This window comes from Hyla sarda, chromosome 1 (genome assembly GCF_029499605.1).
Source record: "Hyla sarda isolate aHylSar1 chromosome 1, aHylSar1.hap1, whole genome shotgun sequence".
NCBI lineage: Eukaryota > Metazoa > Chordata > Amphibia > Anura > Hylidae > Hyla > Hyla sarda.
The window spans coordinates 462,040,466-462,262,607 of record NC_079189.1 but is presented as its reverse complement, the minus strand read 5'-3'; the positions used below and the strand labels follow the sequence as shown (position 1 = coordinate 462,262,607).

The window sequence follows — 222,142 nt, the reverse complement described above, 5'->3', positions numbered from 1 at the left end:
TGTCCCCCAATGGAGCCGATAGAGAAAATCAAATTTTCCATTTTCACGTCCAACTTCAACGCAAAGTCGTCAAACACCTGTGAGGTGTTAAGGCTCAATATACCCCTTGTTATGTTCCTTGAGGGGTGTAGTTTCCAAAATAGTATGCCATGTGGGGGGGGGGGGGGGGAGGTTATGCTGTTCTGACACCCTGGGGACTTTCTAAATACAACATACCCCCCAAAAACCATTTCTGCAAAATTCTCTCTCAAAAAGACTAATGGCGCTCCTTCTGTTCTGAGACCTGTAGTGTGCCGGTAGAACACTTAACATCCACATATGGGGCATTTTCTTAATCGAGAGAAATTGGGCTTCAAATTTTGGGGTCCATTTTCTCCAATTACCCCTTGTGAAAAAGAAAAATTTGGGGTAACACCATCATTTTAGTGTTAAAAATCTAATTTTCCATTTTCATGTCCAACTTCAACGCAAAGTCGTCAAACACCTGTGAGGTGTCAAGGTACACTGCACCCCTTGCTACGTTCCTCGAAGGGTGTAGTTTCCAAAATAGTATGCCATGTGGGTTTTTTTTTTTTTTGCTGTTCTGGCACCATGGGGGCTTCCTTAATGCAACATGGCCCCCAAAAACCATGACAGCAAAATTTGTTTTAAAAAATTCCACAGTTGCTCTTTTCCTCTTGAGTCATGTGAGCCCACAGAGCACTTTATGTCATATGAGGTATTTCCATACTCGAGAGAAATTGGGCTCCAAATTTTGGGGGCTTTTTCACCTAATACCACTTTTAAAAATGAAAAAAATGGGGCTACAAGAACATGTTAGTGTAAAAAATGCAGATTTTGATTTTTCTCCTCCACTTTGCTGCTATTCTTGTGAAACACCTAAAGGGTTAACAAACTTTCTGAATGTGTTTTTGAATCCTTTGAGGGGTGTAGTTTCTATAATGGGGTATTTCTCACAGAAAGGCACCTCAAATCCACTTCAAACTTAACTGGTCCCTAAAAAATTCAGATTTAGAAATTTTTGTGAAAATTTTGAAAATTGCTGCTCTTCTTTGAAGCCCTCTAACGTCTTCACAAAGTAAAAACATGTCAACTTTATGATGTCAACACAAAGTAGACATATTGTATTTGTGAATTAATATAAAATTTATTTGGAATATCCATTTTCCTTACAAGCAGAGCGTTTCAAACTTAGAAAAATGAGAAATTTTCAAGTATCGACAAAAATTTACCACTAACATAAAGTAGAATATGTCACGAAAAAAACTCATCTCATCTCAGAATCAGAATAATCGGTAAAAGCATCTCAGAGTTATTAATGCATAAAGTGACAATGGTCAGAATTGCAAAAAAAGGGCTGAGTCCTTATGGGGTTAAGGGTGCGTTGACACGGACGGAGCCGCAGTGGATCTGCCGACGGTGGACCCCTACATTGTGCCTCCATCTGTTCCTGCTCATAGCGGCAATCCGCCACTACGAGCAGACACACTGCGATGTGCGAGTCACCACATGCATGCTGTCCAATGCAGGAGAAGTTCTCTATTGGGATTTGATCCTGCTCTGGAAAGTTCCTGATGGGAAAGAGGTGTCAGCAGAGAGCATGGTGGTCAGATCGGAAAAAACTACACAAATTCCTCTGTAGTATACAGCAGCTGATAAGTACTGGAAGGATTAAGATTTTTATATACAGTAAAATCTCCCTTAGCAGATACCTCCCAATAGTGGACAGTTTTTTTATTCCCCGGCAGAGTCCCATTATAATGTATATGCACCATCCTAATAGAGGACATTCCCAATACCAGAACGCTGACACACCCAATAGAGGACAAAATGCTCCCAATAGGGGACAACCAAACTTATGTGCTGGCCCTACCTTGTACATAGAGCTGGCGTCAGGGGGTACAGCCAATACCCCAGTTAGGGGCCCAGGCTCCCCAGCAGAGAAGCAGAAGACTGCTGTTTAAACAGTGGTATCCTGCTTCTGTACATCTGCTGGCCAAATCATTCAAACCCCCCCCCCCTCCCAATCCAAATCATGCCATGCCAAACCATTTCCCCCTTTATAACCCCCTGTGCCACATCATTTCCCCTTAATCCTCCCTGTGCTATTTCATTACCCCCTTTATTACCCTCTGTGCAAATTCATCACCCCCTCTGTCATTTCATTCCCCTTTATCCCCCTGTGCCACATCACTTCTCCCATTCCCTTCTCCCCATTGTTGTTCTTACCTGGCCAGCAGGCTCAGGTGCAGGGGTTCTCAGCAGGTTTCACACTCTCCTGGTGTCCTCTGCGCCGCACTCGCTGAAAGGCTGTGAGCAGCGTCGGATGCGAGCACTAACGAGTGACACGCTCCTGACGTCACTCGTCAGTGCCCGCAGCCGCCTCTGCTGCTCTCAGTAAGTTCAGCGCAGAGGATGTCAGTACAACATCAAACCCGCTGAAAGCCCTGCAACTGAGCCTGCTAGGAAAAACAACTGGGGGGGGGGGGGGGGGACGATGTGGCACAGGGCACAAGAGGAATAAAGTGGCACAGGTTTTAAATAGCACCGAAGGCTTCAAAGGGGGAAGAATGAAGTGGCATTGGAGGCATAAAGTGGGAGAATAAAATGGCATGTAGGAGATGAAATGGTACAGGGAGGGTAATAGGGGGTCATTAACCTGTTAAGGACCAAAGGCATACAGGTACGCCTATGCTCCCTGGTACTTAAGGACCAAGGGCGTACCTGGGTGACTGCTGATATCGATCAGCAGGCACCCCGCGCAAATGCCCAGGGGGGTCATCAGTCCCCTCCATGTCGGGGATCGGCGCAAATCGCAAGTGAATTCACACTTGCGATTTGCGCGATTACGGGTCTATGGTGACCCAGAAAATAAGGGGGATCGCGGTTGTCCTCCTATCCCTGCTATTGGTGGTCTAGACGCGACCACAAATAGCAGATCGGGGGAGGGAGGGGGTTAACTTTTGTTTTCCCCGGTCTGCCCACCCACAATAGGCGGGGCAGGACGGGGAAACCGAAGAGGACCGGCGCCGAAGATCCAATTACCCTGCGGGCGACGATCGGTGTCGGAGATCGGCGCGGGCGGCATGTCGTGCGGCAGAAGAGGATGGCTCCCTGGATCCGACGGAAGCCGGTAACTTGCTTAGCAACATCTAAGGGACTACAGTTTGAGACAACTATACAGTGGTCTCTACACTGTTGCGCTCCAGATGTTGCAAGACTACAACTCCCACCATGCCCAGACAGCTGTTTGGGCATGCTGGGATTTATAGTTTTGCAACAGCTGGAGGGTCACAGTCTGGAGATCACTGTGCTGTGCACTGTGGCCCTCTAGATCTTGCAAAACTACAACTCCCAGCATGCCCACATAGCAGTTTGCTGTCTGGGCATGCTGGGAGTTGTAGTTTTGCAAGATCTTGCAGTTTGGAAATCACTGTGCAGTGGTCTCTAAACTGTAGACCTCCAGATGTTGCAAAACTGCAAATCCCAGCATGCCCAACAGCAAACAGCTATCTCAGCATGCTGGGAGTTGTAGTTGCGTACCTCTAGCTATTGCATAACTACATCTCCCAGCATGCACTTCAACGATCAGTACATGCTGGGAGTTGAGGTTTTGCAACAGCTGGAGGCACACTGGTTGGAAAATACTGAGTTAGGTAACAGAACCTAACTGAAGGTTTTCCAACCAGTGTGCCTCCAGGTGTTGCAAAAGTACAACTCCCAGCATGCACGGTCTGTCAGTACATGCTGGGAGTTGTAGTTATGAAACAGCTGGCGGTTTTCCCCCCATGTGAATGTACAGGGTACATTCACACGGACTGGTTTACAGTGAGTTTCCTGCTTCAAGTATGAGCTGCGGCAAATTTTTTGCCGCAGCACAAACTCCTAGCGGTAAGCTCACTGTAACCCGCCAGTGCGAATGTACCCTAAAAACACTACACTACCACATAATAAAGGGTTATACACTACATATACACCCCCTTACACTGTCCCCCCCCCCCCCCCCACATAAAAATGAAGAACGTATTGTTCAGCAGTGGTTCCAAAACGGAGCCTCCAGCTGTTGCAAAACAACAACTCCCAGCATTTCCGGACAGCCACTGACTGTCCTGGCATGCTGGGAGTTTAGCAACAGCTGGAGGCACCTTGTTTGGGAATCACTGGCGTAGAATACCCCCTAGGTCCACCCCTATGCAATCCCTAATTTTGTCCTCAAATGCGCATGGCGCTCTCTCACTTTGGAGCCCTGTCGTATTTCAAGGAAACAGCTTAGGGCCACATATGGGGTATTTCCGTACTCGGAAGAAATTGCACTACAAATTTTGGGGGGGCTTTTTCTCCTTTTACCCCTTATGAAAAGGAAAAGTTGGGGTCTACACCAGCATGTTAGTGTAAAAAAAATTTTAAAAAAATTACACTAACAGGCTGGTGTTGCCCTTTACTTTTTATTTTCACAAGAGGTAAAAGGAAAAAAAGACCCCCAAAATTTGTAACGCAATTTCTCCTGAGTACGGAAATACCCCATATGTGGGCATAAAATGCTCTGCGGACGCATAACAAGGCTCAGGAGTGAGAGCACACTATGTACATTTGAGGCCTAAATTGGTGATTTGCACAGGGGTGGCTGATTTTAAAACGGTTCTGCCATAAACAAAAAAAAAAAAATACCCACTTGTGACCCCATTTTCGAAACTACACCCCTTACGGAATGTAACAAGGGGTATAGTGAGCCTTAACACCCCACAGGTGTTTGACGAATTTTCATTAAAGTTGGATGGGAAAATGAAAAAAAAAATAAAAAATTCACTAAAATGCTGGGGTTACCCAAAATTTTTCATTTTCACAAGGGAAAATAGGAAAAAAAGCCCCCCACAATTTGTAACCCCATTTCTTCTGAGTATATAAATACCCCATATGTGGATGTAAAGTGCTCTGAGGGCGAACTACAATGCTCAGAAGAGAAGGAGCGCCATTGGGATTTTGAAGAGAAAATTTGTCCGGAATTGAAGGCCACGTGTGTTTACAAAGCGCCCATAGTGCCAGAACAATGGACCCCTCCCACATGTGACCCCATTTTGGAAACTACACCCCTCACGTAATGCAATAAGGGGTACAATGAGCATTTACGCCCCACAGGTGTCTGACAGATTTTTGGAACAGTGGTCCGTGAAAATGAAAAATGTAATTTTGCATTTGCTCAGCCCACTGTTCAAAAGATCTGTCAAACGCCAGTGGGGTGTAAATACTCACTGCACCCCTTATTAAATTCTGTGAGGGGTGTAGCTTCCAAAATGGGGTCACATGTGGGGGGGTCCACTTTCCAAAAGCTCAATGGCGCTCCTCCTCTTCTGAGCATTGTAGTGCGCCAGCAGAGCACTTGACGTCCACACATGGGGTATTTCCATACTCAGAAGAAATGGGGTTACAAATTTTGGGGGTCATTTTCTCCTATTACCCCTTGAAAAAATTTAAAATTTTGGGAAAAAACAGCACTTTAGTGAAAAAACTTTTTTTTCATTTACACATCCAACTTTAACAAAAAGTCATGAAATACCAGTGAAGTGTTAAGGCTCACTGTACCCCTTGTTACGTTCCTTGAGGGGTGTAGTTTCCAAAATAGTATGCCATGTGTTTTTTTTTTTTTGCTGTTCTGGCACCATAGGGGCTTCCTAAATGCAACATGCCCCCCAAAAACCATTTCAGCAAAATTTGCTTTCAAAAAGCCAAAATGTGGCTCCTTCTCTTATGAGCATTGTAGTTTGTCCGCAGAGCATTTTACGTCCTAACATGGGATGTTTCCATACTCAGAAGAGATGGGGTTACAAATTTTGGGGGGCATTTTCTCCCATTACCCTTTATAAAAATGGTAAATTTGGGGAAAAAACTGCACTTTAGTTAAAAGATTTTTTCATTTACACATCCGACTTTAACGAAAAGTCATCAAACACCTGTGGGGTGTTGAGGCTCACTGGACCCCTTGCTACGTGTCTTGAGGGGTGTAGTTTCCAAAATGGTATGCCATGTGGGTGGTTTTCTGCTGTTCTGGCACCATAGGGGCTTCCTAAATGTGACATACCCCCAAAAACTATTTCAGAAAAACTCACTCTCCAAAATCCCAGTCGCTCCTTCCCTTCCGAGCCCTCTACTGCGCCCGCCGAACACTTGACCTACACATATGAGGTATTTCCTTACTCAAGAGAAATTGGGTTACACATTTTGAGAGGATTTTTCTCCTTTTACCTCTTGTAAAAATTCAAAAACTGGGTCTACAAGAACACGCGAGTGTAAAAAATGAAGATTTTGCATTTTCTCCTTCACTTTGCTGCTATTCCTGTGAAACACCTAAAGGGTTAACACACTTACTCAATGTCATTTTGAATAATTTGAGGGGTGCGGTTTTTATAATGGGGTTATTTGTGGGGTATTTCTAATAGGAAGACCCTTCAAATCCACTTCAAACCTGAACTGGTCCATGAAAAATTCAGATTTTGAACATTTTGTGAAAAATTGGAAAATTGCTGCTATACTTTGAAGCCCTCTGATGTCTTCCAAAAGTAAAAACATGGCAACTTTATGATGCAAACAAAGTACGGTAGACATTGTATTAGTGAATCAAAATATAAATGTATTTGGAATGTCTATTTTCCTTACATGCAGAGAGCTTCAAAGTTAGAAAAATGCTAAATTTTCAATTTTTTCATCAAATTTTTGAATTTTTCACCAAGAAATGATGCAAGTATCGACAACATTTTACCACTAACATAAAGTAGAATATGTCATGAAAAAACAATCTCGGAATTAGTATGAAAAGTAAAAGCATCCCAGAGTTATTAATGCTTAGAGTGACAGTGGTCAAATGTGCAGAAAACACTGGTCCTATAGTGAAAATTGGCCTGACCCTTAACGGGTTAAACGTCACTAGGAGATTCTACTGTAATATTTAGTTTTATAGCTCTGGAGCGAGTACAGTACAGTATTTGGTAATTTAGAAAGATTTGAGCTTTTTTTTTTTCCAATAGTGGACATCTTTCAATAGTGGACACCTTTTTTTCCCCCGTGAGTGCCACTATTGGGAGATTATACTGTAGAAGTAATTTACACATCTGTATAATTTTCTGGCACCAGTTCATTTTAAAACATTTTTTTTCCCCTCCGGAGTACCCCTTTAATGCAAACGACTTTCAACCAAAAAGATTGTTTGGTGAAATGTAACCCCTTAGCGACGCAGGACGTAAATGTACATCCTGGTGCGGTGGTACTTAACTCACCAAGACGTACATTTACATCCTGTACATGACCGCGAGCACCGGAGTGGTGCTTGCGTCATGCACGGCAGGTCCCGGCTGCTATCAGCGGCCGGGGAACCAGTAATGGCGGACACGAGCGGTCGTGCTGATGTCCGTCTAACCCCTGAGATGCCGTGATCACGGCATCTGGGCAGTGCGGTCGGTAAAATGGATGATCAGATCGCCCATGGCACTACTGCGGGGATCCGATCATCCATAATGGTGGCCGGAGGTCTCCTCACCTGCATCTGTCCGTCTCCAGGGGTCTTCTGCTCTGGTCTGAGATTGAGCAGACCAGAACAGAAGATGACCGATAATACTGATTATTAGCAATGAAATGATTGCTATAATTAGTGGAAAAAAAAAAAAAAAGAGTTAAAAAAAAAAAAAAAATCATTTTGAAAAATCCCCTCTAAAAATGTTAAATTGTCCCTTTTCCCCCCATTTTACCCCCAAAAAGTGTAAAAAAATTCATAAACATAATTTGGTATTGCTGAGTGCGGAAGTGTCAGAACTATCAAATATAATGTTAATGATCCCGTACGGTGAACGGCGCAAATGTAAAAAATTAATTTTAAAAAGCCAAAATTGCTGCTTCTTTGTCACAAACAAATTAATTAAAAAAATGTATTTAAAGTTTTATATACGCAAATATGGTATTAATAAAAAGTACAGATCACAATTCAAAAAAAAAATTATATGGAAATATGGAAAAATGAAAGTTATAGGCCATCAAAATAGAGGGATTTTAAACGTACGTATTTGTTTGAAAAATGTGCGATTTTTTTTAAAGCGGTACAATAATAGAAAAGTATGTAATCATAGGTATCATTTTAATCGTATTGACCCACAGAATAAAAATCACGTCATTTTTTATATAAATTGTACAGCCAGAAGACTAAACCTTCCAAAATTTGCTAAACTGCGGTTTTCTTTTCAATTTCACCACACAAATAGTATTTTTTTGGTTACGTCATACATTTTATGGTAAAATGAGTGATGTCATTACAAAGGACAACTGGTCGCGCAAAAAACAAGCCCTCATACTAGTCTGTGGATGAAAATATAAAAGAGTTACGATTTTTTGAAGGCGAGGAGGAAAAAACCCAAATGCAAAAATAAAATTGGAGTCCTTAAAGGGGTGTTCCGGGCAAAAATATTTTATCCCCTATCCAAAGGATAGGGGATAAGGTGTCTGATCGCGGGGGGCCCGCTGCTGATACCCCCCGCAATCTCCCTGTAGCACCTGTATTCTATGTGCATGCTGAATCTCCAGTTTCGGAAACCTCCAGGTTTCGGGGACTGGGAACGTGACGTCACGCCACGCCCCCTCCATTTATGTCTATGGGAGGGGGCGTGATGGTAGGGAAACCCGGAGGTTTCCGAAACTAGAGACGCAGTCCCCGCATGGAATGCGGGTGTTGCAGGGAGATCGCGGGGGTCTCAGCAGCGGGCCCCCCTCGATCAGACACCTTATCCCCTATCCTTTGGATAGGGGATAAAATATTTTTTCACAAAATACCCCTTTAAGGCCAAAATGGGCTGTGTCATTAAAGGGTTAACAATAATATTGCTTTAGCTGTTATGGTCTGTAAAGAAATCCGTAGAGTTTAAAAGTTTAAGGTGATAGACAAAAGATACTTTACAAATTATTGTTTTTGAACACAGAGCACCCATGGACTACAAGTCCAACACTGTGCCCTATTCTACTCCCTCTATTTTGCATCAAAATTTACATTTCTACCCAAGCCCCCTTCCCGCTATGTCGCACCCCCTTTCCTTTTGAGCAGCACTCCTTTTATATTGGCACAAAAACAGTCAAAGCTTAGAAACACCGAATTTATGGTTTCCTTCACAGATAAGCAAATCAATGTGGCACTCCCTTCGGATAGGGGCACAAGTAGGAATCCCACTTCGTATCAAATCTTCATGAATAAACTTGACACTCAAATTTATGATGCGTAATTAGATTTTATTGTGCAGTCCTTAAAGAGTACCTCTCAAAATGTTTTTTATATTTTATAGTTTATTATTTATAAAACAATTTACTAATATGGTTCTATTAAAAAAAAATTATTCTTCTATGTTTTTTTGTGCTTAAACTTTTGGCCACTAGGGGTCTCCCTAGGAATACCTTTTTTTGTGATTTCGGACTCACGCCGTCCTGGCGGCTGAGTCGGAAATCTGATACTCAGCGCAGCTTCCGCCTGTCAAGCAGACAGGCGGAAGCGAGCGCTGTGCGTGCATCCCTGCCAGGCGCACTCCTGACTCTGCTGGCCAGCGGGTGTCTCAGGCTCCTCCCGCTGACAAGGAGAGCCGGTGTGAAGTGGATTTTTCAAACCCATGCAAAAAGTCGGACCGCGGTCTGACTTTTGCATGGATTTGAAAAATCCACCTCACACCGTCCCTGCCCTGCAGTTCACCTGTATGCGCGCTCCCGAGAGGGAGCGCAGCATACAGGAAGAAGGGCGGAAGCGGCCCAGCAAGGCTTCAGATGACGTCGCGCCTGCCGGGACCCGCCCACTTCCTCCCTTCTCAGACGCTCCTCTCTGAGCTACCGAAGATGAACATAAAAAGGTATTTTTATGTGGTTTTAAGTAAAATAAACGTTAGGATAGAGTTAGAGACAGGGACAGATGGGGAGGGGGGAGTAGCGAAAAGTTTAGTTGATAATAGGTACTCTTTAAGGCGAGGATCCTTGGGGCACCAATGAGGGGGCAGTATGGTGGAGGATCCTTGGGGCACCAATGAGGGGGCAGCATGGTGGAGGATCTTTGGGGCACCAATGAGGGGGCAGCATGGTGGAGGATCCTTGGGGCACCAATGAGGGGGCAGCATGGTGGAGGATCCTAGGGCACCTATGAGGGGGCAGCATGGTGAGGGATCCTAGGGCACCTTTGAGGGGGCAGCATGGGGGGGGGGGGGGATCCTAGGCAGGGATGTGGAATTCCTATCGCTTGACGCCCGGGACAAGCAGTTCCGGACGCCGGGCAGGTGATTTCTTCAGGCATTTAGCCCTGCTTCGGGCAAGCAGCCTTAAATGCCGGAAGAATTCACACAGGTCCACTCACACGGTTACTGTACTTACATCTCCCGCGCAATTGGTGACGTCATCACATATGCAGCTCAGGACGTCGGGACGCTGACGTCCCGTGCGGCGCCTGTGATGACGTCACCTATCGCCGCATCCCCACAAGGAAGTCTCGTTATAGACTGCTGCAGGGAGATGTAAGTACAGTAACCGTGTGAGCGGACCTGTGTGAATTCCTAATATGAGGGCCTGCCTGATCACGAGGGGCAAAACTATATTCTTAACAGTCCAGTAACAAAAGTGACCGCCGAGCCCCTGAGCCTGCCGGAGCACACATTGGGCCGGAGTACAGGTAGCAGGGGATCAGAGAGGAGGGAAGGTTTGGTAAATAATGTGGGAGAGGAGAGGGAGGTTGGGCTGAAATATAATGACACGAGGGGCATCAGAAGGGAGGGGGGGTATAATGACACGAGGGGCATCAGAAGGGAGGGGGGGTAATGAAATGACACAGGGGGCATCAGAGGGGGGATAACATAATGGCGCAGAGGGTCCTACTTGATCCCTACCTGATAAAGGGACATACCTACCTGAAGGGGGACTACCTACTTAAAGGAATACTGTAGTGCAAAATAACATCCCCATAAGTGATAGATTGCGGGGGCCTGACCGCTGGGACAACCCACCCCCCCTCCCCAATCTCTTGTATGAGACGGCATGAAGGAAATGTTCCTTCCCTGCATGACACGGCTGCTGAAATGTCCCCTCTATGTATCTATGGGATACAAAAGATTTGGGGGGGGGAGGGGTTTCCCAGCGGTCAGGATCAGTTATTTTGCACTTCAGTATTCCATTAATGGGACGGACTTACTTATCAGGGATGTAATGGGTCTGTCTATCAAGTTTTTATTAATAAAAGACCTTATTTACATACTATTTGGGTTAAAATTATTTTGTACCAGGACAAGTGAATTGTTATGAGGGACAAGTAGATTCTGCTCCGTTTTAATCCCTTGGACAAGTAGTTTTAAAAAAAAATTCCACACCCCTGCTAGGGCACCAATGAGGGGAAGCATGGTGGAGGATCCCAGGGCACCAATGAGGGGGAAGCATGGTGGAGGATCCCAGGGCACCAATGAGGGGGAAGCATGGTGGGGGATCCCAGGGCACCAATGAGGGGGAAGCATGGTGGGGGATCCCAGGGCACCAATGAGGGGGAAGCATGGTGGGGGATCCCAGGGCACCAATGAGGGGGAAGCATGGTGGGGGATCCCAGGGCACCAATGAGGGGGAAGCATGGTGGGGGATCCCAGGGCACCAATGAGGGGGAAGCATGGTGGGGGATCCCAGGGCACCAATGAGGGGGAAGCATGGTGGGGGATCCCAGGGCACCAATGAGGGGGAAGCATGGTGGGGGATCCCAGGGCACCAATGAGGGGGAAGCATGGTGGGGGATCCCAGGGCACCAATGAGGGGGAAGCATGGTGGGGGATCCCAGGGCACCAATGAGGGGGAAGCATGGTGGGGGATCCCAGGGCACCAATGAGGGGGAAGCATGGTGGGGGATCCCAGGGCACCAATGAGGGGGAAGCATGGTGGGGGATCCCAGGGCACCAATGAGGGGGAAGCATGGTGGGGGATCCCTGGGCACCAATGAGGGGGAAGCATGGTGGGGGATCCCTGGGCACCAATGAGGGGGAAGCATGGTGGGGGATCCCTGGGCACCAATGAGGGGGAAGCATGGTGGGGGATCCCAGGGCACCAATGAGGGGGAAGCATGGTGGGGGATCCCAGGGCACCAATGAGGGGGAAGCATGGTGGGGGATCCCAGGGCACCAATGAGGGGGAAGCATGGTGGGGGATCCCTGGGCACCAATGAGGGGGAAGCATGGTGGGGGATCCCTGGGCACCAATGAGGGGGAAGCATGGTGGGGGATCCCTGGGCACCAATGAGGGGGAAGTATGGTGGGGGATCCTTGGGCACCAATGAGGGGGAAGCATGGTGGGGGATCCTTGGGCACCAATGAGGGGGAAGCATGGTGGGGGATCCTTGGGCACCAATGAGGGGGAAGCATGGTGGGGGATCCTTGGGCACCAATGAGGGGGAAGCATGGTGGGGGATCCTTGGGCACCAATGAGGGTGAGCATGGTGGGGGATCCTAGGGTACAATGAGGGGGAAGCATGGTGGGGGATCCTTGGGCACCAATGAGGGGGAAGCATGGTGGGGGATCCTTGGGTACAATGAGGGGGTGCTATAGGATAAACTGTGATCTGCCAGCTACCATAAACCTTCCAGATCTGCACACTGTGGTACACATTAGCTCTATATTTAATAAAACTGGATGACAACAATACTGTACTGCAGGGACACAGGTTGTCACCCCTTGACAGAGCAGATCTGTAATGGGGGAGTCCGGAGACATTTGTTGACAACCCATGGGGGCTCAGTAAAATAGGCCATATTGGTGGTCCCCTATTGAGATATATATATATATATATATATATATATATATATATATATATATATATATATAATTGATATTATACACACACATACATAGAGCAGCAGCCTTTGGTCCAGGGCACCGCCGCACATCTCTCCCGACCACATGTAGTGTACGGCTCGTTACCTACCTAGCAGTCAGCCCCGGCATCAGAGCGCCCAGTCCCGGGCAGGATGCTTCCGCCTCTCCGTGTTCTGCGGCTGGATGAGCCTGACCCGTCGTCCCGGTATCGGGCTATGAGAAGAGACGGCTCCTCCGCAGCCTGCAGTGAGGTGAACTTCCCCGGAGGCGGCTCGGTTCTTAGAGAGCAGTCACCGTGGAGACAGCTGACAGAGGACGCCGTGTAATCCCGGGTGTGTTAACTCCTCAGTCCCCAGCCGCTGTAGGAGGCGCCCGCCCGTGGAGAGCCGTGTGCGGTTTACAGTTCACAGCTCTGGCGCCTCTTTGTGAGGATAAATAGCGGCTCCTAGCAACCCCCCGACCGCCCGGGAGTCAGAGAGGGGCAGCACAATGGAGCCGGGCTATCCCTGTGAGGAGAGACTGCCTGCCTTGCATGTTAAGAGGGATAGAGGGCAAGTGGCTAGCGGAGGGGGCAACCAGCTGCCACACCGCGGCATTGTAGCACAAAGGAACACAGCCCTCACAGCAGCCGTGTCCGCCACCATCTGCCTCACCTTCTCAGTCCAGCCCATTCTCTATCATATAGAGATATAAGGAGCCGCTCACTGGTCAGGGTTCACACTGCCTATAGAGATATAAGGAGTGTTCACTCACTGGTCAGGGTTCACTCTGTATAGAGATATAAGGAGTGTTCACTCACTGGTCAGGGTTCACACTGCCTATAGAGATATAAGGAGTGTTCACTCACTGGTCAGGGTTCACACTGCCTATAGATATATAAGGAGTGTTCACTCACTGGTCAGGGTTCACACTGCCTATAGAGATATAAGGAGTGTTCACTCACTGGTCAGGGTTCACACTGCCTATAGAGATATAAGGAGTGTTTACTCACTGGTCAGGGTTCACACTGCCTATAGAGATATAAGGAGTGTTCACTCACTGGTCAGGGTTCACACTGCCTATAGAGATATAAGGAGTGTTTACTCACTGGTCAGGGTTCACACTGCCTATAGAGATATAAGGAGTGTTCACTCACTGGTCAGGGTTCACACTGCCTATAGAGATATAAGGAGTGTTCACTCACTGGTCAGGGTTCACACTGCCTATAGAGATATAAGGAGTGTTCACTCACTGGTCAGGGTTCACACTGCCTATAGAGATATAAGGAGTGTTCACTCACTGGTCAGGGTTCACACTGCCTATAGAGATATAAGGAGTGTTCACTCACTGGTCAGGGTTCACACTGCCTATAGAGATATAAGGAGTGTTCACTCACTGGTCAGGGTTCACACTGCCTATAGAGATATAAGGAGTGTTCACTCACTGGTCAGGGTTCACACTGCCTATAGAGATATAAGGAGACACTCACTGGTCAGGGTTCACTCTGTATAGAGATATAAGGAGTGTTCACTCACTGGTCAGGGTTCACACTGCCTATAGAGATATAAGGAGTGTTCACTCACTGGTCAGGGTTCACACTGCCTATAGAGATATAAGGAGTGTTCACTCACTGGTCAGGGTTCACACTTCATATAGAGATATAAGGAGTGTTCACTCACTGGTCAGGGTTCACTCTATAGAGATATAAGGAGTGTTCACTCACTGGTCAGGGTTCACACTGCCTATAGAGATATAAGGAGTGTTCACTCACTGGTCAGGGTTCACTCTGTATAGAGATATAAGGAGTGTTCACTCACTGGTCAGGGTTCACACTGCCTATAGAGATATAAGGAGTGTTCACTCACTGGTCAGGGTTCACACTGCCTATAGAGATATAAGGAGTGTTCACTCACTGGTCAGGGTTCACACTGCCTATAGAGATATAAGGAGTGTTCACTCACTGGTCAGGGTTCACACTGCCTATAGAGATATAAGGAGTGTTCACTCACTGGTCAGGGTTCACACTGCCTATAGAGATATAAGGAGTGTTCACTCACTGGTCAGGGTTCACACTGCCTATAGAGATATAAGGAGTGTTCACTCACTGGTCAGGGTTCACACTGCCTATAGAGATATAAGGAGTGTTCACTCACTGGTCAGGGTTCACACTGCCTATAGAGATATAAGGAGTGTTCACTCACTGGTCAGGGTTCACACTGCCTATAGAGATATAAGGAGCCACTCACTGGTCAGGGTTCACTCTGTATAGAGATATAAGGAGTGTTCACTCACTGGTCAGGGTTCACACTGCCTATAGAGATATAAGGAGTGTTCACTCACTGGTCAGGGTTCACACTGCCTATAGAGATATAAGGAGCCACTCACTGGTCAGGGTTCACTCTGTATAGAGATATAAGGAGTGTTCACTCACTGGTCAGGGTTCACACTGCCTATAGAGATATAAGGAGTGTTCACTCACTGGTCAGGGTTCACTCTGTATAGAGATATAAGGAGTGTTCACTCACTGGTCAGGGTTCACACTGCCTATAGAGATATAAGGAGTGTTCACTCACTGGTCAGGGTTCACACTGCCTATAGAGATATAAGGAGTGTTCACTCACTGGTCAGGGTTCACACTGCCTATAGAGATATAAGGAGTGTTCACTCACTGGTCAGGGTTCACACTTCATATAGAGATATAAGGAGTGTTCACTCACTGGTCAGGGTTCACACTGCATATAGGGATATAAGGAGTGTTCACTCACTGGTCAGGGTTCACACTGCCTATAGAGATATAAGGAGTGTTCACTCACTGGTCAGGGTTCACACTGCCTATAGAGATATAAGGAGTGTTCACTCACTGGTCAGGGTTCACACTTCATATAGAGATATAAGGAGTGTTCACTCACTGGTCAGGGTTCACACTGCCTATAGCGTTATAAGGAGTGTTCACTCACTGGTCAGGGTTCACACTGCCTATAGAGATATAAGGAGTGTTTACTCACTGGTCAGGGTTCACACTGCCTATAGAGATATAAGGAGTGTTCACTCACTGGTCAGGGTTCACACTGCCTATAGAGATATAAGGAGTGTTCACTCACTGGTCAGGGTTCACACTGCCTATAGAGATATAAGGAGTGTTCACTCACTGGTCAGGGTTCACACTGCCTATAGAGATATAAGGAGCCACTCACTGGTCAGGGTTCACTGTGTATAGAGATATAAGGAGTGTTCACTCACTGGTCAGGGTTCACACTGCCTATAGAGATATAAGGAGCCACTCACTGGTCAGGGTTCACACTGTATAGAGATATAAGGAGTGTCCACTCACTGGTCAGGGTTCACACTGCCTATAGAGATATAAGGAGCCACTCACTGGTCAGGGTTCACACTGCCTATAGAGATATAAGGAGTGTTCACTCACTGGTCAGGGTTCACACTGTATTTAGAGATATAAGGAGTGTTCACTCACTGGTCAGGGTTCACACTGCCTATAGAGATATAAGGAGTGTTCACTCACTGGTCAGGGTTCACACTGCCTATAGAGATATAAGGAGTGTTCACTCACTGGTCAGGGTTCACACTGCCTATAGAGATATAAGGAGTGTTCACTCACTGGTCAGGGTTCACACTGCCTATAGAGATATAAGGAGTGTTCACTCACTGGTCAGGGTTTACACTGCCTATAGAGATATAAGGAGTGTTCACTCACTGGTCAGGGTTCACACTGCCTATAGAGATATAAGGAGTGTTCACTCACTGGTCAGGGTTCACACTGCCTATAGAGATATAAGGAGTGTTCACTCACTGGTCAGGGTTCACACTGCCTATAGAGATATAAGGAGTGTTCACTCACTGGTCAGGGTTCACACTGCCTATAGAGCTATAAGGAGTGTTCACTCACTGGTCAGGGTTCACACTGCCTATAGAGATATAAGGAGTGTTCACTCACTGGTCAGGGTTCACACTGCCTATAGAGATATAAGGAGTGTTCACTCACTGGTCAGGGTTCACACTGCCTATAGAGATATAAGGAGTGTTCACTCACTGGTCAGGGTTCACACTGCCTATAGAGATATAAGGAGTGTTCACTCACTGGTCAGGGTTCACACTGCCTATAGAGATATAAGGAGTGTTCACTCACTGGTCAGGGTTCACACTGCCTATAGAGATATAAGGAGTGTTCACTCACTGGTCTGGGTTCACACTGCCTATAGAGATATAAGGAGTGTTCACTCACTGGTCAGGGTTCACACTGCCTATAGAGATATAAGGAGTGTTCACTCACTGGTCAGGGTTCACACTGCCTATAGAGATATAAGGAGTGTTCACTCACTGGTCAGGGTTCACACTGCCTATAGAGATATAAGGAGTGTTCACTCACTGGTCAGGGTTCACACTGCCTATAGAGATATAAGGAGTGTTCACTCACTGGTCAGGGTTCACACTGCCTATAGAGATATAAGGAGTGTTCACTCACTGGTCTGGGTTCACACTGCCTATAGAGATATAAGGAGTGTTCACTCACTGGTCAGGGTTCACACTGCCTATAGAGATATAAGGAGTGTTCACTCACTGGTCAGGGTTCACACTGCCTATAGAGATATAAGGAGTGTTCACTCACTGGTCAGGGTTCACACTGCCTATAGAGATATAAGGAGTGTTCACTCACTGGTCAGGGTTCACACTGCCTATAGAGATATAAGGAGTGTTCACTCACTGGTCAGGGTTCACACTGCCTATAGAGATATAAGGAGTGTTCACTCACTGGTCAGGGTTCACACTGCCTATAGAGATATAAGGAGTGTTCACACTCTCAGGGCTTCCATCAGAAATGTTGGGGCCCTTTACACAGCGTACAGTCAGTCAGTGTGTAATGTGTGGGCCCCAGCAGTCAGTGAGTGACAATCACTCACTGACACTGAAAAGAAAAAGAAAAAATTGCCAAAACTGTCCGGGCCCTCTGGGGGGTCCGGGCTCCTTACAGGGGTATCGGTTGTACCCCCCCTGATGGTGGCCCTGCACACACTGGTCAGGGTTCACACTGCATATAGAGATGTAAGGAGTGTTCACACACGGTTCAGGGTTCACACTTCATTTAAAGATGTAAGGAGTATTAAAGGAGTAGTCCAGTGGTGATTCAGTGGTTTACAACTTATCCCCTATCTTAAGGATAGGGGATAAGTTGCAGATCGCGGGGGGTCCGACCCCTAGGGCCCCCCGCGATCTCCTGTACGGAGCCCCGACAGCCCGCGGGAAGGGGGCTTGTCGACCTCCGCACGAGGCGGCGGCCGACACGCCCCCTCAATACAACTCTATGGCAGAGCCGAAGCGCCGCCTTCGGCAATCTCCGGCTCTGCCATTGAGATGTATTGAGGGGGCGTGTCGGCCGACGCTTCGTGCGGGGGTCGACACCCGCTATCTCGGCGGAGAGCCGGGGCTCCGTATAGAGAGATCTCAGGGGGCCCCAGAGGTCGGATCCCCCGCAATCTCAAACTTATCCCCTATCCTTAGGATAGGGGATAAGTTTTTCACCACTGGACTACCCCTTTAACAGATGTATACCCAAGAGGTGTATTGCATTGTATAGCCATTCTGTAGCATGTAGACCATTGACCGCAATGCAAAAGTAGTGGTATATGTGTATGGACCACTCTTCTGGCCCCATAGGCAGCTATGTAGAAGCTAAAGGCCCCTGACTGCGCTCCTGCTCTTCCGTGACCGGTGTGCACCCGCAGAGCTGTTTACGCCCAGATATGAGGTATGTCCTTACTCCAAAGAAATGTATTTACAAATTTACAATGACATTTTCTCCTAATATCACTTGTGAAAATGAAAATTTGGGATAACCCCAGCATTTGTGTAAAAAAATCAAATTTTTCCTTCCCACATCCCACTTAATGAACATTTATCAAACACCTGTGGGGTGTTAAGGCTCACTGTACCCCTTGTTACATTCCTTGAGGGGTGTAGTTTCCAAAATAGTATGCCGTGTGTGTTTTATTTATTTATTTATTTTTTTGCTGTTCTGGCACCATAGGGGCTTCCTAAATGCGATATGCCCCTCCCCCATTTCAGCAAAATTTGCAAATGTGACTCCTTCTCTTCTGAGCATTGTAGTGCGCCAGCAGAGCACTTGAAGTCCAAACATGGGGTATTTCCATACTCAGAAAAGATGGGGTTACACATTTTGGGGGGCATTTCTCCTATTTCCCCTTTTAAAAATGTAACATTTGGGGAAAAACCAGCATTTTAGTGAAAAAAATATAAAATAATTTACACATCCAAAGTCGTCAAACACCTGTGGTTTGTTAAGGCTCACTGTACCCCTTGTTACGTTCCTTGAGGGGTGTAGTTTCCAAAATAGTATGTCATGTTTTTATTTATTACCCTGTACATTCACATGGGGGGGAGGGGGGGCAAACCTCCAGCTGTATCAAAATTACAACTCCCAGCATGTACTGACAGACCATGCATGCTGGGAGTTGTACTTTTGCAACAGCTGGAGGCACACTGGTTGGAAAACCTTCAGTTAGGTTCCGTTACCTAACTCAGTATTTTCCAACCAGTTTGTCTCCAGCTGTTGCAAAACTACAACTCCCAGCCTGTACTGATCGCCTAAGGGCATGCTGGAAGATGTAGTTATGCAACAGCTGGAGGTACGCAGCTACAACTCCCAGCATACCTAGATAGCTGTTTGCTGTTTGAAACATCTGGAGGTCTACAATTTAGAGACCAGTTCACAGTGATCTCCAAACTGTGGCCCTCCAGATGTTGCAAAACTACAAATCCCAACATGCACAGACAGCAAACTGCTGTGTGGGCATGCTGGGAGTTGTAGTTTTGCAGTGGTCTCTAAATTGTAGTGGTCTCTAAATTGTAGACCTCCAGGTGTTGCAAAACTACAACTCCCAGAATGCCCAAACAGCTGTCTGGGCATGCTGGTAGTTGTAGTTTTGCAACATCTGGAGGGCTACAGTATAGAGACCACGACATCACCGTCGCCCGCAGCCTCCGCAGATTGGTAAGTGACCTTCGGCGCCGATCCCTGTTGGTTTCCCCTTCCTGTTCCGCCTATTGTGGGTGGGCAGAACCGGGAAACCGAAAGTACCCCCCTCCCCGCCCCCGATCTGCTATTGGTCGTCGCGTCTATACGACCAATAGCAGAGATAGGAGGGGTGGCACCCCTGCCACCTCACTCCTATCCCTTCAGGGGGATCGTGGGTGTCTTGGACAACCGCGATCCCCCTTATTTTCTGGGTCACCATTGACCCGTAATGACCCGGAATTGCGCAAATCGCAAGTGTGAATTCACTTGCGATTTGTGCCGATCGCCGATATGGGGGGGTCTGATGACCCCCCTGGGCATTTGCGCGGGGTGCCTGCTGATCGATATCAGCAGTCACCCCCGTCCGATCCCTGCCCACTGCGCGGCAGGGACCGAAATTCCCATGCCCGTACATGTACGTCATGGGTCCTTAAGTACCAGGGTCCCACTACGTACCGGTACGACATGTGTCCTGAAGAGGTTAACTGGCACGACGACAACCCACTTAGAGTAGTGATCCACCAATGTGAGAGCAGAAGTGTACCCGGACTGGGTAGGAGACAATTTGACATGGTCTAACATGACCAACTGGTTAGGCCTTTCACTCTGGATGGAATGGAGGGGGGCTCTGGTGTCCTTGCGCCTGTTCTTGGTGACGTTGCAGACGGCACACTCACTGCACCATTTCTTAATGTCGCTCCACATCCCAATCCAGTAGAATCTTCGCCTGACAGTAGCTTTGGTCTTGTGGACTCCAAAGTGTCCCGACTGATCATGGTATGCGTTGAAGACCATCGCCGCGTCTCTTTAGGGAACCAGGATCTGATTAAGTCGATCACCTGAAACCAGATCCAAAGAGTTTCAGTACAACTGTCCCTTGTGCACGAACAGTAGCTTCCTCTGTCACCACAAATACTTCAACTCGCTCTGGGCTCGGCGTAGAATGGTTGGTACCTTTTTCATCAGAAGGTAGTCCAAGAGATCCCCCATGACTCGACTTTCTTCTTGCAGAGTCTTCCAGATGTATAGGTCTTCCTGGATCTTCTCAGACCTGGGTTCACCCTCTTCAAGGGTGGTTGCAGTATTATGACTCACAAACCTCTGGTAGAATGGGGCATCTCCATGTCTTCCCAATCGTCTTCGACAGGTGGCTCTTCACTGGGGGCCATTCGCGATAGTATATCGGCATTGGCATTCGACTTGCCGCTTCTGTACTTGATGGTGAAATCGTAATTTGCCAATCTTGAAGCCCAACGCTGCTCAATGGCACCCAGTTTGGCGGTGTTCAGGTGGGCCAACGGGTTATTATCCATGTAGACAGTGAATGCCGTGGCAGCAAAGTAGTCCTTAAAGGGGTACTTCCCTGGAGACATTTTTTTTTTAATCAACTGGTGCCAGAAAGTTAAACAGATTTGTAAATGACTTCTATTTAAATATCTTAATCCTTCCAGTACTTACCAGCTGTTGTATGCTCCACAGGAAGTTCTTTTCTTTTTGAATTTCCTTTCTGTCTGACCACAGTGCTCTCTGCTGACACCTCTGTCCATTTTAGGAACTGTCCAGAGTAGGTGGAAATCCACATAGCAAACCTATCCTACTCCAGACAGTTCCTAAAATGGACAGAGGTGTCAGCGGAGAGCACTGTGGTAAGACAGAAAGGAAGTTTAAAAAGAAAAAACTTTCTGTGGAGCATACAGCAGATGATAAGTACTGGAAGGATTAAAATGGATATAAACTGGAAAACCAAAATAGCTAGTTCTGTCAGGAGTACATATTTTCTAAATTCCCTACTGGGATTATCTCTACAACAAGTGGTTGAGGAGCCAACCCGGAGGGAGGCCATTTTGGATTTGGTATTCACAAATGGGGATTTGGTGTATGATGTTATTATAGGCGAAAGCTTGGGATCTAGTGATCACCAGTCAGTGTGGTTTAATATAAGAGCAGTGAAGGAGTCACACCACACAAAAACAAAAGTTTTAGCTTTTAGAAAAAAAATGAGATTAGTCATAAATGAGTCCCTATCAGACAAACGGATTTCATGGAGTCCAGGAGAAAGGAGACTACTTAAAGGGGTAGTCCAGTGGTGAAAAACGTATCCCCTATCCCAAGGATAAGGGATAAGTTTGAGATCGCGGGGGTCCGACCGCTGGGGCCCCCTGTGATCTCTCTGTACGGGGGCCAGGCTCTCCGGCCAGATAGCGGGTGTCGACCCCCGCACGAAGCTGACACGCCCCCTCAATACATCTCTATGGCAGAGCCGGAGATTGCCGAAGGCAGCGCTTCGGCTCTGCCATAGAGTTGTATTGAGGGGGCGTGTCGGCCGCCGCTTCGTGCGGAGGTCGACACGCCCCCTTCCCGCGGGCTGTCGGGGCTCCGTAGAGGAGATCGCAGGGGGCCCCAGCGGTCGGACCCACCGCGATCTCAAACTTATCCCCTATCCTTAGGATAGGGGATAAGTTGTTCACCACTGGGTCACCACTGGACTACTCCTTTAAAAGACGCATTATTGAAGGCAACAGAAAATTGCATTAGACGTGTCAGTAAAAGCAGAAAAAGGAAGAGACCACTGTGGTACGCAGCAGAAGTAGCAAAAATCATAAAAAACAAAAAGCTAGCATTTAGTAATTCTAAAACAACCCAGAGCAATGAAGATAGGGAAATCTACATGATTAGGCAGAAAGAGGCCAAGCAAGTCATACGAACTTCTAAAGCGCAGGCAGAAGAAAAACCAGCTCAGTCTGTGAAAAAAGGGGATAAGACATTCTTCAGATATATAAATGAAAAAAGGAAATTAGAACAAGAATAACTAAATTTAAAAAAAAGGAAGGAAGGTATGTAGAAGAGAATAAAGGGCTAGCCGACTGCCTTAATGAATACTTCTGTTCAGTTTTTACAGAAGAAAAAGAAGGAAAAGGACCTCCATTAGGGAGGAAGACTAATGAATCGTTTGATGCATGTGTCTTTACAGAGGAAGACAAATAAGTCACAGGGGCCTGATAAGTTACACCCAAAATTATTAAAAGAGCTTAGTGGTGACCTAGCAAAACCGTTAACAGATTTATTTAACCAATCACTGGTAACAGGAGTTGTCCCGGAAGATTGGAAATTAGCAAATGTTGTGCCCATTCACAAGAAAGGTAGTAGGGGGAAATCAAGCAACTATAGGCCAGGAAGTCTGACATCAATAGTGGGGAAATTAATGGACACCCTACTAAAGGATAGGATTGTAGAACATCTAAAATACCATGGATTGCAAGATGAAAAACAGCATGGGTTTACTACAGGGAGATCATGTCAAACAAATCTTATTGATTTTTTTGACTGGGTGACTAAAATAATAGATGGCGGAGGAGCAGTAGACATCGCATATCTAGATTTTAGTAAGGCTTTTGACACTGTCCCAAGACTTATCAATAAACTACAGTCATTGAGCTTGGACTCCCATATTGTTGAGTGGATTAGGCAGTGGCTGAGTGACAGACAACAGAGGGATGTAGTCAATGGAGTATATTCAGAGCAAGGTCTTGTTACCAGTGGGGTACCTCAGGGATCTGTACTGGGACCAATTTTGTTTAATATATTCATTAGTGATATCGCAAAAGGTCTTGATGGTAAGGTATGTCTTTTTGCTGATGACACAAAGATATGTAACAGGGTTGATGTTCCTGGAGGGAAACGCCAAATGGAAAAGGATTTAGGCAAACTAGAAGAATGGTCAGAACTCTGGCAACTGAAATTTAATGCACCCGGGGCGTAAAAACCTTCAGGCAGAATATAGAATATTTGACACAGTCCTGACCTCAGTATCTGAGGAAAGGGATTAAGGAGCAATTATTTCAGAAGACTTAAAGGTAGGAAGACAAGGTAATAGAGAAGTAGGAAACGCTAGCAGAATGCTTGGATGTATAGGGAGAGGTATAAGCAGTAGAAAGAGAGAAGTGCTCATGCCACTGTACAGAACACTGGTGAGGCCTCACTTGGAATATTGTGCACAGTACTGGAGGCCGGATGTCCAGAAGGATATAGATACTCTAGAGAGAGTTCAGAGAAGAGCTACTAAACTAGTACATGGATTGCAGGATAAAACTTACCAGGAAAGGTTAAAGGACCTTAACATGTATAGTTTGGAAGAAAGAAGAGACAGAGGGGATATGATACAGACTTTTAAATAAATAAAGGGAATCAACACGGTAAAGTAGGAGAGCATATTTAAAAGAAGAAAAACTACCACAAGAGGACATAGTTTTAAATTAGAGGGGCAAAGGTTTAAAAGTAATATCAGGAAGTATTACTTTACTGAGAGAGTAGTAGATGCATGGAATAGCCTTACTGCAGAGATGGTCTCTTCAAATACAGTTTAAACATGCATGGGATAAGCATAAGGCTATCCTTCATATAAGATAGGGCCAGGGACTATTGATAGGATTCAGATTATTGGGCAGACTAGATGGGCCAAATGGTTCTTATCTGCCGACACATTCTATGTTTCTATGTTAATATTTTTAAATAGAAGTCATTTACAAATCTGTTTAACTTTCTGGCACCAGTTGATTTACATTTTTTATTTCCAGGGGAGTACCCCTTTTAACTTCCCAGTCACAGCCCATACGAGGGCAAGGAGTTCCAGCTGTAATTGGCATCAGATTACAACTGGCATAGGCTATCACTCACTCTTGCCCTTCCTGGACTTGCCCTTCCAGGACAGCCCCAAGACCCTTGAAGCTGGCATCAGTATACAGCCGGAATGGATAGTTTGGATACGCAAAGATGGGAGGTTCTGTCAACAGGTGCTTTGGAGCTTGGAATGCTGTCTCTTGCTCCTTGACCCACTCCACAGGTAGTTTTCCACTGAAGTTCTCTTTCGCCGTGCCCCGCAAGAGAGCTGTGAGGGGTTCTGCAATCTGGGCAAAGTGAGGAATGAAGCGGCGGTACTAGCCGGCAAATCCCAGGAAGCTCCGGACATCTTTCACTGTGCGTGGGGTAGGCCAGTCTGACAATCTCCACCTTCTCAGGATTAGGCTGGACTCCCCCAACGCTGACAACATGACCTAGGTAGGGAACCTGAGGTTTAAGCACATGGCACTTGGACAGCTTAATCTTCAATCCATGTTTGATCAAAACTTGGAAGACGTCTGACAGATGACCAAGGTTCTCCTGGTACTTGGCGTACAGGATGACATCATCGCGGTACAACAGGACACTCTGGAAGTTTAGATGGCCCAGGCACCGCTCCATCAACCGCTGTAAAGTAGCAAGGGTATTGCACAGCTCTAACGGCATACCCTTGAACTCAAACAACCCCATGGGTGTCACGAAGGCTATCTTCTCTCGATCTTGCACAGCCATAGGAACTTGCCAATACTCACTGGTTAAGTCCAATGTGGAGAAGTAGGCGGGTGACTCTTCGATTCTTGGAAGGGAATAAGCATCCTTATGTGTGACATTGTTTAGTTTCTTGTAGTCGACACAGAAACAGATGGTCCCATCCTTCTTTTTGGACAAGGGCCGCTGCCCAGGGACTCTGACTTTCTTGAATGACGTCCGCACCCTTCATGTTGACCAGCATCTTCTTGACAGTTTGGTACATGCCTGGCGCGACCAGGCGGTGTCTTTCTTTGAAAGGTGGGCTGCCGCTTGTCAGAATCCGATGCTGCATCATGGATGTACGTCCAAAGTCTGTAGGATGCATACTGAAAGCTTCTTGGTACCTCTTGGCGACATTGATGACTCCATTAACTTGATCCCTCGGAGTGGTATTTTCTCCCACTTGAAGTTGTGCCCACCAGGGCTCAGTGGAACTTTCAGCAGAACCCGTAGTTGCTTGAACTGTCCGTTGCCGGGCCACCTTGTGTTCTGATAAGATGTCACTTGACTTTAAAAGATACAACTGGGCGGCCGGAGTGTATTTCCGTAAGACTGTAGCCACACAGGACAGATTGACTAGTCGGACTGGAACTCATATGACCTCCTGACGAAGTGGGTTAGCCCACGAAACGATGTCCGTCGAGGGTACACGGGGTCCCCAAATGGCCGCTGGTAATATGCTTGGAGCAGGTAATGCAGTCTGATTATTATATTGTGAAGATGTACCTCATATGTTTTTAGCATTACCGCTAATTGTGTTCATACGGAGGTGATAACGGTATCACGCATATTGCTCTTTAATTATAGATGGTATTGCGGTTTGGGACCCTGATGTCATTTTTTTGGAGTGTGTGTTTTTATGGGTTAGGGGTGTCTGTCCTTTTTTGAGTCCTCTTTGGATATTTGTGCAATATGGTTGCTAATAAAGTTTTTTGATATTTGATGATACTGTGTTTATATATGTTTTTTTTTTATAGCAAGTGTAGGTTATATCATAACATCAGTAACTGTGACAAGACTTCTTGCCGCTCGAACAAGGGGATGATCCTCTAGTGACATAGGCTGTAGCAGGGCTTGATAGTCCTTGTTTCTCACTGCAGGACGTGCACGGCACCAAAGGATTGTCTCTGAGTTGGGTTGCAAGGTCACCGACCTGATGCCCTGAACTCGCACTTTGCAAAGTACCGTACCTTGTGTGCTAAGACCCCAAAGTCAGAGTTCCTGCGTATTGGTAGGATCCTCCTAGTGGGATAACTCCTTGTCACCTCTTCCTTCTTTAATTTTATGTGTTTGATGTATATAATTTGTAATATTTATATATATGTATTGTACTTCCAGGACCTTAGGTCACATGACTACTAAGCCTACTGTTAGGTTAAGCTTAAGGACCTTCCAGGTCACGTGAGTGGGTCACATGATGTACCACAATGCTTTGTGAAAGGACTGATGTTTGGTGGGAACCAATAAGCTATGAGCCTGCCCCCTTGCCATATAAGGACGCTGTATCCAATCCGCGCTCTCTTGGGTTCCGGATTAGCAGAGAGAGAGAAGCTCCGTGCATACCTTCAAGACAAATTTAGGCCTGAAGCCTGCTAACTTCAGCCAAATACAAAACCGTGAGTTCAACTAAACTCAATCCTAAATCTACATGACTACTGAACCTAAAACCAAACCCTAAATTCAGTGGAACAGCGTAAAGCAAGCCTCAGAGCATATTTACCTATAAAGGTCCCAACCAACTGTGAGGAACCTAAAGTCCGGTCCTCTGTAAAGACTGTTACTACTGTTAACCTGCATAAAAGTTGCAGTAAAGTTATTTCCAGTTTACTAAACCTCCGGTTGTGGACAATCCTTTATTCTTACCTATCGTTCCTGGGACGGGTGGCGATAGGAGATATATATAGAGAGAGAAGAGGAAGAACCCGCACCCTGGTGTCACGACAGTTAAGGGTTAATCCAACACCATTTCATCACTGCACCGCTACACCCTACCTACCCTACATCCCCACAAGCTCACCACATAGCTTTTTGGCATCTCACGAACAGGATACGGGTGAGTGCCTACAGCTGTTGCCACCATTAACAGAGTACTCCCCCCATGTAAAGAACTGTATTAATGTACTGTGAATCACATTCAAGTGTACGGGACTGTGCTTATGGTAGGGTGTGCAAGAAGTGCGCACGAAAAGTAAGGGGCAGGTGAAAAAGTCAGCAGAGTTGCAAGACTCATCGGAAGGGGATAAAGTCTGCGCAGGGCCTTCCCGCGCGCGCGAGCTAGAAGCTCCGCCCACCATGGTCTCCGGGACCGTGGCAGCCATTTTGGTGGAGCCTAAATCAGAAGGCCTGCAGGAAGGCGCAGCTAGAGTGGCGAAAAAACGCAGAATGCGGCAGGCTAAAGTTCTTAAAGAGCCAGCGCACTGTAAAGCTTTAAGGTACCAGACGGCTATACTGAGGTCCTGCATCAACTCACTTCAGCTTCCGATCGTCGCACTCAAGTTCCAGATTACCGCTCTCAAGTTCCAGATTAAAGAACAGCTGCGTTGCTTAAAGAGTGCTGCATTTTCAAGTGTCATTTAAAGGGACAGCACCGTAAACCAAGATGTGTGACCCTACAGCGCCAATGCCACCTCCAGGTCCTGCTCCGCCTCCATCAGGAGGGTGGTGCTCGTGGGGTCTTATCAGCAGGCCCACCACAACAAGCAAGACAAGATCAAGCTGATTCATTTCCAGCTTCTCCATTCGTCTCAGGAGCTCGAGTTGCCACACCTGCTTTCTTGGGGAATCCAGTTCTTGTCAAAAGAACAGAAAAAATATAGGTGTTCAGCATAGTGCATAAAAATTAACTTTTATTTGGATCATTAAAAAATCACCCAAAAACGTGTTTGATTCCAACACCATTAAAAATTTAATAGATGTAGACCATCAGGAGCAATAACCTTCCAGAATCGGAGGAGACACTCAAACTGTGCCACAGCTGATTAGTAACTATGAGTTACCAAAATTAGCAGCATATCATACCACTATTATATTGTACCACCGACGCGTTTCTGCCATAAATTTATATGGTGTCCTCAGGGAGGCATATAATATGTTCAGAGAAGATATGTCAGATTGACAGGTTTTATGTATATACAATCGGTATATCAAATCAAATCAAAAGTATTAAAGAGGTCCTTGGCGTAGGGAACAGGTCATCCATCTGCAATAAAAATATTCTCCTATCCCTATAAATCCTGTAGGGAAAAGCAGCAGGTATATATAAATAACAAGACTCTGTCCCTGTATTATAGGCCAGGACTCTATCCGTTGGTCCACCTGTAAGAAAAGCAAAAATACACTATTCAAGGTTGCGCCCTGCAGGAGAAAGTCTGGATCACGTATCATCATTGATCCAAAGTTTACTCACGGATCCCTGGTTCGCGGGGCGGGCGCGACAACCTGCTGTGGCGCAGGGAGCTGGCTCCGTCCAGCTGTGTTCACTCCGGTGTGTGAACTGTCGGCGTCTGTCGTCACTTCCGGCAAGGGCCGGAGGTTATATGCGCGCCACTGCGCCCGTTCTCTGTGACGCGCTGAACAGAGGGGGCGTGTCCAATAAGGATATACAGTGGCGTTCATTCTGAAGCCTCCGTTCCGGAATATAACGATTTTAAAGTTAGGGCTTATAGGCCGTTTAGCCGTGCATCAATTTCTACATTCATGGGCACTGAGATTATTATTACATTACTGCATTGTCGCAACCAACCCCAGATTTTTGAAAGGGAATAAGTTGCGACAATTCATCTGAGATAAGGTTACTTTTATGTGAATGTAGCTGTCAACATTGTGCATATAGTGCAGCATTAATACAGTAGAGAGAGGCGCCTAAATCTGTCATGAGTAAGGGGTGTATTAAAACCAAGGGCAGGGTATGTATACAAATAAAGTCCTGAGTAAGAGTGGAAGGTATTGTAGAGCTGGGGGGGGGGGGGGATAATTATAATTCACCCCCATCTCCACAACAGCCCAAACTGAGCAGGGTGAATGGTAGTAGGTGGGACAGTCCCTAAAAAGGGGGGTCCCTATAGATAGGGGGGGGGCGGAAACAAGGCGTGGGCCTAAAGGATCTGCACTGTCCCTAAATTGCCCTATTCTTTAACCCTAAAACCTAGGCGGGGTGGCCGCCCTAAAAAGGGCGGTCCCGCTCAGGAACCTCCTATTAGGTGACTATATACCCTATAGTAGATAAGGGGTGACTACTAACTCCTGTCGACCCTCTAAGGTCGTCCCTATCTACCTAGGAGCCACCCAATGTCCCACCACATACCATTTATAAGAAACACCCAAAATTGAAATGTTCATTTAGACCTTTGGGGGCCACTGAGTCAAGTTGATAGATCCAGCGGCATTCCCTTTGGAGTAGAAGTGTATCTGTGTCTCCACCCCTCTGAGAGGGAATAATCCGGTCAATCCCCATGAATTTGATTGATCTTAAATCACCCAAATGCTGTTGGTTGATATGGGTTGCCACAGATGTTTCTCGATGGTTTCTTATGTCCCCAATATGCTCCAGAATTCTTTTTCTGAATTCCCTCATAGTCTTCCCCACATATATGTGGGGACAAGTGCATATTCCAATATATATGATGCATTTGGATGAACAGTTAATGAATTCTCTAATGGGTATCACTTCTCCCTGTATGTTGGGTACCTTGTCACTCTTCTCAACATATTGGCATGCTCTACAATGGCCACATCTAAAGCAACCTTAGATATCTGATAGTCTATTGAGCCAGTTTTGTGATGTCTGTTCTGGTTCAAGATGGCTCCGGACCACAAGATCTCCTATGCTCTTGCCCCGTCGATATGTAATTTGTGGGCTCGGGCCAACACTATCCCGGAGGTCCGGGTCCATCCCTAGGATATTCCAGTGATGATTGATAATTTCTCTCACCTGAGGTGCCCTTCTGTCGAAGGTGCCAATGATTCTAGCACTTGTGGATTTGTCAGTCCTAGTTCTTGGTACAAGAAGCTCATTTCTAAGTGTTCTAGAAGTGCTGACTGGTACGCCCTGGACAGTATGTGGTCCGGATACCCTCTATTGGTGAACCTCTGCCTCATGACAGCCGCCTCTCTCTTGAAATTTGTATGTGACGAACAGTTCCTCCTGAGGCGGAGGTATTGTATCTGGAATAGGTGGCATGTCACGAAATGTGGGGATATATATTGACAGAGTGTTGAGACAATTTGTATTTACCTTCCCGTCATACTTGCGTGACACTATGGACCTACTAAAAAGAATTGAAGGAATCACCATTGGCAATGACATCATTTTTGCCAGCTTAGATGTGGAAGCATTGTACTCCTCCATTCACCACACAGTAGGTCTTCAAGCAGTAGCATATTATCTAAGTACACATGGCATCTGCTACCAAGAACATAATGCATTTGTCCTCCAACTACTGGAATTTGTTTTGACTAAGAACTATTTTCTATTCAATGGGCGCATTTATCATCAGATGAGGGGGACCGCCATGGGGTCCCCCTGTGCGCCCAGTTACGCCAATCTGACATTAGGATGGTGGGAGGCAACCTGCCTATTCAATGATGAGAGGGAGCATTTCTGTGAGCGAGCCCTGACGTGGCTCCGTTTTATAGATGATGTGTTCATAATCTGGAGTGGCAGTAGGGAGGAATTCGGAAGTCTAGTAGACTCTATAAACAAAAATCAATTGGATCTCTTTTTCACATATGAAACTCAGGACAAAGAAATTAACTTCTTGGACGTAGAAATTTATAGAGATAGGAATAACACAGTCCAGAGTACAATATATCGGAAGAAAACAGCGACGAACAGCCTCCTGAGGTGGGAGAGTTGCCATCCGGGGATCCCCAAAGGGCAATACCTCCGCCTCAGGAGGAACTGTTCGTCACATACAAATTTCAAGAGAGAGGCGGCTGTCATGAGGCAGAGGTTCACCAATAGAGGGTATCCGGACCACATACTGTCCAGGGCGTACCAGTCAGCACTTAGAACACCTAGAAATGAGCTTCTTGTACCAAGAACTAGGACTGACACATCCACAAGTGCTAGAATCATTGGCACCTTCGACAGAAGGGCACCTCAGGTGAGAGAAATTATCAATCATCACTGGAATATCCTAGGGATGGACCCGGACCTCCGGGATATTGTTGGCCCGAGCCCACAAATTACATATCGACGGGGCAAGAGCATAGGAGATCTGGCGGTCCGGAGCCATCTTGAACCAGAACAGACATCACAAAACTGGCTCAATAGACTATCAGATATCTCAGGTTGCTTTAGATGTGGCCATTGTAGAGCATGCCAATATGTTGAGAAGAGTGACAAGGTACCCAACATACAGGGAGAAGTGATACCCATTAGAGAATTCATTAACTGTTCATCCAGATGCATCATATATATTGGAATATGCACTTGTCCCCACATATATGTGGGGAAGACTATGAGGGAATTCAGAAAAAGAATTCTGGAGCATATTGGGGACATAAGAAACCAACCCATATCAACCAACAGCATTTGGGTGATCTAAGATCAATCAAATTCATGGGGATTGACCAGATTATTCCCTCTCAGAGGGGTGGAGACACAGATACACTTCTACTCCAAAGGGAATGCCGCTGGATCAATTAACTTGACTCAGTGGCCCCCAAAGGTCTAAATGAACATTTCAATTTTGGGTGTTTCTTATAAATGGTATGTGGTGGGACATTGGGTGGCTCCTAGGTAGATAGGGACGACCTTAGAGGGTCGACAGGAGTTAGTAGTCACCCCTTATCTACTATAGGGTATATAGTCACCTAATAGGAGGTTCCTGAGCGGGACCGCCCTTTTTAGGGCGGCCACCCCGCCTAGGTTTTAGGGTTAAAGAATAGGGCAATTTAGGGACAGTGCAGATCCTTTAGGCCCACGCCTTGTTTCCGCCCCCCCCCCCTCCCTATAGGGACCCCCCTTTTTAGGGACTGTCCCACCTACTACCATTCACCCTGCTCAGTTTGGGCTGTTGTGGAGATGGGGGTGAATTATAATTATCCCCCCCCCCCAGCTCTACAATACCTTCCACTCTTACTCAGGACTTTATTTGTATACATGCCCTGCCCTTGGTTTTAATACACCCCTTACTCATGACAGATTTAGGCGCCTCTCTCTACTGTATTAATGCTGCACTATATGCACAATGTTGACAGCTACATTCACATAAAAGTAACCTTATCTCAGATGAATTGTCGCAACTTATTCCCTTTCAAAAATCTGGGGTTGGTTGCGACAATGCAATAATGTAATAATAATCTCAGTGCCCATGAATGTAGAAATTGATGCACGGCTAAACGGCCTATAAGCCCTAACTTTAAAATCGTTATATTCCGGAACGGAGGCTTCAGAATGAACGCCACTGTATATCCTTATTGGACACGCCCCCTCTGTTCAGCGCGTCACAGAGAACGGGCGCAGTGGCGCGCATATAACCTCCGGCCCTTGCCGGAAGTGACGACAGACGCCGACAGTTCACACACCGGAGTGAACACAGCTGGACGGAGCCAGCTCCCTGCGCCACAGCAGGTTGTCGCGCCCGCCCCGCGAACCAGGGATCTGTGAGTAAACTTTGGATCAATGATGATACGTGATCCAGACTTTCTCCTGCAGGGCGCAACCTTGAATAGTGTATTTTTGCTTTTCTTACAGGTGGACCAACGGATAGAGTCCTGGCCTATAATACAGGGACAGAGTCTTGTTATTTATATATACCTGCTGCTTTTCCCTACAGGATTTATAGGGATAGGAGAATATTTTTATTGCAGATGGATGACCTGTTCCCTACGCCAAGGACCTCTGTCACGATGCCGGCTGGCAGGTAGTGGATCCTCTGTGCCAGAGAGGGATGGCGAGGACCGCGCTAGTGGACCGGTTCTAAGTCACTACAGGTTTTCACCAGAGCCCGCCGCAAAGCGGGATGGTCTTGCTGCGGCGGTAGTGACCAGGTCGTATCCACTAGCAACGGCTCACCTCTCTGGCTGCTGAAGATGCTGAAGATAGGCGCGGTACAATGGAGTAGGCAGAAGCAAGGTCGGACGTAGCAGAAGGTCGGGGGCAGGCGGCAAGGATCGTAGTCAGGGGCAACGGCAGGAGGTCAGGAACACGGACTAGGAACAGACAAGGAATGCTTTCACTAGGCACAAGTGCAACAAGATCCGGCAAGGGAGTGCAGGGGAAGTGAGGTAATATAGGGAAGTGCACAGGTGATTACCAATAGCTAATTGGGAAGATTGGGCCAGGCACCATCATTGGTGCACTGGCCCTTTAAATCGCAGAGACCCGGCGCGCGCGCGCCCTAGGGAGCGGGGCCGCGCGCGTCGGGACAGGACCGAGGGAGAGCGAGTCAGGTACGGGGACCGGGGTGCGCATCGCGAGCGGGCGCTACCCGCATCGCGAATCGCACCCCGGCTGAAGGCGGGACCGCAGCGCACCCGGTCAGTGGATCTGACCGGGGCGCTGCAACAACGAAGATGAGGCGAGCGCTCCGGGGAGGAACGGGGACCCGGAGCGCTCGGCGTAACAGTACCCCCCCCCTTGGGTCTCCCCCTCTTCTTGGGGCCAAAGAACCTGAAAAAAAACTCAATTTTTCCGTGAAGAGGTCCGATGCAAATTAGGAGGGGTTCAGTGTGGAAACGTACAAGACAGTCCAATCTTTTATTGTAAAAACAATAGATGTAGAGGGGTCTGGCGAGACTGGTCACAGGAACGTAGAACCTGTTGATGAGAGAGGCCAAAAAAAATTTTCCTGCAGATCCGGAATCCAAGAAGAGCATAGTAGAGAAGGAGAAGGTAGAGGCAGATATCCGCACAGGCACAGTAAGGCGTGGAGAAGCAGAGTTGACATCAAGAACTGTGTCACCTTCGTGCGGAGTCAGCGTGCGTCTTTCCAGGCGGGGAGGACGGATAGGACAATCCTTCAGGAAGTGTTCGGTACCGGCATAGTACAGGCAAAGATTCTCCATGCGGCGTCGTGTCCTCTCTTGAGGTGTCAAGCAAGACCGGTCAACATGCATAGCCTCCGCGGCGGGAAGCACAGGAACAGATTGCAGAGGACCAGAGGAGAGAGGAGCCGGAGAGAAAAAACGCTTCGTGCGAACAAAGTCCATATCCAGGCGGAGCTCCAGACGCCATCCGGAAGAACGCATGTCAATGCGAGTGGCTAGATGAATGAGTTCATGTAGGTCAGCAGGAGTCTCTCGTGCGGCCAGAACATCTTTAATGTTGCTGGATAGGCCTTTTTTAAAGGTCGCGCAGAGAGTCTCACTATTCCAGGACAACTCGTAAGCAAGAGCACGGAACTGAATGGCGTACTCGCCAACGGAAGAAACACCCTGGGCCAGGTTCAGCAGGGCAATCTCGGCTGAAGAAGCTCGGGCAGGTTCCTCAAAGACACTTCGAATTTCCGAGAAGAAGGAGTGTACAGAGGCAGTGACGGGGTCATTGCGGTCCCAGAGCGGTGCGGCCCATGACAGGGCTTTTCCAGACAGAAGGCAGAACACGAAAGCCACCTTAGACCTTTCAGTAGGAAACTGGTCCGACATCATCTCCAAGTGCTGGGAACATTGCGAAAGAAAGCCATGGCAATACTTAGAGTCCCCATTAAATTTGTCCGGCAAGGACAGGCGGAGGCTAGGAGTGGCCACTCGCTGCGGAAGGGGTGCAGGAGCTGGCGGAGGAGATGATTGCTGAAGAAGTTGCGAATGTTGGCGCACTTCCGACAGCTGGTGGGTTAGAAGGGCGACCTGTCGGGCGATATCAGAGGCAACTGGCAGGGGATGTTGGTGCAAAATGGTGGACACTTCCGACAGCTGGTGGGTTAGATGGGCGATCTGTCGGGCGATATCAGAGACAACTGGCAGGGGAACCTCAGCGGGATCCATGGCCGGATCTACTGTCACGATGCCGGCTGGCAGGTAGTGGATCCTCTGTGCCAGAGAGGGATGGCGAGGACCGCGCTAGTGGACCGGTTCTAAGTCACTACAGGTTTTCACCAGAGCCCGCCGCAAAGCGGGATGGTCTTGCTGCGGCGGTAGTGACCAGGTCGTATCCACTAGCAACGGCTCACCTCTCTGGCTGCTGAAGATGCTGAAGATAGGCGCGGTACAATGGAGTAGGCAGAAGCAAGGTCGGACGTAGCAGAAGGTCGGGGGCAGGCGGCAAGGATCGTAGTCAGGGGCAACGGCAGGAGGTCAGGAACACGGACTAGGAACAGACAAGGAATGCTTTCACTAGGCACAAGTGCAACAAGATCCGGCAAGGGAGTGCAGGGGAAGTGAGGTAATATAGGGAAGTGCACAGGTGATTACCAATAGCTAATTGGGAAGATTGGGCCAGGCACCATCATTGGTGCACTGGCCCTTTAAATCGCAGAGACCCGGCGCGCGCGCGCCCTAGGGAGCGGGGCCGCGCGCGTCGGGACAGGACCGAGGGAGAGCGAGTCAGGTACGGGGACCGGGGTGCGCATCGCGAGCGGGCGCTACCCGCATCGCGAATCGCACCCCGGCTGAAGGCGGGACCGCAGCGCACCCGGTCAGTGGATCTGACCGGGGCGCTGCAACAACGAAGATGAGGCGAGCGCTCCGGGGAGGAACGGGGACCCGGAGCGCTCGGCGTAACAACCTCTTTAATACTTTTGACTTGATTTGATATACCGATTGTATATACATAAAACTTGTCAATCTGATATATCTTCTCTGTACATATTATATGCCTCCCTGAGGACGCCATATAAATTTATGGCAGAAACGCGTCGGTGGTACAATATAATAGTGGTATGATATGCTGCTAATTTTGGTAACTCATAGTTACTAATTAACTGTGGCACAGTTTGAGCGTCTCCTCCGATTCTGGAAGGTTATTGCTCCTGATGGTCTACATCTATTCAATTTTTAATGGTGTTGGAATCAAACACGTTTTTGGGTGATTTTTTAATGATCCAAATAAAAGTTAATTTTTATGCACTATGCTGAACACCTATATTTTTTCTGTTCTTTTGACATACTTGAATGCTGGGTGGAATTACGCTTAAGCGTGGTCTGACGTGGGACCTAACATATTTACGTCTAGTTGAGGAATCCAGTTCTTCCCAACTACAATGGCCTCCAGACTGGCTTACTATGATTTCAATATCAAGTACAGGAGCGGTAAAACCAACGTCAATGCTGATGTGCTCTCTCGTATGGCTCCTGGTGAAGAGCCTCCTGTAGAAGACATGTGGGAGGATGTGGAAATGCCGCCTTTCAATCAGAGGTTTGTGAGACAGTATACTCTGGATACCCAGGAGGGCGAAGAGCCTGAGCTTCCTAAAGTTCCTGAGGACCTGTACACTTGGAAGACGCCACAGGATGAGAGCTGAACCATGGGGGATCTCCTGGACTACCTACTCCACAAGAAGGTGACAACCCGTGTGCGCAGGTCACAGGGAGACTTTGAATTGAAACGATTGTGGCAACCACGAAATCGCCTGTTCATCCAAAAGGGATTGCTGTACAGAAACTCCTTGGATCCAGTTTCCGGAGAGAGGGCCTACATCAGATTCTAATTCCCCGAATGGACGCAGCCATGGTCATTAATGCGTACCATGACCAGTCAGGACACTTTGGAATTCACAAGACTGAAGCCACCATCAGACGAAGGTTCTATTGGGTGGGAATGCGTGGAGATATCGAAAAGTGGTGTGCCGAATGCACTGTCTGCAATGTTACCAAGAACTCTCGCAAGGATGTGAGAGCGCCTCTACATCCCATCCACACTGAAAGACCTAACCAGATGGTTGCCTTGGGCCATGTGAAGCTGTCATCCACTCGATCTGGCTATACATATGCCCTGACCATGGTGGACCATTCCTCTAAGTGGGTGGTCGTCGTCCCTGTCAAGGACCTCACTGCAAGGACTGCTGCTCAAATGTTTTACAACCATTGGGTCCAGCCTTTGGGGTGTCCGGAGTCAGTCCTCACAGATCGAGGAACTGCGTTTGAAGCCCAGCTGTTTCAAGAACTCTGCCAGTTCCATGATTGCAAGAAACTTCGGACCACAGCCTATCATCCTCAGGGGAATGGATTGTGTGAAAGGATCAACCAGGTGTTTATTCATATGCTGAGAGCAACGTCTGTCTCTAGACATGAAGAGTGGCCCCGACTCCTGCCTGAGCTGCTGGAAATCTACAATAACACTATCCACTGCTCCACAGGGTACACTCCTTTCTTCCTTATGATGGGACGACATGGTCAGCTGGTGAAGGATAGGACTTTTGAATTACGAGCCCCTTTTAACAACTCCCCTCAGACCTCACAAGATTGGGTATCTGAACATCGTAGGAGGATTGGAGAGGCTAATGAAATCGTTGAGAAGAAAATGGGCGAGGCTCAAGACCGGCAGCAAAGAGATTACAATCGGCATGCTTCAGCCAAACCTTTGCAGCTTGGAGATCAGGTGTGGTTTAGGAAATTTCCCAGGACGCATAAGCTAGATGCCTTTTGGGAGACAGAGTCCTATACCATCACTGCAGTGCCGTATCCTAACACGTATATTTATGAGGTGCAGAAGGAGGGATTTGAACCACAGGTGGTCCACAGGAATAGAATTAAATTGTGCCTCAAGGAAGAATTACCGGTGCCACCTCCTCCTACTCTCCCAGTTGCCAAACCCATGAGAGAATGTCCCAGGAGAAGGGATTCATCCATCAATGGACATTCCCATGTTCTCCCCTCATCAGCCTGCAATGTTCTGTGGTGTACCGTGTCCAGCTCCAGTCCAACCATCTTTGATCTCCTCGCCCAGCCCTAATCTATCTCCAGGGACAACTCCAGGCAATTCCGAACCTTGTGCCCCCATTCCCGTGGGTTCTCTTTGTTTGCACTGGGATTTAACTCCTGCTTTCAGTCCTCAAGCTGGTCCCTCAGGGACTGAAGTTTTCAGAGAATTGTCAATCAACAAAGTTCCTGACAGCCAAGAGGTGGTGTTGCGTCAGTCTCAAAGGTCTACTCATGGTAATCTGCCCCTCAGATATCAAGACTGACTTACAAATAATTTTATGTACACATAGAACATATTTCACTTCTTTAGTGTATCTACCTCATGCTCCTCACAGTACACAAAACTCATATCTCACACGCTAAACAAAAAAAAAAAACTTTAGGGACTGTCACATCTCATTACCCAGTCCATACCACTGTTTGTACACTAATTTGTTCTCTGTTCTTTCTACATGTTCAGGATGCTCTTCCTGGCCAGAAGGCGCCCCTGTAAGCCTAAGTGTACACACATATTCAATAAAGGTAACCTAGGTAAGGTTTATCTAAAAAGAGTTCTAGGGATAAGTGCGTGTAGCCAATGGACCCTAGTAGCTAAGTATTGGTCAGACAGCCTCAGGCAAGCCAGTACATTATCAGTGTATGTAACAGGTAACTAATGTGGTATAAATAAAAATGTAATGTGAGATTTCTAATGTCTTAGTATGTAGTAACTCTCTGTCAGGATCCGGGTACTGTGAGGATACTGGTGGTGGATCCTCTGTGTCAGTGGGGTGATGACGTGGGCCATACCAGGGGAACGGAGTCTAAGGGGTTACTGGTATTCACCAGAGCCCGCCGCAAAGCGGCATGGACTTGCTGCGGCAGGTAACCCCCAGGTCGTTCCACCAGATAGCGACTCAACCCCGACTGACGGCTGAGATAGGCGCGGTACAAGGGATTAGGCAAGAGCAAGGTCGGACGTAGCAGAAGGTCAGGGCAGGCAGCAAGGATCGTTGTCAGGGGCAACGGCAGAAGGTCTGGAACACTGGCTTGGGACATACAAGGAACGCTTTCACTGGCACAATGGCAACAAGATCCGGCAATACTGGGAAGGGGAAGTGAGGTAATAAAGGCACAGGTGAAGTTACTAATTGGGCCAGGGGCCAATCAGCGGCGCACTGGCCCTTTAAATCGCAGAGAGCCGGCGCGCGCGCGCCCTAGGGAGCGGGGCCGTGCGTGCCGGGACTGGACAAACTGGGAACAGGTCGGGTAAGCAGGCTGGGATGCGAACCAGCCAGAGACACTAGCGCAGCGCTCCCGGTCAGCGGGTCTGACCGGGGCTCTGCGAGCAGGTAAACGCTGCGAGCGCTCCGGGGAGGAGCGGGGACCCGGAGCGCTCGGCGTAACACTCTGTCTGTCATACATACTTATAACAGTTCTAGTCAGTCAGAAAAACAAAACAAAGAAAGAAAAAATAAAGTAAATAGATACTAGGATGTATTTATTGCTTAATAATGTCATCCTGTTCCTAAATTCACGGACAATACATTTTTGTTCGTGAGTTTATCAGTACCTATGTTTGTATCTTAAAGGGGTATTCCAGGCAAAAACTTTTTTTATATATATCAACTGGCTCCGGAAAGTTAAACAGATTTGTAAATTACTTCTATTAAAAAATCTTAATCCTTCCAATAGTTATTAGCTTCTGAAGTTGAGTTGCTGTTTTCTGTCTACTTTCTGATGACTAACGTCCCAGGAGTTGTGCAGCTCCTATGGGGATATTTTCCCATCATGCACAGCTCCCGTGACATCATCATTGAGCAGTTAGACAGAAAACTTCAGAAGCTAATAACTATTGGAAAGATTAAGATTTTTTAATAGAAGTAATTTACAAATCTGTTTAACTTTCCGGAGCCAGTTGATGTTTAAAAAAAAGTTTTTGCCTGGAATACCCCTTTAACCTCTTAAGGACCCATGACGTACGCGTATGTCATGAGTCTGCTCCAATCTACAACGCGGGGCCACGGCGTGTCGGGCCCGGCCTCTAACAACGTCCGGGTCCCGTGGCTAATAGCGCGCGGCATTGATCGCGGTGCCACGCACTATTAACCCTTTAGACGCGGCGTTCAAAGTTGAACGCCGCATCTAAAGTGAAAGTGAAAGCATGCCGTTAGCTCAAGGAGCTGTTCAGTATAGCTGTGGCTAAATCGCGGCATCCCGAAAAGCTTACAAGACAGCCGGAGGATCCCTACCTGCCTCCTCGCTGTCCGATCGCCGAATGACTGCTCAGTGCCTGAGATCCAGGCATGAGCAGTCAAGCGGCAGAATCATCGATCAGTGGTTTCTTATGAGAAACCACTGATCAATGTAAAAGATCAGTGTGTGCAGTGTTATAGGTCCCTATGGGAGCTATAACACTGCAAAAAAAAGTGAATAAAGATCATTTAACCCCTACAGGACCCATGATGTAACGGTACGTCCCGACACCCTGGGTCTTAAGGACCAGGGACGTACATTTACGCCATGGGCAGATTTAGTCCCCACCGGGCGGGGATCGGAGCGGGATGCCTGCTGAAATCATTCAGCAGGCATCCCATGCAAATGCCCAGGGGGGTCATCAGACCCCCCCATGTCGGCGATCGCGGCAAATCGCAAGTGAATTCACACTTGCGATTTGCGCGATTCCGGGTCATTCCGGGTCTATAGTGACCCGGAATGTAAGGGGGATCACGGGTGTCTAAGACACCCGCGATCCCCCTGAAGCGATAGGAGTGAGGTGGCAGGGTTGCCACCCCTCCTATCCCTGTTATTGGTGGTCTAGACGCGACCACCAATAGCAGATCGGGGGCGGGGGGGTTTACTTTCGTTTTCCCCGTCCTGCCCTCCCACAATAGGCGGGGCAGGACGGGGGAAACGACGGGGACCGGCGCCGAAGATCCACTTACCGATCCGGGCGGGCGTCGGAGGCTGCGGGCGACGGAGATCGGCGGGCGGCGATGACATGCGGCTGGATCCGACGGAAGCCGGTGAGTTGCCTAGCAACATCTGGAGGGTACAGTTTGAGACCATTATACAGTGGTCTCTAACTGTAGCCCTCCAGATGTTGCAAAACTACAACTCCCAGCATGCCCAGACAGCTGTTTGCTGTCAGGGCATGCTGGGAATTGTAGTTTTGCAACAGCTGGAGGACCACAGTTTGGAGATCACTTTGCAGTGTTCTCTAAAACTGTAGCCCTCCAGATGCAAAACTGCAAATCCTAGCATGTCCAAACAGCAATCAGCTGTCTCGGCATGCTGGGAGTTGTAGTTGCGTACCTCCAGCTATTGCATAACTACATCTCCCAGCATGCCCTTCGGCGATCAGTACATACTGGGAGTTGTAGTTTTGCAACAGCTGGAGGCACACTGGTTAGAAAATACTGAGTTAGGTAACAGAACCTAACTGAAGGTTTTCCAACCAGTGTGCCTCCAGCTGTTGCAAAAGTACAACTCCCAGCATGCACGGTCTGTCAGTACATGCTGGGAGTTGTAGTTTTGAAACAGCTGGAGGTTTGCCCCCCCCCCCCCATGTGAACGTACAGGGTACATTCACACGGGCAGGCTTACAGTAAGTTTCCTGCTTCAAGTTTGGGCTGCGGCAAATTTTTCGCCGCAGCTCAAACTTCTAGCGAGAAACTCACCGTAACCCACCAGTGTGAATGTACCCTAAAAACACTACACTACACTAACACATAATAAAGAGTATAACACTACATATACACCCCCTTACACTGTCCCCCCAATAAAAATGAAAAACGTATTGTATGGCAGTGTTTCCAAAACGGAGCCTACAGCTGTTGCAAAACAACAACTCCCAGCATTTCCGGACAGCCACTGACTGTCCAGGCATGCTGGGAATTTAGCAACAGCTGGAGGCACCCTGTTTGAGAATCACTGGCGTACAATACCCCTATGTCCACCCCTATGCAATCCCTAATTTAGTCCTCAAATGCGCATGGCGCTCTCTCACTTCGGAGCCCTGTCGTATTTCAAGGAAACAGTTTAGGGACACATATGGGGTATCGCCGTACTCGGGAGAAATTGTACTAACAAATTTCTCCTTTTACCCCTTATGAAAAGGAAAAGTTGGGGCTACACCAGCTTGTTAGTGTAAAAAAAAAAAATTACACTAACATGCCGGTGTTGCCCTTTACTTTTTATTTTCACAAATTTTAAAAGGAAAAAAAGACCACCAAAATTTATAACGCAATTTCTCCTGAATACAGAAATACCCCATATGTGGGCGTAAAACGCTCTGCGGGCACACAACAAGGCTCGGGAGTGAGAGCGCACCATGTACATTTGAGGTCTAAATTGGTGATTTGCACAGGGGTGGCTGATTTTACAGCGGTTCTGACATAAACCCCCCCCCCCCCCCCAAAAAAAAATACCCACATGTGACCCCATTTTGGAAACTACACCCCTCACGGAATGTAATAAGGGGTACAGTGAGCATTTACGCCCCACAGGTGTCTGACAGATTTTTGGAACAGTGGTCCGTGAAAATGAAAAATTTTATTTTTCATTTGCACAGCCCACTGTTCCAAAGATCTGTCAAACGCCAGTGGGGTGTAAATACTCACTGCACCCCTTATTAAATTCTGTGAGGGGTGTAGTTTCCAAAATAGGGTCACATGTGGGGGGTTCCACTGTTTTGGCACCAAGGGGGGCTTTGTAAACGCACATGGCCCCTGACTTCCATTCCAAACAATTTTTTCCCCAAAAGCTCAATGGCGCTCCTTCTCTTCTGAGCATTGTAGTGCGCCAGCAGAGCACTTGACGTCCACACATGGGGTATTTCCATACTCAGAAGAGATGGGGTTACAAATTTTGGGGGGTCTTTTCTGCTATTAACCCTGAACTTTGAAGCCCTCTGATGTCTTCCAAAAGTAAAAACACGTCAATTTTATGATGCAAACATAAAGTAGACATATTGTATATGTGAATCAAATTTTTTTTTATTTGGAATATCCATTTTCCTTACAAGCAGAGAGCTTCAAAGTTAGAAAAATGCAAATTTTTTAAATTTTTCATCAAATTTTGGGATTTTTCACCAAGAAATGATGCAAGTTACCATAAAATTTTACCACTATGTTAAAGTAGAATATGTCACGAAAAAACTATCTCGGAATCAGAATGATAATTAAAAGCATTCCAGAGTTATTAATGTTTAAAGTGACAGTGGTCAGATGTGCAAAAAACGCTCTGGTCCTGAGGTGTAAAATGGCCTGGTCCTTAAGGGGTTAAAGGAGAACTCCAGACCATAAAAATTGTCCCCCATAATGCCGGCAGTAAAAAAATAAAGATGTACATACCTTCCTCCGCTCCCCCGGGGCCTCCAGTAACCGGCTCCTGTCTCCGCCGCAATCCACTTCCTGGTTGCCGGTGGTCGGATGAATCAGCCAATCACCAGCCGCAGCCGCGGCTCGCGATAGGCTGAGCGGCAGTGTGAAAACGCTTCAGGACACAAAATTCTTCACTACACCGGCACCGAAAACGTCACACTGCCGCTCAGCCTATCGCTGGCCGAGTCGGACTGCGCTGTGGCTGGTGATTGGCTGATTCATCCGACCACTGGCAACCAGGAAGTGGATTGCGGCGGAGACCAGCACCGGTTACCGGAGGCCCCGGGGGAGCGGAGGAAGGTATGTACATCTTTATTTTTTTTACTGCCAACACTATGGGGGACAATTTTTATAAAGAAAAGAAAGCAGGAGCCAGCGCACAGTCTTCAGATTTATTCAAGAGGTATACAAAGGTAACAGGATAGTACACATACCGGCACTCCGGATAGGATGTGACGCGTTTCGGGTCACGTGACCCTTTGTCAAACAGATAATTGGGTAGAGACTAACTACCTTTTTATATGGTGTTTCACAGGTGCAGCTTGACTGGCTAATGGAAAAAAGTCCATTAACCCTCAATAGCTCAAACATTGTGAAAACATCGAACAAGCTTTACAAGAAAATGTTACAAAACATACACAAAAGCACAGATATAAATAAGTTATGTTGCATATTACAGAGTTCTATATGCTAACATAATAACATGTTACATGATTGAAGGTAAAGTATGGAATTGGTATAATATTGCAGAAAAGAGGTGTAGGACTAATCGTAGTACAGAATAATATCAGATCTAAAATTGAGACCATACGGCTGGTAACTGCGTAAATTATATATCCAAAAGATTTCTCTATTGCGAAGGGTTTTAACCCTGTCACCACCTCGTTTCTGCTTGTGAACCAATTCTATACCATGAAAAGAAAAATGGGATGTGTCACGATTATGTTTGTCACAAAAGTGTTTTGAAACACTGGATATATTGACATGATGGGGATTTAAAATACCTCTAATATGCTCCTGAATCCTGATTTTAAGCGGACGTTTGGTGCTTCCTATATAGGAGAGGTTGCAAAATTTGCAACAAATCCTATATACCACAAAGGTAGTTTGGCAGTTTATAAAGGATTTTATGGGCAAGCTGTGTTGAGCAGAAAGTCCAGGTGTGAATTTACACTTATCGGCGTATCTGCAAACAACACATCTTGAGTTGCCACAAGGAAAAAAACCTTTAACTTTGAGCCAATTGTCGGCTCGTGGACGCACACTGGGTAACATGCTAGGAGATAGCATGCCACCCAGTGTGGGTGCTTTCCTGGAAGAAAAATTACATCCATTTTTAAGAATTTTAGCTAAAGTTGGATCCTGGTCCAGAATGGGAAGATATTTTTTTATGATTTTTAGAATTTGGTGATATTCGTTGCTATAAGTGGTAACAAAGCAAACTTTGGATGCACTCACAGGTGCATTCACACGTTGCGTTTTGGATACCAGCAAAGAATTCCTTTCTTTTCCACTGACTATAGATCGGGCCCGATCTATGGTCCACCATGGATAGCCTCTATCCCTTAACCTTGAAGTAACCAAGGTGGATTCCACATTGAATGAATGGGGAGAGGAACAGTTACGTTTTGCTCTAGTAAATTCACCTACGGGAACAGATTTTATGGTATGTTGAGGATGGCATGATTCTGCCCGCAATAAAGTATTGCCGGCACTGGGTTTTCTGTATGTGCATGTATGCACTATGTTATTTTCCGCAGAAAGAAAGATGTCCAAAAATGGAACCTTTGTTTCATGCCAGGAAAAAGTAAAAAACAAATTGTGAAAATTGTTATTGACATAATCAATGAACTTGTGTGCACGGTCTTGTGTGGACGACCATATGATGATCACGTCATCCACAAAGCGACCGTACCACACAATGTCTGAAAAAAAGGGATTATCCTCACAAAAAATATATTGGAGTTCCCACCAAAAAACATAAAGGTTAGCTGCAGATGGGGAGGACTTAGCCCCCATTGAAGCTCCTGTTTTCTGTAGGAAAAATTGGTCTTCAAACATAAAAAAATTATGTGATAAAATGTAATGCAATGCCTCCAATGTGAATGACTTTAATTCGGAACTGTAAATGGAAAACAAATCCATGACATCCGAAACTGCTTGTACTGACAAGGCATGTGGTAATGATGAATATAAAGATTCAATATCCATTGTGAGCCAAGAATAGGAATTATTCCATTTTATTTGGTCCACAATGAATAGTAAATTTTGGCTGTCCTTAATGTAACTGGGGCATAACGGTACAAGGGGCTGAAGAATAGAATCCACCCACTCACACAAGTGTTCATTTAAAGAGCCGATGCCCGCCACGATGGGTCTCATGGGTGGCGGGAATCGGCCCTTGTGAACCTTTGGGAGTGAGTGGAAAATCGGGGTAATAGGATTAGATACTAGCATGTAATCATATTGCTTTTGAGTGATGACCCCCATTTGTAATCCTGTATTGAGAAGTTGAGTCAGATTCTCAGTGAACATCCCTGTAGGATCAGACTTCAACCGACAATATGTACTGGTGTCATCTAAGAGGGTTTGATTCAACTGGCAATAAAGTGATCTATTCATGCATATCACAGAACCCCCTTTGTCAGCTGACCGAACTACCAATTCCCGATTGTCACGTAACTGACAGATAGCCATTTTTTCCCCCCTGGACAGGTTACCAGCGGCCCGGTTCCCAGAGTCATGTGCCAAGCACATGAGATCCTGAATGACCAAGTCCTGGAAACTGTCCATGGGGGAAGATCTGGACTGTAAGGGATAGAAAGTGGGATTGCCAACAAAGAAATTTTTATAGTCTGGAGTTCACCTTTAACACCTCCCCTATTAAAAGTTTGAATCACCCCCTTCCCTTTTCCCATAAAAAAAACATAACAGTGTAAATAAAAATAAACATATATGGTATCGCCGCGTGCGGAAATGTCCGAATTATAAAAATATATCATTAATTAAACCGCACGGTTAATGGCGTACGCGCAATAAAATTCCAGAGTCTAAAATAGTGCATTTTTGGTCACTTTTTATATCATGAAAAAATGAATAAAAAGCGAACAATAAGTCCTATCAATGCAAAAATGGTACCGCTAAAAACTTCAGATCACGGCGCAAAAAATGAGCCCTCATACCGCCCCATACGCGGAAAAAGAAAAAAAGTTATAGGGGTCAGAAGATGACAATTTTAGACGTATTAATTTTCCTGCATGTAGTTATTTTTTCCAGAAGTACGACAAAATCAAACCTATATAAGTAGGGTATCATTTTAATCGTATAGAGCTACAGAATAAAGATAAGGTGTCATTTTTACCGAAAAATTTACTACGTAGAAACAGAAGCCCCCAAAAGTTATAAAACGGCGGGTTTTTATTTCAATTTTGTCTAACAATGATTTTTTTCCCCGTTTCGCCGTAGATTTTTGGGTAAAATGACTGAGGTCATTACAAAGTAGAATTGGTGGCACAAAAAATAAGCAATCATATGGATTTTTATGTGCAAAATTGAAAGAGTTATGATTTTTTAAAGGCAAGGAGGAAAAAACGAAAATGCAAAAACGGAAAAACCCCGGGTCCTTAAGTGGTTAAAGTTTAAGTAATCCTGTTGGTATAAAATGAAGAAAAAATAATAATAATAAGTTTATTCAGAGCTTGCAAGGACATTTTCATGCACAAAGACTCTCTTAATGTCTTAATACAGCCTGACAAAAGGACATTTTGAAATTATGCCCAGGACTGTTTCAGAATTTTAAGTACTTAGTCCCTCTGCCTTAGGGGACGGTCATCGAGGTCGACTTATCTCATAGTTACATAGTTAATATGGTTGAAAAAAGACATACGTCCATCAAGTTCAACCAGGGAATTGAAGTGTAGGGGTGTGGCGCGATATTGGGGAAGGGATGGGATTTTATATTTCTTCATAAGCATTAATGTTATTTTGTTCCAGGAATGTATCTAATCCTGTTTTAAAGCTCTTTAATTTTTCCTGCTGTGACCAGTTCCTGAGGTAGACTGTTCCATAAGTTCACAGTTCTCATGGTAAAGAAGGCATGTCGCCCCTTGAGACTAAACTTTTTCTTCTCCAGATGGAGGGAGTGCCCCCTCGTCCTTTGGGGGGGGGGGTTTAACCTGGAACCGTTTTTCTCCATATTTTTTGTATGGGCCATTAATATACTTATATACATTTATCATATCCCCCCTTAAACGTCTCTTCTCAAGACTAAACAATTGTAACTCCTTTAATCGCTCTTCATAACTAAGATGTTCCATGCCCCATATTAGTTTAGTCGCGCATCTCTGCACCCTTTCCAGCTCCACAGTGTCCCTTTTATGGGCTGGTGCCCAAAACTGAACAGCATATTCCAGGTGAGGCCGTACCAATGCTTTATAAAGGGGGAGTATTATGTCCCTGTCCCTCGAGTCCATGCCTCTTTTTATACATGACAATATCCTGCTGGCCTTTGAAGCAGCAGCCTGACATTGCATGCTATTCTGTAGTCTGTGATCTACAAGTACACCCAGATCCTTCTCTACTAGTGACTCTGCCAGTTTTATCCCCCCTAAGACATACGACGCATGCATGTTATTAGTACCCAGATGCATAACTTTACATTTATCCACATTGAACCTCATTTGCCAAGTGGATGCCCAGACACTTAGTCTATCCAAGTCATCTTGTAACCTATACACATCCTCTATAGACTGTACCGTGCTACAAAGCTTGGTGTCATCTGCAAAGATAAAAACAGCTGTTAATGCCATCCTCTATATCATTGATAAATAAATTAAACAACAGCGGTCCCAGTACTGAACCTTGGGGCACACCACTAATAACCGGGGACCAATCAGAGTACGAATCATTGACCACCATTCTCTGGGTACGATCCATGAGCCAGTGTTCAATCCAGTTACAAACTAAAGTTTACAAACCCAAAAACCTTAACTTACCTGTCAGACGTCTATGAGGGACAGTATCAAACGCTTTAGCAAAATCCAGAAACACTATATCTACAGCCATTCCTCTGTCAAGGCTTCTACTCACTTCTTCATAAAAGCAAATTAGATTGGTTTGACAACTTCTATCCTTAGTAAACCCATGCTGGCTATCACTTATAATACTATTATCCCCTATGTATTCCTGTATGTAATCCTTTATAAATCCTTCAAACAATTTACCCACAATGCACGTTAGACTTACCGGTCTATAGTTTCCTGGGGAAGACCTAGAGCCCTTCTTGAAGATTGGCACCACATTCGCCTTGCGCCAGTCGCATGAATCTCTAAATATCATGAACAGGGGTACAGATATTACTGAACTTAGTTCTCTAATAGTGTTGTTCGCGAATATTCCCAATGTGAATTTTATTCGCCAATATCGCATCTGGCCCTGGAGATTTGCAATCCATCTGGCCCTGGAGATTTGCTTACATTTATATATTTTATTTTATTTTTTATTTTTTTTTACTTCAAATTACAAAATTACAATAATGCATTTCAAAATTCGCTTTACACAATATAAATAATCCCACCCACACCCGTATCCCCCCACCCACTACCAGCTAGGATGCCTCATCCCATTTCTTCCACTCGTTTTCAACTTTTTGACCTATCTTTTTTCCTTGATAATAAATAGCTTCAAATCTTCTCATTTGTTGAACTTCCCTCTGCCACTCAACCCAACATGGGCCCTGGGGAGCAAACCATCTCCTAAGAATAATTATTCTAGGTAATCCGAAAGCCTTTATCAGAACACTGTTCTTACACTGCACCCTAAGTCCTATCCCTAGAATGGCAGTTTTAATATCAAAGCTTATCTTAGTACCCAATTTTGTTTCTACCATCTTGTATGCCCCTGTCCAAAAAGAAAGCAGTTTTGGGCAGCTCCACACCATGTGTGACAAATCCGCACCTTCCATATTACATTTCGGACATTTAGAGTCAAGTCTTTTTCCTATCTTATACAAAAACCCCGGCGTATATGGGATGTATCAGCTTTATCATAGAGTTTTATGGTTCATGTTGAGAGATGATTGGGAAATATTTGTAAACACTTCCCTCCATTCTTCCCCATCGATCTGACCTACTACTTGCTTCCATTTATCCCTACTCTTTGGAGGAAATTTTTCAACTGAAAATCTAACTAGGCCCTCATATAAGTTACCTAATACCTTTGTCGAGGAGGACCGAAGCCCAAACATATAGTCAATTAACTCATGTCTATTTATTGCCCATCTAGGGTTGTTCTTCTCCTTCTCAAAAGCGCTTTTGATTTGTAAGTATGAAAAGTAATCGCTCTGACTAATACTAAATTCCCTATTAAATGTTTTCCACTCTTTTAACGTGCTTTCTATCACAAAATCTTTAACTCTAATAACCCCATTTCTTTCCCAGTTAACATATTCCTTTAGTTTCAACATTACTGGAAAATTTCCATTACCCCACATTAGTGTGTAGTGCATACTAACCTTAATCCCTAATAAACGTCTCGTGAATCTCCATACTTTATTAAACATATTACATGTGGGGATTTTTCCCCTGTGCATACATCTTCCCCCTTCAATTAACTCCAAAGTGCTATCCCCCCTAATACCTAATTTAGAAAAAAAAACTTTTAAAACATCATCTTCCTTTATCATGTATTCAATTTGTGCCGCTATATAATACAGTTGCATATTTAGTATACCCAAGCCACCACTACTCAAAGGAGGACTCAAAAATGTGTGTTTCATCCGTGTTTGTTTCCCATCCCATAAAAAATCATTAATCTCACTCTGTATTTTATTAAAATGGTGTTCCCCTAACCAAACTGGTGCTGCTCTAATCACATGCAAAACCATAGGGAAAATAATTGTCTTTATCAGAGTAATTCTTTCAGCCATATTCATACGCAACTTTTTCCATATTTGAACCTTATTTCTTACTTTCTGTCTCAATGGAGTAATATTCAACTGGGCAAACTCTTCTATATTTCTCGAAATCTTAATTCCTATGTATTCCAGGGCCTCGTTTTCCTGCAAAACATGTATCACTCCCTGGCAGCCCTGACTATCTCCTGACAACATTAATAATCCTGATTTATTCCAGTTTATCTGAAAGCCAGAATATTTACCAAAATCCTTTATCAAATCGATAATACTAACAAGCTTTCTTCCTGGATCTGTGACAAACAATACAACATCGTCTGCATAAAGCAGTATTTTCTCCTCCTCTCCCTCGACACCAAACCCATCAAACAAGCTGGAAGATCTAATCAACTGCGCGAGTGGTTCAATGAAGAGGGAGAAGAGGAGCGGTGATAGAGGGCATCCCTGCCTAGTTCCTCTCTGCAGCGTCACTACCTCCCGGGAAATAATATTATTAATATTAACTTTGGCTTTGGGGGATCTATATAGGGCCCTAAACCCCTGTAAGAAGCCTTCTCCAAGATTCATATGTTCTTTTATGTTAAAGAGGAAGCCCCACTCCACCCTGTCAAACGCTTTTTGAGCGTCAAGAGACAGGATGGAGTGAGAGCCCCTCACCCCTTGCCTGCATATTAAGAAAAACTCTTCTAATATTATTATAGATATTTCTTCCCTGCATAACATTTATATTACTTAACTTACCTTGTACCATTTCTACATTAAGCCAGTTCACCCATACAAAAAGAAAAAAGTGACTGAAATGCCGCTTGAAAAAATATATATAACTTTATTGAATCACATTAAAATACAATAGAATGGGACCATAATATCACTGGAATAAAAGAAGACCTCAAAGTACAGGTCGAGCAACAATGCAGAGAGCATGCACTATATACTAGATGTGGGAACAACTCTGTAGGAGTTAAATTCTATGCACCTATACCTGAAGTAATTTTGTCCCCTGTAGAGACACTGGGAACCTCAGCCAGATAATGTTCCTACTTGGGGAAAATCCTTCCCAGCAAATAAATAACCAGCAAGTTAAAGTGCCATGGCTACCAACTATGACAAAGAGTCAGTGCATAAGGTGCTTTTGTTGGGCTTACCCATGTTTGAAGTGCTGCTCTCCGCTCCCCAACGCCGTTTCGCTTCCTTTCTTAAGCCAGTTCAGTGCATTACATGATGTGTTACCAGCACTGACCTGTCCAATGTCAGCTACTTCTTCCTTAGTATATACAGAACTAAAGAACCCATTCAGTAGCTCTGCTTTCTCTATATTGCCTGTGACAACCTCCCCATTATCATTATTAAGGGGTCCTACATGCTCTGTCCTTGTTTTTTTTTGCATCTATATATCTAAAAAAAATATTTAGGGTTAGCATTGCTTTCTTTGGCCACCTGTCTCTCATTTTGAATTTTTGCTGTTTTTATTACATTTTTACAGATTTTATTAAGCTCTTTGTGCTGTTTAAATGTTATAGCTGACCCATCAGATTTGTATTTTTTTAAAGCAATTTTTTTGTTTATTGCTCTTTTAACATCATTTGTCAGCCATGTAGGATTTAGTTTTAATCGTTTATATTTGTTCCCCTTTGGTATATATTTAGCTGTATAGTTATTTAGAGTTGATTTAAAGATGTCCCATTTACCTTCTGTATCAGTGTTTGACAACACCTCCCCCCAGTCTATGTCCTGTAGTGCAGCTCTCAGCCCAGGGAAGTTTGCCTTTTTAAAGTTTTTGCCTTCCCCGCCTGTCTTTGTTTTCTACATTTTAAGTCAAAAGTAACTATATTGTGGTCGCTATTACCAAGGTTTTCCCGCACAGTTACATTACCAACCAGCTCTGCGTTGTTGGAAATGATCAGATCCAACAAGGTATCACTTCTTGTTGGGTCCTCCACAAACTGGCCCATAAAATTATCCTGCAATAAATTTAGGAATTGTCGCCCCTTTGTAGTTTTAGCCAACCCCGGACCCCAATCTATATCTGGATAGTTAAAATCTCCCATTATTTCCACTGTACCTGCCCGGGCGGCCCTCTCTATTTGTTTATGCAGCCGACCTTCTATCTCTTCAGTGATATTAGGGGGTCTGTAGATTACACCAAATATTCTTTTTTCAGTATTTCCCTCCTTTTGTAATTCTACCCACAGTGATTCCACATCCTCAGAATCATCACACACTATGGCATCGTTCACACTGACTTTCATACCACTTGTTACATACAGACAGACTCCACCACCTTTTCTGTTCATTCTATCTTTGCAAAACAATGTAAACCCCTGCAGATTGACAGCCCAGTCATGCGAGGAGTCCAGCCATATCTCAGTGACCCCAACTATATCAATATGTTCCTCCAGTATCAAGGCCTCAAGCTCCCCAATTTTATTTGCTAGGCTTCTGGCATTTGTGAACATACACTTTACATTTCCATCCTTTATGTTATTGGGGTTAATGGGATTCAAGGGTGTAAGTTTTATTTTCCTATGAAGCCTATTCCTATTAACTATTCTAACCCCTTCCTCCGCTCCACCCCCAGGTACATTATTAAGTCCCCCCTCTCTATCTACACTATCTTCCCCCTCTTTGCTGTAGGTTCCCTCCCCCCCAAGTCCCTAGTTTAAACACTCCTCCACCCTTCTAGCCATCTTCGCTCCAAGCACAGCTGCACCCTCCCCATTGAGATGCAGCCCGTCCCTACGGTAGAGCCGGTAGCCGACAGTGAAGTCGGCCCAGTTCTCAATGAACCCAAACCCCTCCTTCCTACACCAGCTTCTGAGCCACTTGTTTACCTCCTTAATCTCCCGATGCCTCTCTGGTGTGGCTCGTGGTACTGGCTGTATTTCAGAAAATACTACCATGGAGGTCCTTGCCTTAAGCTTGCGGCCTAAGTCCCTGAAATCATTTTTAAGGACACTCCACCTACCTCTTACTTTGTCATTGGTGCCAATCTCAAGTAAGGGGGTTTGTGGTGTCCCGGTACCGTACATCGTACCGTACCTTGTGTGCTAAGTCCCCAAAGTCAGAGTTCCTGCGTACCAGTAGGATCCTCCTAGTGGTATAACCCCTTGTCAACTCTTCCTTCTTTAATTTTATGTGTTTGATGTATATAATTTGTATGATTTATATATATGTATAGTACTTCCAGGACTTTAGGTCACATGACTACTAAGCCTACTGTTAGGTTAAGCTTAAGGACCTTCCAGGTCCCGTGAGTGAGTCACATGATGTATCACAATGCTTTGTGAAAGGACTGACAGTTGGTGGGAACCAATAAGCTATGAGCCTGCCCCCTTGCCATATAAGGACACTGTATCCAATCCTCACTCTCATGGGTTCTGGACTAGCAGAGAGAGAGAAGCTCCATGCATACGTTCAATACAAATTTAGGCCTGAAGCCTGCTAACTTCAGCCAAATAAAAAACCGTGAGTTCAACTAAAATTAAACCTAAATCTATGTGACTACTGAACCTAAAACCAAACCCTAAATTCAGTGGAACAGCGTAAAGCAAGCCCCAGAGCTTATTTCCCTATAAGGTCCCAACCAACTGTGAGGAACCTAAAGTCCGGTCCTCTGTAAAAACTGTTACTGCCGTTAACCTGCATAAAAGTTGCAGTAAAGTTATTTCCAGTTTACTAAACCTCAGGTTGTGGACAATCCTTTATTCCTCCCTATCGTTCCTGGGACGGTGGCGGTAGGATATATATATATATATATATATATAGAGAGAGAGAGAGAGAGAGGAAGAACCCGCACCCTGGTGTCACAACAGTTAAGGGTTAATCCAACACCCTTTCATCACTGCACAGCTACACCCTACCTACCCTATATCCCCACAAGCTCACCACACAAACTTCACCTTGCCAGTTAGCAAACTTCTGCTCTGCTTGTAAAACATTTAAGTGGTGCTGCGCAGCCCGCTGGCCTGAGGGGGACATGTAGGGAAGAGAAGCATGCAGAGAAACTACAATGTCAGCAAAACAATGTTTCATGATATTCATCCCCAATATTAACTCTGCAGACACCTTATCAGACACATCAGTTAAAATCACTTCCTGTCCCTGAGTACGTGTTTCCCAAACTGGATGGTGGACTCCCAATATCCATGTCTGGGTATTGGTTTCACGTTACCTGCTACTACCTTGCAATCAACATTGTCAGGCTCACACAACAAATTAGCAATCCAGTATTTGTAAAAAAACATCTTTGGATATAGATCCTATATCTATTAACGTCGCCAACTGTATACCTTCTACAAATACTTTTACATGTCGTCAGGGAGCGAAATAAAGTGAGAGTCCTGACTTAGGTTGTTCTGGGTTCGGACCTGATGTCTATTTTCCTGAGGGCCGGTCCGTGACCTCAGGGGAAATCCGTTTTAATACCAACATTGTACTTTCCAATGTCCAGATTTGCTGCAGTAGGTACAAAAGGGCCTTTGGGTCCCTGGGAGCCTACTGGGCAGATTATTGCAGGGGCTAACATGACGGGGAGCAGAAGCAGATACAGGTTTCCTATGTAGGGGCGGTTCACGGTCGGGTGGAGCGGCCCGACTGGCAAGCTTCTTCACAGCCTAAGTCACTTGTTCAATGTTCTGTTTAACACTCTGAAATTCTGAGGCTGTGGAGGCTGGTAGGGCATTGAACACTGGGGCGGGAGCCGATGGTGGCATGGGGCCGGCTGCCGCTCCCAGGGGCTCTGGGAAAGGGGCACAATTTTCTTCGGACTCAGTCCCGGGCTCTATGACCTCAATAGCCAGTCTCTTAAAAGCAGGGAAGGACTGTACTGCTAACACCCTCAACTGAGCTTTGTCCCACTTATTGTGAGCCCCATCAATAAACATGTCCATCAATACTTTGTTATCCTGACCGGGAATGATGCCATCTAGCTTTTGAACAGTCTCTAGGGCATTCTGTAAGGCTACGGCATAAGCTCTTAGAGTCTCATCTGGTTTCTGATGTCTCTCATACAACCGGAGACATACCTTTGACTGAGAATGTGACTCAAATACCTGGTACAACCCCTCGAAGATCTGTTTTACAGTTGTCTTCTTTGCGGCGGGCCAGGTGCAGACTTCCTCAAGTGCTGGTCCTTGTAGTTGTCCTGTGAGCATCTGCACCTGTTGATTAGGAGGGAGAGAGTAAATGACAAACAAACTCAATCTTCTCCTTGAAATCCCTCAAGGTGAAGGGGTCTCCATTGTAGGACAGGATTCCCCAAGAACACTCGTGCTGATGCTGGTACACCCACATTGTTGACGTGAACTGCAAGTGCAATCGGCAGCATCCCGACCACTGGAGCAGCAGATGTTACCACTGCTAATGATGAAGGGGCACTGTCACTGGGTCGATCTGGAGAGCTGGGTGCTGACATCTTGTAGATCTCCTTGAGTGCGCTGTCTCTTTAAGATGATTTGAGTGCGTTGTCTCTTTAAGATGATTTGGGTGAGCTGGCCCTTTAAGATGCTTGGCAATATGCTGCAGCAATTTAATCTTGATTAACAGTAACCCCCCAAGTGGCACTCCCCCCATTATACAGCGAGTACCCGTGGACGGTGTATCACGTGAACACTAAGGTCCTATACATTAAATTAATATGTACATTAAATATGTACATTAATATGTACATTAAATAACACCCTTATATGAGGTGACTAGGGGTGAGCCCTACAGGAGAGCCCGTTAGACATGAAGGGACTCTAGCAGCGGGGACCCTAGACAAGGGACAGGACCATGTCCTGTTCCCGGACACCACACAGTCTTTACAGCTAGGCCAGTATCCCAGAGAGGTGACAGTAACACAGGGGACCTCGCAGCTTGCTGGGACTTTCAGTGACTTTGACAGACTTTAGGACAGCCACACTGACTATAATAGACTTGACTTGACTGAAGATAGTGACAGCAGACAGAGATGATTTGACTTACTGACTTATGGCTGAAATTTAGGCTTGAGGCCTCCAGATGTGCTTGCTCTGAGATGTCTGGACTGGACTTGATCTCAGCAGAACGTGTGGTTGAAGAGAGTGATTGTAGTACCTCCCCATCTTATAAAGGGGGGCTGTGCAAGGAGCCCATTGGCTAACTGCGGGTCACCTGGTCACCTGGTGCTCTCTGGGTAACAAGACATGTGAGTTTAACATGTGACTAATAACCATGTGACCATATCAAAGGTCCTTTACACATAATATACAATTATATAGATTTTAGGGGTACAATGCAGGTGAGCCATGGGGACGTGCAGGGACTCAAGCTGATAGGACTGTGACATGCATATCCTGTACTGGGACATCACAGCTGTATACCGAACTACTGTGCTGTGCCCACTGCCCAGGCCGGCCCATACTACATATTTTATAAATATAGTATGAGCCAGCCAGGGCAGTGGGCATAACACAGTTGTTGGTATACAGTGACATAATAATGCAGGGTATTATGTTACTGTATACCAATGTCTGTGCTATGCCCACTGCCCTTGCTGTGTGTGTGTGTGTGTGTGTAATATGTATACCTAAATGAGTTGCTATGGGGATGTTTAAAACTTAACTTTTATTGGTGAGTAAAATAGATGAGATAAACTAAACACCTTATTATAAACGCCCACCGCTAAATAGCTTTTTTCTAAAACAGCACCTTGGATTTTACTTGTCCACAATTAAATTGGACTACTGTTCCACTTGCAGGTAATATATCCAGTCCTTAAAATGTCCACATACACCAATTCAGGTTAGTATCACCACTAGACAGTATAACCCCTTCAGGACCAAGCCCATTTTGGCCTTAAGGACCAGAGCGTTTTTTGAACATCTGACCACTATCACTTTAAACATTAATAACTCTGGAATGCTTTAAGTTATCATTCTGATTCCGAGATAGTTTTTTTGTGACATATTCTACTTTAACATAGTGGTAAAATTTTGTGGTAACTTGCATCCTTTCTTGGTGAAAAATCCCAAAATTTCATGAACAAATTGAAAATTTTGCATTTATCAAACTTTGAAGCTATCTGCTTGTAAGGAAAATGGATATTCCAAGTTTTTTTTATTATTCACATATACAATATGTCCACTTTATGTTTGCATCATAAAATTGATGAGTTTTTACTTTTGGAAGACATCAGAGGGCTTCAAAGTTCAGCAGCAATTTTCCAATTTTTCACAAAATTTTCAAACTCGCTATTTTTCAGGGACCAGTTCAGTTTTGAAGTGGATTTGAAGGGTCTTCATATTAGAAATACCCCACAAATTACCCCATTATAAAACCCCCCCAAAGTATTCAAAATGACATTCAGTCAGTGTTTTAACCCTTTAGGTGTTTCACAGGAATAGCAGCAAAGTGAAGGAGAAAATTCAAATTCTTGTAGACCCAATTTTAGAATTTTTGCAAGGGGTAAAAGGAGAAAATTGTTACTTGTATTTGTAGCCCAATTTCTCTTGAGTAAGTACATACCTCATATGTCTATGTAAAGTGTTCGGCGGGCGCAGTAGAGGGCTCAAAAGGGAAGGAGCGACAAGGAGATTTTGTAGAGAAAATTTTTCTGAAATGGTTTTTGGGGGGCATGTCACCTTTAGGAAGCCCCTAGGGTGTCAAGACAGCAAAAAAAAAACATGGCATACCATTTTGGAAACTAGACCCCTTGGGGAACGTAACAAGGGGTAAAGTGAACCTTAATACCCCACAGGGGTTTCACGACTTTTGCATATGTAAAAAAAAATATATATTTTTTCCTAAAATGCTTGGTTTCCCAAACATTTTACATTTTTACAAAGGGTTAAAGCAGAAAATACCCCCTAAAATTTGAAGCCCAATTTCTCCCGATTCAGAAAACACCCCATATGGGGGTGAAAAGTGCTCTGCTGGCGCACTACAGGTCTCTGAAGAGAAGGAGTCACATTTTGGCTTTTTGGAAGCAAATTTTGCTCTGGGGGCATGCCGCATTTAGGAAGCCAGGACAGCAAAAAAAAAAAAAACACATGGCATTACATTTTGGAAACTAGACCCCTCGGGGAACGTAACAGTGTTACAGTGAGTACTTACACCTCACAGGTTTTTTGAACAGTGGGCCATAAAAGTGAAAAATTAGATTTTTTTTGCACTATATTGATAGTGTTACCCCAAATGTTTCATTTTCACATTGGGTAATAGGGCAAAAGGCCCCCAAAATTTGTAGAACAATTTTGTCTGAGAAAAAAAATACCCCATATGTGGATGTAAATTGCTCTGTGGACGCACTGCAATGCCCAGAATGGAAGGAGTGAAAATTTTGTTGAAATTGAAGTCGGGGGTCATTTATAAAGCGCCCAACAGCAAAAAAAAAAAACACATGTGACACCATTTTAGAAACTACACCCCTCAATGAACGTAACAAGGGGTACAGTGGGAAATAATACCTCACAGGTTTTTTTGAAAAGTGGGCCATAAATTGAAAAATTTGATTTTTTTACACTAAAATGCTGGGGTTACTCAATTTTTAACATTTTCACAAGGGGTAATATGAGGAATTGGGTTACAAATTTTGGAGGGCTTTTTCCCCTGACTATGAAAATACATCCACATATGGGGTATGGTGCTGAACGGGCGCACAACAAGGCTCAGAAGTCAGAGGCCACTTTGTATTTGTGGCCTATGGCATATCAGTAGCTGACGGTTACATAAATTCCGAGGGAAATACAAAAATGAAACACCCACATGTGACACCATTACAGAAAGTACCCACCCTAAGGAATGGGTATAGGGGTAAAGAGGACATTTTGAACGCACGGGTGTTTCCTAAATTTATTTTCCAGGAATGGATGAAGGGTAGCTTTTGAAAATTGCAATTTTCAACCTATGCTCTGCTTCATCTTTCTGGGAACAACTAACATGTGACTCCGAATTGTCGCCTGGAAATACGACAGAGCTCAGCGAGAACTCTTCGCATTTGATGCGGATGTTTGTTACGGACCTAACAGTTACATACATTCGGAGCAAAATACAAGAAAGGAACACCCACATGTGAACCTATTACAAACTACACCCCCTAGGGAAGGTGTATAGGGTGAAGTGGAGATTTGGAACAGACGGGTGTTCCCTTAATTTATTTTCCAGGAATGGATGAAGTGTACTATGGGGGGGGGGAAAGAAAATTGCAATTTTAGTATTGATATGCCAATTATTTTCCCAGAATGATGACCTAGAGTACAACGAAAAGTAAAAATGATGCCCGCCCCAAACCCTATACTCTGAATCATCATTCTGGGAAGGGGATGTGTGGGGCCGTCCCTATTCTGTTACCTCAAATGCGCACCCCGCTCAGGTGGGGAGAGAGAGCGTTGCGCATTTGAGGCAACTGCAAACCTCCAATGCTGTTGACTCTGTGTCCCATGACCCATTTATTAGGGGGATGGAAAAAAAAAGATATTGGGGGTATTGGGAAAAAGGTTTTTTTTTTGTTTGTTTTTTTTTTTTGTTTTTTTTTTGGGGGGGGGGGGGGGGGGGTTGGTATAAAATTTGGAAGACAATGTACCCTGGACTGGTACATTGGAGTTGAATTGTGGGGAATGAAAATTAGGGCAAAGGATGGAAAATGTTGTACTCCATGGAAGTGTGATACTCCCTGAAGCAGCCTATGCAATGGCCAGGATGATCGGGGCAAGTGTCGCATTGAGTGGTGGTGTCCTTCCGAATCCCCCTCTTGCGACACTCTGCATTTCTTCTGAGATCGTCCCTTCTTTCCAGTGTGGGGGATCACACCTGGAAAGTGTTGGCCGGGGACGATGCGGGGACCTGAAGTTCCAGAGGTTCTCTGACCCGCTCTTTGGCGGTCACCATAGATGAGGGCCTTTAGAACTTTCTCTTGGAACTCCAGGTATGTCCCTGTGTTGCCAGCGTACTTGTACAGTACAAAAGAGTTGTACATGGCAACCTGTACCATGTAGACCGCAACTTTTTTGTACCATACCTTTGTTTTCCGCATGGCATTATATGGCTTGAGGACTTGATCAGAAAGATCAACTCCACCCATATACCGATTGTAGTCCAGAATACAATCGGGCTTGAATACCGGTCCATTCCCATGAATAGTGGTGAGCATAAGGACATCCCTCTTGTCCTTATACCGGACCAACAACAGGTTCTCATGGGAAAAGGCACGGGACTCACCCGGGGGATAGGAGTCTGCAGGGGATAGGAAGGAAGGCCTCTTTGATTCTTCCGGACTGTCCCACAAGCGAGCGTGGATCTGGCGGCGAGTGATGTGAAGAGAGGGATACTAGTATAAAAGTTATCCACGTAAAGGTGGTAACCTTTATCTAGCAATGGGTGCAAAAGGCCCCAAACGATTTTCCCGCTAACACCCAGAGAGGGGGAACAATCTGTGGGTTTCTGCGGGAATCTCGTCCCTCATACACCATAAACTTGCAAGTGTACCCGGAGGTACTCTCGCAAAGTTTATACAGCTTCACGCCATACCGCACCCGCTTGGTAGGGATGTATTGCCGGAAGCTGAGTCTCCCCTTAAAGCTGATGAGAGACTCATCAATAGCGACCTCCCTTCCAGGGACATAGGCCTCCCAAAATCTGGCCCCGAAGTGATTGATGACCGGCCTGATTTTATACAGGCGGTCATACGCGGGATCAGTTCGGGGGGGACATGCCGCATTATCAGCATAATGCAAACATCTCCGAATGGCTTCGAACCGGGAGCGTGCCATGGCCATACTGTAGAGGGGTGTCTGGTAAAAGACGTCCCCACTCCAATATTGCCTGACACTGGGTTTTTTAACTATACCCATATGCAGCACGAGGCCCCAAAAGGTCCTCATTTCGGCTGCATCGACTGGAATCCAGCTGCTGGGTCTAGCTAAAAGTGAGCCCGGGTTAGCGGCGACGAACTGTTGGGCATACAGATTCGTCTGTGTAACCATTAGATTAGCAAAGTCGTCACTGAAAAAATTACCGAAAAAGTCCTTTTCAGTGAACCCGGCGATGTTAATCTTGATTCCTGAGTCGCCAACAAACTCAGGAATCACGGGCTCGTGGTCCGCTGGCTCAGCCCAGACAAGTTCTCCGGTACGAGGTACCAGTGACCTTGGCAGGGGGGCTTCACTAGTATGAGCGCCAGGGGGACTCATACTAGCATGGGGCACAGGGTCAAGGGCAGAGGAGCTTTGCGGCACCGCACGGCGGCGTCTCCGCCGCCTTGGTGGCTCGTCATCAGAACTAGATGATGAGGAGGACTATGAAATAAGGAAGGTGGGGTCTTCATCGTCCTGAGCCGCTCTCTGTGTCGGAGGCAATTATGGCATATGCCTCCTCCCCCGAAAACGCTCTGCGGGCCATTTCCCTACTCTAATGGGGATACGAGTGTCTGTGTGTGTGTGGGGGAAAACTTTATTGGTGTATGTGCTGTGTGTGGTAGGGGTGTGAATCGCCAAGAATTTGGCGATTCGATTCGAATCGCGATACCAGTGTGGCGATTCGATATATCCCGATATATCGCGATACCGTCTAGGTGACGATACATCGCGATATATCCCGATATATCGCCCACCTGGGAGCATTCATAGATCCCAATAGACGCCGCTGTCAGTTTTGACAGCGGCGATCTAGTACTCCGGTGCTCACTTTTCTCATGTTATCCCGTCCGGGCTGCAAAATAAAATAAAACGCACTTTATCTTACCTGCCAACGAGCCCGCGGAGCTCCGGTACAGTCCGGTACAGGTGTTCGGTCCCCGGGCTGTATTCTTCTTACTTCCTGTTAGTCCGGCACGTCACATGGAGCTTCAGCCTATCACCAGCGGAGGCGGGACATCGCTGCGGCCAGTGATAGGCTGAAGCTCCATGTGACGTGCCGGACTAACAGGAAGTAAGAAGAATACAGCCCGGGGACCGAACACCTGTACCGGAGCTCCGGGGGCTCGTTGGCAGGTAAGATAAAGTGCGTTTTATTTTGCAGCCTGGATAGGATAAAATGAGAAAAGTGCGCACCGGATACTCCTTTAATAGCCAGCCGCGGCGATTGCCGCATGCTGGCTATTAGCGGCGGCCCCCGGCTACTGAAATCAGCCGGGGGTCGCATAGTATGGAGTGGGCACGAGTCGGAGCCCGCTCCATAGCCGTGTCAGATCCGGCCTGCCCGGCTCCACAAATGTGGAACTTTTATCTCCTGATGCCCAAAACATGACATGCTGTTCCGGGCGTCCGCAGATAAAAATTCCACATCCCTAAAAGAATCAATTCAAAAATATTTTGAATCGATTCTGTATCGGCAAATGAAAAATCGCGATTATCGCGAGAATCGATTTTTTCTTACATCCCTAGTGTGTGGTGTGGTGCCATACTACCTCCCTAACCCTCCCTAACCTAACTAAACTAACCCGCCCTAACAGAAAAAAAATAAAAAGGGGACTTTAAAAAAAAATATAAAATAAAATAAATAAGGGACTTCTAGCGCATAAAAGCCCTGCGCCAAAAAAAAGGGTTTATCTAATCAGTGGTGTGTGCACTGATTAGCGCTTGTGGTGGCAGGGGGCGCAGAAATCAGTGGGGGGTCCGGCCACTCAGCCCAGAACAGTGGCTGGTGGCTTGTACACAGACCACCACACAAAAAAACTGAAAAATAAAATAAAAAAACGCGTAACCCCGAAAAAAATGCACCCGCCTTTACCACAAAAAAAACCCACTGATCAGTGATAAATCACTGACAGCGGTGAGGCACGCCGCACACACAGGTAAGGTCCGGCCACACAGTACACGCCTGCTACTGGTGGCACTGACCGCCTATGGGTGCAAAAAAGCACTAGAAAACGCGAAAAAAAGCGCTGGACCACAAAAAAAACGCTGATCAATACTACGGGACTGATCAGCGGCGGGTGGGCTTTAACAAACGGTGGCGGACCGCTCTTTTATAACTAAGAGGGTCCGCACACACGCTTAGGGAAAAAAAAAAAAAGATATGCGCCCAAAAAAAAGGCTGGCGGCAGACCGCAGCAACCCAGCAGGGCCGGGGTCACGCAGCTAAAGGTGCTACGGACCCACGGACACCCACTGAGGTACGCCGTAAAAAAAAATTTAAAACTTTTTTTTTTTTTAACCCTAACCTGTCCCTACCTAAATCTAAAGCTATCCCTGGGGATTTCTGTGCCAAGGGGCACTTTTTTTTTACTGAGGGGATGGTGGGCACCACGGGGCTCCGTCCTGCTCACCAGATCTCTGTGAAATGGCGGGCAGAATGGAGCAACATGCTCCTAGCCCACCCAATCCCCTCCCATTACTATGTGATTGGTGTGGCTACTTTGGCCACCCAATCACAACTGTACTGAGGGGGATGGCCACAATGCCAGTCCCCAGTACAGCACGGATGGGGATTGGTGGTGTATACTTCACCACCAGTCACCATCTATATCGTGTGACCCTGATGACCCGGAACCGCTGCAGAACGCCGGTAAGTAGTTACCGGCGTCCTGCAGCAATCGCCGGTATAGGAGGTCCTCCGGACCTCCTCCGGCACACTGCCGGCATGTCTGCTGCCGGCATGTCGCTTATCAATTTAGATGAGCGATGTGCTGCGATTCCGTTCCCCGCCGCTCGCCAGGTGGGGATCGGAGCCGGATGTCTGCTGATTGAAATCAGCAGACATCCGGCTCCGATCCCCACCTGGCGAATGGCGGGGAACGGAATCGCAGCACATCGCTCATCTAAATTGATAAGCGATGTGCTGCGATCGCAGACATGGGGGGCCATGATGACCCCCCTGGGCGATATGCCGAGATGCCTGCTGAACGATTTCAGCAGGCATCCGGCTCCGGTCCCCAACCGGCTAGCGGTGGGGACCGGATTTCCCACGGGCGTATGGATACGCCCTCGGTCCTTAAGGACTCGGAATGCAGGGCGTATCCATACGCCCTATGTCCTGAAGAGGATAAGTACATGTGCAACAAGCAGGGCATCATAATACTGGTTCCAAAGCCATCCAAAAATTAGAGACGTTGATTGCAGACAAACATGCTTCAGTAGTTAGTAGATTTGTTAGTAGGGCACAATTCACATTATTATTGTTTATTTTTTCAGATCTCATTTAACACAAGTATACCACGTTGCTGCATTCCTTCCACAAGTGTCTCTCAGCTGTAGTCATTAACTATCGCATGATATCCTAGTAGCAACCACGTGGTATACTCGTGTTAAATCAGATCTGAAGAAAAAAAACATTTAATAATGTGAATTGTGCCCTACTAACAAGTCTACTGACTACTGAAGCATGTTTGTCTGCAATCAACGTCTCTAATTTTTGGATGACTTTGGAACCAGTATTATGATGCCCTGCTTGTTGCACATGTACTTATACTGTCTGGTGGTGATACTAACCTGAATTGTATGTGGACGTTTTAAGGACTGGATCTATTACCTGCAAGTGGAACAGTAGTCCAATTTAATGTTTTTTTCTGGCGTTTTTGCATTTGAGTTGAAATTGCATGTTTGGCCCCTTTGGCGTTTTTTTCAAAATGTGTTGGGTACCAAAAAAAAATAAAAAAAGGATATAGTAGGGATGGGAAAATATTTATTTAAATACATTTTTATTTTTTGTAATGAACTTTTAAATAATTTTTAATAAACTGTGTGTGTGTTTCACTTTTTTAAACAACAACGGAGGCCACTGAACACATACAGAGGTATCAATTAACCCCAAAAAGGAGATAACTAAACCCTCTATATAAATGTGTTCAACTTTTTTTTTTTTTTTTTTTTTTTTTTTAAACCTTTATTCAATTAGGGGTAGAGGTGAATAAAAAAAACACACACACTTAAAAACACTAACCCAATCACATCAGATTAACGTGTATTTATCAGTGTTGACAAGTCCCTATCAACTGGCCGAGAGCCAATATATTAATGCATCTGATTTGACGTCAATAAACAGTGCTAGCCGCTTGTAGCTGGATAGAGTACAGGGGTTAACTCTATAGTGGAAAGTGTGACCCCTTATGGGTCAGATGTGAATCACTTCACTGTACTCTATTGTGGCTGGTAGTCCCAGATATTATGGACTCAGAACCAGTCTATAGGGTATCACTGCTCAGATGGCATTGTATGGGGACTGTATACTAGTACCTATGCATCCCAAATGCTTATATGTGTGTACTGTCTCTGCTGTGCATCGCAGGTCTAGTGCTTATTAGGCTTATTGTGCCCACTGAAATTATTTAGTTTAGAGATGCATATTAGCAAAGGTCACTACTGATATGTAGGGAAAGCAATTTAAAATGTCAGGCTGTCAGACCCCGACATGTTTCGCCACCCATGTGGCTTTATCAAGGAGATAACAGACATAGGCTTGCATTCAGGGGGCGGAGCCATGACATCACAATGCTCCAGCCCCCGTGATCGCCAGTAATCAGACCCAGAGCGAACGTGCTCTGGGGATTGATTCTAACGGGGTGCTGCGTTCAAGATCAAGGGGGTCCCCAGCGGCGGTCCCCCTGCGATCAGGCATCTTATCCCCTATCCTTTGGATAGGGGATAAGATGTCTTAGTGCCAGAGTACCCCTTTAATCGATGTAACAAATATACAGGTAAGTGTGCCAGAAATTCAAAAACATCGCTACATTTATTCTGTCATTTAACCCTAGAGGGCCCTTAGCATTGAATCTAATGATCCAATGTGTTTCTCTGTGTAGGAGTTTCCTATTTATGTGCTCCCCAGCTTCGGCTTCTACTTTTTCCAACCCTGCAAAAAGCAGAACCTCTGGATCATGTGGGATAATAAACGGGGTGCTCCATGTTTCCCTGTGCGAATGGTATTAAAATGCTCCCTTATTCTCACAAATAGGTGGCGACCCGTTTTCCCCACATAAAAAAAGCCACATGGGCAGAATATGGCATACAATATATTTTTTGAGCGACACTTAATTAATTCACTGTATGATGGATAGATACTATCCTTAGATTTTTTAGTTGCCATATTGTACTTACAGAAGTTACAATTTTTACATTTTAGATTCCCTTTGGTATAAGGTCTCCTAGCCAGGTCCTCAGATTTTTTCTGTTCTCTTTCTCCTGTATTCCTCAGTGTGTCCCCTATTGTTTTGTTGTGTTTATATGTAATTAGTAGTGTTGCTCTCGAATATTCGCAATGCAAATTTTATTCACGAATATCACATATTCGCGAATTCGCGAGTAACAGGGTTAGATACATTCCTGGAACAAAATAACATTAATGCTTATGAAGAAATATAAAATCCCATCCCTTCCCCAATATCGTGCCACACCCCTACCCTTTAATTCCCTGGTTGAACTTGATGGACATATGTCTTTTTTCAACCGTACTAACTATGTAACTATAGCACTATATATTCATAATTACGAATATTCGTTTTTTTTTTTATTTATTTTTTTCACAGTACACATCACATCAGTGATCACCCTTCTCTGCTTTCAGCTTGTGTGGTGTAATGAAGGCTCTAACACTACTGTGTGAGACTGGCGTGCGAATTTTCGCATATGCGAAAATTAGAATATGCACATTTTCGCATATGCAAATTTTCGCTTATGCTAATTTTAGTATATGCTAATTTTCGCATATGTTAATTTTAGCATACACGAATTTTCGCATATGAGAAAATAAAACGACAATATTACGAATATGCGAATTTTGCGAATATATGACGAATATTCGTCCATATATTCGCAAATATTCGCGAATTCGAATATGGCCTATGCCGCTCAACACTAGTAATTAGGGGTTTCCTACTTGCAATGCTTTTTAAATCCTCGTCCGCCTTGAATATATACCAGTTAAGCCTTATAGCCATTTCTATAGTTTTATTCATTGGGGAATTCTTAAATACACACACAAAGCATCTCTCACGGCTGTCTAGGTTTAAAGGAAAGGAGTTTCTGTCTCTCTTTTTTATTGGCTCTCTGTCTACTTCTCTTAATCAATCCCTCTGGATACAACCTTTGTTTTAATCTCACGTCTAACTCGTCTGCTGATCATATGATTCTTCCTTTGTATTGTTCCTTTTTAGTCTAATGAATTGCCCGTAGGGTATTCCTTTTTTAACTGTAAACTGATGGGAACTGTTATAGTGGAGCAGGGTATTCCTAGCAACATCTTTTCTATAGCCTTCTGTAATAAGAACATTGTCACAAGACTTCAACTTCACTTCTAAAAATTCTAAAGCATCTTCCCCGAACTGATGTGTAAAAGCCATATTAACAGTGTTGCTATTATTATAAAAGAAATATAAAAAAATTATGGATTTTATAAGGCGAGGAGGAAAAAACGAAAATGCAAAAATAAAATTGGCCTGGTACTTAAGGCCAAAATGGGCTTGGTACTAAAGGGGTTAATCAAATATTTGACCATAGAACACTGAGAAAAGCACCACAAAATATGCAGAGATCTAAAAATAAAATAAAAATTCTTAGGCTATTTTTGCCCTAATTTTGGTCACTATTTGTTATACCAAAACCAGGAGTAGAACCAACAGGGGAAAAAAAGATGCAAATTGGTTCCACTCCTAGTTTTGGTAAAAGAAAAAAAGAAAATATTAGTTAAATGAGCCCCAAAATAGAGGCAAAAATACTTTGTGTGAGGCTTTGTGTTTTTCTGGCAGTTTTTGGAATACTGCCACTGCAGTTTTTGAGCCAAAGCCAGAAGTGTATTCAAAAGGAATAGGACATATAAAGGAAGGATTTATACTTCTCCTCCCTTATGGATCCACTTCTGACTTTGGCTTAAAAACTGCAGTGGCAGATATCCAAACACTGCCAGAAAAAAACCAAGTGGAAACGTAGCCTTAATCTCCAGGTCATAAAATGGGCATTTATCCTACGGACTCTGGACTTTACTGTGGCGATCCCTGGGCAGACATTTACTATTGTTTGTGGTCATGTGCTTTTATCCAGCCTTTTTTGGTGGGAAGTTCGTAAATTTTCTATTCTGCATGGATTGGGTTGAAGTTACCCTCCACAAGGAAGAGAGTAGAACGCTTCTTTTGCATATGGGAAAGCTACATTTCTACTTTACCTTTTAGCACACAACTGGCCATTAAGGAACATTTTCTGTATACCACTTGGTACCTTGAGCAAGAAGTCAGGGGGGCCAACCCCCTATGTAACTCCTTAGCGGTCCTTCCCCTCTTTTCTTCCCCTTTTCTATGTTGTATATTCTCAGGTCTCAGGTCAAATAAATATGTCTGTTTTGGGATTGCATTCTGACTATTATGTACAGTATTGGACATTTTACTGGAGTTTAGCACTTCATTTTCTTTCCTAGTATGTGTAATAGAAAACGTATATCTGGCTGTCCTTTCTTCATTTGTCTAACTGCCTGGGAATTGTTCTTCCCTGTTCATTGTGTTATGATTATTGTTTACCAAAAATGTTGAATAAAAACAACTTGCAAAAAAAATTACTTTGTGAGAATATAGCCTTGCACTATTATGCTGCAAAGCATTTCTACATATAAAATTGTAACAAATTATGCAGATTTGGTGCTGATTATTTGAGGATTTTCTGATGAGGAAATAAATGCAGACTATGTGAATAAAAAATAAATTCAATGGGATTACCACTACTGTGTGCACACATCAGAAGTTCTGCTACAGAACTTGTGACGCACATCTGAAAACTGCTGGAAATGCTCGCTCAACCTTCTGGCGAAACCTGCTAGAAAAGTAATGTTCATCAATGACAATTTGCTACCAACATAAGTGTTGGTTCTGGATAATTTCTGTTCCTTTTATCATGAAGCAGGAAGATTCATGTGGAAACAAACACAGCTAGGGTCATTTACTAATGTTACCCCAACTCGTTTGTCTCTGGTTTTGCACCCAAATTGTGTCACACTATTGTGTGCCAGATTTGGCAACCAAAAAACCAGACCAACTATCTGTTTTATGCCAAAAATCTGAAAAGGTGCATAGCCTCTAGGAAAAAGAGATGTGTCCCCAACAGTTTTGAAAAATCCCAACAAATTTACTCATGTTCCCACATAAAATGTGGTGGATTTGAGCTCTGGAACACCTGACAGCTCAGAGCAGTTGTAAAAAAAAAAAGAAAAAAATGTTGGATAAAGCCCCAAATTCGTAAATACCATGGAAAATACCTGTCAGGAGAAACGGAAAAAAAAAAGAAAACACTACACTTTTAGTTAATCCCCAGTGATTTTGGAAAAACAAATGCACCTCACTTAACAAGGGGCATAGTTTACCCGAGAAGTGGTGTGGATTTGCTATTAAAAGGGGCATGGCTTAACACGTAACACACTGCGGAATCTGTAGGCACTATATAAATAAATAAATAAAATATAGTCCTACATTCTGTAACAACCACATTTCAGTTTCTGTGTGCCATCACTGTAAGATTTTATTGCATATTTTATTTTAAAAGTGTGAATCTGGCCTTATATTCACAGTATAGAATTGCAAGGTGGAATCCAGGAGTATGTCCACCAGGAATTCCACCACGCAGGCCAATCCTATTCAATTCAATGGAATTACCACTGCTGTGTGCACACAGTTCCGCTACAGGACTTCTGACACAGATCTATATTTCGCTGGAAGATCGAACATCAATCGAACTCAATGTTTGCTTTAAATTCACCCAAAAACTAATATATTTTTTCTGTTCTGCTGTAAATTTTATGGTAAAATGAAAAGTGTCAAAAACAAAGCCCTCATATGGCTCGTGGATGTGGAAAACAGAGTTATGGTTCATGGAAGGCAAGGAGGAAAAACTTTAAATACAAAAATGGAAATTGACTGGGTCCCCGAAGCAGCTGGTCATTAGGGGTTGACTACACAGATGAAATGCTGATTTACATACTGATGCAATACAGATCATACATGGAAGACATACAATTGTATAAAAATTTTAATGGGAAATGTAAAAAAGGACTGGCTAAAACGCATTGGATATAAGCTTTTAATCTGCACTGCTGTTATGATTGTGTGTTTTTTTTTTTTTTAAAGTTTACTCTGTCTCCCCCTGCCCACAACAAAACAATATAAAGACTGCATCCTTACTTTTTTAAATTTTTACGGTCCTCGCTCTGGTCCTTTCATTTCTCCTTCTAATAAATCTCAGTCTGCAGGTCTGATCATCAAATACCATCATCAGAACCTAGTTTGGGTGATCGGGCCATGTGGACATGTCATTAAAATAGTTTGAAATCAGGCCTAAATCTTACATTTTGTATACATTTCCAAGGTACCTTACTTGGACTAAAATTATAATCATGTAAAGGTAGTTGAAAAGATGCCCTTGTCATGTGACAATTCTACATGTTATTAATCCAAAAAATAGCTTTAAAGGAAAACTGTCACCCGTTCACACACACAAAACCCGATACACCCGTGACCAGCGTCCGTGAATATTCAAATCCAGCCAGCAGGCCTGCCTCCAGCACGCAATTCAGCTCTGGAAGAAGCTGAACTTCAGAGGGACTGCTTGCCGGAATGCAGGTACCTATTTAGGTTAGAAACCCTGCACCGGTCTCCTGTTCATGCACCCAATAACCCGGTGTTTCCTTTAAAGGGGTACTCCGGTGAAAAACAGGATAGGTTTTCTATGGGGTTTGCTCCTGCTCTGGACAGTTCCTGACATGGACAAAGTTGTCAGCAGAGAGCACTGTGGTCAGACAGAAAAGAACTTCCTGTGGATCATACAGCAGTTGATAAGATGACAAGAAGTGGATTAAGGATTAACATTTTTAAATAGAAGTAATTTACAAATCTGTTTAACTTTTTGGCACCAGTTGATTTAAAAAAATAGTACCCCTTTAAACTACCACTGGTACATTCCTTTCATCGTTATACTAAAGTTCTAGATCATACCAAGGACATCAACTGAAGGTGCCTTTGATATTAATCAGTAACCTATGAGATTCCTGCTGCTTTTTCTTCTCATGAGGCTTCCTAGAAATGGTGTTATCTACTTATAATTTATTTAAGTAACATTAAATTATTTGCTCAAAGGTTGCAATTGCTAGAACATATTTACATTGATTACTTACAGATTAGACTGGATTCACAATGTGAATTTCACATTATGTTAAGACCTTACAGTAAAGCAAAAGAACATGTTGGGCAGACTCCCGATATATACCTTTGATGGAAAGCTGCCTTACATTCCTCTTAAACTACTGTGGCATGTTCCAAAAGGGAAGACCCATGGCAGATCAGATGATGTAACTGTCCATATACAGACAACCAGGGGCGTAGCTAGAAACCCCAGGGCCCCGATGCGAAAAATTGCCCTGTACCTCCTGCATATAATACTGCCACCCACTGTACCCCCTGAATATAATACTGCCACCTACTGTACCCCCTAAATATAATACTGCCTCACACTGTATCCCCTGAATATAATACTGCCACAGACTGTACCCCTAAATACTGCCACCTACTGTACCCCCTGAATATAATACTGCCACACACTGTATCCCCTGAATATAATACTGCCACTGACTGTACCCCTAAATATAATACTGCCATCTACTGTACCCCCTGAATATAATACTTCCACACACTGTATCCCCCGAATATAATACTGCCTCCTACTGTACCCCCTGAATATAATACTGCTTCCTACTGTACCCCTGAATATAATATTGCCACCTACTGTATCCCCTGAATATAAAACTACCATCCACTGTACCCCCTGCATATAATACTGCCACCCACTGTACCCCCTGAATATAATACTGTCATCTACTGTACCCCCTTAATATAATACTTCCACCTACTGTACCCCCTGAATATGATACTGCCTCCTACTGTACCCCCTAAATATAATACTTCCACCTACTGTTATTTCCTATAGACCATCATAAGATGGCCCAATAAAGTACCCATTCTTCCCATACACCATCTATTAGGATAAAAGTGCAATCTTTATTACTAGTTGCGCACAAAGGGTTTATTTAAAATCACAGGTGCCACATCTTCCTTTTTTTGTATGAATGTATATGCTGACCAACTGGTTCAGCCTATTATTTGGAATTCCCAGCCCTGGAAAGCCTGCAGTGCAATCCAGATGCTGATCAGGAGTATTAGTGGCTACACAATTTTAAAACCTTTTACACTGCCCCCCTCAAATATAATACTGTACCCCCTGAATATAATACTGCCTCCTACTGTACCCCCTGAATACAAGACTGCCACACACTGTATCCCCTGAATATAATACTGCCTCCTACTGTACCCCCTGAATATAATACTGCCTCCTACTGTACCCCCTGATTATAATACTGCCTCCTACTGTACCCCCTGAATATAATACTGCCTCCTACTGTACCCCCTGAATATAATACTGCCTCCTACTGTACCCCCTGAATATAATACTGCCTCCTACTGTACCCCCTGAATTTAATACTGCCACCCACTGTACCCCCTGAATATAAAACTGCCTCCTACTGCACCCCCTGAATATAAAACTGCCTCCTACTGCACCCCCTGAATATAAAACTGCCTCCTACTGCACCCCCTGAATACTGCCACAACTGTACCCCCTGAATATAAAACTGCCTCCTACTGCCCCCCCCCCGAATACTGCCACGACTGTACCCCTATATATAATACTGCCTCCTACTGTACCACCTGAATATCATACTGCCTTCTTCTGTACCCCCTGAATATAATACTGCCAACTACTGTACCCCCTGAATATAATACTGCCAACTACTGTACCCCTATATATAATACTGCCTCCTACTGTACCCCCTGAATATAATACTGCTACATACAGTACATACACACACATATCATACACACACATCATACACACACCCGTTGCCTCCAGATCCCCCCCCCACAGAATACATCTCCACACATCATACATACATCTTGTTTACACACATTCATACATCATTCATACATCATACATGCACACACATCCGCAAAATCTGCTGAAGCAAATGTGCAGCAAAAATACACACACACGTGAACGCACCCTTAGGGTAGGGTCACATGTAACAGATCAATAGTGTTTGTTGCTCTTCTGATCCGTCAATGACCTGACCCTATAGTGTGCCTCCAGCTGTTTTCCCCCGTGTCCTGCTTGCAGCAGCAATCTACCGCTCCACGATGTCTCAGAATACACTGCACGTGCCCACGGTGGCTCGCAGGTCCCTGTGTGGCTGCTTGTTAGTGGCAGATTGCTGTTGTGAGCAGCACACAGGGGGGAAAACAGCAGGAGGCACTCTATAGAGTCATCGGTGGATCCGCAGACATGTAACCCTACCCTAATGTTAATCTGTACAGGATGATTTATGATAAGAAAGGTTTCCACAATATATAATTTTTTTTTCTCTAACTTAACCCCTTAAGGACTCAGGGTTTTTCCGTTTTTGCACTTTCGTTTTTTCCTCCTTACCTTTTAAAAATCATAACCCTTTCAATTTTCCACCTAAAAATCCATATTATGGCTTATTTTTTGCGTCACCAATTCTACTTTGCAGTGACATCAGTCATTTTACCCAAAAATTCACGACGAAACGGAAAAAAAATCATTGTGCGACAAAATCGAAGAAAAAACGCAATTTTGTTAATTTTGGGGGCTTCCGTTTCTACGCAGTGCATATTTTGGTAAAAATGACACCCTATCATTATTCTGTAGGTCCATACGGTTAAAATGATACCCTACTTATATAGGTTTGATTTTGTCGTACTTCTGGAAAAAATCATAACTACATGCAGGAAAATGCATACGTTTAAAAATTTCCTCTTCTGACCCCTATAACTTTTTTATTTTTCCACGTACAGGGCGGTATGAGGGCTCATTTTTTGCGCCGTGATCTGACGTTTTTATCGCTACAATTTTTGTACTGTAGGGACCTATAACACTGCACACACTGATCTCTCATCCTGATCACAGGCGTGTATTAACACGCCTGTGATCAGTGTTATCGGCGCTTGACTGCTCCTGCCTGCATCTCAGGCACGGAGCAGTCATTTGTCGATAGGACACCGAGGAGGCAGGTAAGGGCCCTCCCGGTGTCCTGCAAGCTGTTCGGGACGCCGCGATTTCCCGAACAGCCCGACTGACTAGCCGGGATACTTTCGCTTTAGAAGCGGCGGTCAGCTATGACCGCCGCTTCTAAAGGGTTAATACCGCACATCGCCGCGATCGGCAATGTGTGGTATTAGCCGCGGGTCCCGGCCGTTGATGAGCGCCGGGACCGACGCGATGTGATGCGGGGTCGCAGCGCGACCCCGCTTCATATCGCGGGAGCCGGCGCAGGACGTAAATATACGTCCTGCGTCGTTAAAGGGTTAAAGGAGTACTCCAGGATGTAAAAAATTTCATTCAGACGCCGGCAGTAAAATAATAAATATATATACGCACCAGGGGAGCGGCCTCCACCGCGATCCTTTTCCTGGTTGCCGGTGGTCGGTGAGTCACACTGCTGCTCAGCCTATCTCTGGCCGAGGCAGGACTTTGCTGCGGCCGGTGATTGTCAGTATGCCTAACCAACCACCGGCATCCAGGAAAAGGATGGCGGCGGAGGCCGCTCCCCTGGAGGCACCAGGGGAGCGACAGCAGGTATGTATATTTATTATTATACTGCCGGCAGTCTGAATGAAAATTTTTGCATCCCGGAGTACTCCTTTAAGATATTTACTGTAAGGCTGGGTTCACACCACGTTTTGTTAAATACGGCTCCCGTATACGGTTGGGAGGAGGGGGGCGGGGCTTAATCGCGGCGCCCGCACTCAGCCGTATTCGGGAACCGTATTTAATGTATGTCTATGAGCCGACCGGAGTGAACCGCAGCCTACGTATACGGGAGCCGTATTTAACAAAACGTGGTGTGAACCCAGCCTAAGCCAGTGTTTTCCAACCATGGCACCTCCAGCTGTTGCAAAACTACAACTCCCAGCATTCCCAGACAGCCTTTGGCTGTCCAGGCATGCTTAGAGTTGTAGTTTTACAACAGCTGGAGGCACCATGGTTGGAAAACACTGGCTTCTAAGATCAGAGGATGTCACTATGCGCAACTTCTATGAAGTGAGCGCAGTAGTTCCTGCGCTAACTTCATATCCATGCCATAAATGAACGGCACTTCATGCCCCTTTTCTAACCCCCGACCTCCTCCATGCTCCTTTTTTCCACCTCCCTGTCCTCCCCCATGATCCTTTTCCCAACACCCTCCTCTCCTCCATGCTCCTTTTTCAGGGGGGTATTGGAAAAGGAGGTCAGAGGGGGCTTATTCATCATGCTCCTCCCCCCCCCCCCCCCCACTGTCCTCCACGATGTTCCTCTTCCAAACCCCCTCCCCCATCTGTCCTCCATGTTCTTTTCCCCCCTCCCCTCTGTCATACTCCATGCCAGTGTTTCCCAACCAGGGTGCCTCCAGCTGTGGCCAAACTACAACTCCCAGCATGCCCAGACAGCCTTTGGCTGTCCTGGCACGCTGGGAGTTGTAGTTTGGCCACAGCTGAAGGCACCCTGGTTGGGAAACACTGCTCCATGCTCTTCTAGCCAGCAAACCCTACCCCGCCCCTCTCACCTCTGACCCTCTGTCATTGTTTTCCAGCCTCGTCCTCCTCCTCGTCTTGCAGGGAGGATGCAGCATCTCTAGGCAGCGGCGGGATGTCCTGTTCCTCCTGCGCAGCTGGGGCAGGGACCGTGACGTCAGGTACATGCTTCCGACGTTTGCTGCTCTTAAAGCAGCAGTGTCCCTTTCCCCAGCCGACGTTACTTGGGGCCGGGGGACCGGACTAAATGAGACCCCCCTTCAGCACCACCAGAGAAGGGGGTCTCCCGGGGAGCAGAACTTCCAGGGAGGTTTTCTTTTTTGTAAATATGGCAAGGGGGGCCCGCAGGGGCCATGGCGACCGTTGCGACTTCTATAGCTACGCCACTGCAGACAACCGTTCTTACTTAGTGTAAACTTAGACTAAACAGTATAAGAGTGCACTATATTGTAACAGTGGCACAGGCTGTTTAAAGTTACACCAGATTTTCAAACTAGTTGTTACTAAGATTACTTTTAAGCCAAAAATGTGAGCCAAAATTGAAGCCATGCCCTTTCATGGAAGCCACACCCACTTTCATGAAAGCCATACCTCCTTGTTTAGCATGGTGCACAAACAGTTTTATTTATTTCCACCACAGTGTCCATAAATAGCAAGTTATACAAAATAAAAGCCAACAACACTGGATAAGAAAAAGAAATATGTTTAGATGGTGCACGTCTTACTGGGCCTGGTGCAAAAGTCTGTTCATTTTGTTAGCCTGCAAAAAAGAATCCAAGACAGCACATACAAAATAAATGTCCCCTGTAAATAAAAAGGTCATTTCATTTGGATGGGCTGACTTCGATTCTCTTTTTGTGGACTAACCATAAATGGCTATTGACGTCACTGGAGCTTTCCGAGGTATGTCTGAAACAGATACCTGTAATGGATGTAATACACACAGGAGTGGGATCCTAATTTTTAACAACAGGTTTCCTACTACATCTGCTGCGATAAATGCTGTGGTGTGGCGCGTTGCAGAAAATTATTTGGACTATAATAATCAAATATACTGATAGCCTAGTAAGGGGAAAGCGCTAAAGAAGTTTTTACTATGTGAAACTACACCTCCCCATATGATCTAAGCAGTGGTAAGGGTATTCTGGGAGTTGTTGTTTCATCCTTCATAAATGTAGAACTTACAAGTAACCACAGCACTGATGGGACACAATCAGGCAGAATACATAATGATATTAGTGACTAACAGGTGACATGTTCTCTATAGTCTTTAATTTTCCTTCTTAGTCCAGGCCGCAGTGACTTCTTCCAGCTACATATTCTCTCTGCAGAGTTTGATGCCTGGACTCTATGCCCCTGAATATAACCCTACCACACACTGTGCCCTCTAAATATAACCCTGTCACACACTGTGCCCCAGAATAAACCCTGCCAAATACCATGCTCCTGAATATAAACTTGCCAAACACTGTGACCTCTTAATATAACCCTGCCACACACTGTACCTTCAGAATATAACCCTGCCACACACACTGTACCCACTGAAAAAAAAAACGTCCCACACTGTGCCCCCTGCATATAATGCTACCATACAATATAATACTGGCACATACTGTAACCTTGCCACCCCCAAAATTCTTTACAATATACACTATACCCCTAAAAATTCTAAACACACTGTGCCCCCTAAAATCTATTATAATACTGTATACTCATACTCATGTATATATATCATTTGTGTGTATATACACTGCTCAAAAAATAAAGGGAACACTGATCTGAATGAATGAACTAATCGTATGAAATACTTTCGTCTTTACATAGTTGAATGTGCTGACAACAAAATCACACAAAAATTATCAATGGAAATCAAATTTATCAACCCATGGAGGTCTGGGATATGGAGTCACACTCAAAATCAAAGTGGAAAACCACACTACAGGCTGATCCAACTTTGATGTAATGTCCTTAAAACAAGTCAAAATGAGGCTTAGTAGTGTGTGTGGCCTCACCGTGCCCGTAAGACCTCCCTACAACACCTGGGCATGCTCCTGATGAGGTGGCAGATGGTCTCCTAAGGGATGTCCTCCCAGACCTGGACTAAAGCATCCGCCAACTCCTGGACAGTCTGTGGTGCAATGTGGCATTGGTGGGTGGAGCGAGACATGATGTCCCAGATGTGCTCAATCGGATTCAGGTCTCTGGAAGTGCTCCTCCTGCTCCTCCTTGCACAAAGGCAAAGGTAGCGGTCCTGCTGCAGGGTTTTTCCCCTCCTACGGCCTCCTCCACGTCTCCTGATGTACTGGCTTGTCTCCTGGTAGCACCTCCATGCTCTGGACACTACGCTGACAGACACAGCAAACCTTCTTGCCACAGCTCGCATTGATGTGCCATCCTGGATGAGCTGCACTGCCTGAGCCACTTGTGTGTGTTGTAGAATCTGTCTCATGCTACCACTAGAGTGAAAGCACCGGCAGCATTCAAATGTATAATTATGCCCTGTACATAAAATACTTACCTATCCATGCATACTCAGTCCTGCTTCTCCATCCAGGCCCAGCACCCAGATATGGATGTAGACAGTGTGTTCTCCCTATCCTGCTACACCCCCCCCCCCCCCTCCCAGTCTATCAATCACAGTCAATGGCTCTAACATTAGAAAATGGATTGTCTAAGCCATAAAGTCTATTAGATGGGCCAGCATAGGCTTTGTTTGCCTTCTTTGTTATTATGGTATTACTTGTGGTCTTTGCCCAGAGCAAAGTTCAAATAAATGTCTCACTTACTCATTGTGCAATGCTCACATCCACAAAAATAACATAGTTTGCCGAGACAATGTTGATCTTTGTTTTACGGAAAAGTCATAAAATGTATAAATCTGTTTCAGCCTTTGATCCTAGTTCTACCAATTGAAGGTCTTTGTTGAGTCCTTTGTTGTTAAGCAATGATCCAGGTAGGGTAGCTGTTTATTACATCTATCTATTTAGACTCTAATATAGTAATATTCTGATCTATTCAGTCCTTTTAAAGCAACTGGTGTACCTGTTCTTTATACAGCCTTCACCCTTTGGTTCCATGTCAGGAACTGTCCAGAGCAGGATAGATTTGCTATGGGGATTTGCTTCTGCTCTGGACAGTTCCTGAGATAGACAGAGGAGTCAGCAAAAAGCATTGTGGTCAGACTGGAAAGGGACAACTCAACGTCCTCTGTGGTATACAGCAGCTGATAAGTACTGGAAGGATTAAGATTTTTAATATAAGTAATTTACATATCTATTTAACTTCCTGGCACCAGTTGATTTAAAAAAAAAATTTCCACTGGAGTACCCCTTAAAGTTTTAGCATTTTTTGACTAGATATTTTGTACCAAAGTCTCAATTTCTACTACATTAGAGTTCAGTGTTTCTTGTCAATAAAGGAGTCACTTACCTGATCCAGACCTGCTTCAGTGAGCGCTCAGCCACATTCAAAATTGCTCTACAGTGTATGTGGGGGTCACATAAAGAACCATTCATTCAGCATGCACATCTTTTATTTTGGTTGTGTTACTTGTCTGAACACAAATGCCCCATCAAATGCAAAAAATAAATCTTTATAACTAGCAACACACTGTTATGTAGTAAAGTGGTCTACATAACCTGCCATTTGTTACTTGTTAACTGTATCATGTAAATTAGAGTGAATTTCTTATGGCTGGGTTTCCTCACCATCCCTGGGAGATGTTCCTTCTGATAGGGATGGTGAGGATATTAAGTTTAAAAGTGTTCCCGCCAGCCCCTAAGTAGTCGCCTGGGTGTGAAGCTATATTCAACTAGTCCTGTCTTCTCCACGTGTTATCACACCCCTTCATCGTGATTACCAGCCTGGCCACGGCCTGCATGATTGCTATGCTTCATCTGCTTAGGGACATACTGCAGAGCAGTGACAAAAGCTGTCAATCACCATGAGGGGTTGTGATTACAGCCGGAGAACACGGGACTAGGCAAGTATAACCTATGGGGGACAAATTCAAACTTAAAGGGGTACTCCAGTGGAAAACTTTTTTTTTAATTAACTGGTGCCAGAAAGTTAAACAAATTTATACATTCTTCCATTAAAAAAATCTTAATCCTTCCAGTACTTATTAGCTGCTGGATACTAGAGAGGAAATTAATTTATTTTTGGAACACAGTGGTCTCTGCTGACATCTCTGTCCATTTTAGCAACTGTCCAGAGCAGCATATGTTTGCCAAGGGGATTTTCTCCTACTCTGGTCAGTTCCTAAAATGGAAACAGATGTCAGCAAAGAGCACTGTGCTCGTGATGTCAGCAGAGAGCTCTGTGTTCCAAAAAGAAAATAATTTCCTCTGTAGTATTCAGCAGCTAATAGGTACTGGAAGCATTAATATTTTTTTAATAGAAGTAATTTACAAATCTGTTTAACTTTCTGGCACCAGTTGATTTAAAAAACAAAACAAAAAAAAAAACAATGTTTTCCACTGGAGTACTCCTTTAATATCCTTAACATCCCTGCAGGCAGGAACTTCATCTGGGGATGGGGAGGAAGAAGATTTTACCATACATAAAGTGTTGCCACGCATTATATTTATAAGTCTTTTCATTCTAGTTTTTCTCTGTGACCGTTTCACTGCTGGTTCTGGCTAAAAAAATACTGACCAAAATTCGGTGTGTAAGCTCAGCCCAAATGTCTTAATTCTACAATTGTGATTTTTTAGAAATGTCAAATGATGTGATTTGTGCAGTTCCCCGCTACTGAAAAAAATTGACACTTACAAATCTACAAATACAATATGGCATCAATTGCTGTATTCTGAATGTAAACATTAGAACAATTGTTGGCATTTGTGCACATTATGTGATTCAAACATATTTAAAGTGTTTTTTGAGGGTATAAGGATAAATTCACACATGGCAGATTAGTTGCAGAGATTTCTGTTACAGATAATACAGTAGTTTGGAGTAGCGGAAACACAAATAAGTAAATATAACCTGAGTGGCCAATCAACACCCTCAGCGGTCATGTGCCATACATGATCGTATTACTGTTGTGGCCTATGATTGGCTGCAGAACTTAGGTGGGTGTAGAACACCTCATTGCTGCCGAAAAAATACACAAGGGCCAGCAGACACCAGAGGAGAAAGGGTGCAGGACTTGACAGGTTGGCAATGGTTTGTTATCTTGTGACATACTTTCCGATACTTTATTTAGTTTAATCCCACAACTCCTTTGCTGCAGTAAATTACCATCTGTTGTCAGGAGCCACTTTGCCGGGATACGGCAAACAACTGTTAGCACACAAGCTGGACTTCAACCTCTACAGTCAGTGCTACTATAGGGGGAGCGGGGTCCTCTTCGGTTGGTTTCATTTCAGTATCTTTTTGTTTTTCTTTTCCTGTTCAGCACAAATAAGATGATGAAGCGGCATAACAATAAGGAGTAATGGTGTCAAAATACAGAACAATTACAGCTCCAGTGTTCAAAAAAATATAGAAATATGTAGGTAACAACAAGATAACATTAAAGGGGTATTCCAGGAATTTTTTTTTATTTGACTGTAGTGTAGTTCATAATATAGTGTCTGTACCTGTGTGTGAAGGTGGTCTTGCAATTCTCATGTGATTTTCGACCCAATATTTATTTTTAACAGCATACAAAATTACTCATGTCTCTGGATTTTCCAGGTTGAAATGTGCCGAGACATGACATCACTAGTCAGTTGTGCAAAGGGAGCCAGTCCTGCTTCAGTGGGTGGAGCGACAAAGAGATAATTTAGCAACAGCTGCAGGCACCCTGATTAGAAAACACTGATCCTTAGAGCTTATTGGTGCTGCAATGGGTGGGGTGGCTGATGTGTGAGAGGGAGGAATGTAACTCCACACTTACAAGCATAGAACTATGGGATGTGTAGTTTAAGAGACCAAATTCCAACAGGAAATACCCTGACAGGTATGTACTAAAATCCCCTTATGGTGGATAACCCCTTTGAATATCTTTATTTACTACTATGAAGCCATTTCAGACATTTCTGTGATGAATCTGCAGAATGTGAATACACTTTTAGACACCAATGTATAATCTGTTACTAGAGATCCCTCTGCACTGGAGAGTAGCCCTAATAAACAATAGAAGATGGTTCACTAAAGTGAGGGGCAGATAGTAAAGAACATAATCACATCACAATTTGAATATGTTTTTTAAACATATTAAGAACCACTAAGATCCCCCAACCCAATCTTGACAATGTGGGTCCAAAGCTTCCTTCAGAATGGAGCAGCAGTTCCTTGTGCCCCCTGCCACTACATTTATTGTCTATGGCAGCTGCTGAAGATGGTAGAGAAGCTGAGTTAGCTATTTAGTAGCAACTAGTTCATCTAGTTTACATATGTGTTGAAAGTTTTGTTGCAGTTTCCATAAAAAATGCAGGAAAAAATATAGTATGGCAAGGTACACTCTTTCATACAGTATAATGATTGCCACCATTACATTTTTCTCTGTATATTATAAAAAGCTTTATCATTTTCCAAGTTTAATAATAAAAGTTACATTTCAATAATTATTGAATTGGAGCAAGTGGTGTATCTATCTGGTGGAGTGGAATACAATAGAACCTGTTGGAGCATATGAATATGAGCAGAGGCTTTTTACTATGTGGTGCAGCATTTAATACATGCTGTATTTTGAATATTTTAAGAAGTTTTACAATATGAATCAATATGATTTCCTGTTAGTTCGTCAGCTTAATAAAAATCTAATAGGTTTCAAGGGTACCTGATGTTGATCGAGCTGTCTTAGGAGCTTGTTCTCTACCACTTTTCAGCTTACGCTCCTTGGTTTTGTTGCTTTTTTCAGGGCTCTGCAAATTAAAGCATAGTTGCTTTCACAATTCTTATGATTACATACACAAGAACATTTGCTAATATTAAGACAAATATATGACAGCCTCATTGACTTGTTTCTCATATGACAGCCTCGTTGACTTGAAAACCTGTGAAGGATGTCAAAAAGTGTAATAAAGCAACTTAATAATATAATGTTATTAGCTATACTGCACAAAACGTCTATGATCAGCTGAGCTTTCTGGCTTTTAGTTGTGACATCCTGTCACACTCTGAAACCACAACCACCTCCATCCTCCCCCAGAGGACCAGATCCTTTATGTGAAAGGAGGAGCTCATATTACTGCTCATTAGATTTTTTTTTTTTTTTTTTTAAAGCAGCAGGAAGCATTTTTCAGATAAGAAGGCAGCGGACCTGTTCTGATGGAAACTGCTTTGACTGATATGGAGAGATTTGTGCATTATGGCTAATAACATTATATTAATAAGTAGCTTTTTTATACTTTTTGACACCATACACAGGTATGCTAGAAAACCCCTTTAACCCCTTAAGGACTCAGCCCATTTTGGCCTTAAGGACTCAGACAATTTAATTTTTACGTTTTCATTTTTTCCTCCTCGCCTTCTAAAAATCATAACTCTTTTATATTTTCATCCACAGACTAGTATGAGGGCTTGTTTTTTGCGCGAACAGTTGTCCTTTGTAATGACATCACTCATTATATCATAAAATGTATGGCGCAACCAAAAAACACTATTTTTGTGGGGAAATTAAAACGAAAAACGCAATTTTGCTAATTTTGGAAGGTTTTGTTTTCACGCCGTACAATTTCTGGTAAAAATGACATGTGTTCTTTATTCTGAGGGTCAATACGATTAAAATGATACCCATTATTATATACTTTTCTATTATTGTTGCGCTTAAAAAAAATCACAAACTTTTTAACCAAATTAGTACGTTTATAATCCCTTTATTTTGATGACCTATAACTTTTTTATTTTTCCGTATAAGCGGCAGTATGGGGGCTCATTTTTTGCGCCATGATCTGTACTTTTTTTTGATACCACATTTGTATATAAAAAACTTTTAATACATTTTTTATAATTTTTTTTTTTAATAAAATGTATTAAAAAAGTAGGAATTTGGACTTTTTTAATTTTTTTTCGTTCACGCCGTTCACCGTACGGGATCATTAACATTTTATTTTAATAGTTCGGACATTTACGCACGCGGCGATACCAAATATGTCTATAAAAAATGTTTTTTACGCTTTTTGGGGGTAAAATAGGAAAAAACGGACGTTTTACTTTTTTATTGGGGGAGGGGATTTTTCACTTTTTTTTTACTTTTACTTTTACATTTTTTTACATTTTTTTTTACACTTGAATAGTCCCCATAGGGGACTATTCATAGCAATACCATGATTGCTAATACTGATCTGTTCTATGTATAGGACATAGAACAGATCAGTATTATCGGTCATCTTCTGCTCTGGTCTGCTCGATCACAGACCAGAGCAGGAGACGCCGGGAGCCGCACGGAGGAAGGTGAGGGGACCTCCGTGCGGCGTTATGAATGATCGGATCCCCGCAGCAGCGCTGCGGGCGATCCGATCGTTCATTTTAATCGCGAACTCCCGCAGATGCCGGGATCTGTATTGATCCCGGCACCTGAGGGGTTAATGGCGGACGCCCGCGAGATCGCGGGCGTCGGCCATTGCCGGCGGGTCCCTGGCTGCGATCAGCAGCCGGGATCAGCCGCGCATGACACGGGCATCGCTCCGATGCCCGCGGTTATGCTTAGGACGTAAATGTACGTCCTGGTGCGTTAAGTACCACCTCACCAGGACGTACATTTACGTCCTGCGTCCTTAAGGGGTTAAAGAGGTATTCCAAGATATTGTTTTTTTTTAAATTAAATGTAATGTGTTCAGCTAGGGGGAAACATAAAAAGAACAACTACTTACCTTCCTTGCACCCACCACTACCGCTGATCTCTTAAAGTCAGTCACCATTGCACAAGCATATGGCTTCGGTAGTGTCCTGCCTCTCTGGCTAAACACCAGTCCATGGGCCAACCCCAAACACAGCAAGCACAGGCTAAGCAGATTACATTAATGTAAAAACAACTCAAATTACCCCTTTAAATATTTAAGGATACCTACTACAGTGCTGAGAATCCTAACTTGTATATTGTGATAACAGTGACTCAAGCTAAAGAAAAAGTTTTATAGCTGCTGTGCTATTTTGTCTATTTTGAATTTCCAAGGAACATAGCAAATTGATCCAACTGTGCACTAAATTATGAACATCCTTGAAAATGTTTGGTTTTAAATGGTTAATGCTAATTAAAGTGTTACAATTCCATTATAACTGTAATCCTACTGTATCACCTTGTCATTTGCTTGCTGTTGCTCTATGTTGCTGTAAAATGGCTCCAAGTTACAAACAGAAGATATTTGCATATCTCCAGAGACAAGACTCTTTAAAGTCATTACAGCAGATCCAAGAGTCTTCACGATTGGGGGATCATGATGAAGTTCAACTTGATTATCCTTTTTCTTCTTACTCTTCCCATCAGTTTTACTTCCCTGGAACAATATAAAAGAAGTTCTGAAGTAATCTCCAAAACATCTTTGTTTTTTTTAAGTGTACCTCCAACGTTGTGGGAACCTACAGAAAAATCACTATAGTGCAGCACTGGGCACAATAATAATTTTTCTAAATGACTTGCATTTTTTTTTTTTTTATTCAAATAGTTTTTACAAATAATTTTTACAATAGTTTTTAGTTTGACAAATAACAGAAAATGCAACGTCACAATAGGTGAGCTGCATACGAAAACAGCATGGAGAACATCAACAGCAATGTAGATAAACATGAAATAGGCATCAATAAGAGAGGAGAGGAATTCTCCTAAGCCTTATAGGCAATGAGCCACGGGTTTAAGATGGGGGGGGGGGGGGGGGGAGGAGCGATCAGGAACAAACAGTAGGGTAGGAAAAAAAAAAAAAACATTCAGAAAAGAGGGGAGAAAGATCCAGTGTTATAAGGAAAAACATTAAACCCCAGAATCTATTTATATGAGGTCTATCAACGTAGTAGGGGAGGACATCTGCCAGATCAATATTTAAGCAGAAATCACTGAAGGACAGTGAGGGCTGGAAAGCCAACTATGCCATAGTTTGTGAAATTGTATAGTCTGGGAGTGGGCTAGAGCATATGACTTTTCATAACTGCAAGTTAAGTTAACCATGTTAATCAATTCTAACAAGCTAGGAACATCTGAAGAGCGCCACCTTCTGGTAATCAGGAGTTTGGTCGACATTAAGATGTGAGCTATGGGGGGAGCAAACAGTGTTAGGCAGTTTATCCAAGTTCAAGAGCAACAGAGCCAAGCTAGGGGGAAGTGTGAAGTCATTTCCTATAAGTCTGCTCAGTATCAGGCGAACACCATTCCAGAGAGGGAAGAGCTTGAGGCAGTCCCACAGTACGTGCAGTAGGGTACCATGGTGGCCACAATTCCTCCAACATAAGGCGGAACAGTCAGGGTTCATAAGGTGGAGTCTCGAGGGGGTGAAATACCACCGATAGATAGTTTTAAGAACCGCCTCCCTGTGGTTGGTAGAGCGCAACAAAGTGCGGGACTGTCTCAAGGCTTGCTGCCATTGTAATTCAGTAAACGTGTCCCCGAGGTCTGCTTGCCATTTTGCCATATACGGCAGTTTAGCGAACTCCAAACGATCTCCCAACAGGTCATAAAATTGTGTAATGCCCCTCTTACAGCTCGTCGAGCTTTGGAAGAATGCCAGAGTACGAGGAGGGATAAGAATACTATTAACAAACTCAGTGGTCAATACACTTCTAATTTGGAGCCCTTTATAAAAGTCAGAGTGTGGAAGGTCAAATTTTTCTCAGAAGTACGGAAAATGTGCGGAACCTCTGTCATCTACTAGGTCAGCTAGGGTCCGTATCCCCTTACGAGTCCAGGAGTGAGGGTTAAAGTCAGGGATGTAGTGTGTAAGAAAATCTAAAGGGACGTCACCCAGAGGGACCGTTCGTTTGTGGAAGAGTTGTTCGAGGAATTGAGTCCATACGTTATCCGAGATATTAACGGAGGATAGATGTGAGGGTTGAGGCCTTTCTGTGCTATCACAAGTAAGCGAGATTTCAGGGAGAGTGGAAGGGATGAGGATTCCTACACACTGATCCACCTCTTGTCTCCACTGTTGGGCCACCAATGGCGGAGTTGATCCAGAATACATGCCCGGTAGTAGTCCTCAATATGAGGCATGCCAATGCCTCCTGCGTTAGGGTGAGTAGTCATAATTTTCCTGGCCACTCTAGGTCTCCTGTCAGCCCACTCAAATTTATACACAATCTTATTCAGGGAGGCAAAAAAGGGTCTGGGTATGAAGATGGGAAGGGTCCTGAAAAGGTAAAGGAGCTTTGGTAAGAGAAGCATTTTGAAAGCCGGCAGACGACCCAGCCAAGTCGGCAGGCATTTGGAAAAGTCCGTCAGAGAAGCAGAGATGGTAAGCAGAGGAGAAAAGTTAGCATGGAAGGTGCGAGAGGAGGTGACGTTAACGGAATACCCAAATAAGTCACGGAGCTCGTTTGTCAGTCCAGGGGGTGTTGGTCTTTTAAGGAGGTCAACAGGTTCAGAGGTATATTTAGCAGGAGAATCTGCGATTTAGAAGCATTCAGTTTGTAATAAGAAATATCGCTAAAGGTCTGCAAGAGTGAGAACAGAGTAGGCAGAGAGGAGGGTAGGTCAGTCAAGGTGAAAATGATGTTGTCTGCAAACAAAGCCAGTTTATGGTCCGTCCGTCCAACCGTAACGCTGTTAATACACTCATGTGCTCTAATGGCACAGGCTAAGGGTTCAATAGTGAGTACAAATAGAATGGTCGGAAAAGGACAGCCCTGCTGCGTGCCATTTGACAGGGTGAACCGGTCCGAGAGGGTGCCCTAGGTAACGACCATGGCTGCCGGATTTGAATAAAGAGCTTGAATTGAATGACTTGCATCTTGAATTCAGCCCCAGAATACCTTCCCTGTGTATCTATTCATTGCATATAACTCTGCACTAGGAGATGAAGTATCTAGCCCTCAATTTTCAAATTTTAGTTGACTGCTTGCTATCTGTCCAAACTGGTCAGGCAAATGCAGGGTGGTCAATGTATCCTTGTCATTAAAAAAAACTTTTTTCATGTCAAAGAAACATGTTAAAAGTTTGGATCAGTTGGGGTCTGGGTGTTCAGAATGAGCTGGAAAAAGCATGGCTAGACCCTTCTCTCCTTGTTTTGTTATTTGCTGCACAAGACGGACTCTAAAGTAAGATCATGGAGGCTGCCTTAGACAGTGAGACTGGGAGAGAAGCTCATAAAGAGGGTGTGATGGGGGTATGGTGGGAGTTGTGTTTAAAACAATGCCCATTCTAAAGTACTGCTCCATCCCTGACTGCAATCCTCTTCCTGAGCAGAAGCATGAAGCTTGAGCCCAGAGTGATGTCGGGGTCCAGTGTCACATACTGCTGTCCAGCCAAACACTGGCACAGCTATGTCCTACCTCTGCCAGTGATTGGCTGAGTATAAGTATGACACACTGGGCCCAAACGTCACTCAGGACCCAAGCATCACGCTGCAACTCGGAAAAATGATTGCAGCTAGGGATTGGAGCAGGACACTAGAGGCACCATGGGAGCACTGAAGTTGAGTAGAGGTTTATTTTTTTTATATACTGTAGAATGGGCATTGTTCTAAACTCCTCCTAACCACCTTTAACTGCTCACTTCTCCCTTCTTGTTCTGGCAATTGTTTGGGGTCTAAACACCCAGACACAGACTTTTCTAGACTTTTGACATGTCTCTTTGACATCTGAAAACTCTTTTTTTCAAATGAGAGATACCTTGCTAAATGAAATTTAGTCCTTGTAACTACTACATCCATGTTTATTTTGTAATATGTTTGAATGTTCAGAAGCATTCATGTAAAAAAGAAAGAGAAGGAGCAAGATGTGGTCTCTTTGGCATGAGGAAATATGGAAACAGATAAGTGAGCATTCTTAGCTACTTTCTGCCTGTTTGTCTCATATGTCTGGCCACTTCTCTCTTACAAACTGCAGACTGTAGATATTCTGCCTAAAAATAGACCTTTTTTAGCAGATCCTACAAGATTGCTTGCAACTTAGTGTTTTTGCTTTGGACTGCAGCTGAAACTTAAAGTTAAAGGGGTACTCTACTGCCCTTGCGTTCGGAACATTTTGTTTTGAATGCTCGGAGCGGGTGGTGTGGCGTTTTGGGTTTTGTGATGTCACGGCCACGCCCCTTGTGACATCACACCATGCCCCCTCCCATAGACTTGCATTGAGGGGGTGTGGTGTGATGTTACGAGGGGCATGGCTGTGACGTCACGACCCCAGCTGCCTGCACCCAGCGTTCTAAACGAATGCTGGGTGCTGCACAGAGATCGTGGGGGTTCCAGGAGAGGGACCCCTGTGATCAGACATCTTATCCCCTATCTTTTAGATAGGGGATAAGATGTCTAGGGGTGGAGTACACCTTTAAATCAACTAGCAGTGCTATATAAAGTGGCAGTGTAGCCCAAGCCTAATGTGCCATGAAGTGGTTTCTTTTCTTCTTGGTACTTGGTTAAGTCAAGTTTTGAGCCAAACTTACTCGAGCGCTATTTCTGGCCTTGTCTTTTTCCTTCTCCGTCCCACCAACTTGTTTGTCAGGTTTTGATACAACAGAATTCTCTTCTGGATCTTTGGGCCATGAGAGGATCTAATAGAAACAAGGATTGTGTTGGATGAGTAGCAACATTTCAGAAGTAAAAGAAACTAGAAACATTGTTATTGAATACTTAAAGGGGTATTCCAGGAAAAAACTTTATATATATATAAACTGGCTTCAGAAAGTTAAACAGATTTGTAAATTACTTCTATTAAAAAATCTTACTCCTTGCAATAATTATCATCTGCTGAAGTTGAGTTGTCCTTTTCTTTCTGGCAACAGTGCTCTCTGCTGACATCTCTGCTTGTCTCGGGAACTGCACAGAGTAGAAGAGGTTTGCTATGGGGATTTGCTTCTACTCTGGACAGTTCCCGAGACAGAAGTAATCAGAGAGCACTTAGACAGAAAAGAACAACTCAACTTCAGCAGCTCATATGTACTGAAAGGATTAAGATTTTTTAATAGAAGTCATTTACAAATCTGTTTAACTCTCTGGAGACAGTTGATATATACAGTGGTCCCTCAACATATGATATTAATTGGTTCCAGGAGAACCATCATATGTTGAAGCCATCATATGTCGAGTACATAGGTCTATGTAAAAATGGTAATTGGTTCTGGGGCCTTGGAACCATTGTATGTTGAATACATCTCTCTATGGGAAACTGCTAATTGGTTCTGGGATGACCATTGTATGTGGAGTGTATGGGGAGTGTTAAACAAAGCAGGGTGCCTCCAGCTGTTGCACAACTACAACTCCCAGCATGCATGTACAGCCATTGACTGTCTGGGCATGCTGGGAGTTATAGTTTTGCAACAGCTGGAGGCACACTGATAGGGAAACACTTTATGTATGGGGTGTATAGTGTGTATATGTATTGTATGTGATGTGTGACATCGCATACAGTACTGTACAGTTCTTTAAATACCTTCAGGGGGGACAGAATGTCCTCCATTATGATCCTGCCGACTACAGCTCTATAGGAAAGGAAGGGGAGGGCAGCCAGCAGCTCATTGGATGCCTGCAGCAAGATGCTGCATGCTATTGGCTATAGCTGCACTGGGGGGCGGGGCTTACACGGAGCTCACAGTGGAAGCCTGCGTGAGTTAGCAGGACAGCATGTGAGTAACAGGAAGCAGAACGGGACACACGGGGCACATTAAACAACTATCTGTCAGTTGCTGAAGTTGTCAGCGCTGTCAGATAGCTGTTTGTATGATGGACCCGACACACAGCAGCATCATATGTCGATGCTGCCTTCAACATACGATGGGCTCTGAGAGGCCATCATATGTTGAAATGATCATATGTCGGGGCCATCATAAGTCGGGGGGTCACTGTATATAAAAAAAGTTTTTTTCCTGGATAACCCCTTTAAGTATCATGTGCCCTGATGCAACTTTGTATAAAGAATGGTCATTTATCATTTTTACAATTAAAAGGTGATCATCATCCCTTAGATCAGAGGACCCCAACCAGTGGCATGGAAGCCACATGTGGCTCACAACCTCCTGCTCTGTGGCTTACCATAGGATTTCTGAGCAATTACCATATGAACTAGCAACTAACATTATCACAGTAGCCATTGAACAGTGCCATTTTGGATCATATAATATCTGTCAAATGTTCCCTAAAATATGTATCCACAAATGTTTCCTTATTTTTAATTTCCCATTTCTCCACATTTAATATGCTTCTCTTTCATTTTTCAGTTCAATGTGGTTCCAACTATCAATCAAAGCTGAACATGGCTCAAAATGTTTAAAAGGATGGGGACCAGTGCCTTAACCCCTTAGGGGCTCAGCCTATTTTCACCTTAAAGGGGTACTCCACCCCTAGACATCTTATCCCCTATCCAAAGGATTGGGGATAAGATGTCAGATCGCCGGGGTCCCACTGCTGGGGACCCCGGGGATCGCTGCTGCAGCACCCCGCTATCATTACTGCGCAGAGCGAGATCGCTCTGCACGTAATGACGGGCAATACAGGGGCCGGAGCATCGTTACGTCATGGCTCCGCCCCTCGTGACATCACCGCCTGCCCCCATCAATACAAGTCTATGGGAGGGGGCGTGGCAGTCATCACGCCCCCTGCCCTAGACTTGCATTAAGGGGATGGGCCGTGATGTCATGGGGCGGAGCATTGGCGTCACGCTGCTCCGGACCCGGTATCGCCCATCATTACGCACAGAGCGAACTCGCTCTGTGCAGTAATGATGGCGGGGTGCCGCAGTGGCGATCCCTGGGGTCCCCAGCAGCGGGACCGCGGCGATCTAACATCTTATCCCCTATCCTTTGGATAGGGGATAAGATGCCAGGGGCGGAGTACCCCTTTAAGGACTAAGCTAATTTTCGTTTTTGCATTTTCGCTTTTTCCTTCTTCCTTTCTAAAAATCATAACACTTTCAATTTTGCACCTACTGACCCATATAAGGGCTTGTTTTTTGCATCACCAATTGTACTTTGCAATGACATCACTTATTTTAGAATATAACCTGCGGCAAAACAAAATTAAAAAATGTTGAAACTTTTGGGGGCTCTCGTTTCTACGCAGTGCAAAATTTGGTAAAAATGACACCTTATCTTTATTCTTTAGGTCCATACAGTTACAAGGATACCAAATTTATGTAGGTTTTATTATATTTTAATACTTTAATAAATTATAAACTACATGCACCAAAATTAGTATGTTTAAAATTGGCATCTTATGACCCCTATAACTTTTTTTTTTCCGTGTACGGGGTGGAATGAGGGCTCATTTTTTGGGCCGTCATCTTTAGTTTTTATCTGTACCATTTTTGTTTTGATGGGACTTTTTGATCGCTTTTTATTAATATTTTTATGGTATATGAAGTGACCAAAAATGCTAAATTTTAGACTTTGGTATTTTTTTTACGTGGACGCCATCGACAATGGGGTTTAGCTAACCTAATATTTAAATACTTCAGACATTTACGCACGTGGCGGTACCACATATGATAATTTTTTTACATTATTTTATTTAAAAAATGGGAAAAGGGGGGCGATTTAAACTTTTAATAGGGAAGTGGTTAATGAACTTTAATAATAAAAAAATAAATTTACACTTTTTATTTTATTTTATTTTTTTAGCTTCCATAGGGGGCTAAAACATGCAATCTTCTGATTGCATACACTGATCAGTGTTTTGCCATTGCAAAGCACTGATCAGTATAACCGGCGATCTGCTGCTCTAGCCTGCTGCGCAGGCATGGAGCAGTAGATCGCCGATCGGATAACGGAGAGGCAGGCAAGGACCCTCCTGTCGTCCGGTAAACTGATTGGGACATCGGGATTTTGTCGCGATAGTCCCGATCAGCTCCTTTGAGCTGCAAGGATTCTTTTACTTTCGTTTTAGACGCTGCGATCAACTTTGATCACGGCGTCTAAAGGGTTATTGCCGGGCATCGGCCCGATCGGCCATGCCCAACATTAGCAGTGGGTCCTGGCTGCCCATAGCAACTGGGACCCACCGTGTTTAACCCTTTCTCTGCTGGTGAAAACGGTTTAAACCCGATTAGAGGGACCAGGGCGTACAAGTACGCCCTGAGTCCTTAAGGATCGGGAATGCAGGGCGTATGCATACGCCCTGCGTCCCCAAGAGGTTAAAATGGTTCTCCGCTGTAAATTTTTTTTTTTAAATCAACTGATGCCAGAAACAGATTTGTAAATTACTTCAATTAAAAGTCTTAATCCTTCAGGAATTAACCCCTTAACGACGCAGGACGTATATTTACGTCCTGCGCCAGCTCCCGCGATATGAAGCGGGATCGCGGCGCGATCCCGATTCATATCGCGGGAGCCGGCGCAGGACGTAAATATACGTCCTGCGTCGTTAAGAGGTTAATATCAACGGCCGGGACCCGCGGCTAATACCACACATCGCCGATCGCGGCGATGTGCGGTATTAACCCTTTAGAAGCTGCGGTCAAAGCTGACCGCCGCTTCAAAAGTGAAAGTGACCCGGCTGCTCAGTCGGGCTGTTCGGGACCGCCGCGGTGTCCCGAACAGCTTGCAGGACACCGCGAGGACCCTTACCTGCCTCCTCAGTGTCCGATCAGCGAATGACTGCTCCGTGCCTGAGATCCAGGCAGGAGCAGTCAAGCGCAGATAACACTGATCACAGGCGTGTTAATACACGCCTGTGATCTGTGTAGGAGATCAGTGTGTGCAGTGTTATAGGTCCCTATGGGAGCTATAACACTGCAAAAAAAAAAGTAAAAAAAAAGTGTTAATAAAGGTCATTTAACCCCTTCCCTAATAAAAGTTTGAATCACCCCCTTTTCCCATAAAAAAAATAAAACAGTGTAAAAAAAATAAAAAATAAACATATAATGTGGTATCGCCGCATGCGTAAATGTCCAAACTATAAAAATATATCATTAATTAAACCGCACGGTCAATGGCGTACGCGCAAAAAAATTCCAAAGTCCAAAAGAGCGCATTTTTGGTCACTTTTTATACCATTAAAAAAATTTATAAAAAGTGATCAAAAAGTCAGATCAAAACAAAAATCATACCAATAAAAACTTCAGATCACGGCGCAAAAAATAAGTCCTCATACCGCCTTGTACGTGGAAAAATAAAAAAGTTATAGGGGTCAGAAGATGACATTTTTAAACGTATACATTTTCCTGCATGAAGTTATGATTTTTTCCAGAAGTGCGACAAAATCAAACCTATATAAGTAGGGTATCATTTTAACCGTATGTACCTACAGAATAATGATAAGGTGTAATTTTTACCGAAATATGCACTGCGTAGAAACGGAAGCCCCCAAAAGTTACAAAATGGCGTTTTTTCTTCGATTTTGTCGCACAATGATTTTTTTTTTCCGTTTCGCCGTGCCTTTTTGGGTAAAATGACTAATGTCACTGCAAAGTAGAATTGGTGATGCAAAAAATAAGCCATAATATGGATTTTTAGGTGGAAAATTGAAAGGGTTATGATTTTTAAAAGGTAAGGAGGAAAAAACGAAAGTGCAAAAACTGAAGAACCCTGAGTCCTTAAGGGGTTAAAAGCTGCTGTATGCTCCAGAGGAAGTTCTTTTCTTTTTTAATTTCCTTTCTGTCTGACCACAAGTGCTCTCTGCTGACACCTCTGTCCATGTCAGGAACTGTCCAGAGCAAGAGAGGTTTGCTATGGGGATTTGCTCCTACTCTGGACAGTTCCTGACATGGACAGAGGTGTCTGTTTAACTTTCTGGCATCAGTTGATTTAAAAATCAATGTTTTCCAGCAGAGTACCCCTTTAAACAAAAGGGCAATGTTACATGGTAAAAAGGAGCCTGAGACACTGATTGAAGAGTAATGTAAACACTATAGACTTTTTCTGTATACACGGATAAAACAATTCACAAATAATTCAGCATTACATGTAGTTCCAGAAATGAATGTACTTGATACAGTAGACTGTTTTTCCCCTCTAAGTTAATTTTCTAATGGCATTTACCCTTAGCTGGTATAAATAGTTAATGGTAAATGTGTAAACCTAGATCTTGTTTCAGCTATTCCATGCCTCAGCACTGGTTTCACTATATACTTGTTTGCTGTTTGTCCTATTGTAAAAACACTGTACTTACATAATATTGATTTGAAAGCTATCCCCGGTAAGATATGATTTACAATGAAACTCTGATTTGAAATATTTGTGCTCAAGAAACTAGGACTGGCAGAACCCAACAAGCTAAAGGTAAAAACACAGATTCACATATTGCCTAAACAACAGTTGTTGTTTTTTTTTTTTTTTTTTTATATTTTTACATAAATATATAAACAGGAAGATAAAATAGTGATTTTTGTACCAATGACCAGAAGACATCCTATGTATAAGAGTTTAGGAATATAATTTGTAAAAGGAAATGGGACTAAATTCATACTAAATTTATGTTACTGTTGAGGGGAAACTGACAGCAGCATCACTCGCACTAATCTGAATATAAGGGTAAGGCTATGTTCACACTACGGAATCCTCGCGGAATTCCACGAGCGGAACTCCGCGGTGTGAACTTAACATTAGTGTGAATGGGTCTCCGCGAGACCCGTTCACACTGAGGAATTTCCGCGGAGGACAATTCCGCCGCTAAAATTGTTCCGCGCAAAGAAAGAACATGTTCATTCTTTGCGCGGATTCCGCGAGCACTGCATAGCCGTTAATGGAGACGAAGCACGTACGGCCGAATTCAGCGAGCGAAGATTCCGTAGTGTGAACGGGGCCTTAAAGAGGTACTCTAGAGTAAAATAATAATAATAATAATAAAAATTCTAATCATCTGGTTCCAGAAAATTATACAGATTTGGAAATTACTTCTATATAAAAATATTTAGCCTTTCAGTACTTATCAGAGGATGTATGCTACAGAGGAAGTTGATCTCTGCTGACACCTCTGGCCATGTCAGGAATTGTCTGAAGCAAAAGAGGTTTGCTATGGGGATCATGCTCTGAGCAGTTCCTGACTTGGACAGAGGTGGCAGCAGAGAGCCCTGTGGTCAGACTGGAAAGAACTACACAACTTCCTCTGGAGCATATGGCAGCTTTGAAGTACTAGAAGGCTTAATATTTTTAAATATACATATTTTGCAAATCTGTATAATTTTGAAAACAAATTCCTCTGAACTACCCCTTTAATAGTGCAGCAGATGCTGATTCAAATGAATTGTACCATATAAAAATCTGTTGCGCCATTCCATAGAAAACTGTAATAATCCATACAGTCATGGCCGTAAATGTTGGCACCCCTGAAATTTTTAAAGAAAATGCATTATTTCTCACAGAAAAGGATTGCAGTAACATATGTTTTGCTATACACACGTTTATTCCCTTTGTGTGTATTGGAACCAAACCAAAAGGGAGGAAAAAAAAGCTAATTGGACATGTTGTCACACCAAACTTCAAAAATGGTGTGGACAAAATTATTGGCTCCCTTAACTTAATATTTGGTTGCACCCCCTTTGGAAAAAATAACTGAAATCAGTCGCTTCCTATAACCATCAATAAGCTTCTTACACCTCTCAGCCGGAATGTTGGACCACTCTTCCTTTGCAAACTGTTCCAGGTGTCTCTTATTAGAAGGGCGCCTTTTCCTAACAGCAATTTTAAGATCTCTCCAATGGGATTTAGATCTGGACTCATTGCTGGCCACTTCAGAACTCTCAAGCGCATTCTTGCCATCCATTTCTGGGTGCTTTTTGATGTATGTTTGTGGTCATTGTCCTGCTGGAAGTCCCAAGATCTTGGACGCAAACCCAGCTTTCTGACACTGGGGTGTACAGTGTGACCCAAAATCTGTTGGTAATCCTCAGATTTCATGATGCCTTGCACACATTCAAGGCACCCAGTGCCAGAGGCAGCAAGACAACCCCAAAACATCATTGAACCTCCGCCATATTTCACTGTAGGTGCTGTGTTCTTTTCTTTGTAAGCCTCATTCCGTTTTCGGTAAACAATAGAATGATGTGCTTTACCAAAAAGCTCTATCTTGGTCTCATCTGTCCACAAGATGTTTTCCCAGAAGGATTTTGGCTTCCTCAAGTTCATTTTGGCAAAATGTAGTCTTGCTTTTTTATGTCTCTTTGTCAGCAGTGGGGTCCTCCTGGGTCTCCTGCCATAGCGTTTCATTTCATTTAAATGTTGACAGATAGTTCATGCTGACACTGATGCTCCCTGAGCCTGCAGGACAGCTTGAATATATTTGGAACTTGCAGTATACAAGGTTCCTGGGCTATATACGCAAAGGCAGTGCTAGCATACCCATGAAAAAGATAAACTCCCTGTTCCAGTAGAGTATATACGACCAACCGGTCTCCCGAAAAGTCAGCTAATTCGCGCAAAAAGATTTTCTAGTACAACGGAAGAATATGAAAAAAGGAAAAATTTTAATTGAAAATAAGTTCTTGGAAAGAGTTTATGACAAAAAACACTTAAAAGAAGCAGAAAAGGAAGTCAGTAGTATGAACAGACAAGATTTACTAATAAAGAAAAACAAAGATAAAACCAAAAATGAATGAATAATGTATACAGGCACATATAATAAACATAGCCCAATGATAAAAAGAACTATCCAAAAATATTGGGCAATATTAAAGTCTGATCCAAAATATGTGAACCTTTTTAAGGATCCACCTATGTTTGTACACACAAAAGGGAAATCAATAGGGGACACCTTAATTAGAGGTGACATTGCAGTAAAAAAGAAGGACCCACAAAGTTTTTTAGCTACTCCTAAAAAGGGTACATTTGCATGCTTGTCATGTATGCAGTGTAGCAGTATTATTAAAGGGGAGAACATCCATCATCCCAAAAAAGGACATAGCATCCCGGTGAAAAGCTATTTCAGTTGTACTAGTGAAAACGTTATATATTTATTAAAATGCCCGTGCGGTATGGGCTATGTAGGGCAAACTAGTAGAATGATAAAACTACGTATTGCTGAACATAAAAATGCTATAAGGAAAACATTGGAAAGTAAGATCTATCCCATAAAAAAATTTGGGGGAGAAACCTCAGCAGTCAGACATTTTTTAGAAAACAACCATAGAACCAGTGACTTAAGATGGCAAGTAATAGAACAAATAACGCAAGGTGTGAATAAGGAGAGTAACAAAAAACTGCTTCTCCGCAGGGAAGTATTCTGGATAACAGAACTTGAAACTATCCAACCTTCAGGATTTAATGAATTATGTCGTTTTAGACCATTCTTATAATAATTATAATATATAGAAAGTTTAAAACATAATGTATTTGTAAAAATTTTAATAATATATTTATAGAATGTATCTTAACTAATTGAAAATAGGTGTGCATATACGTACATAAGGAGGTATTCCAACAGGTTCAGGTACGCATGAGTAAGGGGGCGTGCCCCTCGAAACGTCGCGTCATATCCTGTTGCCTCTGAGCTGTGAACACCTCGCTTTGATGTAAATGTTGAAAACTGCACTTTATTGAAGAAAAAGAAAAAATAAAGAAGACAGGTTGGTCATATATTCTCTACTGGAACAGGGAGTTTATCTTTTTCATGTGTATGCTAGCACTGCTTTTGCGTATATAGCCCAGGAACCTTGTATACTGCATGTTTGGGAGCTAAGAGTGGAGCTCCGCACCTGGTGATTGATTGCAGCACCATAGAACTTGGCTCATCGAGATATATTTGGAACTTGTTTGGGGCTGCTTATTCACCATCCGGACTATCCTGCGTTGACAACTTTCATCAATTTTTCTCTTCAGTCCATGCCCAGGGAGATTAGCTACAGTGCCATGGGTTGCAAACTTCTTGATAATGTTGCGCATGTGGACAAAGGCAAATCTAGATCTCTGGAGATGGACTTGTAACCTTGAGATTGTTGATATTTTTCCACAATTTTGGTTCTCAAGTCCTCAGACAGTTCTCTTCTCGTCTTTCTGTTGTCCATGCTTACTGTGGCATACACAGACACACAATGCAAAGACTATGTGAACTTCTCTCCTTTTTATTTGCTTTAAGGTGTGATTTTTATATTGCCCACACCTGTTACTTGCCCCAGGTGAGTTTAAAGGAGCATCACATGCTTGAAATAATCTTATTTATCCACAGGTTTGAAAGGGTGCCAATAATTTTGTCCTGACCATTTTTGGAGTTTGGTGTGACATTATGTCCAATTTGCTTTCTTTCCAAACTTTTTTGGTTAAGTTCCAATACACACAAAGGGAACAAACATGTGTATAGCAAAATATGTGTTACTGCAATCCTTATCTGTGGGAAATACTTCATTTTCTTGAAAAATTTCAGGGGTGCCAACATTTACAGACTTGACTGTGCATGGTAATTAAGTTCTTTGAGCAATGTGGGCGATCTCCAGTCTCTCTGAGCAATGCTTATCCTGCCAGCACCAGCCAATAATACCTCCCTCTTTATAAATTTGCCTCGTTCCTTCTTCAGCATATCTGATAGACATGCTGAGACTTTACCAATGTGACCTGCTGTTTGCCAAGCAGAGTGGACACACTGCATAGCCGCTTCACCCAAAAGTGGGGAGCAGTGCGTCTCCAATACAGCAGGTCACATAAGCGTAGCCTTGGCAGGTCTAGCAGATGTGGTGAAGAAGAAAAATGACTATTTATAAAGGGCACAGTGTCAAAGGGGCAGAACGGGCAGGATTATCATTGCCGAGAAAGGCTGGACACCCCCGATGCTGAAAGAAAAATATAAGCATATTTGAATTATTACAGTTTTCCTGACTGGCACATTGAACTTTTATAAGGTAAACTGCATTTGAATCCGTATCACATGCACTATTAACTGGTTTATTCAGGTTAGTGTAGGTGATGCTGCTGTCATTTTAAATATGAGGAACAAAACCCCATTAAAAGAAAAACATAAACAAAGAAAAGAAAAAACGAATTAACATAAAAAACATAACTCCAAACATTGAACGTGTATATATCATTATAATACGGTTAAAGGAGTACTCCGGCCCTGAGACATCTTATCCCCTATCCAAAGGATAGGGGATAAGATGTCTCACCGCGGGGGTCCTGCCGCTGGTGACCCCTGCAATCTTGTATTTGCCACCTACATGTTTGAGCTGTACGCCGCGGTGCCAGCTCACAAACAGCCGGGAGTCGACCACGGGGCCGGATTATTGTGACATCACGACTCCGCCCCCGCTAAGCAAGTCTATAGGAGGGGGCGTAACGTCCGTGGTCGCCACCCAGCTGTTTGTGAGCTGGCACCGCGGCGTGCAGCTCAAACAGGTGGGTGGCGAATACAAGATTGCGGGGGTCCCCAGTGGCGGGACCCCCCGCAGTGAGACATCATATCCCCTATCCAAAGTCTCAGGACCGGAGTACCCCTTTAAGTTGGCTAACTAGTCCAGCAGTTGGACTAGGAATTTGGACTGTAATGTGCCTACAATAAAAGCTTCCTTATGATTGTGTAAAGCCGTCTGTATAGGAGAATTCAGCTTTTTTGCTACCTAAGCCTTTACAGGATGAATTGGTAGCTGATCATTCCGCTGATCAGTCCTTCACAACATTAACCTCTTAAGGACGCAGGGCGTACCTGTATGCCCTGCGCCCGGTCCTGGTATTTAAAACGCATCACACCAGGTCGGTCCCGGCGGCTAATGATAGCCGGGACCCTGGGCTAATAGATCGCCAAATTTGATCGCCTCGTCGAAAAAGAAAGAAAAGCTTCCCAGCAGCTCAGTCGGGCTGATTGGGACTATCCCGATAAAAACACGATGTCCCAATCAGCTAGGACACAAGCGGAGGTCCCCTCACCTGTCTCCGTCGCGTCCGATCGGCGTTCGATTGCTCCAAGCCTGAGCTACAGGCTTGAGCCATCGAGCCCCTAGAACGCTGATCCATGCTAAGCTATGGCTTTGCAGGGATCAGGGTAAAAGACTAATGACTAAGGATGACTAAATGACTAATTTCATTGCAAAGTAGAAATGGTGGCGCAAAAAATAAGCCATCATATGGAATTTTAGGTGCAAAATTGAAAGCGTTATGATTTTTAGAAAGTGATGAGGAAAAAATGAAAAAGCAAAAACGGAAAAACGCTGAGTCCTTAAGGGGTTAATATACAGTAACTGCTCAGTGGGCAAAGATAATGTAGTAAACACTGCAGAACTAGTTCTGTGATGAACTAACAATAAGTACTTCTCTCACATACATGAACCCCCACTGACCACTTCCACTTCTGAAATTACCTTTATTACAAAGTTTTCGTAAGTCACATGTTACCAAGTCCATGTGACATCCAATCTTTTTTTCCTTGCAAAAATAATGATTATCTCCTATATTCTTCCTAATCTGGATACTAGAGGACTATATACTCTGTATAATGAAAGACTGTATACTTACCTTTTCCTCTGTGACCGTCACCTTCATTCCAGAGAGAAGAAAAGACTTTAAAGCCAATAGATCTGAAGATGTGTGCTCCATGACATACTCATACTCTATACTATCATTCCAAAGTGATCCCGCTGTTTTGTAAAGACCTGTGACAGGATTATAATTTGTAACTCATATTGAAGAACAGATATATAAAACACTATAAAAATATAATATAAAACGTCAGTTTCTTGCAATTTGATCAGGTCATCAGCCAAATGATTATATATCAGAAAGCTCAATGATATGTGACTGGGGGAACAGGTGGGCAAAGGCTAAATATCAATATTAATCATGCTAAGCAGACTCTTTGAGGTTACCATGACTTTCCCTTCTCTAGAAGAAATATGAAGTATGCTACCTACTGGTGTTATGGTGAGATGACATACAAATATCTTACCAATTGTCAGTATCTGAAAATAATAAAAGAAAAAAAGGCTACACCAGTTAGGTAAATGAAGAAGAAATGTATTATAACACAGAAAACATATTTACCATATTTTGTTCTTTATAAGAATGATGCATAAACAAATGGTATAAATAAAAAATACAAGGCAGAGCCCCCAGTTCAGTTGCCAGACTTTCACACACTATGTGTTTGTTTTATATTAAAATGCAATAGACACATGCAATCACATTATTACTACAACAACGAATATTATGAAAATATATGAGGTCTTTAATAAAGGTATTTTGGTATTGTCCATATTCTATAAAAAGCATAACATTTAATTGTAGCAAACATACATTATTTAACAGGGGCAGACAACAGCAAGATAGATCAACTGTGCATTTCCAAATGCCAATGTGACAATATGCACTGTTAATAATAATGATATAATAATATTAATAAAGGAATGCTTAAAGGGGTACTCAGGTGGAAAACTTTTTTTTTTTTTTTTTAAATCAACTGATGCCAGAAAGTTAAACAGATTTGTATATTACTTCTATAAAAAAAATCTTAATCCGTCCAGTACTTATTAGCGGCTGTATACTACAGAGGAAATTCTTTTCTTTTTGGATTTATTTTCTGTCTGTCCACAGTGCTCTCTGCTGACACCTCTGTCCATGTCAGGAACTAACCAGAGCAGGAGAAAATCACCATAGCAAACATAAGCTGCTCTGGACAGTTCCTAAAATGGACAGAGGTGTTAGTCGAGAGCTCTGCAGTCATGACAGAAAAGAAATCCAAAAAGAAAAGAATTTCCTCTGTAGTATTCAGCTGCTAATAAGTACTGGAAAGATTAAGATTTTTTTTTTTTATAGGAATAATTTACAAATCTGGTATCAGTTGATATAAAAAAAAAATAACTTTTTTCCAGTGGAGTACCCCTTTAATTCTTATGTCGGATCTCGATGAATGGTTCATTTAAGTTTTACTGATATAAATTGTGTAATTTAGTGAGATTAAAAGGGTGTATGAATGGTCAGAAGAAACTAAAATATTTAGCCGGTTGAGGGATGGCGGGATTCCAAACCATGACTGGCAGGATTCCACGCATGACTAAGGGGGCCCGCCCCCGAAACGCCGTCGCGTCCGAGGTGTTGAGCAGATGGAAGATCTGAGCTCTGTGTCTGGAATCAAGCTTTGCTCCACTTTGTTAAAGTATATCTATGCCTATTGAAGAATGAAAAATAAATACCTGAAGTTTTGGAAACGATCTATTGAACCGTGAGTCACTACCCTGTTGGGTCTGTTAACTTTGGACTAAGTAATTTAATTCTGTCTTGTCCACTGTGTACATGGTAATTTGGGATTCCAAACCACACCGAATATCAAAGTAAAAATTTTAAAAGAACAGGCAGATCCAATATATGTGAATTTCATCCCAGTAATTAGACTTGGTAGTGTATATGGCCCCCATGTGCCTGTATTCACTCCTGACAACATCTGGACGTGTTCCTCATGAGACAGTAGATGGTGTCCTGTGGATCTCTTCCCAAACCTGCATTATGGCATCAGTGAGCTTTTAAAGGGGTACTACCATGGAATACTTTTTTTTTTTTTTAAATCAACTGGTGCCAGACAGTTAAACAGATTTGTAAATCACTTCTATTAAAAAATCTTTATCCTTCCAGTACTTTTTAGGGGCTGTATACTAAAGAGAAATCCAAAAATCCACAGTGCTCTCTACTGACCTCTGCTGTCCATTTTAGGAACTGTCGAGAGAAGCATATGTTTGCTATGGGGATTTTCTCCAGTTTCTAAAATAGACAGCAGAGGTCGGCAGAGAGCACTGTGGTCAGGACATCACAGGAAATGCATTTCTTTTTTTGGATTTCTCTTTAGTATACAGCCCCTAAAAAGTACTGGAAGGATTAAGATTTTTTAATAGAAGTGATTTACAAATCTGTTTAACTTTCTGGCACCAGTTGATTAAAAAAAATAAAAGTTTTCCACGGTAGTACCCCTTTAAACTTCTGTGGTGCTACTTGCCCTTAGAGGTTCCCAATTGTATTCAGGTCTGGGGAATTGAGCAGGGCAGGTATCTGCTCCTTTGTGCAAGGAGCCCCACAAAATGACCTCCAGCAGGCTACTGGTGTGCATGTCTCTGACTTAATGGACTACTATGGGTGCTCTGTTCTCTTCCAGATGAGAGCAGGTTCGCACTAAACATAACAGATGTGACAGAGTTTGGAGATGTTGTGCTGTGGTGAACTGTTTGCTGCCTGCAATTTATTTGGCATGACCAATACAGTGGTGGGTCAGCCATGGTCTGGAAATGCATGTCCTCCGAGGGTCACACATATCTTCATGTACCCTCACTGCTGTTAACCACCTCAACCCTATGAGATGCTGCACAGAGCTGAAAAAGAACTTTCCGGACACCTGTCAGCTCCTGGAGCGAGTGTGTGAGGCACCAAGAAACTGACAAATTTTAGATGGGCACTGTCATTTAAAAAAAAAACAAAAAAACAACAACAAACATTAATATATCGCAGAGACATATCAAAAGTCAAAATTTGAGTATATAGACATGTGCTTCCCAACCAGGGTGCCTCCAGCTGTTGCAAAACTACAACTCCCAGCATGCCCGGACAGCCAATGGCTGTCCGGGCATGCTGGGAGTTGTGGTTTTGCAACAGCTGGAGGCACCCTGGTTGGGAAGCACCGGTATAGACACTGGCCAATCACTAGATAGAGCCAGGAGAAGTCTGTCCTAAGCGCCTTTTCGCTCAGCTCTGTGGGGGAGATTTATTAAAACCTGTGCAGAGGAAAAGTTGTCCAGTTTCCCATAGTAACCAATCAGCTCGCTTCTTTCATTTTCAACAAGACCTTGGCAAAATGAAAGAAGCAATCTGATTGGTGTTGAGCTGTGTACTTCTCTACCCATTCGTTCTAGTGATCTGTCAGGGTCTGAACACTTAGATGTTGACCGATCAAAACTTAGAAAAAACATATCACGGACACGTCAAAAGTTTTCTTTTTTTTTTTTTAAGTGACAGTTTCACTTTAGGACATAAAAACATCATCGAGTTATAGGCTTACTGTATATTTATATCTGAGTGTGTGTAGGTATATATATATATATATATATATATATATATATATATATAAATAAAATATAAATATAGAAATATAGAAAACAAACAAAATATGAATAGAAATAAAATATAAATGTAGAAAACAAAATATGAATAGAAATAAAATATAAATATAGAAAACAAAATGCCACTTTTGAAAAATCATTTATAAATATAGTAAAGTAGCCACATTGCTATTTTTACCATTGTCAACAACACACAATCAATTACCGGTGTGAAGATTCAGAGGGTGAAGTTGTTCTACATTCCCTTCGGCGGTCACCTGTTGCAGCTGGTTGTATGTATGTGGCTGAAATAAAATATAAGAAAGTGCACACACCCTGTGAATGATGTCAAAGTCTCTGAGAAACAAATTAAATATTATGAACAGTGAATGTCTATTTAGTTACATTCAAACCCTTTTAATTGTGAGTACAATTCTGTGCATTTACTGCCATGCATGAGAAAGGTTCTAGTCTGTTGAATCCATGATCTATGTGAAGATCTATGATCTTTGTGACTTCTTAATCTTTCACTTCTTATACTTTCTGCACCGGACCCTGATTTATAGATGTCTCCCTATTTTCATATATGGATCTATGGTTTGTATATTTTTTTTCCTGTACCTGCCTGCTTGTCATATAGTTTGGTCCTCTCCTGGTGAGGGAATGATGTAAAATTTGGTGTGCACACTGCCACCATGAGGTTATGTTATAATACTACTAGAAATTGACTAAATGTATCTTATCTAGGACCATATTCAGTCATCGCCACCCAACGCCACCATAAGCTTTCTTTTTTTGCATCTAAAGTTACTAAAACTGGATGGTTGGATGATGATGATGATGGCCTCATCCCCATCACCTTGTTATTTTCATTACAGATTTTCCAGCCTGGTAGCCATTATCTTTAAAGGAGAAGGGTCATACTTGGAACTACAGAAAAATGTATCCTCTATTCACAGAATAGAGAATAGGTTTCAGATCGCGGAGGATCAGAGCGATCTCGTGTACAGGCAGGGGGGTTGTGACGCGCCGCTCTGGGAGAGAGCGTGGGCTCTGTATAGGAGATCATGGGGGACCCCAGCTGTCAGACCCTGCAATCTAAAACTTATCCTCTATTCTGTGGATAGGGAATACGTTTTAGATCGCGGAGGATCCGAGCCCTGGGGCCCCAGCTATCTCCTGTACAGGCAGGGGGTTGTGACGCGCCGCTCTGGGGGAGAGACGGGGCTCTGTGCAGGAGATCGCGGGAGGACCCCGCAATCTAAAACTTATCCTCTATTCTGTGGATAGGGAATACGTTTTAGATCGCGGAGGATCCGAGCCCTGGGGCCCCAGCTATCTCCTGTACAGGCAGGGGGTTGTGACGCACCGCTCTGGGGGAGAGACGGGGCTCTGTGCAGGAGATCGCGGGAGGACCCCGCAATCTAAAACTTATCCTCTATTCTGTGGATAGGGGATAAGTTTTTCTGTACTTCCAGGTACTTCTCCTTTAACACTAATAAAAGATCTAGGTTAATGTAGGAGGAATCTTTTCCTGGCTTCTGGAAGATTTTTATGTAAGCTATAGTTTTCCCCTCTCCTTTTAACAGTCTTTTGATATCTGTTTTAAAAATAGAATTCTAATAGATCATCATTCTGGGGCTTTACGATTATGTAACCTACACAGGATGTGCAAAAAAGTATTTAGTCAGCCACCAATTGTGCAAGTTCTCCCACTTAAAAAGATGAGAGGCCTATAATTTTCATCATAGGTATACCTCAACTGTGAGAGACATAATGAGAAAAAAAAATCCATAAAATCACATTGTCTGATTTTTAAAGAATTTATTTGCAAATTATTGTGGAAAATAAGTATTTGGTCACCTACAAATAAGCAAGATTTCTGGCTCTCACAGACCTGTAACTTCTTCTTTAAGAGTCTCCTCTGTCACACTCCAAGCTCCACTATGGCCAAGACCAAAGAGCTGTCAAAGGACACCAGAAACAAAATTGTAGACTTGCACCAGGCTGGGAAGACTGAATCTGCAATAGGCAAGCAGCTTAACGTGAAGATATCAACTGTGGGTGCAATTATTAGAAAATGGAAGACATACAAGACCACTGATAATCTCACTCGATCTGGGGCTCCACGCAAGATCTCACCCCGTGGTGTCAAAATGATCGCAAGAACGGTGAGCAAAAATCCCAGAACCACAAGGGGGGACCTAGTGAATGACCTGCAGAGAGCTGGGACCAAAGTAACAAAGGCTACCATCAGTAACACACTACGCCACCAGGGACTACAATCATGCAGTGTCAGACGTGTGCCCCTGCTTATGCCAGTACGTGTCCAGGTTCGTCTGAAGTTTGCTAGAGAGCATTTGGATGATCCAGAAGAGTATTGGGAGAATGTCATATGGTCAGATGAAACCAAAGTAGAACTTTTTGGTAAAAACTCAACTCGTCGTGTTTGGAAGAGAAAGAATGCTGAGTTGCATCCAAAGAACACCATACCTACTGTGAAGCATGGGAGTGGAAACATCATGCTTTGCGGCTGTTTTTCTGCTAAGGGACCAGGACGACTGATCCGTGTAAAGGAAAGAATGAATGGGGCCATGTATTGTGAGATTTTGAGTGAAAACCTCCTTCCATCAGCAAGGGCACTGAAGATGAAACCTGGCTGGATCTTTCTGCATGACAATGATCCCAATCACACTGCCCGGGCAATGAAGGAGTGGCTTTTTAAAAAGCATTTCAAGGTCCTGGAGTGGCCTAGCCAGTCTCCAGATCTCTAGCAACAGTGTGTAAAAACCTTGTAAAGACTTACAGAAAACGTTTGACAAAGTATTGAGATTAACTTTTTTTATTGACCAAATATTTATTTTCCACCATAATTTGCTAATAAATTCTTTAAAAATCAGACAATGTGATTTTATGGATTTTTTCTCGTTATGTCTCTCATAGTTGAGGTATACCTATGATAAAAAGATGAGAGGCCTGTAATTTTCAAGTGGTACAACTTGCAAAATTGACTAAATACTTTTTTGCCCCACTGTATATTTGAGTGCTAGATATTATTTTATAGTCTACATCAAGTTATTAAAATGCCCCCAATACAAAGGAGGGAATTTATTAATATTGGCGTTTTATATTCCATTTTTTTGTTGAAACTTTGTTGGCACATTATATAGAAAAAAAAATTACATTTGTGGCACCTGTAGCTTGTCCAAACACCACAAAATTTACCAGTTGTTTAAACAATTAGCATCCATACTTATCAATAGGTTTCTGGGACTCTTTTCAACCTAAATTAATTGTTCCTTTATGTAATTCCCACCTTACCTGGTACTCTTCCGAGTCACTGCTGGGCTGATCCTCAATGAATTCATAGCACACATGATAAGTGACTGTAGTTAAGGGATAGTCCCCTGAGTTCTGTTCCGTGTGCGCATTTGGGTTTGAAATACCTTGTACTTTCCCTATGTGCACATAAAACTTTGCTTTATTCTCAAGTGCTTCTGGAAAAAAAAGTATTTCTTATGAAGAAAAGAATAGGAATTGTTTCACAACTAGTTATGTATAGATATTGAGAAGGGTGAATAATGGTTTGTATGTTTATATAAATGACATTATATAGATGCATTTGTTGCAGAAACATATACTACCACCATACTTTATCATATTTTTATAGGTCATAACAATTGACTTTGACTCAACTAACTAAACTGTACTAGATTTCATTTTAAGTAGTCCAATTTCATATTGCTACAGAATACTGTGAATACTGTAGAGTGACTAGTAGATGTAATGTCCACACACGACTAGGCACTGTTCACACCATGCACAAGTAGACATCTGCGTCTTGAATCACACCTGAAGCCCAAACGCTAGTGGTGCTCAGTATGAAGTAGGTATGCAATCCAGTGAAACAATAGATGACACTCACCAAAAGGATCTTCTTTATTCAAAGTCTACAGTGCATACAGACAAGGGCAGGTAGACGCAAGAGAGCAGGGGCATCTGGGACAGACTGTTTCGCACATATACTACATGCCTCCTCTAGCCGGTGTTACCACATTTCTACCTGCCCTTGTATGTATGCACTGCAGAATTTGAAAAAAGAAGACCCTTTTGGTGAGTGCCATCTCTGTCATCTATTTGGACTGCATATACTATATTTGTTGTAGTATTTGGCTGCCACAATTAGTTCATACAAAGTTTGTCAATAACTTAAAGAGGAAATCCAGTCAACTTGATCTTGTGGTATGTTATAGATATGTGTGAGATTGTCACATTGATGAAATCTGTCATCTTCAACAGTGACTGATCTCTGCTACAAAAAACTTCAAACCACCATAAGCTTCATGAAGGGTACCGTTTGCTGCTATCCAATGGTGTCTGCAGCTCTTAGTAGTAAATCCAGATAACAGATTCTCTTGAGATGGACAACCAATTAATATTAATTTAGTAATATAAGAGATTGGCAAATATTTGTTGGAAGCACATCTTCCAATGTAAATAGGGAATTTGTCGCACTTGTCCCCACGTTTTGCTTTTTTTTTTACACATGCTTTGAGCTGTCGTTATTTTTCCAGAGCTCAGAACCACCACATTTTATCTGGGAACATCAGCAAGTATGTAGGAAGTATTTTTTTCCCTCTTAAAAAAAAACTTGGACCACACCCCTCCCCCCAGATACACGCCACCTTTTCTTGGTTGCTCGGCACCTTTTCGGGGTTTTTGCCACAAAATCTGGGGCATTACACATGCAACACAAAATCTTACAAAATTTACTGGAAAAACCTTTAGTAAATACGGCCCTGTATGTCAATGAGATGAATGAATGATGACGAAAACAATCATGAAACCCCTCCTGATTATTGGGAAGTTAAAATGAAAGTCAAAGAGGGTCGAACAACTTCCTTTATCAGTGATCAGGCAATTCATCTGCCCATGTAAAAGGCCACTTACATTACAAAGCAAACTTAAAAGACAATATATGATGTCTATATAGCCATGTTTTACACACTCAAATACAAGTGTTTATTATTTAGTTGCTTTTTTTTTTGTGTTGTGGAGATATAGAAAAATGGATACAAAGCAAAATACCAGCTCTCATTTTCCAGAGGAAATATAAAGAGCTGACATCTGGTTGCTTCCTGTTTTACACTGAATTCAAAGATTGCACAAATAAATAGGTTCACACATATTAGCTAGAGATGAGCGACGAATTTAATTAAATATTCAATTCGCAACTAATGCGAATATTGCCGCAATTCTATTGTGCAAATCGCTTCATTAAACTCCATTTACTGCGGTCCAGGCTTCAGGGCATCTAAAATGGCAGATCCACATGTCAGTACATGGGGCAAGGAACGCTAGGAAGGCGGGAAGGCAAGGTGGGAAGGGAAGTAGGCGGGAGGGCCCTGAATCACATGCAGGATGCAGCCTATCAGCAGCCAGTCACCCCTGTGATGTCACAGCCCTATATATTTGGCAGCAATTTTGTGGCTCGTCATATAATTCATTACACTGCATAGAGATAGGACAGACAGCCTGTGTGTGTGTGTGTGTTAAACAGAAAAGCTCATTCCAGCAGCGTTTCACATCCTAGTCACATCAGCATTCTGGTGGACAGAGAGCAGTGTTTTTTTTTTCACTGAAAAGGATTTTTACTGCAGCCATAAACCTCCCAGTCACTTTCTTCAGCATTGTATTCCAGATAGGGGCAGATAGCTGTGTGTTGCCTCATACATTTCAACAAGATGCCTTAACTTCATAAACCTTAGCAGAGGAGGCAGGAATAATTTTTCAGCACAATTCTGTGTCTTTGTTCCACATCAAATCATCTGCTGGTTATACTAGTCTGTAGACGGTATAATACCCAGCAGTCCATTCCTAATAGTCTTTGACAGAGTGCAACTTTGTGTTTAGTGCACAGCTTTTTGTGCTGCAGCACTGTTGTGTACTGTTGGTATTGTGCAAAAATGTGTTTTTTTTAAGCATACTGTACCAAATTTTTCTGCCCTCATAAGTGCATACCGCATACCTACATCTAAGTAGTGTACTATTTTGTACCTGTTAATCTGTCAAGGGCCTAGATACTGTGAAAGTCCAGGCAAAAGTAATCACCGGCTGGTGTTTTACTAAAATACGTTTTTTAAGTGTACTGTACCGCATTTTTCTGCCCTCATAAGTGCATACCTGATACCTACATCTAAGTAGTGTACTATTTTGTACTTGTTAATCTGTCAAGGGCCTACAAACTGCGATAGTCCAGGCAAAAGTACTCACCGGCTGGTGTTGAACAAAATACAGAGTTTTTAAGCGTACTGTAGCGCATTTTTCTGCCCTCATAAGTGCATACCACATACCTACATCTAAGTAGTGTACTATTTTGTACTTGTTAATCTGTCGTGGGCCTACATACTGTGAAAGTCCAGGCAAAAGTAATCACTGGCTGGTGTTTTACTAAAATACTTTTTTTAAGCATACTGTACCGCATTTTTCTGCCCTCATAAGTGCATACCTGATTACACATACCTACATCTAAGTAGTGTACTATTTTGTACTTGTTAATCTGTCAAGGGCCTACATACTGTGATAGTCCAGGCAAAAGTACTCACCGGCTGGTGTTGTACTCAGGTACTTTTTTAAGTGTACTGTAGCACATTTTTCTGCCCTCATAATTGCATAACACATACCTACATCTACGTAGTGTACTATTTTGTACCTGTTAATTTGTCAAGGGCCTAGATACTGTGAAAGGACAGCTAATAGTGCACACCTGCTGCTGTTCTAGACAAATACTGTTTTAAGCGTAGTGAAGCGTAGTGTACTTCCCTGATATACGCAATAAGTAGGTCAGGCAGAGTAGTGCCAGGACATGCACAGTGGAGTGGCAGAGGCCTAAATTCATCAGGCGCAGGCAGAGGTTGCAGTAGAGTAGGGGCGTGTGGCAGCCGGAGTCACAGTGAGAGGTCTGAGCTCCCATTGTAAGCTAGCAGTCGTGGCTCGACTAGCAACCCAGCAGCTGTGATTGATCGGTTCACTTAGTCACCCACTTCATCCCAAGTGACATCCGACACCCCCAGTCAACAGTCGGTGGGTTCTTCAGACTCAACCCTCACTTGGCATGGCCCTCATGCTAAGGCTACAACCTCCAGGCTCTGTCATTGTGCCTCTATATGGCCTCCTCATTCTGATGCTGCCATCTCCAGGCTCTCTCATTGTGCTGCTCTATGGTCTCCTCATGCTAATGCTACTTCCTCCACGCTCTGCCATTTTGCCACCATATGGTCTCCTCATGCTGATGCAACCACCTCCAGGCTCTGTTATTGTGCCGCCATATGGTCTTCTCATGCTGATGTATCCACCTCCAAGCTCTCTCATTATGCTGCTCTATGTTCTCCTCATGCTAATGCTACCTCCTCCACGCTCTGTCATTGTGCCACCATATGGTCTCCTCATGCTGATGCTGCCATCTCCAGGCTCTCTAATTGTGCTGCTCTATGGTGTGCTCATGCTGATGCTACCACCTCCAGGCTCTCTCACTGTGCTGCCATGGATACTGCAAAACATAATTAAGGTGCTGGTCCCCAGTTTCAGAAATTCCTCTGCATTAGGGTCACTTTCAGGACTCCTGATGCTGCTGCCACCTCCAGGCTGTCTCATTCAGCCACTATATGGTATCCTCATGCTTCAGCTACCTCAAGGCTTTGCCATTCAGCGACTATATGGTCTCTTCATGCTGCCACAAACTCCAGGCTGTGCCATTCAGCCACTATATGGTCTCTTCTCGCTGCCACAAACTCCAGGTTGTGCCATTCAGCCACTATATGGTCTCCTCAGGATTCAGCCAAATCCAGGCTGTGCCATTCAGACACTACATGGTCTCCCCATGCTGCCACAAACTCCAGGCAGTCATTCAGCCACTATATGGTCTCCTCATACTGATGCCACCTCCAGGCTCTGTCATTGTGCTGCCATGTGACTCCTTGTTAGATTTAGTCCTTTGTACCCACACGCCGGGGCCCTGGACACTAAAACTTGGGAGTTAAAATTTCAATTTCAAAATCCTCAATTTCAATGTAAAATTCTTAAATTTCTATTTTAAAAAATCTTTAAATTTCAATGGTCTCCTCCTGCTTCTGCCAACTCCAGGCTGTGCCATTCAGACAATATATGTTATCCTCATGCATCAGCTACCTCCAGGCTGTGCCAATCAGACACTATATGGTCTCCTCATCTTCAGCTACCTCCCGGCTGTGCCATTCAGCCACTGCATGGTCTCTTCATGCTGCCACGAACTCCAGGCTGTGCCATTCAGCCACTATATGGTCTCCTCATGCTTCAGCCAAATCCATGCTGTGCCATTCAGACACTATATGGTCTCCCCATGCTGCCACAAACTCCAGGCAGTCATTCCGCCACTATATGGTCTCCTCATACTGATGACACCTCCAGGCTGTCTCATTCAGCCACTATATGGTGTCTTCTCATGCTTCAGCCAACTCCAGGCTGTGCCATTCAGCCACTATATGGTCTCATCATACTGATGTCACCTCCAGGCTCTGTCATTGTGCTGCCATGTGACATGTGACTCCTTGATAGATTTAGTCCTTTGTACCCACACGCTGGGGCCCGGGACACTAAAACTTGGGAATTAAAATTGAAATATAAAAATCCCCAATTTCAATTAAAAAATCTTAAATTTCGATTTAAAAAATCTTAAGTTTCAATGGTCTCCTCATGCTTCAGCCACCTCTAGGCTGTGCCATTCATCCAATATATGGTTTACTGATGCTTCAGCCAGCTCCAGTCTGTGTCATTCAGCAACTAGGTACCATACATCTTCAATGGAAATTTCAAAGTGAATCATTTAATCTTAGGGATTGTGAAGCTCTCTTGTGTACTCATGCTGCTGCCAGCTCCAGTCTGTGTCATTCAGCAACTACATGGTTTAGTGATGCTGCTGGGCCTAGGACATTACCTATATATGTTTATGGTACCACTAGGTACCAAACATCTTCAATGGAAATGTCAAAATTCATCATTTAATCTAGTGTCTACTCATGCTGCTGTCAGCTCCTGGCTGTGTCATTCAGCAACTACATGGTCTCCTCATACTGATGCCACCTTCAGGCTCTGTCATTGTGCTGCCATATGACATGGGCTGGGAAATGTCAGATGAGGTTCAACACTGATAAATGTAAGGTAATGCACATGGGGAGGAAAAATCTGGGCTGGGATTATGTATTAAATGGGAGAACACTTGGGACGACTGATGTGGAAAAGGACTTGGGAGTCTTAGTTAACAGTAAATTTAGCTGTAGTGACCAGTGTCAGGTAGCTGCTGCCAAGGCAAATAAAATCATGGGGTGCAGCAATAGGGGCATAGACAAGGAAATAATTCTACCGCTGTACAGGTCACTGGTCAGACCACACATAGAATACTGTGTACAGTACTGGGCACCAGTGTACAAGAAAGATATAGTGGAGCTGGAAAGGGTTGAAAAACGGGCAACCAGGGTAATACGGGGAATGGCAGGACTACAGTACCCAGAAAGATTATTAGAATTAGGGTTATTTAGTTATTTAGAGAGTAAGAACATTGCTGGTTATGTATATTAGATTTATAGGGACGGAACGTTGATCCAGGGATTTATTCTGACTGCCACATTTGGAGTTGGGAAGGAATTTTTACCTCTAGTATGAGGGTTTTTTGCCTTCCTCTGGATCAACTCAGTAGGGACTCATTAGGGTTGTAGGTTGAACTTGATTTACGTCATGGCACCCCCCTTTGTGAGTGGCATCTGGCCCGCCTCCCCTGCCCTCCCCCCTTGGTATGCCACTGTGCCAACTCCAGGCTGTGTCATTCAGACACTATATGGTCTCCTCATGCTTAAGCCATCTCCAGGCTGTGTCATTCAACCAATTAATGGTTTACTGATGCTGCTGGGCCTAAAAAAATTTATGGTAGCACTAGCCACCCTAAATTTTCAATTTAAATTTCAAAATTCAACTTTTAATCATAGGGATTGTGAAGCCTTAGTGTCTACTCATGCTGCTGCCAACTCCATGCTGTGTCATTCAGCAACTATATGGTCTCCTCATGCTTCAGCCAACTCCAGGCTGTGTCATTCAGATACTATATGGTCTCCTCATGCTTCAGCCAGCTCCAGGCTGTGTCATTCAGCCAATATATGGTTTACTGATGCTGCTGGGCCTTGGCCTAAAAATTTTTATGGTAGCACTAGCTACACTAAATCTTCAATTTCAAATTCAAAATTCATCTTTTAAAGGGTACCTTTCATCAAAAAAACTTTTGATATATTATAGATTAATGTATTCAGAATAACTTTCTAATATCATGTTATTAAAAAATATGCTTCTTTGTATTTAATTTTCCACTTTGAAAAAATGACCAGTAGGGGTCTCCCTACCAGTCCTTCTTTATAGATTTCAGACTCATACTGGAGTCCTAAATCTCAGACTGCAGCCGGGACACAGACAAGCTCAACACTGCTCCCTGGCAGTGAGCAATGCTGAGTTTGTGTTCTGGCTGCAGTCTGAGATTTAGGACTCCAGCAGGAGTCTGAAATCTATAAAGAAGGCCTGGTAGGGAGACCCCTAGTGGTCATTTTTTGTAAGTGGAAAATTAAATAGAAAGAAGCATATTTTTTAATAACATACTATTGGAAAGTTATTCTGCATGCATTAATCTATAATATATCAAAAGTTTTTTTGATGAAAGGTACCCTTTATTTTAGGGATTGTGAAGCCCTAGTGTCTACTCATGCTACTACCAACTTCAGGCAGTGCCATTCAGATACTATATGGTCTCCTCATGCTTCAGCCAGCTCCAGGCTGTGTCATTCAGCCAATATATGGTTTACTGATGCTGCTGGGCCTTGGCCTACATTTTTTTTATGGTAGCACTAGCTACACTAAATCTTCAATTTCAAATTCAAAATTCATCTTTTAAAGGGTACCTTTCATCAAAAAAACTTTTGATATATTATAGATTAATGTATGCAGAATAACTTTCTAATATCATGTTATTAAAAAATATGCTTCTTTGTATTTAATTTTCCACTTTGAAAAAATGACCAGTAGGGGTCTCCCTACCAGTCCTTCTTTATAGATTTCAGACTCATGCTGGAGTCCTAAATCTCAGACTGCAGCCGGGACACAGATAAGCTCAACACTGCTCCCTGGCAGTGAGCAATGCTGAGTTTGTGTTCTGGCTGCAGTCTGAGATTTAGGACTCCAGCATGAGTCTGAAATCTATAAAGAAGGACTGATAGGGAGACCCCTAGTGGTCATTTTTTCAAAGTGGAAAATTAAATAGAAAGAAGCATATTTTTTAATAACATACTATTGGAAAGTTATTCTGCATGCATTAATCTATAATATATCAAAAGTTTTTTTGATGAAAGGTACCCTTTATTTTAGGGATTGTGAAGCCCTAGTGTCTACTCATGCTACTGCCAACTCCAGGCAGTGCCATTCAGATACTATATGGTCTCCTCATGCTTCAGCCAACTCCAGGCTATGTCATTCAGCCAATATATGGTTTCTTGATGCTGCTGGGCCTGGGCCTAAATTTTTTTTATGGTAGCACTAGCTACCCTAATTCTTCAATTTAAATTTCAAAATTCATCTTTTAATCTTAGGGATTGTGAAGCCCTAGTGTCTACTCATGCTACTGCCAACTCCAGGTGGTGCCATTCAGCAAGTATATGGTCTCCTCATGCTGCCAACACCTCCAAGCTGTGTCATTCAGCCACTATATGGTCTCCTCATGCTTCAGCCACATCCAAGCTGTGTCATTCAGCCACTATATGGTCTCCTCATGCTGCAAACACCTCCACACCTCTATAGGGTCTCCTCATGCTGCCAACACCTCCATGCTGTGTCATTCAGCCACTATATGGTCTAGTCATGCTTCACCCACATCCAAGCTGTTTCATTCAGCCACTATATGGTCTCCTCATGCTGCCAACACCTCCACAGTGTGTCATTTAGCCACTGTATGGCCTCCTAATGCTGCCAACACCTCCACGCTGTGTTATTCAGCCACTATATGGTCTCCTCATACTGATGCCACCTCCAGGCTCTGTCACTTTGCCGCTCTGAGGCAGTGATTCTAAAAGCTATGCCTGTAATCTCCATGTCATTCTGTATAACAGTAATATTTCACTACCCCAGCACACTCCATATGCGTGTTAGAACAAAGCAAACTGTTCTACACCCCTATTAAGGCTCTCTGTAGTCCAGAAATCAAACCAAAGTTTTTCAAAAAATTCGGCAAATCGGCCAAATCGAATTTTTCTAAAGTTCGCTCATCTCTAAGATTAGCTAAATAAATACAAATATACAGCAACAAGGTACAAATAAGTAAACAGGACTAAAGCAACAAGATGTACTTCATCTTAAACAACAATCTGGGGGAGTCCACTGTTTAGTACCAGGTTGGAATGCTTGCACAATTTTATTGGGCCCCTATTGAGGATGTACCTCTAGCTGTATGCATCTCTATGGCATAACAAGATACACATTCCTTGTATCTTGTATGTTACTTGGTGAACAGAGAGTTATACAAGTGTATATATATATATATATATATATATATATATATATATATATATCTTATATAAATTTTATTATGAATGTGTGAGATCCAGCCATGGCCAGATCAAGACAGTTATTTAACTGTAACCATAGTACGTTATTTGTTTGCCCTTCTATAATCTTAAAGGGAAAGTATAATGCCCTAACCACAGGAGTTGGACCCTCGCGATCTAAAACTTATCCCTATCCTGCAGAAATGTGCTAGCATTTCTCCTGTGGTGTTGCTATCAGTGTGTGAACAGTGGGAGAAGAGGGTTGCATTGACAATCCAACGCAATGGGCAGCAAATTGAACACATTTTATAAGTGGTCAGAAACTTGTAAATAACTCATGAAAGAATAAAGTTACGTTAAAACCAAGCACATCATTGTTTTTCTTGTGAAATTCCCAATAAGTTTGATGACATGACATGACCCTCTTCCTATTGAAAAAACTAAAGTTGGATTCAAAATGTCCGACTTCAAAATGGCCGCCATGGTCACCACCCCCCTTGAAAAGTTTCTCCCCTCACATATACTAATGTGCCACAAACAGGAAGTTAATATCACCAACCATTCCCATTTTATTAAGGTGTATCCATATAAATGGCCCATCCTGTACAATACAGAATGCTAGCTTCAGAAACAAAGTTCTTTCACAGGCAAAGACTAGTGGAACACTTCAAGGCTTAAATAGGGAAGCTGCTGGGTGTGGACTGAAAAAAGGACACAAGATTGGGCAGAGAAAAAACTGACAGGATATTCCAGGGCGTCACCACAGCATCTACAAGCTTTGGTCCAAGGGGTCAAACTTTTCTAGTTTCTGGCAGACTGGGATGAGTCATTAAACAAGGCTACTATTATTCAGCTGTAGGTAAAATAAAAACTAATCTTACCTTTCTTTTTAGATAGTCCACTAAATTTATATCTTTCATCTGGCAATATTAAGCTATCATCCAGAACGCATAAATTTGGCAAACAATCTATCGTGTAGCCTCTATATGTGGTGATCAGTGTCAGTGGATTTCCTTGCAGGGTAAGCACACGCAGACTTTGTAAGGTAGAAATTCTAGAGACTAGGTTGAAGAGATCAGTAAGATCATTGTAACTAAGGTCAAGAAAGACCAAATTTGGCCTGAAAAACAAGAAAAATAAATAACAGTTTCTGTCAAAACATGAAATCTCTTGAACATCTGAATGGGTTGAGTGAACACTTTATAGATGGGTAACTTCAATACTAAGGAAATTAATAGGGAAGAATATGGAATCTGTCATCAGTAGGGCTGGTGTTAGGGTGGGGGCAACCTGGGCAGTTGCCCATGGCCCCCATCCAAAAGAGGGCCCCCTGAACATATTTACATCCGTACTCACAATACTGTATTTTGCCGCGATTTGCTCAAAAATCGTGGTAAAATTGCCGCGTTTTATAGCTCTGCTGTGGGATTAAAAGACTCAGCATTACCTATTTGGCTTCTGTGAGAATTAAGTGCACTACCAAGTTAGTGCCAGCTGGCTGACTTTTATGGGTGCTCTCTGGTATGGAGGTTCCCTGGCTGTATTGCAGTGTGGAAATGTAACAAAATCAGTATGTAAAATTGCCCTATTCTGGCCCCTGTTATCTGTAGTTTTTGTCAGTTTCACTTTTGCGTATATTTGACTTTTTGATCACTCTTTGTTTTATTTTCTGAAATAAATGTGACAAAAAAGCAGCAATTTGAGGTTGTTTGTTTCTTTTTACATATACACCATTCACTGTACGGGACCATTAACATTATATATTATTTTAATAGGGCACCAAAAGCCAGAAGAAGTCCAGGACCGGAGGACGGGACTGCAATATTGGCGGCACCAGGGAAGCGGTGAAAGGTTAGTTAAAGTTTATTATTTTTATTCTGGCAGCCCAGACATAGTGGATACATTTTTTTTTACTGAAGTTCTCCTTCAGGGTACATTCACACGCTCATAACTAGCAGCCGGTTTCCCACTGCAGAAAAACCTGTGCGGGTTACGCTACCGTTCATTTTAATGGGTCTGCAAACCTGCCACTATTACGGACTGTCCATGTGCCCAAACAAGTGCAAGGTAACACACACCCTAACTCGCAGTGGAAACCTACTGCTAGTTATGAATGTGTGAACTTTCTCTTAAACACAGAAAATATTTACTATAGATCTTAGATTTGGACCCTGATACGTTTGTGTTATGGCCTTAGATGCTTTTCCCCTCATTGAGATCTCAGGCCATATTCACATGATGCGTGATCAGGAACCTAGTGCTATGTATTCTGCATCACAAAACAGAGGAAACCAGGAAAATCTTTGGTCATGCAATTTGGGGGCCCCATATTTAAAGGGGTATTCCAGGAATTTTTTTATTTGACTGTGCTACATGGGCTGTAAAGTTAGTGTAGTTCATAATATAATGTCTGTACCTGTGATTTTCACCCCAATATTTATTTTTATCAGCATACAAAATGACTGTTGTCTCAGATTTTTCCCAGCTTTCAATGTCAGCTGATGACAGGGAGCCTGTCTGCTTCAATGGGTGGAGCCATCGCTTGGTGTGAGAGGGATCAATATGCAACTAATGCAACAGCTGTAGGCACTCTGATTGAAACCCACAAGTCTTTTGATGGATGCAGCTCATTTATGTTTCAATGGGTGGGGTGGCTGATGTGTGGGAGGGAGGAGAATGGAATTGTGGGATTTGTAGTCAAAAAAGAAAAGTCAAACAGGAAATACCAGTTCACAAAAAGCTGGCCACAGTATTATGGTAATCTCATGACAGCCATTTAGCCGCAAGACAAGTGCAGATCCTTCCTAAACATGTCGATTACTGCCTGCCAGGTACGTACTAAAATCACCTTATGGTGGATAACCCCTTTAATTTTGCCCAGGGCCACACAGTCTAAAACCGGCCCGACTTGAAGTACAGATGACACTGATGAAAAGAATAACTTTGTTCGCTCTGTGCCTCTGTTCTTCTGTATATGCTAATGAAGGAGCTTGGTGCACACAGGGCATTCCCAACTTCCCAAGACCCAGGTGCATGGTGATGTCCAGCCTCATCTTCATAGTGAACACCTCCTCCTCTGTGCAGTGTCCTCGCTGCAGAATCGAGCTTCACTCTGCATCATAATGCCTGTGGCTATTGTGCATGCAGAGCAGAGTTGTCAAGATGCAGAGTAAAGCTGTATTCTGTGGAGGAGGCCCATGAAGATGTCAGACATCACTGTGCATCCGGGGCTTAGGAATGCCTCGTGTGCACCAAGCTTCTTCATTAGCATATTACACAGAACAGGGCTTACAGAAGAACAAAGGCACAAAGAGTGTCGAAACATTTCTGTAACACATAAACATGTAATACAAGTTTAGACCCAGTCTATTTTATGTAACTGGCAGGCAAAAATACAAAATTTATTTTCACAAAAACAGAGTGTGTATATTTCAATAGCTTTGAATGAAGACATGAAAGGAGCACTCATGCGGCAATCATTCGGTGAAAGAGCATGGAGGTGGTAGGTCGTAGCGGGGAGTTCAGGCGTCGGGCCACAGACCGTATCACACAGTGAGAGGGGCCTGACAAAGCACCCAACGGTATGATACGGTCTGTGGCCCGACACCTGAACTCTCCCGCTTTCACCTACCGCCTCCCTGCTCTTTCACCGATTGGACGTGATGTGAGATACTCTGCTGCAATCAACTTACCGGGTGAGTGCTCCGTTCATTTCTTCATGCAAAGCTATTGTTCGTCTGTTGTCGAGCAGCACCACCAGCAGCACCTGTTCACACTCCATGCACACACCGTCCAATACATTAAAAGGGAATCATAGTGCGGAAGATAGAGTGACAGTGCCTGATTCTGTCTTCTATGGTGATGATATATTATATTTCACTTCAGACGCACAAAATACATGAAATATAGAGAGTGTAACAAAGAGTTAATACACCTAGATATGTTCATAATGAACCAATATTCATGTATAAATCAAGATGCCCTACCAGATATCTGTTGTCGGGAACAAACTCTCTAAGCTGCACTGAATTCTGTTATAGGCAAGTCCCAAATGTTGTAACAATGGAGGTGGATTTATACTTAGATCTTTAAAGTTTGAAATGTGGTTAGAACATAGTTCCAAGATCTAAAAAAAATAATAATAATATTTAATCGCTTTTAATGCTGTGAAATTGTGATCGGTCACAGAGTACTGACTAGACACACAGTAATCAGCACATTCACCTTGAGTTTTCTTGGAAGATTACCAGAGTGTACTGTTTTTAACTTATTTGCACTCAGCACAAGTTCTTCAAGGTTCTGAAATTTAAGCAGCTGTCTGTCTACTTCAGTAACCTATGTAAGGGAGAAATAAACATGGATCAGTGAGATTGAGAGCAAGAATGTGAATCACATAGGTGAGTCAACAAATAATTGTAAATTATCACTGTTAACCTGGGCCCAACCATTGTGTCACCGCAGTCTGTACACTTTTCCAAGCCTCAACTGTAGCTGGAACATGAGCATTGACTCCTGGGGGCCAGTAAGATTACTAATACTGATTAAATAAAGAGACTCTTTTTCCCAGTTTGCCAGGATGACATCATCTTCTGTTATTAGTCACATCACAATGCGGTGTTCCTGTGTCACATTCATTTATTAGACCGGAAAGTTAAATGTCTCCCATAGTATTGGGTATTCACCTAGCTTTGAGGTCTTCTAGACAGTTGGAGCCTTTGACAAGCGCCCAGTTTGCCTTCTAAGATCAGTCTTGACAAATAATTGGACAATAAGGTGGTGAGAAATCAAAGAATATTCTGAAGTTATGTCATGACAATGTTATCAAATTAAGTCATAAACGTATATAAAGTAATATGTATTTTAGACATGAATAGTCAATTCTCGAAGTTGATGTGTTGGAAGCAGAAAAAAACTAACAAAATGGCAGGTCTTGTGGGGTGTTCCTGGTATGCAGTGCTTGGCATCCACCAAAATTGGTCCTAGGAAGGATGACCAGTGAGCCAGGGACATTGTCATGGATGCCTATTGGTTCTATCCCACAAAAAGAGATACTGTAACACATATTGCTATAAAAGTTAAAGGGTACCTCTCATCAAATAAACTTTTGATATATTTTAGATTAATGAATGTTGAATAACTTTCCAATAGCATGTTAATGAAAAATATGCTTCATTCTATTGTATTTTTCATGATCAGTCCTGTCAGCAAGCATTTCTGACTCATGCTGGAGTCCTAAACACTCAGAGCTGCCAGCCTGCTTTGTTCACAGCCAAACAGGCTGTGAACAAAGCAGGCTGGCAGCTCTGAGTGTTCTCCTTTGTGAACAAAGCAGACTGGCAGCTCGTAGTGTTTAGGACTCCAGTATTAGTCTGAAATGCTTGCTGCCAGGACTGGTAGGGAGACCCCTAGTGGTCATTTCTTCAAAGTGGAAAATTAAATAGAAAGAAGCATATTTTTTAATAACATGCAATTGTAAAGTTATTCTGCATACATTAATCTATAATATATCAAAAGTTTTTTTGATGAGAGGTACCCTTTAAAGTTGACTATGATAGAAAGATGTGAGAACACACACTGCATGACAGGCTGTTGTGTATGAGGTAGTATTGCTACAGACCAGTCAGAGTGCCCATGCTGGCCCCTGTCCACTAACAGAAGCTCCAACAAAGTGAGCATCAGAACTGAAAGCAATGAAAGAAGTTGAACTGGATTGGTATCCTCTACATCATATGGAGGCCAGGGGTATGTCTGGCAGCAGAATGAACTATGGGAAGAAAGTAAGCTAGCAAGGTGATGTTCTACTGAAAAACCCTGGGTCCTGCCATGTGGATATTAATGTGGATATTATCTTGACACATACTACCTATCTAAACATTGTTGCAGGCCCATCAAGACAATGTTATTCCTTAATGGCAGTGGCCTCTTTCAACCTGCCTGTCTCATCCATGATAGCCCCACCTTGAACCTTAGATTAAATATAGGATCTGCTGCTTGGCGCCAGTTACCTCAGTACACATTAAAAGGTTTTGTAGATTCCATGGGGGAGATTTATCAAAAACCTGTCTAGAGGAAAAGTTGCTGAGTTGCCCATAGCAACCAATCACATTGCTTCTTTCAATTTTCAGAGGCCTTGTCAAAAATGAAAGAAGCGATCTGATTGGTTGCTATGAGCAACTCAGCAACCTTTCCACTGGACAGGTTTTGATAAATCTCCCCCCATATGTCAATGGGTCAAAGTTGTTTAGTAGAGCAAGCTAATAGGAGATAGTTTTAATGTTAAAGGGGTACTCTGGCGCTAAGACATCTAATCCCCTATCCAAAGGATAGGGGATAAGATGCCTGACTGCGGGGGTCCCGCCGCTGGGGACCCCGTGATCTTCCACGCCGCACCCCGTTAGCATCAGCCCCCGGAGCGTGCTCGCTCCGGGTCTGATTACTAGCGATCACAGGGACAGAGCATAGTCACGTCGCGTGACGCCCCCTCCGTAGGCTTGCATTGAGGGGGCGAAGCATGACGTCACACAGGGGCGGAGCCGTGACGTCACTATGCTCCATCCCTGTGATCGCTAGTAATCAGACCCGGAGCGAGCATGCTCTGGGGGCTGATGCTAACGGGGCGCGGCGTGGAAGATCACGGGGGTCCCCAGCGGCGGGACCCCTGTGGTCAGGCATCTTATCCCCTATCCTTTGGATAGGGGATAAGATGTCTTAGCGCCAGAGTACCCCTTTAAGACTCATTGGTAAATATATTGCATTTACGGTTACAGGACCTGACCTAGACTTTAAAGGGGTACTCCGCCTGTAGACATCTTATCCCCTATCCAAAGCATACAGTAGAGGATAAGATGTCTAATTGTGGGGGTCCCACAGCTGGGGACCCCCGCGATATCCGGGCTGCACCCGGCATGCGTTTAGAGTGTTGGGTTCAGCACTGGAGACTCGTGACATCTCGGTCGCGCCCTGTTCATGACGTCATGGTCACGCCCCCTCAATGCAAGTCTATGGGAGGCAGTCACGCCCTCTCCCATAGACTTGCATCGAAGGGGCATGGCCGTGACATCACGTCACGCCCCCTCCCATAGTGCCTCCTGATAGTTCACTCCATGCACCTGATGTCTGGGGTGCTGCAGCAGAGATCGCGGGGGTCCCCAGCTGCAGGACCGCCGCGATCAAACATCTTATCCCCTATCCTTTGGATAGGGGATAAGATGTCTAGGGGCTGAGTACCCCTTTAACTTTACCACTTATAATTGAGTTAATTTGGGGAAATATATATCCTCTGCATACAGCAACACTGTTTTCTTTCTTGCTAAGCTATTCTACAATTTAGAAACAAACCATGGTCAAACAACTAGGGGCCCTGCAGCTAGCCACAAGCAAAGTGCACACAAGTTATTTAACACTGTGGATGAAGTAGTGAATTGGTGGATAGTGATGAGCGACATTGGCCATATTAGAGTTCGCGATATTTTGCAAATATATAGATGAATATTCGTCCTATATTCGCAAATTTTGCATATTCCTTATATTCACATATTTGAGGAAGAAAACAGTGAGGGGTGGGCAAATTTACTATTGGTTGCTAGGGATGTTGTTGAGAACCTCTGACAAGTGTATTTGCATCATTCTAATTGTCCCACAAGTTAAAAGAAGGAATATGCGCATATTCGGGGAAAAAAAGCAAATATTCATAATTTCGAATATATAGCGTATATATTCTAAATATTCATAAATTTGAGATATTCAAGATAAAAATTTGAAATACGAATATTCACGCCCAACACTATTAGTGGACAAGGGACTGCAGATCACTAAAAACCAAGGGAATTAGGTAGACTAGGTTAGTAGAATTTTTTTTTTTTTTTTTTAAATAATCCAATATTTTGCTTTAAAAGCTGTGTAGGTTCCTCTGAGCAAATTCTTAAAAGTTTAAACAGCCTAGAGGTCAGAATGTCCACCCACCTCTTTATCAACTATTCTGAGTCTCTTGAAGTGAGAACAGATGATCTGGTCAGTGAGTCTTTCTGGATATTTGACTGCCAGTTCCCTCAAGTGCTGAACTTCAGAATTGCACGTGTCATCAGGTTCCCAAGGCGAGTTCGGCTGGTTCAGGAGATCATGTAGAGTGTCCTGGTTCTCCTCATTTGGGTCATCTTCTTCCCAGTAAGTGTCTACGGGAGTTCTTTTTCCAGCTTCCAGGTGAGACTTATTCTAAACAGAAGTGTAATAGATGGTAAATCTCAACAATAACAAGTGGATTATGAAGAAATCCATTCCCCAAGCACATTACAACCATTGACTAGCTTCTCTTGAACACCCAGCATATTATTATATATTAACATTGTTTAAAAAGGGGGAACCAAGTCATTGCTCCAATAAGGATGAGGAGATATTACACAAAAAGGATGAGAGGGATTACCCAGCTCCCAGATCCACAGGGAAAGGAATTCAAGCAAAGGGCTTTCAGCTGCTGCCTCAGAGCCTCAGTTACTGTGACGGGGCCCATGATGACATCTCCGGCAAAGCCACCAAAACTCCAATGCTAGAATGGAGAACGTGTATGAGATTCAGGAAAACATTCTCTGTTGCCTAGAGACAGCATTCTGCTGCTTAGTAACTCCACAATATCTTGTTTGGCCAGTATGAAAGCTTCTTTGTATTCTTGGCTTTCTTGTAGGGTCATGTGATCTTGTCCACAATTTCACATGTACACGGTGATCCTATTCAGTCATTTTGGTAGATGTTACTTTTGTAGCAGTAGAAAATCCATAGCATGAAAAATAACATTACTTACAGCATTAAAAAAGGCCTAAAAGAAAAATATGTTTTTTGAAGGCAAAGTGTTTTAAGACTGTTTCATAAATCTATCTCTTTGCAAACGAAAGTTTGGTGCTCTTAAAAATAACTCTCAGTCGATGCTGCGGAGATAGGCGAGGAGGAAGCCTATATTCACATTCAGCAGATTTGTTGCAGAAATTTGCTTTTGTCCATCAGGCACATGTTGCTTTGTTTCAGTGCCTGCTGTCTGCTGCATGTAAACATATGTGTAGACTGCAGCAAAGGGATTGTCAGGATGTAAACAATAATTAATTCATATTTATTATTATTTATAAAGCACACCTTTTCTAGTCATCTCCTAAATGGACTGCAGAATATGAGAGACCATTTGGAGGATAGTTTCTCCAGCACGCTACAGATAGGCTGTTCATTATTCCATATTGCACGTCATTAAAGAGGACCTGAGGAAAACCCCACAACAATGATTGCATAATAATAAAATGGCTTTGGCTGTCCAGATCACACACCTTTTTACAGTTTCTTGATACACCCTTCCGTTCCAGAGATGAGGGTTTATAATTTGCCTGACAGTTAAAGGGGTACTCCGGTGGAAAACATTTTTTATTTTAAATCAACTGGTGCCGAAAAGTTAAACAGATTTGTAAATTACTTCTTATTTAAAAATCTTAATCCTTCCAGTACTTATCAGCTGCTGTATACCACAGAGGAAGTTGTATAGTTCTTTTCTGTCTGACCACAGTGCTCTCCGCTGACACCTCTGTCCATATCATGAACTGTCCAGAGCAGGAGAGGTTTACTATGGGATTTGTTCCTGCTCTTTACAGTTCCCGACATGGACATAGGTGTCAGCAGAGAGCACTGTGGTCAGACAGAAAATAAATTAAAAAAGAAAATAACTTCCTGTGGAGCATACAGCAGCTGATAAGTGCTGGAAGGATTAAGATTTTTAAATAGAATTTACAAATCTTTTTACCTTTCTGGCACCAGTTGATTTAAAAACAAACATTGTTTTCCACCAGAATACCCCTTTAAGGGAACTTAATTTTGCAGTGTGAAATACAAAAACTTTCTATATGTTGTACATCTTGACAAAACAACCTTTCTAATATACTTCATAAGAAAATGTTATTTCCTTTTTATAGAAAGCTCCCCTCTGTGCTGTCTGATAGAACAGCAGTGCTATCAGACAGGAGAGAGCACAGAGGAGTGCTATCAGACAAGAGTGAACACAGAGGAGCACTATCAGACAGGAGAGAGCACAGAGGAGTACTATCAGGAGAGAACACGGAGGAGTATTATCAGACAGGAGAGAGCACAGAGGAGTGCTATCAGACAAGAGTGAACACAGAGGAGCACTATCAGACAGGAGAGAGCACAGAGGAGTACTATCAGGAGAGAACACGGAGGAGTATTATCAGACAGGAGAGAGCACAGAAGAGTCCTATCAGATAGGAGAGAGCACAGATGAGTCCTATCAGACAGGAGAGACCACAGAGGAGACCTATCAGACAGGAGAGAGCACAGAGGAGCCCTATCAGACAGGTGAGAGCACGGAGGAGTCCTATCAGACAGGAGAGCACAGAGGAGTCCTATCAGACAAGAGTGAACACAGAGGAGCACTATCAGACAGGAGAGAGCACAGAGGAGCCCTATCAGACAGGAGAGAGCACAGAGGAGCCCTATCAGACAGGAGAGAGCACAGAGGAGCCCTATCAGACAGGAGAGAGCACAGAGGAGTCCTGTCAGACAGGAGAGAGCACAGAGGAGTGCTATAAGACAGGGGAGAGCACAGAGGTGTCCTATCGGACAGGGGAGAGCACAGAGGAGTCCTATCAGACAGGAGAGAGCACAGAGGAGTCCTATCAGACAGGAGAGAGCACAGAGGCTTGCTATCAGACAGGGGAGAGCACAGAGGAGTGCTATCAGACAGGAGAGAGCACAGAGGAGTGCTGGCCCACCCTCACTTACTGGACTTTGTCTATGCCTGTGCTTCAGCTTGGACAAAGCCATGATTTTATAAGCCATGATTTCTATAGAAAGCAAATAACGTTTTCTTATGAAGTATATTGGAAAGGTACTCCAGTGGAAAACTTAATTAAAAAAATCTTAAATCAACTGGTGCCAGAAAGTTAAACAGATTTGTAAATTGCTTATATTAAAAATTCTTAATCCTTCCAGTACTTATTAGTGGCTGTATACTACAGAGGAAATTCTTTTCTTTTGGGATTTCTTTTCTGTCACGAAGACAGTGCTCTCTGCTGACACCTCAGTCAATTCCAGGGCAGCATATGTTTGTTATGGGGATTCTCTCCTGCTCTGGACAGTTCCTGACATGGACAGAGGGGTCAGCAGAGAGCACTGTGGTCGCGACAGAAAATAAATCCAAAAAGAAAAGAATTTCCTCTGTAGTATACAGCTGCTAGTAAGTACTGGAAAGATTAAGATTTTTTAATAGAAGTTATTTACAAATCTGTTTAAACTTTCTGGCATCAGTTGATTAAAAAAAAAAATAATTTCCACCGGAGTACCACTTTAATGTTTTGCTCAGATGTACAACATATAAAGAGTTTTTGAATATGACAGTGCCAATTTTATTAATGGGAGTGGAATAAACACGATATTATAGTCAGGGGATGCATATTAGACATATATACCCCTCATACACCCCCTGACTGTATAATCCCACCCATCACCTGATATTCACTCCGATTATTAAAACCAAGTTCAAACCCATCTGACTAATTTCCTGAATTGTCAGAGAAACTATAAACCCACATATCTCAGGAATGGAAGAGCATATCAAGAACCTATAAACAGGTGTGTGATCGGGGCACCCTAAGCTATTTAAATTACAGAAAATCTAAAAAAAAAAAAAATTAATAATAATAATAATAATAAAAATTCACATTTTATTTCAATTTAATTATAAGGCAAAACAATAAAACAAAAACAATAAACAATTGCCAGCAAATAGGTGAAAATAGCAAAATAATCTATAGGACAGAGCCATATCATTAGTATTACAGTGAATTCTGGCAATACAATAAAACTGTAGAGTAGAAGGAAAGGACCAGGGAGGGGGAGCCTTGAGACCCAGCAGACTATCCCTGAGTATACATCAGACACCTCCCATTCAGTATGTTAACAAATACAGGCATGCATGGTAAGGGGAAAATCTGAGATGATTACAAACTACGTGCGGAAGGCCGAACTCTATTAGTAATTAGACCACCTGATGCAGTTCTATGTGGAAAGCCATAAGGCCCCCAATGTTCCACCCAAGGAACTCAAACAGTACCATTCAGTAGAGCTAAATGGTGTAACAATATCAATTATTTCTGATACTGTATATTGTGAAAGAATAAACACCTTCCATTTGTCAAATAATTTAACAGTGTGTGTATCCTTTTGGCGTTCCATGTCTCACCTGTCAATCCCACATAGCAATTTAAATTAACAGTCAGTCAAGGAGGGGACCGAGGGAGATAACCAATTGGTAAAAATGCAGCAGAGTGCTACTAAGAGAACAATATGGACCATCTGAGGTATTTTGGAAAGATTAGCTCAACCTGGTTTGGGGAGGGGGTCTACACTGGTGAAAGAGTAGGGCCCTTGGGGTATATGACAGAGTCAGACCCCATGTGTCCTTAAAGGGGTTCTCCGGTGCTTACACATCTTACCCCCTATCCAATGGATAGGGAATAAGATGCCTGATCGCGGGAGTCCCGCAGCTGGGGACATCCGTGATCATGCACGCGGCACCCCGTTTGTAATTAGTCCCCGTAGCGTGCTCGCTCCGGGTCTGATTACGCTCGACCGCAGGGCCGGCAGCGTGTGACGTCACGCTCCGCCCCTCAATGCAAGCCTCCCGTAGGCTTGCATTGAGGGGCGGTGCGTGACGTCACACGCCGCCGGCCCTGCGGTCGACCATAATCAGACCTGATTACAAACGGGGTCCTGCGTGCATGATCACGGGCGTCCCCAGCTGCGGGACTCCCGCAATCAGGCATCTTATCCCCTATCCTTTGGATAGGGGATAAGATGTGTAAGCACCGAAGTACCCCTTAAACATAAGACATGACCAGACACACCAGTAATCCATAATATGTGAGCAAGTCCATACCCATGTCATAGGTTCATTAGTGGGGTGGAGCATTTAGGACAAGCCGTTATCCTGTCTGGAAAATCTGGGGATGGGAGAATATTGAAACCATAAAGAGCCTTGTGTGCAAATTTAAAGTAAGTTTCACGCCATCGCTCGTTAATAATGCAATGACGGATCATTTGCCAGCCACTCAATACACATTCAGAAATATCGTCTCCCGGGACCCAGGTTGACCAAGAGGAGAAGGCTGTAGCCGGGTCAATTTTGAGAAGTACACCTCTGAAAGCAGGGTAAATGGTAGATATAGTAATTTTCCGAGGACTAGTACCTATTAGGAAGTCTAATTCATGGTCTAGTGATTCCTTGATCAGATTTCTCAAGCGAGTGCAATTAAAGTAAAGGAAAAACGTGTGTGGGTGGTAAATTAAATTTGGATAGCAGAGTCTGTGGAGCTAGCCACCTCTTATTAGGACTATCTATGAGATGACAGACTTTGGTCAAACCTTTAGAAAAAGTCAAATGTCTGGGAAGGGATATCCCTAGGCATTCCGGATGGCCCGTTAGGGGAAGATTTTTGGAGATTAAAAAGGGGAGCTGAAATAGCTTCCTCACCTCCTTCCACGTCCCCACCATGTCATGCAGTAAAGTAGAGCGCTTCACCAGGGATGGCAATTTGGAGTAGGAAGTATGAAGAAAGGCCGTCAGATCCCAAGGAGCCACCAATGCCCTCTCCAAGTCAGTGATGGCATGGATGGAGGATCCGTGTATCCAATCGATGACAAAACGGAACAAACAGGTCAGGTTATACCACCTCACGTTTGGAAAATTGAAACCCCCCCATCCTGCTTGCTCAGCATAAGTTTAGTTAAAGCGATCCGCAGTCGTTTGCCCGCCTATGTAAATTTTGTAAAGCAGAGTTAAGATTACGTACATACATACACATGCTTCAACAGCAAGGGGAGGGTCTGCATGAGGTAAAGGAGCCTAGAAAACTAACCATCTCAGCAATTCTGCTCTTATTTTGCAAAAAAGGGGAGGGTAATTCAGAGTATAGATTGTATCTGGAGTTTTACCCACTTTTATCCCCAAATAGGTAATGTAGGAGGGGGCAATCCTAGTAGAGAGCCAATGCAGCTGGGCGGTTTCCAAGGCAAGCAATTCCGATTTATTGAGATTTATTTTATAACCCGAAAAATCCTAACAACATATTCTGACTCATTTGCACCTTTTTTGGGATTTTTTCTGGGGAATTAATGAATAGTAAGACATAATTTGCGAACATTGTGAGCTTAACCTCTTCCCACCCCCACCTGTATCCCTGAGTATATATTTGAGGTCAACAAAGAACGTTCTAAGGTTCATGGTGGCTGAGCGGTTCCTGATATACCCCACTTGGTGGGTTCCGATCAGGGCCGGCATGAAGCGAGACAATCTATCGGCCAGTATTTTAGATAATATTTTAATGTCCTGTTTAATTAAAGATATAGGAGGATATGAGCTGGGATCTGTAGTGTCTGTGCCTGGCTTACGTAATACCTTAATATATGCTAAAGAAGCTTCATTGGACAGGGAGCCGGAGGACATGTAATCACAAAACACATCCACCAAAATCTGTGAAATCTGGGGCAGAAGGGATTTGTAAAACTCCCCAGGCTAGCCGTCGGGGCCCGGTGCTTTACTGTTGTGCAAATGTCTGATCACAAAATTGATCTCCTCCTCCGTAATTGGTGCATTTAGGACATCCCTCTGATCGTCTGTCAGTGAGTGACGATTCAACCCCCTCAAGAAGGCCTCACCAGCAGATAAATCCGAAGTATGCCAGAGGTGTCCTTCATAGCCGTAATATGGGATGGGGGCATTTACCTTTCGCCAGACGAGCCATCAGGTGACCAGCTTTATTCCCGTGACGGACGAGATCGACCTCAAAGTTCAAGTTAAGTCGCTCTCTTCTATCAAACCATAGGTTAAATTGGGCCCTGCCTTCCACTCATCTCTATGTCTCTCCGTAGGGGAGGTAAGGAATAGGGCATAAGCAGCTCGTAGGTGGGTACTAGCCTCATTAAATTGGGCAAGGGAGATGCGTTTTAAGGTTGCCATGTGTGCAATTAACCCCTTAAGGACCCAGAGTTTTTCCACTTTTGGGTTTTTCCTCCTTACCTTTAAAAAAATCATTATGCTTTCAATTGTGCACCTAAATATCCATTTGATGGCTTATTTTTTGCACCACCAATTCTACTTTGTAATGACATCAGTCACTTTAGCGGCAAAATTGAAGCAAACACGCCACACGGGCTTCCGTTTCTACGCAGTACATTTTTTTGTAAGAATTACACCTTCTCTTTATTCTGTAGGTCCATACGATTAAAATGTCATCTTCTGACCCCTATAACTTTTTTATTTTTATGCGCAGTGATCTGAAATTTTTGGCGGGACCATTTTTGTATTGATCAGACTTTTTGATTGCTTTTTATTTTTTTCACAATATAAAAAATGACCAAAAATACGCTATTTTGGACTTTGGAATTTTTTTGCGCGTACACCATTGATTGGGCGGTTTAATTAATTATATATTTTTAATAATTTGGACATTTCCACACGTGTCGATACCACATATGTTTATTTTCATTTACACTTTTTTTTTTAATGGGAAAAGGGGGGTGATTCAAACTTTTATTAGGGAAGGGGTTAAACGATCTTTATTAACTTTTTTTTTTTTTTGCAATGTTATAGCCCATAGCATGAGTTGCCAATAGCAAACAATCAGATCGCTACTTTCATTTTTGAAAAGGCCTCTGAAAAGTGAAAGAAGTGATCTGATTGGTTGCTATGGGCAACTCTGCATCTTTTCCTCTGGACAGGTTTTGATAAATCTCCCCCACTGATCATTGTTATCCCATAGAATAACATTGATCAATGATTCTGCAGCTTGACTGCTCATGCCTGGATCTCAGGCAGAGAGCAGTCATTCGGCAATCGGACATACAGGAGGAAAGTAGGGACCCTCCTTGTGTCCTTCAGCTGTTCGGAATGCCGCACCAGATGTCCTGCATACCTAATTGTTCCATAAACAGAGGAAGAACACTACCTCTGTTCGTGTACGAGACTGTCATGGGTAGGGGGCGTGAACTCTTGCAGTCAACTAGTGGGTCTAATATCGTATTTTTCCCCGAGACCCCCTCATTTTGTATACTAGTAGTAAGATCACTGAAGAATTACCTATTCTCACCATTAGGCACATACACATTGTATATACTGATAGGCTCCCCATTATGTTCCAAGAGTAAATGGGATATCCTGCCCTCCTTAAACATACATAAAGGATTTATGTATAAGGGTGAGAACCGCCACCTTCCCATCCTTAGCTGGGGAGCCATACACATGCCCACCCACTGCTGCTGCATCCTAAAAAAAAAAAAAAAAAATCAACCTCAGACAAATGGGTTTCCTGAAGTAGCACAATATCCGGATAGAAGCGTTCAAGGTAACAAAGAAATAGCCTCCTCTTATTGGGGGACGTTCCCTGAAATAATCTTAGCCATAGGATAAATTTAGGGGGAAGGTGCTCCCTAAAGGAGTAATATACTAGGCATAGACTTTGGCTATAGACCCCCCAAAAGAGAGAAATGAGCCCCTCGGAAGAATTCTATAGACAGTAAACAATAGCATCATATAGAGTTATTTAGAAAAAACCCAAAGAATAATGCTACTAAAAGTCACTGAAGAAGACATAAAATCTGACATTAGCCTCCAGGCCCGATCATGTCCAAAAAGGAGTCCATACACCCCTTGGAAGTGTAGTCCAGCAGGCAAGGGATTCCTCAGTCAGGGGAAGATTGCCGACCGCCACAGAGGCCACGTCTTCATGAGCGGTGACATCTGCGTTGATCCCTCGGAGCGGGAGAACACGTGTCATCTCTCCTGGCCAATCTGGAACAGCAATTCCCTCTGGGTGAACGAGATCTGTGAAAGCGAGGCGAGCGTGTCTGAGTGGAACGTTGTGAGGAGGAGGACAGGACTGGTTCAAGGGAAGAAGCTACCTCCTCTGGCGTTTTGTAGACAGATATAGTCCCATCAGCATGAAACACCCGTAGGGTTGCCGGGTACTGGAGTTGGAACCGGCAGTTGGCTTTAAAGAGTGATGTACAGATGGCGCTAAGGGCTCTCCTACATTTCGCCACGTCAACAGAAAAGTCCTCAAAGAGTAAGAGGCGCATGCCATGAATTACTAATCGTTGCTGTAGGTGCCGATAGGCTTGTAGTATTTCCAATGTATCATTAAAGTAAGAAGGCGGAGGATACTTTGGCGCGGGCGATTCACCAATGCTGCTGGAATATCTCGTGAGGAGGCTGAGGCAGGGCCAATTCTGGATGGGAGAGACCCATACCCAGGGCTTTAGGGAGGTCTCGCTCCCAGAACCGTTGCAGGTCAGGGGTGCCACTGTTTCTATAACCCCCACAATGCATAGATTATTTCGCCAGGACCTGTTTTCTAGATCTTCCAGCTTTTCACTCACCCTGGCAAGTCAGATTTAGTGATGCCAAGTCGCCGCTCTGTAACGGTTTCACCATCTTCCAGGTGCGAACCCACTGCTACACCTCAATTTGTAAATTCTGCAGTGTAGCCTTTAAAACTTCCTCGACGATGTGTTGCACATTTGAGGTGATGTGGAGCACCATTTCAGCTGCAAGACGTTTTTAATCTATATGGATTGAGCCACCATGGGAGGCCTGGAGCACAAGGCCCTGATGAGGGACTGTAGAGGGCTTATCAGTGCCCAGATCACAGCTGGGTACCTGGGGTGTCTAGGCAGCCTGCTGGCTGACCTACATAGTAGCCACCTCTGCCAGGGACATCAGTGGTGGCAGTGTCTAAGTCCCTGCTGCAACTTGCAGCGCTGGGCTAGCGGTGGCCATGTTAGCTGCGCCACGTGGTGCTAATGCTGGGAGTGCAGGCGGCTGAGACGCTCCCAGGCCACCGTGCTGCAGAAACTGCTGCATGCCCGACACTCCACAGAGGAGCTGCGGGACCCGCGGCAAGTGTCCGAGGGACAGTGTAGAGCTGGTATGTGCCAGGAGCTCTCCTCAGGTGCTGCCTACATCAGCCGCACTGGAAGTCAAATCAAAATTTTGGGTGGTTTGCCATAGGTCCTCTTTAATACACAGAGATTATATATCTACCATTAAAGGGTTAGTCCAGTGGTGAAAAACTTATCCCCTATCCTAAGGATTGGGGATAAGTTTGAGATCGCAGGGGGTCCGACCGCTGGGGCCCCCTGCGATCTCTCTGTACGGGGGCCAGGCTCTCCGGCCAGACAGCGGGTGTCGACCCCCGCACGAAGCGGCGGCCGGCACGCCCCCCTCAATACATCTCTATGGCAGAGCCGGAGATTGCCGAAGGCAGCACTTCGGCTCTGCCATAGAGTTGTATTGAGGGGGCGTGTCGGCCGCTGCTTCGTGCGGGGGTCGACACGCCCCCTTCCCGCGGGCTGTCGGGCTCCGTACAGGAAATCGCAGGGGGCCCCAGCGGTCGGACCCCCCACGATCTGCAACTTATCCCCTATCCTTAGGATAGGGGATAAGTTGTTCACCACTGGACTACTCCTTTAAGGAGGGGAGCAGGACACCTCTAGAAAAGGGATAGAAGATATGTAGTCACAATGAGAATGTGCAGGATCTGTCAGTTCTTTGGTGGAACTTTTCAAGTTTCATAAACTTTTTAAAAAGGATTAAACTTTTCGGGAGAGTTTTATTAAAACCTCTACAGAGGAAAAGTTGACCATAGCAACCAATCAGATTGCTTCTTTAACTCTTTAGAGGCCTTAAAAATAATGATCTGATCGGTAACTATGAGCAACTGGTCAAGTTTTCCTCTGCACAGGTTTGGACAGATCTCCCCTTTTAGGGTACGTTCACACGAGCGGATTTTTTTGAGGGTTTTCCGCTGCGTATTTGAAAGTAGGCGGGCTCTTCTCGGCTGACCGCAGCAGAATTTCCGCGGTGGAATTTACGCTGCGGAAAATCCGCCACAGTCCCTACTGACTTCAATGGGGCTTGTGGCGGATTTTCTGCAGTGTAAATTCTGCCGCAGACAGCCGAGAAGAGCCCGCCCCCTTTCAAATACGCAGTGGAAAACCCGCAAAAAAATCCCCCTGTGTGAAAGTACCCTTATGGACTTCAGTCTGATTGCCCTAATAGAAAGGGCCACAGAATAAAATCTCTAGTGGGTTCCAGTTCTCTGTAACCGCTAAGCTTTATGGCCGGCATTTATCATTGTAGGTGTACGTGAAGCATTTTTCTACACCTTTCTTTGTGTGCTGGTGATGTGTAGGAGCACCAAATTTATTAAATGGAGGCTCTTGGCGCACGTTATCAAAACGTGTCCCCCATCTACCACGCGGTGATGGCCTCATTTCGGATGGGACCCCAACACTCATTTTAATCACCTCTGCTGGGCATATGGCCTCTGACTGGGTGACATGCTGGATCCACAATCAATTTGAAATCTCCTGTGGATAGGGAGGGGTGCACGGCTACAGGGAGTGCCACTCCCTCTAAATTGCACAGCAAACACGTTTTGATCAAAAAGTGCGCTAAGAGCCTGCATTTTTGACCAAGTTTGCTGCTGCAACCTCCTTTATGTACTCTGTATTTGCCACAGCAGTGTGCACCCATGTATTAGGTAGTTGTGCTGGCTATGTTTCTTTTTGCTGTGCAATTTAGGGGGAGTGGCACCCTCTCTAGCCGTGCACCCCTCCCTATCCACAAGAGGTTTCAAACTGAGCATGTCACCCAGTCAGAGGCCATGTGCCCAGCAGATGCGAGTGAAATGAGTGTTCGAGTCCCATCAAAAACGAGGCCACCTCTGCGTAGTGGATGGGGGACAGTTTTTGATCAAAAAGTGCGCTAAGAGCCTCCATTTTTTGGCCAAGAGTGCTGCTACAACCTTCTTTTTGTATACTCTGCACGTGTATTAGGTAGTTGTGCTGGCTATTTTTCTTTTTGTTTCTAAAAAGGCGCAAATAAACCCTGCTTGGGTTTTTTTTTTTTTTTTAACACAAAAAACTGTCTAAAGACAAGGATAAATGTCAGCCTATGTTTTGTCACTACATCATCAGATGAACACACTGCCCATTAAAATCAGTTTATTTGTACTCACTTTCCTACTAAACAATATGTTAATATATTAATATTTAAAAGCTACTTTTCCAAAAAGAAACTAGCTCTGGCTAGGACTACTAGCATTATAGGTACTCTATACATGTAGCATAACTGAACTCTTGGGTTTGATTCTTCCCAAACATTACTTTACAGGCAGCAAGATATTCCACCTCCATCCATGGCTTGAGGTCTATAGTTGCACTCAGGTCATGGTGCCAGAAGGGGTCCTATGGCACATGACTGGTTCTGTTTTAGATTTTTTACAGGTGCTGTGTACAGCAGGTAACTGGTATAGACTGCCACTGTCAATCCTAAAAATCCTCTATACCAAAATCTTTAGACAAATTTAATAAAATACAACAATTCATAGAATGTCAAATGTTTATTGCTTTATTCTGTTGCTGGTAAACATTGAACCCATGCATGGGACGATAAATTCCATCAGCAAGTAATAGACTGTTTAAGATACAATGTATACATCTTAAAAAAAAAAAAAAAAAAAAAAAAAGAGGGTGATTGGGAATCCCACTAAAAGAAGAAGGTCACTGCAAAGATGGAAATGGCTTTACAGAAACTAATTCAAATATTGCAAAGTCTTGTCATCACATATATTGTGCAGCTCAATGTATATATTTTACACATATACATAGTGCCTTGCAAAAGTATTCACCCCCTTGAATTTTGGTAAATTCCAGCCAAGTTCAATGTTTTGTTAATCTGAATTTTATGTGATGAATCAGAACACAATAGTCTAAGTTGGTGAAGTGAAATGATAAAAATATATAAATAAAACTATTGTTTAGAAATAGAAAAACAGAAAAATGCGTATGTATTCACCCCCTTTGTTAGGAAGCCCATAAAAATCTCTGTGCAACCAATTACCTTCAGAAATCACATAATTAGTGAAATGATGTCCACCTGTGTGCAATCTAAGTGTCACATGATCTGTCATTACATATACGCACCTTTTTTGAAAGGCCCAGAGGCTGCAACACCTAAGCAAGAGGCATCAGTAACAAAACACTGCCATGAAGACCAAGGAACTCTCCAAACAAGTAAGGGACAATGTTGTTCAGTACAAGTCAGGGTTAGGTTATAAAAACTACCAAATCTTTGATGATCCCCAAGAGCACCATCAATTCTATCATAACCAAATGTAAAGAACATGGCACAACAGCAAACCTGCCAAGAGACAGTCACCCACCAAAACTCACAGACCGGGCAAGGAGGGCATTAATCAGAGAGGCAGTACAGAGACCTAAGGTAACCATGGAGGACCTGCAGGGTTCCACAGCAGAGACTGGAGTATCAGTATATAGGACGACAATAAGCCGTACGTACCATAGAGTTGGGCTTTATGGCAGAGTGGCCAGAAGAAAGCCATTACTTTCAGCTAAAAACAAAAAGGCACGTTGTGAGTTTGCAAAAGCATGTGGGAGACTCCGAAAATGTATGGAGTAGGGTGCTCTGGTCTGATGAGACTAAAATTGAACTTTTCGGCCGAAGAAAATGCTATGTCTGGCGCAAACCTAACACATCACCCAAAAGAACACCATATTTTTCAACAGCCGGGACTGGGAAGCTGGTCAGAGTTGAGGGAAAGATGGATGGTGCTAAATACAGGGATATTCTTGAGCAAAACCTGTACCACTCTGTGCATGATTTGAGGCTAGGACGGAGGTTCACCTTCCAGCAGGACAATGACCCCAAACACACTGCTAAAGCAACACTTGGGGGAAACATGTACATGTGTTGGAATGGCCTAGTCAAAGCCCAGATCTCAATCCAATCGAAAAATTTGTGGTCAGACTTAAAGAATGCTGTTCACAAGCACAAACCATTCAACTTGAAGGAGCTGGAGCAGTTTTGCAAAGAGGAATGGGCAAGAATCCCAGTGGTAAGATGAGGCAAGTTCATAGACTTATCCAACGCGACTTGGAGCTGTGATTGCCACAAAAGGTGGCTCTACAAAGTATTGACTTTAGGGGGGTGAAATAGTTATGCACATTGACTTTTTCTGTTCTTTTGCCCTATTTGTTGTTTGCTTCACAATAAACAAAAAAAAACAACATTTTCAGAGTTGTGGGTATGTTCTGTAAATTAAATGATCCTTAAATAATCCATGTTAATTCCAGGTTGTGAGGCACCGAAATACGAAGTCAAACTTTTCCAAGGCACTGTATATCGTTCACACATTTACAACACACAGGGGGAGATTTATCAAAACCTCTGCAGAGAAAAAGTTGCCCATAGCAACCAGAGTGCTTTCATTTTTAACAAGGCCTCTACAAAATGAAAGAAGCGATCTGATTGGTAACTTTTCCTTTGCACTAATTTTGATAAATCTCCCACACACACTCACACCCATTTGCTATCTATATAAAAGAAGAAAAAAAGTTTTTTTGATGCCAACTCTTATCAAAGAGAAAAAAAAAAAAAAAAACAATATAGGCAGCGCTCATCCAAAGGTTCACCTTAGTATAGTAACAATAAACAGCACTTACCTGGTGCACATAGACAGCCACTAAGGTGTCCCCTTAGCAACAATCCACTACACCTTTTGGCCAAGATGGCATTTCCCTCTCCTCTATCCTCAGATATCCACCTCTAACTGTGGAGGACGCAGGCTTTTTCCCAGATCAATATATACTTGGACATACAGTGTTACGGGAAAAAAATAAAATAAAATCAGCGCTCAGAGTAGGAGCATAGGAAGACAGCAGCAATAGTATCGAGGGAAACTCACTTTACATTGACTTACTTTACCAAGAGTCTCCCCCCCCCCCCATTTCCCCTCTTCTCCAAGTCAGCACATCAAGAGAAACCCAGTCAGTAAGAAGATGTCCAAATGGTTTGACTGTTGTATCCATCACTAGTACATCCAAAGCTTGTCATATACAGGATTTTTAATACCTACAACAGTACAACCTAGTACAACGTAGCAATGCGTTTCAAAGGGTATCTGCTATATGAGCACATTAATATGAGCACATTAATACTCACAAATCGTTCCACCAGGCAGAAGTTTTGGCGGCGCACAGTCCCAGTTGTAAGAGACGCAAAAGTAGTCACATTTAGCTAAGTTGTACCATTATAGTTAGCAAAAATCCTGTATATGACTGGCTTTGGATGTTTAGGTTAGGGATAGAACAGCCAAACAATTTGGACATCTCTTCGCTGACTATGGTTCTCTTGATATGCTGACTTGGAGGGGGGGGGGGGGGGTCTTAATGTCAATGTAAAGTGAGTGAGGGTTACTGTTTCTCTTCTTGATACTATTGCTATTGTCTTCCTACACTCCTGGTGCCGATGCCATTTTTCGTAACACTTTATACGGAAGAGACATTGAAATTTAGAGTTCTTGTCTTTCTGTCAAAAGTTATGACACCAAACTGCGGTCTATAGAACCCCTTTTATTAGATTGCATTACATTAGATTCAGTGGATAAGTCGCCTCTTTTGTATATTTCTGTTCCGGCTGTTCTTTAGTTTCAATTTAGAGGAAAAATATTCCAAAACGTCACTAGAATGGAACCAAAAATGAAATACCTTTTAATCTCATACAAGCCCTTAACATATGTATAAATAACACTGTGTCCTACAAACTGTATCCTAGAACATTGAAACCTATTGTTTATATGACAGCTATCCAAACTCATGTATGGTCATACGTAACAGATCCACCGGTGAACCAACCCATATTGTGCCTCCAGCTGTTGCCCAACGCCCACCCTCGCCCCATCCCCTGGAGGCACAATATGGGTTGGGTCACTGGTGGATCCACAGCGTAAATACACTGCGGATCAGTTACATGTCACTACCATATTTTATCCATAGAAATACTGCAAATACAAATAGGAAAAAAAAACATGTTCTTGACCAATTTATTGGTACATTTTTAAATCCCCATTAATAATCATGCAAAGAGGGACATATATTAAGGTTCCAAAAGAATCTTCAACCAGGAACGTAAACAACCTTGTATTTAAAGTACTCACACATTGTGGCAGAAAGTAGGCAATGCACACTCTTTGAGAAAGAATATTCCAGGTTTTACAGGGAAGACTTCAAGCAAACCTGTCAGGTGATTTATGCTTACCTTGAGAGCAGTATACAATGAAGAGGGAGAAGCTGAGCACTGTGTTACATAAGTTTGTGATTTGAAACAAGTAGTAGGGATGGAAAAAAATGTATTTAACAAAATTTTTATTTTTTATAACAACATTTTAATACATTTTTAATAAAGTGTGTGTTTGCTTAACTTTTTTCTCACTATAATTTTTATATGTTTTAGGTAGTACTACTACTCCTCCCAGCATGGAACACACTGTTCCATGATGGGAGTAGTAGTACCTGTACTAATGGACAGACCGCCTCGTGTGTTACTCCTAACACCCGATGCGATCGTCCATAATATAGCAGAGATGCGGAGTGGCTCTATACAGCACTCCCATCTCTGCACTATACTCCGGACCGGCCAGTGACATGAATAGAACATCACTCATTCATATTTTCCGGATTGGCCGGATGGTGGCAGCCAATCACCGCTTTCAGCGGAAAATATGAGTGAGTGATGTTCTACTCATATCACTGGCTGGCGTATAGTGCAGAGATGCAAGCGCAGGAGAAAGCCGCTCCGTATCTCTGCAATAGATAGGACGATCACAGCGGGTGTCAGTAGTGATACCCGCTGTGATCTGTCCTTAACTGCAGGTACTACTCCCATCATGGAGCACACTGCTCCATGCTGGGAGTTTTAGTACCTGCATAAATTGACAGATCGCCTGTATCACTCCTGACACCCGCTGTGATCCTCCTGTATAATGTATAGATGTTGCCGGCCGCTCTTCTATGGTCCCCTGCCCTGACGTATATATACACCTTTTCATATTTCCCACAGAGAGATGTGATTGGCTGGAACCAGGGGACCATAGAAGAGCGGCCAACTGCATTTATAAAATTATACAGAAGGATCGCAACGGACCCGGGGCAATCTGTCAACTAGTACAGGTACTACTACTCCCATCATGGATCAGTGTTCCATGCTGAGTAGTAGTACTACCTAAAAAAATGAAAAGAAAAAAAAAGTGAACACACACACACTACATTTTTATTATTGTCCGCTAACTTTTTATTGCCCTGCCCGCACACATAAATTGATCAGTTAAATAAAAATGTTGTTATAAAAAATATACATTTCGTTAAATACAATTTTTTCCATCACTACTGTATCTTTTATTTTTTTAATGGTACCCTACGAACTTTTTTTTTAAATTAAAATAAGTGCATCTCCATCACTTTTTTTTGGATAGCTAAAGCCCAAAGAATAAAAACCGCCAGCAAAAACGCCAAAGTTAAAACCAACATGGCATTTTTGCTCTCCCATAGACTTCTATGGGAGGAAAACGCCACGATTTCTGTGCAAAAAACGTCAAACTAGGTTTTGTTGGGCGTTTTGAAAAACCAGCCTCTGAGCCCAAAATTTATGAAAAACACCAAAAGGGTAAAAAAATATAAATAAAAAAATGCCTGACTGAAAAACACCAAGTGGATCTGGCATTTTGTAGTTTACTATTGACTTTCAGCTAACATCTGGACGTGGTGTTTTTTAGTGGAAAAAACGCTGTGCGGCAAAATGGGGAATTTTTGCTGCGTTTTTTGCTAAAAAATCTTAAGTGGAATTCCAGCCTAAAAGCAGAGTAAATCCTAGGACCCATAAACAGTGAGAGTCCTGCTAACCCCACCCACATAGGTTTACCTGTCAATCACAAGGAGTGGGTGGGGTAATGAGGACTCTCACAGTCAGAGTCCTGCAGGATTTTACCCTGCTGCAAATCACCTACGGCTCAGCTTCTCCATCTATGGTAATCTGTCTCTTCGATAGCAGCACACACATCACCTGACCGACTGCCTTTAAACCCAAGTTCTTTTACTGAAATTAACATCACAGAACGTTTGTTCCATTTAAAATGAAAAACATTTCTAAAACTTTAATAAGGAACTTACGGTCAGCCAAATTTAGATCAGTACAGAAGGTAGTTTACTAGATCCAGCAATTGAGTCTATTGGAATGCAGGCATTAATAAAACAGTCGAAGATACGTGCTGATGACCAATGTGTTTTGGGATCTTGAAGGAAAAGTTCAACATCTTGACAATACTAGAAAATAATACAACCACTTTTGGCTCATTATGACTATTAAACAATGAAAAAAGCCGTACTTACACCTTAAAAAGTTCTGCAACAGACTCTCAAATAATAAATGTCCATTCTCACTGGCCAGGCGTGCAAAAGTCTATAAGAATGTTCTGTAACATAACAGTACCTGACATGTACAGAGTCTTTATAAAATACCCATTACAAGCTTATTTTAGAGCCTGCATTGTCAGCAGCGGAAAGACGGCACAGCAGAAACCTCCGCAAGTCTTCAGTTACCAGCATCACAGTGTGACTGTAGAAGAGCTTGAAAAGAGATTGTCCTCATAGGATACTTCAATGCACATCACTTTAGAAAATGTAACAACAAAGCTAAAACCTGAGTCAACTTGTAACATAAGAGCTTAAAGGGCGTTTCTAAATATAATACTGAAAGATGTTCAGTTCCATTTAAAAGGGTTACTCCGGCGCTAAGACATCTTCCACGCCGCACCCCATTAGAATCAGCCCCCGGAGCGTGCTCGCTCCGGGTCTGATTACTAGCGATCACAGGGACGGAGCATAGTGACGTCACGGCTCCGCCCCCTCAATGCAAGCCTATGGAGGGGGCGTGACAGCTGTCACGCCCCTTCCATAGACTTGCATTGAGGGGGCGGAGCATATCATCATACGGGGGCGGAGCCGTGACGTCACTATGCTTCTTCCCCGTGATCGCTAGTAATCAGACCCGGAGCGAGCACGCCTGGGGGCTGATTCTAACGGGGTGCGGCGTGGAAGATCACGGGGGTCCCCAGCAGCGGGACCCCCACGATCAGGCATCTTATCCCCTATCCTTTGGATAGGGGATAAGATGTCTTAGCGCCGGAGTACCCCTTTAACTGAATAGCAGTAATGTAAAACACCAACAAACTCTATATAAAAGTCTCATCTATTCATTTATTTCTCTGCCAAGTTACAATACATGAAGAACATCTGGTTTGATTTCCCTGCGACAGTACTTATTTGCCTGCTTTTTGTCAGGTATGTGTTATCAAAAGGACACTGGATCTCATAGCAAGTAATGAGCATTATAAGCGAATAAGACAATAAAAATAAGGCCTGTTGGATGCTATGAGGTCCAGTGGCCCCATTAGGACACTGAACTAACACATTACAATGCAAGAACAGATGTTCTAGTCACTGGTGGTAGCTTGGAGCTTCACCCTCTAATAACTAGGCATGGAATACAGATGGCTATAGGTATTACACTGCCATCATCTGAAGTAACGTCCAGACAGCCATAAATCTTGAATGGCCAAACCAGATGACAGAGCGATGCCTATGTCTGTACATGTGCTATAGACATTAGAATAGTTTAGATTGATGGCAGATCCCATTTTAGGGCAGGGTCACACAGGGTGCATCGGCAGCGTACTTCACGCTGCGGATGCGCAACAGCAGTCACAGAGGGTCTGCTACGAGCAGACACACAGAGCTACCCAGTCGCAGCCGAAAGCTCTCTCTGCAGTCCCTCAGTGACTGCAATCGATGCAGCGTGAACTACCCTGTGGGACCCTGCCCCAAGTCTAATTCATCTGGCAACATATCTATTGTCCATTTTTATACATGCTTTTATATAGAACTTGTGGGAGTTCTCCTTTCATCACTAACACGTGACTATAGTACAGCTGCTAAAGCGTTCGATAATAAAAACACTTCAATTATGGAGGCTGTAAGGGTTTAGAGAAAACAAAAAAACCTTTATCAATTACATCACAAAAACGGCTTTCCCTTTGACTGTTTCTGAAATGGTGGCATCAGTTCCTCTTTGTTGTAGTGCTCAGTGTAGAAGGTTTCTGCACTTTGAAGAACAGTTGCCAAGCAAAATCACTAAGACAGGGATTCCCTGAATGCGTTTGATGACCAATCACTAATTCCTTCAGCGCGGATGTTCAGGCGGAGTGTTGAAAGACGTCTCACAGAGCAATGCCGGGTAACAGCACAAGCTTTTGTCTCCACGTATGGATCAGTTCATCAGTTATCAAGTCTTATTGTTCTTTGTGACTGCCTGCTTGGCCTGCTCTGGCAAACTTAATGGATCAGATAAGATGGACGTTGTCGTGCTCAGATAACGCAGGGTCTTTAGCACCACTGGGGAAAGTATGAAGATTTGGGAGATTAATTTTAAATTACCAATCCCATCTGATAATACCAATTTTAATTATAAAAATATTCTTAACTTTTACACATATCACACATGTTTATGTAAGACAGTGTTTCCCCAACATGGGTGCCTCCAGGTGTTCCAAAACTACAACTCCCAGCATGCCTGGACAGCCAAAGGCTGTCCAGGCATGCTGGGAGTTGTAGTTTTTCAACATCTAGGAGGCACCCTGGTTGGGAAACACTGATGTAAGAAATGCATCATGGTACTTACTGGGCCTCAAAGCCGGGAGGGAGCAGTGTAGATCTAGCCATTCTAGGGTTGTACTGTGTAACTCCTCAAGGCTGGTTGTCGATACCATGTCATTGAAAGAGTCAAACAATGGTTTAATAATGATCGTAAACTGCATTGACAAGCAGAGTTAAGGAGAATTAAACACTCTATAGTACGTGAGCTTTCTATGTCCTGACTGGAGTTCTCCTTTATAGAGAAACCCTGAATTAAAGAAAATGCAGAACTACATCTCCACAAGGTTTTACTTAACTTGCATTTATTACAGAAATGATTCCTGATCCTCTTAGGGTGTGGCTTAAAGGGGTTCTCCAGTGCTTAGATATCTTATCCCCTATCCAAAGGATAGGGGATAAGATGCCTGATCGCGGGAGTCCCGCCGCTGGGGACCCCCATGATCTTGCACGTGGCACCCAATTTGTAATCAGTCCCCGGAGATTACCGGCGACTACAGGGCGGGCGGCGTGTGAAAGCTATCACGCCCCCCTCCCGTAGGCTTGCATTAAAGGGCGGAACGTGACATCACATGGGGGCGGGGGCGTGACGTCACACGCCACCCGCCCTGTAGTCGCCGGTAATCAGTCCCGGAGCGAACACGCTCCGGGGACTGATTACAAACGGGGTGCCGCGTGCAAGATCACAGGGGTCCCCAGCAGCGGGACTCCCGCGATCAGGCATCTTATCCCCTATTCTTTGGATAGGGGATAAGATGTCTAAGCACCGGAGTACCCCTTTAAGCCTTTGTTGGCCACAACAACATAGGTACTGGCTTAAGCCTTTGTTGGCCACAACAACATTAGCCAATTGGCACACAGTATAAGAAAAATGTGAGCGCTTTAAATGGGTACTGTCAGATATAAAAACGTTTTATATGTTGCATGTCTTGGCAAGACATTAATCTTTCTAATACACTTCATAAGAAAGTGTTCTTTCCTTTTTATAGAAATCATGGCTTATAAAATCACGGCTTTGTCCAAGCTGAAGCACAGGCATGGACAAAGTCCAGTAAGTGAGGGTGGGCTAGCACTCCTCTGTGCTCTCTCCTGTTCTATCAGATAGGAGAGAGCACCGAGGAGCGCCGTCAGACAGGAGAGTAAGAGTAAAATGGAAATAAGGTAGTCTTGGAGGCATTGCTTAGGGTGGTATACACGCAGGTTGGCACAGGACAATAAATATTTTATTGGGAAATACGGACAACTCGTTTCGGCACTCAAAGGTGCCTTCCTCAGGTCCAATATGGCAGTACACTTTATGGAATGGGTGCCTTTAAAAGTGTGCTGGCTGGGATCCTGTGTGAGCTGCGGCGCCGACACCGCAGCTCACACAGGAACCCAACCAGCACACTTTTAAAGGCACCCATTCCAAAAAGTCTACTGCCATATTGGACCTGAGGAAGGCACCTTTGAGTGCCGAAACTGGTTATCCGTATTTCCCAATTAAATATTTATTGTCCTGTGCCAACCTGCGTCCACTTCATTGTGTACCACCCTAAGCAATGCCTCCAAGACCGCCTTTTCCATTTTACTCTTACATTTCCAAGCTGGGCCCACGTTGGGAACCCAGAATCGGGCCGAGTGCAGCAGCTCTATTCTCTACCAACCAAGTGAACCACGATCGCCACAACCTACTACAGCCATGAAATCAATACGTCATCACCTCATAGGTGAGTATATCACTTAGGTGCGGTGGAGGGATCACACCAAGTCTATATACGCTACAAAGGAGCGCCCCCTGTCTCTTTTTTAATCTCTCCCATCATCAGACAGAAGAGAGCACAGAATTGCTAGCCCACCCCTCGCTTACTGGACTTTGTCCATGTCTGTGCTTCAGCTCAGACAAAGCCATGATTTTTTTTTAAAGGGGTTATCCATGAAAAAAAACATTTTTATATATCAACTGGCTCCAGAAAGTTAAACAGATTTGTAAATTACTTCTATTAAAAAAGCTTAATCCTTTAAGTACTTATGAGCTGCTGAAGTTGAGTTCTTTTCTGTCTAAGTGCTCTCTGATGACACCTGTCTCGGGAACCGCCCAGTTTAGAAGCAAATCCCCATAGAAAACCTCTTCTACTCTGTGCAGTTCCCAAGACAAGCAGAGATGTCAGCAGAGAGCACTGCTGTCAGACAGAAAACAACAACAACATAACTTCAGCAGCTGATAATTATTGAAAGGATTAAGATTTTTTAATAGAAGTAATTTACAAATCTGTTTAACTTTCTGGAGCCAGTTGATATAAAAAAAAAAAGTTTTTTCCTGGAATACCCACTTTTAAGCCATGAATGCATTTTATTACTGCATTGCCCTTATGATGTAAAAAGAAAATTCCCCCAGAGGTCTTCATTATACATTTTTGCTCAGTTTTAAATATGCAGCTTGCAGTAAACTCCATCAGAGGACCTGCCTGACAGATTGGTTTCTAACATCTCTCTTCTGAATGACCTAAAGCTGGCCATGAACATAAAATAAGCTTTTGGCCACTATTTTTTGACCACTATCTTACCCTATCCTCCCGTAGGCTAGGTTTCCAAGCACTATTGCTTATCATTCGCTCTGTGATATTGTCAATATTTTTCTAAAGTGAACAAATAAAAACAAAAGTACACAAATAAAAACAAAGTCAAGTAAATAAATAAAGTCAATATTCAAATGGATAAAGGGGCCATGTAATTGTAAAATTATATTTTTTCATTAATTTTTTTAAACTTTTATATTCATAATGTTTGTTAATAATGTTTTATAACACGTGTGTGATTTTAACCACTGTTCAACTTTATTCTGTATATTTCCGACATTTAGGTACTACTCTACTCTCAGCATGGAACAGACTGTTGCATGTTGGGAGTTGTAGTTCCTGCACTAAGACAGATCGCAGCAGGCGTCGCTCCTGACACCTGTTGTGATCGTCCTTTATAATCTGTAGAAGCGGGCAGCACGCTACACTTTTCTGCAATCCCTGCTCTGAACTGTACTCTGCTGTGATGTGAAGTGCTCTTCACATGAAAGATTCATATTTGGCGCTGAGAGTTGTGATTGGCCGGATGGTGCCGGCCAATCACAACTCCAACTCAGCAGCATACTTACACGGCCCCTTTATACCTTTTAAATATTGCCCGCTACATGCCGGCTTTTATGTCCCTGATTATAAAATTAATAAACATTTTGTTCTAAAAAATATATACATTTCGTTCCCTACAATTTTTTTCCAGCCCTACGGCATCATTTTTTTTTCTTTTGGTACCCAACAAAATTAAAAAAATAAATAAATTTTAAAAAACGCGCAGGGAAACTGCCAAAGGGGCAAAAAAATTGCAATTTCCACACAAAAGGTAAAACATGCCAGAAAAAATTATAAAAATGCAGGGAAAATCAGTGGAAAAACCCACAAATCAGACCTCGCCTTACACCTGCCAACTCAGCTTTATTTGCCCCAACATAATCTGTCAGGAGACCACCATTAGCTAGTTGACTAGTAAAACTGGCAAGCTTGACTGACACATCTAATGTGTATGGCTAGCTTTAAAGACTTAAGATCGAAGATGACCTATGATCTAGTTTGAAATCATCTTTGTAGGTTTTTTTTTGCAAGGAAACAATATATAGCACTAGCCATATGTTCCTATTGTGTGGCTACCTCAGAAATCCCTTTATATATTTTGAAGCTTTTACAATACACCCTGCTTGAACCATAAAAGGATACAATCCAGAACTTCCAGTTTTCCAGTGTTCTGCTTTTCACATACTTGTCAAACAGATCCCTTGTGTGATCAACCCTCTGAGGAGTGACCGGTACCCCAGTAGCTGGAAGCTGTTCTTGACAGGAACTGAAAATAACAGCAAGTTTAATAAATATTTACCTTCCTTAAAAGGTCACTCTCATTAAAACTAATTTTTGCTATTGCACTCCTTATGGTAAATGAAAAATATTTCTAATATACTTTGTTTAAAAAAAAAAAAGAAGTTTTCTATGTTTTATTTGTGCTTAAAAAAGCTCAAGAGCACATTTTCCCCCATCTCATACACAGACTTTGGACACAGGAAGTGCCGCCTGGAGTGCTGAGGGGGGGGAGGGGGGTGTCCAGCCTCATCCAATCATAGCTCCTCTCACACATAACTGCCATATGCTGTTGGTTGGACCCCCCCCCCCCTCCCCCCCAGCACTCCAGGCGGCACTTCCTGTGTTTGGACTTTGGTCCAAAGTCTGTGTATGAGATGGGGGAAAATGTGCTCTTGAGCTTTTTAAGCACAAATAAAACATAGAAAACGTAATTTTTTTTATAACAAAGTATATTAGAAATATTTTTCATTTACCATAAGGAGTGCAATAGCAAAAATTAGTTTTAATGAGTGACCCTTTAATATAATAATAATTTAATATTGGGATTTCTTATATAAAAACTATTTACAAATATGTGTAGATCTTTAAAGGGGTTATCTGGGAAAAAACTTTTATTTATATTATATATAGATATAGATATAGATAGATATATATCTCAACTGGCTCAAGAAAGTTAAACAGATTTGTAAATTACTTCTATTAAAAAATCTTAATCCTTTCAGTACTTATGAGCTTCTGAAGTTGAGTTGTTCTTTTCTGTCCAAGTGCTCTCTGATGACACCTGTCTCGGGAACCGCCCAGTTTAGAAGAAAATCCCCATAGCAAACCTCTTGTAAACTGGGCGGTTCCCGAGACACGTGTCATCAGAGAGCACTTAGACAGAAAAGAACAACTCAACTTCAGAAGTGCATAAGTACTGAAAAGATTAAGATTTTTTTTTAATAGAAGTAATTTACAAATCTGTTTAACTTTCTGGAGCCTCTACAAGCCTAGACCCTTACAGATTTCAAGATGAAGGGGATGCCCCTCTGACTGGAACTGCATAACCTATGGGGCGTCATAAAGTATGACACAAGTAAAGTGCAATTCACGTTTAGGTTTGTACAAAATGTTTTAGCATCAAATGTTATTTCAGATGCTGAAAGACTGGACAGTGCCAACAGAAGTTTGGGTGCTCTACATCTTGCAGTAGGTACAGCCTTTGGCTGTCCAGGCATGCTGGGAGTTGTAGTTTTGCAACAACACCTGGAGGCACCCTGGTTTGGAAACACTGCTCTAGAGGGATGAAGGCTAAGGCAATACAAACCTGATGGCATGATGCAACTCTTCCACCTCTTCCCTGAGTCGTCTGGTTTCTTCTAACACTTGGGCTCGTTCTTGCTGAAGTTTGGCAATATACTCCACTGTCTTCTGTAGGGTAATCGCATGGCTGATCTGTCAGAAAACCAAGAACACAAAAGTAGGTAAACAAAAAAAGAAAACAGATTTTTATAGTGGCCAAGAGTGAGTTCATAAAGCCCAAAAGCAAAATTTGAGTCCATGCACACTACAATATCTCTGCTCATAGCAGGCAATGCATTCAGCCGAAATAATGAACATGTTCTCTTAAGCAGCAGACTTCCAGTGGCGGAAAGCTCCACCGCTAAAATTCTGTAGTATGCACTGTGCAGCAGAACCCCATTGACATCAATGGGATTCTGCTGCACTTGAATTTCTAAGCGAAATTCTGCTCTGGAATATCCGTAGTGTGCAGGGACCCTAAAGCCCTAAACTTGGCTAGGGAAGGGAGCAAGAAGTGTGCAACCATTCTACCTTGGCCCAGCCTATTCAGTCATAGGACCAGGGCAGTGACCAGAAATGTTGTCCTTGTATAAAAGCAATTCGATCACACTGTAACATTAAAGGGGTACTCCGGTGGAAAACTTTTTTTTTTTTTGTTAAATCAACTGGTGCCAGAAAGTTAAACAGATTTGTAAATTACTTCTATAAAAAAAAAAAATCTTAATCCTTCCAGTACTTATTAGCTGCTGAATACTAGAGGAAATTATTTTTCTTTTTGGAACACAGTGCTCTCTGCTGACACCTTTGTCCATTTTAGGAACTGTCCAGAGCAGCATATGTTTGTTATGGGGATTTTCTCCTCCTCTGAACAGTTCTTAAAATGGACAGAGATGTCAGCAGAGAGCAATGTTCCAAAAAGAAAATAATTTCCTCTGCAGTTTTCAGCAGATTATTAGTACTGGAAGGATTAAGATTTTTAATAGAAGTAATTTACAAATCTGTCTAACTTTCTGGCACTAGTTGATTTAAGAAGAAAAAAAAATTTCCACCGGAGTACCCCTTTAAACTACCAAGTTGCTTTGGAAACAAAATGCAAGGCCCAAATATCTGGACATTTTTTTTTTATTGCAAGGAGTACATTAAAGGAGTACTCCGGCGCGCACTTTTTTCCTTTTATCCCGTCCGGGCTGCAAAGTAAAAGAAAACACACATTCTCTTACCTGCCAACGAGCCCCGGAGCTCCAGTACACTCTGGTACAGGTGTTCGGTCCCCGGGCTGTATTCTTCTTACTTCCTGTTAGCCCGGCACGTCACACGGAGCTTCAGCCTATCACTGGCCGAGGCGGGAAATCACTGCAGCCGGTGATAGGCTGAAGCTCCGTGTGACGTTCCGGGCCAACAGAAAGTAAGAAGAATACAGCCCGGGGACCGAACACCTGTACCGGAGCTCCGGGGGCTCGTTGGCAGGTAAGAGAAAGTGTGTTTTCTTTTATTTTGCAGCCCAGAAGGGATAAAAGGAAAAAAGTGTGTGCCGGAGTACTCCTTTAACCCCTTAAGGACGCAGGACGTAAATGTACGTCCTGGTGAGGTGGTACTTAACGCACCAGGACGTACATTTACGTCCTAAGCATAACCGCGGGCATCGGAGCGATGCCCGTGTCATGCGCGGCTGATCCCGGCTGCTGATCGCAGCCAGGGACCCGCCGGCAATGGCCGACGCCCGCGATCTCGCGGGCGTCAGCCATTAACCCCTCAGGTGCCGGGATCAATACAGATCCCGGCATCTGCGGCAGTTCGCGATTAAAATGAACGATCGGATCGCCCGCAGCGCTGCTGCGGGGATCCGATCATTCATAACGCCGCACGGAGGTTCCCTCACCTTCCTCCGTGCGGCTCCCGGCGTCTCCTGCTCTGGTCTGTGATCGAGCAGACCAGAGCAGGAGATGACCGATAATACTGATCTGTTCTATGTCCTATTACATAGAACAGATCAGTATTAGCAATCATGGTATTGCTATGAATAGTCCCCTATGGGGACTATTCAAGTGTAAAAAAAAATGTAAAAAAATGTAAAAGTAAAAGTAAAAAAAAAAGTGAAAAATCCCCTCCCCCAATAAAAAAGTAAAACGTCCGTTTTTTCCTATTTTACCCCCAAAAAGCGTAAAAAACATTTTTTATAGACATATTTGGTATCGCCGCGTGCGTAAATGTCCGAACTATTAAAATAAAATGTTAATGATCCCGTACGGTGAACGGCGTGAACGAAAAAAAATTTAAAAAGTCCAAAATTCCTACTTTTTTTAATACATTTTATTAAAAAAAAAATTATAAAAAATGTATTAAAAGTTTTTTATATACAAATGTGGTATCAAAAAAAAGTACAGATCATGGCGCAAAAAATGAGCCCCCATACCGCCGCTTATACGGAAAAATAAAAAAGTTATAGGTCATCAAAATAAAGGGATTATAAACGTACTAATTTGGTTAAAAAGTTTGTGATTTTTTTTAAGCGCAACAATAATATAAGAGTATATAATAATGGGTATCATTTTAATCGTATTGACCCTCAGAATAAAGAACACATGTCATTTTTACCATAAATTGTACGGCGTGAAAACAAAACCTTCCAAAATTAGCAAAATTGCGTTTTTCGTTTTAATTTCCCCACAAAAATAGTGTTTTTTGGTTGCGCCATACATTTTATGATATAATGAGTGATGTCATTACAAAGGACAACTGGTCGCGCAAAAAACAAGCCCTCATACTAGTCTGTGGATGAAAATATAAAAGAGTTATGATTTTTAGAAGGCGAGGAGGAAAAAATAAAAACGTAAAAATTAAATTGTCTGAGTCCTTAAGGCCAAAATGGGCTGAGTCCTTAAGGGGTTAAACATGTTAAATAGCAGGGTGTCCGCTTATTCTTAGAAACGGGAATTGTACCGACTGCGGCAAGGGAAAGCCAATTGTCGGTTTTCTCTTCATCTGGTACGTTTAGTGTAATAATCAGTATTGAAGCCATCTCTGTACATATACAATACACCGCACACACTTCTGTGTAGAGGCTTTACTTACCGGTCTGTTGCTCGAGGACACAAAGCTGTTGAGCGTGTTGAAGGCAAGTTTTATATTAAACCTCCTCTTCTGTTCTGCAGAAATATGCTTCAATCTTTGAGTCTGAAAGGAAGTAAAAGGTTCGAAGGTGTTAGAACTTGTCATTTCCACTAAGGAAGCCCAAAAAAAGGCATTTAGAGGAGGATTCAGGACAAGTTATCAGTAACATCCTCATCAGTACAGTATCCTGCGCATATTTGAAGCTGCTGAATTCAATGTAAACTAATTGACAACTTCAAATCTGAAGCTTCAAACCCTGCACATCAAATATGCACAGCATACGGTACGTGTCAATAGTTCCTTAAAAAAACAGATAATACATAATTTAATACTTCTGAAGTCTTCCACAATCCAGCGATAGGTCCTACCTGCCATCTTCCTTATCCATACATGAATATGAACCATCCGTCCTTTTATGCAATGTGTTAACACTGTATCAAGAATGGTTTTTTTTCCCCCTAACACAAAAAAGCCGCTCACCAGTGTAGTCCTCACCCTTATTCTTTCTCGCCCCTCTGCAACTCTGTTCCCTTTACTTTCTGTGGGCAGTCCCAGTGTAAACATGTGACCAGGAAGCAGCTGTAGTTTCCCAGAAGGGCATTGGCGTTTGTCCCTTAAGGGTAACTTCCATGCAATGCAATGGGATTTAAAGGGTACCTATCAAAAAATCTTTTTTTTTTATATGTTAAAAAGTTATTTCTAATAACTTTGTAAATATATGTTTATAAAACAAACAAAACAAAAAAATGATAAAAAAAAACATTTTAAACTTTGGAAAACCCACCACGAGGGGGCTCCAAACATGTCCTGGCCGCTAGATTTCGGACTAATGCTGCTGGCCTGGCATGGGTCCGAAATCTGAATGCAGCCGGGACACGTGACCAGCACAACGCTGCTGCCTGTCCATCAGACCGGCGGGAGCGAGCGATGTGCCCGCAGCAGCAGCGGCGGACATAGCCAGCAGACCGGCTGGAGACAGGTGACAGCTATGGAAGAAGTTCTTAACTTCTCCCAGCTGGACTGCAGCTTCTCCACTGCTTCTTCTCTGCTCCGGACACCAGCAGGAACCGATCCCCGTCCCCCCACCCCCCAAGCAGGCTTCCGTGACGTCACCCCTACTGGGGCACCCCCACATAGTCCTGCCGGCAGGTCACTCTGTGAGCAAGGAAATAGGTGAGATACAGAGCTTTTTAAAGCGCTTAATTTTCTACAATTTTTTTTAAATTTAATTTAAATTAAATTAAAGAACAGGGGGGGGGGTGTTCGGTGTAGTTAGGGAGCATAGCCTAAGTTAGTTTAGGATAGTTTAGTTTATTTAGTGATAGGTACTCTTTAATTTCCCCTAATTTGTATACCTCTACCATCCCCACCACACCTTGTGTGTTTATGTGATACTTTGGGACATATTTCAATAAATATATTTCTATATACCGTATTTACATGTTTGGTGTGCCTTTGCCAGTTGTATCAGGTAGGTTTCTTAGGTAGGTCCTAGGATACAGAAAGTATACTTGACAATTCTTTAGCTTCTCATTATCCAATGAATAAGACCCGCACATTGTTCTATGTATATAGGTGCTTACTTTTCTGAGTATAAGGAAATACAGGCTTTCCAATACAACAAACAGTATATTCCGAGTGAAAACAAACATTCAGAGTTCCCAATATACCTTGAGTGCAGAGCTTTGACGGTCCGCTGTGTTTTTTCCTGAGCTATGTGGTGGGCTAAGGCTGTGTTCAGATGCACACGGTGATCCTTGCCTTGAATTCTGACAGTCTCGGCCTTAAACACAAAAAGACAGAACTTATGATTAAAAAATACAGATAAGACCAACTCCTTCAATAAGTCATTTGTTCTTTTTCTGACCCGGCAGATGTACTCTTATCTGAGAGCAAATATCTCCGGTGACCAGTGTTTCCCCTATGTCACAGGGGCAGTCTACAGTGGGAGGGTCAGATGTCATAGCTTCCACATACTGGGTCACACCTAAAATTTTAGGCTTTTGTATAGGCCAGCGTTTCCCAACCAGGGTGCCTCCAGCTGTTGCAAAACTACAACTCCCAGTATGCCCGGACAGCCGTTGGCTGTCCGGGCATGCTGGGAGTTGTAGTTTTGCAACAGCTGGAGGCACCCTGGCTGGGAAACACTGGTATAGGCTTTAAAAAGAACCCACTGTCATGTGTATATAGGTTTTACTAAGCCTGAACACACCTATTTAATCAGCCTGTATTAGGATGTGTATAATAACTAGAGATGAGCGAATTTACAGTAAATTCGATTCGTCACGAACTTCTCGGCTCGGCAGTTGATGACTTATTCTGCATGACTTATTCTGCGTAAATTAGTTCAGCCTTCAGGTATTCCGGTGGGCTGGAAAAGGTGGATACAGTGCTAGGAAAGAGTCTCCTAGGACTGTATCCACCTTTTCCAGCCCACCGGAGCACCTGAAAGCTGAACTAATCTATGCAGGAAAATCCATCAACTGCCGAGCCGAGAAGTTCGTGACGAATCGAATTTACTGTAAATTTGCTCATCTCTAATAATAACTCAATGGAAAACCAATATACAGTAGAATAACTGATATCCTACAATTAAATACATTATAGCAAGGTGTATTCTCCTGAGCTCACAGGATGAAGGAGACGGCACAGAGCTGCAGCTGTGTGAGGGGGTCATCTCTCTCTTCACCAGGTTATCTTGAGTTGGACTTGGAAAGATTCGAGAAACAGCAGATTGGGTCTTCGGGCTGCCCTGAGATTGCTTAGTTGGTCCAACAAGAATACTCCGATGAAACTCTGTCATTCCAGAGGCCTGTAAGATGGAGATCTACCAGTAGATAGGTGATCTACAAACAGTTTACATACTTTACATCCTCAGCGGAAGGTCTTGTTAGCTTTCCGGTACAATATATACTCCGTGCACCACCATATGTGGGTACTAGCTAAGACAAACTACAGAGTGCTAGAGTAAACTATTAAGGAGACTTATTCTTTTCAAAACGCATGGCTTTTATATGAAAAAAAAATGTTTAACTTACTTTTGCTTACATGCGACCTATCAAATAGTCACACGACCTTGATAAATAAAATCGCACGTAAGCAAAAACTGGGAAACCTGCTTACAAAAGCATTTTTTAAAGCAGAAAAATTATGTTAATAGCCGAAGTACTTTATCTACCATTTATTACCAGTAGCGTTGCTAGAGAGTGAGAGGCAGGGGAGGAGGGTTGGGGCATACCGCATCGGGTGATACCCTGACTGGCACTAAATAGCTGTACTCCAACTATCCCGCAACAACCCATTCACCCTCCTCAGAAATTAAAAAATTATTAAAAACATACTATGCCGCCCCAATAATATCTGTACCCTGGAGGCTTTTTTGTTTAAATTTTTAGCCCGCATTTTGTGACGTTCGTGTCTTGCGTCGCTGCGCTGAGGCCAGACTTTACGTCAGGAAGGAAGACAGCGGAGCACCAACAGGCACATAAATAGTGAAGCCTCACACACAAAAATAAAAATCTTCTAGGTACATTACCCAAAATGTGCATGAAGCTGTATTACTGTGGATGTTTTTTTATTTATTTATTTTGAGAAAAATTTTAGTGCCACATATGGGTCATTTATGTAGTCTAAAAATTCTTACACAATTATTTTGTACCTTATTCTATTTTAAAACACATTAATTTTAAAATTTAGTGGGTACGCCAGCATGTACGTGTCCTAAAATTAACAAGGTGCGCAGTGTGCATTTTCAACCTTAAAATTAGAGTTATTAGTCATATAATTATTTTCTCTTTAACATTAATGTAGTAGCTTTGTTTCATGATGCAGAACAAGAACAGTTGTTATAGTGGGTGTTAATGTCCTTTTCTGCAGATGTATGCAGTCTCTGTAAGCCAGGTTGGACCTGGAATACATATGCAACTTTTAAATGGAGATGCGACTTTTTTCTACATAAATAGCGACTATCGCATTTGATAAATACATGAACACTGCAAAGTATAAAAAAATAAAAACTACGTGAGCAGATTCCAGAAATGTGCTTTGGAATAAGCATAAATCAAAAAGTCGCAGCATGTATAGAAAGGTCGCACGTGCAACTTTAATTTTATTTATTTACTTTTTACGCAAAAAAATATTTACTACGGAGCTTGATAAACCTCTTTCTAAATCTTTACGAGTACATATTTCTCCAGTATAGTCACAGTAGTGTTTATAAAAAATGTATATAACAATAAAGCAATTCTATAAAGTCAGTAATGGAAAACAGCTTCTTACTCCTGCGAGTCCAGCTGGTGCGATGACAACATTAGACTGTGTAATCCTCGGTGCGGGAGATACGATTACAGCTTGTGTCTGACCTGAAAAATGTGCTGAAAGAGACATGAGCTGTCAGAATCTAGGCCATAGAACACCTACAGTAAACTCTTATTTGCGGGAGCTAGAATAGCCCTTTACATTTTTTCAGTCTAAGTAAAAAAGACGGTAAAACAAATTTTCCAATACACAATTCTACACAGATCACAAGATCTCATGGGAACCTCCATTCGTTCCTTCCAGTTGATCCAAGTCTTTCCTGGTTCTGTGATGGACACATGGGTGCTCTGCTCACTAGAAGACACATCCATGCACCAGACCAGATGACCATAATCTCCTGCGTCACCAGCAATATACAGGTGTTAACGCCACTAGATGTTCAACAGAACACATTTTTCCATAGCAATTCAGTCTTTCCAGTAAATTATTTAGCATAATGCTACAATGTAGCAATATCAATGTGTTTACATATCTCTGTAGTAACAATACACGAGCCATGTTTTTTGTGGACGGCACCTAAAGAAAGCAGGTAAAGCATCCTCCAGAATTAATGGTTCTGTATCCAAAGGTAATGTAGATCGAGACAGCCAGGGGGAAAGAATGTTATTTCAGCAGATCCAGTTGACTCACAGTATAAAACTGCTTTAAAAGGGGTATTCCAGTAAAAATAAATTTTTTCATATAAACTGGCTCCAGAAAGTTAAAACAGATTTGTAAATTAATTCTATAAAAAAAATCTTAATCCTACCAGTACTTATCAGCTGCTGAAGTTGAGTTGTTTTCTGTCTGACGACAGTGCTCTCTGTTGACACCACTGTCTGTCTCAGGAACTGTCCAGAACATAACAGGTTTGCTATGGGGATTTGCTCCTACTCTCATCAGAGAGCACTGTTGTCAGACAGAAAAAATAAATAAAAAAAATAATCTAACTTTCTGGAGTCAGCTGATATGGAAAAAAAAAAATTTATTTTTTATTTTTACTGGAATACCCTTTCAAAGCATCTCTTATAAACTTGTTTGAAAAATGTCATTAAACCCTTTTAAGACCAGGCCACTCTTCTCCCTTACATGCAAAACTTGGTATAACAGCTCGCACCCTCAAACACCTAAACACGGACAGGGCTGCAGCGTCTCCAACTTGGCACATTTTGCAATAGTATAGTGCAAGAAGGAAGACGCAGCTTCTTAGGTGCTATTAAAATTAACTTTTGCTTCATCCAACAAGTGTTAAAGTACAGGACAGATAACGCCAACATGTTTCTGGTCTTCAGGACTCTTTGTCATGGCCATGATTAAGGGTCCTGCTGACCCGAAACTTATCTGAGTTATCTGTCCTGTTCTTTTTATCACTTGTTGGAATTAAGCAATAAAGTTCATTTTTACCGCACCTAAGAAGCTGGATCTCCCTTCTTGCACTATTCCTCTCCTTTAATGACCAGGCATAGTTTCTTTTGGTTTGGAAAGCTAGAACATGTTTTCTCATTCAGTTCAGTTGTTCATATAACCTTTCTACATTATACATTTGGGGAATGTATTGATTAACAACTTCTTTAATTTTCTCATTTAAAATATACACAGTTCCCCATGTTAGCCTAATTCAGTGGGACTAAAAGCAAGAACAGTATACTATCCAAAACGTGAGTCACTTATGTGCCAGCTTTACGGACTTTCAAAACATCCCACAAGAGAAAAATGTAATGTCACCACAATGCAAGTGCCATAACTATTCTTCCATGTAGTAAGTAGTATTTGGATTTTTCTTTTGCAGGACAAAACATCTAACCATTCTGTAGTATATAAAAGTATAAGCAAAAAAATAAATAAAAAAACAATAAGCAATGACCGTTTTTGCTATTAAAAATGCAATTTAAAATACCATTAACTGTATTGTGTGGGTTTTTACGATTAAAGTGATTTTAATATTTTAGATAAGTCTTTGTAAAGTCATGTGCAGGCCAGCCAAGCCATTCATGATTACACAGTTACTTGTTTTAAAATTACCTTTTCACATGTCAAAAGTTAAGATCGTTCAGGGTCTGAGTGCAGAGAACCCTCTGGTCGCTAGTTATAGCTGGCAGCGCACTTCAGGCTAGATGCTCAGTCTGAATGATAAGCTCTTATAGTCTATGGAGCTCATCTGCTGTAGTCAGATGGCTAGTAGAGATGAGCGAACTTACAGTAAATTCGATTCGTCACGAACTTCTCGGCTCGGCATTTGATTACTTTAGCCTGCATAAATTAGTTCAGCTTTCAGGTGCTCCCGTGGGCTGGAAAAGGTGGATACAGTCCTAGGAGACTCTTTCCTAGGACTGTATCCACCTTTTCCAGCCCACAGGAGCACCTGAAAGCTGAACCAATTTATGCATGATAAGTCAACTGCCGAGCCGAGAAGTTCGTGACAAATCGAATTTACTGTAAGTTCGCTCATCTCTAATGGCTAGCAGAGTAGCGGAATGAAGCCACGCGCTTACCACTGCTATAACCAGCAATTTGACTCCCAGCACAGAGACCCCAACCAATCCTAATTTTTTACATGTCAAAAGTAAAATTTCAATGACAGTGATGCTTTAAGCTAGCCCTGATATCATAAACTCCCACTTTTACCATGCGATATTGATAGTAATGAAAGATTACAGTAAAAACTTTAAATTCCTAGAAGCCTAAAGACATTGCTGTACTTTGTATTTACCACTAGGTGTCCCTGTTCACCTGTAAATTTTAAAATCTTTCCTCTTATCTTAGATTAACTTTAGGTCAGCGTCAGCTACCTTCAGGCTGGTCCTACCTACAGGGGCAAACTACCAACAGGTGGGTCCTACTTAGGCTGCTTTCACACTATAAAATTCATCCATTTTAAAGATCCGTTTGATGTTCCGTTATGAAAACCCTGAAAATCGGCCATTAAACGTCCGTTAGAAAATCCCATTATAGTCTATGGGATTTTTACATTATCCGTTTTAATGCGTTATAGTCAGTTATTAATAACTGACGTTACTTTGTGAAGAGAGAATGAACGGAAGATATAATGCATGCACTATTCCTCCCGTTACTATCTTCCGTCACAAAATAACGTCCGTTATTAATAACGGATTAAAACGGATAATGTAAAAATCCCATAGACTATAATGGGATTTTCTAACGGACATATGGGATTTTGTAACGGACGTTTAATGGCCGATTTTCAGGGTTTTCATAACGGAACAAACGTATCTTTAAAACGGATGAATTTTATAGCGTGAAAGCAGCCTTACATGGGTCAAACAGCAAAAAAAAAAGGGAGGGGGGGGTGATAGGTGTGTCCGACAGTAAACTATTTTGTAGAGGTGTGCCCTAAGCGACAAAAAATGATAGGAAACACTGCTGTGATTACCACAATTTACGATTCAGGATGTCTAATAAAGAACTGAATTGTAACCAATGAGAAGGTTGTTTACATATCAGAAAGCTTCAGCAGGAACCTATTCAGATCAGTCAGCGTTGCAAGTGGGAAAAGAAAAGGGGTCACCAGGGGGCCTTATTTAATATATGTAATATTGACATTGCAGTAAAGTGATGGTCTGAAATGGGTGGTAGAGTTGATTATGCCATTTAACGCCCAGCTTGTTTTGCGCATAAGCCCTGTTCTAACTAGTAGGAAACATGTGGGGTGTATCTGAAAGCCCATCTTAAGTAATTAGTATAAAAACAGGAAAATAAAGTCACTATTGCACACTAAGGGTAGGGTCACACGTAATGGATCCACAGAGTATTTCACGTTGTGGATTCACGGATGACCGACCCTAGAGTGTGCCACCTGCTGTGCCTACTCGGAGCAGTAATCCGCCACTATGAGCAGATACAGTACACTGCGCGGCGACGCGCAGGTCCCTTTATGTCTGCTCATAGCGAAGTATTGCTGCTCCGAGCAGGCACAGCAGGTGGCACACTCTAGGGTCGGTCATCCGCGGCTCTGCAGCGTAAAATATGCTTCAGATTTGTTACTTTGACCCTACCCTAAAAATGGAAAAACTTTAGCAAAACTGATATAGAAAGGACTAGTTGACTGTAAACTCAACTAAAAGCAACCAATGGAAGAGAACTGCTACAACCAAAGCATTTTAGACCATACATGGAATATCGAGGCATTTAGAAAAATAGTCTCTCTTTAAAAGAAAGACTAATTGTTTTTATTTCCAAAACACTATAATAAATTTAAAGGGTACTCTGGGGAACTAACCCTATAGCCCATCTTTTACCTCTCACCAAACTATGTATTTGTCTATATATATCATTCAGGTGTAAAGAGCAGTTTCCCTCTTTCAGCTGTCACTTACATGCAGGGAGTGAGAGAAAAGTCATTATCAGATCCAACTTGTCTTTGTGCAAACCCCTCACCGAGACTAGCCCCCCCACGCCCACCCTCCTGGAAGACAAACACCACGTGATTTCTGTCTAGGGCCCTGGCTTCACAGCCACATCACCCCCTTTCCTCCCTGTGTGAGGATCTTGCTAGTAGAAAAACAGCCCAGTCTCCTCAGTACATTGGGGAGATTTATCAAAACCTGTGCAAAAAGAAAAAAAACTTACCCAGTTGCTCATAGCAACCAGAGTGCTTTAATTTTGCAGAGGCCTTTTTAAAAATTAAAGATGATGCTATGGGAAACTTTCTCTGGACAGGTTTAGATAAATCTCCCTCATAATTATGCTCTTTGCCTGCTGTAGATCTAACCACTGACTGCTGCCAGTCTCATGATTTATTGCTTTTGGGGGGGGGGGGGGGGGATTGAAAGAAAAGACATGACAGTTTGTGTTGCTGACTGTGTTTACAACAACACAGCATGCACACAGATAAAAGCAATCGGCTGGCAGCCATTTCAGAGTTGCACTGACTGCAGGGAGTTAAAGTCTGGGCTAAAAGCAAGGAAAAGGAATATTCACGGAACAACAGGGGCCACAGGAGCTGGGAAAATCACAAGTATAACTAGAGGGGACACAGAACAGGTATTGTGGTGGCTTTGGGGCATTTTTTTTTTATTTTTCTTAACCTCCCCAGACCACCAATTTAAGGCTCTGCTGCATTAGGTTGCTATGGGTAACAATGTCAGTTTTTTTTTCCTCTCACCTTTTAAATCAGAAAGTTGATCAAGGGGTTTGGTATAAGTGCAACATTTGAAGTTAGAAGAATTTTACCCCCTATAAAGAGAAAAAAGGTAGATCCTATTTTGCAGGGATTTTTGCCTTCCTCTGAACATTACTTATCATAGGCTGGGTTCAAATTGTGCTTATGCAATACATCAATGATATCCATCAGCACCCTGCCAAGAAAGGGATGACGTCATTGGTCCAAACGTAGTTACCTAGTAACTATGTTTATGCTGCTTTCTTTATACGTTAATATAACAGGACTCGTGCTCGGTTTACCACAGTAATGTCGTCTGTCATTTTCCAACACAGACAGTAATGGCAAGCAATAGTAGGAATTAGAAAAGGAGCTGCAAGTGAATTGTATATAAACCATGAAAAAGGGATTTCTAGTCAGATTTACATAGATGTAGGTAATCTTACCAGGAGTAAATAGCAAGGACACAGTCTCTGGCTGGGGGGCAGGCACGATTTTCTGAGGCTGCTTTTTCTTGGCTCCAGAGTTGGAGATAGTAAAGTATGTATTCGAATGAGGGGCATTTTGCTGAGCAACCCCTGCAGGTTGCAGTGAAATGTTACAAGGCACTTGTTGTTGAGTTGCAAGAATGAGGTTCTGGCTCTGGCTGAAGGTAGTTGCAGAAGGATTATGGGTAAGTGTAGCCGAGGCTGTGTGCGTGATAACTGAGGAGTTACACACTGGGAACTTCTCATTGTCCGGGGTAACAAAGGAAGGCTGGGATGCCAGGTGAGGATTTGGAGGCACGGCTGGTGGAGCTGAAGGGGTATGGAAGATCGTCACTGGAGGGGGGAAAACTGGTACGAAGCCATGCTGGCTGCTGATAGCAGTCTCAGAGTTAAACTTGACTGGCCCCTGGACAGTAGAGATGCAGCCTAGACTGGATGCTCGCTCCCTTCTCCCTTCAGGAACTCTAGGGAGGATGGAAGGAGGGCCTGGGGACGGGATTAACTCTTCATCAAGATTCACTGGTGCAAGGGAGCTTGATGGCAAAATAGGAGGCTGTAACAGAGAAAAAAGTAGAATGAGTAACATTTTAAGTCCGTATCTAGCAAAAAAAAAAAAAAATATGTGGATGATCAGCCGGTTACACAATAAATCTATTTACTAAAATATAACTAAAAGAATAAAAAAAAAATTAAAAAAAATGTATCTCACCGCCAACGTGGGATTACAGGAACGCAGAACAGGGTCAGGCAGTGGAACGGCAGGCACAGAAGAAGAAGAGGAAGAACTAAACGAAGTAGATGACAGTACTTTGGAAGAGAAAATATCTGCAAAATGGAAAGAAAAAAAAAAGTGAATTTCGAGTGGCTTGAGACTAATAAACCTATTACTAACAAAGTAGAGTATTGGTAAGATAAGTTGCTAAAATACCCAGGTTTAAGCTTTCACAGATCTGATCATCAAAAGGGACCTATAAGAGCCCCTGACGGGTTTCATTCTTCACAAAACATTGCTGGGTTGTTTATTTTTTTCACCCCCTTCTTCAACAGCTAAGAAACTATGTGCACAAATTGCCAAATTGCCTCAGCCAACTAACCAGTCCACATTTATTACCTTCAAGGGTCAAGGCCTGGGGGGAAAAAAAAAAAAAAGTGGGAACAAAATTTCCACTCAAGGGCTAGTCCTGCAGGACTCCTGCTAAGGAACACTGTTCCTGCTGTAAAAAAAAAAAAAAAAAAAAAAAAAAAAAAAAAGTGAAGCAACTTAGTTGCCACACTTTCCAGCAGGACTTGAGCCCAGATTATCTTTATTGTGCCCATTACTATTTTAGCAACAATAACGGCATCATTTGAAATAAGCTCACATTTCCTCCCCACGAGGATGCCAGCACATCAATACTCATGATGTAAAAGAGAAACTACAGTCCTACTGTTTGTTTTTCCCCTACAAAAAAAAAAAAAGTGTCAATAAATAGACAACTAGGTGTTAACATTCCTCTTGACAATGAGATATATCTTCACGCTCGAACAGTCCAGTTAGTGCGGACTGTGTAAGGACACCTCCTACTTGTAAAGGGAATGGTATGTCCCTGTCAATTTGCTTATACAGTTCCAGGAGGAACAACAGAGGGGGCAGCACAACCTATAGTTTTAAATACTGATGACCCAATATTATTCCTTAGGAACTTGCTACAGCAGACAAGTCAGGAGATCTGACAGGTCCTTAAGTTAGTTGAGCATGTATTCCTTCCTATACGGGAGAGTCCCTGTAACTTACAAGACCTTTTTTTTTTCACATCCTCAAACTTCACCCAGGGATTGTTTGTCATCATTGGACAGTTATGAGTTTTATTTCCCTGTTCTACCCGGCGTTAATAAAACGATCCTGTAAATGAATCATTGTTGAACCAAGAAGTGCGTTAGGGCACATTCTCAGTCATATTGCTGGGCTGCAAGTCTATTCAGTGGACAAAAATATCCCCCACAATACAACCTGGAACAGCAACACAGAAAGTTCCCCTATGTAAGAGTTGTTAAAGAAACCTACACAAAAAGAGTGAAACAGAAAGCAGCCACAGGGACCGCATCCCCATCTGAACCCCCAATCCCCATGATTACTTAGACTACTTACCACAATTCCAAAATGGTAGAGAGGCTCGTATTAACCAAGTGACCAATGACTCGAGCTGCCCAAATAGCACCTATACCCACAGTGCCAAAAAGGGGAGATGCAAAATATAGAAGTTGGGGCTCAGAGTCTTGAGGCTTACTTACTACAATTCGTCTGAAACGTGTCAGCGGTTCAGAGTAAACCATAGTATTGCGGGACCCTGCTCCCTACATCTGCCCAGTGCTGCCCATGGTATGGTAACAGGTTCCGAGTAGTGACAATTCAAAGTAGACAAGCGCAACCAAACAGATCTATATGCCACTACTACATCTATTTATATACAAAAATAAAAGCAGCACCACAATATTGATTCTGTCCTCAATAGGCACCACCACATCCCCCTTGCTATTTCTGGCATGAGAGCATTGTTCTCCATAGTTGCACAGCCACTTACCTGGAAAGGATTCAAATGTATCCATTAGGTCTAAGTTGGGCTGCAGTGGAAAAAGTTCTGGTTGGATCATATCTGCATTCCCTGCATGTGCTGTAATTAATAGGACAGGATTAGCAGACATTCTTCCTTTTAGAATAAGTGCTTGTTCTTTAACGAATACAGAATGCCTATCTTAAAGTTGAGCAATTCACCAACGGGTATGGTTTGTGCGCCTACACACATTTCAAACAAACCGTTAAATTCAATCTTCTGCTTGAAATCTTTGTATAGCTCTGCAGTAAGTAGCACACTGGACCAAAAATGGAGTACAAGTTGAATCCAGAGCACTGAGGTAGCTTCAGTAGACACTTACCAATCTCTTTTGGGTTGTGCTGATGAGAATAAATAGTAGAAAATAAAGTGTCACTGAATTCTGCCATAAGCATCTCCATGTCCAGAAGAGGCTCCTCTTCCATCGGCACTGGAGATTCTCTGCCATCCACAATGGTATGCCAAAGAACAACATCATCATCCTGCAAGACAAGCAGAAATACCTCTTTACTAAAAAGAAACGGCCAACATAGGAAAGGGTTACAGGATTTCAGTTTATTCTGTTGTGTTATATATACGGTAACTTATAAATTGGCAGAAATTGCCATTTTCATTTTACAGGCATGGATACCCTCGGCCTTCAGGAGCCAAAGGCTGGAGTTGGGAGACACTGGTCTAGAGGTACAGATACAATTCCACTGCTTATTAGTGGTAGCAATAAGCTGGAATATAGAAGAGATTAGGTATTTTCCATATAAAATGCATTGACTAGTTTGATTTCCCTTCATACGATTACTGTATATTGCCAGGAGTAAAAACCACACTTTCCTGAATAAAGATCAACACAGCAGGTTTCTGTGCAGACATTGAGCCAGCAAGGAGTGAAGCAAGAAAAACTACATACACTAGTTAACAATACAGGCGGAGAACTCCTAATAGCTAGCGCTAGATAGTAATTGCTATAGATTACATTATCTCCCAACTATCAATAAAGAAGAACGGAACAAAAAGGTATTTTTTGAAGATTATATCTAAAAAACTGTAAAAAAGGTGGGAATCCTCCAGCACTGTAGGACATTTGGGTATTCTGTCAATAAATGGTGATCATAGCTATCAATTAGACAAGAAATTGATAATTTATGATGGGGAAGAAAAATAAATAAATAAATGCCGCTATCCAGCAACTTAACAAGACTTGAAGGCCAATAGTTTTGGTGTCAGCCTTGAAAAGGAGGCTTGAAGCAGAGAGGATGTGGTAATATGTTCCTGGCACATGTCAATGCATTCTTCTCACACTCTCCCACAGCTCCCAATGGTTTATTTAGATAATGCACTGAATAAGGAAAGTTAAAGTTGCTCACTTTGACCAGACTGGAGAGATCTTCATCTTTGTGCTTTTGTAACTAAATAATAAAAAAAAAAAAATATATAATAATATTCACATGTGGTCGGTCATCAATTACTTCTAATCCCCAGACATTTCTCAAGACATGAACACTTTCTTGGCACATAAACAGGTAACCCATTGTGAAATGAACTGCTCAGGGCAGGCAGAAATAATAAGCACTGATTGACTGATGCCAAATTATTATTATTATCTTATACCTGGCATCAGAGCGCCAGGCGGAACCTGTTGAATCTATTCTTTAGGACATGTCATTTAGATTAATATATTGCCAGTAACACAAAACTACCAATAAATCATGTTTGTAAAATGTAACAGCTCATTGATGACCAATACAATCCTAGCAATTAAAAAAAAAAAAAAAAAAAAAAAAAAAAAGTCACAGCATTTACCACTTTAGGACACATTCACATGCAGCAGATTGGGTAGAGAGACTTCGGAAACTGAACAAATCTATTCTGCACATCTGAATGTGGTTGTTTCTGTAGCAAGTAAATGTACTTCCGAAAGCCCTATTCAGATGTATAGAACAGCCACGGAAGGTTCTACAACAAACCTGCTGTAAAATAATCAAACTATTGATACATAAAGCACAAAAGTTACAAACATTTAAAAACATAAAATATGAAATCAATATCAAAAGATGCAACTCCGTGATCACAGAGGCAGGAAGGTAAACCCGTATTGGTGAAACGTTGGGTCACGGAGGTCTGGTGCACACATTCACTTAAACCACTAGGTAATTACCTTTATGCACTTTTCTTTATATACAGTATATTCTTTTAGGATCTCAGCTTATAGCTTGTCATTTATTATCAGGTGAACCCTGTTTTTCTTTGGCACTCACTAGAGTATGTACCTTGGGATTGATTTCTCCAAGTTCATTTATTATATTTACCATGGGCAGTTAACCCCTTATGGGTTTCCGTTTTTACAGATATAGTTGTATGCTATTAAAAGGCTGTTGAACCCCCATCAGACCCCCTTCCTGCCTCTGTGATCACGGAGTTGCATCTTTGATATCGTTTTCAGATTTAGGTTTTTGAATGTTCGTAACTTTTGTGCATTTATTTATCAATAAAGTTGGAGCATTTTTCATTATTGGGTCTATATACGCTTTGTGGTGTAACCTAAACTAATTGGCGTAGGATTACGTTACACCTTAGGGGACTTTTTTGTGTTTTAACAATCCTGCTGTGTTAAAGTATACCCTTTCTGAATTTAAAGGGGAAAAAAATAAATAAATAGACAAACCTTACCCTTTTCTTGAAGTAGGTCCTCCACTTGTGATACTCTCTCACCACTATCTCTATTCTTCTTTTCCAATACTTTCCCTCTGTTGCAATGGCCTATGGTTGGATGTATGATAGATTACTTTGTTATAAAAAGACATACAGATCTATAAATAAGGGCAGTTATGGGAACTACACATCACATCTGGTTTCAATCCCATTGTCAATAGATACACCACTTCATACAAATCTTAGGGCTAACTATTAAGGCTAGGTTCACACTGCTGTTCTCAACCTGTTCTGGGTCTGCGCAGTTTTTTTTTTGCTGTACTGTTCTATATTTCCCGTAGTGACTGTGCCTTGTACAGCAGCTCCGTCCCATTCATTCCAACTACTAAAAGAACGAAGCTGTTCCCTGAAGAAACCCTTTTACTGAGCTGATATGGATGGTCTAGCTTAAAAATAAAATAAAAAAACAAGAAAATGGACGGGCACCACTACAATACCAATTAATGGGTGCGATAAGTGGCTACATATGAACACAATGAATGAAAAAGGAGATATATAATAATGCACACCACAAATTATCAAAAACAAAATGCAATCTTTATTGTACACACCATTATAGCACAAACATTTAAAACCACTTAAAAACCATATACAAAACATGGTGGAGGATTGTAATCCTACTCTACACAAACTCCCTAGTGGGTATAAATTACCTAATGGGAGGGTAACTGAAATATGACATCAGCAACAAAAAACGCTATGTGTAACGCGTAGAGACCGATCCCAAACACACAATACTGAAGGGCATGAACATGAAAGCAAAATGAAACATCATACAGGTGCATGCATCAAGTGATATGTAATGGAGTAAGCACCAATAGCCCATGCAACAACCAGTCCCTAATGCCCGACTACTAGACAAGCTAGTAGCATAGTGAACAATGACAGGGATACCCTCAACAACTGGGGTGGGCACAGCTGCTCCCCCCGTTCTGCTGCCTTTGGCGGCAGCTTCCTCAGGAGTCACAGGACTCCCGAGGAAGCTGCCAGAAGAAGCGCATCATTGTGCGCGAAACCTGCCGGCAGTCACCTCTGAGCGCCTTGTCAGCCCGCCTGGTGGAAAGCTCATGAGAGGCGAGCCGAGTGACCCATCTACCGTGGTGAGTGCAGGATGCCTATCCTAATCTATTATTGCCATTATTGATACCTACTTTACATTGTCCTAGCACCATCGCTGGTCATTTTGACTGGTCTCCTGTAGTGTTGTCCCATGGTCCATTTCTGAGAGCTGTGGTCGGAAGGTATTGGTGCCGCTTGGACCTCTCTTTAGTGCTTGCATCATTATACAGTGGCTAGCTTTTCTCTCCTTTTTATTCATTAGCTTAAAAATACGTCTAATTTTCACACTGCCCTGAGAGCTCCTTTAACCCCTTAAGGACCAAGTGTTTTTCTGTTTTTTGCACTTTCATTTTTCCTCCTTACCTTTTAAAAATCATAACCCTTTCAATTTTGCACCTAAAAATCCATGTGATTGACGTCATTACAAATTAGAATTGGTGGCGCAAAAAATAAGCAGTCATTTTACCCAAAAATCTATGGCGAAACAGGAAAAAAATAAATCCATGGGCAACAAAATTGAAGAAAAAACACCATTTTGTAAATTTTGGGGGCTTCCGTTTCTACGTAGTACATTTCTCGGTAAAAATTACACCGTATCTTTATTCTGTAGGTCCATACGATTTAAAGGATACTCTACTTATATAGGTTTGATTTTGTCGTACTTTTGGAAAAAAAAAATAATTTGTCATCTTTTGACCTATAACTTTATTTTTCCACGTACGGAGCAGTATGAGGGCTCGTTTTTTGCAGCGTGATCTGAAGTTTTAATCTGCACCATTTTTGTTTTGAGCGGACTTTTTGATCGCTTTTTATTCCTTTTTTTATGGTATAAAAAGTGAACAAAAATACTCTACTTTGGACTTTCAAAAATTCCGGGGATAAGATGTCTATGGCTGAAATACCCCTTTAACCCCCTTAATGACCACGAGCGTATATTTACGCCGGGTCCCGTTATGTGACACGCTTCGTACCTGCTGGGTCCCGGTTGCTAATACCGAACATCGCCGATCGGGCTGATCTCCGGTATTAACCCTTTAGACGTCAAAGTTGATCACGGCATCTAAACCGGGAGAAAATACTGCCGCATAGCACCAGCGGAGGTGTTCGGGACCGCCGTGGTGAAATTACACCCCGAACAGCTGAGAGCACAGAGGGAGGCGCCTTACCTTGCTCCTTGCTGTCCAATCGTCAATTGATTGCTCCATGCCTGAGATCCAGGCTGGAGCAATCAAGCACAGATTACACAGATTAATGCTTTGCTGTGGCATAGCATTGTTCAGTGTATGCAATCAAAGGATTGCATGTAATAGTCCCCTATGGAAGCTAAAAGTGTAAAAAATAAATAAAAAATAGTGTGAATGTGATTTAACCCCTTCCTGAATAAAAAAAAAGTTTAAATCACCTCCCTTTTCCCTTTAAAATAATAAATATATGTAGAGATGCACCGAAATGGAAATTTCAGAACCGAAACGAAACCGAAAAAAAAAAAAAAAAATGTCCGGCCGAAACCGAAAATGACTTCTCCCCGTCTTCTGGTAAAATGCAGCGCTCCGCTCATTAGATTAGATTGCCAGGTCCCCCACATTAGGTCGGGAGTTCCCCCGCAACAGTAGGCAGCTCCCCCGCAACAGTAGGCAGCTCCCCCGCAACAGTAGGCAGCTCCCCCGCAACAGTAGGCAGCTCCCCCCGCAACAGTAGGCAGCTCCCCCCGCAACAGTAGGCAGCTCCCCCCGCAACAGTAGGCAGCTCCCCCCGCAATAGTAGGCAGCTCCCCCCGCAATAGTAGGCAGCTCCCCCCGCAATAGTAGGCAGCTCCCCCCGCAATAGTAGGCAGCTCCCCCACATTGGGTCAGCATTTCCCCCACATTTGTAGGCAGCTCCCCCCACAATATCAGGCAGCTCCCCCCAACAATATTAGGCAGCTCCCCCCCCCCCCCCCACAATATCAGGCAGCTCCCCCCAACAATATTAGGCAGCTGCCCCCCAACAATATTAGGCAGCTGCCCCCCAACAATATTAGGCAGCTCCCCCCCACAATATTAGGTCAACAGTTCCCCCATAATAGTAGGCAGCTTCCCCCCACCCCACAGACATACAGCTTCCAGCCATATACAGTGTATGGCTGGAGGCTGTATGTCTGTACTGCTGCCCACACAGTGTTCCGATCACCGCTCCTCCGGCCCAGGGTCACATCTGCTGCTATGGCCTATGGACCATAGCAGTAGGTGCCGGGACCGGAGGAGCGGTGATCGGAACACTCAAGATGACGCGGTCACTTACCAGGCCCCGGCCAGCGCGCGTTCTCCTGCAACAATCCTGTGTCTCTATGGTTGTACGCATGGGACATCAGTGACGTCCCGTGCGTACGACCATAGAGGCGGAGAAGCGAGGGACCGAAGGAGGATCGCAGGAGGACGCCGGGGAATGGCGAGTGACAGGCGGACATCCTTATGTCCCGAAAAGATTTTGCCGGTCCGGGCATGCTGGGAGTTGTAGTTTCACAACAGCTGGAGGCCCCCTGGTCTTTAGTATACAGTATTAGTTTTTATATGCTCTGGCCGGCCCCCGCCTGCAGCCACACACGGGAGCCGGCCCGGGCACATAAAAAGAAGTATTCATATCCTGGAGAGCACAACCCCCCCCCCCCCAGATGTTGCGCCCGGCCCCCCCTGCACCCCCCACGAGTGCCTCTGCCACTGGCAGTGTTTGTAACTTGTGCTGTGGGCGGGCAGGGGAGGTGGGTCATTATCGGCACATTTTTTGTTGTTTCGGCATTTTGCCGAAATAGCTATTTTCGTCCGATATGTATCGGCCGCCGATATATCGGTGCATCCCTAAATATATGTAAACAAAAATATGTGGTATTGTCATGTGCGTAAGTGTCCGAACTATAAAATTATAATGTTAATTTAAACCTCATGGTCAATGGCATATGCGTATAAAAGAAATCCAAAAGTACAAGATTGTGTATTTTTGTCACTTCATGTATGTGTGTGTGTGTGTGTGTGATGTATATAATCCAAAAAGTCCCATCAAAACAATCATGGCACCAATAAAAGCTTCATATCACTGTGCAAAAAATGAGCCCTCAAGGGTTTTGTAACATTTTTTGTTAAATGTGCCCATTAACCCTCCTGTGGATTTTTTTTTTTATATATTGCATCACCATAATTATATCCCCTGCGAAAGACTAAGGAAATCCTGAAAACATGACCTGTTGATGGTACTTGAAATACACATCATAGATGATCAAGAGAAATGTCTACTACTCTATTTTCATTTGGCTACTTTAGGGTAGAGTGCAAAACGATGGGGAAAACTTGAATCTAGAATTTTAGCACAAGGCCCCAACATAAAATTGAAGGCAAAAAAAATAAATGTATACAATATATATATATATATATATATAATGCAAGTGAATCTTTCCTAGTGCATGGTACACACTGACCAGCCATAACATTAAATCCACTCACTTGAGAAATCAATGGAATAACAATGGCCACTGTCAAGGGGTAAAATAACATAAGGCAGCAAGTGAACACTCAGTTTATGAATTCGAAACAGAAGAACATGGGAAAACATAAGAATGTGATGGTCCTGTGACTTTCCCCCAAATCTCAATAGACTTTAGCAGCGCTGGCAAAAAGAACAAAACAAGTCTGATCTTCAAACTCACAGGACATGAGGATCTGCTGCTAAGCTCTTGGTGCCAGACACCACAGGGCACCTTCAGTAATCTTTTGGAGTCCATGCCTTGAGGGGTAAGAGCTGTCTTGGTGGCATAAGAGATCTACACAATATTAGGTTTCAACATTATGGCTGATCAGGGTATGTCAGAATTGCAAAGATGGAACAGATTAAAGAAATGTAGTCTTTGGCACACTGCCCCATTATAAAACACTGATACTTTTATACCTCAGGTCTTTTATGCTCGTCAAAATCTACAGATGCGTCCAATGGGGTCACAAAATGGCATACTGGGTTCTGTCTTCTCTCTATATCTGGTAGATGCAAAATAAATCAATATAAAAGGAGACTGGGTTAACTTTTTTTTTTAAATACAGATAGTAACAGACAGAAAGATCTTAACCCCTTAAGGACCCAGCCATTTTACACCTTCGGACCCGGCCATTTTTTGAACATCTGACCACTGTCACTTTAAACATTAATAACTCTGGAATGCTTTTAGTTATCATTCTGATTCCAAGAATGTTTTTTCGTGACATATTCTACTTAAACATAGTGGTAAAATTTTGTGGTAACTTGCATCCTTTCTTGGTGAAAAATCCATAAATTTGATGAAAAATTAAAAAATTTAGCATTTTTCTAACTTTGAAGCTCTCTGCTTGTAAGGAAAATGGATATTCCAAATATTTTTTTATTTTATTCACATATACAATATGTCTACTTTATGTTTGAATCATAAAATTGACGTGTTTTTACTTTTGGAAGACACCAGAGGGCTTCAAAGTTCAGCAGCAATTTTCAGATTTTTCACAAAATTTTCAAACTCACTATTTTTCAGGGACCAGTTCAGGTTTGAAGTGGACTTGAAGGGTCTTCATATTAGAAATACCCCACAAATGACCCCATTATAAAAACTGCACCCCCCAAAGTATTCAAAATGACATTCAGTAAGTGTTTTAACCCTTTAGGTGTTTCACAGGAATAGCAGCAAAGTGAAGGAGAAAATTCACAATCTTAATTTTTTACACTCGCATTTTCTTGTAGACCCAATTTTTGAATTTTTACAAGGGGTAAAAGGAGAAAATGTATACTTTTATTTGTAGCCCAAATTATCTCAAGTAAGCACATACATCATATGTCTATGTAAAGTGTTCGGCGGCCGCAGTAGAGGGCTCAGAAGCGAAGGAGCGACAAGGGGATTTTGGAGAGTACGTTTTTCAGAAATAGTTTTTGGGGGGCATGTTGCATTTAAAAAGCCCCTATGGTGCCAGAACAGCAAAAAAAAAAAAAAAAAAAAAAAAAAAAAAAAAACACATACCACACCGTTTTGGAAACTAGACCCCTTGAGGAACGTAACAAGGAATAAAGTGAGCCTTAATACCCCACAGGTGTTTCACGACTTTTGCATATGTAAAAAAAAAAAAAAAAAAATTCTCATTAAAATATGTGTTTCCCCCCAAATTTCACATTTTTGCAAGGGTTAATAGCAGAAAATACCCCCCAAAATTTGTAACCCCATCTCTTCTGAGTATGGAGGTACCCCAAAAGTTGACCTGAAGTGCACTACGGGCGAACTACAATGCTCAGAAGAGAATGAGTCATATTTGGCTTTTTGAGAGCAAATTTTGTCGCATTTAGGAAGCCCCTATAGTGCCAGGACAGCAAAATAACCCCCACATGACATACCATTTTGGAAACTAGACCCCTTGAGGAACGTAACAAGGGGTACAGTGAGCATTTACCCCCCACTGGTGTCTGTCAGATCTTTGGAACAGTGGGCTGTACAAAATTTTTAATTTGCACAGCCCACTGTTCCAAAGATCTGTCAGACACCAGTGGGGTGTAAATTCTCACTGCACCCCTCATTACATTCCGTGAGGGGTGTAGTTTCCAAAATGGGGTCACGTGTTTTTTTTTTTTTGCGTTTGTCAAAACCACTGTAACAATCAGCCACCCCCTGTGCAAATCACCTCAAATGTACATGGCGCACTCTCCCTTCTGGGCCTTGTTGTGCGCCCCCCAGAGCACTTTGCGCCCACATATGGGGTATCTCTGTAGTTAGGAGAAACTGCATTACAAATTTTGGGGGGCCTTTTTTCCCCCTTTTACCTCTTGTCAAAATGAAAAGTATAGGGCAACACCAGCATGTTAGTGTAAATTTTTTTTTTTTTTACACTAACATGCTGGTGTAGACCCCAACTTCCCCTTTTCAAAAGGGGTGAAGGGAGAAATTGCCTAACAAATTTTGGGGGGCTTTTTCTCCTGAGTACGGCGATACCCCATATGTGACCCTAAACTGTTGCCTTGAAATACGACAGGGCTCCAAAGTGAGAGTGCCATGCGCATTTGAGGCCTGAATTAGGGATTTGCATAGGGGTATTCTATGCCAGCGATTCCCAAACAGGGTGCCTCCAGCTGTTGCAAAACTCCCAGCATGCTTGGACAGTCAACGGCTGTCCGGCAATACTGGGAGTTGTTGTTTTGCAACAGCTGGAGGCTCCATTTTGGAAACAGTGGCGTACCAGACGTTTTTCACTTTTATTGGGGAGGGGGGCTGTGTAGGGGTATGTGTTAGGGAATCGACCGATATCGTTTTTTTAGGGCCGATACCGATAATCGGTGCAGGTTAGGGCCGATAGCCGATAACTTATGCCGGAATATCGGTATAAGTTATCGGCTATTTAACCCCCTGCGACACCGCTGCAGATCATTGATTTAAAGCGGGCGCTTTTAATCAATGCACTGCAGTGGCTTTTTCGGGGCCATAGGCTGCCGCCGCCACCCGCTTCTCTCCCCCTACCTGTCAGGGTGGTCCGGGCCATCTATCCTTCCTGTAGTGTCCGGCGGCATTCCGGGTGAAGAGTGAACCGGTCCGGGCTGTCCTTCTCCGGGGGTCATCTTCTCCACTCCGGGCAGGCTCCGGCCTAGTACGCTGCATAGACGCCGCTGCGCAGGGATGCCCGTGCACAGCGACGCACCTGACGTCACGGCGTAGCAGCGTCTATGCAGTGTACTAGGCCGGAGCCTGCCCGAAGTGGAGAAGATGACCGTCGGAGAAGGACAGCCCGGAACGCCCCCGGACACTACAGGAAGGAAGGATGGATAGCCCGGACCACCCCCATTACGGGTAAGTTTAATTTTTTTATTGACTCGGAGGGTGGGGGAGGGGCCCGACCGGTATAGCGGTATGGGCAAAAATCCATACCGGTATACCGCCCAGCATCACGGTGGGGGGTGCGACGCGGTGCGGTGGGTCAGGGGTGCGGTGCGGCGGGCCGGGGGGTTGCGGTCGCGGTGCGGTGGGGGCATTATCGGTCGATCCCTAGTATGTGTATATGTAGTGTTTTTTACTTATTTTATTTTGTGGTAGTGTAGTGTTTTTAGGGTACAGTCACACGGGCGGGGGATTACAGAGAGTTTCCCGCTGCGAGTTTGAGCTGCCTCGCAAAATTTGCTGCATCGCAAACTTGCAGCCTCATACTCACTGTAAGCCCCCTGCCCATGTGAATGTACCCTGTACCCTGTATCAGTGCATGCTGGTAGTTATAGTTTTGCAACAGCTGGAGGCACACGGGTTGGGAAACACTGAGTTAGGAATCAGACAATGTTTCCCAACCAGTGTGCCTCCAGCTGTTGCAAAACAACAACTCCCAGCATGCCCAGGCAGCCGAAGGGCATATTGGGAGTAGTGGTTACGCAACAGCTGGAGGAGAACAGTTTGGGGACCACTGTGTAGTGGTTTCCAAGCTGTAGCCCTTCAGATGTTGCAAAACTACAACTCCAAGTATGCCAAAACTGTCCAGGCATGTTGGGAGTTGTAGTTCTGCAACATCTGAAGGGCCAGATGTTACAGAACTACAACTCCCAGCATGCCTAGACAGTAAGGGCTGTCTGGGCATGCTGGGAGTTGTAGTATACAGGGTCCCATTACACCAATGCATGTCGCTTTACGGCGACGTGCATTGCTGTAAAGGGCCCGACCGCGGCTGAAGATCCACTCAACTGTCACGGCCGCAGTCGGGATCTGGGTCTTCAGGGACGAGGTAAGTACCGGGGCCGGTCCCCAGCACTCCCCCGTCGCATCCTCCGGTCTTCCTCCCGTCCTCTCCGGACATCCAGGGGCCGGCCAGGGCGGGAGGAAGTAACCGTCCCCCCCTGCGATTGATCGGTTAACTAACCGACGGATCGCAGGGGATAGGAGGAGGTGGCAGGCTTGCCACCTCGCTCCTATACTTTAGCATGGCCCTGGCTGTCTGTGAAAGCCGGGATCATGCAAAATTACCGGGCGGTCAGGTCCCGGAGACCCGATCAGCCCGGTGTTGCCGCAGATCGCAGGGGCGATTTCCCTAGCGATTTGCGGCGACATGGCCCCCCTCTGCGTTTGCCCTTGATGCCTGCTGAAGCATTTCAGCAGGCATCCAATTCCGATCTCGGGGCCTGGGGCACGGCAGAGACCGGAGAAACATCAGGACGTACTAGTACGTCCTGGGTCCTTAAAGCCCAGGGTGCCAGGAAGTTCTAGTACGTCCTGGGTCCTTAAGGGGTTAAAGGGGTACTCCGGTGGATTTTTTTACATTTTATTTATTTATTTTTTTAAATCAACTGGTGCCAGAAAGTTAAACAGATTTGTAAATTACTTCCATTTAAAAATATCTTAATTCTTCCATTACTTATTAGCTGCTGAATACTACAGAGGAAATTATTTTCGAAACACAGAGCTCTCTGCTGACATCACGAGCACAGTGCTCTCTGACATTGTTGTCCATTTTAAGAAATGTCCAGAGTAGGAGAAAATCCCCATAGCAAACATATGCTGCTCTGGACAGTTCCTAAAATGGACAGAGATGTGAGCAGATAGCACTGTGCTCCAAAAAGAAAAGAATTTCCTCTAATAAATACTGGGAGAATTAAGATTTTTTTTAATAGAAGTAATTTACAAATCTGTTGGCATCAGTCGATTTAAAAAAAAAAAAAAAAAAAAAAGTTTTCCACAGGAGTACCTCTTTAAGGGTGTACTTCACAGATTAAACTAGTTTGGGGGAGGGGCATTCTTTTAAATATACAAAATGAATTCCCTGGACAACCTTAAGTTGTAAAAGATACTTGTGGATGTAAAGCTATCCTTTTTAGCAAAAGAGGATTTCGAAGGAAAGCTAAAATATCCCCCATAGGGTGCATGCCTGCAGGACAAATCCCCCTTCTTCCTTTCATAAAAAGTAATGCTTTTTTAAGATATAAAATGTAAATCCTGAAAACCTAGAGCAGATCTATAGAGCAAGGAGAAGTAAAATATATATGTATTTTCTTTTATAGATTTCTGTTTAGTAGCCATTGCTGGTTTTATCTTTGTCATCTTTTAGGCCTAATTTACATAGTGAAGGTTTAATAAAGAGCTAGTTGTATTACGAAGGGAGGAGAAACACAGCAAACAAACTTTGGATGAGGTTGTGCAACCATAAATTACAACAAAGTCTAGGCCAAAAACTAAGACTTCTTGTAACATCTCCATGAATTCTGGTTTATACTTACACTGCATGTACCAAGCACGCCAAATTGCATTGTTTAGACGGATTTTATCTCTCCACTGAAGCTTTAAGCCTTTAAAGTTCTTCCATTTTGGAGAAACCAGCTTTCCACTATAGGAGAGAGGGGAAAAAAAATAATATAAATATAATATAATATATATATTTTTATTTGTTTATTTGTAAAGTTCACATGTACTGACTATAGGAATATACTTAAATTTGTATAATACATGGGATTATATGAACACTTTATAAATGTAACATCCAGTGCATGTTTTAGAAGGTGCACCCACTGTATAACTTTATAGATGGTCTTTTAGAAAGAGTATGTCACCAGGCAAACCCCTTTAGAGTTAGTTATGTTTGTTTTTTACTATTCTAAATAAAGCTGAATTATTAAAATGTTGGAAAGTTATACAACTAGAATTGTGTACACTTGATACAACAGTATCAAAAGATATGTGCAGGAATTTAGTGTCTGCGGTAAATTAATGGAAACATGCTTATCTTAACAGTCAAACAGGTGGCGAATGAACAATGTACACACTAGGGGGCGTGGTTTGGCCACAGAGCAAGATGGCTGCCTGAACTCTGAGCTCCTGCAGCCAGGGACTATATACAGCGACTATCACCCAATTGCACTACCATATTCTTGCCCATTTTGAGTGCTAAAGCTGCCTGAACCCAAGATGTCATCCAGGGGTAAATCTAACCACAACCACCGGAAACTTACGGACTTCTATGCACCGCCGCTGACTCAGGCCTCTCAAGATGGCGATGCTGTGTCTTCACCTAATGGCAGCGTGGGAAGAAGCTGTGCAAAGAACCGCAGATGCAGATAATCTTTACCTCCGGTTATTGTACCGTTGACAGACGGCCGCTCTGACGGAGATACTGACCCACAAGGCAGCCGAGCCTCGCAGTATGCCTCCTTAAGCCATCATGGCGCCTCGGCTCCTTTGTCCCCTTAAACAAAAGGCCCTGCCTGGACAGCGTGGGACCAGTGGAGGATTCCAACTAGTTAATAGAATCCTTTCAAATAGCGGGAGAGGACTTCTTTGACTCTGTACCTGCCTCTGAAGTACATGAACCAGAAATTACGCTGAAGCGCACGTTACTACTACTGAATACCTCCATAACTAACAACAACTTACTGCATACTCTTCAACCAATCCGTTCTGCCATCACGGAGGTGGAAATGAGAGTAAACATACCGAATCTAAACTTGCTATTCTTGTTAAATCAAATAATGATCATATAGAATCACATTATGAGTTGGACTCAGATGTCTCCACCCTATGTGCAAAAGTAGCCGACATGATGGATCAGTCTCTGAGAAACAATGTGAAATTCAGGGTCATCCCGGTCAGTTACTGTTAAGGGACCAACAACATACCTAACCTCCTTAATGCAATCGTTCCTGCCTAACGCATCTTCAACGGACCTCCTCCTGGACAGAGCACACAGAGTGCCCCTTCCGAACCACCTTGCAGACGATGTCCTACGGAATGTGCTTGCTAAGGTACACTTCTCCCCGTTAATGAAGCCCTCATGGCGAAAGCAAGAGACCGGAATAATGTTCCTGAGCCGTACCGCATGGTATGTCTCTATATGGACTTATCTGTTACATTACAGATTCGTAGAAGTTCTGGCTCCAATCACAGCAGCATTAAGAGATCGGCACATTCTCTACAAATGGGAGATATCCCACACGTCTTCTGGTGCACCGAAATGCCAAGTTGCATGTAATCCGCTCCACTGAAGAGGAAATGAAGCAACTAAAAGTTTGGGGCATCACAGTACATATCCCTCACAAAGTTGCCTCTTCTTCCCCAGAACAGGTCCGTCCAGACTGGCAAGTAGCTGGTCGCTCACACACAAGGGTCTCCATTAAAGGCTGTCCGACTTGGATTTGTGACTCCCTATCCTGCTCTGCACGCAGAGCTTTGTTTTGCCCCACTCCTGATGAAAATTCATCACCTTTTCCTGGGCTTGTCCAGTTCTTTAGGCTTCTTAGAGACAGTTTTCTCTTGTTTGTCCTTATGTGTTTCCCTCCCTGTTTTCCCTTCCTTTTCAGAAAGCAGTGTGAACACTCCAAACCACCATTGCTCCCTATTCCATAAGACCTGCGAACAGATCACCGTCTTCTTCCTGAGCACCTATTGGACTCATGCCTGTGAAGGTTGTATCTCTAAATGTTAACAGACTCTCTGTTCCACAAAAAAAGATCTTACTTATGGTCAGAAGCCAAGACCCTAGCCTGTGACGTATTATGCATTCAAGAAACTCATTAAAAAGGAAGATGCCTTCCATGTTAGACATGTTTTCCTCATATATTTCATTCTCATACACACACACACACACACTATTAATATGTACCATTAACAATGAAACATACTATAGTATCTTTGAATGCCCCTAACAGAGGCCAACTTCACTTTTTACGGAAAATATTCAGACTGATAAACATAAGCAGGGCCACCCGATCACCACAGGAGACTTCAATGCAGTCCCAGACTTACAGGCAGACACTTCCTCCTCTGGAAGGAATCGTCCCTCTCCTTTAAGCCCATTTTGCATACTGAAGAAGTATACGATACATGGCTCAAATTATATGCTGGAGAGAGGGATTTTTCCTTCTACCCGATTCCATCTAGTAGTTAGTCAAGGATTGATCTGTTCTTGGTAAGTAGATCACTTTTGGACTTTATTGCATATTCCACTTTTGAAGCCTTTAAATGGTCAGATCACACCTCCATCACGCTACAAATAGATGAGAGGTATGTATCCCCACCATCTTACTTGTGGCGCTGTAATGATTTTCTGCTAAGGCATCCTAAACATAAGATGATTGTTTCAGACTTGTCCAATACCCAATCTGAATTAAATCACTGCATAGTTTGGAATGCCCATAAGGCAGTCATAAGAGGATCACTAATTAAATTGGAACATCTTGTGAAAAAAAGAAGAGATCTCAAAAACTGGATCAATTGTTGAATGATCAGAACATAGTGGAGGATCTAAACAAAGTCACCTTCTGCCACCTATTTTTAAAGCTATGAAAGCTCTCTTCCCGGCCCCTAACGCGAAAGTATTTACAAATGGTGTACTATCTAATAACTTTTCAATAGGCAATGACACCTGCCAGGGGTGCCTGCTCTCCCCTTTAATGTTCATACTTTGCATAGAACCATTTGCTTTGGCACTGAAAGCAGCTGCGCAAGTTAAAGGTGTGCAAATAGATGACAATACTAATCTTATATCTATGTATGCTGATGATATTTTATCTATGGTAGAGCCGGAACAGTCCTTGGTTGGGGCCATTGACACTATTGAACAATATAGTGCAGTGTCTTATTATAACAAGTACTTTCTAGTCCCAGGTCCTACCCATACAGCTCCCCTCTAAGAGGTCAGATCATTTGAAAAAAAGATATTCCCTTTAGATTGGAGAACTGATAATATCACACATTTAGGTATGGGTATCCAAATTGTTCCTTCCCTACCATAGTTATATGCTAAAAACTATAACCTATTTAAAAAAAAAAAAAAAAAAAAAAAAACCTTTTAAAAAGAGGACCATGAATGAAATATCGTGGCCGAGTAGAATAGCAACATTTAAAACACACACTTCCCTTCTCCCTCCATATATCTTTCTTTAACCAACTGAAACATATGTTATCTTCATTAATATGGAGAGGGGGTGAAAAAAGAGTATCGCCTGCACTCCTAACACAACAAAGATAGAGGAGGCCTGGGCTTACCAGATCTCCACCATTAATATGTGGCTACACTGACGGCATAACGGAAACCCTATAGGTCCCTAAACCGTAGCTCTCCATGGTTACAAATAGAAACCTACGTTAGACTTTTCAAATCCCATATGGGTAGGTACAGAAGGGATGTAAATGCCTCAGAACCTATCCCTGCTCACGATTGTGGGATTACAATGCTGGTCCTTTTTGCATAACACATGGAAGTTACTTTTGTCCATCGCCCACACCCCTATGAATCTTATATGCTGCAAGACCCAATCTGGACTTAAGCGACTGGTGTGAGAAAGGTCTTCCATCTATAACAAAGTTATACGATCACAATTCTATCAATTCGTAAATAAGATTTCTCCCCGTTACTTCTATAAATTCTTACAAATTAGGCATTTTCTGAAGGAATATGAACACAAAGCATGGACCTACAACTTTTGTCCCTTCGCCCGGACTGTGCTGTGGCAAGCACCGGGACAATGTAGCAAAGGAAGAAAAGTTGTCTGGCGAAGGAATAGTGCAAAAAAGCTTTATTGTAAAAGCCAGTAAACAGGATAAAATTTACACATTTCAGGTGTCCATCTGCACCCTTAGTCATACAACTAAGGGTGCAAATGGACACCTGAAACGCGTCACTTATTCTGTTTGCTGGCTTTTACAATAAAGATTTTTTGCACTATTCCTTTGCTGGACAACTTTTCTTCTTTTGCTACAGTGTCCTGGTGCTTGCCACAGCACAGTCCGGGCAAAGCACATGGTGAGCTGGACAGTTTCTACAACTTAGATTTGTTCCGCCTGATGTCTATATGGTTCAAAGGGCTAAGTCCCATTTATGATCTACTAGAGACCGCCAAGCCACTGTTAACATATGCGCCATATAAATCGTGGGAAAGAGACCTCTCCCGTTCTATTACAGAAAAAGACTGGGCATTGGCATGTAGATCGCATTTAGATGCAGCTGTCAAATCTAGGCTACGATGGTATCTCTCACACCTGATAGATTACAAATAATATATCCAGGCTTGTCTGCTGAATGTTGTAGGGTTTGTGGCGAAAAAGGCACCTTGTTGCATGTCCTGTGGTCTTGCCCTATAATACACACCTATTGGCAGGAAGTTTAAGTCATGGTGCAAGAGGGAGTTCAAAGTAAATGCATCAAGCACCCAGGACATTAAACTTGCGAATCTAATCAAAGTCTTAAATTAAAAAAAAAAAAAATGCAAAGCGATGTAATCTTTTCAAGACTGAGGTCCTATGGTCGTTGACATTACCTGTGGAATTACCACAAGAATCCAATGAAACAGGTTGGAGCGATAACAATGAACCTTAACTGGTTAAATGAAACATTCGCGCTTTCAGTGTGTGTGTGTGTGTGTGTGTGTGTGTGTGTGTGTGTGTGTGTGTGGTGGGGGGGGGGCGTTGTCTGTGCTGAGAGGTAGGGGTTGGAACAGGCAATAGCTCGCTTGGCGGAGGACTGCCAGCTCAATTTTAAGATCCAAGTATGAGCTTTTTCACTGCAGCCACTTCTAGCTTTATGCGCCCACTTATCCAACGGCACAGAAGCTGAATGTGCTCCTGTCCAAGTTGCTGGTACTGCAGTCCCTCCCTTTTCAAGTGTACACTCCGAGCATGGGGGTGCAGGGGCTGGGACAGGCGGTAGATGGCCTCGCGACGGACCGCCAGCTCGTTTTTAAGACCAAACTAGGAGACTTTTCATGACATTTTTAAATATTCACTCCTCTCTAGTCGTCGTCATAGATTACCTCTCTAATTACCACAATCCAAATGAAACGGGGGTGGGGTGGGTTTAGTTCGCTGAGAGGCAGGGGCTGGAGCAGGTGCTAGCTCGCTTTGCAGCAGACTGACAGCTCTATGCTCACCAGAATGGGTCCTCAAAAAAGGATTTAAACAAATTTAAATAAATTCAAAATAAATTCAAATTACATAAAAATCTCTTTAATCTCTTCAATTGTGACGCCATATGGTTTCCCGACCCTGCTGCCCCATCCAGACGCTCTGCCTCAGTGATACTAACAGCGATGCCTGTAATCTGCATGTCATACTGAATAACAGTATTCCATCAACACAGCACATGCCCTATGCATGTTACGACAGGGCGAAGTGTTCTACACCCCTATTGAGGCTCTCTGTAGGCCAGAAATAGTTTTTAATAGAGATTTGCCGCAAATAAATTCAGACGGAAACATTTTTTTGGGAAAAATTCGCTCATCTCTAATTATGTGTTTAGGATGTGTGTATATATATGATAGATGTGTGTAAGCTAGACTGATGTATGTGTGTATGTATGATAGATGTGTTTGTGTGAACACAAAAAGCGCTGCTGCTGTTACTACTACCATCTACCTAAAGTGGGCTGCTACCTCTACTACCTAAAGGGAGCTACTACTGCTACCTCTACCACCATCTAGGGGGCCGTTGCTACCTCTACCACCATCTAGGGGGCCGTTGCTACCTCTACCACCATCTAGGGGGCCACCACCACCTAAATGGAGGCTGCTATTAGTTTAAGTGGGGGCTTCTACTACTACATATGGGGGGGGGGCTGCAACTATATACTGAGGACTGCAACATTATAAAGGGGGGCTACCATCCACAATGGTACCTACCTACAGGGTGTAACCCCTACTTATAGGAGGCTGTTGCTGCCTACAGGGAGTTAATACTTACAGGTATCTACACAGGGACCTACCTACAGGTGGCACTTACCTACTCTGGACACCTTCGTAGTGGGGGAAACCATGTGAAGGGATCTACTAAATAGTGGAACCTACCTACTTTTTCCCCAATCTGCTTATCTACCCACTCTAATGTGTGAGACACCAAGGGGTGGTTATTACTGTATAGAGTGCTATAGGTGCTTAAAAAGTGTGGAGAATATTATATTTTTCTTGCAGGTTCTGTGGAGACAAGTTGATAATGGAAGAAATGGTCATGAGGGTCTGGGCCGGATGGGGAAGAAAAAGGAAATGTGAACAACTCCAAATCACAGATGACATCACCTGGTGTAACTGTTTGTAATTACTAATATGGTCTACAGAGCCTGTGCAGAGTCGAGGACACTACTATATGGTGACTTGAGGGGATTTTAGTCTGTGTACAGTGGTTGTATTCAGTATGATAATATCCCATCATATGGCGGTAATGGTAGTGGTCTTCATGTGGTGGTATTTTTTGTCCCTTGTATAGCGGTGTTATTGGCGACACTGGTCTGTATATAATGGTTTTATTCAGTATCAGAATGGCAGTATTATCCCATCAATATATGGTGGTATTGGTTATAGTGTATTGCAATTATTTGTCCTTTGTATAGTGGCGATAATGGTTTGTGTATAGTGTTTTTTATTTATTTAATAACAGTATGATGGTATTAGTCACTGAGATAGTAAATATGTCGTCCTGGTGTGGAGGTATTATTTTAGGTGAAAATCCTGGTTCACCCCTGGTACACAGTATATGCATCACCATTCTCTTACATTTAGCCAGCGGGGGCATGCACATTAATCTGCATCGCCACGATGTCGCGATAAATCAGTGTAGACAGAGATCCTTGCACCCGCGCTGATTCTGTCCTTGGCTCTAAGTGCAGACACCATTTCTCAGAACTGAGAACACCAACAGCTACATGTGCAAACTGTGCCAGATAACAGAACAGCGTCATGTTACAGTAACCCCCCCACAAAAGAGTAATCTTCAGAGGGCGCAGGGTCCTCAGATAACTCCGATCTGTGTGCTGATAAAGCGTGAAGGATGAGGACACAGGAGCACTTTCCTGAAAACAGCCACCACTTGTTTAAAAAAACACAAATGCCATTCAATTCTGATAAACCTTGTGTACAATACAGATTTACTTTTCATGAGAAAGTATTTAAGTGTAACCATTTCTCTATATGGTGTGAGTGACATTCTTGTACCTGGAAACCACAACATTGCCTACTGCAAATTAAAGGGGTACTCCACTGGAAAACATTTTTTAATCAACTGGTGCCAAAAAGTTAAACAAATTTGTAAATTACTTCCATTACAATATTTTCATCCTTCCCATACTTAACAGCTTCTGTATGATCCACAGGGATTTCCTTTCTGTTTGAACACAGTGCTCTCTGCTGACACCTCTGTCCATGTCAGGAACTGTCCAGAGCAGGAGCAAATCCCCATAGAAAACTGCTCTGGACAGTTTGACAGGAACAGAGGTGTCAGCAGAAAGCACTGTGGCCAGACAGAAAGGAAATCCAAAAAGAAAAGAATTTCCTGTGGATCATACAGCAGCTGATAAGTACTGGAAGGATTAAGATTTTTTAATAGAATTCATTTACAAATCTGTTAACTTTCTGGCACCAGTTGATTAACAAAATTATATATATTAGGGATCGACCGATCTTGTTTTTTTTTTTAGGGCCGATACCGTTAATCGGTGGAGGTTAGGGCCGATAGCTTATACCGATATTCCGGTATAAGTTATCGGCTATTTATCCCTCCGCGACACCGCTACAGATCATTGATTTAAAGCGGGCGCTTTAAATCAATGCACTGCAGTGGCTTTTGCGGTGCCACAGGCCGCTGCCACCACCCGCTTCTCTCCCTCTACCTGTCAGGGTGGTCCGGGCCATCCATCCTTCCTGTAGTGTCCGGCGGCATTCCTGGTGGAGGGTGAACCGGTCCGGGCTGTCCTTCTCCGGGGGTGCTCTTCTCCACTCCGGGCAGGCTTAGCCTAGTAATGCAGCATAGACGCCGCTGCGCAGTGACGCCCGTGCGCAGCGACGCACCTGACGTCACGGTGTAGCGGCGTCTGTGCAGCGTACTAGGCCTGCCCGGAGTGGAGAGGAGCACCCCCGGAGAAGAAGGACAGCCCGGACCGGTTCACCCTCCACCCGGAATGCCGCCGGACACTACAGGAAGGATGGATGGCCCGGACCACCCCCCATTACAGGTAAGTTTAATTTTTTTTTTTTTTTTTTAATTGACTCGGAGGGTGGGGGAGGGGCCCGACCGGTATAGTGGTATGGACAAAAATTCATACCGTGGGAGAAAAAAAAAAAAAAAACGGTATCCGGTTCATACCGGTATACCGCCCAGCACTACTGTCGCGGTGCGGTGGGGGCGGTGCGGGGGACGGGGCATTATCGGCAAGGTAATTGCCGATACCGATAATGCCCAAAATCGTGATTATCAGCCGATAATATCGGCCATACCGATAATCGGTCGATCCCTAATTATATATATATGTTTTCCAGCGGAGGACCCCTTTAAGAACTAGTCTCCCAATGCACCTACAGGTACTCTATGGCAGAAGAAACTGATTTAGTGCTACATTCTGGAGGTATAGTCAGGTAAAAAAGTAAAGGACAATCCTGGATTGTTCATCCATCAGGATTCATGCAGTCGTGGTGCCTTTACACGGCATCTAGTAAACCTAGATTTTGTTGCATTATATTTTTACTGACAGATTATTATTTGACTTCCATGAGTGATTTATATGGAGACTCTGGATTACATGAGCATTAAACTTAGTCTGTGCAGAAGTAAACAGGACATATTTACTTAATCCTTCACTTTAATGTATCATGTGATCTCTGGCAACTGACTCCTATTTACAGGGCAGAACATAGCAGTCTTTCATCCCAAAGCAAAAACCACTCAAAATAACAGCATGACAACACACTGCATAGAGGTTTATAGACGTGACAGTGTACATGAATAAAATAGAGGATGTCAAAACTGTGTGTTTTCCTTTTTTCCCCCCTTCTCCCTCTTAATATCCATAGGTGTTAATTTTCTATCTAGAGTGCCATATGAGGGCTTGTTCTATGCGGGCCCAATTGTACTTTGTAATGACATCACTCATTTTACCGCAACAAAGCCATTTTACTACAGCAAAGTCCCACCACTAAAAAATACAAATAAAATTGTGAACCCCCCCCCCCCCCCCATGCATAAAATTATAGAAGGCCACTAAGCAGCACATTTTGGAAGCCTGAACAGAAATTAGGTAATTTATTTACCATATTTCCCATTGCTTATATGGTGCCAACATGTAATTGTCTTTTTTGAATAGTCCTAAAAGCCACCATTAATAGCCACTGAGCCACCAGGCTGCTATTGTAATTCTATTATTGAAAAAAAAAAAACAGGCATGTGGAGTATATATATTATATATATATATTAATATATTTTCTCTAATTGTGTGTCCCAACATATTTCGATAAAACTTGGTACACGTTACTTATATGTCGACTACAAACAAAGGATAGCTAAATTAATCCTAACCCATCCCCATTTGCGAGGGTTGGGGTTTTTTGTTTATAGTCCCATGCAAATCTATGGGAAATGTTTCAGCATAACTTCCAAATGGCTGGAAATATTTTTATGAAACTTAGTACTTTTATGTCAAATATTATGATAGTTAAATTATCCCTAACCTACCCCCTTATGTGAAGGATGGAGTTTTTGTCTTAGGGGGATCAGATGTTTTTGCCCGGAATACCCCTTTATCGAAAGGATAGGGGATAAGATGTCTGATCGCGGGGGGCCCGCTGCTGGGACCCCTCACGATCTCCCTGCAGCAGCCCGCATTCTATGCGTAGCTGCGTCTGCAGTTTTGGAAACCGCCAGGCTTCCAAGACTGGGACATCACGCCTCGCCCCCTCCATTCATGTCTATGAAAGGGGGCATTGCGGCCGTTACGCCCCCTCCCATAGAAATGAATGGAGGGGGCGTGGGGTGACGTCACGTCCCAGTCTCTGAAGCTGGGCGGTTTCCAAAACTGCAAACGCAGCTACGCGTGGAATGCGGGCTGCTGCAGGGAGATCGCGGGGGGGCCCGCGATCAGACATCTTATCTCCTATCCTTTGGATAGGGGGATAAGATGTTTTTTGCCCGGAATACCCCTTTAAGTCCCATGCAAGTATATAGGACTTCCCGTACCTTACTCCAAGCTCTGACTCTCCTGGTGAGTGTGTCAGTCCGGCCACACCATTCCCACATGCCAAACCATCTTGCAAAGCCACATCCACCATGGACAAGTACTTCCTCCTATGTTTCTTCTCCTTCCCCACAAGGATTAGGTAGGAAAAACCTGGCAATGCCGGGTACTCAGCTAGTATAATACTAAAAGCAAAAAGGTTTTAATATTACAAGACCTCAAACTCTCCTCTAATATTATCTCATATCCCTTCATCCCACCCTGCTCAGCACCCTGGTGGAATGAAGGGATATGAGATCATATTAAATAGGGATGATGCAACCCACTGTCTAAACAATTGGTCGCTATTGACTGCAGCATATATGGGGTTTATATTGCTGGAAACAATGGGGGACATTTATCAAAACCTGTCCAGATGAAACGTTGCTGAGTTGCCCATAGCAACCAATCACATCACTTTCATTTTGCAGAGACCTTGTCAAAAATGAAAGCAGCGCTCTGATTGGTTGCTATGGGCAACTCAGCAACTTTCCATCTGGACAGGTTTTGATAAATCTCCCCCATAGTTCTCATCAATAGCATTTGCTGCCAGCTATAATACAAAGCTGGCACAGCCTGAGTAGAAAGATTTCAGAATACATTTTTTTTTTTATTTACTTTTTATTTAGAGTGAATCACAGTACTAAACCCAAGACTGGAACAGTCATGGAAGAACTGTGTAGTTTATGACCGCTGGTGCCTTCCTCCCCAGCTGGGCCTCCACAGTGAGCCCTGCCTCATAGAAGCACTGTGCTGATGTACTATAAACCACGTAAACAAACTGCAATGAGGATTTCTAAAGGACAGTATTACATAACTAATTACACATAAGACAAATATAGAATTTGATACAATAGACAATTTATTGGAGAATCACTGCTAAAGAGTCAATTCTCTTAAAATAAAATTCACTCTTCAGAATTTCTGCTGTGGACCCCAGACTTCTCGGAATGCGCCTGGAAATGAGCTGCCATCTATGAAGACTGCTCATTACCGAGTGGTCCTGGCGCTAGCTTGTTCAGCCACAGCCTGCTGCAGATTGTATCTCCACCCAGAATATATCGGGGCAGAGATTCTGTAGTGTAAATGAGCCATTGATAATAAATAAAAGATGAAAGAGAATGGCTGACTCGTCATACTTCTTGGTACTGCGGAGCAGGTTTGGCAGGGACACTTGGGAAACTGCGAGTGGATGATTGTTAAGCCAACTCTTCTGCAGAGATTGTTTGGGGTGGTGTGGCGGCACTCTTCTTTTACCTCCTATACTACTTCTCTTTGCTATCATTTTTCTTCTTTGCTCTTCCCTCCTTTCTCAGTTCCTTATCTGCAGTTTTCATTAATACTTTAAACTCTCCCTATCTGAGAGAGTTCATAAACAGTCATTTCAACAGTAGCTCAAGTTAAGCTATGGGGGAGATTTATTAAAACCTGTCTAGAGGAAAAGTTGCCGAGTTGTCCATAGCAACCAGATACATTTTTATCTGATTTATCCGATTGGTTGCTATGGGCAACTCAACAACTTTTCCTCTAGGTAGGTTTTCACAAATCTCCCTCATGGCGAGTTTGTTCTTTGTTCGAGTTGGAGCTGTTGAGTTGTAGAGGGGTTCCATGGTAGATACACAGATATTGGTCATCTAGAAGAAAATCAGTCAGTGCTCCAGTGTAGGGATCAACAGATATTGAATTTTTTTTATGGGCCGATACCGATAAACTGTGCACTTTAAGGCCGATAACTTATACCGATATTCCGCTATAAGTTATCGGCTATTCCAGCAGCACCGCCGCCACCCGCTTCTCTCCCCCTGCCTGTCCTGGGTCCTTCTGAGTCCAACCACCGCCGCTGCCCCCCCCCCCCCCCCCTGCCTATCCTCTGGCCAGAGACCGCCGCCACCCGCTTCTCTCCCCCTGCCTGTCCTGGGGTCCTGAGTCCAACCACCGCCGCTGCCCCCCCCCCCCCCTGCCTATCCTCTGGCCAGAGACCGCCGCCACCCGCTTCTCTCCCCCTGCCGATCCTTAGTCCAACCACAGCCCGCTGCCCCATTGCCTCCCCCCTCCCCGGTTTTATAATTACCTGTTCCCGGGCCCCCGCTACTAATGGCTCCGGCAGAGTCCTGAGCTGTCACTGTGCGCACTGACAGTGACATCATGTTCAGGACATCACTCATTATTGTGCAACGCACAGCGTAACACAGGACGCCACAGGAGCCAGAAGTAGCGCGGACCCCGGGAACAGGCAATTATAAAACTGCGGATGGGGGAGGTGGCGGCGGTCTCTGGCCGGGGCGGGGCAGTGCATTATCGGCAAGGTAATTGCCAATACCGATAACATCCAAAATCGTGAATATCGGCCAAACCGATAATCGGTCGATCCCGAATCCAGGGTGCTATACCTATGCTGGAGGACCATTAGACTCTAGGGTGTTGAGTTAGTCCATATCACTTACTCCTTGTCCCCTCCCTATGGTTCATACTGATGCGATGTCACGGCTACCGTGTTTCCCCAAAAATAAGACAGACAGTTTCTTATATTATTTTTTGCTCCCAAAGATGCGTTAGGTCTTCTTTTCAGGCTTTGTCTTATATCCCCCATCCCTTTACCAGACATTCCTCCCCCCCCCCACCCCTGTGTGTCTGCCACTTCCAGCCAGATTCCACAAACATTGCCCACACACTCACACTGCCCCACGCGACCCACTCACTTTATCTGTCTGAGTCAGTCAGACTCAGTCCAGGCAGAGCAAGCAGCAGCTTGTCCTAGCGTGGGCTCTGTGCTGATGAGTGATGTCCCCCAGTGCAACGTCAGGGGGGGGGGTCACTCATCATCCAGAGAGTCGGCTGACGCAGCTCACTGTGAGCTTAAATTTCGGGGGAGGCCTTATATTTCGCCCGCAGGCAAAAAGTAAAGTAGGCCTTATTTTCGGGGGAATGTCCTACTTTCGGAGAAAGCCGGGACGGGGATTATTTATTTCTTTTTGGATTTTGCTACTTGTACCCTATTGTAACTTGGACTCAAGGGACAGGGACATAATACTCCCGCTTTATAAAGCATTGGTACGGCCTCACCTGGAATATGCTGTTCAGTTTTGGTCGCCTGTTCATAAAAGGGACACTGCGGAGTTGGAAAGGGTGCAGAGACGCGCGACTAAACTAATATGGGGCATGGAACATCTTAGCTATGAGGAGCGATTAAAGGAGTTACAATTGTTTAGTCTTGAGAAGAGACGTGTAAGGGGGGATATGATAAACGTATATAAGTATATAAATTGCCCATACAAAAAATATGGAGAAAAACTGTTCCAGGTTAAACCCCCCCAAAGGACGAGGGGGCACTCCCTCCGTCTGGAGAAGAAAAGGTTTAGTCTAAAGGGGCGACACGCCTTCTTTACCGTGAGGACTGTGAATTTATGGAACGGTCTACCTCAGGAACTGGTCACAGCAGGAACAATTAACAGCTTTAAAACAGGGTTAGATACATTCCTGGAACAAAACAACATTAATGCTTATGCAGAATTATAAAACTACATCCCCTTCCCTTCAATTCCCTGGTTGGACTTTATGGACGTATGTCTTTTTTCAACCATACTAACTATGTAACGTGTGTGTGTGTGTGTGTGTGTGTGTGTGTGTGTGTTAAATGATTACTACACACTGGCTGTAAATCTCTGCCATATGTTGTATAAGTGAAATGTTAATAAAACCTTGTTTAAAAAAATCTAATAAAATGAATGAGTGAACATTATTGGCAAGCTGTATTGAGACAACCAAAGCCAGACAGCTGCTGATGCAGCAAATAAAAATATTTTAAATTCTATACGGACCACTAGATAAAACTGATCTAGCAAGATAGCTGCCAAGAAGGAACCTCTCCAACTCTGTAGGAAATGGGACATAAACATAAAGGAATGCAAAGGGTGGAGTTCTAGGTGGCAACAACCAACTAGTTATGGAAGCACAAGTTACCAAAAAGCGCAATACACAAATTATTGTTTTCTACAATAGTGGATACGCCTATGGATAAATCTTGCATGTACACACATTCCTTTACTCTTTCAGCTGCTTATGTGCCCAGACCACTAAGGGTCCCCCATACCATCCAGATCATAATCCTGTATGGCTGCTGCAGCATCATCATCATCGTCCCAGCTGAAGCACAGGCATGGACAAAGTCCAGTAGGTGAGGGTAGGACTAGCACTTCTCTGTGCTCACTCCTGTCCTATCAGACTGTAGCATGAAAAAAAGAGAGGAGGGGGGTTACATAGCAGCCTGTGATTAGATTAGGAGACCCAGCAATGAACAGTAGACTCCATGCTTGCATCGGACACGTCCCCTCCTGTAAAAATGAGTGAGCAGCCGTACAGATGGATTTGTGAGCCAAATAACAGAAACAATTTAAGGGGTTAATGTGCCTTTTAGCTGGATATCAAGGGCAGTATACAGTACATCAGAGCCAATTTTGCAAGGGAACATTTTAGACAGACATTCTGTAGCTGCCCTTTTTTTTAAAGTACAAATATTAATAAATAACACTAACAAAACACTAAAGTCATATCACAATTGCTTAATCTAAAAAGTGTCAGTGCTATTGACTTTACAGGTATAACCTTTAAAGTTAGTCTTTGGTTAAACAAAAGTTAACCCCAAGTTAATCTGTCTGCTCCCTGAAGCACATATCCAGTTTAACCTTTATCCAACTTGGAAGACATCTGATAAGCAGACCTGTCCTCTCCACAGCCCTTCACATTCATAACGCCACTGTAACTACAATGCCCAACAGGACCATGCAGAATAACCTTGTGCAGACAGCGTGGCGCATTTGCCCAGACCAACTCTCAATATTAGAAAATGTAAGTCTAAAACTTTACCAACAGGTAAGTACCAAAGATGTCAAGTACCAAGGTCAAATTTCAATACCCATTTTATGACCCAGGATGAGTCAACAAGGACATTTGTTGGGGAGAGAATCAGGAGGCAACTGTTCACATATATTCTCTGTTCTTTATTTAAAAATTAAAAAAAAAATAAGCAAATAACTTGGCTCTGCCGATACATGCCTAGTGTGTATGGGGGCCACAAATCTTATGCTGGACATACACTTCAGGTAGCCAACAAACACTTTCGCCTGAAGGCTGCCTTTCCTGTACCTTTACCTTTTACCCAAAGAAAAAAAAGGATTAAACTTATTGGGATCAAACTACCTGATCCTTTTATACCATGAGATTTGTCATCATGAGATGTCCCTATACACATTAGATGGTTGACAATCTTGTGTATGACCATCTTTTAATGCACAATTGTATCTGTATAACAGGGCTCTGTAACCTAGCCCACCATCTTCAGAGAGCTCTCACATTTACCATTGGGTGAGACAAGCTTCCAGTAGTAAGGATTTCATGATGAGAAAGCAGAGGGGTCTAATTTTAAACATTTAAAATCATGAGAGTCCGGGGAATAAAAAGAGGTTAACATTTTTTAAATGGCCAGAAGAGGTGCATCTGCACGAAACTACCGATTGTAGCCTCTGAGCCTCCCGTTCATCCCCGGATCGCCATGACTGTCTATGTGCTGAATAACCAACCATGCGGCGAGTTGCAGGATCCTCTTTTTGTTGTGCAGTTTTAAATGGCCACCTATATATCATCTAGCCTTTATGGTCTACCTGGTGCTCAGTCCATATAGTCAAAACTTCAGCGATAGAAATTCAAAAGACAGCACTCACCCAATCTTATTTTTTACTTTATTAAAGATATATTAATATATTCATATCACTTCAGGGGGGAGCGGACATACAGGGGGTATATCAAGGTGAGGCTACAGCAGCCGTTTCGCACAATCTCATTCGAGATCATGCGAAACGGCTGCTGTACCCTCACCTTGATATACCCCCTGTATGTCTCCCCCCTGAAGTGATATGAATATATATCTTAAATTAAGAAAATAAGATCCGGTGAGTGCTGTCTTTTCATTTCTCTCGCTAAAGTTTGAAGTTTTGACTATATGGTTTGAGCACCACATATCTTCTTTAAAGCATGGTTTGCAATGATTAGCACATTATAGTACCCAGAGTTCAGTGGCAGTGCCAGACAATATTCCTTCTGGTTTGTTATTATGCATGCATGCTCCAAGTATAACAGATGACGAAGGGAAAAGGCCCTGTCAACCAAGTGTACATAAGTAGTGACAGTATGCATATGACATGAAGGCTGGTATTTACTCACAAACATTACATATGTCTATTCAACAGAGCTATAAAAACAAAGTAATGCTGCGGTGGAGAGGGGAGAAGTAGCCATCTAATTTTAGGAATTGACACCAACTGTATCATCTTTCATCCAGCTCTCCATAAGGATCATGTTCTTCAAACCTCCTGTCCGGCTCTAAAAATAAACAAGAGGAATCTCCAAAAACAGTCCCTGCATCCTTCATATTGTCAGGAGTGTCTACACAATACGCACAGGCCACCCATTATATAAAAGCTAAAGACTTACTATTCCACCGCTGTGTATGCCTAGAACTGACCCAGCACTTACAGGGTTAATGTTTTGACACAATCTGGCCGACTGTTTAGTATCAGTAAGTGCTTTGTAGGCAAATTCTGGGCACAGATATCTGTCCTTGGCCACAGGAATGCAAGATGCAATATACTTTCTGCTTTTAAAGCACGAGAAGACTTACAAGGACAATACATGCGTACACAAGTGTAAACGTTCTGAAAACTTATAACCGGAACGCAGAATATAAGATAAGGGGCCTCCAGGAATCTGTCTGTTCAATAAAATCATCTACTAGAAAAGCTGATTCCCGGAGGCCCCTCATATTATGCATCCTTATAAATAAAGGTAGGTGGTTATAATATACAACATTATTAAATAATCTTTTGGAAAGAATTACGAAATGTATTTTTTTAATTTTATGTACACAAACCTAATCTGAGCAGTAATGTCATATAGAGGTATATGTAAACTCTGTCCTAAGAAATGCATTTTAGATAAACCCCCCCCCCCCCCCCCCCCCATACACATGCATGCTCAGCTGAGCATACATGTACTCTGAATTTGGAGATGGGAAAAGATGCTGCCAGACACCTCTGGTGATGGCAGCTTACCTCCTTGAGAACAAAAGATTCATACTGAAATCCAAGTCAGGAGGCCCCATACACAGATAATTGGCCGAACCTGCTGAAGACCCAGTCTAGGTATGTGCTGCATGTCTAGATAGGCTTGTTTTAGGGTATGGTCCTAGATACCGCTTATGCAGCATATTTCACACGGTACAAAATCATCTGCAGCAGCGGGAAATACGCTGCGTATTCTCCGATGACACAGGGAGTTTTCAGCGAAGATTTTAGACGGGCCGTGCGTCACAGTAACGGCGCTGTGCGGCTTTGGCTCCAATCTTCACTGAAAAAATGCAGAGCCGATGGTCAGTTAAACATACGTGTTGCTATGGGATTTTCACTCCGCACTGCAGAGCCCAGCGACACCACTCTGGTCCTCACCACAGCCTTTGTATAAGTGATGACACCCTGAACACGCTGCAGACAGTAATGCCTCGCAGGTCTTGTGCAGACTAGCACTGAGGCATAGTAGTCCAGGGATGTCAGAGGGGCAGGGAGAGAAAGTCATTCAGGGAACTGGTACTGAGCTACTGTAGATTAGCTCTCATTTACTTCTACAGTAGCTGAGCTGCAATGAAAGAGCACATTCACTACATACCATTAGGGTGCAGAGGCTTCCAGCTCCGTACATCGTTTACCATTGGGAGCCATGGCTATGCAGCATAGCTGTTCGGCGGGGGTGCCAGTACCTCACCAATCAGCCATTGAAGGCCTAACATGTAAAAAGGGCCCGAATTTATTTTCCTTGTACACCCTCATCTGAATATATAGGAATTCTGTTTCTAAACCAGACAGAATCTTCCTCACTGCATACACGCACCAACATGGTGTAACGTGCACACGAACCAGTCATTGCCCACATTTGGAGATAGGACTATTATTTTAAATAATCGATTAGTTGCCGATTTAATCGATCGGAAAAAATTTCAAAATGCCAAAGAGGTGTTCAGCAGATTCTACTTGAAAAATGATGTACAATGGCCATATTAAAAAGTTCCTAGCATGTGATGTGACCAAACAGCAATTTTTTTATTTTTTATTTTTACCATTTATGCCGCTTGACGTACAGGATCATTATTAATGATCCTGTAAAGAAACCAGTGTAAATTTGATACTGCCGCATGGGTAACTGTCTGAACTATTAAAATAAAATGTTAATGATTCACTAATAATTTTAATACTTCAGACAGTTAGCCTTGCGGTAGTATCAAATATGTATAAAAAAAAAATCAATCAATAAATAGATTTTTTTTGTATATCAATAGGAAAACTCTTTATACTTACTTTTACTCTACTCTTTTTATAGAGCACTCCTATACACATGGGGGCATGTGCAGACTGCAGAGCATTGCACCCGACCTGTCTAGGGTGCAAATGCTCTGCACACATCCCCATGTGTATAGCAGTGTATATGTACATACACACCGCTTTACCATGGGGGGTATATGCAGAACACTGCACCCTTGTGTCTGTAGTACAGTGCACACCGCTTTACCCATGGGGGTATGTGCAGAACATTGCACCCTTGTGTCTGTAGTACAGAAACTAGGATGCAATGCTCTGCACATACCCCCCTATGGTGTATGGCAGAGTGTGTGTACTACATACACACTGCTATACAAATGGTAGTATGTGCAGAGCATTGCATCCTAGTGTCTGTACTACAGAGACAAGGGTGCAATGTTCTGCACATACCCCCATGGGTAAAGCGGTGTGCACTGATCTGCACATCCCCCTCATGTGTATAGCAGTGTGTGTACATTCTTATACAGGTGGGGGTATGTGCACGCTGCAGACGGAGACACACACAGATGGAGGCCCTGGGAGGATCACCAGCCGCCACACAATGAGTGTGTGCTGTATTGGACCCCCAACCTACCGTACAAGGGCCCTTTAGGCTGCGGACGGCGGTAGAAAACGGAGTGTCACTGATCCTCATGGGCAGAGTGGGGGAAATACAGGTAAAATGGTGGCGAGGGAGAAGACAGGAGGAGCAGCAGCCTCCCAACTGGTAACACTGATCGGTGGGTGGAGCCGAGAGTCTCAGCCTGACACTGTCACTGCGGAATTTTCGGGACTTGCGCCTGTCCGCCCGCAGCAGCCACCTCCTGACCGCGCACAACGAATCGGGCGATTATTCGATAACTGGATTCGTGGAAAACGAATCCAGTTATCGCATTTAATTGATTTGATTGATTAATTGTTGCAGTTCTAGGAGTGTATTACATTTATTATTTTATTCCACTAAACACTTCCTTTAAAAAAAAATTTAAAAAAAAAGGGAACCTGTCATCACTTTCATACTGCCTAAATCACGGGTCATCAAAGGGGACCCCGGTGGCTTCTCCTTGCCCCACTAGCTTTAGCATGGAAGGGATGACAGGTTCTCTATCAAATTCAACCCCCCCTGATCAATAAGTGGTCAAAATCCATAATCCACAAGGTGTATAACTTTGGGGAAAACAACAGCTCCCAGTTATTACTAAACCACCAACATAAACTGTACAATAAAAGGCTACAGTAAAACGGAGCATAGCTCATCTCTGATCATAGAAAATAAAGCAGGATCCTGTCCGCAAAGGATTCAGGATCCTGTACAAAAAAAAAAAAAAAAAACTTCCACTTCATTCTTACCCTCTGGCCCAAAGGTTTTAGCCCAAATATTGTTAATCATTCAGAAATTGTTGTGTAATCCGTTATGTACACAACTATGTCCAGCCAAACTGCGGAGGAGACTGATGCTACATGGCTAGCATGGCTTTAGGTGGCCAGGGAGAGAAAAAATAAATAAAAATAAATGTGCAGATTCGTTCCTACCTGCTGTTTGTGTTACCCACAGTCTCTCACAATCGGCTGTATGTAATACATGAATAAGATTTATCTCACTTTTAAGAGTAAGTACACATAAATTATTTTGGTAACATTGTAACTGCACCAACATTGTTACCAGGGACTAAGACTACGTGTGGTGACAGACGGGGTAATGTGTGTATTAACCTCTTCGTGACGCCAAGGCGTGGTTGACCTATACACAACCCGAGGTAGACCAGCTTCACCTGTGCCAGGCAAAGGGCAAATCACTCCAACACAAGGTTACTGTTAACTGGTATGCTTTACTGAGGTAGACAAGGGGATAGAGTACATACAGCTCAGTTCAGCACCAAGAAGATACAGGGTGAACTTAGGAAAGCTTATAGGCTTGCTGGGACTTGTAGTTTTAAGTATAATGACTGATGCAGCCCACGCTTGTTAACAGACTAACTTGACTGACTATTTTGACTGGACTGGACTTTAGCAGAATCCCCAATGTTTAGTTCCTACCGTCAGGCTATGACCCTCACCCACGGTGCAGGGGTTAACTTGCAGTAGAAGCTTGGTTGCAGGACTGGGCCTCAGGCCTCCTTCAGGAACACACTACAGACTCCTCAGACTTCTTAGCTGTACCTCAGCTCCGCTCCAAGAGAGCTGAACCCTGACCTCACTATATAAGGGGGACCAGCTAGAGCGATCCCATTGGGTAGATAAGTCACCTGTTCACCTTGCATACTCCCCTAACAACAGAGGTCCTTAACAACAATAGATTTCTTATGGCAACAGTGCATAGAAATACAACATATGAACTCTTATGTAACATGACATTAGTAAGCGCAATATAGAGAGGTCTAAGGAGAGGGGACCCATGACAGACATTGAGCAGCATCAGCCACACAGGATGGACAGGAGTACAGAAGAACACATGATCCTGCACTGGGTCACCACATACTCAGAACACCTTCACAACCACTAGTGATAAATACTCAAGTGGCCTCATTGAGATTACAGCACGCCTCCAGTGTGAACACCATGAAACCATTACTTATCACTCAGCACCTGCAACCACTGCCAAGACTTCACTGTCTGTAGCCGGCTATTAGAATTTGCACCATGTTAGGGTTTTCTAGAGCGAGTTGCTGGTCCTTTAGGGTTAGGGCCATACAGAGAATATTTTATTTTCTATATTAAAATCAACAGACAAATACACAGTTAAAAGAGGCCTTTCCTGAAATGCCAATTTTCGTAAGCACTTTTAAATTCCCCAAACAAAAAAAAAAAAATAAAAAAACAGAGGGGATATGATAGAGACTTAAATACATAAAGGGAATCAACACGGTAAAAGGAGGAGAGCATATATAAAAGAAGAAAAACTACCACAAGAGGACATAGTTTTAAATTAGAGGGGCAAAGGTTTAAAAGTAATATCAGGAAGTATTACTTTACTGAGAGAGTAGTGGATGCATGGAATAGCCTTACTGCAGAGATGGTCTCTGCAAATACAGTGAAGGAGTTTAAGCATGCATGGGATAGGCATAAGGCTATCCCTCATATAAGATAGGGCCAGGGACTATTCATAGTATTCAGGATATTGGACAGACTAGATGGGCCAAATGGTTCTTATCTGCCGACACATTCTATGTTAAGTCTCGAACACCTAACAGCTCAGTGTTATTTCTCAGTTATTGTTAGTAGTACTAAATAGTCAATGGTGTGTGACCAGATGAGGGATATAAGACGCACAAAACTGTACACTACCAAAAACTTAGTTGTTTTATGCATATGTTTTTGCATGGGATGTCTGTGTATACGGTTTTCCTATACAAAAACATATACAGGAACTGTATAGCAAAATTGTGACGTAAATGCAACCTTTATGTAGGCCTTTGCTTAGCCTTCCATCTAGGGCTGAGGATATTCTACAAACTGAGATTAAGGCTAAGAGAGTCTTTAATAAATAATGGCAGTAGCTTCTTGTACTCTCCCCAAGAACATTCATGGTTGGCACGTGTGTTTACATACTGTGTCTAGCCGGCTTTAAACGCACTGGCACAGACGACACAGACGTCAGTCATATCCCTGAAGAAAGTTTTCAGTGACTTTCAAAACCAAGAGGTCCGGTTTTATCACAAAGTTAATCTACTGTAGAACTGGAATCAGATAAACTACCTTGTGTTAAATCTGCCAAACCAGTGCACTGGTAAAGGACGATGGCTGTAAAGGCCTAATTTCTTAAAAATTAAAGATGATGCTAGTATGCGAGAGGGGCACCCCCAGAATGGAGAGAGAGTGAGAGTATGAGAAAGTCTTCCAAGCAAACGTTCTCCCATGTGAACATAGCCTTAGTGGGGAACCACTGTTGTGAATGTTTTCCCACAGAATACATAAAAGATTAACAAAAAGAAGACAACCTGGCCTATCTTGGTCTAAGTAAGCAGACATTGCCTAGAGTGGAGAACCACTGTACAGTCAGCCAGTCATGCTGCTGGCAGGATTTATACATGTAGAATACATCCTGCCCGGATTCTTTTCTAGTGTACTCCCAGGCAGAAAATATAAGTATATGCCTCCATTGTCCTCTGATATCTGGCTGGCATTACTTAGATGGATATACACTGCTCAAAAAAGGGAACACTAAGAACATATCCTAAATCTGAATGAATTAACTAAAATCATATGAAATACTTTCCTCTTTACATAGTTGAATGTACTGACAACAAAATCACACAAAAATTATCTATGGAAATCTAATTTATCAACCCATGGAGGTCTGGATATGGAGTCACACTCAAAATCAAAGTGGAAAACCACACTACAGGCTGATCCAACTTTGATGTAATGTCCTTAAAACAAGTCAAAATTAGGCCTCCACGTGCCCTTATGACCTCCATACAACACCTGGGCATGCTCCTGATGAGGTGGTGGATGGTCTTCTGAGGGATGTCCTCCCAGACCTGGACTAAAGCAACCGCCAACTCCTGGACAGTCTGTGGTGCAACGTGGCGTTGGTGGATGGAGCGAGACATGATGTCCCAGATGTTTTCAAATCGGATTCCTGTCTGGGGAACGGGCAGGCCAGTCCATAGCATCAATGCCTTCCTCTTGGAGGAACTGCTGACACACTCCAGCCACATGAGGTCTAGCATTGTCTTGCATTAGTAGGAACCCAGGGCCAACCGCACCAGCATATGGTCTCACAAGGGGTCTGAGGATCTCATCTCTGTACCTAATGGCAGTCAGGCTACCTCTGGAAAGCACATAGAGGACTGTGCGGCCCCCCAAAGAAATGCCACCCCACGCCATTACTGACCCACCGCAAAACTGGTCATGCTGGAGGATGTTGCAGGCAGCAGAACGGTCTCCAAGGCATCTCCAGACTGTCACATGTGCTCAGTGTGAACCTGCTTTTATCTGTGAAGAGCACAGGGCACCAGTGGCGAATTTGCCAATCTTGGTTTTCTCTAGCAAATGCCAAACATCCTGCACGGTGTTGGGCTGTAAGTACAACCCCCACCTGTGGACGTCGGGCCCTCATAGAGCCTGTTTCTGACAGTTTCAGTGGACACATGCACATTTGTGGCCTGCTGGAGGTCATTTTGCAGGGCTCTGCCAGAGCTCCTACATGCACAAAGGCCGAGGTAGCGGTCCTGCTGCTGGGTTGTTGCCCTCCTGCCTCCTCCACGTCTCCTGATGTACTGGCCTATCTCCTGGTAGCGCCGCCATGTTCTGGACACTACTCTGACACAGCAAATCTCCTTGCCACAGCTCACATTGATGTGCTATCCTGGATGAGCTGCACTAATTGAGCCACTTGTGTGGGTTGTAGACTCCGTCTCATGCTACCACTAGAGTGAAAGCACTGCCAGCATTCAAAAGTGACCAAAACATTAGCCAGGAAGCATAGGAACTGAGACATGATCTGTGGTCACCACTTTCAGAACCACTGCTTTATTGGGGATGTCTTGCTAATTGCCTATAATTTCCACCTGTTGTCTGTTCCATTTCCACAACAGCATGTGAAATTGATTGTCAATCAGTGTTGCTTCCTGAGTGGACAGTGTGATTTCACAGAAGTGTGATTCACTTGGAGTTACATTGTGTTGTTTAAGTGTTCCCTTTACTTATTTTTTTGAGCAGTGTATCTTCAGGAAACTAGTTGCTAAAATTCAGACCAGAAACTATTCTCATTAAGTATAACTTTAGAGCCTTTTTCACAAAAAAACATTGTGCGGCACTGTTCAATAGTTATTTAATATGATCCATTTTAAAAATGGCAGAAGAGGGGATCTTTTCTCCTCCTAGCTGCTTACAGTGGTAGGTCTCTGTGCTGTAAGAGACAATATTTCCGTTGGGTCTATATGACCAGTGTCCAGTGACAAGACTTCCATAGAATTACATGACATAGGGTCTCAACGCTGGAGACCAGTCCTATTGAGATGCAGGGAAAAGTTCATCTCAAACGGCTCAGCGATTTGCAGTTTAAAGCGGCTGGGAGCAGAAGAAAAGCTCCCCGTTTGCCATTCAGGCACAGAAATGGATCATATTTAGACAAATGCACGATAGTCATTTGTGAAAAAAAAAAAAAAGCTCTAAAAGTACACTTTAACCCCTTAAGTACATCAGACGTAAATGTCCTGATGTGCTGGGACATAACACAACAGGATGTACATTACGTTCTGTACATGAAGCAAGCACAGGAGCTGCACTGTTTCATGTATGGTAGGTTTCGGCTGGTATCAGCAACCAGGGACCCAACGGTAATGGCAGACATCAGTGATTGCGGTGATGTCCGCCATTAACCCCTCAGATGCAGTGATCAATGCTAAGCGCTGCATTGCAGCAAATGCTACGTTTCTAATGGCTGCTCGGATCACCTGCGGCACAACCGCAGGGATTCAATCAGCCAAGATGGCTGAGGGAGGTCCCCTCACCTGCCTCGGACGCTTTCCCAGGGTCCTCTTCTCTGGTCTGATTTCTAGCAGACCACAGAAGAAGATCGCCGATAATACTGATCAGTGCTATGCCTATGCAAAGCACTAAACCGTATGAGCAAGCCAATGATTGCTATAAATAGTGCCCTATGGGGAATATAAATAGGGCCCTATATGGCCAAAGACTGTCCGGGCATGCCTGGAGTTGTAGTTTTGCAACAGCTGGAGGCACACTGTTTGGGAAACACAAATTGAAACTTCCAATGTATACTGCCAGAAAGCAGGTCAAAAAGATACTTCTGACCTCTTTAATGTATCCATAGGCCGGAATACCTGAAAGTATAAAGATTAAAAAGTGAGCAGTAAAAATGTTATCTGCTATAAATAGTATCCGCAATAAAAAATAAAAAGTCAGAAAGCAGAAATCCCAGTAAACTAAACTTTACAACTGAAAACAAACTAGGTTACAATATACAGTATGTAAAGGAATAACATTTTGGTAATCATAATAGTAATTGTATATCATTACTATACACAACCAATTACGGTACACATCTGACTCAGCAGACCTCAATAGGCCCCATGCTCCACCACAAAATTGCCAAGCGTGTCTCATGTGATAGACACACAAAGCACCCCTTAGTGGTGCGCAAAATGTTTAGGATGCTTCGCTTAACTCTTTACTGATACAAACCAGAAGCATGCTGGAATGCAGGGGGCAGGTATGCGTTGTGTACATACATGTTACAAGATAACATAAAATGTATATATAGTCAGCCTTTATTTTTACAGAAGCATATAGCTAAGAAACAACTGGCATCAGTTTATAAAGGGCTCTCATTTATTACTCATGGGAGCGAGCGCTGGACAGTAGGCAAGTGACTGAATTCAGACTGATGCCCGGCCTGGATCAGTCCGAATTCAGAGGTGACGTCAGCCGCACTCCAGCCAACACTTGGGAGACCCCTAGTGGCTGGCTTTTCAAAGACCAAAAAAAATAAATATAGAGAGAGACTTGACTGATTAAATAGGATAGGAATAATATCAAAAATAAAGTTTGATAATAGTGCCCATTTAATTATGAGAACCGATGGTTGCAGTCTCTGCCAATCACAGCCCATTTTCACAATACAGCACTTTTATTTTTAACAACTAAAATGTCACATTTGTTTTTTTCCACCCCACATCAATACCTCTCAGATATCCAAGAATGTACACTGCTCTAAGAAATAAAAGGGAACACTTAAACAACACAATGTAACTCAAAGTCAATCACACTTGTGTGAAATCACACTGTCCACTCAGGAAGCAACACTGATTGACAATCAATTTCACATGATGTTGTGCAAATGGAATAGACAACATGTGGAAATTATAGGCAATTAGCAAGACACCCCCAATAAAGGAGTGGTTCTGCAGGTGGTGACCATAAACCACTTCTCAGTTCCTATGCTTCCTGGCTGATGTTTTGGTCACTTTTGAATGCTGGTGGTGCTTTCACTCTAGTGGTAGCATGAGACGGAGTCTACAACCCACACAAGTGGCTCAGGTATTGCAGCTCATCCAGGTTTGCACATCAATTCGAGCAGTGGCAAGAAGGTTTGCTGTGTCTGTCAGCATAGTGTCCAAAGCATGGAGGAGCTACCAGAAGACAGGCCAGTACAACATCAGGAGACATGACGGAGGCCGTAGGAGGGCAACAACCCAGCAGCAGGACTGCCAACTCCCCCTTTGTGCAAGGAGGAGCACTGCCAGAGCCCTGTAAAATGACCTCCAGCAGGCCACAAATGTACATGTGTCCACTCAAATGGTCATAAATAGACTCCATGAGGGTGGTATGAGGGCCCGACGTCCACAGGTGGGGGGTTGTGCTTACAGCCCAACACCATGCAGGACATTTGGCATTTTCCAGAGAACACCAAGATTGGTAAATTCACCACTGGTGTCCTGTGCTCTTCACAGATGAAAGCAGCTTCACACTGAGCACGTGACAGAGTCTGGAGACGCTGTGGTGAACATTCTGCTGCCTGCAACATCCTCCAGCATGACTGGTTTGGTGGTGGGTCAGTAATTGGGTGGGGTGGCATTTCTTTGGGGGGGCTGCACAGCCCTCCATGTGCTTGCCAGAGGTAGCCTCACTGCCATTAGGTACAGAGATGAGATCCTCAGACCCCTTGTGAGACCATATGCTGGTGTGGTTGACCCTGGGTTCCTCCTAATGCAAGATAATACTAGACCGCATGTGGCTGGAGTGTGTCAGCAGTTCCTGCAAGAGGAAGACATCGATGCTATGGACTTGCCCGCCCGTTCCCCAGACCTGGATCTGAGTGAGCACATCTGGGACATCATGTGTCGCTCCATCCACCAATGCCACGTTGCACCACAGACTGTGCACACCACATCAGGAGCATGCCCAGGTGTTGTAGGGAGGTCATACGGGCACGTGGAGGCCACACACACTACTGAGCCTCATTTTGACTTGTTTTAAGGACATTACATCAAAGTTGGATCAGCCTGTAGTGTGGTTTTCCACTTTGATTTTGAGTGTGACTCCATATCCAGACCTCCATGGGTTGATAAATTTGATTTCCATTGATAATTTGTGTGTGATTTTGTGGTCAGCACATTCAACTATGTAAAGACGATTAGTTCATCATTAGTTCATGTGTTATCTTAGTGTCTTATTTTTTTTGAGCAGTATACTTCATCTCCTTGACTTTATATGCTAAATTTGCACATAGTGCAAGGAAAAGGCCATGTGTCATGGCATCTGTGCCCCAATCCTGCCCAGCCAAGCTTGACTGGCATTCTCAACAGGTTAAATAAACCTTGCTGTGTGGTAATAGTGAGCGGGCATCATGGCTTTAAGTGACAGCATTACCATCTCCTTGACTCCTATACAGCCAAGTTGCATGTGGCAAAAAAATAAATAAAAAAAAATAAGGACCTAAAAAACCCACTACACATATATCATATAATATATATTTATTAGCATTAGCATATTTATATTTAATGCTTAATGTCAAATAGGGCTGGAGTGTATGCCTGGGCCTAGTGCTGGGCGGTATACCGGTTCATACCGAAGTTTTTTTCCTGCACGATATGAATTTTTCCCATACTGCAATACCGGTTAGACCCCTCCCCAAGAATGAATGATCAACCACAGCCTGCTGTCCCCACATTGGGGAACTAATCATATGTGACCCACAAGTGCTCCTTCTCTACCCTCCCCCAATTAATTATCAGCCTGTATTGTACTCTGTATTCCTGTGCCCAGGCTGCAAATATTGACCCCTTAAGGACCGAGCCCTTTTTCACCTTAAGGACCGGAGCGTTTTTTGAAATTCTGACCACTGTCACTTTAAACATTAATAACTCTGGAATGCTTTTAGATATCATTCTGATTCCGAGATTGTTTTTTCGTGACATATTCTACTTTAACTTAGTGGTAAAATTTTATGGTAACTTGCATCCTTTCTTGGTGAAAAATCACCAAATTTGATGAAAAAAATGAAAATTTTGCATTTTTCTAACTTTGAAGCTCTCTGCTTGTAAGGAAAATGGATATTCAAAATATATTTTTTTGGGGTTCACATATACAAATATGTCTACTTTATGTTTGCATCATAAAATTTATGAGTTTTTACTTTTGGAAGACACCAGAGGGCTTCAAAGTTCAGCAGCAATTTTGAAAATTTTTCACAAAATTTTCAAACTCACTATTTTTCATGGACCAGTTCACGTTTGAAGTGGATTTGAAGGGCCTTCATATTAGAAATGCCCCATAAAAGACCCCATTATAAAAACTACACCCCCCCAAAGTATTCAACATGACATTCAGTAAGTGTATTAACCCTTTAGGTGTTTCACAGGAATAGCAGCAAAGTGAAGGAGAAAATTCAAAATCTTCATTTTTTACACTCGCATGTTCTTGTAGACCCAATTTTTGAATTTTTGAAAGGGGTAAAAAGGAGAAAATTTTTACTTGTATTTGAAACCCAATTTCTCTCGAGTAAGCACATACCTCATATGTCTATGTTAATTGTTCAGCGGGCGCAGTAGAGGGCTCAGAAGGGAAGGAGCGTCAAATGGTTTTTGGGGGGCATGTCACCTTTAGGAAGCCCCTATGGTGCCAGAACAGCAAAAAAACACACATGGCATACCATTTTGGAAACTAGACTCCTCAGGGAACGTAACAAGGGGTAAAGTGAACCTTAATACCCCACAGGTGTTTCACGACTTTAGCATATGTAAAAAAAATATATTTTTTTTACCTAAAATGCTTGGTTTCCCAAAAATTTTACATTTTTAAAAAGTGTAATAGCAGAAAATACCCCCCAAAATTTGAAACCCAATTTCTCCCGATTCAGAAAACACCCCATATGGGGGTGAAAATTGCTCTGCTGGCGCACTACAGGTCTCAGAAGAGAAGGAGTCACATTTGGCTTTTTGAAAGCAAATTTTGCTCTGGGGGCATGTCGCATTTAGGAAGCCCCTATGGTGCCAGAACAGCAAAAAAAAAAAAAAAAAAAAACATGGCATACCATTTTGGAAACTAGACCCCTCGGGGAACGTAACAAGGGGTAATGTGAACCTTAATACCCTACAGGTGTTTCACGACTTTTGCATATGTGAACATTTTTTATTTTTTTTTTACCTAAAATGCTTGGTTTCCCAAAATGTTTACATTTTTAAAAAGGGTAATAGCAGAAAACACCCCCCAAAATGTGAAGCCCAATTTCTCCCGATTCAGAAAACACCCCATATGGGGGTGAAAAGTGCTCTGCTGGCGCACTACAGGTCTCAGAAGAGAAGGAGTCACGTTTGGCTTTTTGAAAGCAAATTTTGCTCTGTGGGCATGCCGCATTTAGGAAGCCCCTATGGTGCCAGGACAGCAAAAAAAAAAACACATGGCATACCATTTTTGGAAACTAGACCCCTCGGGGAACGTAACAAGGGGTTAAGTGAACCTTTATACCCCACAGGTGTTTTATGACTTTTGTATATGTAAAAAAAAATGCTTGTTTTCCCAAAAATTTTACATTTTTAAAAAGGGTAATAGCAAAAAATACCCCACAAAATTTGAAGCCCAATTTCTCCCGAGTACGGCGATACCCCATATGTGGCCCTAAACTGTTGCCTTGAAATACGACAGGGCTCCAAAGTGAGAGTGCCATGCGCATTTGAGGCCTAAATTAGGGATTGCATAGGGGTGGACATAGGGGTATTCTACGCCAGTGATTCCCAAACAGGGGGCCTCCAGCTGTTGAAAAACTCCCAGCATGCCTGGACAGTCAGTGGCTATCTGGCAATACTGGGAGTAGTTGTTTTGCAACAGCTGGAGGCTCCGTTCTGGAAACAGTGGCGTACCAGACGTTTTTCATTTTTATTGGGGAGGGGAGGGGGGCTGTGTATATGTAGTGTTTTTTACTTTTTATTTTATTTTGTGGTAGTGTAGTGTAGTGTTTTTAGGGTACAGTCACACGAGCGGGGGTTCACAGTAGTTTCTCGCTGGCAGTTTGAGCTGCGGCAGAAAATTTGACGCAGCTCAAACTTGCAGCCGGATACTTACTGTAATCCTCCGCCCATGTGAGTGTACCCTGTACGGTCACATTGGGGGGGGGGGGGGGGGGGGGGAGAAACATCCAGCTGTTGCAAAACTACAACTCCAAGCATGTACGGTCTATCAGTGCATGCTGGGAGTTGTAGTTTTGCAACAGCTGGAGACACACAGGTTGTGAAACACCGAGTTTGGTAACAAACTCAGTGTTTTGCAACCAGTGTGCCTTCAGCTGTTGCAAAAGCTACAACCCCCAGCATGTACGGACAGCGGAAGGGCATGCTGGGTCTTGCAGTTATGCAACAGCCGGAGGCATACTACATTGGCTGGGGATGCTGGGGATTGTAGTTATGCAACAGCTGGAGACACACTGGTTTACTACTTAACTCAGTGTGCCTTCAGCTGTTGCAAAACTACAACTCTCAGCAGTCACCGACAGCCAACGGGCATGCTGGGAGTTGTAGTTATGCAACCACCAGATGCACCACTACAACTCCCAGCATGCACTTTAGCTGATTGTGCAAGCTGGGAGTTGTAGTTACACAACAGCTGAAGGTACACTTTTACATAGAAAGAATGTGCCTTCAGCTGTTGCAAAACTACAAGTCCCAGCATGCCCATAAGGGCATGCTGGGAGTTGTGGTGGTCTGCCTCCTGCTGTTGCATAACTACAGCTCCCAGCATGCCCTTGTTGCATGCTGGGAGCTGTTGCTAAGCAACAGCAGGAGGCTGTCACTCACCTCCAACGATCCAGCAGCACAGGTCAGTCCCTCGTCGTCTCCGCCGCCGCCGCTGCTCCTGGGGCCCCGATCCCAACAGGGACGCCGGGGATCGGGGTCCCCAGCACCGGGGGTCGTCTTCTCGCCCGTCTCTGACGGCCCCGATCAGCCAGTAATTCCGGGTCATCGGGTCACTGGAGACCCGATTGACCCGGAATCTGCCGCAGATCGCTGGACTGAATTGATCGCTGGACTGAACATAATGACCCCCCTGGGCGATATGCCGGGATGCCTGCTGAACGATTTCAGCAGGCATCCGGCTCCGGCTCCCCTCCGGCTAGCGGTGGGGGCCGGAAATGCTCAGGGCGTATCCATACGCCCTCGGTCCTTAAGGACTTGGAAACGGGGGCGTATGGATACGCCCTATGTCCTTAAGGGGTTAAAAAACTAACTTTAACCCACCTTCCTACGTTCCCCCGTTGCTCTGGTAACAGCCTCACGCTCTTCCTGGGGATGGGAACGTCACAGAGCCGTCAGCCTATCACCGGCCGCAGCGATGTCCTGCCTCGGCCGGTGATAGGCTGAGCGCACTGTCATGTAAGAAGCCGGCCAGGGGAACGTAGGAAGGGGGGTTAAAGTTTATTTAATATTTGCAGCCCGGGCACAGGAATACAAAGAACAGTACAGCGCAGCAGCTGGTAATTCATTGGGGGAGGGGGAAGGAGCACTCGCGGGTCACATATGATTTTGGGGGGGGGGGAAGAGAGATACTGTTAAACACTGTAGAACCGCCATAACTTACAAAAATACCGTGATATAATTTCTGTCATACCGCCCAGCACTGTCTGTACCCCTTTAAGTTAATCACAAGGTGTATTTGGTCTTAATCAGTATCATAAAACAGGTCGTATCTGTCAGAGTCAAGTCCTTTATTACTTAGTCACCATCGCAGTGGAGTCTGACAAATTCTTATTATGATGGTGATGTTCTAACCCTTGTCTATTACAGAGTCGACATTGCCCGGTCTTTAGAAGAACATGGATTTACAGCACCAGCTTTAGGTAAAACTTTTCTTCATTAATCCATTATACAACCGTACAGAACATAAGTGCAGCACAGAGAAACATGTTATGCGATTTGGCTAGTATATAGTCATGCCATGACTAAGGCTATATACCAACCTGGAACATACATGAAAAATAATGCAATTGTACCGTATAAGTCAGTAAATAGAAATGCTAAATAATTCTGCCTTCTCTGTAGTGGATCCCTTTTAATGGTTGACTGGAAAAATAAAAATAAAAATGCAAGCTTTGGAGACTACCAGGTCTCTCTACATTTGTGAATGGTTACCTCATGCTTTATGAAGAGACCTAGGTAGTCATTCAAATAATGAAAAAACTGCAGCATGTGAAGCCGGGCTTACAGCATCTTCCTGCGCAGTTACATTTCAGGTAATAAACATCCACTTCAGCCAATTTCCTGAGGAGAAAGTTTGCGCAATCTCAAAAAAAATAGCAAAGCACTTCTACAAAAAACCAGCTTCTCGAGTAGGTCATGACCCGAGAATGCTGGGAGGGAAACGCAGCAGACAGGAAGGCCACAAGGGGCAGCACCACGCACCAGCATCTCCCCTGGGGGGAGGATTTATACAGTCACAGATATGGGAAAACCCATTTATTGGAAAGCCGGAATGTCAGAGCACTAATCCCTAAAGACATGCCTGGCACACGCTGCTTGTTTGTGGTAAACCCGCAGAAAGCAGTGTGCCGCTTAATACTGTATAGTGTAAAACAGCTGTTGTCGGACTGTTTTAAAACGACAGAATCTTTACGGAAATCCTGTTTATTCTCTCATCCAGGGGAGAAAAAAAACAAAAAAAACAAACAGGTTTTACAGGCCTGGCTTTAAACCACTAAAGTTATAATAAACCGTAAAATAGGGAGAATACAAACCACACAGTGATGTGGCTGTAAAGGAATACATTCAGCAGACCACATGGCATTGGAACTGTGGCCCTTCAGCTGTTGCAAAACTACAACTCCCAGCATGCCCGGACAGCCGTTGGCTGTCCGGGCATGCTGGGAGTTGTAGTTTTACAACATCTAGGAAGGCCGCAGCTTGAAGAGGTTCATTGTAATTTAGACACAATCTGTACCCCGCCTGCCCCATAGACTCCAACCCAATCCAGACAATGAAGAACTGAGAAATCACGTATTAACATACAGTCATATTTACATCATAAAAATACCTTAGGTAGGGAAAAAAACGATTCCTATGCCAGTAAGACAGAGCGTGGCCTTGTTCTATTGCACATATCACAAAACTAGGAAGGATTTGATATGTTGCATCAGGCTGAATATTAATAGCAATGGTTGATAATAGCAAATATTTCTAGGAGAACAGAGCGCTAGGACTGCACGGAAATGCACCGTCTCCATAGACCACAATGCATTTCCGGGCGGAATCTGCAGAAACAATGAACAGAGGAAAAGTTGCCGAGTTGCCCATAGCAACCAGCTTACTTTCATTTTTGAGAAGGCCTCTGAAAAATGAAAGAAGCGATCTGATTGGTTGCAGAACTCTGCTTGGAAATTTCTAATTGTATGAACAGAGCCAAAAGGGTATTCGGTATATCGGCCATCTTCTGCTTGGCACAGAGTTTTATATGGAATCAGGTTACGCTGTAGAGGTAGTTGGGCAATTTGGGGGTTTCGCTTTTCCAATTTGAGCGGAATACTGGTGCGGAATCACGCAAGTAAATTCCTTATCAATTCCTCAGTGTAAACAAACCCTGAGATTCGCCAAACCTGAAGCTGATAAAAATTGGTCATCGACTGTAAGGAGGCAAGTCAGAGTCTCAATCCAGACTTCTCCAGAGAATTGGGACAACTTTTTACACAACTAAAATAATCAGTTCAGGTTTTTCGATTTATTCTTACAGAAGCATTGTAAAAGGCTTTAAAAAATAACTTGATTTCAATACAAAAAAAGACCAAACAGCCAAAATACTATTATAAAGAACATGCAGACATAGCAGCAGCCCAAGCATGAGTAAGCTGAGCATAGCACACTTGTCCACTAGTATTTTGCGCCTCAATTTTTAGGCCAAAACCTCGAGTGGACCCCAAGGACTGAAAAGTTATAACATATACTGGACCTTAAAAATTCAGATGCAAAATACTGATTACATCTGCAATGTATTAACAGCTCTGTTTCTATCTTTGCAGATGACACCAAGCTTTGTAGCACGGTACAGTCTATAGAGGATGTGCATAAGTTACAAGATGACTTGGATAGACTAAGTGTCTGGGCAACCACTTGGCAAATGAGGTTCAATGTGGATAAATGTAAAGTTATGCATCTGGGTACTAATAACCTGCATGCATCGTATGTCTTAGGGGGGATTAAACTGGCAGAGTCACTGGTAGAGAAGGATCTGGGTGTACTTGTAGATCACAGACTACAGAATAGCATGCAATGTCAGGCTGCTGCTTCCAAAGCCGGCAGGATATTGTCATGTATCAAAAGAGGCATGGACTAAAGGGACAGGGACATAATACTCCCCCTTTATAAATCATTGGTACGGCCTTACCTGGAATATGCTGTTCAGTTTTGGGCACCTGTCCATAAAAGGGACACTGCGGAGTTGGAAAGGGTGCAGAGACGCGCGACTAAACTAATATGGGGCATGGAACATCTTAGCTATGAGGAGCGATTAAAGGAGTTACAATTGTTTAGTCTTGAGAAGAGACGTTTAAGGGGGGATATGATAAACGTATATAAGTATATTAATGGCCCATACAAAAAATATGGAGAAAAACTGTTCCAGGTTAAACCCCCCCAAAGGACGAGGGGGCACTCCCTCCGTCTGGAGAAGAAAAAGTTTAGTCTCAAGGGGCGACACGCCTTCTTTACCGTGAGGACTGTGAATTTATGGAACGGTCTACCTCAGGAACTGGTCACAGCAGGAACAATTAACAGCTTTAAAACAGGATTAGATACATTCATGGAACAAAATAACAATAATGCTTATGAATAAAAAATCCCATCCCTTCCCCAATATCGCGCCACACCCCTACCCCTTAATTCCCTGGTTGAACTTGATGGACATATGTCTTTTTTCGACCGTACTAACTATGTAACATGTTCTGAAAGTAGTAATTTTCTGCCAATGACTGGGTAGGATTTGGTGTTTTGAGAACATAAAGCTTTGCTGGATATGTAATCATATGAACACATTTTTAACCAATAATAAATAAATTTATATATATATATATATATATATATATATATATATATATATATATATATATATATATATATATATATATAATGAGTAGGGTCACACGTACCCTAACCAGGTTGTGTTCAGCTGTTGCTAAACTACAACTCCCAGCATGCAACAGCTAGAGGCACCCTCAGGAAACACTGGTCTATTTTATAGACACCAAGGAAACAGACTCCAACACAACCTGGCCAAGTACCTTCATGTGGACACGTGAAGACCACCACCTCTGGTCTAAAAAGCCAAAAACTGTTATCAGTTCCATATAAAACCCTCTTGACCAAGAGGTCGACTCGAGCATCACTGGTAGACTGTCTGTAGAATATGCTGCCCTAGTTATTTCAGGTCCAACAGGTTATTAGATAATACTTTGCCATTTCCGCACTTGTGAACAAGGCCTTATATCCAAACTTCCCCTCTAGCATTCTTTCCCTACAGTTGAAAGAATTACACAATCCTATAATAAGTCCTCACAGCATTCTTTTCTTACATTTCACAGATCACTGCCAAAGCATTGCACAATAAAAATATTTCTCTGTACGTAACATGGATAGCCATGCCGAAGAAACAATAGGGCTACACGACATACAGAACTCCCAGGGCGATCTGATAGAAATCACTATCTGTAATTCAGAACATTAGACACCAGATCAGTAACAGCCATGAAGTGGATCAGATCCATGGTACAGTCAGACGACAACAAATAACCACTAAGGAAAAAGAGAAAATGGTCACTGTACCTTCTAACGCTAAATACACAAAAGGACCACCACAATATTACGGCACATATTAGCTGATAATGTCCTTCACTATTGTGGGATAGAACACCATTTCTCAGACTTATCTCTTCACAAACAATCTGCAGATCCAATCGACACCTGTTCTCCGGTGAGAATTATAGGCACCTTACCACCCTGCTAAACTTTGCCCACATTTTGAGAAAGTGGCATAACCAGCACAAAATAGGAAAAAGTTTGAAATAAAGTGAGGTTTGTGCAGAAATATACAAGGTCTGTGCGCAGGCAGTGCTTGCGAGTCTCAAGACGAAAGTAATTTATTGGGAAATATTCTACCTCAACAACGTTTGACCTATTGGGGAATTTATCAGTGATTGACCCCCAGAAAACTGGCATTAGAAACTATTTTCCGCTTGCGCAAAAGCATTAATAAATTGCTGCAGTTAATGTTAAAGGCCTACGAAATGGTGACCACATAGATCCCCTCACCATGTCACATGGTCTAACTATGTGGTCACCATTTCGTAAGCTTTGAACATTTACTGCAGCACAGACCTATAACTGGATGGACTATGAACTCCGCTCATTTCTATAATTTGGGGTTTATGAACAGAAAATTGCAACACTCTGGCTTACACCGAGAACATCCAAAACCACAAAACAAAAAACACACCCACACACCCACTCACTCTTTCATCATAGAGAGTTATGGCAAAGCACAGAGGAAATATTAGAAAACTTACATTGTAGTTAGTATTTTTAGCCAAAACACAGAAAAAGCGTAAATCTTTGTTATTTTTTTTTTTTTTATTGGTGTTTGTTTCACTCCACCTTAGGCTGAATTCACATGTAGCCAGTGTGCCGCATGGTATCCTGGTGAGGAGGTCCAGGGGACTCCGGCTATAAGGCCAGATTCATATGAACGAATGGAATACAGTCACACACACATAATAGGAGTGAAATACAATCAGTATCTCTTTAGTATTGCATCCATCGCTATCTTCTAGGCAGGAAACTGGAAGAGGGCCCTATTAGGCGACACAATGCTAGCTGTAAAGGAGTGCGGATCTTGTACATTAGCACTCACAGAAAGTATAACAAGGCTTTAGCATTGTGGGGACATTTGCTGCCATCTTATCTGGAGACACGTGCGGCCAATGAGTGATATATATTTTTTTTTTCTCAGCTGACTTATGGGCCTTTGCTGATTAGTCAGCTGATCACTGTCCAATTACAGAGGGTGATGTTAGCCTGTTTAGCTGTTATACAGCCTTGTAATAGGGACCTACCCAAAAAAAATCTTTGACATGTCACAATGTGCAGAGGACACACACACACACACACACACACACACACACACACGTTTGCAACCTGTCCAGAGGAAAGTTGCTGAGTTGCCCATAGCAACCAGATTACTTGAATTTTTTGAAAAGGCCTCTGAAAAATGAAAGAAGCAATCTGATTGGTTGTTATGGGCAACTCGTCAACTTTTCCTCTGGACAGGTTTTAATAAATCTCCCCCTATGTCCTGCTTCAAAACTTCACACCAGCCCCACAGACTTATTATAGGGGTATTCCGAGAAAAAAAAACATCTTATTCCCTATCGAAAGGATAGGGGGATAAGATGTCTGATCGCTGGAGGCCTGCTGCTGGGACCCCCCACGATCTCCCTGCAGCACCCGCATTCTATGCAGGGCTGCGTATCCAGTTTCGGAAACCTCCGGGTTTCCGGGACTGGGTACGTGACGTCAGGCCACGCCCCCCTCCATTCATGTCTATGGGAGGGGGCGTGATGGCCATCATCATACGCTGCAGATCTGCCGCTGAAGGACCCCTACAGGGTGCCTATAGATGTGCCTGCGGAGTACTCTCACACAACTGGGCCGCTCCCCCTGCTCCCAGAGCAGCCGCAATGTGCGAGTATACTACGCATGCTCGCGGCGACTCGTACATCGCAGTGTGTCTGCTCGTAGCAGCATATTGCCGCTCTGAGCTGGCACATCTAAAAAGGCACCCTGTAGTGGTCCTCTGGAGGTGGACCTGCAGCGTGAAATACGCTGCGTGTCCGCTCGTCTGAACGTACCCTAAAGAAGAGAGATACATCTTTGTAATTGAATTAGGTCCCAGCCTGACTGAGCATGATGACCTGAAAGCATCACTATCCAACATGCTTTTTAGTTCAGGTCTTTAGACCAATGTTTCCCAACCAGGGTACCCCCAGCTGCTGCAAAACTACAATTCCCAGCATCCCCGGAGGCACCCTGGTTGGAAAACACTGCCCTAGACTATGGTTAAGCAGGGACTTGCAGTCATACTACGATCTAAGGGTGCGTTCACACGGCCGTATGTCCCCGTTTTATTTTTATTTTTTTCCCCGTTTCAGTTCCGTTAAAAAATAAATAAAATCCCATGTCAATGTTTTTTTTTACAATCCGTTTGTACCCATCTGCACTCATTTCCCCGTTTTTGCAGCAGAAAAACGGCACATGCAGTGTTTTTCTTCCATCAAAAAAATTTAAATGATACAGTAAATTTAACAGTGAAGTCTATGGAAAAAGCCTTTAACCCCTTAAGGACCAAGCCCATTTTGACCTTAAGGACCAGGCCAATTTTACTTTAGCATTTTCGTTATTTTCCTCCTCGCCTTCTAAAATCCATAACTTTTATATTTCCATCTACAGACCCATATAAGGGCTTGTATTTTGCGTGACCAATTGTACTTTGTAATGAAACCTCTCATTTTACCATAAAATGTAAAATATTTTTGGGATAAATTAGTGCTGGGCGGTATACCGGTATGAACCGGATACCGGTTTTTCTCCCCCACGGTATGGATTTTTGCCCATACCGCTATACCGGTCGGGCCCCTCCCCCACCCTCCGGATGAATTGTAGAGCCCAGCGCGGCGCCCTCACTTGTCCCAGTGTGCTTCTGTGGGGGGGGTAGAAATGCAGTAATACCGTGATAATAAAAAAATACCGTGATATTGACTTTAGGCTATACCGCGCAGCACTAGGATAAATGAAAACCCCAATTTTGCACATTTGGGAGGGTTTTGTTTTCACACTGTACACTTAAAATGTGACAAACAAAAAAAAAAAGCAGCATTTTTGGATTTTTATTTTTTACACGTTTACGCCGTTCACTGTACGGGATCATTAACATTATATTTTGATAGTTCGGACATTTACACACACGGCGATACCAAATATGTTTTTTATAAAAAAATATAATTAAGCTTTTCAGGCGTAAAATAGGAAAAACAGACAATTTTCTTTTTTATTGGGGGAGGGGATTTTTATTTATTTAATTTTTAACACTTATGTCCCCATAGGGGACTATCTATAGCAATCATTTGATTGCTAATACTATTCAGAGCTATGCATAGGGCATAGCACTGTTCAGTATTATCGGTGATCTTCTGCTCTGGTCTGCAGGAGACGCCGGGAGATGGACGGAGGCAGGTGAGGGGGACCTCCGTCCGACATTACAGATGATTGGATCTCCGTGGCAGCGCTATGATCCAATAACATGCGCACTGCCGCAGATGCTGTAATCTGAACTGAACACAGCATCTGAGGGGTTAATGGCGGACATCTGCGTGATCGCGGATGTTGGCCATTACCAGCAGGTCCCCGGCAGCTGATAGCAGCCGGAACCTGCCGTGTATGAAGCGAGCACCGCTCCGATGCTCGTGGTCATACACAGGACGTAAATGTACATCCTGGTGCGCTAAGTACCACCAAACCAAGACGTACATTTACCTCTGTGGTCATTAAGGTGTTATTGTCATCCGTTTTTTTTACTTCTGAGCATGCTGAACAATAACATCCGTTTGCATCAATTAATTTTTTTTTTAAGTCAGCTTTTATTTTTGACATGAGAGGAACGGGACAGGTCTGGACGGCCGTGGGAACGCAGCCTAAGCCTTTGCTCACACTTTGTTATTGACCAGTATTCTGAATCCAAATTTAGGAGTGGAGGCCGAAAACTTCCTCTTGCATTTACAAGCCAGTCCTGGTTTTGGCTTCAAAATACACCAAACATTTCTTACAGGACTAACGTGGAACGTAGGTGCTCACAATCGCCAGCTATTACCGCCATATCATAAACCTCAGATGACCTGCTGGAGGTCAGGGATCCACCCGCCACACTCATGATCACCCACTTTTTAGTAAGATCCAACCAATACTGTGACAGCCCCTATTGTTCTGGGGCCCTTAGGAAACTGATGTGCTGTCCCCCTCTCAGCTGTGGCCCCCAGGGCTCCAAAACCCTGCTGAGAACCCATCAATCAGCCTGGAGGCCACAATGAGAGTCATGTGATGCCACTTTGTACTGCGCTACAGATCACGTTGCCTCCATATAGTAAGTAGGCTAGAGACTGTTTCCCCCATGATGTGTGCGGGTATACTGGCAGACAAGGCCCCCAGTCTGTGATCAGGCATTACCGCACAGTGTGAACGATACTGCTGACACAGCACACGCTACCTGTACGCCAGGGTCATGCACTCCAGCAGCTTGGTGAGGGACGCGTCTATTGACAGATGGCATGTGCTGGTCTTGCCGAAGCTGTACGTCTGGCAGGCCTTCTCGTTCACCGTGTCGAAGTCGTAGCCTTTCTTGGGCGGGTGCTCGCTGTGCGGGGAGGACACCATGAAGTGGCCGCTGTGGATAATCTGCGCCTCGGTGCTGTCCAGCTTCTTGAGCAGTAAGTTGGGCTCGTCCATATCCGAGTCATCGTCCGGCTCCTGCTTCACCGCGGCGGCGGCAGCGTGCGCCAGGCGCATGGACAGCGCTTTAGCCATCATCATCCCTGCGGCACCCAGCACCGGGACATTCCCGGCAACCGAACCGATTTCTCGTTGCGTTATTGTCACTGGCGAAGCCGGGCTAAGAGGGAGGCCTCACTGACGTCACTCATGGCCCGGCCAACCAGTGGTGGCTGCGCTCCAAAATATGGACAGTGGGGCGGAGTCTAGTTAGTGATTGGCCGTGGTGTTGACCAGCCCCCGACAACGCCCACTCTGACGTTGACGGATAGTTCCTGGGTGTGTGTGTTTTCCTGCGGGTATGTGAGGCAGGGTCGATGCTTCCACTTTCTATTGTTCATGTACGTGGCTCATACCGGGAGCAATATGGTGAGGAGTGTCTGCCTCCCTTCATTTGTCTCCAGTGGGAGGATGTCATCTAGGGGCACCATGGGCACTGGGCTGTATGGAATGTACCCCACCCCCTATTTACCATGAGTATAATAACTATGTTTACTTTCCCCCACTCCCATACACAAATTCATTAATTTGTATGTAAATGTGAACAGTATACAGTAAAATCTCCCTTAGCAGACACCTCAATAGTGGACAGTTTTTAATTCCCCGGCAGATTCCCATAAGACTCAAAGTATTTGCATCCCGGAATAGGGGACATCCCCAATAGTGGATGTGGACATCCCCACTAGGGGACAAAACGCTCC

At 43.4% G+C, this 222,142-nt stretch overlaps 3 protein-coding genes across 12 annotated transcripts in view; all 3 read right to left on the bottom strand.

Annotated features, from left to right (window-relative positions):
* B3GNT4 (UDP-GlcNAc:betaGal beta-1,3-N-acetylglucosaminyltransferase 4) overlaps positions 1–13,481 on the bottom strand; it is a 97,552-nt gene extending 84,071 nt beyond the window's left edge. For all 7 annotated transcript variants that reach the window (XR_008847108.1, XR_008847106.1, XR_008847107.1 and 4 more), the window contains exon 1: positions 12,950–13,481. Coding sequence is in view for 1 of the 7 variants with exons in the window: in XM_056535156.1 (XP_056391131.1) it covers positions 12,950–12,969 (20 nt within the window). In the remaining 6 variants the exon portion in view is untranslated. The remainder of the gene's footprint in view (positions 1–12,949) is intronic.
* A 66,788-nt stretch (positions 13,482–80,269) lies between these two features.
* LRRC43 (leucine rich repeat containing 43) lies at positions 80,270–125,971 on the bottom strand. 2 transcript variants are annotated; one of them, XM_056534978.1, is made up of 12 exons: positions 125,835–125,971; positions 125,378–125,626; positions 121,640–121,750; positions 121,402–121,541; positions 118,297–118,535; positions 108,129–108,304; positions 105,034–105,112; positions 101,248–101,384; positions 89,329–89,436; positions 85,043–85,240; positions 82,582–82,666; positions 80,270–81,205 (listed from the first exon to the last, which is right to left on the bottom strand). In XM_056534978.1, exons 1-12 carry the CDS (start codon positions 125,919–125,921, stop codon positions 81,102–81,104), a joined length of 1,713 nt encoding a protein of 570 aa, XP_056390953.1. In that variant the 5' UTR covers positions 125,922–125,971; the 3' UTR covers positions 80,270–81,101. The 2 variants fall into 2 exon arrangements, with proteins under 2 accessions (XP_056390953.1, XP_056390960.1); XM_056534985.1 differs by lacking the exon at positions 85,043–85,240.
* Positions 125,972–144,356: 18,385 nt separating this feature from the next.
* On the bottom strand, positions 144,357–221,940 carry MLXIP (MLX interacting protein). Of its 3 annotated transcripts, none has more exons than XM_056534968.1 (17): positions 190,876–190,927; positions 179,769–179,875; positions 174,468–174,553; positions 169,452–169,541; positions 168,149–168,190; positions 167,110–167,269; positions 166,758–166,847; positions 164,906–165,021; positions 164,155–164,749; positions 158,572–158,666; positions 156,925–157,105; positions 155,964–156,076; positions 154,255–154,356; positions 151,208–151,335; positions 149,764–149,887; positions 146,049–146,178; positions 144,357–145,762 (listed from the first exon to the last, which is right to left on the bottom strand). In XM_056534968.1, the coding sequence occupies exons 1-17, from the start codon at positions 190,905–190,907 to the stop codon at positions 145,653–145,655; spliced, it is 2,301 nt and encodes a 766-aa protein (XP_056390943.1). In that variant the 5' UTR covers positions 190,908–190,927; the 3' UTR covers positions 144,357–145,652. The 3 variants fall into 3 exon arrangements, with proteins under 3 accessions (XP_056390943.1, XP_056390938.1, XP_056390930.1); XM_056534963.1 differs by lacking the exon at positions 190,876–190,927 and adding an exon at positions 190,471–190,851; XM_056534955.1 differs by lacking the exon at positions 190,876–190,927 and adding an exon at positions 221,161–221,940 and having other exon boundaries at positions 144,358–145,762.
* Positions 221,941–222,142: the final 202 nt, after the last annotated feature.

Bases quoted from the DNA above. Each gene is read 5' to 3' on its own strand.
- MLXIP (XM_056534955.1), bottom strand. From the start codon at position 221,483: ATGATGATGGCTAAAGCGCTGTCCATGCGCCTGGCGCACGCTGCCGCC. The intron at 158,667-164,154 runs GTAAGATTACCT...TGTCTCTTTCAG, and splicing joins GTCCTTGCTATTTACTCCTG to CACATTTTTCAGGTCAGACA. The intron at 146,179-149,763 runs GTATCCTTTTAT...TTGTCAATGCAG, and splicing joins AAAACTGGAAGTTCTGGATT to TTTACGATCATTATTAAACC.
- LRRC43 (XM_056534978.1), bottom strand. From the start codon at position 125,921: ATGGGCCCCGTCACAGTAACTGAGGCTCTGAGGCAGCAGCTGAAAGCC. The intron at 121,542-121,639 runs GTGAATGTGCTG...TATTTTTTTTAG, and splicing joins ATCTTCCAAGAAAACTCAAG to ATCTTGGAACTATGTTCTAA. The intron at 85,241-89,328 runs GTAAGTTTGGCT...ATATTGTTCCAG, and splicing joins AGGCCAGAAATAGCGCTCGA to GGAAGTAAAACTGATGGGAA.